The sequence below is a fragment of the Plecotus auritus genome (assembly GCF_963455305.1).
Source record: "Plecotus auritus genome assembly, chromosome: 2".
In the NCBI taxonomy this organism is placed as follows: Eukaryota; Metazoa; Chordata; class Mammalia; order Chiroptera; family Vespertilionidae; genus Plecotus; species Plecotus auritus.
This window is the reverse complement of record NC_137771.1, coordinates 170,129,734-170,416,297: the sequence shown is the minus strand read 5'-3', so window position 1 is coordinate 170,416,297 and position 286,564 is coordinate 170,129,734. Positions and strand designations below refer to the sequence as shown.

At 48.7% G+C, this 286,564-nt stretch overlaps 3 protein-coding genes across 10 annotated transcripts in view; 2 read left to right on the top strand and 1 right to left on the bottom strand.

The window, feature by feature from the left end:
- Window positions 1–84,565, top strand: part of HACD2 (3-hydroxyacyl-CoA dehydratase 2) — a 91,210-nt gene extending 6,645 nt beyond the window's left edge. Inside the window, exons 2-7 of one of the 3 annotated variants that reach the window (XM_080658298.1) lie at window positions 9,177–9,195; window positions 41,824–41,902; window positions 49,044–49,132; window positions 73,727–73,848; window positions 76,140–76,318; window positions 81,617–84,557. In XM_080658298.1, the coding sequence (XP_080514424.1) occupies window positions 49,085–49,132; window positions 73,727–73,848; window positions 76,140–76,318; window positions 81,617–81,699 (432 nt within the window). In that variant the 5' untranslated portion in view covers window positions 9,177–9,195; window positions 41,824–41,902; window positions 49,044–49,084 and the 3' untranslated portion in view covers window positions 81,700–84,557. Of the gene's footprint in view, window positions 1–9,176; window positions 9,196–41,823; window positions 41,903–49,043; window positions 49,133–73,726; window positions 73,849–76,139; window positions 76,319–81,616 lie in introns of all 3 variants that reach the window. The other 2 variants (XM_080658296.1, XM_080658297.1) reach the window with 2 other exon arrangements.
- Window positions 84,566–126,473: 41,908 nt separating this feature from the next.
- ADCY5 (adenylate cyclase 5) lies at window positions 126,474–276,677 on the top strand. 3 transcript variants are annotated; one of them, XM_080658292.1, is made up of 22 exons: window positions 126,585–127,858; window positions 213,902–214,051; window positions 218,937–219,058; window positions 231,057–231,168; window positions 231,961–232,088; window positions 234,028–234,093; window positions 234,181–234,252; window positions 235,139–235,280; window positions 237,200–237,340; window positions 244,248–244,270; window positions 245,917–246,061; window positions 247,342–247,439; window positions 250,880–250,967; window positions 258,553–258,669; window positions 259,030–259,194; window positions 261,963–262,138; window positions 264,210–264,239; window positions 265,289–265,421; window positions 269,527–269,790; window positions 270,630–270,834; window positions 273,771–273,895; window positions 275,663–276,677. In XM_080658292.1, exons 1-22 carry the CDS (start codon window positions 126,737–126,739, stop codon window positions 275,789–275,791), a joined length of 3,753 nt encoding a protein of 1,250 aa, XP_080514418.1. In that variant the 5' UTR covers window positions 126,585–126,736; the 3' UTR covers window positions 275,792–276,677. The 3 variants fall into 3 exon arrangements, with proteins under 3 accessions (XP_080514420.1, XP_080514418.1, XP_080514419.1); XM_080658294.1 differs by lacking the exon at window positions 234,028–234,093 and having other exon boundaries at window positions 126,474–127,858; window positions 234,094–234,252; XM_080658293.1 differs by lacking the exon at window positions 234,028–234,093.
- A 7,915-nt stretch (window positions 276,678–284,592) lies between these two features.
- SEC22A (SEC22 homolog A, vesicle trafficking protein) overlaps window positions 284,593–286,564 on the bottom strand; it is a 49,299-nt gene continuing 47,327 nt past the window's right edge. For 2 of the 4 annotated variants that reach the window (XM_080656958.1, XM_080656959.1), the window contains one exon: window positions 285,195–286,564. This exon is cut by the window's right edge and continues 910 nt beyond it. The gene's annotated coding sequence lies outside the window, so the exon portion shown is untranslated. The other 2 variants (XM_080656957.1, XM_080656960.1) reach the window with 2 other exon arrangements.

Genomic DNA, 286,564 nt, shown 5'->3' with positions numbered 1-286,564 from the left:
GTATTTACAAAGTACTGAGATACAATACAAGGAAGGTGATAGTGTATGAGATGATTTATAAATTGACAGAAAGTAAAATATTGGTAATCTGTGGGCCAAGAGATCAATGTGTAAACAAATACAGTGTGTGTTGCACTGAGTATTGAGTAATTCTGAGGTCTAATTAACATAGGTAGCAAAAACATATTTAAAGATGCCATCATGTATAATCAAAGTGAGATGTCTCTGTACCATAAAATGAATGAATTACTGGTACATGTTATAACATGGGTGAATCTTGAAAACGTGCTATGTGAAAGGAAGAAGCCAGACACAAAAAGCCACATTGTGTGATTCCATTTATATGAAATGTCCAGAATAGGCAAACCCATAGAGACAGAAAGTAGCTTGTTGGTTGCCAGGAGTTGTGGGGAGTGACTACTAATGGGTACCTTCTTTTTAAGGTGATGAAAATATTCTTGAATTGGATAGTGGTGACAGTCATACAACCTGGTGAGCTTACTAAAAGACACCAAAATGTATTAAATGGGTGATTTTTATGGTCTGTGAATCTCTCTGTCTTTTAAAAATGCCATCTACACTAATAAAAGAGTAAGATGCAAATTGACCATACCTTTGTGACGCCCACCAGCCAATCAGGAGTGAGTATGCAAATTAACCCAACAAAGATGGCGGGTTAATTTGCATGTGCAGGTGCCGAGCAGCCGGGGGCGGGGCGGGACACTTGTGTCATCGCCATGGTGACAACACAGGCGTTCCGCATCGCCCCAGCTGCTCTGGGTCTCTGGGCAATGTGAGAAGGCAGAAAGGCAGCTCCGGGTCAGAGTGAAAAGGCTGCTCCAGCCAGAGCAAAGGCGGTGCCAGCAGTCAGGGAAGGCCCATTCTTGCACAAATCTTCGGGCATCAGGCCTCTAGTCTACACTAATAGAAGAGAAACATGCAAATTGACCATACCTCCGCTATGCCCACCAGCCAATCAAGAGCAAGTATGCAAATTAACGCAACCAAGATGGCTGCAGCCACGGAGTGAGCAGGAGGCTTGGGTTTCCCCGGCAATGGAGGAAGCCAAGCTTCCCACCCACTCTGGCTGGCCCTGGCCTTCACTCAAGGCTACAAAGTTTCAATTATAGAAGTTAAATAAATCCCAGATACCAGGGCCTCCGCTTGGGTCACTGGGGGGTGTAGCCAGACTGCAAATCACCACAGGCCCCTCGCCCAGGCTGCCCCATGCCACAAGGGAACCCCCACCCTGATCTGGGACACCCTTCAGGGCAAACCAGCTGGCCCCCGCCCGTGCAGCAGGCCTCTAGCCTATCTAATAAAAGAGTAATATGCAAATTGACCATCACTCCAACACACAAGATGGCTGCCCCCATGTGGTCAAAGATCCTGCCCCCATGTGGACACAAGATGGCTGCCACAAGATGGCCATCAGGGGAGGGCAGTTGGGAGGGACCAGGCCTGCAAGGGAGGGCAGTTGGGGGTGATCTAGCCTGCAGGGGAAGGCAGTTAGGAGTGACCAGGCCAGCAGAGGAGGGAAGTTGGGAGCAATCAGGCCTGCAGGGAAGGGCAGTTGGGGGGGACCCAGGCCTGCAGGGGAGGGCAATTAGGGGTGACCAGGCCTGCAGGGGAGGGCTGTTAGGGGCAATCATGCTGACAGGGGAGCAGTTAGGCATCAATCAGGCTGGCAGGGGAGTGGTTAGGGGGTGATCAGGCTGGCAGATAGAAGCAGTTAGGGGCAATCAGGAAGGCAGGCAGGTGAGCAATTGGGAGCCAGCAGTCCTGGATTGTGACTGGAATCAGGCCTAAACGGGCAGTTGGACATCCCTCGAGGGGTCCCAGATTGGAGAGGGTGCATGCTGGGCTGAGGGACATCCCCCCCTCCCCCCCGCGCACGAATTTCGTGCACCGGGCCTCTAGTTAATCTATAATGACCTATAATGATAAGTTTTCTTTTTATTTCATTCTTATTTTGGATTCATGATATTCAGGGGTAAGGACAGATTCTTATGTTTTCAGCTTTGTTAGAGTAGAGTGAAAATTTAGAAATTAGTAGATTGATGCTACATTATGTCAGTTTAAATTTATTTTTAAGAGAATTCAGACTTCTGAATATGTTTAGTTAACATAAGACCGTAATCGGAGCAGACACTTTCAAATACTTATGATTAGATGTGCCTCTGATTGACAGCCCTTACCCACCCCCAGGTCTTCACCCCCTATTGCCCCTGTGTCCATGGGCTATGCACATGAGTATTTAAGTTCTTTGGTTTATCTCTTCTCTTCTTCCCAACCCCCACACCGAGATATGTCAGTCTGTTCATGCCTCCATGCTTCGGGTCTTATTTTGTTGGTCAATACATTTTTTTCATTTGATTCCGCAAATAAGTGAAATCATGTGATATTTGTCTTTCTCAGAACTACGTTTTTATTCTGAAGACTTGATTTGAGAAAACAGACCTCAAAGAGAGATTTCTGAAAAGCCAGCAGAGCAAGTCATAATGGAAATAGCTAACACAGGCAGGAATGACAACAAACCTAGACAAACCAGCTTTAAAAACAACATGAAAACCAGAGGGAAAATAGAACTTGGGTATAATTAATAAGTGTCACAACACTAGAAGGGAAAGGGGAGCCTGTGGGAAACAGGAGCCCACCCACACAGGCCTCACTCTTGACAACTGAGGTTCATAGAAGCAAATTGTTATGGTATTAAAAGAGGTAAGAAGTTAGTGGCTATAGAAAGGAATGTGCTGAAATTTAAAAAGAACTAAAAATATTGATGGTGGCAGTCAGGGCAGGAAGGGAGGCCTCAGTGCAGAGAGATAGTTGATATTGAATATTCAAGAAAAGCAGGAGTTACCAGTTATGGTCTCAGATAAAGTAGGTTACAGAGCGGAAGCCACTGGAAATTTTCAGTTCACCATTGAAATGTAAAAGAGAACATTACAAAATAATAGGGCCAAGCACATCAGAGATATTGTGTATTGGTGGAATTTGAACAACAGAAAAGTAAAATATATAGAAAAGTAGTGAAACTCAGTAGACTAATAAGGCAATATAACCAGTGTATCTAGAAAACAGATTGAGGGCATGCAAACTGTCAATTAGGCTACCAGAAGTAGACAAGGTTGGAATGTATAATTCATAAGTAATCGGGGAAAATTATAGAAAACTTTTCTGAACTGAAAGACACTATAGTTATTGAGAGCATGTAGAGTTCCACATAGGAGCTGTTTTTGAAGAAAAGAAGTCCCTTCCCTTCTAGGCACCTATTTGTTAAATTTTTAAACTTAAAACAAAGATAAGTGATTTCCAACAAAAAAAGAGAAGATCTTAAAATGTAATAGTAAAACACTTTGGATCCTTGGACTTTAAAGACTTAAAAAATCCACAAGAAGCCAGGAGAAAGCATTAGTTTTCTAGTAACAGACCATGCGATTTCCTACAGATGGAGACATTTTTAAAACACACACAAAAAGTAATGGAACTTTGAAAGAACTTTATCAAAGGATATTTAACTGTTATATAATAAAGAATTAAAATTAACCAAGTCTTGAACACTGTCCAATGGAACTTTCTGCAGTGGTAACATTCCAAATTTGTGCTGTCTGTTAACAGTAGCCACTAGTCATATGTGGCTATTGAGCCTTTGAAATGTGGCTGGTGGGATAGAGAAACTTTGATTTTATTTACTTTTAATTTAAATTTAAACAGGCACATGTGTATTGGTGGAATCTGAACAACCAAACAGCTGGGCAGTACAGCTTTAGACCATGGTACATACTGGAAGGTGTCCACATGGAATTTCATGAGATATTTCAGCGTTTCTCAGGATAGAATGAAGTGTAAAGAATAATAGTAAATGAGCAAAGTAAGACCAATCTAACAATGAAAAATTTTTTAGAAAAGATGTTTCTGAATAACCTATAGTGGTAAGTGGCATTCAGTATTGTTGAGGTTAAAATTTAAAATTAGCTTATTGCTAGTAGCTGAAATGTAAGGGTTCAAAAGGAGAGAACTGGGGAGGGGTTTGGGAGAGGTCAGTGGGGGAAGAGGGGACTTATGTAATATTTTAACAATAAAGATTTAAGACAAAAAGAGGAGAGAACTGTTTACACAATTTCAAGAGAGATTTTTGACTCTGGCAAGTCTTCTAAGTTTTTTTCCCCAATGAAATATGCTTAGTTTAGTTCAGTGATTCTCAGTGGATCTCAACAAGAGCAGTCCCATCCTCCAGAGTGCACCTTGGAAAATTGTGAAGGTATTTTGATCACCACAATGGATAGGGATGCTGCTAGATATCCTACAATGCCTAAGTCTGTCCAACTCAGTGAAGATTCGTTCTGCATCCCCGCCCCCACCCCAACTTTGTATATTCTCCCCAAGCTAACCCCTCTAAAGATATAAATTGTTAATCTTGTAGTACATATTAATACTAAAACATCTTCACGAGAAGTTAAAAAGCTTATTAAGTTAGAAGATGGTTGTTGTCTTCGTTTCCTATTGCTGCATAACAAAATATTAACAAACTTATTAGCAAGTTAAACAACTCTCATTTATTATTAGCCCATGGTTCAGTAGGTCAGGAGGCTGGGTTCTCTGCTCAGGATCTTGCAAGACAGAAATCAAGGTGTCAGCCAGGCTGACGCAGGGGGCTTTGGGAAGAATCTGTGTCTTAGCTCATTTAGCTTGTTGGCAGAATCCTGTTCCTTGTGGTTGTAGTCTGAAGTCCCCATTTCCTTGCTGGCTGTCAGCTAAAGGAGGTCATCCTAGCTCCTAGAAGCTGCTCTCCAGTCTTTGCATATGGCCCCCTTCATCTTTGAAGCCAACAATGGCTCATAGAATCCTTCTTGTTCTTTGAATATCTCTGAATTCCCCTTCTGCCACCAGCTGGTGAAATCGCTGCTTGAAAAGGGATCACATAGTGGGGTCAGGCCTACCCATATAATCTTCATACCTTAAAATCAGTTGATTTGGGACTTCAATTTCATTTGCAAAATACCTAGATTAGTGTTTAATTGCATAATCAAGGAACAGGAATCTTGGGGAATTATCTTTAGAATTCTGCCTACCACAGCTGGTATGAAGAGGGAACCTAAATGAAATAAAGGTGTCATCTCCAAATAATTGAGTAATTTGCTCACTCGGCACATTCTGTTCTGTAGGTATTATAGCATTTCCAGCTTGCATATTTAGTTGAAAAGGATTTCAGTGCAATAGTGTTGTTATTGCAAACGCAATGAAACACTGAAAATATGTAACAGGAGATTTGAGTTTCCTGTTCAAGATTTTAGTTATTAAGTTAGTGGAGACATGCAGGGGTCTTACTGGATTTCTCTAATATGGACTATTTTAGTAATATTTCTTATTACTGCCTTTTGGAGGATTGCTGTCGTTTTTATGTTTTATCCTAAAGCTATCCCCAACATATTATACAACTACTTTTATTGCCTCTTGAATTACTGGTTATTGTTTTCTAATCCATCTTCTATTCCTTATTACACTAATCAAGGAAAATGGATTCCAAGGTCTTTTTACAAGCTAGACAGATTGAATATATCAGCAGGATTTCAAGGCAGAAGGATGTTTTCTGTGATAGTTGCTTTTTATCCCATCCCATGATTATTTACCCCATCCTATGGGATTATTTTGACACCACACTTATAAATGAATAAGACCTAGCTGATTTGCAATAATATTGTACTTCTTCATTTTCTCTACTTTGACTGGTATTTATCTTGGCATATTATTCCACTTCACTTAAAATTACTTCCATATTTTCATTATTATCTCTTTTAGAAAAATTTTTAATTGATTTTAAAGAGAGAGAGGAAGGGGAGGAGAAAAAGAGGTAGAGAGAAAGAGAAACATGGATTTGTTATTCCACTTATCCATGCATTCATTGGTTGATTCTTATATGTGCCTTGACCAAGGATTGAACCCACAACCTTGGTGTATTGGAACAACACTCTACCAACTGAGCTACCCAACCAAGACTATCCTATATAATAAAAGCCTAATTTGCTGTCTGGTCGTCCAGTTGGCCGTTCAACCACTCAAAGCGTAATATGCTAATGATTTGCTAAGGCCACTCAACTGCTCGCTATGACATGCACTAATCACCAGGGGGCAGACAGTCGACTGGTCAACCAGTTGCTATGACGTGCACTGACCACCAGGTGGCAGACGCTCCGACTGGTAGGTTAGCTTGCTGCTGGGGTCCAGCTGATCAGGACTGAGCGAGATGGGCCAGATACACCCTGGAGCCCTCCCACAGTTCTTCCCTGGCTGGCCAACCTCCCATGTCCTTCCCTTGCCCTGATCATGTGCCAGTGGGGGCCCTCGGCGTGGCCTGCACCCTCTCGCAATCTGGGACCCCTCGGGGGATGTCAGAGAACCGGTGGAATGACCGGTCGCTATGATGTGCACTGACCACCAGGAGGCAGATGCTCAGTGCAGGAGCTGCCCCTGGTGGTCAGTGCGCTCCCACAGGGGGAACACCACTCAGCCAGAAGCCAGGATCACAGCTGGCGAGTGCTGCGGCAGTGGCGGGAGCCTCTCCCACCTCAGCAGCAGCGCTAAGGATGCTGACTGACAGGTTAGGCCCGCTCCCCAAGCGGGCCTAAGCTGTCAGTCAGACATCCCCTGAAGGCTCCCGGACTGCGAGAGGGCACAGGCTGGGCTGAGGGACCTCCCCCCACCCCCACAGTGCATGAATTTCGTGCACCAGGCCTCTAGTTTTACTATATTTTTGCAAAGTGGTTTCTGATATTTTTAAATTTAAACTTATTCATTATAAGTTGGTATAAACATCTGACTGCTTTATTATGTCATACGTTCTCCCCAAATATTTATATGCTGAAATACATATTTAAAAAAAAATACTTTCTTTTTTATTTCTTCTTTACAAATCAGTTAGAACATTATATTTTTCTGAAATTTTTTGTGTGGGTAGGTTATATCATCTATGAATTGCACTTCAGGTTAGTAAAGGAGGCATTATAAAATATATGTGATTAAAAAGGGGAGATTGAGTCTAATAGGAGTAAGACCCACTGATTCATCATGTAAAGAAAACATGATAGCTCTTAAGCACTATATATACCCTTTCCTGCAAAGTCTTATTGTTAATCAGCAGCCTGGATGTCTTGCCACACACATGGATAGAATAAGTTTTCAAGTATGCTTTTCATCCATGTCTTCCATTCCTCATTTTAATAATCTACGTATATCTTTTCGCTTTCTTCAACTTTGCAGCAGGAGGTTCAGCTCATCTCGTGATATTCATACATTTGAGATTCTTAACAGTGTTTTCTTTAGGAAAAGGTTATAAGATTTGCAGAATAATAATTCTTTTCTCTTATTAGTTATAAACAAATTCTTGCAGCCTGATTTTTTAATCTAAGCTTTCCCCAGTATGCTCCCCAAAAAACAACTTAGTGAAATATCGTAGCCCCCTCCTTGTCCACAGGGGATGATCCCCAGTAGGTGCCTGAAACTGAAGATAGTACCAAATCCTATATATTCTATATTTTTTCCTATACATATATACCTTTTCATGTAAAGGAAGCTTTTTATGGCTTCTCGTAGGCATATTTGAATTACCTGCATCACTACTCTTGTGCTTTGGGGCCTTATTAAGTAAAATAAGGGTTATTTGAACACAAGCACTTTGATATCACAATAGTTAATCTGATATCCCAGGTGACTACTAAGTAATTGGTAGGTAGCATATACAGTGTGAAAATGCCGACAAAGGGATGATTCACTTCCTGTGCAGAACAGAGTGGGATAGAGAGATTTCATCACACTGCTCTGAACAGTGCACAATTTAAAACTTATTAATTACTTCTGGATTTTTCCTTTTAGTACTTTCAGACTGCAGTTGATCCTGGGTAATTGAAACCATGGATAAGGGGGGACTACTGTAATAGTTTTTGAGCTCTCTTATCAAGCATGTTTTAGATAAGCTAAGTCTTGTCAAATTGTGGCCTCTATAGATAATAAAACTAATAATGTACAAGGAAATACTATGACAGAAAAACCAATAGAGTAGAAATAAAACCTAGGTTCTTGATTCTAGATATCACTTACTACCTTGGGCAAGTTGTGCAGCCTCTCTCAGCCTTGGTTTTCTCGTCTACATGTAGAGATATCTGTCCTGCCTATCTACGAGGGTAATTGTTAGAGTCAAACAACACAAAGACTGCTAGAGAAATGTAATTCTACAATGCACTACAATAGCTGATAAGTCTTATCATTTAGAAAAGCTTTGGTCATTAAATCAGTCTTATAGATGGCTTCAAATTATTTCTTTACCACCACCACCAGGGTTAAAGCAATGCCTTATATATAGGATTAATTAGAAGGGGATTTAGAAGAACCTAATTGGCTCATTGGATGGCCATTGAGATGAAGAGATAGCATTCTCATCCCAGGCACTGGAATTAAAAAATAACAGGGACGAGAGATGCCAGAAGTATTGGCAGGACTTGGAAACCAGTTGGACTTGGGGTTGAGAGGAAGGAAAGAATAGTTGCACCTGAGAGACTAGGAGGTTGATGTGCTTACCATTGAGGCATGCCATGTTTGAACTGCTGCTGGTACAGCTGGATGGAGATTTCAAAGGCAGTTTGGAATGTGGGCCTGGAGCTCAAAGAGATGTAGAGTTAGAGATTAGACCAGGAACATCCCTGTAATGAGGTCATGAAATGAGACAAGGTAGGAATGAAGGGTGGAGCTTTGTGGAATGAATGTCTATGTTGAAGAGTCTGCCAGGCAAAAGGTGCCAACAAAGGCTTTTCTGACCTTGTATTCTCTAGTCTGTGACAGTTCTGTTCTGTAGAATGTGAGACATGGGTGATATATAATTACTGCTTTTGTAAGTTTACATATTATAAAAGAGTCCTTGACATCTGACTACTGGGTGAGATTTGCTTCATTGGAAATCTTCCATAGATAAACTAAAAATGAACAAACAAAAAACTGAGCAAGAATTTACATTTTGTTAAATAGCCCCTATGCAAGTTGAGAAATGGAATGTTTGTTTTTCAAATTTAATACAGCTGGCAGATACTGCTCTATTCTTACTGAAAGGCTAGTTTATATGAAATAAAGTTATATAATATTATGGATCTCTGCTAATTTTCTTTTTCCCTCCTTTTTTCTTCTAGATTTTACATTGTGCAATAGGTAAGTATAAAAATATCCCTCGTAATTGTATATAGTGGATTCTGCTTTTGTAAAAAGTCATAAAAGGCTGGTTTGATTCTTATTGAATACTAGGGGCCCAGTGCACAAAATTCGTGCACTGGGGAGGGGTCCCTCAGCCAAGCCTGCCCCCTCTCACATACTGGGAGCCCTTAAGGCAGTGGTCGGCAAACTGTGGCTCACGAGCCACATGTGGCTTACAAGCCGCGGTTTGCCGCTCTGTTGATTAATGAGTTTGCCGACCATTGACCTAGACTCTCGATTCCAATAATTACAGGCTGTTGTTGTTCCTTGTGATTAAGCCCCTATCCCAGTGGTCGGCAAACTCATTAGTCAACAGAGCGGCAAACTGCGGCTCGCAAGCCACATGTGACTCGCGAGCCGCAGTTTGCTGACCACTGCCTTAAGGGATATCTTACTGACGGCTTAGGAGTGGGCCTAAGCCGCAGTCTGGCCTCCCTTTGCGGGAGGCAACCAGGCTGATCAGGGGAAGGCGCCAGCCCCATCACCCCACTGCCAGTCACCGCAGCCGCCAAGGTATTTTCATCAACACGGACTCCACTCCCTTCACCATGAAAAAATAACAACTTTCTTTAGGCATTTTCAAGATGTGTCTTTCATAGGATATGACCTTTCTTGCTTTCTTTTTTTTTTTATCCTCACTTGAGGATATGTTTCCATTGATTTTTTTCCCCTTCCCTCCAATTGCAGGCTCGGCCCCTGCCCTCATCCCCCCGATCACCAGCTCAGCCCCTGCCCAAGCCCTCCAATTGCCGGCTCGGCCCCTGCCCAAGCCTAAAGCCTCAGGTAGAGGCTTTAGGCTTGGGTAGGGGGCCCCCCGCCCCTCCGATCACTGGTTCGGCCCGAGGCTTTAGGCTTGGGCAGGGGGCCCCCTGCCCCTCCGATGGCCGGCTCGGAGTGACCTGGGTGCCGAGGATGTTCCCGGGACGCAGGTATGTATGCAGATTAACCGCCATCTTTGTTGGGTTAATTTGCATACTCTGATGGGCTGTGGGTGTAGCAGAGGTATGGTCAATTTACATGTTTGTCTATTAGGTAAGATTGAAAAAAAACTTCATTATGTATAAAATTGCTTCAATTGGTATGGGTTTCAGTTTCTAAAAATCATAAGTACTATTTAGATGTTACCACTGAACATTTTATTAAATGTCATAGCTGTTTTCCTCTGTCACTTTAAAGAGGCCTCTCCTACCTTTTTGTTACAAGGCTCACAAAGAAAAAGTATCATATTTACAAAAATGTCACTTGCGGTCCTGGTGTGGTAGAAAGCCCTTTCTGTGATCACTTAAATGTTATATTCTCTTTTCTTACCTTTAAAATGGGAGTACTGCATATATTGCCTACCTCCCAAATGAATATTTAATGTATGGAAACCAGTAAGTATAAAGAGTTATATAAATGTAAGGGATTTCTACTAAAAAGCAGATACAATGTGTTTTCTTTTGGGATGAAGGGAAGAGCCATCAAATTCTGCTCTGGAATGAGGCATAGTTTATAGTCTGCAATGCTAAGCCCCTTTAATTAAATGGAAGTCAATTTTGGAAAGTTGGCAGACCCTGTAAAGTAGGCCCATAGTGGTTGCTATGTATCCAGACTTGATTCTCAAAGGGAAGATGTGCAGGTGGGCTCATTCAGAAGCACCAAATGTCTGAAACTTCGAGACCTCTGCATCCAAGCCATTATGATTCACAAATTAAGAGGGTTCTTAATATATTCAGGGCACCACACTTGGCACTGGGGATTTCAGAGTTGAGGAAACATACAGTTTAGGTGGACACACAGCAAACTGTCCACCGTGGGTCTTGCATGGGTAGCTGGCCCCAGTACTTTTCAGGAAGACAAAGCATCATTATAAAGAGTTGCACTTTGGCTATTTTCCTACTAGGAAGAAAACCTACAGTCAGGGATTTCTCAGGCGATCTGCAGAATTTTATATGCATGTGTCTGTGTTTATTTTGGGGCTTGGTAGGTAGAATTCATAGCTTTCATTTAGATTCTCAGATGAGTATGTGATCCCAGAAGGTTAAGATTCACTGTTTTAGAACGTTTGAGCAATTGATTTGAAAAGGACTTGGGGACTCTTCTATAACATGGTCCACTTTCCCAGAGAAGATTAGGGGACCTGGCCCAGGTCACACAGCCAGTATAAGGTGGAACCTCGCTTGAACCCAGACCCTTCTGAGCCAGAACCTATCTAACTGATTTGATTTTGTGGTGAATGGGCTTTAGCTAATATATAATCTCACACACATTTCCTTTTTAATCCTTTATCTATAATTTTGAGATGAAAAAAATTGGCCCTTCTTAAATTGGTTAAATGAATTTTAAGCATAAGCTTGCAGACTGGGAGATATATTGGCCAGAGAGAGTTCTGGAACCACTGCAGGCCTTCTCTACATTCTGAATCTGGTGCCACCATTCTCCCCAACTCAGCCTTCAGCTGCCCAGAAGCTCTTAGATGCATATGTTTTCTCAGCACGTGTACTATTATTATAGTTAATAGTTCATTGTATTAGTGTTCACATTCCCTTTGTCTTAGAATATATTCTCATATCTCTTTATCAAATTTCTCCCCCTGCAAATAACGTTTCTGACAAGAATATTTACTCATGCATACCAAGAACGTTATTGAATGCCCAGCAGGTGGGTGCCAGACACTGTGTTGGGCAGAGGTAAGCAGGCACAGGCTTAGGTTCGGGAAACTCACAGCCAGCCCCTCTGTGGTCCTTTTGCAGAAGGCATTCCACAGACCAGCATCCTTGTCACACTCTGCTCTGATGGTTTGTTCACAGGTGCCCCTGACACAGTAGATGCTTAAAAATTCCTTCCTATTCCTCAAAGACCTTGTTTTGTCAGCAGTTCTCTCTCCTGCATCATCACCCTTTGTCATCTACCTTTTCCTTCTCAGCTCACAAAATGCTCAGTGTTCCATCCTAAAAATAATTTTTAAAAATAAATCTTTATTGTTCAGATTATTACAGTTGTTCCTCTTTTATACCCCCATAGCTCCCCTCCACCCGGTTCCCACCCCACCCTCTGCCCTTACCTGCCCCCCCCCCCCCAACTGTCCTCATCCATAGGCCAATTGGCTGTGAGGGTCAGTTGTGTCTACGATGGGAGAACTTCTGTGCTGGAGACACCCTTATGGGGCAAGACTTGCTTCAGTGGGACACTGAGTCTGCCCCCTGAGAGTGTCTCTTATGGATATGAAGAGTTGTAATCTGGATGGTCTCACTCTGATCACTGGGTACACTGGCTCTTGGATCTCCAAGGAAGTGCAAAGTCAGCCACTGCCTGAGGCCACCCAGCAGGAGCTACAGAGAGATCTGCACATTCCTCCTCTTTGTTTGGGGTTTGGAGGTGCCCAGATGAGGCCCAGCTGTGAAGCAGTGCAAGCTGCTGTGGATCCTTGGGCCTTCTTTTGGAGGCTCTGAGACTCTCTGACCCAGCTGCAGTATGTTAGGTTTTAGATTGCAAAAGGCCAGGCCATTCATATGCAAAAGCCTCTGTGCACAGCTTGGGTGGGGTTGTAAATTGGGTAGGGTGGGGTCTCAGGGAATCACCAGGGCAGAGCAAACAGCAATGGCTGACCATCAGCCCTGCCCTGAAGAGGTCCCCGGGTCTCTGTGTTCCGTGACACCATGCAGGAATAATGATTGCTGCAAGTACCTCTGAGAGAAAGCTGCCCTCGTGTTCTGGCCCGATGCCTGACAGTCCAGTTTCTCCCCATATGATTCTGGGTCCCCAGAGTCTCGCCCGGAACTGGAGTTCAGAGCAGTCGGGAGCTTGTATCTCCCTCCCGATTGAAAAAGACAACAGCGTACTCAGTTGCCAGTCCTTCTCTGCGCGCGCCTCCATACCTCGGCACTTCACTTCCTCACCTCCTCCTAGTCTCAGTGTGCTTTTTTCTTTCCTTCTAGTTCTATAAATTCCACTCAGCCAACCTTCCCGTGGTTCTGAATGATATTCGTTTTGTCTTTTAGTTGTAGTTTTTTTCTTTTTTTTTATTGTTTAAAGTATTGCATATAGTAGTACATATATCTCCTTGTTTTTCCCCCATTGACCTTCCCTCAGCCTCCCCTGTCCTCTGTCACATGCCTTCATCCCCCCACCCCCAGTGTCTTGTGTCCATTGGTTGTGCTTATATGCATGCATACAAGTCCTTTGGTTGATCACTTTCCCCTCTCCCCAACACTCCCCAGCCTTCCCGCTGTAATTTGACAGTCTGTTTGGTACTTTACTGCGTCTGTATCTTTTTGTTCATCAGGTTATAATGTTCTTTATTTTCCATAAATGAGTAAGATCGTGTGGTATTTTTCTTTCATTGCCTGGCTTATTTCAGTTAACATGATGCTCTCCAGGTCCATCCATGCTGCTGCAAATGGTAAGAATTCCTTCTTTTTTATGGCAGCATAGTATTCCATTGTGTAGATGTACCATGGTTTTCTAATCCACTCATCGGCTGATGGGCATTTAGGCTGTTTCCAAATCTTAGCTATGGTGAATTGTGCTGCTATGAACATAGGGGTGCATATATCCTTTCTGATTGGTGTTTCTAGTATCTTGGGATATATTCCTAGAAGTGGTATTACTGTGTCAAATGGGAGTTCCATTTTTAGTTTTTTGAGGAAACTCCATACTGTTCTTCACAGTGGCTGCACCAGTTTGCATTCCCACCAGCAGTGCACGAGGGTTCCTTTTTCTCCACATCCTCGCCAGCACTTGTCATTTGTTGATTTGTTGATGATAGCCATTCTGACAGGTGTGAGATGGTACCACATTGTCATTTTGATTTGCAACTCTCGGATAGTTAGTGACTTTGAGCATGTTTTCATAGGTCTCTTGGCCTTCCTTCTGTCTTCTTTCGAAAAGATTCTATTTAGGTCTGTTGCCCATTTTTTTATTGGATCATTTATCTTCCTTTTATTAAGTTGTATAAGTTCCCTGTAGATGTTGGAGATTAAACCTTTATCAGTGATAACATTTGCAAATATGTTCTCCCATACAGTGGGCTTTCTTGTTGTTTTGTTGATGGTTTCTTTTGCTGTGCAAAAGCTTTTTATTTTGATGTAGTCCCATTTGTTTACTTTCTCTTTAGTTTCCATTGCCCTAGGAGCAGCATCTGTGAAAAAATTGCTTCGGCATATGTCTGAGATTTCTCTGCCTGTGGATTCCTCTAGTATTTTTATGGATTCCCGTCTTATGTTTAAGTCCTTTATCCATTTTGAGTTTATTTTTGTGTATGGTGTAAGTTGGTGGTCTAGTTTCATTTTTTTGCATGTATCTGTCCAATTTTCCCAACACCATTTATTGAAGAGACTATCTTGTCTCCATTGTATGTTCATGCCTCCTTTGTCAAATATTAATTGAGCATAGTGGTTTGGGTCGATATCTGGGTTCTCTATTCTATTCCATTGGTCTATATGTCTGTTCTTGTGCCAGTACCAGGCTGTTTTGAGAACAGTGGCTTTGTAATACAGCTTAAAATCTGGTATTAAGATCCCACCTACTTTGTTCTTCTTTCTCAGGATTGCTGTGGCTATTCGGGGTCTTTTTTTATTCCAGATGAATTTTTGGAGAGTACTTTCTAGGTCTGTGAAATATGCCATTGGTATTTTAATGGGGAGAGCATTGAATCTATAGATTGCTTTAGGTAGTATGGACATTTTAATGATGTTGATTCTACCAATCCATGAACATGGTATGTTCTTCCATCTGTTTATGTCTTCCTCTATCTCTTTTTTCAGTGTCCTGTAGTTTTCTGCATATAGGTCTTTTAGCTCCTCAGTTAAGTTTATTCCTAGGTATCTTAATTTTTTTGGTGTGATGGTAAATGGGATTGCTTTTTTAATCTCTCTTTCTGTAAGTTCACTATTGGTGTATAGAAATGCCATAGATTTCTTGGCATTAATTTTATATCCTGCTACATTGCTGAATTCATTTATTAAGTTGAATAGTTTTTTGATGAAGTCTTTTGGATTTTATATGTACAATATCATGTCATCTGCAAATAAGGACAGCTTTACTTCTTCTTTTCCAATTTGGATGCCTTTTATTTCTTCTACTTGTCTAATTGCAATGGCTAATACTTCCAGTACTATGTCGAACAGGCATGGTGAGAGTGGGCATCCCTGTCTTGTTCCTCTTTTTAGGGCAAATGGTTTTAGTTTTTGCCCATTGAATATGATGTTGGCTGTGGGTTTATCATATATGGCTTTTATTATATTGAGGTATGATCCTTTTATTCCCACTTTGTTGAGAGTTTTTATCAAGAAAGGGTGTTGGATTTTGTCAAATGCTTTTTCTGCATCAATTAATATGACTATGTGATTTTTATCTCTCAATTTGTTTATGTGATGTATCACATTTATTGATTTGTGGATATTGTACCATACTTGCATCCCTGGGATAAATCCTACTTGGTCATGGTGTATGATCTTTCTGATGTACTGCTGGATCCAATTTGCTAGAATTTTGTGAGGATCTTGGTGTCTATGTTCATGAGGGATATTGGCCTGTAATTCTCTTTCATTGTGTTGTTTTTATCTGGTTTTGGTATTAGGGTGATGCTGGCTTCATAGAATGAACTTGGAAATATTCTTTCCTCTTGAATTCTTTTGAATAGTCTGAGGAGGATAGGTTTTAGTTGTTCCTTGAATGTTTGATAAAACTCCCCTGTGAAGCTGTCTGGCCCTGGGCTTTTTTTTGCTGGAAGCTTTTTGATGACCGCTTCAATTTCTTCCATAGTTATTGGCCTATTGAGATGTTTAGATTCTTTCTGATTGAGTTTTGGAAGGTTGTATTTTTCTAGGAATATGTCCATTTCCTCCAGGTTGTGCAGTTTGTTGGAATAGAGTTGTTCATAGTATTTTTTAACAATCCTTTGTATTTTGGTGGGGTCTGTTATTTCTCCTCTTTTATTTCTGATTTTGTTTATTTGGGTCCTCTCTCTTTGCTTCTTGGTGAGCCTGTCTAGAGGTTCATCAATCTTGTTTATCCTTTCAAAGAACCAGCTCTTGGTTTTGTTGATCTTCTGTATTATTTTTTTTTGTCTCTATGTTGTTTGTCTCTGCTCTGATCTTTATTATTTCCTTCCTTCTGCTTACACTGGGCTTTTCTTGTTTCTCTCTTTCTAACTCTTTGAGTTGTAGGGTTAGGTAATTTATTACCATTGTTTCTTGTTTTTTGCAATAGGCTTGTAGAGCTATGAACTTCCCTCTCAAGACTGCTTTCTCTGTGTCCCATAGATTTTGGATTGTTGTGTTTTCATTGTCATTTGTTGCCATGATGTTTTTTATTTCTTCTTTGATCTCTCTGGTAACCCAGTCATTGTTTAATAACATGCTATTTAGTCTCCATGTGTTTGATTTTTTTGGATTTTTTTTATTGTACTTGATTTTCAGTTTTATGCCACTGTGATCTGAGAAGATGCTTGATATGATTTCTATCTTCTTGAATTTGAAGAGACTTTGCCTGTGACCTAATATATGGTCTATCTTTGAAAATGACCCATGTGCACTTGAGAAGAATGTATATTCTGTGGCTTTGTGGTGAAATGTTCTGAAGATGTCAATTAATTGCATCTGGTGTAGTGAGTCATTTAGGATTGATGTTTCTTTGCTGATTTTTTGTTTAGAGGATTTGTCCAATGGTGATAGTGGGGTATTAAAGTCTCCTACTGTGATTGTATTGCTGTCAATCTCTCCCTTGATATCCTCCAGAAGTTTTTTTTACGTATTTGGGTGCTCCTGTATTGGGTGTGTATATGTTTACCAGAGTTATTTCTTCTTGTTGGATTGTTCCCTTTAGTATTATGAAGTGGCCTTCCTTATCTCTTTTTATGTCCTTCACTTTGAGATCTAATTTGTCAGATATAAGTATTGCTACCCCAGCTTTTTTTTCATTTCCCTTCATCTGAAAAACCTTTTTCCATCCCTTCACCCTCAGTCTGTGTGCGTCTTTTTTTCTGAGATGAGTTTCTTGTAGACAGCAGATATATGGGTCATGTTTTCTTATCCAATCTGTTACCCTATGTCTTTTGATTGAGGCATTTAATCCATTTACATTTAAAGTTATTATTGATAGGTACTTATTTGTTGCCATTTTTATTCTTTCCCCTGTGTCCCTTTTCGCTTCCTATTACTTTTTCTTTTCTTTTTTTTTTTTTTTTTTACAGCAGACCCTTTAGCATTTCTTGCATTGCTGGTTTGGTGGTAATAAACTCCCTTAGTCCTTTTTTTTCTGTGAAGCTCCTGATTTCACCTTCAATTTTGATTGATAGCCTTGCTGGGTACAGTATTCTTGGATTCAGACCCTTCCTTTGCATGACTTTGTATATTTCATTTTATTCCCTTCTGGCCTGATGTGTTTCTGTTGATAAATTAGTTGCTAGTCTGATGGGGGATCATTTGTAGGTAACTTTCTGTCTCTCTCTGGCTGCTTTTAAGATTCTTACTTTGTCGTTGGTGTTTGCCAATTTAATTGTAATGTGCTTTGGCATCGGTCTTTTGGGGTTCATTTTGCTTGAGACTCTGTGAGCTCCTTGGATTTTTTTTTTGGGGGGGGTTTCTTCCCTATATCAGGGAAGTTTTCTGTCATTATTTCTTCAAACAGGTTTTCTATTGCTTGCTCAGCTTCCTTTCCTTCTGGAACCCCTATTATGTGGATGTTGTTTTGTTTCGTGTTGTCCCAAAGTTCCCTTAGGCTCTCCTCCTGCTTTTTCATTTTTTTTTTCTAGAAGCTGCTCTACTTGGGTATTTTTTCCTACCTTGTCTTCTAGCTCACTGATGCGGGCCCCTGCTTCTTCTAGTCTGTTGATGCTTTCTATTGAGTACTTTATAGCAGCGATGTCATTTTTCATTTCTTCTTGGTTCTTCTTCATTTCCTCTTGGTTCTTACATATATTGTCAAATTTGTCTTCCATTCTTTTCATCCACCTTATGACCATTTCTCTGAATTCTTTCTCTGACAGGTTGCTTGCCTCCATTTCGTTTACTTCCTTTTCTGGTGATTCCTGCTTTTCTTTCATATGCAGGCTGTTTCTTTGTCTCCCCATGATCTCTCTTCTCTGGGTGTCTGGTTATGTAGTTCTCTCTCTCCTTTCCGTGGGGGAGTTTAGAGCTCCTCTGAATCCACGTGTTTGTGCCACTTGGGGACTGGTGTTCTCGGGTTCGCAGCTGTTTGGTGGGTGCTGTAGTTGTAGATTCCCTGGGCTTTTCTGGCTTCCAATAACATCCACTTTTTCTTAGTTGTAGTTTTGAAGTGGTTGTGCGAGGCAGCAAGTTCAGGTGTTTACCTATGCCGCCATCTTGGTTCCTCTCCCTAAAATAATTTTTAACCTAACCTTTGACCCTACATTCCTCCCTTACAGCTATATAATTCCTCTTCAGAAACTTTACAAAGTTTATGGTATACTCTTTCTACGTCCTCACTCCCATTTATACTTTAACCATATAGTCAAGCCCTGTCCTCATTGTCCTATTGAAATTGCCCTCTGGTCTAAAATCCAGCAGCCGTTTCTGCTAAATTCAAGGACATGTGGAACTCTCTGGACTTCTGAACTACATTGGGCCCCATTGATGACTCTCTCTGTGAGATCTTGCTCCCTTAGCTTTCATTATAAAGAGCCCTCCTGGCTTTTCTTGTTCTCTGTGGTTCTGTTCTTTCTTTGGAGCTTTTTTTGCTCTCATTGCCCCTAAATTGTAAGTGTTCCCAGGGTCTGACCTAGCTCATTGCTCTTCTGACTGAACATGCCCTTTGTCGGTGATTACTTCCCTTCTCATGGTATGAGATACTTATGACATTTGCTTCTCTAACTCTAAGCACACCTGACACCTGCACCTCAGACTCCAAACTCATCTGGGTACCTATTCTTGAATGCATACCTCCTCCTCAATGCAAATCAGACTCCCAAACTTGTTCTGCCTCCCATATTGGCAGGGGTACCATCACTCACCAGCCATTCAGTCACTCTTCCTAGACCTAGTGCTCATCAGTGGTGCCTCTTTCTCAATTACCCACACTTCTATCACCTGGTTATCAAGTCTTGTCGATTCTGTCTCCTAAATCTCAGATTGTCCTGTTTATTTTATCCCTACTCAGGATCTCAGTATATCTCATCTGAACTCCCAAATGGGCCTCTGAACTTCTAGGCTTATAATATTAACTAGAGGCCTGGTGCACGAAATTTGTGCACGGGGGGGGGGGGTGTCCCTCAGCACAGCCTGTACCCTCTCCAATCTGGGACTCCTCGGGGGATGTCCGACTGCTGGTTTAGGCCTGATCCAGCAGTCAGACATCTCTCTCACAATCCGGGACCAGTGGCTCCTAACCGCTCGCCTGCCTGCCTGCCTCATTGCCCCTAACTGCTTCTGCCTGCCAGCCTGATCGCCCCCTAAGCACTCCCCTGCTGGCCTTATTGACGCCTAACTGCTCCCCTTCCGGCCTGATTGCCCACAACTGCCCTCCCATGCCGGCCTGATCACCCACAACTGCCCACCCCTGCCGGCCTGATTGCCCACAGCTGCCCTCCCCTGCCACAACCTGCCTCCTCCACTTGGACCCGCCTGCTCTGCACGAGGCGGTGGAGACACCGGGACCAGCCCCCAGGCCGCCGGGCCCCACCTCCGTTGTATGCACAGCCATCTTGTGATGGCCATCTTGTGACGACATGAGGGTGTGACGCCACCTAGGCTATTACTAGTATAGATAATAATAGGAGCTACCATTTATTGAACATTTACTGTGTTCCAGTGCTTTACATGCATTGTCTCATTTACTTCCCATTTTACAGTTGATAAGACTGAGGCTTAGAAGGTTTTATATCTTGCTAAATTTACACAGCTAATAAGCTCTATAGCCAGGACAAACCCACAGCTTTGTCTCCAAGTCCATGCTTCAGACAAACCTTGAGGGGTTTAGTTAAAGGATAATTCTGAGCATGTTATTTTCCTTCTTAAAATATTTCACTGGTTTAAACATAAGGATTTGTTTTTGCCGCCCTCCCCACCCTTACCTGTGACCATTTCCTGGCTCCTGCTCCATGCTTAGCAACCCTGACTTTCTTGTGGGTACCCCTGTTACATGCACTACTTCCTGCTTCTGGTTGGTACCCAGGTTTTGCACTCTACCTAGAATGAACAGCCCACCCCCTGCAGCTGTTTGCTACTCTTCCCTCAGTAAACTCCCCTACCACCCACTGGCTAGATTAGATATCATTCTTCACTTTTTCTGTCACATCCTACACCTCACTCTTTATTATATTTTCCACAGTGTATTGTGGTTTGACACTGTACTTGTATCTACCAACAACACTAAATTTTTTGAGAATGAGAACTTTCTTATGGATTTCTATATCCAAATACCTAACATGGCACCTAATAATAATAATAGGGGGACTATTATTCACTAGTGGGGACTCAGGAACATTTGATCATACTCTTACCAAATTCTGGTGAAATTTTCCAAAACTTCCTTCAAAGTGTTTTCAATTCCTTAAAACATTAATGAGAATAATAATAGACTGTTTTTAACATTAGCCTAAGGCAGTGATTTTCAACCTTTTTCATCTCAAGGCACACATAAACTAATTACTAAAATTCTGTAGCACACCAAAAATATGTATATTTTGCCTATCTGATAAAAAACATAGGTATAATTTTTATTAATTCACACTGAACAGCTATTGTCATTTTTGTGTTGGCTGTTGTCATTTTTTTATTTGACAGTCTAAGGGAAAAGAGGTCAGTGCCCCTGGCTAAATAGTCAGGTATTGCATGTTCTAAAAGTTATTGTAACACACCAGTGTACTTGCCATGGCTCACTGGTTGAAAATTGCTGGCCTAAGGCAGTGGTCGGCAAACTCATTAGTCAACAGAGCAGCAAACTGCGGCGGCTCGCGAGCCGCAGTTTGCCGACCACTGGCCTAAGGTAATGCTTTATATTTTACTCATACAACTTAAGTTTATTTTGGGAATAATGGTTTATTTTCCTGTGGCTTTCTGAAAGTTTTCACTGTAACAACGTGGTCTTTTGGAAACTTGTTAGAGAGCCTGGAGATGTCTTTCCTTTATTTGCTGTTCAGTGAAAAGTCTGGACTTCAGTCAGGCCTAGATTGTTTACCAGCTGTGTGACTTCTAGGCAGTAATTCGGCTTTTTTGTGCCTTCATTTCTTCATGAATAAAGGGGGGATAATAATACTTACCTCGTAGGATGTTGTAAAAATGAAATGGGACAATGCATGAAAAGCAATACAATGCCTGAAAGAAGGTGATGTTGAAAACTGCCCAATAGAATGGTAGTGTTACTAACTAAAGCAGTGTCGTGTTATAGAATGTTAAAAGTTTTATTCTGTCCCTAATGTAATGTTTAATATTTCTATAAATGTAATTTTTACCAATTCTTATTCTTCTTAAATTACCATTACAGTGTAATTCAGGGCCACTTATTCTTAGCATGGGTTGCAGTTGCTTCTTGGTCATGGTTGTGACAATGCAACTTGGCAAAAATAAACAGTAACTAAAATTCCATCTGAGAGGAATTTTTGTGAGGAAGTCAAGCTTCTGCCCTTGTGAATAGGTTCCCATGCTCCAGCTTCTTCAAAGTAGGTTGATAGTTCTCCATTGATAATGCAAGGGCAAGATTTCTCAAATGCTGTGGTTGCATCCCTCAACCTAAGATTTGTAATGCTTTATGCAATAGTTCTCTTTTTGGAAATGGGAATTTTTTTTTTTTTTTTTTTTTTTTTTTTAGAAACCCACTTTTGAGACATGTCTTTCATAAGAATATAAAGAAGAGTTATGCTTTCTTTATTCATGAGGAACAGTTTGTATTGAAAGAAGTATAATCTATTTTTTCATGCTGTCTTCAAGATTATTGGCTTGTGGAAGAACCAGGTGGAATAAGAGGTGGTTTTCAGGTAACATTGTTGGGATAGAAATTAGAGGTAGGAGGACTGGAGCTGAAGATATTCTTGGCAAGATGTAACATTGTGCATGTGTTGAACTTTCTTGTTGGAAATTATACTGTCAATATAAATAACTGGAAGTTCTCTTTTGATTGAAAACTGTAGAACAGATATCTGAACAGGAGCTCAGTCATGGCCCAGCTTTAGTCATAGTCATGTCTAAAGCTGAGTATTAGCACTTTGATTTCACCAACAGACAAGGACAGAAGGCCTTTCACTTGGATAGCCTGGATTTGTGGTTTCAAATATTTGCTGTCTGTGCCAGCTTGCACTCCTCTCTCAAACTGATGACACCTTTTATTTAATTATTTTTCGCAGGTACATTTTAAGAAATTCACAGTCACCTTAATATTAGTAGGCAGCACGTACTTCAGGCTGATTTCACAGGTGCTAGCAAATGGTGCCAGGAAGGAAGGAGAGCAGCTGCTGGGAGACAAGCACCAGAAGACCCATCTCCTACCAGCAATGTTTTCCCTCCCACCAATTCGACTGAACTAAATCCTCTCTAAACTGCAACAACCCCCTCCCTGCACCCCGCTCTGAGAGGGCCAAGCTTTTGTCAGTCATTTGCAGTGCGTTACTATATAGGAACTGCTGTCACTTACTAAAACCAGACACAGAGCCCTCCATGTTTTAGCAGAAAAGAGCTCCGGAAGGGAGGCTTCCCAAGGGAAGTTAATGCCTTCGGATTTACCCCCTGGAATCCTGCTTTCACCCCTTGCCCAGCCCTCGGGTACCTGAGCACAAAAATATAACTGCTTTCTTTGAACAAAAACTGCTTTCTTTGGTCCACTTTGCTTAGTTGACATTTTAAAAACAAACTTTACCAAATAGTGAGAAAACAAAAAGGGAATAAATCTCAAAAATACAAACAATATAAAGATAGTCATGTTCCCAAAGTATGAGTTCCTGGTCCTGGGAGCTAACTCCCTTTTTGTTATTGGAAGCTGACACAGCATCACATGGACCTTGCTGGCTCTCCTCTCTCCTTGTTCTTAGCATGCTCAACTCTGGGGAACCCCTTCCTCAAGCCTGCTCACAAATGTGAATAAAAAACATTTCTGATTCAGATTCAGATATGCTTTCTGCCTGGGCAGTAAAGGCAGGAGGAAGGGAGATGCCTTTGAGCTGGGAAAGTGGGCATAATCTTTCCCAGCAGGCCAGCCTGTCTCCACTGCTGAGGGGCTTCTAAGGCTCACTCCTGGAGAGGCCTGGGTGGGTGCACTGGTGGTTAGAGAGCTGGGTACGAGGTTGCCAAAGTCAATCTTCACCTCCTTGCAATTCCACCCTTGTCATTTGTTCAGTACATTGGTTTTCCAGTCCTGACACCAGAGCTCTGTATTAAGACCATGTGACCATAATTTCCCAAATCATTCAAACCCTTCAGATCAGCCTGGCTCAATCTCTTTCTGCCTTAGCTCTTTGTTCGCTGTATTGCTTCCTGATCAAATTTTGCCTCCTCCCTTCTAGACAGGGAGAGAAGAGGAAGGATAGTTTTAGCACCTGCATCTTCTCCTGATACCCAAAGCTTCAACCCCCATTCTCTGAATACAGCTTGCCTTTTTATAACACCATAATTTTGTATGTATAATTTCTTTTGCATGGAATGCTCAGCTCTGTTAATTGTTTCCTGCTCTGTGTGAATGTGTGGAGATGAAGGGAAGGGAGAAATAGGACATGCTCATTACAAGCCCAACGTGCCTAAGCTGGGAAGGTGGTAGATGCACTAAACTCATGCACGTTGCCTGGCACCAAGCAAGCACTGAGTAAGCTGTAGCAGCTCTTCCACTGATGATTACTGGACAAAACATAGCCCCTGAGGGTTTCTGTGCCCACTTAGAGTTCAGAAGGGAAAGCCATGAAGAGAGCCTAGACCAGGGAATTTTACCCTGTGCCTTCCTTGCAGGTTTGAATGGGAACCTGTTATTGAGCTATTTAAAATGTTTATAAACAAGATAATATCTTGCTGTGCAATCCATCAGGAACCAAGCTAAGGCAAATACTACTAGTTGTGTGATAAGTCAGACATCCTCTGGGCCTTAGTTTTCATATCTGAAAACTGGGGGTTGGACTAGACAGTAGATGGTCTCTAGCATTCCTTTCAGCTGGATGTTCTGAAATTCCATGAAACTCTTAACTATGCTGTCACTTCAGAGACGAATGTCAGTTCAGTAGTAATATAAAAGCAGCATATGCTAAATGATTAAATGAGTATTAGGACACTTGTTTCAAGTACAGTAGTTTTAGTACATTTTTTTCTTGCAATGCATTTTAAAAGCCAAAGCAGAATTGGGATGGAGCACACACATTTTTTATAGCATACATTTGCCCACTATCATCACTAGATGGCACCCTTGTATTAGTAAGATTCTTTTATCTTGGAAATTACAGAACTTACAGAGGAATTCTAATAAAAATGGGCAGTAACAAATAATAGTGAAAACTGAGAAGTAAGTTAACCAGAGAAAAGAGAAATGGATGTTTTCTTATCACTGTCTGATTTCTTGATGATTAATATTTGAGGTAATGAAAACCTGGAACTTTCCACATTGCCCCAAAGGAGATTATCTTATAAATATTTCTTAATTATTGGGTATAAGGTATATTTAAAATTAAAATGAGATTAATTTTTAATTTTCAATTAACTTTTTAAATTAAAAAGGTGGAGGCAAAAGAAATATTTCAGAAGTTCTCTGGTAAGATGGCTTGGGACAGTCTAAAGTTAATAAGCCTAAAACCTTAGTCCAGTGAACTTAGAAACACCATCTAGTGACTGAGTTTAGTACATTCCATTGAAGCAAAGGTGAAAGCTTGAGTCATCTTTTAGCAAAAGAATTACTTAATTTATGATTCTGTGGCAGTTGAATAGTTAAATAATGTATTAATAAAAGGAGGAAGAATGCTTAGGAATATTTGTTTGATAATATTGCTATGTTTTCTTTTATAGATTTCCTAGGATAGGATTTTTTTCCCCCCATTTATGGTGAACTAGAGGCTCAGTGCATGAAATTTGTGCACTGGTAGGGTCCCTAGCAGCTGATGGCTGATGGCAGGGGCCTCCCTCCCTTCCCCTGGCCAGCCCCACTCCCTGGTAGAACTCTTGGAAGAACTCCTGGTAAAGGGGACAATTTGCTTTTATTATATAGGTTATGTTTCCACTGATTTTTAAAATTTTAATAACAGTTCCTACCTCAGTATGTTCTTTCAGTTAGCATCCTGCATTTAGGATTCATCCATATCTTTGAAAGCATGATAGCTTATTCCTTTTTATTTTGGAATATTTCATTGTATGTATGTACCAGTTTACATTTACCTATTGTGAAGGACCTCTTGGTTGCTTCCAATTTGGGATGATTATGAATAAAGATGCTGTAAGTATTTATGTGCTGATTTTGTGTGGACAAAAAAAAATATGCATTTTTAAATCAGTTCTAGTAGCACAATTGTTGCGTTGTATAGTAAGATTATGTTTAGCTTTGTAAAAAACTGCCAAATTGTCTTCCATAGTGCCAGTACCACTTCGCATTCCCATCAGCAATGAATGAGAGTTCCTTTTGCTTCACTTCTTTGTCCCAATTGATATATTGGATTTTAGCCATTCTAACGTGTAGTAGTGGTATCCTTTGTTTTAATTTTCATTTATTGAATGACATATGATGTTGCACATATTTTTGTGTTCTTATTTGCCATCTGTATCTTCTTTGGTGAGGTAGCTGTTCAGGTCTTTTGCCCATTTTTTAATTGGGTTATTTTCTTTAGATTTAAGAATTCTTTCCATATTTTAGATAACAAACCTTCTATAAGATATGTGTTTAGCAAATTTTTTTCCAGTCTGTGACTTGCCTTTTTATTGTCTTAATAGTATTTTTCACAAAGCACAAGTTTTTAATTTTAATGAAATCCAGCTTAATTGATATTATCTTTCATGGATTGTGCTTTTGGTGTTGTATCTAAAAATTTATTACCAAACCCAAGGTCACAAAAATTAAATTTTCTCATGTGTATTTTTTTCAGAATTTTATAGTTTTGCATTTTACAGATATGTCCATGATCCATATTGAGTGAATTTTTGTGAAAGATGTTCAGGATTTCTGGGTTCATTTTTATTTTTATTTTTTGCATGTGGACATCTAATTGTTCTGGCACCATTTATTGAAAAGACTATCCTATCTCTGTGCATTTGTCATTTATCAGTTAATTGTATTTGTGTTGGCTCGTGAGCTGCAGCTTGCTGCTCTGTTGACTAATGAGTTTGCCAACCACTGTCATATACTACCCTTTACCTCTTTGCACACAATATGCCATAATTGCCTAATCCTCACAGCTTCCGATTACACGGTAACATTTAGTCTAGTCCAGTGGTCGGCAAACTCAGTCAACAGAGCCGCGGTTTGCCAACCACTGGTCTATCCTATATAATAAAGAGGTGATATGCAAATTGACCATCACACCCTCGCACAATATGGCTGCCTCCATGTGGACATAAGATGGCCGGCAGGGGAGGGCAGTTGTGGGCGATCAGGCCAGCAGGGGAGGGCAATTAGGGGCAACCGGGAGGGCAGTATGAGGGGAAAAGGCCTGCAGGGGAGGAAGGGCAGTTGGGGGGGGCCAGGCCTTCAGGGGAGGGCAGTTGGGGGTGACCAGGCTGGCAGGGGAGGGCAGTTGGGGGCAACCAGGCTGGCAGGGAAAGGCAGTTAGGGGTGACCAGGCTGGCAGGGGAGGGCAGTTAGGGGCGACCGGGCCAGCAGGGGAGGGCAGTTAGGGGTGACCAGGCCAGCAGGAGAGGGCAGTTGGGGGCAATCGGGCCGGCAGGGGAACAGTTAGGAGTCGATCAGGCTGGCAGGGGAGTGGTTAGGGTGTCATCAGGCTGGCAGGCAGAAGTGGTTAGGGGCAATCAGGCAGAGAGGCGAGCAGTTGGGAGCCAGCAGTCCCGGATTGTGAGAGGGATGTCCGACTGCCAGGATCGGGCCTAAACCAGCAGTCGGACATCCCCCGAGGGGTCCCAGATTGGAGAGGGTGCAGGCTGAACTGAGGAACCCCACTCCCCAGTGCACAAATTTTGTGCCCCAGGCCTCTAGTATGTCTATTATTTTGCTAGTACCACACTGTCTTGCTTATAGTATCTTGAAATTTGGTAGTATAAAGTCCTCCAACTTTGTGTTTTTTTTTCTCTTCAGTTTTGTACAGGTCTTTGTCTTTCCATATAAACTTTAGAACCAGTTCATTAAAATCTGCAAAATAGTTTTCTGGGATTTTGATTGAGATTGTGTTGAATGTATGAGTCAAATTGGGAAGAATTGACATTTTCACAGTAGAGTCTTTCAGTTCACAAACATGGAATAGCTCTCCATATAATTAGTTCTTTGATTTTTTTTAATCACTGTTTTGCAGTTTTCCATATACAAATCCTGTTTTCTTAGGTTTATATCTAAGTATTTCTTTTTTTAATATTGTTATAATTTTTTTTAAATTTCAAATTTCAGCTATTCATTGCTACTATATAGGAAGGCAATTGACTCATAATATTGACTTAGTATCTTACAATCTTGTTTTACTTGTTTATTAGTTCCAGGAGTATTTTTGTATATTCTTTGGGATATTCCTATATAGACATTAATATCAGCTCTTAGTTTTATTGGTCTTTTCAGTTGTTTAGTCTCTATTTTTTTCTGCTCTGTTCTTTATTATTTCCTTTTTTCTGCTAACTTGGGGTTTAGTTTGTTCCTCTCTTTCTAGTTCCATGAAGTATAAAGTAGTTATTTGAGGTTTTCTTTCATTATATAAGTGTTATTGCTATAAACTTCTCTTGAGATATGTTTATGCTACATCCCATAAGTTTTGGTATGTTGTGTTTGTTTCTATTTTCATTTGTCTCAAGATATTTTTTAATTTCTACTTTGATTTCTAATTTTCCAAGTTTACTCCAGTTACTGATTTCTAATTTCATGCCATTGTGGTCAGATAAAATACTTGATATAATTTTACTCTTCTTACATTTTTAACATTTGTTTTATGGCCAACATGTGATCTATTCAGGATAATGTTTTGTGTGTGCTTGAAAAGACTGTATATCCTTATGACGTTGGATGGAATGTTCTGTATGTGTATGCTAGATTCATTTGGTCTCTAATGTTTGCTGTTTCTTTATTGATTATCTGTCAGGATGATCTATGCATTGTTGAAAGTGGGATATTGAAGTCCCCTACATTTGTATTACTGACTAGTTCTCCCTTCAGCTCTGTTAATATTTGCTTTATATATGTAGGTGCTCTGATGTTGGGTGCATATATATTTACAACTAGAGGCCCAGTGCACAAAATTCGTGCACTGGGTGGGGGTCCCTCAGCCCGGCCTGCACCCTCTCGCAATCTGGGACCCCTGGGGATCCCTGCGGGATTGGGCCTAAACTGGCAGTCAGATATCCCTCTCGCAATCCAGGACTGCTGGCTCCTAACTGCTTGCCTGCCTGCCTGATAGTCCCTAACCACTCGCCTGCTTGCCTGATCGCCCCTAATCGCTCGCCTGCCTGCCCGATCTCCCCTAACCACTCTGCCTGCCTGCCTGATCACCCCTAACTGCTTGCTTGCCTGCCTGATCGCCTCTAACCACCTCTGCCTCAGCCCGCCACTGCAGCTTCTTCCGGAAGGATATCCAGAAGGTCATTCGGCTGTCTGGTCTAATTAACATATTACACTTTTATTATTATAGACTAGAGGCCCGGTGCACAAAATTCGTGCAGAGGGGGGGTATCCTTCAGCCCGGCCTACACCCTCTCCAATCTGGGACCCCTCGGGGGATGTCCCACTGCTGGTTTAGGCCTGATCCCAAACCAGCAGTTGGACATTCCTCTCACAATCCGGGACTCCTGGCTCCTAACCGCTCGCCTGCCTGACTACCTGATTGCCCCTAACTGCTTCTGCCTGCCAGCCTGATCACCCCCTAACCACTCCCCTGCCAGCCTGATTGATGCCTAACTGCTACCCTGCCAATCTGATTGCTCCCTGCCCTCCCCTGCTGGCCCAATCACCCCCAACTGCTCTCCCCTGTCGGCCTGATTGCCCCCAACTGCCCTCCCCTGCTGGCCTGGTTGCCCCCAACTGCCCTCCCCTGCTGGCCTGGTCACTCCCAACTGCCCTCTCCTGCTGGCCTGATCTCACCCCCAACTGCCCTCCCCTGCTGGCCTGGTCAACCCCAACTGCCCTCCCCCGCAGGCCTGGTCGCCCCCAGGTACCCTCCCCTGCAGGCCTGGTCGCCCCAGCTGCCCTCCCCTGCAGGCCTGTTCGCCCCTAACTGCCCTCTCCTGCAGGCCTGGTCACACCCAACTGTCCTCCCCTGTAGGCCTGGTTGCCTCTAACTTCCCTCCCCTGCAGTCCTGGTCACACCCAACTGCCCTCCCCTGCCGGCCATCTTGTGGTGGCCATCTTGTGATGATGTCATGCATGATGTCACCTAGGCTTTTATTATATAGGATTGTTATATCTTCTTGATGAATAGACCCCTTTGTCATTATATAATGATTTTCTCTGTGACACTTTTTGACCTGAAACCTATTTTTTCTGATATAATTTAGTCACCTTTGTTCCCTCTTGGTTACCATTTGCATGGAATATCTTTTTTCTGTCTTTCACTTTTAGTGAATCTCTTGCAGGCAGCATATAGTTGGACCTTTTTCTTAAATTCAGCAACTCTATATCTTTTGATTGCAAATTTTAATCCATTTATATTTTAAGTAATTATTGAGATTATTACCATTGCCATTTTGTTCTTTGCTTTCTGTTTTGTAGTTCCTTTCTTCCTCTCTTGCTATCTTTCTTTGTGATATGATGATTTTTTTATAGAAATCTTTGATTTCTTTTGTATCTTTTCTGTATCTACTGAAGGTTTTTTTCTTTGTGGTAACTATGAGGTTTACATAAAGCATCTTACAGTTATAACAGTCTCGTTTAAGCTGATAACCACTTAACTTTGCATACAAAAACTCTATACTTTGGCTTCTTTCCCGACATTTTACTTTATTGATGTCACAGTTTATATATTTTACATATTTTGTATCATTTAAAAATTATTGTAGCTACAGTTATTTTTAATACTTTTATCTTTTAACTTATATACTAGAGTTTAAAGTGATTTATGTACCACCATCACAATACTGCAGTGTTCTGAATTTGATTATATTCTTACCTCTATAGTGAGTTTTATACTTTATGTTTTCATGTTATTGGTATTCCTTCATTTCAATGTGAAATATTTCCTTTAGCATTTCTTTTAAGACATGTCTAGTGGTAATGAATCCCACAGTTTTTATTTACCAAGGAAAATATTTATTTCACTTAAGGACAGCTTTGCCTGGTATAATATTCTTGTTTGACAGTTTTTCTTTTAATATTTTGAATATATCATCCTACTATCTCCTGGCCTTCAAGCATTCTGCTGAGAAATTTACTGCTAGTTTTATGGGGATTCCCTTGTACATGCTGAATTGCTTTTGTCATGCTGCTTTCAGAATTGTCTTTGACTTTTGAGAGTTTGATTAGTATATATCTCAGTGAAGATCTCTTTACATTTAATCTCATTGGGGTTCATGCATCAGGATTTCCATTCCTTCTCCTGATTAGGGAAGTTTTCTGTCATTATTATTTTAACACTAGAGGCCTGGTACATGAATTCGTGCACAGGTGGGGTCTGGCCGGCCTGCCCTGATCGGGGCTGATAGAGCCTGATCAAGCCGGGCTGACCAGGGAGGGTCAGGGGGACGTGGGAGATTGGCCAGCTGGCCCCGAAGGCAATTGGTGGGCCGGCCCCGCCCCCTGGTCGAACTTCTGGTCAGTTGAACTCCCACCTGAGGGGACAATTTGCATATTAGCCTTTTATTATATAGGATATGTTTTCATTGATTTTTAGAGAAAGAGGAAGGGAGAGGGATAGAGAGATAGAAACATTGATGAGAGATTATCAGTCAGCTGCCTCCTGCACGCCCCTACTGGGGATCAACCCAGGCATGTGTCCTGACCAGGAATTGAACTGGGGACCTCTTGGTTCCTGGGTCACTGCTCAACTGCTGAACCTCACCGGCTGGCATTATTTTTTTAGTAACCTTTCTACCTCTTTTCCTTTCTCTGCTCCTTTGGGATCCCCATGATGTGTGTATTGCTTAACTTGATGGTGTCCCATAGGCTTTCTTCATTTATTATAACTCCTTTTTCATTTTGTTTCTCTGACCATGTAATTTCAGATGACCTGTCTTCAAGCTCGATAATTCTTCTGCTTGATTGAGTCTGCTATTGTAATTCTCTATGGAATTTTTGAATTCAGTCATTGTGTTATCCAGCTCCAGAATTTCTATTTGGTTCTTTATTTTATTTATTTTAATCCTCACACGAGTATATTTTTTCCATTGATTTTAGAGAATGGAAGGGAGGAAGGACGAGGTGGGGCGGGGTGGGGGGGGAGGAGAAAGAGAAAGAGAAACATTGATATGAGAGAGACACATCAATCTGTTGCCTCCCACATTCACCAACCAGGCCAGGGATCAAGCGTGCAACCGAGGTACCTACCCTTGACTGGAAATTGAACCCATGACCCTTTAGTCTATGAGCTGATGCTGTAATCACTGACCCAAACTGGCCAGGGCAAGATGAACTGAAATGTTTTGATCCTCTTTTTTTATTTTTTTCTGATAGTACTTTTGTATAGTTGCCAGTTGCTTTCATCTATTTATTGTGTGCATAGGGTTGGAAGTTTGAGTTGGTTTATAGGATTTATATTTTGAGAACACTTACCGGTAAATGTGGTGAAGGATAATCTCTTCGTTGGGTGGCTTTTTGTTTGAAAAGATCCGTAGGAATAGAAATTGTCCATTGTTTTAGCTCCTATGTGTTTCACAGAGATCTAAATTTCCTCCTGTCCCTGTTTTCTTCAAAATTTAGTCACCAAAAGGCACACCTCCCTTTCTTTTTTATCCATTTCTTCCCCAGAAGCAGTGCCTTTTTGAGATTGCCGTTCAAATCCCACAGACAGAAGTCTCTTCCCTATAGTTAGTATTCTGATTGACAAGGTGTTTCTGTACTTAGGGTAGACTGCCTCTTTCTGGGGTGATTTTAACTCAAATAAGGCCTCAGTTCCTCTCTTCTCTCATACATGTCTTTTTTCCAAACTTCTCACTTTCCACAAAGGTTTTTAGTGGGAGCTCAAGAGATAGCGCTGCTGGAATTTAGTGTCTGTTTTTCTACTTATAGGTGATTTGAGTTTGTAGCCATCCATATCTTTTAGTTGCGCTGAGGGTGTAGGTTTTGTGTGGCTTTATTTGTTAGTGTTGATCTGAATAGATTTTTGGAGGGTGTTCAGTATTCAGTTGTATAGACATATTGTGAGATTTAACCAGTGCTCAGTTTGTTGAATATATAGGTAGTTTTAAAATATGCAGGTTATAACTATACCTATCACTAAATCTTTGTAGAACTATGATTTGTCTCTAATGAATACATTCTTACAAGTAAGTCAAAGGTAATATCAAAATTTAAGGCATTTACTAATGCATACTTCCCAGTTGCCCTTCAGAGAACCTCCAAACATTTATTTTCTACTGGGTGGTAGGCACTGCACTAAGCAAGCACTGAGAGTACAAATATCAGCAGGCCCAGTTGTGTTCTCTGTTGAGAACACAGACATGAAGCACATTGTAACAAAAAGTTTGCCCAACAAGTAAGGAACTAGGAAGGAGAAACAGTAGTGCTGTTGGAACCCTTTTCCAAGGTAAACAAACTCACCTCTGTTTTCTCAGAATATTTTCTCAGCTTTCTTACCTTAATGGAAACCTGGCTTTCCCTGAGGACATCGTTTCCCTTGCTGCCTCTCATGGTGGGACTATTCATTCTTATACCTACCCAATTTCTCTCCCACCTCTATTCCTACACCTTAGGCCACCGGCACCTGTCCTTAGATTCTTTCGTGGGCTCTCTTTCTTTGTCCCTCAAATGTTGGTGCTCCCTTTAGTCTCCATTTTCTTCCCTTATACAGTCTCCCTCTGTGGCTTCACCATACCTTTCCTGTAGCTTCAGTATTCCCACATACTCCCTTCTGGGCCACTTCTAACTCCTGAGTTTCCATCCCAGCTGCCCAGTTGCACATCTCCACTTGGTTACTCTGCAAACACCACAAATTCAACATGTACAAAATTTAACTCATCATTTTACCCCCGACACGCTCTGTCTCCTATTCTCTGAAACTATCTGTAGCATTACCAGTTTCTACTAGTTACCTGAAAACTGGACACAAAAGCCTTGACTCCCACTTCTTTGCCTTTTGACCATGTTCCCTCTGCTTCTCTCTCTCCCTTTAGGAAACATTGTTTCTCTGCCTCTATATTTTTATCCTGTCTCTTTGTTCTCGTGCCCTACTCTGAAATCTCTATATCCGTCTTTCTCTTCCTTCTTACCTTTTCTTCCTCCCATCTATTTTTCCTACCTCTTGATTTTGGCTCATTTTTTCCATTCTCCTCTCCCCTCCCCCCCCCACTTCCTTCCCCATTTATCCCTCTGTATTCCCTGTTCTCAGACTCTCCTCCGCCCTCCACTGCCCAGGTATGAGTTTTGGTCATGTCCCTGCTCTTCTTCCTTTAGGGAATTTGTGTTTGCATAGACAGCTTGAAGCCAGAGTACCATTTCTAAAGTGTGGGGTAGAGGAGAGTGGAGTGGGAAGAAAGTATCAAATACTTCTAGACTAGAAGCCAGTTCACTGTTTCTTCCCTTCCCTTGCCTGTATTTGTCTTCTGAGTATACATGGGTTCCCAAAGGACAGCTCTGGAGTGCCTTGAAAGCCACAAACAGTTACAACTTGGTGTAGAAAACACCCCCAGAAAGCCTCAACCCTGATAAAAGGGGCCTGAATGATCAGGAATAAGGGCTTTAAAGGAATGTCAGTCAGAGAGCGTCAGTTCTTTATGTGTTCAGTGGAGGCTCTTTTTCACAGCCTTCTTGAAATTTGGTTCATCTTTACTTTTTATCACAGTTGTAGCCTTGAGAAGCATGACTAATAATTCCAGGAGGCAGTCGAGTTGAATAAAGAGTGTTTGAACTCCTAAGTTGTTCAGTTAATGACAGCTGCTCAGAAAGGAATCAAGGATCTATAAATAATGGCAGATTAGTACCTTGAATAGACTGTCAGGAGTTAAATAGACAGCTTGTTCTTAAAGATAGATTTTAGAGCTGAAATATATTGTTTCTCTATTGATCTATAAGAAAAGAGGAAAACCAAAGGGTATGTGACAATTTAAGGCAGGAATAATTTTGTACATATGTATGTCAAATATATGTTTAATTTTCAATAAAGTATGTAGGGTAGAATCTTAAACTATAATTAGCTCACTTTATTATATTTTTTGAAGGGCCATAAAGGGTATATTGTTTACCCTTCTGCAGTGATAAGACTGGTTATTACTTCCAGAGAATGAATAGACACTCAAAATATTAAGTAATTACACAATTTATAGCTTTCCTAAATATAATTATGTATTAACAATATGGTTCTGGTGGAAGATTCTATGATAATCTATTGATACATTAAAAATTACCTCAGCCTGGCCATTGTGGCTCAGTGGTTGAGCATTGACCCATGAACCAGGAGGTAACGGTTCAATTCCTGGTCAGGGCACAGTCTCAGGTTATGGCTTGATTCCCAATGGGAGCTGTGCAGGAAGCAGCTGATCGATGATTCTCTCTCATCATTGATGTTTCTATTTCTCTCTCCCTCTCTCTTCCTCTCTGAAATCAATAAAAATATATTTTAAAAATAAAAAAGGCAAGCAACTATTATGATAATTAAATACCTTAGTAAATACTGCATTTATATCTGATAGATCTTGACATGGCATTGATTGTTACATTCTAAGCTCCAAAAAAAAAAAAGTTTTTAAAAGATATTCATGAATACCACATGTCAAACTTGCAAAAGAAAGCAGACAGCAGATTTTTGTTTGTTTGTTTTTGGACGTAATATACTAGTGATTTTTTTTTTTTTTAGAAATATGAACTGTGTTTCATAGGTGATTCAAAAAATTGTGAACCAAAGAAATTGTTACAACAAATTTCCACCATATTCTTTCTTTCTTTATGCCATTAGTCTTTGTGGCTGCAAGTATAATTGAAATAGCTTCTTTTAAAAAGTGTTGCCTAGCCTGGCTGGTGTGGCTCAGCGGTTGAGCGTCAACCCAAGAACCAAGAGGTCGCAGATTCGATTCCTGGTCAGGGCACATGCCCCGGGTTTGGGGCTCGATCCCCCATCCCCAGTGGGGAGTGTGCAGGAGGCAATTGATCAGTGATTCTCTCTCATCATTGATGTTTCTATTTCTCTCTCCCTCTCCCTCTCCCTTCCTTTCTCTCTAAAAATCAATAAAAACATTTAAAAAATAAAATGTGTTACCTAGTTCTGCATTCTGATATACTTTGTTCCTCTTAAGTCATCCAAATTCCCTTCAGATTTTGGGTTCATTTTCTCAACTGTAAAAGAAAGAGTATGTAAGTAGGATTACAATGTACATGTCAGTATTCTGACTACTGTGCTTTAACCAAATAGGGGTTTCCTTTTCCCATATAAGAAGTCTGTCTTTCTGCTCTACCATCACTAGTGTGTGACTTCTGTGTTGGTGCATGTGATCCCGTAGTTACAAAATGGCTATGATGAGTTGTGTGGTATCATGTCACGTTCCAGGTGGAAAGTGGCTGCATAGCAAGGCTTTCCATAAACTCTCACTTCGTTTTTTTCATTGATCAGAACTGTGCCACATGGCTTCTTCCAATTATAAGGGATTCCAAAGAAGCTAGTGTTTTATTGGGGTATACCATACCCCAAATAAGATGTGTTCTGTAAGCAAGGAATCTAAAAGAGAGAATGGCCCTGGCTGGTGTGGCTCAGTTGGTTGGAGTGTCATCTGGTGCACCGAAGGGTTTCTCTTTGATTCCCAGTCTGGATACATACCCAGGCTTCGGCCCCGTCGGGGTGGCGGGGGGGGGGGGGGGGGGGGAGGGGGCGGGGCGGGGCATGCAGGAGGCAGCCAATTGATGTTTCTCTTTTACATCAATGTTTCTCTCTTCCATCCTCTCTAAAATCAATATGTAAAAAATAAAAGAGGGGGAGAATGCTCAGTGAATAAACAAATAGTATTGCTGCACAAAAGATTTGAATGGTTGCTGAAGTCTCAGCCTATTGAGCAATCCATGAGTACATCCACTGGAAAAAGAAGATAGTGATATTATAGTACTTGATGTGAATAATCAAGCTGCTTTATATTTTTCAAGTTGGATTTGAGCAGCAAAACCATCTATTGGTTTATCCATAGATAATATACATGGTCATATAAATCTCAGTAATGACCTTCTACATGATCTTCTCCTCTCAGCAAAGTTTTCATTAGAATAGGGGTATTTGAATAAATAAACTCTTACAAAAGCTGTACTTGAATAAGTAAACTCTTAAAAAAAACTTCTCATAAGTTTTCAATGTAGCTTTTTTATTATATGTGATTTTATTTTTGCTAAAATGATTGTAAATCAGCTGTGTGTGAAAACAGTTACACATTAATTGAAATTGGATCCATTTTATTTTTAACAGAATTTACAATATTAAAGTTATGGTGAGGTGTTTTGTTTTTTTTAAGTGAAAAGGCATTATTTTCTAAAGTAACCTTATTTTTATGTAAAAGTAACACATTGTTAAAAAGAAATTTAACTAATACTGAAAGAAAAAGAAGGAAGTAATCTAATTAACCAGATATAATTATTATTACCATCTTAGATATACATTTCTATGCATACAAAGTACTTGTATTTTAGGATAATGTATTTTAGGATTTAGGTAATAGATTTTGGAATTATTTGTGAACATAATTCAGTGTGAATAAGTATGAACTGAGATATTGCTTGACATAAAAATTTGGGAAATTTTGGATAAATAACTCCATTTCAGCCTTCAAAAGGTAAATAAAGGTTATTGTTTAATGCTCATTATTCACAACTGAAAATTTTTAAAGTCGTGTTTCTGGAAAAGTTTGGCATTCATAAATTCTTACTGATTTGGATTTATCTTGTAATAAGAAAAAAGCTTTTGCTCTGAGCATAGGATTTCCTTATTCCTCCTTAAGGCCATTTATTTATTTTGGGTGCTCACAATTAAAATATCAGAATAATAGCAGATGATTGATATGAAAATAGAATTTTTTTTACAATGACCACTTAAAATTCTGTGTAGGTTTGGGTCTTTTTGTACCTGAGCATTCACTTGCCTATCATTTTCAAGCTACAGATATATTCCACCTCTCTAGTTAAATTTAGCTGAGGAATTGTTAGGTACAGGTTATAATTGCTCTTTCTCTTTTCTTCACTTTCCCAGCCTCTGCAATACTTTGACAAGCTTCACTCCTCCTGCAAGCAGTGTTTTCAGTGTGTGTCTTTTATCGCTGTCAACAGGCTCTTTCCATGTTCTGCTGGCCTCCTACTCAGTGAATGCCACCACCGCCTCCACCCCCACATTAGTGCAGTGATGGGAAAATAGAGCGGGGCAGTCATTGCATTTTTAACATCTATTGTATAGTATTGGCAGCCCTCAACAGACCTTTCTTTTATCCTTCTTAGATCTCTTGCCTACAATGAGAGTCAAGTTGCCCCCAAATGGTCTTGGTGCCTTGATTACTAGCTCAAGGATTAAGTAGCTAGGCACTTTTACAAGTTTGGGTAACAGAAAAAGTGAAAAATACTGTTTTCCATTTAAATGCCACTTTAACATTATTTATTGGACAAATAACATTATCAATATAACAACAGAATTAATTTAATGAAAAGGAAATAATGTCCTTAAATTCTGCAATTCTAGTCAACAATTTTGTTTTTCTGTGTTTCTTTCCAGGCCTGCATATACAGTTTTTACTTTGCATATACAGTCTTTACTTTGTTATCATCAGAATGGCTACTGGGAATTGAACTGTGACCTCCAGGTTCATAGGTCAACACTCAACCACTGAGCCATGCTGGCTGGGCAGGGTCTTGATTTTTTTAAAGACAAAAATGATTTTATTCTTTATATACTTTGAATGTTAACCTTTGTCATATTGGTTTTATATATTTTAATCCTGTTCTAGTTATATATTGACCAATAATTAACCTTCTTTGAGAGTTACCACCAGATTTTAATCATAAATATTAATCTGTTTCATTCAACTATCTGTGTAACCTTGGCAAGTCACTTTACCTCTCCGGGCCTTACTTTCCTCATCTATCAGGTACTGGGTTGAACTTGAACTATTAGCTCCTTTCTAGCTCTGACAGCCAAGATTTTCTTAGCTAAAGATCATCAGATTTAAGTAACCCTTGTGGTTCCTTGCTATTTTAGATTAGAATCTTTCTCATGGAAACCTTTAACAACCTTCTAGTAAAGTTAAACTTCATCATCTTCAGTTTTCCTTACCTATCCACATGGTTTAGTAGAGCTTTCTCAAAGCTCTATGAGAAAGAACATGGTTTGGTAAAAGTATACTTTTTGGTTTGCTTAAGTGAAGTCCTGTGATTGTTGGTTTTTTCAAGTCATAAGGGAATGACTATTCTCTCAACCTTGTCATTACATCTTAAATTATTTCAAGTGACCATTGGACTGGGTTCAGCCTTTTGGAAAAGCTTTACATATATGAATTTTCAGAAGCATATTGAGACAAAATTTAATAAAGTTTTAAAGTAGAAATACTAGTAAAATGTTTTTTTATTGTCCAATATCCAGGGTACTTAGGGATTGTTAACGTAAGTTAGCAAAATGTGGCTATAAATATGAGTTCAACTATCAATTTTATTTGGCCTGCTGTTTTACTAAATTCTTTTTTTTTTCTTTTTAAGAAAAACTTACGATGTAGTCTTGCTGGTGAAATATATATTGAACATCATTTCAAGGCTGCTATAAGCAGTCTGGTCTAACGTTTGGAGTTCTATGAACAAGAAAAATAATAGGTTGGCAAATTAGCTATTGGAATACTACCTACAATATGCAGGTTTAAGTGAGTTTCCATGACTTATAATTGACTCATGTGTCATCTTTAGAGAATAGTTTATAATATTTTTTTTCAAAATGTGACAACCTTTTATGTTACCTTCTGAAAGGTTGGAAATCCATAATTTTTTTCATGCCTATATTTTGCTCTTATTCAGAGATTAGACTTTCAGTAACTTTATTCTTAAAGAGTGGAGGCCTCAAAAGTAAACAAACAAATTAAAAGCCTCTGAAATAAAAGCCTCTGAATTGTTGATAAAGCCCTCAAAAAACTCATTTCATCCAGATGCTTGTGGGCCTCCATTGAAATCAATTTATTGTTACTTTTTACATGTAAGAACTTCAATTAAGTGGAAGAAGGGCAAGCTGACCTGGCCATCTGAAACAGAGAGGAAACAGTAAAACAACTATAATAACAAAAACCCCAGAAAACTGTATTAAGAACATCCAGTAAACCAGAAACTACTCTTATAGTCAGAGTCATTTAATATATAGAGCGCCTGGTTCTATTTCTTTCATGTATACTGAATTACACAACTGAATTGTTTTCTCTCCTTATATTGGTTGTAAAGGAGCTCAGATCCAAGTTTGTAGTCTGCCCCAAACAAGTACACAGGCCTTCTCTCATCTATTTAGGTATTAATTTCTCCCATGGTTTTAAGATATTTTTCTACCTTTATTTTCCCTATGCCCAACTTCCTATTTTATATTTTTAATATATATCTTACTGTGTTTTCAGCTTTTCTCAAGTTTTCCTAATGTCTACGAGGAGTATAGTTCCACACTCAGGGGTTTGAGAGTAAAAGCAAGATTGCCTGCCATAAATGCGAAATACGTTTGAAGTCTCCCCCTTTTTTTATTTAAGTGTAAAAATGGATTTCTCCCAAAAATTTTTTTTTCAGGGAAAAATCAATGAACATGAAATATATATATATATATATATATATATATATATATATATATATATCCTAAAGTATATCTCCTAAAGTATCCATTTCAATTTAGTAAACAGTATGAATGCACTTAGTAACACTATCCTTTTAGCACAAAGAAAATGCAATGCCCTCTTACAATTTAGTACATCTTTTAGAAATGCCAATCTCGAATAAATCCAGAGCTTATCAGATAAATGCCATAATTTTGCTATTGCTCTCAGTATAGGACACACATTTTGTTTGTCAGAGTGCAATAAAGTAAGTGTGGTTATGTAAAATATATTAAAAATTGTTTTCTTGGTTGGGGAGGTGTCAGGTGCTGCAACCCCAAGAGGTATGGCCAGTTTTCTGTGTTTGGAAAAAAAGAAAAGAGAATTGCCCTCTGTCCATCCTTTAAAAAAAACCCAAAAAACAGTAATCTTTTCCCTTGAATCCCATCCATGGTCCCACCCTTCTCCATTTTGGCCAGAAATACTTTTTGTTTCCTTACGTTTAAGCTTGTACTCTAAGAGAAAATATTTAAGAAAATTTCTGTTTAAAATTAGAATTAGTTTAGTTTCAGAATTTCATTTTTGCTAATGCCAAATAGTTAATGTCTTCATAAGAATAATGATTTTATTAATTTTGAAGTTATAATTCCTGCTTTTATAAGGAGTTCAAGCAGCATGGAAAAGTAAACAGTAACGTTTTAAAATGGCTCCAAATTCTACCAGTAGAACTAATTTTCATTAGTGCTAGATAAACATCATTCCAGAGAGCATTCACTTCACATATATATTAATATAAAGAAGAAAAAGTAGATGGGTGAAAGAATAAAGATCTATTGCTCATATTATACATGCTATTTTTCATTAAAATCATTGAGTTAATAAAAAAATAAGTTATATAACTTTTTTTTACCATGAGATACATATTATATACTAAAAGGTCCCTGAAGTTTAACAAAGTGATTATGAAAAATTTAGGTTATAATTACAAGTACACAGGCCTTCTATATTTTAGTTTTAGGCAATATCTCTTAATTCTATTAAGGAAATTAGTATTGTCACATCTTCTTATATCTCTTCCTCAACTCCCCCTTTTTTTAATCCCCTAACCTGAGCACATGTTTATTGATTTTTTAGAGAGAGAGAAGGGGAGAGAGAAACATCAATGTAAGAGAGAAACATACATGCCCTCTCATACATGCCCCAACGAGATCAAACCCTCAACCTAGGTATGTGCTCCAAACGGGAATCAAACCTGCAACCTTTTTGGTGTACGGGATAATGCTCCAATCAACTGAGCCACACCACCCAGGGCCCTGACTCCCATTTTTAAAAACATATTATTTATTATTGTGGCTTATAAGCCCTTATACTATGTTCTAAAACCATAATTACTGTACTGGTAATTGTTAAGTTTTATTGATATATTTAAATGGATTCATTGCCTACTATGGGCCCTTTTATCATGACTTCTCCATTCCTGAATTCTTTATTTTGATTTATCTCTTGTTTGACTAAATTTCTGACAGCATGTATTTCTCAAGAAGGTCAGTCACATTGGCAATATGTGGCAAACCCTTTCATTATTTAGTGATGTTTACCTTTTGCCATTACATTAGAATGCTATCTTGGCTGGGTATAATATTCTTGAACATACTTTCTTTCCCTTCGACCTTTGTAGTGTTGCTTCATTGTCTTCTGACATTGGATGTTGCTGTGGAGAAGTCTGAAGCCAGGCTGATTTTCTTACCACTTTGTAGGTAACTTGCTTTTTTTGTCTGGATCCATGAAATATTTTTGTAACCAGAAATTTCTCAGTTTTACACATTCACTATCACTTGTCGTCTTCTGGAACACAGTGTATTTTTTCAGTACAAATTGAGTTTTTTTTCATTTCTTGGATTATATCCTTGAATACATTTACTGTTCCATGTATTGGGTTCTCTACTTTAGGGATAATAATTATCACTGTGTTGGACTGTCTTTGTTTTCCATAATTACTATCTTCCTTCCAGTTGCTTTAATATTTGACTCCTCCCCCAAAAATATGTATATATATTTTTACTTTCCCCTAGATGCAGTGCATGCTTTATTTTTTTTTCTTGCATTATGTTTGTATGGTTGCCATTCCTTTTCATCTTCCTAAAGTGTAAGCATCCCTGTCCAATCATATTATTTGCTCTAATATAAATGTTACTGGATTCTCCCTTACTGCATTTTCACAGTGTTTAACATTTAATTGTTTTCCTCTGTGAGCTAGAGTTTAAGGATTGGAGTTTTCCTTTTTATATATTCTATACACTGAGGTTAGGGCTTGGAAGAATGCATAGATACTAAGACATAAAGCTTCAATAATTAAAACAACATATATATGTATTGATATATAAACATATTCAGGGTATTTTTTAGGGAAGAAAAGCAAGTAATAGAACAACAGTGTGTATAAAATGTTGCTATTGTGTAAAAATTGGGGCAAATATGAATAAATATACCTTTATACATTCACTTGCATAATTGCTATTATATAGCTAAATTATAAACCTGGAGTGAAAGAAGGAATTAATAATTGGTTATATGTGGGAAAGGCCCCTGAGTGGTAGTAAGATGGGATCGTGAGGGAGACTTTCCTCTGTATATCTTTTATTACTTTTTAAATTTTGAACAATGTGTATGAATTACTTATTTAAAAATGTGAGCTCTTCCTTCTCGTCTGAGATTTAATTCCTCCATCCTGGATTCCTCAACCCTATAGAAAGTATTCCCATAGGGAACTTTGTACCAGTCCCGCAGTGTGGGGCCTGAAAAACTTGGTGTTGATGAGGTGGCACCTGCTTAGTCACTTTTCCTACATCCCCATCACTTTCCAGGCATGTTTGTCACACTCCAGTCAGAAATTAATATTTCTCTCCAAATGTGGTTCTACTAGTGAAAATTCTCAGAATTTTATTGATTCACTTTTGGGGCTGCGGGTAGAGTAAGAAGTGTCCAATCTTTCCTTTCGTGGTTAGCACATTTAAAAATATATGGCATAAAGTTGTACCCCATTTCTTTTTGGTTGCTGCTGGTGATTTTTGTTGTTATTTTTGTTACTTTTATTTCAGTGAATCTGGTATTTGGATAGGGAGATTCTGATTTCACTTGCCATCATTTAATTTAATTTCTGGCACCAACTTTGTGTCTCCTGCCTTGTTTTGGTTTGGTCTCCATTACCATGTATTGCTTGATGGTTGGAGCTCCTTCGCTGGTTGTGGACACTTCCTACTCTTGCTCCCAACCTTGTTGCCTTTCCTGTACCTAACTTTCAACCTGGTCTTAGTCATATATAGCCAATCTCCCAACCCCACTCTCCTGGCCCATCTAAGGGCTTCATCGGGTAAGGAGGATTTTCAGTGCTGCCCACCTTTGCTGGGCTCAGCTGCTTGGGGACCACCCTGGTTCTGGGGAAATAAGAAATCAATTGCCAGATCCCCTTTATACAGCTTTTGCTACACACACACACACACACACACACACACACACACACACACACACACACACTCCTGTATTTCTTTTATCTGCTAATGTTTTGCTTCAAAAGTTCATTGCCCTTTCAACATAAATTCCCATAATTATTTCTCAAGTTATAATCTTGCATTGCCAAAGATTTACACTGTTGACAGAGATAGCTTTCTGAAATCAGTAGGTAATCATGCCATTTCCTGTTTACAAATGTTTAGAAGCCTTGCACCATCTTGAGGGAAAAGTCCTAAAACTAAGAGCTATCCCAGAGCAAATCAGTTGTAACCTAAGAATATAAGTTCCTGAGGGCAGGGACACTGTCTCCTTCACTGTTGTATCCCCAAAATGAAGAACAATACCTGGTATGGCTTGAAGTAGGTACTCCAAAAATATTTTTTTAATTAAATATTTTTAAATCAAATTAATGAATAATAGAGGCCTACTAGTAAATCTTTTTTGAGTGAATTTTCATCTTGCTGATAAATTGCAGAATCTCCTTTTTGTTGTCTGTAAACCAGCGGTCCCCAACCGGTGTTCCACGGACCACTGGTGGTCTGTGAGGTCCAAAAGGTTGGCGACCGCTGGTTTAAGGAAACCTTTGGAGCAGCGGTCGCCAACCAATCAATTTAAATAATTAGCAACAACAAAAAACCTGCAACCTAGTTATGTGACCTGACTAGGAATTATACCTGTAACCTTTTGGTATATGGGAGGGCACTCCAACCAACTAAGCCACCCCAGCTAGGGCAAGAATGTGTTTTAAGATAAAAAATTTTCTTAAAATTTAATTGAGAAAAACAAAATATAGAGAGTATAAATGATATAAGTTAAACTGTATTTAAATATATACTTAAGGATTAATGTCATTAAAATGTCCATGCTATCCAAAGCAATCTACATATTCAATGCAATCCCCATCAAAATACCAATGGGATTCTTCTCAGAACTAGAACAAAAAATCCTAAAAATTATATGGAACCACAAAGGACCCTGAATAGCTATAGCAATCTTGAGAAAGAACAAAGTTGAATGTATCGTGCTTCTTGATTTCAAGCTATATTATAAACCTGTGATTAAAACAATATGGTATTGGCACAAAACCAGATATATAGATCAATAGAACAAAATAGAGAGCCCAGAAATAAACTCCTACTTATATGGTCAATCAATTTATGACAAAGGAAGCAATAATACACAATGGAGAAATGATAGTCTCTTCAATAAGTGGTGTTGGAAAAACTGGACAAATACATGCCAAAAAATTTAAACTGGACGACTCATACCATATACCAAAAATAGACTGAAAATGGATTAAAGACTTAAATTAAATGTAAGACCTAAAACCATAAAATTCATTGAAGAAAATATAGGTAGTATACTTTTTTGACCTTAGTCTTTTAAAATATATTTTTATTTATTTCAGAGAGGAAGGGAAAGAGAGATAGAAACATCAATGATGACAGAGAATCATTGATCAAGCCTGAAACCCAGGCATGTGCCCTCACCAGGAATTGAACCATGATTTCCTGGTTCATAGGTTGATACTCAGCCACTGAGTCACACCAGTGGGGTTTGACCTCAGTCTTAGTAGTATCTTTTTGGATATGTCTTCTCTGGCAAATAAAACAAGAGCAAAAATAAACAAATAGAGTACATCAAACTAAAAAGCTTCTGCACAGTGAAGGAAACCATCAACACAACAAAAAGACAACTTACTGAATGGGAGATAGTCACAAATGATATATTCCACAACGGGTTAATATTCAAAATATATAAGGAACAACTCAACATCAAAAAACATTTACCAGTAAAAATGAGGAGAGGACATGAATCGACATTTCTCCAAGGAAGACATGCAAATGGCCAGCAGGCATGTGAAAAGATACTCAGCATTACTAATCATCAGGGAGATGCAAATCAAAACCACAATGTAATACCATTTCATACCTCTCAGATGTTTGTTATCCAAAAGTCAACAAATAACAAGTGTTGTCTAGGATGTAGAGAAAAGAGAACCCTTCAGCACTGTTGGTGGTATTGTGAATTGGTGCAGGCATTATGGAAAACTGTACAGAGATTCCTTTAAAAATTAAAAAGAAAACTACCATTTGACCCAGCAATTCCACTTCTGGCTATTTATTTAAAAACACGCACACGCACACACACACCATTAACTCAGAAAGATACAGGGAGGGACAAAAGTAGGTTTACAGTTGTTCATATGGAAAATAATGCAATAATTAGTAAATATTACAAGAATGAACTCTGTATTTTGCATACTCAAAACTATACTTACTTTTGTCCAACCCTGTATATGTACCCCTATGTTTGTTGTAGCATTTTTTACAATCGCCAAAATATGGAAGCAACGTTGGTGTCCCATCAGTAGATGAATGGATAAAGAAGATGTGGTACTCACCAGTAAAAATGAAATCTTGCCATTTGCCTTTTTTTTTGTTGTTGCTGTGCAGAAGCTAAAGGGTCTCTAAAATCCCAAACATCCAGTTATTACCAAGGCTTTGCCTCTATTATAAGAAACCCTATGTCCATTGGCAGTCAATCCCTTTTCCTCCTAACCTCACAGACCTGCTAATCTACTTTCAATCCCTATAGTTTGCCTATTCTGGACTTTAATATAAATTGAATCATGCAACATATGGTCTTTTGTCACTGGCTTCTTACAGCATAATGTTTTCAAGGTTCATCAATAGAGTAGTATATGTCAGTACTTCATTTCTTTTTACTTATGTATTACTTTTTATTTACTTTATTTCTATTGTTTTATTGTATAGATATACCACATTTAATTTATTCATTCATCTGTTGGACATTTTGATTGTTTCCACTTTTGTGTGACTTACGTTTTCATTTCTCTTGGATATATATTTATACATCTACAAGTAGAATTGCTGGGTCATGTGGTAATTCATATTTAACACTTTGAGGCACTGCAAGACTGTTTTCCAGACTGGCTGCACCCTTTTATAACCCCATCAGCAGCGTATGAAGGTTCCAATATCAAAATATCCTCATTAATATTTATATATGGTGTAAGGAAGTGTTCTAACTCCATTCTTTTGCATGTTATTATCTGTCTTTTTTATCATAGCCATCCTAGTGGATGGAAAGGATAGGTCATTATGGTTTTCATTTGCATTTCCCTGATGACTAATGGCCATGTACATTCTTTGGAGAAATCTCTATTCAAATCCTTTGCCCACATTTTAAATTAGGTTATTTGTCTTTTTATCGTTAACTTGTAAGAATTCTTTATATATTTTGGATATAAGTCCTTCCTTTGCAGATATCTTCTCCTGTCTGTAGGTTGTCTCTTCACTCTCATGATGTCCTTTAAAGTACTTGAGTTTAATTTTGATGAAGTCCAATTTATTTATATTTTCTTGTGCCTTTTATGTCTCTCAGACCTAATAAACTATTGCTTAATCCAAGGGCACAAAGATTTACATCTGTCTTTTTTCCCAACAGTTTTATGGTTTTAACTCTTCTATTTAGAATTTTGATTGATTTTGAGTTAATTTTTATATATGGTGTGAGGAAGTGATCTAACTCCATCCATTCTTTTGCATGGAGCTATCCAATTGTCCCAGCACCATTTGTTGGGAAAAAAACAACATTTTTTGTTTCCATTGAATTGTCTTAGCACTTACGTTGAAAATCATGTAACCATAATTCTGGACTCCCAACTGTATTCCGTTGACCTGAATGTCCATACATTAATATATTTCTTTCATTCATTTTACAAAGGTTTATTAAGCATTTTTATTTGCTAAGCACTTCTTGACATGTCCATGTTACTTGTTTTGCTTGGGGAACCAAACCATCCCTCTTGAAGCCCAAATCCTCTTTTTAAAAAATATTTTTTTCTATTGATTGATTGACTTTAAGGAGAGAGAGGAAGAGAGAGAGAGAAACATCACTTTGTTGTTCCACTTATTTATGCATTCATTGGTTGCTTCTTTATGGGCCCTGATCGGTGATCAAACCCGCAACCTTGGCTTATCGGGACAATGCTCTAAACAACTGAGCAGGGCAATGCAAATCCTCTTTCAGAAACTCATTCTAACAGTTTACAGCATCTCTTTTTCTTAGGGAAATACAAAGTGATTTCCTTTCATAGCCAAACCTATAGAGGCAGTAAGTTATATTTCTATCTGATTTATACATGGTCTTTTGGTAAATTATAGTTTGTCCAACAATATAAATGTCCAGATGAGTGCATTTTAGCGGGTTTGGATATTGGTCTGAGATAGCCCAGTAAATGTGAAGATGAGGTTAGTTTTAAAGTGGAAGAAGGATCTGGGACTATGGTGAGAGGTTCCTGGCAGGTGTGGAGTGGCCCACATGTAACTCAATAGATCTAAGAAGTTGGTTAAGTCTAGTTGCTGCAACAGTAAAGCCAGAGTAATGGTGGGGGGCTGTTGGATTGTATACCCATAATTCTGCTTTTAGATTTATTTTAGTAGCAGTCCCTTGCCAGTGTCAAGTTACAAGAGAAAATGATGTTTATAGATATGGCTTATTGCTGGGTTTAAGATGACCTAAAGGAGGCAAGAATTTTATACAATGGTGGTAGCTGGTCTCTAGATAGAGATTGTGGTTATAGAAATCGAAGGGAGAGGCCAAAGAAATGCAAACTTAGCAGAATTTGAGGCATACATAAAATAATTAAATCTGATTCCAGTGTTCTAACTTGAGGACATTGGGAGGATAATTGTACCCATGCTTACTGTAATAAACAAGGTGAGAAGAAATTGTTTGTAAAGATAATAAACTTTGATTTTGCTATGCTTGTTGGCAAAATCTTCAAGTGAATTATAAAAGATACCGACATAACCATTAGATAGTATAACAAGTCTGATATTTAGGAGCTTCCAACATTCATTAGATACAAATACATATTGGGGTATATTTACCACTAAAATTCATATTCACTGTAGGAATAGGGCTATTAGTGGGAAATAGACCCCAAATATGCAGGTTGATTTTCCTTCTATAGGTGCCTATTCATTTTTAAAACCCATGTTATTAATGAACTTTCAGTGTCTGTTTTTAAAGGTTAAGCAGTGGTTTTATTTTATGTACCTATATGGTAAGTGTAAAAAATATTTCACTTGGTCAGGCTTAAGAAGGATACCTAGATTCAATGGTTTGCTATTGTAATTAACCATATTGTTGTTTTCAGGGAGGGAGGAAAAGGTTTTTAATATTTACTACATTGAAAAACAGTCTATATAGCAATAAAGATAAGTTTCAGTTTGAAGATGGTTTTGTGTCCAAACATTAAAATTATAATGTTTTAGAGAATTTATTTAGAAAATTTATTTCATGTTAAAACTTAGTAAATAAACCTAATGTATTTATCCACCCTAAAATTTCTTTCAGGAATTGTTCCATCCTCTGTTGTCCTGACTTCTTTCCAAGTGATGTCAAGAGTTTTCCTAATATGGGCAGTAACACACAGTGTCAAAGAGGTAAGTGTTCATATAGACTGAAATAAAATAATATTAGCACTAACAAATGCCAGTCAGTTTTTCTTTCTCACATATATGTTATATCTAAAGATGGAATCCTATTTCACATCAGTGTAGCCCAGATAAAATTCATATTCACTGTAGGAATAGGGTTATTAGTGAGAAATGTACCCCAAATATGCAATGTTGTTAAAAGAGAAGACTGGTTAAATGATAAAGTCCTGCAATCTTTGATACCATGGAGATTTGGAGGTATACATGTAGTCTGCAAATCAGTTATATTCTTCTGGTATCTTGCTTGTATCCAGCACACTGAAATCTAGACAACTGTATCCTTACAGTAGGGCTGTGGGAGTAGAAGATGTTAATTCATTCCCAGAATAGTCCAATCTTTTCTTTTTTTAAATAATTTTTATTTTTCAATTAATATTATATTAGTTTCAGGTGTACAGCATAGTGGTCACCCTGATAAATCAAGTACCCATCTGACACCATACATAGTTATTACAATATTATTGACTATTTCATATGCTGTACTTTATTTTACATCTCTGTGATTATTCTGTAACTACCAGTTTGTACTTTATCCCTTCATCTTTTTCACCCATCCCTCCAAAACCCTCCCCTCTGGCAACCTTCAAAATGTTCTCTATACAGAACAGTCTGATCTTTATAGGACCAGGAGAAACAAACTTGTTTCCACCCAGGCTACCAGGATTAATGGAATACACAAATGTGCTGAGTCTAGTGGATCTGGGAGGCGAATGCTCTTTGCTAGGGGCCTGGGTTGGAGATACCCAGGCAGGTCCAGGCCCAGGGATAGTCCTTGTAAGAACGGGGGAAGAAAACCCTCATTACCATAAGTGTGAGTTCACAAGTAAGCTTTCATTTTCTGGTATTGGGGAAGGAGGTTGTTTTCCTGTATGTTTTTTGCTTTTTAAAAGTCATTTCTTTCTTGGTAATGTCACCTTGAGGTAAAGTACCTGTAGCTGCCATGAGGATTCATGTTTCAGTTTTTCAGTTCCAAAAACCTATCACCAACATTATTGGATTCTTTGGGGGCTCATGAAATGCACTCTTATCCATTAGCATTATTTCAGTGTTTTCTTTGCCCTCTATTCTTCTGAAATTTCTGTCAAAACATTTTGTTTGGGGGGATTTATTTTCACAATTCCATTTGTATTTCAACTGAATTTTAAAAAATTTTTATTAGCATATGGTGTAGATAAATAACAGAAAAATGCACATAGCTAATGAGTTTTTAACCAGAGTTGATTAAGCTGTTACTATTTTTGTAAAATTCATATGGAATTTGTAGATGCCCAAGCTTTTATTTTTAAGTTCTCTCATTCTTTGAAGATGTCTGAACTTTCTATGCAGGGAGAATGCATTCTTTCTTTTTTTAAGAAGTACAACAGTTTATTCCTATAAGACTCAGTTCTTTTTTTTTCTTTTTAATCTTTATTGTTGAAAGTATTACATAGGTCCTCCTTTTCCCCCCATTAACCTCTTCCAGCCCGCTCCCTTCCTCCCCACACCAGGCCCTCATCACCCCATTGTCTGTGTCCACAGGTTATCCATATATGCATACAAGTTCATTTATTGATCTCTTCCCATCCACCCTCCCCTGCCTTCCCTCTGAGGCTCAACAGTCTGTTCATGCTTCTTAGACTCTGAGTCTGCTTTTGATCATCAGTTTATTTGGTTCATTAGATTCCACATATGAGTGAGATCATGTGATACTTACCTTTCTCTGACTGGCTTATTTCGCTCAGCATAATATTCACCAGGTCCATCCATGCTGTTGCAAATGGTAAGAGTTCTTTCTTTTTTATTGCTGCGTAATATTCCATTGTGTAGATGTACCATAATTTTCTTATCCACTCATCTGCTGATGGCACTTAGGCTGTTTCCAACTCTTAGCTATTGTAAATTGCGCTGCTATGAACATAGGGGTGCATATATCCTTTCTAATGAGTGTTTCTTCTTCTTGAATGGTCACATATCTTTTACTAAAAAAAAAACAAAAACAAAAAACGGTTAAAAATAACAGGCAAATAAATCGAATGTAGCATATTACCCTTTGTTCTCACTTCTGTTTATGGAGTAAGGGAAAGTTACTTTACTTGTACCATGTAACCTCTTCATTCATTATAAAACTCGTTTTATAAATCATCTATTTTAACCTATATTTCTTACTCTCTTACTTTCGTGTATATACTATTTTCTGTTCATTTTAAAAACAATTCATAGTTTTAACTTCCCAACAGTCTCAAGTGGCCTATTTCTTTCTGATAGTAACTCATTTACATTCTTAAATAGGTAATTATGTACTTTCAATAATTACATGTTAGGTATGTGAAGACAGAGTACTGTCAACTATGGAGTGATTAATCATTTTGCCAATATAGTCAAATATTAATTGTGCAGGTGCTAATGCTGCAGCTGATGGATTATTCATGGCCTCTGCTTCTCCTCTCAGGGACCACTTCTCTGCTTCTTGGCCCATCTGGCAAACAGGCTAGCAAGTAAATAAATGCTTACAAATCAAGTCAGGCAATTCTGTTAGCCATATTATTGTTAGCCAGGATTTCCTAGGCAGATCATTAAGACTGCTTGACTGAAAAAGCTATTAAGTATCTTAGGATTACAGGTACATGGAGCTGGCCATTGTCCTCAGTAACTGCGCTGCCTGACACATGGGTAACCTTGACATTTAGCAGATGGTGTCATATTTGAGCTTTGCAGTAGTTTAAGTTATATATTTGTTACATTTGCGTGTTAAAAATTATTTCTCTGTAACCAAATTTAATCAGTTTCTATTATTAACATTGTTTTTTTAAGATGGGTACAGTAAATTTTATTGTCTTTCTGCCACCTCTGGTGACACTTTTACATATGCCCTACTGATCAGCTGACTTCATTCTTAGGTAAGTGGGATATACAGTTGTTGCTATTCCAGGATCACAGTTTCTCCTCATTTCCCTTTTCTTTGAACAGAAATTCATTATATATATATTTTTAATCCTCACTCGAGGGTATTTTTCCATTGATTTTTAGAGAGAGTGGAAGAGAGAGGGAAAGACAGAGAGAAATATTGATGTGAGAGAAACACATCGATAGTTGCCTCTTGCACAAGCCCCAACCAGGGCCCCGGCTGGGGAGGAGCCTGTAACCAAGGTACATGCCCTTGACTGGAATTGCACCCGGGACTCTTTGGTCCCCAGACTGACACTCTATCCACTGAGCCAAGCTGGCTAGGGCTTTTTTAAAAATATATATATTTTTTTTTCAATATTTTTTTATTGTTTAAAGTATTACATATATTAGTACATATATCTCCTTTTTTTCCCCCATGGACCTTCCCCCTGTCGCATGCCCTCATCCCACCCCCACAGTGTCTTGTGTCCATGGGAGAAGGGAGAGAGATAGAAACATCAATGATGAGAGAGAATCATTGATCGGCTGCCTCCTGCAGCCCCCTACTGAGGATCGAGCCCACAGCATGGGCATGTGCCCTTGACTAGAATCAAACCCGGGACCCTTTGGTCTGCAGGCCGACACTCTACCCACTGAGCCAGACCATCCTGGGCCATCATTTTTTTTCTAGAACCCTACCCCAAGTCATTGATAGTAACTTGAAAGCCTGTTTCTGTGGCATTTCAGAGGCTATCATCTGTCGCCTTTCCTCAGCCCCTTCTCTTAGCCAAATGCTATTTTCCTGCCTTGGAGTTTTATATTAGCTATAACTCAGTGTGTTCTATACAACATTACAGATGACTTCCCTACCAAATTTCATTCTTTTGTTTCCTGAAACATCGTTAAAATATCTTTATTTTCCTTATATTCAGCTATTTTTACTCTGATGGTGGGAACCACATAACTAATGCATAAGGAAATTGACCTCATAAATAGCTGCGTAGTAAAATATATCTCACTTTCTCATAGTAATGTTCAGATTCTTTTCATACTACTCTACTTTCTTTCTCCATTTCTTCTTTTTTTTTTTTTAATAAATTTTTATTGTTCAGATTATTACAGGTGTTCCTCTTTTTTTCCCCCTAGCTCCCCTCCACCTGATTCCCCACCCCACCCCATGCCCTTACCCCCCGCCACTGTCTTCATCCATAGGTGTAAGCTTTTTGTCCAATCTCTTCCTGCACCCCTCACACCCCCTCCCCCCTGAGAATTGTCAGTCCACTCCCTTTCTATGTCCCTGATTCTATTATATTCACCAGTCCATTCTGTTCTTCAGATTTTTTATTCACTTGATTTTTAGATTCACTTGTTGGTAGGTATGTATTTGATGTCATTTTGTTGTTCATAATTTTTATCTTTACCTTTTTCTTCTTCTTCCTCTTCTTAAAGAACACCCTTCAGCATTTCATGTAATCCTGGTTTGGTGGTGATGAACTCCTTTAGCTTTTTCTTGTCTGTGAAGCTCTTTATCTGACCTTCAACTCTGAATGATAGCTTTGCTGGGTAGAGTAATCTTGGTTGTAGGTTCTTGCTGTTCATCACTTTGAATATTTCTTGCCACTCCCTTCTGGCCTGCATAGTTTCTGCCGAGAAATCAGCTGACAGTCGTATGGGTGCTCCCTTGTAGGTAACTAACCGTTTTTCTCTTGCTGCTTTCAAGATTCTCTCTTTGTCTTTTGCCCTTGGCATTTTAATTATGATGTGTCTTGGTGTGGTCCTCTTTGGATTCCTCTTGTATGGGGTTCTGTGTGCTTCCTGAACTTGTAAGTCTATTTCTTTCACCAGGTAGGGAAAGTTTTCTGTCATTATTTCTTCTAATAGGTTTTCAATATTTTGCTCTTTCTCTTCTTCTGGCACCCCAAAAATTCGGATGTTGGTACGCTTAAAGTTGTCCCAGAGGCTCCTTACACTATCTTCATATTTTTGGATTTTTTCTTTTTGTTTTTCTGGTTGGGTGTTTTTTGTTTCCTCATATTTCAGATCTTTGGTTTGATTCTTGGGGTACGTTGATCTACAGTTGAGTTTCTGTATATTCTTTATTTCAGACAGTGTATGCTTAATTTCTGACTGGTCCTTTTCCATTTTTTTTGGCATTCTCATTAAGGTCCTTGAAGGTCTCACTAAGCTCCTCAGAGGTCTCATCAAGTTTCTTGGCGGTTTTTAGAAGATTCTTGAGTAACCTTATAAATGTGGTTCTGAACTCTATGTCATCCATTAGTTTGCTTTCCTCCATTTCTCTCATTCGTGACATGTTTCTTTGTCTCCGCATTTTGTTGCTTCCTTATGTTGATGGAGTGGCTTTGTGTGGTAGGTGACCTATAGGGGCCAGTAGCTCAGCCTCCCCAATCACCTGAGGTGGACGCTCTTGGTACACCCCTTTGTGGGCTGAGTGCAAAGTCTTGGTGTAGTTAAGCCTTGATTGCTGTTGGTACACTGGGAGGAATTGACCTCCAGGCCAATTGGCTGTGAGGACCCGCTGTGTCTATAATGGAAGAACTGCTGTGCTGGAGACACGCTTATGGTGCAGGACTTGTTTCAGTGGGGCTTTGGTGCTCACTGAGTCTGCCTCTTGAATGTATCACTTATGGATGTGAGGAGTTGAAATCTGGTGTCTCACACTGACCACTAGGTACACTGACTTCTGGATCTCCAATGGGGTGCAGGTCAGCTACTGTCTGAGGCCACCCAGCAGGCGCTACAGCGAGAACTACAGTTTTTCTCCTTTTTGCTTGGGCTTTGGAGGTTTTAGAGCTGTCTGACCTGGGCTGCAAGTTTGCTATGTTAAGCTGCGATAGGGCAGGCCATTCACATGCTAAAGCCGCTGCTTAGAGCTTGGGTGGGTTTGTAGATTGTGCAGGGCAGGGTCTCAGGGGGTGACTAGGGTAGGGCGTGGCAAACAGCGATGGCTGCCAGTAAGCCGGCTCTGTGGCTCTGCGTCTCCGACCGTGTCCCCGCGTCCTGCGTCCCAGCACAATAAACAATTGTTCCTGCGCGCAGCCCTGCAAGCAAGCCACCCTCACTTTCCGACCCAATGGCAGACAGTCCAGCTTCTCCCCGTAGGAGTTTGGGTCCCCCGAGTCTCCCCAGAAATGAGTTCGGAGTAATCGGGAGCTTACTCCCTTCGGGTTGAAAACAGCAGCGCTCCCAGTCACCCGTCGCCAGCCCGATTCGCGCGTCTCCGTACCTCAGCTTTTCAGCGCTTGTGCACCCCTCAATGCTCTTTGCTCTTTCCTTCTAGTTGTAGAACTTCCACTCAGCCAGCTTTCCCGTGGTTCTGGGTGATAGACGTTTTGTCTTTTAGTTGTAGTTTTGAAATTGTTGTGCGAGGCAGCAGTTTAGGTGTTTACCTACGCCGCCATCTTGGATCTCTCTCCGTTTCTTCTTACACCGCAGTGCCCTCTGCAGTGGATGAGATCGCTTTGTGTTCACAGCATTCCATGTGGACTTGGACTCTTGCTCCACCCCCTCTGACCAGCTCACATTTTCCATGCTCATTCCCTTGTTTTTGTGTAATTGTACACGATGTGTTAAAGTATAGCCTATATACCTTTGAGAACTCAGTACTACTTTTATCATACTTAAGGTATATTTTCTTTTAATAGGCCCTCCTGACTTGTCATTTTAATTCTCTCCCTCATGGTAATGCTAGTCCCATAAATGTCACCATGTACACTGTAGAACTAAAAGGTGATGATTTTCTTCTATGATATGTTAGGACCCACCCATCAGCTAGTGTGACACCTTGATTGGCAGGATATTAAAAGGAAAAAATGTGGTCTCTATGTTCAAAACCTTTTTCTTGACCTAATATAAGATAAACTTCCCACTTTTTTCCTTTTGGAGAAAAAAAAGTAAAGCATAAAGCTTCTGACAAAAACAAGCTTCTGGTGCAGTGGGGCCCAGGAGATATAGGAGGGAATGAGCAATTGTGGCTGACCTCTTTCCTTTCCACTGTTCCCACCTGTCTCCCAGACCTTAAACTGACTCCTCACCCCTGGGCCGAGCTGCCCCTACGGCTACAGTGGGCCTTCCTGGGTGTTCATTCCTCTCATCCTCTGCTGGAGTCTGTTCTTTCTCTTCAATTGAAGTAAAACAAGATTGAGATTTTTCAGAATGAACTGCAATAGAAATGCTAATCCACAAAAACAGTCAAGTTCACAGGATACTTGTTCTTCCTTGTCTGAAAGTAGCTAAGCCAAGCCCCAGATTCCTGACACACAAGTAGGCCACTGTCCCTTTCCCTGGCCCAGCCCTCCACATTGTCTCCTGAGTTCTAGTGTACGATCAGAAGTCCCCGGTCACCTCCATGAGCAGCGTTGAGAAAGAAGTTGCTAGACTCACTGTGGCTTTAGCCCAAGTGTATCCGTACTTTACTAAGGTAATTTACATGAAATAGGACTGTATCCTGGAATGCTGAGCCTTCTCTCCTTTCTTTCTCACCCTTAAGGAAATGGATGTTTTCCCTCATTCCTCTGGAATGTTCTGTGAGTGCTCCTGATTTCACCAGTCAGCTGTTTCCTACCTCTTTTTGACATGCTACTGGGCTTTGTGACAATCTGTCATTCTTGCCAACTTCTCAGCAAGATGCTTACAAAAAGATTATAATCAGTGTTTAAGAATGTTAGTAACCTCCAGTTTTTTATCATTATACTGGTTTTTGTTCGTTTGATGCATTATAGTTTACAGAGCGCTCTATTAAAATATATTATGATCATTCACTCTTGACAACTGTCCCTAGAGATGGGTTGTAGCTTCCTCCATTTAGAGTTTGGAAGCCAGAGCAGCAAAGTGACTGTCACACACCCAATAAATGGCAGAGTTGACTTCCCACTGCATCAGAGTATCCTTCTCACCCTTTATCAATGTGCGGTAACACATCCTTATTTTCACCTGCTCTCCATGCCTTGTCCTGTATGGAGTTGAACACCCCTATCTCTGATCCAGAGCATGTTTCCTCATCAACAGTTCTGTCATACCTCAGGCATATTGAGATATGACTCTCCAGTCAAATCATTTGTCCTTGAAATGCACACACCAGCTGGCCCTGTGTGCTTATCTGCAACATTTTGCCTATTTGCTTCTCTGGGGTTTTTTGTTGTTGTTGTTGTTGTTGTTTAGTGCTCAAGTGACTCTGTGATGAATTCCTGCAATTAATTGGCTTCTTTCCATGAAAGTCTCAAGACTTTTTTTATATTGGGGTTTATTGACAATTTGGAACAGAATTACCCAAGCAAGGTTATTAAAAATGCATATTCCAGGTCCTGTCAAACACTTGGGAGTGGAGCCAGAGAATCATCACTGTTATTAAGCTCCTTGGATAATTTTATGAATTCTAAGGTTTGAGAAAAGATACTGTATGTTGTGCTGTAACTTTTATTTGACCCTTCTCTTTTCTTGATTTTTCTTCACATTTCTACTTAATTTATGTGAATTCTAAGCAATTCTTACCATCTGTTTCTAAGTTTAAGAGCCATAGTTTCATTCCTGAAGCACAAAACCCTTAAAGTTTCGAGAGAGGCAGAAGGAATCTAGCTGCTTCCCTTAGGCGGGGGGGTTGCTGTGAAGAACACTGTCCTGTGCATGTGCCTCCCATTGCCTGGCCAAAGCCACCAGGCAGAGGGTTAGGTCATTTCCACCTGAGCAGAGACTGTGCAGACATCTCTCTTCCTGGGGCTTATCAAGAAATGTTACCCTCCTTGTACAGTTTTAGTATGTTCTATGTAATTCAAACTCAGTATTCTAGAACATGGAGGCTTAGTGTCCATAACTTAAGTGAGGTGTTAATAAGTGTTTTTGACACTATCCTGTGGCTTAGGACATAGCAGTTTCGTTTTCTCAGTCTTGTTTTTCTCATCTGTAAAACGGTAATACTAATATCTGTCCTGCTATGTCAGAGTTTTTGTGAAGATTAAATGAGAAAAATATATTTAAAACAAGGCAGTAGTATTTAACAACCATGATCTCTAGCATGTAATTTTTGCTGAGCAGCTTCTGAAATCCCTGATAAAGCAATTTCACTTCGGAAGGAATGCTACTTCCTTCAGAGATGGAACGCAATTTTTTCTTCTTCCTTTCCTCTTCTTTTTCACTCTTACTAACATACTGAGAAAGATAATATCCTAAAGCCCACGCTACTGGTCCTGTTTTAGTTGCATTCAGGTCGTTCTGGGTCCTCCAACTGGGATCACAGTGTGCTCGTGATTTTCCACCTCCTAAGGTTGCTTTTCTTGTTGGCATTTCCTGTGGTTGCATCCGCTTCTGTCCCTAGCAGGTATCCATGAGCATGGCATCTCACTGAGGCAGGAAGAGTATCTTCTTGTCCTCACCCATCAGGTGAGGAGCTGAAGTGCTGTGTCTGGGCACATCATCCCTCCTCAGGCATCATGCTTGGACCAGAAGTCCTCTCGCCCACTGCCCTTTCCACGGTGACATTCCACCTCAGTTAGCAAAGGCCATTGGGAAACATTCAGTATCTTTTGGCCCCATTGAATGCTGGATGTCTAAAATTCTCCACCCTATTCCATCTTACTTTCTATTTTAAATATTTCTGTAGGTGGCTCTGCATCACCGTCACTTTTAAAACCAGCCTCTCTCCTAAAGGTAGAAAACCTCATTATTTGATTGTTAATCAGGCACTGTCAAACTTTAGACAACTCCTAGACAAACGCCGCAGTACTTCAATGTCACTTTCCACGTCTGTTAATAATGGACACTTAAAGATAGTTACTTTCCTTATAGCTGGATGGTTTGCCATTGCCTATCTTTAGCATAGGTGATTTCCCAAAATCAGATTATCTAATTTTCTCTTCCTGTTTTTCTGTCTATCCCTCTCCAACATTTTCTTGAGCTGTGTGTAGATGTTTTATTTCAAAATATTGAAAAATACTTAGATCCTGTTCAGTCACTGTAGGTTCTCTTCTGACATGCCATGGTGCATCTTGCTCCCATTGTCTTAGTTGTTTTGTAGCCCTTGAAAAACTCCACTGGAACTCAGTTGTTTAAAATATATTTTACTCTGATGGTACTGTACTTTGAAAATTGTCAGTTAAAAAACAAAAACAGCCCTAACTGGTTTGGCTCAGTGGATAGAGCGTCGGTCTGCGGACTGAAGGGTCGCAGGTTCGATTCCGGTCAAGGGCATGTACCTGGGTTGCGGGCACATCCCCAGTGGGGGGCGTGCAGGAGGCAGCTGATCGATGTCTCTCTCTCATCGATGTTTCTGACTTTCTGTCCCTCTCTCTTCCTCTCTGTAAAAAATCAATAAAATATATTAAAAAAAAAAAACAAAAACAATAAACATCTTAAACTATGCAAGCCACTTCCTACAGAACATATCCCCCCTTGTCAGTTAATACAGGGTGGGACAAAAGTAGGTTTACAGTTGTGAGTATGTGAAACAGTTTATTCTTGTATTATTACTTATTACTTATTGTATTATTTTTCATACAAACAACTTTTAAACCTACTTTTGCCCACCCTGTCCTTGACTAGGTTCCAAGGTGAACAAAATCAGGAAATTGGTTTCCTTTGTCTTTAATGTTAATCTTTATCTACTCTGGGCTCTGCTCCTGGTGGTGACCCTGCCCCACAGATATCCTCACTGAAGCTTCTTAGGGCCTTTTCTTTTGCTCTCTCTCCCCAGGGGCTAAATCTGACATCCACCATTTCTGTTGTCAATCCTCTTATGAGAGCGCTTATACCCAGCAAACTCCCAGGACACTGCACAATTACCTTCACTTGGGGGAATCTCCCTCGGGAGGGGGCCAGGACCAGACAGACCTGCCCCAGGCTACCCCATTCTAGGCTGTCCTGGCAGATGCCATCCATTCAGGCTTGAGCACTATTGGCTTCTTCTGTTCCCTTTGCTCCAGAACTTCCAGATCGTAGGTCTTCCAGTGCATTTTACAGCCCAGTTTGTCTATTTAAATATTATTACCCCCCCCACACACACACACTTAATCGATGTTCTAGATGCATCAGTAGGGTCTCCTATATTACTCCTATTTTTCATAATGAAATTTCTGACAAGTTTCTTGTTGGAACACATCCTCTTCAAGTATAAGACATTTCCTATACTATTAGGTAGTACCTTTTTTAAAAAAATATTTTTGATGTCAGAGAGGAATGGACAGAGAGAGAGACAGACAGAAACATCAATGATGAGAGAGAACCATTGATTGGCTGCCTCCTGCAGGCTCCACACTGGGGATCGAGCCTACAACCTAGGCATGTGCCCCAACCGGGAATCAAACCACAACCTCCTGGTTCCTAGGTCGAAGCTCAACCACTGAGCACACCAGCCGGGCTATTAGGTAGTATCTTTAGGTATTGCTGCTACTTACAAATAACAGGAAGCCTGTTCAGAGCCAGGTCTGGTTGACTGCAGTCCTGGGTTTAACAAAGATGCTTGACTTCTGAAACTAGAAAACTGTCATGGAAAAGGAATGAGAATGAAGGAAGAAAAAAAATAGTTTCCCAGATAAGTACGTGAGATTTACAGGCTGAGAGCCTAAGTGGTTTCAGCTTCGATTGTATGTCATCAGCTTGAATTGAAGAATCACACGGGGAAACAAAGCTCTGTGCCAGAACTGTGCTGTCAAGTTTCATTGTCAGCGGTGAGTTTCCAGTAAGTGAGTTCTGGCATTCAAACCAATTTTCACCGATGGTTTGAAGGTGAAATGAATTAAGATGCTTATTTAGACTATTTATTCAAACCAATAATAATAATAACTTTTTGGTACTATGTAGCAATGAAACATGTTGCTTACCAAGTCTTTCTACTAGTAGATTAAGTGTTTTGTCTCCAGGCACTGTCCCGCAGAACTTACCACATCTGTGCTGTCCATTCAGTACCTACTTACTATATGAATCCCTGAAATGAGGTTAGTATGACTGAGGAACTGAATTTTAATTTCATTTTATTTTACTTAGCCACATGTGATTGGAGGTTACCATATTGGACAGTACAGCTGTAGATGTTCAGTGTTCGGTGTAATATTTACCATTCTCTTGATTTCAGTCAATTAGGTTTTTATGTGTTTTATCTCATATATACTTGACTATGATTTTTAAGAAACCAAAACATCAAAGCAAATTAATATGGTATACTTGGTATGCATTGTTCTTTAAATACAGGGATGTTTTTAGTGCCCTAAGTTAAGTTGTTATAAAAATCCTAATTGCAGGTGTGGGAATCTGTGGATGGTGGTCTCATCTGCAGTGGTAGCAGCTGATTAACTGGTGAGGCCTGCAGCTTGGCTTCCTCAGTGGATTCACCATGATGGCATGTCCCCAGGTTTACCTTGTTGAAAACTATTTCACAGGCTTTTTCTCTCTTATTTGAGTTAAAAGGTACCATAGAAGAATAGTCAACATTATTATCCTAACGCGCTCAGAGATTCTCATTTCACACTGTAAAAGTGAGATGATTGGCATGCATCATGAGCATTGCTAAAATATGTCAGCAAAGTCAAGGAAAGTTAAAACTTATTACCTATAAACTGCTTTTAAACAGGTCTGCCCACAGTACAATGAGTGGCATTTTTAAAGCATTGATTAATATTCACTTGAAAATTTAATAAATGGCAATAGCAATTATCTCTTAAATCACTTGTTCCTTTGCCAACTTGGTTCTTTATATACTGTAGCTTTTTCATTATAACTTTATTTTTAAGCATGAATATGAAGTTTCAATAGTTTAATTAAAAATACTTAATCTGGCAAGAATACCAGTATGTTCACCCTCCTGACAGTGGTTTGCACAATGAATGCCGCAGGTAACTGGTCACCCTGGGAATCTTGAGAAATCATCACCTTCCCCCTGCTTCTATGAGAGATATATAAAGTATATTTCAGTTTCTTCCAAGAAGAGGGCTCAATAACCTTTTTTACTTACTCATGTCAAGATGCCCTATGTAGTTAGGAAGCTCTCATTACAAGTTGTGATGCATCATGGATAAAATAAAGCATATTACTAAGTTCTCTGCATTTTCCAGAGAGGACCCTTTCAAGTCTGAAGTGAAACCCTGGTGCACTTTGGAAACTTGTAAGACACGGCTTGATATACATGTGTGGATGCATGCTGAGAGTAAGCTTTGCATTTTAGAGGGTGGGGGGGGTCACTAATTATTAAATTTGATGCATTAAAGACTTTTGTTTTCTTCAGATTGCTACATATACGTTTGTTTTTAACAGAATGAGTTTTGGCATTTTCTCCCCTTTCCATTATTTTTCCCTGGCAAGAAAATTACCAGAATAACCCAAAACTTGAAAATCGTGCATCTCTTTTGCCTTCAGTATTGGTGCTGTCTTGTTAAATCAGGTTTAAGAAATCTTTTGTTGAGGTCATTGCCTCAAAGAAAAGTATGTTCGAAGTCTCAAATGCAAAAATGAATCAAACTAACCAAAATTTTAAATAATACTTTATAGGTTTTCAAATTTAGTTTTTTAGAATGTTACATTTGTGTAGCACTTTGCCATCTATAGCAACAGGTGTCTGTCCCACTGGTGGGTTTTAAAAGAAAGTTCATGAAAAACAGTGACTGGACGGCGCATGCGCCATCTCACAAGAGCTAGTAATTGTTGAATGGATCCAGGGTTATGCAGTCTGAACTGTTTTTTTAAAAAGGCAGAAATCCAGATGATTTTTTTATGTAGATCCTCCCAATTTTAAAAATGGGATCACATATTTTTAAAGCACTGTATATGCCCAAGAGAACATCAGTAGACCAGGACTATGGGCCACTATGTTAATATTCCTGCTCCAGCAGACAGTATACATAGCGTTTATTTTATTTTCTGTCTTATTGAATTTTTTGCAATTATTAACCTGTCATAATGGAACAAAAAGGACCATGTCGTTTCACAATTTCATGTTCTTTTGACATGTCACTTTCATTTCTGATAATGATCTATCCACTACCCTCAGTGTTGAGTGGACTACTACATGAGCTTTGGGGGCAGAGTGTGGGGTGAGTATGCCTAGTCCTCACCAAGGGACCGCAGTAATCTATTTCTGAGATCCTAGACTGGACCAAATAATGTGATCAAGGTTGGGACTAAATATGATTCCATTCTGATGTGATCTCCAGGCTTGAGTTGCATTGAAAGAAATAGTTGGAAGTGAGATGATCAATCAAACAGAACTTGGGAAGCATATTAGGAAAGGCTAGTAGCTGGTGACATCCAAAAGTTGGTAGAAGTATATTTACCTTCAAGAAGAGGGAGAGATGGCATCTCTTAAACAGTAAAAAGCAAAATGAAACATTATCTTGCTATTAAATCCAAAGAGACAGCCACCACCCTGTACTGAGCCAAAGCAATGGCTAGCATAACTAATAGGAACTTAATATTTGTTTAATTGAATTTTTCCTTTCATGGGATAACTGCCATTTATTAAATGGCTAGCACTTTGCTAAGCACTTGATATGTTTTTCTAATTCTACAACAGCCATGCTTATCCTCACCTGAGGACCCTGGACTCAGAAAGAAAGTCCCTTGCCTCAGGACATGCAGCCTGGAAGTCTGAGGCCTGTTTGATTCCAGGGTTGCACTGATAGGAGGGGAGGCGAATTGTAGTAACTAGCGAGGCTTGTTGAGGAAGCTACCACCTTTCCTTCATGTTTTTCAGGAAATGGGCTAAACACATTAAAGTTGGACTAATGGGAGCATTTTAGCATTCAGATCTGCATGTCTGACTTGGTCATAAATGCAGAATTGTTCATGCATTGTTTGTGAATGCATGCTTATACATTTTTCTCATTGCATGTTCAGAAAAATTAATTTCATGACCAAGAGTTGTTTTGGCAGGCCAAAGCATTTAATTAGGCCCTCATCCACATAAAAAAAATAGTCCCTACCAAAAAAAAAAAAAATTGTCTTTAGTTATTACGTTGTAAGAAAGAATTTGTTAACCAGTTTTTTTGTCATTGTAGATTTTTTTATAAATCTATGTAGATACGTGCTTTCCTCTCCTTTAAAGAGGAACAATATCAATATTTCTTTATAATGTAACTCATATTTTCCATTAAAAATGGAATAATACTTTGTTTTTTCATCATGTACCTTATCATGGATATTTAATAAATATTAATTATCAGTTGTTATGTGAAAAGACTAATACTAATCCAAACTTTTTTTAAAACCATCACATGTCAATATTTGTTACATTTCAATTTTTTTCTTATCAAGGATGAAATCCCTTTTAAGTAGATGATTAAATGAGTTACATTTTTGTTCAAAAAGTTTAATAAAATTATATAAGGGACCAGGATTGTTGTCAGAATTGTCCTGCTCTCCAGTGCAAGCCCTCAACTGAAGTCACAACCAGGCATCAGCCTTGAGATCCTCGGCCTCCCCCTCCCCAGGACCTGCCTACTCATTCAAGGCTGTTCCACCAAGTGAGAGACATGCAGGCTCAGACTGCAGAAGGGTCACTATCTATTTATTGATTCTTATTCACTCAGCAGATATTTATTCAGTATCATCTATGCTGTGGGTATTGTGCTAATTAAGCACTAGGTTACATGAAAAAGGAAATTCATGGATGCTGCCCTCACAGGTCTTCCAGCATAATACAGGAGCAAAACTGAGCAGACAGCAATACCGTATAGTAGGTAACTGATAAGCAGAGGAAGGACAAGGTGCTGGGACCACATGTCACACCTCAGCTGCCCCAGTTGAGGGGCTCCAGTAGTCTGTTCCAGTTCCTAAGGAATTGTTCCAGCCTCCCAGGCCCAGTTTCCCCTCATGGAATGGTCTTGGGGACTCAATGAATTGATACATATAAAGCACTTAGAACAGTACCTGGCACTTAGTAAGTGCTCAATTAATGTGAGCTACATATTAGCTGTGATATAACCTAATCTTTTCAAAAAAATTTAGTGACAAACTTCTAAAGAACTGTTTTGAATTCTTTTCTATGTCCCAAAATTTAAAACAGATATAATTGACTTTTCATATATAAATGAATGTATTTTGTACCTATTAAAATAGTTTTACAATTATCTGGTGAAAATTTACATATAATTGTTTTTATCATACTTAAAGAATAATTAGCCCTGCTAATGGGAGTTATTATCTTAGTCATTATTATTACCCTCACCTAAAGCATTTATTAAACATTGGATTTTGTCTTATAACTAAGCTAACACCTCTTCAAAGCAATTTTATGGACCTTCCCTCGGTATTTTTACAGTCTAAGACAGTAGTAATGTTAATATAAATTGAGTGAGGGTCAGCATTAATTCAATTATTCCTTCTCAAGTTATTTTTTCTTAATGTGCTCTTATATATATGTTTTGTTTTAAATGTTCTAATGTTTGTGTGTGTGATTATATAGCACACCTTTCCCAAGAGATTCGGAGGCTTTGTATCAAAAATAACATATCTAGAAACAAGATCATAGTTGAATTTGCCCACAGAGTGGATGCTTGTACCTAAATGACTTTTGTGAAATAATTTCAAATTTACAGAACAATTGCCAGAACAGTGCAAAAAACTCTCATATTTCCTTCACTCAGGTTCCCCAACTGTTGACATTTTGCTGCATTTGTCCTGTGGCCTCCTGTTCTATATTTATGCACCCATTATCATTCGTCTTTTCCTGAACCTTGAGAGCAAGCTGTACTTGATGTCCTGCCACCCCTAAATACTCAAGTACATGAAGTATCTTCTGTGCCCCAGATATTATGCCGAGGACTGGGGGAAAGGAGAGCAAGGTTGTTGTGGTTTCCCTGCCACAAGCATATTGCATTTGTTGTCAGGTCTCTTCAGACCCATCCCCCTGAAGAGCCTCTTGCTTTCTCTCTCTCTCTCTCTCTCTCTCTCTCTCTCTCTCTCTCTCTCTCTCTCTCTCTCCCATGTCCTTGACAGTTTTAAAGAGTAAAGGCCTTCGTTTCTGTAGTGACCCTCAACCTAGATCCATCCAGTGTTCCCTCATAACTAGTTCAAGCCATGCGTTCTTGGCAGGAATACCACAGAAATGGTGCCACACTCGTCTCAGGGCAGCACGTGAGGTGGCAGTGCCATGACGGCCCAGCCTACCCCTGGTGACGTTGACCCTGATCGCCTGCTCCTGGTTGTGTATGCCAGCTTTTTCCATCTTCAAGTCATCATTTTCCTGTTTTGTTGATTTGTATTTTGTGGGAACGACTCCTGCCTGAATATGATGGTTACCAAATGGTGGTTCTTTATTTCTGCCATTTTTTTACATGTATTAGTTGGCATCCTGCTATAAGGAATAGCTTCCCTTTTCTCCCATTTGTTTATTCATTTATTTTATTTATATTAATTTAGACTCATTAATTTTTATATGATCCAGTGGATTATCATTTACTTTGATGCTAAAATTGTTTGTGATTTGACTATTTGGAGGCCTTTTCCTTGTCCTTTTGACTTGTCTCCATCATTCCTTGAGCATTTCCTTACTTTCTGACAAAAAAGACTTTCAGACTCACTGTATTTCCTCTGCCCCAGCCCTGGAATCAACCATTTTGTCAGGGAGCCTGTTTTCTTTTAGTTGAGGATGGTATTTAGACTTGATCTAACCCCGTGGTCGGCAAACTGTGGCTCGCGAGCCACATGCGGCTCTTTGGCCCCTTGAGTGTGGCTTTTCCACAAAATACCACGGCCTGGGCAAGTCTATTTTGAAGAAGTGGCGTTAGAAGAAGTTTAAGTTTAAAAAATTTGGCTCTCAAAAGAAATTTCAATCGTTATACTGTTGACATTTGGCTCTGTTGACTAATGAGTTTGCCGACCACTGATCTAACCTAAAGGCCAAGAAGCAATGAGGATCGTATTTAAGAACCAATACTTGGGTAGTTGAGATGCTACTGGAATATTATTGCTTCTTGTCCTTTTAGCAAGAAAGCTAGGATATACATATGAGCATATGTGTTCATATACATATACACATATATGCATATTACATACATATGTACTCATATACTTTACATATAAAAGTATTTATGTATGTGTGTGTGTGTGTTGTGTTTAAGACCTGAAGACCAAGAAGACAAGTCAGAACTATTCAGGTTTCAGGGCACAACCTGGGTTCAAACTTCTATAAGCCTTACTTTTCTCATCTGTAAAATATGAATTCAGTGAGACAAATAAAATCCTAGTCATATAGTAAGAGTTTGGTAACTGTTAGGTATAATTATTTTTAATGCTGTTGTCACTATAATTATTAAAAATAATTCATTTAAAAACAATAATTAAATTAGGCAACGACCTTGAATAAACATTTATCAAAAGACAATGTACACATGACCAATAAGCACATGAAAAAGTCTTCAACATCGCTGATCATTAGGGACGTGTGTATGAAAACCGCAATGCCTCTTCGTACCCGTTAGGATGGCTACTGTCAAAAAAAAAGTAAAGTAAGTTTTGGTGAAGATGTGAAGAGAATGGGACCCTGGTTACTGTTGGTAGGAATGGAAAACGGTGCAGCCACTGTGGAAAACAGCTTGGCTGTTCCTAAGAAAGTTAAACATTGCCAAATGATCTAGGAATTCCATTCCTTGGTATATACCCAGAAAAATTGAAAACAGGTATTGAAACAGGTATTTGTACATCCATATTTATAGCAGCATTATTCACAGTAGCCAAAAGATAGAAGCACTCAAATGCCCATCAGATAGATTGATAAACAAAATGTGGTATTTTATACAATGGAATATTACTCAGCCTTAAAAAGAAAGGAAATTCTGATACAGCCTGCAACATGAATGGACATTGAAACCATTATGCTAAGTGAAATAAGCCAGACACAGAAACACGCATATTGTATGATTCCACTTAAATGCGATACCTAAAATAAGCAAGTTTTTAAAGATTGAAAATAGTCCAGCCGGTGTGGCTCAGTGGTTGAGCATCCACACGCCTAGGTTGTGGGATCAATCCCCAGTAGCGGGCGAGGCAGCCAATCAAGGATTCTCTCATCATTGATGTTTCTATCTCTCTTCTTTGAAATCAATAAAAATATATTTAAATTAAAAATAAAAGAGACAAAGTAGAATAGTGGTTACTAGAGGCTAGAGGGAGAAAGAAGTGGAGATTTTACTTAATGGGTGTGTTTTGTTTAGGATAATGAAAAAGTTTTGGAAATGGATAGGGGTGTTGGTTGCACAGCATGGTGAATGGTGAATGTACTTAATGCCACCTAATTATACACTTAAAAATGGTTAAAATGGTAAATTTTATGTTATATATTTTACCACAAACAAGAAAAAGATTACTGAGATGTTAAGATGATATACATGAAAAACTTGCCTATACATGTTTTTAAGTACTTCCTGTCTTCATAGTGTCCACTGGTTATAGACAGATTGCTCTCTCCCCACCCTCCCACCCCAGCAAAACTCTTTCTCTCTCTGTCTCTCTCTGTCTCTCTGTCTCTGTCTCTCTCTCTCTCTCTCTCTCTCTCTCTCTCTCTCTCTCTCTCTCTCTCTCTCTCTCTCTCTCTCCTCCTACCACAAAGGAAGGCTGAAGAATGATATTTGTAGAAGTTAACAGGAAGCAAAGTTGGGGGGTCAAATTGACCTGTGGGCCAAATCTAGCCTGCGATTTTATAATGGTTTTCACATTTTTAAAGGGTGTAATAAACAACAAAGAAAACGCGACCAAGACTGCATGTGACACAAATCCTAAAATATACGTTTGGCCCTTTGCAGGAAAAATTTGCCGACACCTGGTCTGGAACATTGCTGTGGACTGAATTGTGTCCCCTTAAGTTCATATGTGGACTTCAGTTCAAATATGAACATTGAAAGCATTATGCCGAGTGAAATAAGGCAGACACAGAAACGTGCACGTTGAGCCCCAAAGTGACGGTAATTGTAGATGGGGCCTTTGGGAGGTTTAGATCAGGTCATGGGCATTAGTGCCCCTGTAAGAGGGACCCTAGAGAGCTTCCTCCCTCTCTCCTGCATGTGAGAACACAGTGATGAGCAGCCTGCTGACAATCAGGGAGAGGGTCCTCACCAGGAACCACGTGCACTAGCACCCTGATCTTGGACTTTTAGCCTCTAAACCTAAGGAAATACATTGCTGTTGTTTAAGCCACCCAGTCTGTGAGTTTTATTATGGCAGCCAGAACAGACTAAGGTAACCATACTCGTCACACTTTTGCCAAGAACAGGCTCTCATCCTCGCAGCTTTGATTTTACCAGAATCTCTTCACACATGAAAGGGGTATTGAGGAGAAGAAGAAAGAACACTCACCATAAAGCATAATCAGGGGATTTTTATTTTTATTTTTTGCAATAACCAGAGTGATAAGCAGCAGGTTCCAAAATGCCAAGAAGAATAGTTTCTACAGTAGTGATTTTCTTATGTGGCACCATCTGTTTTTCTTCTAATGTAATAAAAATGACAGCTTTTCTTGTACTGATACTCCCTGAGCCTTTTAAAGTCAAACATATGATGTTGTTTGTGTGTAAAGGTTTTTCTCTTGCATTCATTTGTTTCTCCAGCTTGAATTTTATGTAAACTCCCTTGGCTAAATTATACAAGCCACCCACACCCAACGCCTCCTCCCTCGCTGGAGAGCAGGGGACGGAAACCTGTCGCCTGCAGCCTGAGGGTCCTGCATGCAGCTCACTGTACCAGGCCCAGGAAGGTTTCCTGCCGGCAGGACTGCCTGTGCCCACTCCCCCACTGGGCCATGCTGTGGACACGCATCTTTGAAACATGGCTTCTTCAAGACATTATTGGCAACCTAGTTTAAACCTGTCTCCCTCTTTTCCTTTGTAAACCTTGCTAAATCTCCTCCCCCTTTTCCTTTAAAAGGCAATTGCATGCATTTAAAGTAAGCACCATATTCTTTAAAAAAAAAAAAAAAAAAAAAAACAACTCAATGGAGGTGTAATTTATATACCACAAATTTCCCCCATTTTAAGCTATAATTTAATGCCTTTTAGTAAATTCACAAAGTTTATAACCATCACCAAAATCCAGTCTTAGAATATATCCTTCACCACACTATGACCCCTCATGCCCTTCAAAAGTTATCCCCAATGCCACTCCCAGCCCCAGCCAACCTTCATCTGCTGTCTTTAGATTTCTCTTTTCTGGCCATTTTATGTACATGAAATCATACAAAGGGTAGTCATTTGCATTTGGCTGTTTTCACCCAGCATAATGCTTTCGAGGTCCACCTGTGTTATATCAGGTGTCCGAATTTCTTTCCTTTGTGGTGCTGAATCGGATTCCACTGTGTGGATGTGCATCACATTTTGTTTATCCAGTCAACATTTGTGGACGTTTGGGTTTTACTTTTCAGCTAATATAAGTAATGCTACTGTGAACATTCAAGTGCACATCTTTGTGTGGACATATTAAACCTCTTATTCTGGATAATTAATAAAATATGTTTCTAGATCTTAATTCAAAAATCAGCTGAGTTTGAAGTTTTTATAATCCTCGTCCTTTGTCCCTCAAAAAAATCCCTCCAAAGGTAAACTGCCTTTGTTTTTACTTCAGTAAGACTATCAGTTGATTCTTTTTCTCTGTGTAATTGGCCCTTGATAGAAAGGAGGCTCCCCACTTGTTAGAAAGTGTCCCCAACTCCTGCTTTCTAAAAAAGAAAGAAAGAAAATACAGGGTATCATTCAAGTTAAGGAGCATTGAGTCAGTACATTCCCTGTGTCGGGGGCTGAGGAAGTTAGTTGAGATGCGACCGGGATCCTAGATACCTTACTGTCAGGAATCTAACCATGACCTCCTGGTTCGTAGGCCTATGCTCAACCCCTGAGCCATGCTGGCTGGATATCTTATTCTTTTAACTCATTACATTCTGCCCTGTTTTGTGTTAATGGTCAATTATCTGCAAATTAGGTAAGGTTGATCTCTGTCTTTACCTAAGTCCTCTTTTTTAATTCCTTACTAGAGAACATATTTTTAAATTGATTTTAAAGAGAGAGCAAGGAGGAGGGGGAGAGAGAGAGACAGAGACATTGATCCGTTGCCTCCTGCATGTGCCCTGGCTGGGGATTGAACCCCAAACCTGTATGTGCTCTGACCAGGAACTAAACCCACCACCTTTTGGTATGGGATGACGCTCCAAGCAACTGAGCCATACCGGCCAGGGCCCAAGTCTTTCCTAATAACGGTGTTGCACTTGCCATTGATCTGAAGATATCATTAGTACAAAATGGTCATTTCCCCCATCCTCATCTTTTTAAAATTATGACATGGTCTTTATAGGTGGATTCTGGGAGCAGACTGCTTTCACATTTAGCCTGGGTCTGAGTATGTTACAGTTCTTTTGATTCAAGACTAACGGGGGGTGGGGGGGAGGAAGGGTGGGGGGGGAGGAGGGGGGAGGGCGATAGGGGGAAGGGAGAATAGGAGGTGTCAATCAAATAACCACTAGGCTGGATCAGAGAAGGAGGTTTCAGGGGTTTTGTTTATTACCTATCTACTTGAAGGCCACTAAGACTACACAGAAACTGATATCAGTTATCAAAAAGCAGGGAACTGAATCTTGCCAAAACTGGTTTGGCTCAGTGGATAGAGCGTCAGCCTGCGGACTGAAAGGTCCCGGGTTCAATTCCGGTCAAGGGCATGTAACTTGGTTGCGGGCACATCCCCAGTAGGAGGTGTGCAGGAGGCAGCTGATCGATGTTTCTCTCTCATCGATGTTTCTGACTGTCTATCCCTCTTCCTTCCTCTCTGTAAAAAATCAATAAAATATATTAAAAAAAAAAAAGCAGGGAACTGAATCTTGTAATGACCTAATTAAGATTGAATTTATTTGCTTTACAAATATTTGTTGAGCGCCTACTTGTGAAAAGCACAAAGTGCTTTTGGGAATCAAAAGATGAATAAAACACACTTCCAGCTTTTAAGATGTTTGCAGTACAAAATATTATTACCCAAAGATCTTTGAGCAAGGCTTGAGCCCAAAGCTATAAAACATACCTTCTTAAGATGAGGAGGATTACAAAGTACATCAAAAAGCGAAGTGTGCTCTGAGAGTATTTTGGTATAGATGGGTGTTAAGCAGGGATTTGGGGACAGACTGAAAAATGAAAGCTCTAGAGGTGTTAGCCTTTACTTTACTTTGGCCAGTGAGAGAGCACCAGGGAAACAAAAAGGACTCTTGCTCTTGCTCTTGCCAATATAAAATTCTTATCATTTTTAGAGAATGGTAACTGCAGCTTTGAGATTCTTTGTCAGGGCAATTTAGTTAATAGGTATGTAAATGACTGCTTATTTCATTGTGTAGGTGGATCACTCCATGTACACTTTCTGAGGAAGAATAAAGTGCTAAAAACTGTTAACATTGCACATACGAAGAAGCAAGAATTAAGATTAGCATGCCATACCTCTGTTGTGTTAGATGTTAGGAGTAAGACATGATCCATCTTATAATTAAAATTTGTTCAGTTTACTCCGTGGAATTTCATCCTCACATTCAACTCTGAACTGCCCTTTCTGTATGCAAGAAAATGTAAGTGAATTGCAGTGGGAGCTTGTTTCTTATGACTGGCTTTCAAGCACTAAGGATCATGGTAAACCTAGCAGGGTGGGTGGGAAGGAGGTGTTGAAAGTTCAAACCACAGAAATAGATTATCATGCAAGATTTGCATTCTGAGGCATCTAGTGAGAACATCTCTTTAAAAAGAAAGAAAAACACCTAAGGAACTCTTTTCGAAGTTTATTGTTTTTTCTGTTTGAAAACTTCATAGCAGGTTAGGAATTCCAAAGCTCTTCTGGCTTTAGCTACTTCCTGTGATCAGCATGGAAGCTTCTTTAATTCTTGAGTTTAACGGGGAAGAAGTCACCGGTGTGAGAGAATAAATGAGCCTTGCCTGGTAGATGGTCTCCACCTCTTCTCCCACTTGAATCCATCCTACCCAGTGAATTAGCTTCTTCCGTAGCATGGTTTGCTGTTGTTAACACGAGGATATTTTTTTTCATTGGTTTTTTAAAGATAGTGGAGGCAGGGGAGGAGGAGGAGAGAAACATCAATGTGAGAAAGCTATGTTGACTGGTTGCCTCCCAAATGGGCCCCTACAGGGTCTGGGGGTCGAACCTGCAACCCAGGCATGTGCCCTTGACTGGAAATCGAGCCCACTACCCTCCAGTGCATAGGCGGACCTCTAACCAGCGAGCCCTACTGGCCAGGGCTACAGTTGTTTTTTAATCACTATATTACCCCTCCTTGAAATTTCCTTAGGTTCCGCATTGTCTTGCAGATCAAATTAAAATTCTTAATGGAATCCAAGCTTTCCACCCTTCTTATCTTCTACTCTTCTTATCTAACCACTCTTGGCTCCCACTAACATCCATTCACATTCTCCTCATGTTAATTTCTTTTTGTGGGCTACAGCTCATGTAATTCTCAGTCCCTGCATCTCATCAGTAAGCTGAGTTCCTCTCACTTGTCTCTTCCCATTGGCTTTCTACACAGTTGTCATGGGCGTGAGTTCCTTTCTGTGGCAAGCTCTCTGCGTTATGCTGTGGCCACTGAGGATGGACACCAGGGACTGTGTCCACATACTGGAACCCCCAGCTCTGTAAAGGGACTGCGGGGAAGGGGTGCTGCACATTGTGAGTACTTTTAGTTATAAAATGTTATTTGCTTTTGTATTCCTTTTCTTCCAGGTACAGAGTGAAGACAGTGTCCTTCTGTTTGTTATTGCCTGGACAATCACAGAAATTATCCGTTACTCCTTTTACACATTCAGTCTATTAAACCACCTGCCTTACCTCATCAAATGGGCCAGGTAAAGAAGTACAGGGAATGAAGACTAACTTTTGAAATGATCTGTCACTGCAATATTGTCTAAATACTGCTTATAAGTTTTTTAAAAAGTATATGAGACGGGGGATGGGTAGAAAGCCAGTCTGTAAATTTCATCAGGATAAGGAACTCTACTTAATTTTGATTCTGGAAATACTGTTTTAAATTTTTTATATTTGTTATTTTTATTGAATCAATTCTTTGCATTTCAATTATTCAATAGTGATTTGATGTAGCATCCCTTTTTTGTCTGCATCAAATTTTACTGATGAGTTTCTGCCATTATGATGTTTTTTTGGACCAAGTCCAATTCTCCTCAATTTTGTCAACAAGCTATGACTCTTAAATTAATTTCTAATTAATAGCAGTTTAGATCAGTATCAGTTTATTTTGCTTTGATTATTTTTACAGTAATATTCATTATGAGTTGGATAAAAGGCCGTCTATTTATCTGAACTAATCCATGAGACAGTTGTAAGCAATTTTCTGAGTTGAAAAAGACTATGGGGAGGATTGACAAAATAAAAGGAGCAAAAGTATCCTTGGGGCCCAAATGCCTCCTTTCATGGGAGGAAAAGAGTGGTTCCTGGGCAGTTTATGAGCTGGGTGATTAAATTAAAGGCAGACCAGTTGTTTGTGACATTTCAAGAATGTGCGCGTCTTTATTTTCTTCCTTTTTTTCTAGTAAACATTTTTATTAGGAAAAGGTAAGAATGGGAAAAACATAGTTTCTAACCAACCTGGCAGGCATTGTGAAAGCTATCTCCCCTGGGTATAGGGAGCATTCATGGACCAAGCCCTGATTTTACCATTGGAGAATGATTCTTTTGTCCCTGTTTCCCATGGCCTATGGAAAATTCTTCCTTTTCCACCATCCTCCTTAGCATGCTGAGGTTGGCATTGGAGAACGTCTTCCTTTCATCATCACATATTTCTCAGCACCTGGAAATTCCTGTACCTGGAATTTTGAAGCTCAGTACTCACTGTCAGCCACAAACAGCCAAAGACTTTTTATTTTTTAATTATTAAAGTATAGTTGGCTCTCAATATTACATATGAGTTTCAGGTGTACAACATAGTTATCCGACTATTTATACACCTTACAAAGTGATCACTGCAGTAAAATTAGTTATCGGTCACTGTACAAAGCTATTACAATACTGTTGACTCTATGTATTCCCTATGCTGTATGTCACATCCCCATAACTTAATTTACTCCCCTTCACCTTTTCCACTCATCCCCCTCCCTCCTCCCCTCTGGCAACCATCAGTTTGTTTTCTGTGTCTATGAGTCTGTTTTGTTTGTTCATTTGTTCTGTTTTTTAGATTCCACATGAAAGTGAAATCATATGGTATTTGTCCTTCTCTGTCTGACACATCACTTAGCATAATATCCTCTAGGACCATCCATCACAAATAGCAAGGTTTTATTATTTTTTATGGCTGAGTAATATTTCATTATATATAATCTTTATCTATCAGTGGACACTTAGGTTGCTTCCATATCTTGGCTATTGTGAATAATGCTGCATCAAAGGCTTTTTAAAATCTGAGCTGATGATTTCTTCAGCAATACTTATACCTCAAAATGACTTCCAGTTTATACCATAGGATGAACTTCACTCTGAATTCTCTTTGAAACATAGAGAATTTCTTTTTAAAGTGAAAGAAATTGTGTGGATTCTCCCATGTGCTAGTAATTATAGTTTTTTCATTGAAAAATTACATGACGAAAAGTTTGCATAAATTTTTAAAATTAGCATATATTTCAGTTTTCACAATAGCATGCACAGACCTTTGAGTAATAGTAGCAGTACACACACATGGAATGCGCTATTTTTTTCTGTCTATAGACCAGACTTGGTGTACATTGTTAAGGATTCGTAGACAAATGCTCCAACACATTTTCCCAACTCCCTGCACATGCCCCATCCACTCCCAACCCATAGGGTAAGTTCAGTGTAAATCGTGACTCAGTGCCCTACTTTACCAGTATTTGGCATCACCTCAGTTAGTATAGGGAGTTGTTTTGAAGAGTTGTTTGAGGCTTACCGAGCACATTTATTTTATTTTAGAATATTCAGAAACATACCTGCTATAGGTCCTTATAAAAAACTGGCTTATAAAACCTAATCTTTAACAGTGGATGAACTGGAAAATGTATAAACAGACCAGTACTTTCTAAAACACCAGTACCGATTAGAAGGGTGTGGGTGCGTCTTTCTGCTAACGCTGGCTTCGAGCCTCAGTAATGAGCATTTTGTTTTGTTTTAGGTACACGCTATTCATTGTGCTATATCCAATGGGAGTGTCAGGAGAATTGCTCACAATATATGCTGCTTTGCCTTTTGTCAGACAGGCTGGCCTGTACTCCATCAGTTTACCTAACAAGTACAATTTCTCCTTTGACTATTATGCATTCCTAATTCTGATAATGATCTCCTACATTCCACGTAAGTAAACAGTTATACATAAATTCATTTATGTGTTAAAAATTGGCTCTGCAATAGCTAGAGTTAAATGCGTTTGGCTGTTTTTACACCATATTTAGGTAAACGTAAATCTGGTTTATTGGGAATTTTCTCTGGTAGTAGTTGTAGAAAGATGACTCCTTCTCAATACAGATGCCAAAATGCAGCCCTTCTTAGTGTGTGGGTTTGAAACACTGACTACCAGGATGGTAACTGTTGGGGAAAAATACTGAGTGGAAAACAAAAAAAGCCATTAAACCATTACCTTGACTTTTTCTGTTTCTCAAGAACTGCTTATTATGGTATCGGAAAAACGTTGTAAAATGGTGGGGTTTTTTGCATTTTTACTATATCAAATAGACAGTTCTTCATTTTTAAGGAATCAGTAGTTAACTGGAAACAAATAGCAAAATACAAACAGGTTAATTGGCCTGGCATGTTGCTCAGTGGTTGGCTCTTTGGCCCGTGGACCAAGGGGTCACAGGTTCAATTCCTGGTCAGGGCCCCATACCTGGGTTGAAGGTTCATTCCCCTGCCCCGGTTGGGGCATGTGGGGGAGGCGGCCAGTCAGTGTCTCTCTCTCACATCAATGTTACTCTCCCACGCACCCAACCCCCTTCCTTCCACTCTTTCTAAAAGCAAGGGAAAAATATATCCTCGGGTGAGGATTAAAAAATAAAATAAAAACATTAATTTATTTTTTTCTATATTTTTTATTTTCCTGTTTAGAAACCAGCACTAAAACCATTTGAACAGAACATAGTGTTCTCTTCAGGGTGGCTTCCAGTATTTAACAGTGCTGCTAAAGGCCTATACTGAATAATCAGATGTGCCCCCAGCATACTTGGGAACAGAGGGAAAATGCTATGTTTGAGGCCTCTGTGAAGTGAGTCCTGTTTGCTGAGGAAGAGTTGTTTGGTCCTTTTCTTGAATTCTGTTGTTCATTGAAATCCTGTGGTTGATTTCCACATATCCAAAAGGACATGTGTTTCTTTTCTGTTAGCTATTCCTGTAGCCATTGTGACTGGCTCTTATTTTCGTCTATAAGGTGCTGTCTTCTCCCCTAAACCTTGGGTTAAATTCAGACAGGAGGGTTGGGCTTTTCTTCAGCCTACGGCATTAACTGTGTGAATCATCCTAACAGTCATAAGGACATGTTAGTGTCCCTCTGAGGAAACCTGCATTTCATGCATTGTGAAAAAAACTGCATCCTGATTTCATGTGAGCATTTATCTTGGACACAATTCTGCTTCATGACTCACTTCCCACTCTATTAATTATCAGGTCCTTCTCTTGGGTGCTGAAATCATGGTGGCTAAAGGCCATCTCTCAGATGTAAAAGGGAGTTGCTTATCAAATAGAAGGTAAATATGGAAGAACCTAAAAATTCAAGTAATAAAAATTAGCTTACAGTTTTTTACCTTTCTGATATTGTTCCCTAAGAGTTTCATCTTCCAGTCTCCAGAGCAGCAATTCTTAGTTGCAGTTTTGCTATCCTGGAATAACAGGTATTATCCCAGTGAGCAGGTGCCACTAGACTTATTTAACCCTTCGTATGCCACAAGCGTCTACAGACACAGGGATGGCTTTGGACGCATGGCATTAGCTGTGGCAGTTAACTGGTTACATTTAACATGTTTTTTTCGTAAATAGAAAATAGATGCCATTCTGGGTACCCTGGAAAGGGTCAAGGAGGGTCTCGTGCAGTCAAACCAGTAACAAGATGCTGCCACACTGGCAGAAATCAGGGCTGCTGCAGGGTCTTTGCCTGTCAGAAAGGAGGGCTTCCTCTCCGCAACAGCCCTCCTGGGCAGTCCGCGTCTGCGCCTCCACTCTTTCTTGTGTGCTGATGGCCAGCCAGTGCCCAGCCTTTGCCTTCCCTGCTGACCTCATGACAGCGGAGGGGCCTGGTCTCCCACAGGCAGCCTCCCCATTGATAGCATTCCTCCAGGAGAACATTCCCGTTCTGTGGGGCTTCCTCCTCAGCTTTAACATGTGAGAGAAGCCCTCAGCCAGCTGTCTGCACAGACTTCTCAACACGTCTGTTTCTTCATCTCGGTTCCTTGCCCCTTCACTTTCAGCCTCCTTTTGGTAAGAGAACTTGGCTCAGTTGAAGTTTATAGTCTTTCCTTTTTAAGGTGGCTTAACTCTTCTGGACAAAGAGTAGGCGTTGATTTCTAATAAAGATTAAAAGATTTCTTCCAAATCCCTGACACCCCACCCAGCTCAAGATGGCAGCCCAGACCTGCTGCAAATCCTGTCTGCCAGCACCCTGGGCGCCTCGGGTGGGGGTGGGGCGGGGCAGGCGGTAGCACGGAGGCCAGTTTGTACACTTCGTTCCAGCCAACCGCACATTTCATCTTTCCGAAGCGTTGTATTTATTAGAAGAAATGCAGAATTAGGAGAGGTTGCTGTTGACATGTGGTCTTTACCAATTTGGTTTTCTTTCTGCAACTTAAGTTTCTTTTAACTTTCTTTAATAGGAAGTTTGTGATAGATATTACATAAGGCAACACCTGCTTTTATGGTCCTGACCCGTTACTGCATTAATGCACATGTAGCCCAGATTGCGGCCCATGAGCCCTGACCCAGCAGTGCTCTTGTGTTGGGAAGCTTGGAGTCCTGTGCAAGGTGATCCTCCCTGCTGCATGCAGTGGCAGTAGGTGCAGTGTCTGCAGGACTCAGTAGATGTCTAAGTCCTGTTTACATTTTCCCTCCCCACATTGGTGAAAACTGGTTATAGAATGGGGTATAAAAAGGCTGAGAAACAATGATGTAGGGTGAAGGCACCAAGAAGCTGGCTCTCCCAGTTGTCAGTAACTATAACGATAGCTCTAATTTTTGGAGAAACTGAAACGAAACTTGCTCCAGACAGAGCATTTCCAGTTGCTCTCATCCTCCAAGTCATCCTTCCCTAGAGAAAAAGAGAACCCATCTTCTTCTTTTTTTTTTTTTTAATCCTTACCCGAGGATGTTTTTGCCATTGATTTTTTTTATAGAGAGTGGAAGGAAGGGTGGAGGGGGAGAGAGAGAGAGAGACATCAATGTGAGAGAGACACATCTATTGGATGCCTCTCTCATGAATTCCAACAGAGTTCTGGGATTGAACCTGCAACTGAGTATGTGCTCTTGATCACGAATTGAACCTCCACCTTTCAGTCCATGGTCCGACATTCTAACGACAACCAAACCGGCCAGGGCGAGAGAGTCCATCTTCTTACAGGAAGGGGGGCACAGTGGCACCCACCAGCCCCCACACCCACCCCAACACACCAATTGTCTGTGTGTCCTGAACTAGAAGAGCAGAAGGTAGAATTCTAAGTAGCCTATTGTCAGGTTGAGGTTTTCTTAGGGATAGTCTTCATTATAGCCCAACGGAGTTAAAAAATGGGAGCCATGAATCTGGAATTGTCTTAACCCTAATAGTTGGCTTTAGCCTGAGCATGTGGGTGATTCCGATGGAGACAGTGTCATCCACGTTTTGGTCACCAGGAAGAGGTCACCGCTAGAGCTGTAGAGAACCTTCAGCCCAAGTATCCCCATTCCTTTTTCTTAGGCACTAAGAAACCTCTGGATGATGTGGAAGAACTCAAGGGCCATATTTGCCCTTTGTTTCTGACATCTGCCTCTTGGGCAGCCTGCAGGCCCTTGCATACAGGGGTGAAGGCATACTAGGCCATCTTGCTCTACCTGCCGCTGAGGGCCTACTGAATGGCTTCTAGCTCACTGTCCCCCCTCCCACCCTCTGAACTAGCTGTGAGGCTGTAGCCGCTCTGTACAGGGTGTTGTAATCAAATGAAACCAGAGGAAAAGACCACAACACTTCCCTTTACGAAAGCACATCTATAGAAATGTGACTGGCCCGCATTTTTAAGGGATTACAATTATCATTCCTTACAGTTTAATTATATCTTTACTTCCAGTTTTTAGATTATAGAGCTTGTCAAATTTTTTGGCTCTCTTGTACTAAAATAGTTCACTGTTGAATTACATGCACAAGCTGGGTCTTTTCTGTGAATAACTTTCTGCCTGCAAATAGTGAGTGGAGTGGCTGGCAGCCCTGCTCGGCATCCGCCTCTGCAGCTTATCAGATCTGCACATGCCCACTGATGGCCTGGAGTACATTTGAAACTTGGGAGGACCATGTGAAATTTGTCCAACTTGGAACCCATTTAAAAAGGAAGAAACTGTCAGAGAGCGTTGGCAATACTAGAAATTACCTCCCCCAAAATACAAGTTATTGTCCAAAAATTGACATTGGAACTGCTGGGAAGGGCAGGAAAGGAAGGATATTGTACACCCAAGACCATCTCACTGGAGTTTCTTACATGGTTATTGAATCGCCCAGTTTACAGTAACCTTCAGAATGCCAGACAGCTTAAACTGGCATTTTCCAAATGTTCTCTCCCTCCATTTCCAAATATTCCCTAAGTAGGCAGTACTATCCAGTTCATTTGAGAGCCATCACTTTTTAAAGTAATCTACAAATTACCAAGAACAGACTCTCCAGTGCCTAAGATACTATCTTTTCATAAAGACTTTTTCTGCACTCAGACCTGTCTTAGTTGTGTTCAGATTAGATGTAGTAGCACTCCTCCCCCGTCTCAGCCTGGCCCTTCACAGAACAGCCCAGAGCCTGGTCCTGACTGTCAGTGATTTGCAGTGAAACCCCAAAGTTGCCTGCCTTCTCTGGGCTTGAATTCCTCCTCTGAAACATGGACAATAACTCCCTCCCTAGAATTTTTCACCTGGTTGTTATGAAATCAGAGAATGAGTGTAAAGGTAATAAGAGTGTAAAGAATATAATTTGGTGGCTCTATGGCATCTTGACTGGTAATGGTAGTGACAGTAATGTCTGTCAGTCCATCCACACGACGCTTCCTCCTTGGCTAACACAGGTAAAGGTAGGTATCTGCTTTTTTTCTCCTTCCCCAAGTATACTTTGCCACTTCTTGGCAACTGGACAATCAAGTAGTCAGAAAGTAAGGAGGACCTTAAGTCTAGGTGCTTTAAATGTTTTTATTTGTTTTAGAGAGAGAGGAAGGGAGAGGGATAGAAACATCGATGAGAGAGAAACAGCAATCAGCTGTCTCCTGCATGCCCCCAACTGAGGATTGAGCCCACAACCCAGGCATGTGCCCTGACTGGGAATCAAACCCATGACCTTCTGGTTCATGGATCAACGCTCAACCACCGAGCCACACTGGCCAGGCAAGTCCTTGTGCTTTAAACATGCAATTTTAAATGTTCTCCTTAACCAGTTCTTTCTTTTTTTTCCAGTTTTCCCCCAGTTATACTTCCACATGATACACCAGAGAAGAAAGGTCCTTTCTCATACTGAAGAACACAAGAAATTTGAATAGTTCCTGTTTCTGCACCCCTTTGAAAAACAAACTTTTCAACCACAAAAAAATGCTGCAGACTTTTTGAGTTCCCAATACGTTTCATAGAAAATAAGTAAAACTATTTTTAAAATACTAAAACAAAACAAAAACCAAAATCCAGTGTCACACAGGTCTGTGATTTTATAAGATAAAACAACAAAAAAAGCTGTTACATAAAACACCCTGGCCAGTCCATTCAGCATGCTTTTTCAACCAGAAGTTCCCAATATTTATGATGGCACTAGACAGGGATTTGGCATTTTCTACCCCCACCCCGCCCCCCGTTTCCTTCATGTATCTGATAAAGAAAGATCTGTAACACTGAATGCCTGAGAGTTGCAGTCTGAGGATGGAGGTGGCACCAGCTGGGTGCCCGGCTTGCAGGAGATCTGTTCAGTCTGCAGCGTGGTCAGCATCCCCTTTCAAAGTGCTCCACTGCATGCTGGGAACTGTTTGTGTTTTTGCAGCGGCAACCTTTGTTCTCTGGAATGCTCTGAAGTTATGGCTAGGACCTTTCCCTCGTGTCTAGTGAATGAAATACACAGTTCGTATGTCTGTGAAGCTTTGGGGTAGTACCCATAATCAGAAAACAGCTAGAACCCTTTTGTTTTCAGTTGAGTCATTACTGCCTGCCACTAAGAAACATGCTTGAATCTAATAAGTATGCGTATATTATAGAGAACCTACCTTACCTGGGGCTAAGCCCCACTTATATTTAACAAAACGACAGTGCTCAGGAAGGGAGAGTTTCAGCGTAGTAAATGACAGGCACCTCCCCAGTCCTGTTCTCAGAGCCCCTCTGAGCGATGCATTTGCAGCAGCTGTTCTCATCTATGGCCAAAACCAGTCTAGTCACAGAAGGGGAGGATCTGCTCATGAAACACATGGAAGGTGTCACTTCAGAAATGTAGTCGGAAGAACGTTCAGGAAGAGGTTTCTGTTTCTACACCTTGATCATTATATTTTTAAATTTTCATGAAACTCTTCTGTTTGGATACTTCTAACTATGGTCCTCCGTAATTCCCACCAAGTTGTACATCCAGAGGCAGTGGGATATCCAGTGGGCAGTCGGGAGCTGGAAGCAGTGTCACCCACGTGCCCTTGCTCATGGACATTATCTAATCAGCATCATGTCTTGGTGCCATGTAATTGCTCAGCTGTGCATTTCAGACACTTCCAGAAAGGGCTGGAGGGAAATGCAAAGCCCAAGCTCAGATGTGCACTAGATTTTAAACACAGGATATTCTTTGTGGAGCCTTTTTTTTTTTGAAAAATTGGTTGATCTTTAAAACTTTAAAAGTCTAGCTTATAGAGTCATTATCACTTAAAATATAATTGCTAATGTCAGAAGAATGTCATAATGGAAAGTAAATTCGAAATGCTTATTTTCATAGAGGCTTGAAAGTTAACATAAGAATGAGAAGAAAATATGCAGCCTAAAATGTGATTCAGGCAGATGTGTAATAAATTACTTCTGAATTGAACATTAACATTCTGCTTCGCACAGTCAGCACTCTTCGCTTGGGCATATTGAAATTAGAATCTATTGTACTTGATAAACAAAATGTATGGGAAAGATTATATTTCATGCTTTTTCTCATTTCATTTTTCAAAACTGTATTTCTTCTATCAAATAGAATCAATTTGGATTATAATAGCCTTATTGTTTAATTTGGGTAAGATTTTTTTCAGTTGTTGTTGGGATAGTTAGATGATGGGATGAAAAGTGCAGGTTTTTCAGGGTTGCTGGATGTGTTTATTCAGGCCTCTCTATTGTAATTTGTCACTGTTTAGGGAAATAGTCTGTTGCAGACAGTAGTATTGCATCCAATTGCAACAAGAACACAGCAAACAACTTTCTTCTCAAAAATGTTTATTTCATCATCAAACATGTAAAATGCTCGTGGCAGATAAGTAAGACATGCCGTGTCCTTCAGCCACCTCTCCCAGTAACTGATTTCTTTAGCTCCAACATAAATAATGTTTCCTTCGAAGTGGTGGCATTCCTTTAGGAATTGAGACCATCCAACCCCAACAAATGTCCACCTTCCTACAAAGTGTGAATGAAAAAGGTGGTGTTTGGTGGGTGTTTTGTCAGACTTACAGTGTTCATTTCAGGGCACAAAGACATCAGCTGCCCCCTGACAGGATGTTTCAAATCCCTCTCGGGACCACCTTGTGGCAGAGGATTCTGTGAGGTGCGCAGTAGTGCTTTGTAGACACGAGCTGCTGATTTGCATCTTGCTGTGTTTCGTTTGCTAAGGTTGGGATCGTTCATTTAACATGCATTGCCTGTGATCAAAGGCATGGTGGAGAGTTAGTCCTGGAATAAAGCACCACCCTGCCAGACGAGAACGGTCCTCTGGCGTGAGCTTCCTGTGGAAGATGTAGCGCTAAAGAGGCCTGTGAAGAGACTGCCCTCATTTCCACTTGCGCCTTTGGTTATTCATTTGTAATAAAAGGTTGTCATCGATGTGGTGCAACCTACGAATTCTTTTCAATTCTGAGTTTCAGGTAAAACATAAAACAGCAGAATCAGTATGTACTGCTTTGAAATTTGGGTAAAAATTTATATGATCATATATAGTCATTTTTGTATTTTTTCTATGTTGTGAAAACCAAAATTGTAATTTTATAAGTCTTTGATTCACTAAATTCTATAATTTAAATGTATTTTTTGTATATTTAGAAATAAGGCATTCAAAGACTATGCTTAACTTTCTATGCATGCATTTGGAAGCTGTTTTTACCTGATAATGTAGTAATAAGTTGTATTCATAAAATACTGATCTGTGTTGCATTTCAAAATAAACTGGTGTGTGCTCTGCCTGGATCTGAAACACTGGCCAGTGAGTCTGGTGATTTTTCACATTAAATTGGCCCGAAAGTGATGGTGTAGGAACATGGACACGTTTCAGTTCTGCCACAGATTCCAGCTCACTCTTTGACTATTTTAAAATGTATTTCTGCTCATCATGTGGTTCTGCACCTACAGGAAAAGTGGATTACATTAAGAGGTTTCCAACAAGTTGTTCTTCCTGCCAGTCTTCACGCTTATCAAGCCTGTCCCCAACTCGGCTGCAGAGGGACAAGGGGGAGTCCTCACCTAGGTGACCAGGAAGCTAAGAAACTCATCAGTGGACGATTGAGGACCCTTGTTGTTAATGTCTTTTTTGTTTGTTTGCTTCTGTCTTTAGCCTAACTCTTTTAGTATAAGTTGAAAGGGGAAATACTCCTGTTGCCCAGCAATGCTCATCGCATATCAGACAGATAACGTGGTCAAGAGGTCAAGTACCTCCTTCTGAAGATGCCTCCACAGACAGCGTGCTCGGGGCTCCTCCGCCCACAGGGTACTCAGCAGCCGCTTCTGGCCTGCTAGTTCTAGGCTCCAGGTGTCTTCACCTCAGTGAAAGCTTGATGTCTCCGTGTGCCGGGCACTTTCTGGTTATTTCTTTGGGTGATTTCTGTTATTTGCCTCCAGCAGTCACATGCCCCCACCTAGTCTACGAGGTCTTCTCAGAGTTGACTCACCATTCATTGTCCAAGAGTGTGGTCTTTATCCCAAGGGGGAACATTTCCTTCCTAAATGCTGTCTGGTCACGACTTCGATGTTACCAGCACTGTGGTTAGAGTGAGAACCGACTCACTCCTCATACAGAGTCTATCTGTGTCAGAGATAGGCTTCACTTACGAAAAGAGAAGTAAAGTTACTGCAACTGAAACAGAGGGCCAGATGGTAAAGTTAATATAGAGGCAACCCAGGAAACACCACTTTTACAATCAGGGTGGTAATGGAAATCAGGGCTTTCTAATTGGTCATTGTCATATTTTGTGGCAATTATGTGTACTGTTAACATAAGCCCAGCCTGAGGAATTGCCGTTGGTATAATTAAGAGATTTGCTGTTCACACAGCGTTCCAAAAATGCTGCTGTGTTCTGTTCCCTTTAACAAGAATGAAGACTAGCTTTGCAATTTCTCATATTTTTAAAATTCCAGTGTTACAAATAGACTGGCTCATTGTCATATAGTTTCGTAGTGAAGAAACTGTTCTAAGCAACTATTACCAAAAATAGCCATACCTATTAACATTCCTCTGTGTGCAGCTGAGAGCCGGAGTTAGAAAGGAGCTCTGTGTCTGGCTTTGTTTTTACCACTTTCTTTGAGGCGTGTGAGGGACTGTTTCATCATCTTTTTTTCTTTCACAATTAGAGATACTCTGTAGGGGTGGGTCTCATTACCAAATATTATCTTTTCCGCCCCACAAACAGCAGTTCACCCTACAAGTCTCATTTGCTGAGCAAAAATAAAACGTGAGACTGCACATAAGCAGCTAGTGCCCATTTCTTAAATCTTTCCAATACTTGAAACTGTGTTCCGCTCACTAATTCCAGAACATAGACTTATTACCACAGCAGCTCTTGCATCTGTCTCTGACCTTGGTGCGTGCAATCCAGAGACCTTTCCAGACGCTGCGCTTGTAAAGCCCAAATGTCGTTTCTGCCTCCCCCGTCGTCGTAGTCGCGCTGGCCTGTGGGGGGCAGCACCTCACCAGTGATCCGGGGCCGTGGGAAACGGCTTCTGCCCAAGGACGCAGAAGGAGCAGAAAGCCACTAATGAAAATTAGTTATGGGTCTCTATTGTCCATATAAAGTAAAGGCAGTCGGCTCTCAGCATATTCTGGAGGGGTGCAGTCAATAACGCTTTTTTTAGAGCAAAGAAACCATCTTGGATGGGTGCTGGGAGGCTCCATCTACCCGTTGCCCGCCTCAGCCCGCCCCAGCATGGGCCCTGCAGGCTGCTTGATCTTGAAATGCTGAGGGCTTTCGGAGCTGGTCAGAAAGCAGGTGTTAGTGCTCTTGCTTAACAGAGAGCCTGCTTGTTAATCTCTGAAACGTTCAGGAGGTCAGTTCCCACTCTTCTCTGTCTGGGTATTTTTGGAGGGTGGCCTGGGCCATGAGGAAATGTCAGGCCACCTTATATGGCCACATCTGGCCCCGAGAATGCTTGTCTGCAGCACGTCCAGTACTCAGTGGGTGTGAATTAACTTTGACTCTTGGACTGTGGGTTTTCTCACAGATTTCAAATGTTTCTACTCATGCCATGGAGTATTCTCACTCTTTATGGGCTCCCTCAATAAGCGGTTTAAATGACACCAATTTTGGACATATCGAATAGATAACCAAAGGCATGTATAAACCCGGTAATGTCCTCACCACCACTCAGGCTGCTTGTGCGGGGCCAAGAGTGACAGTCTGCCACAGGTGGTTTATTTATATAACCCGCGCATATCAGCATGAATGCACAGAATTAGTTCTGAGAGAGGATGGGAGGATGGAAATGTTGGGGATCGGACAATTGTGGAGTTTAAAAAGTTGACACAAAAAAGTTTCCTGCTAAACTTTTCAGACCTTTTTGCATATGAATGCAATTTGTAAATCTGGGATGGGGTTGGGGATGGGGCTGGGGCGGGGGGGTGCTAATACAGGATTTCCGAAAACTATGTTTAAGCTTTATCCTTGAAACATCTTCAGGGCTAAGGCTGCTTGAACACCTTGAAAAATACTAATCTAGCAGCTTTCCTATGGGGAACGCTTAGCCATCCAGAGGGAAGAAACAAGATAGGGTTTAGACTGGGATCTGGGAAGATTTTCCTTTTTTGTTTTTAATAAACCACCATCATCAAATAGGTAAATGCATTATTAGATGGAGCACACGGGCACACGGGGCCAGCAGCCCTGGACAGAGTCTATCATTTGCCGCTTACTGGTGGATCTAAAAGGTGTCTCAGTGGATGGGAACTTGTTCACATAAGAAGTCCCAGCTGGGACCAGCAGCCCCTGTGGCGCCTCCCAGGCTTGAAACCCAAAGCCACGCCCACACCCGTTTCTGAACACAGACTCCACGGCCAGCGCCTCACTCAGGCTCGTCCTGTCCTTGAGGCTCGTATCAGGAGTGGCGTCCACACCCCCACCTGCCTCCAGGTGGTGGCTGCTTTGTCTGGTGTGCCCTGTTATCTGACAAGGCCTTAGAGTTCCTCTTGTTCTGGGTTGCATCCTCTCCTTGTCAGCTCACCACATAGACCCTTATGAGCCAGAGAAGCCAACACTACAAATCCAAGGCCCCAAGAAGGCCGATCTGGGACTAGCTCTTACCCCTCCCCAGCCCCCACCAGGACAGCTCCAGGGCTGTGGGCTTTGCTGAAGCCTCCCCCCTCTACCTCCTCTCCCCCTGTTTCCCAATCTCCCTGCCCATAGCCCCTCACCTTCCCCATCAGCCCTCCTGCCAGACTCCACTGTTCTCACCGCTACCATGAGCCTCTGTGCCCCCTTCCCTCCCAGTGTACCCTCCTGGCAAAACCCCACGCTGGGGTGGGTCAGTCCAGCCACACCCCTTCCTGCACCCCGCACACTTGGGGCTGCTCACCTGGCACAAAGTCCACGATTCCCTTCCAGCTCCATCCTCCTTAAACCTCTGCCATACTCTCAGGACAGCACCCCCGTTTCACAGAGAAGACAGCCACCACACAGCAATCCTCCAGCCTTCTGTCACCACATCTGTAAACTTGCCTGCACCGGCTCACGCTTTCCTTGTCCTCTTGTTAGCATGGAGGGGGTGACCCTCTGTCCAAAGCTAATCCCTCCCTTGTGCCCTGGATGTTTCCACCCTTCGCCCCCTCAGGGACCTCACTCTAGCCATCTCGTCCTCTTTGTCCTTCCTCTTTGCCAGCTCTTCCCATCCAGTACCTCCCACCTTGGCCTTGACCCCGTGCGCTTCACTGTTTCCACCCTCTCTCTTCCTGTGCTCTGGGAGAGTTGACCCCAAGCCCTTCTCTATCTCTCACCTGTTAGTCTCTTCCAGTCACGCCAGCCTGGCTCCGCGTATGCCACTGACTTGGCTCTGTCCAAAGTCGCTAGTGACCTCCTTGCGATGAAACCCTGCCCATGCTTTGTAGGCTCGGTCTTATGGCTGAAACTGGGATGCCATCCTACTGGATGTTAGATACATGGGATGGCTTTGGAGGAGACTGGGGGGTGCCAGCAATACCCAATCCTGGTCCAGAACTCTCATCTCTCCTCCCTAATGAAGGGGTATGCCAGGGAATAATGGGGAGCCAGCCAGCCCAGAGTGTAAGGTCAGCTACGCTTAGCTCCATGGGAGCATTCTGGTAAGCTTCTTGAACTACCGTGTTTCCCCAAAAATAAGACCTGCTTACAGGTTTCCTTCTGAGTGAAATATAAGGCATCCCCCGAAAATAAGGCCCCAGGCTCTGTCTCAAGAATGAAAATTAATTTACCGTAAACTGGTCGCTAGGGCCGCCCCGACTGGCGTCTAGCAACCAGTGACGTTACGTGGAGTCCTGACTTCACTGCTGTGTGGAGGCGGAGCGGAGGTCGGAGTGAGCGGTGAGCGCGGGGCGGGAGAGAGGAGGAGACTTTCGCAGATGCGTGTAGAAGAACAGGAGAATTAGAGTGGACGGGACGCGGTGAAGGTGGTGAGTGCTGGTCTGTCTCTGGTGACACTACCTGATGCTCGCGGCCGCCTTCATGATGACTGAAGGTTCTCAGTCAGTGGCAGACCCTGCTCCAGCCCAGATCCAGGCCCCAGCAAGCCCAGTGACAGTCCCCAGGCAGGCCCCAGGGGGTAAATGTCTGATAAAGGGGTAGGGGGGATGTCTGGTGAAGGTGTTCAGTGGCACAGGGGTGGGGAGAGGGGGATCACTTAAAATGACACAGGAGGATCAGAGGGGGCAATCAAAATGACACAGGAGGATCAAAAGGGGTTACTAAAATGGTAATCCCCCCTCTGATTCTCCTGTGCCATTTTGATTCCCCCCTCTGATCCCCCCCGTGTCATTTTGAGTGATCCCCCTCCCCCCACCTTGATACCCCAATTCCTTTTTTTTTTACCCCTAGAAATGAGCGCAAAAAGAAAAAGCTACTCCGTGGAGTACAAGAAAGGAATCGTGGAAGACTCTTGGGGCCAAAATCTTACTGCTTTCTGCAAAGAGAAGATGTTGAGTATCCGATTGGTCCGAAAATGGCGAGCAGAGTATGGTAACCTCATTGAACAAGTGGACAAGGGAAATGCTAAAAAGCGCAAGTGTGGATCAGGTCGGCAACCATTATTTTCTGAGCTGGAAGACCTGATCTGTGAATGGGTTGTTGACAGGAGAGCAAAGGCTTTGGTTGTGAATAGGGCTCAGATTCAAGAATTTGCCCTTGCAATGGCACCACAGTTTGACATAGCCCCCGAAGACTTCAAAGCATCACAACACTGGCTGGATAATTTCCTTCAGCGAAGTGAACTGTCTTTAAGAAGATCTACAACATTGTTTAGGTTGGAAGATACTCAAGTTATTAAGCGAGCACTTGCATTCAAGTCCTTTATTGATGATGCTGACTTCTCTAAATACAATCTTTCCAACATGATTGCTATGGATGAAATTGCAGTGTTTATGGGCCAATCATCTCAAACAACAATTGAACAGCGGGGTGCCTCCTTGGCGTACATTCCCTCCACTGCTTACGAAAGTGCACGTGTTTCCTGTATTTTGGCAATTTGTCTGGATGGCAATAAAATCCCACCTTTAATCATTTCTAAGGGCAAGAAGGAAAAGATTGAACGTGTTTTGGGCGTTTTTATTCCTGAAACTGAAAAACCCTGGGCCACACAAGCAGTTATAAGGAAGTGGGTCGATTTAATGCTGCCGCTTGTTATGCAAGGGAGCCAAAGAGGTCTGCTAGTCTGGGATGCAGCCAGCACTCACCGCGCTAAAGACATGAAGACATTTCTTCACGAAAGAAAAATAGATCAGATAATGATTCCCGCAGGAACGATGGCCTATCTCCAGACTCTTGATATTGCAATAAACAAGCCATTCAAAGACAATTTGCTCATGGAAATTAATGACTACATTGAAAATAGAATGGAGAGCAATCAGCGTGGAAACTTTGTGAAACCTAAACTGCAAGAAGTTGTTACTTGGGTGAAGAATTCATGGAAGAAAATCACTGACAGTTGCATTGCAAATGCACTGCGAGCAGGCTACCTTGACAAGAAGTACTCATTTAAAGACAGTGCTATTGCTAAACATGAGAGATTTGGTCCACTGATTCTGAAAGAAATGGAGTCACAAGAAATTCACCAGGAAATTCAGGAATTGGATTGTTATGATGATGTTCCAGAAGATGATGACATGATTGTCATTGAATAAATGAGTAAATTCTTGATACTGTAGGATTCAGTTTGTCTGGTTTGTTTTGATAACTACCGTACTACCGTACCGTATACAGGTAATAAATTTCCTTTATTTTCATTTAACAATATATGTGTACCGTATTCTTCTTCATGGAAAAATAAGACATCCCCTGAAAATAAGACCTAGCGTGTCTTTGGGGGCAAAAATTAATATAAGACACTGTCTTATTTTCGGGGAAACACAGTAGTAAGAGGTCGCAGCTCAGACTAAAGGAAAGTGTGAGGCCTGCTCCACTCACCTCCCACCCCACCCCCTCTGATTGCTTCTCCATCCCAGGTCTCACCACTGACAGGGAGAAAGGCTGACCCCACACACCATCGCCTCCAGGGGAGAAATACTCAAAGACAGTGCGCTGCCACACTTGGCACCAGGCCGGCCCGGGCTGGCGGAGGCCTCGCTGGGAAGGACAGGAAAGCTTCTGGGGAGAAAGCAGGTCCTGCTCTGCTTACCGCCAACGGCTGGAAGATGCAGAAGAGAGCCCCACACCCCTGTACGCTGACCTCTTCCTGCCTGTTGGCTCTACACACTCTCGGGAGCAGAAGCAGCTTCATCAGCTCTTGAAGCTGAGCACTAAAGTCAGCATTGGTCCTTCTTAGAGATGAGCTAAGATGTGCTGGGGACATGAGAGAGACCTGGGACCCTCCCCGGAAGCCAGCATCAGGGAGAGCTAAGATGTGCTGGGGACATGGAGAGAGACGTGGGGTCCTCCCTGGAAGCCGACATCGTTCAGTGAGCTTTGCTCCTGACAGCCTGCTCTGTGGGTTTTCTCCTACCTCTGTGCGCAACTTCCTGAGTCGCCTCTGCCTGCCCCCTGACTTGGAGATTCTCAAACTTGAGTTCATCAAGAATCACTCAGGGTGTCGGACAAAGTCAGGTTCCTTGGCTCCCTCAGACCACGTGATCAGACTCACTGGAGACAGAGCCTGGAGCCCATTTCTATACGAGCCTCATGGGGGGTCCTGGTGCAAGGCCTTATGCAGAAGCTCATTGCCTGAAGGGACCCTGAGAGTTCTATCCTAACTCCTCTCTTGAAACCCCAGGCCCCTGAGGAGCAGCTGCCCCTCCCTCCCAGAGAAGATCAGGCCCATAGACATGTTGTTTGGCCCACATTATGTATCTTTTTATTGAATCAGTTGCCAATACTTAAGATTGAGCAATGTCATATAACCATTTAGGAAAATCAGAAGATGAGGCAGCAGGGGTCCGAATTCCCGTATGTTGGGAACCCATGAGAACCAGGAAAAGCTACCTTACTGGGTGGAGTGCTAGGGAGGGATCGAGCTGCGGCCCGATGCCAATCGCCCAGACAGGCCCTCGGGCATCTGAGGCAGGAGCTGGAGAAGAGTGTGGCTGCCACGGCTTTGACTCCTGCCCCAGCTGAGTGCTGCTGGCTCTGCCTTGGGCTGCATCTATGCCCTGTTCTACTGGACATCTCCACTTGGACATCCCATAAGCACCTGAGCTCAACCGATCCCAAATGAAAGTCACCATCCTCTCCTGCCCCTGCCATAGATCTCTGCCCACGCCTACGCTTCCCATCTCGCTGAACAGCGCCCATCCACCAGCTGCTCAAGCCAACAACCTGGGCTTCATCTTTCCTCTTCTGCATCCTCACTGGCCCGACTTAAGTCTTTTAATCAGTTGCTAAACCCCGTTGATTCCATCTCCTGAAGATGGACTGAATCAATCCACTTCCCTGCTCCGCTGCTTCCTGACAGCAGCAGTGACCTCCTAACGGCTCTGGCCTTCCACCTTGCCCTCCCCAAAACCCATTCTCCACACAGCAGCCAGAACAGCCTTCTCAGAAAGCAGGCATTATCATGTTGTCCCCTGTGTAAGCCCTCAGGAACTCTGTCACTCTTGGTGTAAAGTCCACACCCCCAAACGTGTCCCAGAGACCCTCTGTGACCCACATCTGCCTATGTTCCCAGCCCCTCCACGCCCCACGCTCCACGAAAGCCTCCCAGGTCCTCAGGACACTGGGCTCCCTCTACCCCCACCCTCACCTTTGTTAACCACCTTCCCTCTGCCTGTGAGACTCTCTCTTCCTCTCCACTTGGCTGATTCCTTCCCATCCTTCAGGTATGGCTGTGGCCTCCTCTCCAGGAAGCACCTGCCCTGAGGGGAGGCCCTGGGACTGGCCCTGGCGCTCCTCCTAGATGCCCCCCCCCCCCCCCGGGCCAGGGCTGCCCGGGAAAGCCAGGAGACCCAGTTAAATGAGAATGCCAGGTAACAGTGAAGAATTGTTTCATGTAAATATGTCTCATGCAATATTTTCATTTGCTACATCACTGTGGCAGTGCCCACACTTTCCCCTCATCGTCCTCCTGGCCGTCTCTTCTCACCCACTGGCCTGCAGGACTGTGGGTTCCACGAGGGCTGGGGTCCCTCCAGGCAAGGCACCACTGTGTGCTCAGGGAATGGCTTCCACGGGGAGACTGGCAGGAAGCTTATAAACAAGTGAATAAAGGGGGTTGTTCCAGAGGCTGAGGAACTCTTTGAAGAAACGCAGAAAGCAGTGAGCCAGAAGGGCTGGCCTCCTGCTTTGGCTCCTGCACTCAGGATGGCCTCTCCGGAGTGGCAGACCCCAAAAGCCACACGGCCTCCCTCCACCATGCACCTCCCTGTTCCCTGGAACACAGGGACGTTGGTGGGAGACGGGCTTCGTTTAGGACGAGCAGCTGCTCAAAGGGTGCAGCTGGGGCTCCTTAGAAACACTTAGTCTTCCCTGGGCCAACTCCCTGAGAAGCCCTTGGAGGCCGAGGCCCAAGGAGGGCTCCCTCCTGGACTCCAGGCTGCACGGAACACCAGTCTGAGCACTGAGGGCTGAGCTAAAAGCGTTCCTGGGACTCAGCCTTCTTTCAGGCACTTCTCGTTAGCTAGCGTTAGCAACGCTGCTGAGAGTCCGGTTACAGGAATTCCCGAGGGCCTGCCGGTTGCTTATCTGCAGCAGCGCGGGGCCCCGCCCTCTGCACAGTGCCCCGGGGTGCGCATGCCATGGGCTCTGATAACCACAGCCTAACGCCGGACTTTAGATCAGCTTTCTGATCATCTCTGCCTCTTCTCTCCAGCCTTGGCACAGCCAGTCACGCCCAAGTCTCCCTGAGCTCCAGGCCTGAGCATCGCCTGCCGGCAGCTCAGGGCTGCTTCCCTCCACATCCAAAGTCAGGAGAAGATGAGCTGCTCCTTGGGAGCCTGTCGCTGAACACCCGCCCCCTGCCTTCCGGAACCCCAGCCACGTCCTCACCGCCAGCCTCCACTTATCCAGGGTTGAAACTGATGCCCAGGAGAGAAAGGAACACAGTGGTCAGCGGCAGAGCTGGCCCCTCCTCCTCCCCTGTGGGCCCTCTGGGTGTGCACTGAGGGTGTCAGATGCCACACTGCGATCTCGGGTGCAGACTTTCAAGGAGATGGAGGAATTGGGGAGACCCACCCTCCTCCACCCTGGGGAGGGTGCTGTGGGGTCTCTGTGCCAAGCTTGGAGGACACAATGGGGTCTCTGTGCCAGGCAGCCCTGCCAGGGCCGAGGGCACCAGGAGGAGGGAAGGGTGGGTGGGGGCCAAGTGGCCCCTCTGGCCATGGAAGCCCTGTGGTTGTAACCATGAGGGTTTGCCTGAGCTCCCACCGTGTTTACCCGGGAATGGCAGTCTGGGGGCTCCTTCCGGAAGTCCCCGCTCCCAGCATCAGCCCCTCACCCTCCCGTGGGAGAAGCACAGCCTGGGATGCAGCCTGCAAATGTGGAATCCACGGCTGGCCCAGCCTCCTGTCAGGAATCTCATTTCGGAGCCAGGCGCTGCTGGCTTGCCTGGTATATTTAGAAAAGTCAGACTCCTGTTGCTCCCTGTTCCCTACAAAGTGTGAACTGCGCCCATCACATGGAACTGTGATTCACTTCTCAACAACCAAGTTGAGCGCCTCCCACCGCCTCCAAGCCCCCCTCCCTCCCCACCCCCCTCAGCGGGAGGAGCTGGGGGAGAGCAGGCACCTGCGGGGGTCAGAGGCACAAGGTCTCTAGTCTCTTTTGCACTGGTCTCATTCAGCCTGTTGGCTTTCCTTCTGGAAATCTGGATGCTTCCTTCCTCACAGCCTCACAGCCTCAATCCCAGTCTCCCCACCCCTGCTCCCCCAGGTCTTCGGAATCTCGCAGTCTGGGGGTGAGAACCTAGTGCAAACAGTACAATACAGCAGAGCTTGCTCCGGCCGCCATGGGCTGAGCATGGCTTCCTCTTTTTCTAAAATGATATTCTAACTCAGTGGTCAGCAAACTGCGGCTCGCGAGCCACATGCGGCTCTTTGGCCCCTTGAGTGTGGCTCTTCCACAAAATACCACGTGCGGGCGCGCATGTACAGTGCGATTGAAACTTCATGGCCCATGCGCAGAAGTCGGTTTTCGGCTCTCAAAAGAAATTTCAGTCGTTGTACTGTTGATATTTGGCTCTGTTGACTAATGAGTTTGCTGACCACTGTTCTAACTGGTTTGGTTACCAGCATTTTTAAATGAAAAGAGTTCACATTTAAAAAAATTAATTTCCTGCTTCTCTTGAAAAAAAGACCTGGAGCTCTGGCAACTCGGCCCCAGTCCTGCAGGGCACGTGGAGGGGCAGGGGTGGAGGCACCCGCTTTCCACGGCGGGTTCTCTAGGTTACCCCACCAAGCTGTGCATCCATTTCTGTCCCCTGCCTGGGCACAGGAGGGTTCTGGATGATGTTTGACTCCACATGTCTAGGATCTCCTATGATAGCAGGCCGATGCCCATATGTACCTGTACAGCAGGTACACACCCCTTGCCCCGGGGACACGAAGGAGGTGTGATTTCTCCCTCTCCCCGATTAGGTTCTCACGTTCTGCATTCCTCAGTCTCACCAATTAACCTCCTTTTTCCTCTGCGCCCCTCTCTTGTGCCCTGTATTACTGGCTTGTGAAGTTCTATTTTTGCCCAGCACCGACCTCCCCAACCCCTGCCTGGTTCCTTGGAGACACACATCTCGGGGGTGGGAGGGGGGGTGTGGGAGGGGGGTCAGGCCTGGATGTGATTCCCACTCGGCTTTCTGCCATCACCACTTCCCTGCGCCTCTCACGTGAATGACGGGGCAGTATGATACGTAGTGAGCATGTATCACTACCCTGAGAGCTAAAGGAGCTGTTGCCCCGCCCATTAAATGGTCAAAGGGATCGGAGTTGGTTTCAGTGGAGAGCAGAGCAGAGGCTGCGGCCACCTCTCCAGGTGCTGCGGGAACCTCACGGCTTCCCCACCTGGTGGGCCCAGGAAGCAGTCCAAGTGCACAAGCTGCTCCACCGAGGGGCCCAGGGGGCCTGGAGGGCCGGCACTCCCTTAAATGAGGACAGGCTGAGCTCCACCACAGTCAGTGGGATAAGCCAGAACCTCAGGCCACGCGTTCCACTCCTTCCTCCAAATTAGAACTCCAGCACCTGCCCTAGCGCAGGGCCACATGCACGTCTGTCTCCTGGGTCTGCAGGCTGGAGGGCGGTGGTGGTGGGGTTGGGGGGGGGTCTGGAGGAAAGCAGCACAGGAGGCCTGACCAGGACCCGGGTGAAGGTCACCCCCTCTCCTCCCACAGGAAGATGTCAGCATGGTGGAACAGTACCAGACTTTGTAAGAACCACATCACTGAGTCCCTGCTATGACTCTCTCTCCCCTGCCACTCGCTAGCTCCTGATGTTCTGCTTTGTCATTTTGTGTCACTTAGCGGCTCCATCTGCCTGCAGGAGTCCCTGCACAGTGACCACAAGTCCTGCTCCCTCTCCAAGCCAGGCTGGTCCTGGTGGACCAGTAAGTCTAGGACCGAGTTCCCTGGGTCAGCTGACTGCCACCCTGGTGGAAGAGGTAGCCTCCCCCTTTCTCGATGTGGATGAGGGCTTGGGGGTGGGGGCAGAAGAAGGGAAGGTCACTCCCAATGACCCAAGCCAGTGGTTCTCCAGAGGAGAGCTTGTTATCTCACAGGCTAGATTCAAACAACGCAAGGGGCGTGCTTCCCTGAGGCGCTGGAGAAGGCATGCTCATCCCTTCCGGCTTATGGTGGCGCCAGGCCTCCTTGGTTATGCCCGCATTGCTCCAGTGTCTGCTCTGTCTTCCCGTGGCCACTTCCATGGTCCTTTGCATCTCAGATCCCCTTCTCCTTTCCTTCCTCTCACATGAACACCAGTCATTGGGTTTAGAGCCCACCCTAAATCCCAAACGATCTCATCTCAGGGTGAGATCATAATCTCATTTCCCCCCTTTTAAAAAAAATCTTTTTTTGTTGAGAGTATTACAGATGTCCCCCTTTCCCCCGCCCCATTGCCCTTCATCTGCTTCCTGTCCCACCCCAGGCCTTCACCACCCTATTGTCTGTGTCCATAGGTAATGCAGGTATGCATATAAGATCTTTGGTTAATCTCTTCCCACCCCCACCCCCCCCTTTCCCTTCCTTCTGAGATTCATCATTTTGTTCCATGTTTCCGTGCCTCCGATTCTATTTTATTTATCAGTTTATTTTGTTCATTAGATTCCTTATTCATTTATTTTGATTTTTAGATTCAATTGTTGATATTTATGTATTTACTAGAGGCCCAGTGCATGGAATTTGTGCACGGGGGCAGGGGTGTCCCTCAGCCCAGCCTGCACCCTCTCCAATCTGGGACCCCTAGAGGGATGTCCCCGTACCGGTATTGGGCCTAAACAGGCAGTCAGACATCCCTCTCACAATCCAGGACTGTTGGCTCCCAACTGCTGGCCTGCCTGCCTTCCTGATTGCCCCTAACTGCTTCTGCCTGCCAGCCTGATCACCCCCTAACCACTCCCCTGCCAGCCTGATTGATGCCTAACTGCTCCCCTGCCAGCCTGATTGCCCCTAACTGCCCTCCCCTGCAGGCCTGGTCACTCCTAACTGCCCTCCCCTGCTGGCTATCTTGTGGTGGCCATCTTGTGTCCACATGGGGGCAGCCATCTTTGACCACATGAGGGCAGCCATCTTGTGTGTTGGAGTGACAGTCAATTTGCAAATTACTCTTTTATTAGATAGGATAGAGGTTTGGTACATGGGTGGGGGCCAGCTGGTTTGCCCTGAAGGGTGTCCTGGATCAGGGTGGGGGTTCCCTTGGGGCATGGGGCGGCCTGGGTGAGGGGCCTTTGGTGATTTGCCCCCTGGTGACCCAAGCGGAGGCCCTGGTATCTGGGATTTATTTATCTTCTATAATTGAAACTTTGTAGCTTTCAGAGGAGGCCAGGGCAGGCCAGGAACTTGGCTTCCTCCATCACCAGGGAAACCCAAGCTTCCTGCTCACTCCGTGGCCACAGCCATTTTTGTTAGGATTTATTTATCTTCTATAATTAAAACTTTGTAGCCTTGAGCAAAGGCCAGGGTGGGCAGAAAGCTTGGCTTCTTCCATCACCGGGAAAACCCAAGCCTCCTGCTCGCTCCGTGGCCACAGCCATTTTTGTTGGGATTTATTTATCTTCTATAATTGAAACTTTGTAGCCTTGAGTGGAGTCCAGGGCCCGCCAGAGTGTGCAGGGAAGCTTGGCTTCCTCCATTGCCGGGGAAACTCAAGCCTCCTACTCGCTCCATGGCTGCAGCCATCTTGGTTGGGTTAATTTGCATACTCGTTCCTGATTGACTGGTGGGCATGACTTGTGGGTGTAGCAGAGGTACAGTCAATTTGCATATTACTTTTTTATTAGATAGGATTGCCATTTTATTGTTCATATTTTTTACCTTCTTCTTCTTCCTCCTCCTCCTCTTCTTCTTCCTCCTCTCCTTCTTCTTCTTCTTCCTCTTCTTCCTCCTCCTCCTCCTCCTCCTCCTCCTCCCCCTCCTCTTCTTCTTCTTCTTCTCCTTCTTCTTCTTCTTCTTCTTCTTCTTCTTCTTCTTCTTCTTCTTCTTCTTCTTCTTCTTAAAGAATACCCTTCAACATTTCATGTAATACTGGTTTGGTGGCGATGAATTCCTTTAGCTTTTTCTTGTCTGTGAAGCTCTTTATCTGACCTTCAATTCTAAATGATGGCTTTGCTGGGTAGAGTAATCTTAGTTGTAGGTCTTTGCTATTCATCACTTTTAATATTTCTTGCCACTTCCATCTGGCCTGCAAAGTTTCTGTTGAGAAATCAGCTGACAGTAGTGTGGGTGCTCCCTTGTAGGTAACTACTTTTCTCTTGCTGCTTTTAAGATTCTCTCTTTGTCTTTAACTCTTGGCATATTAATTATGTTGTGTCTTGGTATGGGCCTCTTTGGGTTCCTCTTGTTTGGGACTCTTTGGGCTTCCTGGACTTGTAAGTCTATTTCTTTCACCAGGTAGGGGGTTTCTGTCATTATTTCTTCAAATAGGTTTTCAATATCTTTCTCTCTCTCTTCTGTTTCTGACACCGTCCCCCCCCCCCCCCCCAAATGATGTGAATGTTGGTACGTTTGAAGTTGTCCTAGAGACTCTAGGACACTTTTTATATTTTTGGATTATTTTTCTTTTTGCTTTTTTCTGATTGGGTGTTTTTTGATTCTTCATATCCCCAATGGTTGATTTGATTCTTGGAATCCTCTACTCTACTATTGAATCCCTGTAAATTATTTATTTCAGTTAGTGTATGGTTAATTTCTGACTGGTCCCTTTTATGTCTTTGATGTTCTCACTAAGATTCTTGAAATTTCACTAAGATCTTTGAAAATCTCACTAAGTTCTCATTAAGATCTTTGAGCAACTTTATAACCATTGTTTTGAACTCTGTATCTAGTAGTTGCCTTCCTTCCATTTCATTTAGTTCTTTTTCTGGAGATTTCTTCTGTTCTTTCATTTGTGACATGTTTCTTCATCTCCACATTTTGACTGCTTCCCTCTGTTTGTTTCTATGTATTTTGTAGCTTCTATGTCTCCTGGAATTGGTAGAGTGGCCTTGTGTATTAGGTGTCCTCTAGGGCCCAGTAGCTCAGCTTTCCCAGTCACCTGAGCTGGGCACTCCAGGTGCACCCCTATGTGGGCTGTGTGCACAGTCTTATTGTAGTTGAGCCTTGTCGGTGTCACTGGGAGGAATTGACCTCCAGGCCAATTGGCTGTGAGGACCAGCTTCAACTACAGTGGAAGGACTGCTGTGCAGGAGACACCCCTATGGAGCAGGACTTGCTTCAGTGGGGCTTTGGTGCTCACTGAGTCTGCCCCTTAGTGTGTCACTTGTGGATGTGCAGAGTTGTAATTTGGTATGGTCTGAAGCTGTCCAATGGGTGCACTTCCTCTGGGGCCTCCTGGGAGGTGAAAAGTCAGCCACTGCCTAGGGCCATCTGGCAGGAGATACTGAACAATCTGCAGATGGCTGCTACTTGTGCTGGGCTTGGAAATGCCCAGGTGAGGCCAAACTGTGAAGCAAGGCAGGCTGCTGCTAGTGCTGGGTATTGCTGATGCCAGCTGCTGTTTGTTTGAGAGATTTTAGGAAAGTCTGAAGCCTGAGCCAGGACAGGCCATTCATATGGAAAAGCTGCTACATCAGCTTGAGTGGGGCAGCAAATTGGATGGAATGGGGTCTCAGGGAGTCACCAGGGTGGCGTGAACAGTGTGAGCCAGGCTGATGGAAACTCAGATATGGCTGCCAGTCAGCTCTGCAACTGGAGAGGTCCCAGCACAGGAACAATGACTCCTGAGAGCAGCCCTGTCTTGGAGAAAGCCACCGCTGACTTATTGCCCAGATGCCAGACAATCCAGTTCCTCCCCCAAATGTCCCAGATTCCTTTAAAGCCACCACCCCAGCCCTGGAGCCCAAAGGGATCAAGTCTGAGTAAGTCCATGTGCCGGCCCTTTTAAGAGGAACACCTGGGACTCCAGCAGCCTCCGTGCCACTCAGCCACAGAGTTACCGGACTTCTCTTCCCAGCTCTGGAACCCTGGGCTGGGGCTCTGGTGTGGGGTTGGGTCCCCTTGCTCCTCACAGGAGGCCCCCACAGCCACAATATCCCTCCCAATTAACAAAACACCACACATGGGTATCAGACCAGCCTGTTCTGTGCCTCAGTTCCTCCTACCAATCTCAATGTGCTTCCTTCTTTCCTTCTCTAGTTGTAGGACTTCCACTCAGCCAGCTTTCAGGTGGTTCTGAATGATGGTTGTTCTGTATTTTACTTGTAATTTTGACATGGTTGTGGGAGGTGGCGAGTACAGGCGTTTACCTATGCCGCCATCTTGGTTTTCTCCATAATCTAATTTTAAGATATTAAAATAATTATGATCCTTAATTATGTTTGTAGACCTTGTTTCCAAATAAGGCTACTTTCACAGGGACCAGGGATTAGGCCTTGCACCTATCTGTTCAGGAACATCATTCAATCCAATACACTCAGTTTCCTCTTCTATAAAAAGGGGGGGCGGGTGTGTGTGGCAAAGCTATGGCGATCACACATTACTCCATACACAGCACGTGGAGCAGTGCCGGCACATCGGAAGTACTCAACGCACATTAGCCACTATCATCATTCCTCATCCTTCAAGATGCCGCTCAATGAAACCTGCTCTGAGCTGTGCCCCAATCCCTTTCCCTTCATCCCAACAAAAGCTGTTGCTTGCACCCCTTCTCCCATGGCCTCTGCAACCTCTCCAGCTTTTCCCAGGTCCTGGTGGTAAGCTGGAGGAGGCTGTTCCCTCTGCCAGCCCATTGGCTCCTTTAGATTAAAAAACTGGATCTTATTCATCTCTTTTTTTAAAAAACAAATAGCCATTTTTGAGTCATACAAAAATATCTTGGTCATGAGCAATAATATGTGTGTACAGACATCAGAGAGCAAACATAATTCCTCCCCATAAGCCCAGATGCCTCACTGTTTCCTCCTGACCATTTGGCTGGACCCTTTACCCCTGTCTCTCCAGCAGCCAGTACAGAGTCTGCCACGTGGGGTCATGCCCAGATATTTGTCAATAAATTAAAGGAGGACAGCAACCTGGAGGCCAGCACAGGAATAAGGAGTGACTAGATGGTACTGCCCAAGGCCCCTCACTTGGGGGGACACAGGTGGGTCCTGGGGTGATAGGATCATGGAAGGAAGTCCCTGGGGCAAGGAGGCACAACAGGTGAGTGTGAGCATGATGGATGATGGTCTGGCCTCAGGTAAACTCTCAGCCCGGACCCTGGAGAGCTAACCAGACAAAAGGAGAGCTGTAGTACCCACTGGCATGGCTGTGCAAAAGGCAACCCAGTTACCTCTGGTTTTGTGGCCTGTTTAGTATTTATGGCTAATTACCATGCAGCATAATAACAGTGTGTATGTAATTATGTGGCAGATTGATTTTGTTATTAGCTTCATTTAATCACATTGCTGAACTCTGTTTGCTAAGTCTCCACTACCCAAAAACAAAACCAGAGATGTTTTGAAAGGCCCATTGCTCACCTCCACTTTTGCAGTTGGAGAAGGCAGGTAGGACCTGGCCCAGCCTCCACAGTGCAGGTGAGCTCCCTGGCCACAGCCGCCCTGTGGGGAATACTGTCCTGTCCTGAGCCCTCGCTATCTGGCCTAAGGGTCTCATGAGCTTGCACACAGATAGCAGCCCTGCTACTGTCCATGTGACACACGCTGCAAGTTCCCCATCTCACCTGGGCTGGGGGATGGGTCACCTGGCTCCAAAGCGGGGACAGGGCTGGGATGACCTTGGGCATCCGAGTTTACTCCAAGGGGGTCCATCCTGCCCCCACTGCCCCCACCACAGGCTCCAGACAGTGGCTTCATACCCATCCCTCACCCCTACTCCCCTCCTTCCTCACACCCTCTTGTGCCTTCTGTCTCACTGCACCCAGGGTCTACAGTGTGGAGCAGCATGGAAGTGCGGGCGGGCTCGGCCTCCAGCAGGGAGCCACAGAGAAAAAAGCCAGGATGTGCAGCTAGGCGGTGACCCCAACATTTCCAGGAGAAGATGTCCACAGGACCCCTGCCAGACCTCCATGGGGTCCCGCCGACCTTTTGGGCCCATTCCCTCTGTGGAAGTTCTTTCTCTCATCTGGTCTTATTCTCTCTTCTCAGATCGTCCAACAATTTCCTCGGTCTCTCTCCTCAGTGAGGTTAAACCACAACCAACCGCCTCTTTGAGGAAGGCCTCTGGGCACCTAGAGATGGGGTCCAGTCTCCCTCGCCACCCCTGCCCTGGCACCACACCCCAGGCCCCTGTGGACCACACACCCGAGTTCCTTCCACAACAACACCTCCACGTCTGGGCTCACTGAAGTCGGTGCTGCCGCTACCATCACCACTCCACACAACTGGCCCCAGGCCCGCAGCGGGGAAGTTCAGAGCCGGGATGTGAGACCAGGTTTGCTGTGTTTTGGAGCCCATGCTCTCAGCTGCCACATTACAGCGCCTCCTCACCTGTCACTCGTTCCACAGACACTGACGAGCATCTCTGGGAGGCCAGACCCTCTGCTGGTGCTGAGGACCGACCCACAGACAGGCAGAGGGGGACAAGCCCCTGTGTGCTTACACCCAGGCCCACCTGGCACCTTGTGCCAGCTTTTTTCTCCCGGGGCTTTGGGAGATCAAGGGCTCAGGGTGCGGTGGGATTCAGTACCATCAACTCCATCCCCAGCCAAAGAGGCACAATATTTGGGGCAACCAACATGCTGGTGCGGGCCTTAGGCCTCCCTGGGAGTCTCCTGTGGCTCCCTCCCTGGGAGGGGGTCCTCACCTGGGATCTTTCCCTCTCCACCTGGTTAATTCTCACCTCTTTCTCAGGTTTTCTCCCGAGGAAGCCCACCCGAGTAGCCCCTGGGTCTCTGTCCCCCGCGATGGTAGTTCTCCTCAGGAGCCCTAGTACCGGTGTCCCTGGATGACCGGGGGTTTGGAGTCAGGTCCTGGCTCGCCCTTTGGAATGCCCGCAGCTGCCCCCGGGCACACGCACGGTGTTGCACACGCGGTCGGCTCCCATGGGTGTCTGTTGAATGCATAACTCAGGTTGGAAAGCTGGGAGGAGTAAGCACAGGTAGAAGGAAAGAAACGCAGAGAACAAACGCTGGCTTGTGGTCGGCAGGGCCTTTCCCCATCTAGGAATTGCTCGGCCCACATAGGAATTTCACAGGTTTGGAACCAGCCCGGGTGGGGCAGCCGCTCCCTGCATCCGAGATCCTCTGCAGCTCTTCTCGAGGATCCCCACAAACAGCAGCTCCCCACTCTCCTCCTCGCGACAGCAAGGGACGTTCTTTGCTTTAGGGATGTTCTTTGAGTCTGACCTCTATGTTTTCTATGCCATTTTTATGCCCCCTTTCCCTCTGCTCTTGAACACAAACCAGCACCATCAGGAGCTAGACAGGAGCTTACAGAGGATCTGAGAAAGTAGCTTTCATGTCTTTTTTTTTTTTTTTTTTCCTAAGCAGGAAAATCCAAAATATCAGAATCGAAAGCCTACAACGTGAGACCAACCAAAGGGGAGCACCTCTGATTGACGTGGGGGTGGGAGCCCTCCCAGGGCACTCCCAAGAGCTTCGGGAAACCCAATGTGAAAACCGATGGTCAGATCTAAGTCTGACACTTTATGGATGAGAAAATCCGGAGAAGGGGAGTGACCTGCCCCAGCCAGGACCGCAGCCCGCGCTTTTCCCGTCCTGAAGTTCACAGCCAACGCTGTTGGACCTCGTGAAAATGATGGCGTTGGGGTGCTTGCAGTTGTACTTTTTAAAAAGTATGTTCCAGTGTTATTTGGGAGTGATGTGTTTTGTGCTTCCTCCTTTAGGATAGCTGGCACTTGGACATGCCAAAAGACTCAATCAGAAATTGGCAGAGGACGTTAGACAAACATGTCTCACAAATCTCTAAATCTTTGAACAAAAATGGTCATCACATTTTTGCAAAGATTTCCACAGAGGGCTGCAGAGTTGCCCATCTTTTTTGTGTTATTTACTTATTTGTTGCTTTTGGAGTGCATTTGGAGTGCAAACCACGCGATAGCAAGAAAGATCCGATTGGAATGAGAAACGGTGACGCCCTCTGGACTGGGATTCGTTCGGCCTCTGGGCCTCGGGGACCTGGAGATTTTCGTGGAACCAGTTTCCTTGGGATTGTTAACATAATCCTCTAATTGGAGCATTGCTAACATGATCCTCTGAGGGAGCGCATTCCTAAGGACCAGGGAGAGGGTCTAGGCCCCTTCTTGGATTTCCCACAAACCACGCACTCTCTACCCCACACCCTCACCTACCCTACACCTTCCGAGGCCCCCAGGCCCAGAGCAGGGGAGTGTGAAGTGTCTCAGGTGCGTGGGGTCAGTGGGCTGGACTGTAACAGCACTTACGGATCATCCATCTTCCATGTGCTACCCTCAGAACATGCGTCCATACAGTCCTGTTTGGGGGCCATTTATTAAGCTTCTTGTATGTCCCAGGCACTGTGCTCGTTTACCTAATCCTGACAACAAGAAGTGACAATATTGTCATCTCTGTTTTGTAAATGAGAACACTGATTTTTCAGAGGCACCAAAAAATAGTCTGAGCCAACTATTATTTCATTTAATATTTGTGTGTATCAGTAATCTAATACTAATAATGGTTAACTCGTATTGAGTGTTCACTGTGTTCTAAGAGCTTCACATGTGTAAACTTTTCTAACCCTCACAACAACCCTATGAAATTGAGTATTATTATCATCCTCGTTGTTGTTGTTTTTTAATTGATTTCAGGGACAGGAAGGGAGAGGGAGAAAGCGATAGAAACATCAGTGATGACAGAGCATCATAGATCGGCTGCCTCCTATACTCCCCCTATTGGGGATGGAGCACACAATCCAGGCATGTGCGCTGTCTGGGAATCGAACTGTGACCTCCTGGTTCATAGGTTGACACTCAACCACTGAGCGACTCCAGCCAGGCTCATCCCCGTTTTATAGATGGGAAAACTGAGGCGCAGAATGGTTAAGAATCTTGCCCAAGGTTACTCAGCCGTTAGCCTCATCACCCGTTTCCGGCAGGCTCAGTTCAGTTCAAGCATCAATCATGTTTCTTCTACCATCCAGGGAAACAATACAGAGAGTGGTTAAAAGCATGGACTTAGGAGTCAGCCATGTTTGGATTCAAATTCTAGTTCTAACCCAGATGGGCTGTAGGAATATGGGGAAGTGCGTTAGCTCTCCATAGCTATGTAACAAACCACCCCAGCCTTTGGCTGCTTGAAACAGCAACTATTCCCTCCCAGTGGCTGTGGGTCAGGGATCCGAGCGGAGCTTTGCGGGATGTCTGGCTCAGCGTCTCTCCCGGGGCTGCCTCCTTCAAGGCCTGGCAGCTGCTCCCCTCAGGGTGAGGGTCTGAGGGACAGGAGAGGGAGCACCCGAGATGGAAGCCACTGTTGCTTTAGAACCCAGTCTCAGAAGCGACATTCTGTGCTCACTTCGGCAGCACGTAAAGTTGGAACGATACAGGGAAGATTAGCATGGCCCCTGCGCAAGGATGACATGCCAATTCATGAAGCGTTCCATTAAAAAAAAAAAAAAAAGTGGCATTCCATTATTTCTGCCCTATTCTATTAGAAGTGAGGCACAGAGCCCAGCCCACGCTAGAATGTAGGGATGGACAGGAGGGGAGAGGCTGGGCCACCCCAGATGCTGCCCACCACGGCCAGTCACTTACACTCTCAGCCTCAGTTCCCTCGTCATAAAATGGGAATTATAATAGTATTTACCCCAGGAGTTCTTCTAAGGCCTCAGCGATGATGCTTACAGAAGAGATTGGAACACTGCCCAGCAGAGTGAATACTCAGTAAGTATTGATCACTATCCCCACCGAGGCCAAGCTACTTGGGGGAAGGGACACTGCCTCTTTCTTGATGGCATCTGTCCCTTGAATGCCCACCAAGAGCAGTACCTGGCACTTCCTCTCACTCCACGGCTGCCAGGCACAGTGCAGGAGGCGGCATGGAGGAGGCAGTGAGCACGCTGCTCATGCCATTCCCAAGACCTATGGGAGGGGCCTCCCCCCAAAACGCCAGGAATGTCTTCTGTGAGTCCGTCAGGGGGCAAAGGTCAAGAGTGACTAAGGGTCTGGTCCCTGCCGACTCTCTACTTCACCCAGAGATGGTCGAGCAGGGAAGGTTACCACTGGGGGCTGGTCCTGGGTGTGAATCCAGCCCTGGCTCCTGTAGGCCCTGGCTTGGCAGATCCCCCAGACACTGGCCAGGCCCTCCTAGGAGGGGCTGGCACAAGGGCAAGGACAAGTTCCAGAATCCTGGGCCACCCACATGTGGCGACAGTAACTGTTTGTGGCTCCCTGAGGCTTGTCATCAAGGAACAACATGTTGCCCTCTAGGGTGCTTGGCGGTGGTGGCAGCTGCTTGGCAATTCCAGTCCAGAGCTCAGGGGAAGGAGCAGAGGGACAGGAGGGAGCGAGCCAAGTCCTCGGCGAAGGACCATGAGCCCAGCCAGGCTGCAGACCAGGAAGAGACCAAGCACAGCAGAGAAGCAACAGGCGGGGCTGGAAGGACACGGGCTGTGGAGACGGGGCAGCTCGGGGTGCAGCCACTCGTCTGCAGTGACTTTGGACAGGCTGCTTCACTTCTCTCCGTCTCTGGTGCCTCGCCCACAAAATGACCTTCCATCTCGCACGGAGGTCGTGAGAAACAGCAGGACACATGTGCGGGGCCTGGCACACAGTAGGTGCTCCCTGAATGGAACCATCGCTATGGAGCCATCATTCTCAGGGTGAGAGTGTGCTTAGAGAGAGAGAGAAAGATGGAAAGTGGCCTGTTTTGGTTTGGAAATTTTATTGAAGTGTGATACACATAAAAAGTGCCCGTATCCTCAGTGTTCAGCAAGATGCAATCCCACAAAGTGAATCCACATGTGTAACCAGCATGTCATCAAGTAACAAAACGTGACCAACATCCTGGAAATCCACTTCCTGTTCCCTTCCAGTTCTCTGTGCGGAGAACCACGAAGCTAACATCTAAGGGCCTGTTTCTGTGCTTTATTTAGGCGGAGTGAATGGTGGGCCCCTCTCGGCTCAGCACGGTGTGGGTACAGCACTCACCCACGTTGCTGCACGTGCGTGGAATCTGCTGCTTCTCATTGCTCTGCAGTGTTTCATTGTGTAAACATAGTCCAATTTATTTGTTCATTCTATTGTGGATGGGTCTTTGGTGCCGTGAACATTCTCATCCATTTTTTTATTTGATGGATTGAGGATGGAATTGCTGGGTCAGAGGTCATCCAAACTTACAGCTTTAGGAGGTACAACCTCACAGCTTTCAAAGTGTGTGCTAACATACACACCACCCGCCCAGGGTCCCCTTACACCCCTGTGCCCACTTGGGGTTGTCACTGTTTCTCATTTTAGTCATTCTAGTAGGTGGGAGAGGTGCTTTTAATTGTGGGTTTAATTTGCATCTCTGATATATAATGGGGAGGAGCACCTCTTCCTATCTTTATTGGACATTAGGGAATGAACGTAATTGTCTAATTTCTGTCCTTGATGGGGCTCCTCTAGAGAACTGAATCCACAGAATTGCCAATTAAAACAAAACATACTATCACCTGTGACAGATAGTGAGCCTGATTCAAGCAGCTCCATCCACGTTTCACAGCTCCAGGTCCCCATAGGACCCGCCCTCTGCCAGGGAGGGGTGCTGGCGTGAGGCTGGGCAGGCAGACGTGAGGCCACGCACGCCCTTGTGCTGCTGCCGCTGTTTCTCCTGACGAGCTCAGGGGGTCAAGATATTCGGTTTTCCTGGGGTGGCCGTCGCAGAGGTCCAGGCCCAGGTACAGCTTTGTGATGTCAAGAGATAGACAGGGCGTCCCGCCAGCTGAGGTGGAGCACATGGACCTGGCTGAGGATGTGGCCCTGGAGCGGCAGACAGGACAGTGGTTTCTGGGCTCCCAGGTTCCTGACCAAGCGGAGATGGCAGAACTCTTGGCCAGCCAGTCCTGCCACATTTGGGGGGCATTCCCGGAAGCCCTGTCTCCATCGGCTCCACCAGCCCAGCCCTCCCAGTGATTTTGTAAAGTCCTGATTCCCTGCATTAATTTCTGTTCTGCTTAAAATAGCTGGAGTGATTGCTATACCTTCAATTAAACCCTGACTGACACGTTGTGATATACTGATGGCGCCATTTTGTGGGGGGAAATATCTATAATAATAAAAATGTAATATGCTAATTAGATCGGACGTCCTTCCGGATGACCTTCCGGACAAAGCCATGGCGGCGGGGGGCCGAGGCAGAGGCAGCCGGAGCCGTGGCAGGGGCTGAGCTCCTTGCACGAATTTTGTGCATTGGGCCTCTAATATATATATCCCAAAAAGGGGAAGACCATACTTCTAAAATAAAAGGATAATTTCTTAAATTTTATTAAATCAGTCCCATGAAAAGCCCATTTTCCATTTCTCATTTTGCTAGTAGAAATTTCAACACAGGACACGGCACATCTAGGAGAATGGCTAAAACAAACTAATGGTCTCTAAAGGAAGAAGTGAGCTTAGAAGAGGAATTAAAAGAGAAAACATAGAGTGGCCCCTAAATGGGCCATGAGGACTTTGTGAACTGCCACTTACTGACATTAAACCATCAGGAGTGACGTGACCCTGCACCAGTGTCTACTGAATGCATTCAAAATGCCACAAACAGTATTATTCCATGGGCTCCTTCACCCTCACCCCGAGCTAAGGGTCAAGGAGAGCTCTGATGAGGCAGCATATTGGGCAGGAACTGGGGGCCCAGGAAATAATTTGAGTGCTCATTAGTAAGATGTGAAGAGTTATCTGCACTTAGATGGTAATGACAGGATTCAGGGAAAACAGCTGGAGTGAGGAGCTGTCCAAGAGGCCAGGCAGGCGGGGGAGGGCCTTGCTGGGGATTGGGGATCTAGGAGGGTCTTTGTTCAGCTGCAGCTCCATGGTTGCAAGGCCTCAGTGAGGAAGCCTAGCTGGGCGAGGACATCTCCAGGCTAAGAGTTGGGTGAGGGTCTGTGGCAGTGGCAGCAGTTGGTGATGAGTGTGTGTGTGGTGCAGGGGCAAGGGGGGTATGGGAGTGGGTAGTAGAGTCCAGCTGGGACAGGGGGAGGAATGGATGGCAATGGAACTCTAGAGATGAAAGCACCTTGGTCCCCTCTGGCCCAGCAATGTGAAGGGATGCGTGCACTCTTGCGCGCGTTCTCTCTCTCTCTCCCTCCCTTTCTCTTTCTCTCTCTCTCTCTCCCTATCTCTCTCTGTCTCCCTCTCTCTCCCTTTTAAACAGTGTATAGTGGAAATTTTCAAATAGACACAAAACTACCTATCATCCCCCAGTGACAAAATCATCACTTCATCAGCCCAATAATTTTTAAGCTGTGTTAGCATCTATGCTCTGCTCAAATACAATTTTATGTATGTGTAGCTGAATGAGATTATGACACACTTACTTATATTTTCCCCCTATTCCTTTATCCCATTCAAGCAGCCGTTAGGAGAACTTACTGGGTTTGCCAGGGAGGTAAGAGAGCGGGGAGGATTTGCATTCCTTCACTAAGGCTGCAAACAAAACACCAGGAACTGAGTGGCTTAGACACAGAAACATGTTGTCTCCCAGTTCTGGAGGCTGGCGGTCTGAGGTCCAGGTGTCAGCAGGGCTGGTTCTTTCTGAGGCTGTGAGGGAAGGCCCTGTTCCGGCTCTCTTCTCTGCCTGTCTTCCCTCCCTCTCTTCACATCGTCTTCCCTCTGTGCCTGTCTGTGTCCACATTTCTTCTTCTACAGACACCAGTCATTTGGATGAGGGCCCACCTGCATTTAACTTGATTATCTCTGTAAAGAGCCTCTCTCCAAAAAAGGCCACATTTGGAGGTAGGAGGGGTTAGAATTCCAATGTATCTTTTTGATGGGACACAACTCAATCCAGAACATGGACTCCCTGGCATAGACAGAATGAACGCCTTAAAGAAACGCAAAAGGAAATCCACCCTCCACACCTCCCCGCCCCAGGCTAGGAAGGGTTTCCCCAGGACGGAGGGTGAGCTTAGGAATGGGGACTTGGAATGAGGAAGAGTAAGGCAGAGGGGACATTGGTCAGCTTCCAAAGACACCCGTGTCCCAAGATGGGCACAGAATCAGCAGAGACAGCGGGACCCACAGGCACCTCTGGGCAGAGGTGTGGTTGGTTGGTGGGGACACCTGTCCCTGAAGTGAGGCATTATCTGAAAAGGGCACTCCAGGAATATTCAGGGCAAATATTTCATCCAGCTCCTGGGAATGGGTCCTGGGAGTCAGAAAACAAGTTAGAAATTTAGAAAACTGAGGAATTGATATTTTCTGTCCCTCCTGGAGAGTTATATCTGCCAAACATAAAGCAGATAAAAGCAGGACTGTTCTAGGTGGAGCTCCCCCCGAATCTTGGATCCCCCCTCCTTGCAGCATCCCAAGGCAATCCAGGAGGTTTAGGGTTCCAGGACACTCAGTTTGAAAACACTTAGGGTTCACCCTCCCCCTTATTGAGCACACAAGGACACAGAGGCTAGAAGAGGAAAGACCTGGCTGTGGGGTGGGTTGCCGGCGGGGCGGGGTCGGGGGGGCACACGGCCGCTAGCAGCAGAGCCAGACCTGAACCCAGGTCTCCTGGCTTCCACCACACACTTCCCGGGGGCTTCCTCAGAGATTTCCCAGATAGACAGCGGGGTCGCTGCGCGACCTGAAGCAGTCCCGGAGCCACTCGCTGGGACCTTGTCAGGTTTTTGTTTTAGCCATTCTAACAGGTGTGTAGTGGCCCGTGTTCCTTCGACACATGCCTACTCATCATTGAGGACACTTTGCTTTCTAGCCTAGTGAGGCGCTCCAGGTTCACCTTGTCCTGTCCGTGTCCCACAGAATTATCTCTGAGTAAGCTGTTAATCCCCGGCTCTAGTTGAGTTTGACTAGCAGTTTCACGAGAAGAGGATTTGGGACACTATGATGGGTTAGGGGTAAACCATAAAAAAGCACTTCTCTAATGTAGATTGGTTGTTCAGCAGTCCGATCATTCCCAGACACTTGCGTGATTCCCAGGTGCAGAAATGACTGAGACCTTCCCCCTTGAATTTGTCTTCAGCATCTTTTATTACATTCCTCTCTGCTCCAACGCGTTAGATTGTTCTCTGTAATTAACCCTCACCAACAGGGGTGGCGGCAAGCAGGAAATGAGAATCTGAGGTTGGACATCTGATTGGTTAGATTTGAAGGCATCAGTGGTCCTGTTATCACCAGGAGATAGTATTCTGGAAGTCCATGTCCCACAATGACAATAGTTGTCACCTGTTGTCACTTACAGTGAAGGTAAGGCTTTGGAGGACAGAGTGGCTGCTGAGATAAAACACTGTGGTGAGAATAAGGAATATGAAACCTGGGGAGTGGGCTGGCTGCTTCAAACTACCGGAGTATTTAAGGAAAGAAATAACCTCAGAGGGTTTTTCTTCCTTTTTTTAAAAATATATTTTATTGATTTTTTACAGAGAGGAAGGGAGAGGGATAGAGAGTTAGAAACATCGATGAGAGAGAAACATCGATCAGCTGCCTCCTGCACACCCCCTACTGGGGACGTGCCCGCAACCAAGGTACATGCCCTTGACCGGAATCGAACCTGGGACCTTTCAGTCCGCAGGCTGACGCTCTATCCACTGAGCCAAACCAGTTTCGGCTTCCTTTTTTTTTTTTTTAATGGCTTTAATATAGTGTCAGATGGTCACTAGACTTAACTAGTGATCACTTCATAAGCTCTATAAAAGTCTACTCACTATGTTTTACACCTGAAACTAATATAATATCATATGTTAACTAAAGTAGAAAAATAAAAATGTTTTAAAAATAACTTTGTTGCCCAGCCAACATGGCTCAGTGGTTTAGTGTCGACCTATAAACCTGGAGGTCACAGTTTGATCCCCAGTGTGGGGCATGTGGGAGGCAGCTGATCGATGATCTTCTCTCATCATTGATGTTTTTATCTCTCTCTTCCTCTACCAAATCAATAAAAATAAATTTAAAATAATAATAAAGAGCTTTATTGTCAATATAGCTATGTATACAGACATACAATAAGTGGCATATATTTAAAATGTACAACTTCACGTTTTGACATACACACACACACAAACACATACCTGTGACACCATCACACGACCATGTACCTCCGTTACTGACAAGTGTCCTTGTGCCCCTTTGTAATCCATCCTTCTTCCTCTTCCTTGCCCCTTGCCATTCCCAGGCAACCACAGATCTGCTTCCTTCCACTATAGGTTCATTTGCATTTTCTAGAATTTTTAATAAATGGAAGCGTACAGTATATACTCACTTTTAATATTTTATTTATTTATTTATTTATTTTAAAACTTTTGTAGGGAGAGGAAGAGAGAGAAAAATCGATGTGGGAGATAAATATCAACCGGCTGCTTCCTGCATGCCCCCTACTGGGGATCAAGCCTGCAACCTTGGCATGTAACCAGGAATAGACCCTCTGGTGTATGGGACAGTGTTCAACCAACTGAGCCACATTGGCCAGGGCTATACTCACTTTTGTCTGGCAGTATAACCACAGAATATAAATTATCCTCAGGATAATTATTACAATCATTTTGAGGTTTATTCATGTTGTTGAATGTGTCAATAGTTCATCCCCTTTTATTGAGTAGTATTCTATTGCATGGATATACAAACATTTATCTATTCACTTGTTGATGAATATTTGGATTGTTTCTAGTTATGAGCAAAGCTACTATGAACATTAATGTACAAGTCCTTGTGTGGAAATATGGTTATAGGCTTTCATTTTTCTTGGGTAAATACCTAGGAGTGAAATTGATGCATTACATGGTACGTGTAACTTTTTAAGAAACTGCCTGGCTGTTTCCCTGTGGTTATACCGCTTCACATCCCACCAGCAGTGGGAGTTGCAGTTGCTCCGTATCCTGTTTGACACTTGGTGTGATTGCTCTTTAATTGTAGCCATCTAGTAGGTCTACAGAGGTATCTCGTGATTTTAATTTGCTTTTTCCTGATGATGAATGATGCTGAGGATCCTTTCATGTCCTTATGTGTTATCTATATATTTTCACATATTTTTGATTATGTGTCTGTTCAAATCTCTTGCCCATTTTTATTGGGTTGTTTTCTCATTACTGAGTTTAGAGTTCTCTTAGATGCTGCATCCACATCCTTTATCACATGGGTTATTTGCAAGTAATTTCTCCCAGTCTGTGGCTTGTATTTTCCTTCATTTAACAGTGTCTTTTGAGGAGTTCTTAATTTTGATGAAGTCCAATTTAATAAAAGCATTTTAAAATAATAATTTTACTTTTGGTGTTATATCAAAGAAATCATTGTGACTTTGAGTCACAAAAGCTTTCTCCTGTGTACTTTTCTTGTCAGTTTTAAGTTTTACATTTAGGTCTATGATACATTTTGAGTTAATTTTTGCTGTGTATGGTGTGAGGCTGGGGTTGTCAAACTTTTTTAAAGGATCAGATAGTAAAGACTTTAGGCTTTGAAAGCCATCCAGTGTTGGTAACTACTCAACTCTTGTCATGTAGAGCAAAAGCAGGCTGAGACAATTAATAAATGAGTGTGCCTGTTCAACAAAACTTTATTTATAAAAACAGGCAGTGGGCACATTTGGCCCACTGATCAGAGTTTGCTGACTCCTTCTTTAAATCTCCAAACACTACTAAAATTCCCTTGGCAACAGAAACAGCCCCATCCATCCCCATCTGTCGAGTCTGGTCCCACCTTGCTTAAAAATCCTTGTGACTTCATCAGAGGTAAGTACCTTGAAAAGGAATGACAATTTTCTCATGCCTCACCCCTACCTACTTGTCTGCCCCCAGAGAACCACGTACAAAGCCTGACTCAGGAAGAGGTGTCTACATGCCAGAATCTCAGGTGGACAAAGCAACCTGTTAGGTCATTCAACTTCTTCATATTCTCTGCTTGTTTGGGGTTGACAAGAAAGGGTCAAGAAGGTTAGGTCAAATTCTGCCCCTAATGCTGTAAGATGTTGATCAAGTCACTGTACTTCTTCCTTCCTCTGCATCCCCATCTGTGGTGAGGAGAAAAAAAAAAATTTCTCCCAACACTCTCAATGTTATTGAGTAGATATGACTAAGACAATACATTTCTTGCCCCTCTGGTTTGCTCTCTACCGGACAATTCCAAAGCTGCCTTCTCCTTGAATTGTTTTTAAAAACTGCTTTTTAAAAAAACACTATACAAATGCAAGGTATTGCTACCATTTTCTCTTTTTAAGTAATTCTAGAAAGCCCTACCCGAGGATTTCACAATCTGTCCCTGTCCCTTGGTGCCTCTGCCTGTTGCCAGGGAGAGAGATTATCCTGGCTTGGGGAAGGTCAGCCAGCCCCAGCATGATCTCTAACACCGCGTGGCTTGCCAGCCCACAGATTCAAAGCCAGTGACACAGAGACTGGACAAGACCACTCCAAGGCCAAACAGAGTGGCCGCTGAGAAGAGAACACTCAGCACCACTCAAGCTTCTCTAATCACCACCTACGCCCGCTGGAGGGCACAGACAGGCTGCGGGCTGTCAGAATCCCAACAGAGGGGCTGTCTTTGAGAACAGAGCCGTATCTGCAGGGCCCTGGGGGCCCTGCTTTGAACACTGCAGAGATGAAAGACCAGATCTCCCAGACTACAGAGGAGCTGGTACACAACCCGCACAGACATAAAAGAATTTATCACAGTCATTTATAAATGTATGCAAGAGCCCGAGACCCAGCCATGTGCCTCATTCCATGCTAACCTCTTAAATGAACATCTGAATTTCTTAAGAAGTAATTTGTTAAATCGCTATTATTAAGAATGACTCCCATTTTATGTAAGGGTGAATAATTTAAAAAGATTTCACACCATTGTCTAGATCCTCCAGTCGTGAAGTGGGTAGCAGAGCACGGTTACCCTTCCAGTTCAGAGAGGCGAAGGACTTGTGACTTGTTCAACATCCTGTAGCTAGAAAGTGGATGAGCTGGTGTGGCGCCTCTGGTATTCTGACCCCAAGCCTGGAGCTCTTCCCCTCAGTCCTTCTCTGGGTTGAGTGGAAAGACTTTTCTTATCAGGTGGGATGCCTTAGGAAGGAGGCACCGGCGGAAAGGAGAGATGAGCTGACTGATGCAGGAAGCCAGTTCAGCGGTCCTGCCTACCAACACGGTGGAGACAGCTCTTAGGGGCAGATCATCCTTCCCAGCCCCCGGCACTCTTACCTGACCACATTGTTCCAGGCTGATAAGTGAGTATTGTGTTTTCTTTACAAAAGGATTCACCAGAGAGAGCTTTGAATAGTAATCTCCCCAAGGGCATCTAAAATAGGGTTTAAACCATAAAAATGATATATAAACACAATTTGGGGAGACCAGTATATTGTACAAGGTCCATATATAGTCAATTGTATGTGCAGATAGATAGCCACTGGGGTCATTTAAGACAAGGGGTGGGAGAAAATGACTTCTGAAGAGTATGGGTGTGCTGGTCTCTGACTCTCTCTCCTATGCTCAATAAAGAGGCCGCGGACTCGGGGTGTGTGTGTGTGTGTGTGTGTGTGTGTGTGAGTGTATACACATGGGAGGGGTATATACCTGGTGGGGGAAAGCCTGGCTCTAACTATCAAAGTTGACGTTCAATGATGCTGTCTTCCAAGAAGGTTGCCTTTGACTTTTTCTAATGAAAAATTAATAGGCGCTTGCTTGCCGCTGCCTTTAATTACATTAGCTAGAGATGAGTATCTGCCAACCGGCATGGCTCTGCTTTCTTCTTGCTGATTTGCTCTCAGCAAAGCCCATTGGTCTGGGAGGAGAAATGGCGCCATTTTGCCGAGCAGCTGAAGAGGCACAAACATCATGGGGTGAAGACTGTACCACACTTCCTGCGAATGGGTGCCCCGCCCCCATCATCATTCACCTGGTGGAGAAGCTGAAGCAAACACACCTTGGTAGAGCATGGATCAGGATTCTACACCTGTGGGCTGAGGACCCCAAGGGGCCAACGAGATCTTGAAAGAGGGCCACAAAGCCCTGTCTATAGGCACAACAAGCATGCTCCCTCCACAATACAGAACCATTTTTCTAACATGTGAAGATGTGATTGGGATTAAAAAAGTATTAACTCATTTAAACCAATTACTAAATTTATAATAGCTTTTTGCCATTATGTATTTTCTTAACTAAAGGTACATATATACCATGTTGGGGTCCTTGAAAAATTTTCACCTTAAAAATGGGCCGTAACACAGTAAAAGACCAGGCACTTAAAACTAGGCTATACCTCCTATCCCTGTAAAGCCGGGTTACCAAAGGAATGTCTCTTTGGACCCTACCTTCCCCCCACTTTTCAACAGCTTCCTTGGGATATAATTTACATTGAGTAAAGTTTATCCATTTAAAGTGTGTAACTGAATCGTTTTTAGTATAATTACAGAGTTGTGGAACCATCCCCACAATCTTAGAATGGCTTTCACCTCCCCATTGTAGTCGTTAGCAGGTTCTCCCCATCCCCATCCAGCTCTAGGCAACCACTGATCGTTTTTTGTTGTTTCTATAGATTTGCCTCTTTGGGACATTTCCTACAAATAGGATCATGCAATACATGGTCTTTTGTGGCGAGGAATGTTTTGAATCCTCACAACTCCATCCAGTCTGTGTATATCTATCTCCTGTGCCTACATTAAGGTCCCTCTCACCCCTCCCAGAAGCCTGTCTTGCCCCTCCTCCCAGTGGATAGGAATATGTTTCTGCTATTCGTCCACAGCCTCTGGTTTGCAGTGTTCATGAAGCAATAGGCATACGCTGCATGGACCACCTCTGCTGATGCTGTGCTGGCCACCTGCTTGTTCTGTGAGTTCCTCACCTCTGACTTGGCGGTGGCCTCCTGCTGGCATACTTCTTGGGCTCCTCCTACTCACTTGTGCCCATCACAGTTTATGTGTGTTGAAAGAATAAATGACCCATGGGGACGTTCCCAGACTTTTAGAAAGTATCCTGGAGAAAGTGCAAGAAAGCAAGCAAAATCAAGAACAGGAACAAAGATAAAGCGTGGAATGTGGGCATTAGAGTCCAACCTGCCCATCAGGTGGGATCTTGTGATCTTGTGTTGTGTTAATGACTAGAGGGCATGAAAAGGGTCTCCTACTTCCAGCAACAATCAAGAACATATTAGTCACTCCTTTAGCTGAAGGCATTAACCGCCTCCATTAAAATGCAAATGTCAGCACCTGGGAGAGTGGCAGCTCGAGCTATTATCAGCCATCTCCACATCAGCTACAATCTGAGCTCTTTGGATACTGTATTTCCTGTTCTCTGAGGCCCAGAGGTTTGGTGGTGAGTGTAGGGTCTGGGAAAATCTAAGGACAGGTTCCCTATGGCCAACTGCGAACTTCTTAGCATCTTTGATTTCCAAGCCAAGGCAGGCAGAGGTTAAGAGTAAGAGTGCTGGCCTGGCTGGTGTGGCTCAGTGGTTGAGCGTCGACCTATAAATCAAGAGTTCAGGGCACATGCCCAGGTTTCAGGCTCCATCCCCAGTGGGGGCATGCAGGAGGCAGCTGATCAATTTTGCTCTCTCATCGGTGTTTCTATCTCTCTATCCCTCAACCTTCCTCTCTCTCTAAACTCAATAAAAACATACTTTTAATAAAATAAAACAAAAAAAAGAGTAAGAGGTCTGTAGTCCTTGGTTTCTCCTCAGAGCTCCTGGTGGGGGATGGGCTAGAGTGGAGGATAACTCCCAGGGACCTCAGCCATCTTACCCCAATGGCTAACACACTCACCCCAAGCCTCTGTGGATGACCTACCCTCATGACACTCAGTGCTCCATCCTGTTAGCTCCTTTCTGACTTGGGGATAACAATAAGTTCATCTCTCTTAGGAAAGGTAAATCATCTAGTGTGAAGCAAGGGTCTTGCTCTTAAAGTGCAAATGTCCAGAAGAGGTTGACACAATTTTGGGAATGGGTGGTTCTTTAAGATTCCTTCACCCTCCAGAGAGCCTTAGGGTTCTTAGAATTAAGTTCATTTTCAACCCCCAGTTCCCAACTGGCTTTCATGTCTGCCTTCCTCCCACTCCAGCCCTTTTCTGGCTCTATCTGCCTTGGGAAATGCTCGGTGGTCCCAAGTGTTCTCGCCTGTCACTCCCTAACACGTCCCCACTCCCAAGCATAAGCGGCCATTCTCCTAGTGCCTCCAACCGTGCATTAATGGGGGATGCCTGTTGATGAGCTCCTTCATACTGACTGATAAGTCCTGGCATAAGTCCTCTAATCCCCTAGGGGTATCTGTATTTATTTTATTGAGCTATAGTTTACATACCATGTTGTAGTGTACCCCCATCTTACAAAGAATGCCTCAAGAAATCGAATTATGGAGTCATTTATTAAAAGCCGGGGCATACGAGGGAGCAAAAGCGCTCCAGGCCTCGCAGCCCCGAACAGCTTGCCACATCTGGCTTATATTAGCAGAATATCACAAAGGTATCGATTACATCTTTGGGTCTGGAATGAGGAACCTGGTTCTACCTGAGATGATTGCTACCATACAACCATAAAGTTCACCCAGTAGTCAATGCAATTCTATGCTTTTTAGTGTATTTATTGAGTTGTGCCATAATCATCATGATTTAATCTTTATAACATTTTCATGACCCCCAAAAGAAAGCCCATTTAGCCATCACCCTCCATTCCTCTCATGGCCATGTGGACCACACTGGACACTGGCTTTGCTGCTAGCTCTGCTGAATCACGAGCTTCACCTTTTCCAGGACTGGTTTAAGAGAAATGGGACTTTGCAAATCCAGAGATGTAATTCTGTTGCCAGAGAAATCAATGGGTCCAATTTCCCCGACACTAGTGGGAGTGGGGTTCTTAAAAGATCTTTAGAAAATGAATTTTCTAAGACTTGCATGGGAGAGTGAGTGTTTTTTATTGGCGTGATATTATATTCCTCGGGTTGTAAAGTCCCATTATCCTTACACCAGTTCTTGAAAATATGTAGCTGCCAAAAGTAGGGCCAGTGTACAGTGTCCATTCCATGGTGGAAGTGAGTCCAGTACAGCATTAGGCTAATCACAGACTCTTAGTCCATTGTGTGCAGTCCGCATGGCTGTGGGCCATGTGGGCAAGTGCAGAGTGTGCAAGCCCCACAAGCCAGTAGTCAGGCATGCACAGTAAGAGAGAAAGAGAGAGAGGAGAGAGAGAGAGAGAGAGAGAGAGAGAGAGAGAGAGAGAGAGAGAGAGAGAGAAAGAGAGAGAGAGAGAGAGACTCCTTTGTTCAGGAGCTTAAATATCAAATCTTGCTGTGCTTGTAGTGGCCATGCCTATTCTGGCCACTGACTTGTTTCCAGGTGTGACTGACAGATAAGCATCTTCCCAGGTCACCCAGACCTTACTGGACATACATCTATTGTCCAGTCCCTTCTGCCACTGATTTGGGGGGAACAGACTTGGAGAATGTTAACTGCAGCCTTCGGGTAAAGCTGTATAAATGGCATGCCTATATTATCTAGTCTTCCCTTTACTCCTTTCCTGTTATTTAATAACCCTGTTATTATAATGGTATCAATTCCATGCAAATAAAGCTTTCTACCACATCTCATCCTCCAGGGAAATGCTTATTCCAGCAGTAACCCAAGAAACCCACTCCCACTAGCAACAGAGAAAGGCCATCCATGCATTTCTCCGATAACACTGTCTCTAGGTGTTCCATATCCATTTTTAGGGAAAGACTGTCATTTCAAAGCATGACTATCTCATGGTGGAATTTTAAGCAATGTGGGGGAAGGTAGTTTTAGGTAGTTTAAGAGAATTTTTAGGAGTATTACTGATACCAACTCCTACAAATACTTCTAAATATTCAAAAATTTCCAAAATATTCTTCCCAAAAAAGAGCCTGGGGAGTCAATCTATACTAAAAAAAGGGTAATATGCTAATTAGACCGGACCTCTTCTGGATGACCTTCTGGACATCCTTCCTGACAAAGCTGGGCCCCAGGTGAAGCCCCCCCCGGGGTCCCAAGTGCCTGCGGCCTGCTAGGGTGAAGCTGCCTGTGGTCCCAGATGCCTACAGCTGCGGCCGGCCCGGGCGAAGCTGCCCGCGGTCCTAGGCACCTGCGGCCAGCCGGAGGGAGGAAAGCCCAGGTCTCGGGTGCGGGGGCCAAGGCAGAGGCAGTTAGGGGCAATCAAGCTGGCAGGGGAGCAGTTAGGGGTGATCAGGCAGTCAGGCAGAGGTGGTTAGGGGCGATTAGGCAGGCAGCCATCAAGCGGTTAGGAGCCAGCGGTCCCGGATTGTGAGAGGGTGCAGGCCGGGCTGAGGGACACCCCGCCCGCACCCTGTGCACGAATTTCGTGCACCAGGCCTCTAGTAAAGAATAAAGTCCTAAAAGTAACCAAGGCACAAGAGGGAAGATGGCTGGAAAGGTTAAGGGTATCTGTAGATCTAAAAAAAAAAAAAAAAAAAAAAAAGCCCGGCTGTGTCCTGGGGTGTGTATTACCTGACCTCTGCAAACAGAGTGTTCATTTCAGAGAACAGCCTGAGGTGGTCCTTGGGTCAGTCCCAATCTGATTACAACAGCCAGGTGCACATCTGGAGATGGTCTAAACCTCTACCTTCTGTTCCTGTGACCTCTGACTCTTTCTTGGTTTTATTCTGACCTTGAGGACTCCTCTTCCATAGAGGGCAACCCCTGGGTTTCCTGGTCAGCCCTCCACAGGTGTCCTCCAGCCAATGGCATCACTCCTATCACCCTGTCATTTTTGGGTTCTACCTACATTTTCTCTGCAATAGTTTGCTTCTCCAATCTAGATACATCATTGCCTAGGTTTGCTTCCCAAAATATAATGGAGCAGGACACTCCAGTCCCCGAATTCTGGGGCTCTTTATTATCTTTAAACTGAAGCCCATCCTCCTCCACTCAGGGTTCAAGAGCCCAAACCACCTTTTCACCCACTTTGCCAGTCCCTGTCCCCTTCACACACCTCAGACTCCATTCTGCTCACTGTTCCCCAGAGGTACCATTTGTTTACCCAACAAACAACTACCCGGTACCTCCTATGTGCCAGGCAGCAGGTTAGGCACTGGACACAAGAATGAGTAAGATATCAACTCTGCCCTCAAGGAGCTCTGACTGTGGAGATAGTTCTGAAAACAAGTCAAGATAATACAATGTGACAAGTGCTATAATAGAGATTAAAAAGCAAGGTGTGCTGGGAGCTGAGGGAGAGTGCCTGACAGCCCAGAGGGCAGGGAGGGAGGAGGGGAAGGACATTAGAGAGGGTTTCACAGAGGGGCTATACATTTGATTTGTGGTGGTGGGTAATTTCTGCTGAAGCAAAGTGCAGTTCAGGGTGGGCAGATGACATGGAGAAGTGAACATCGGAAGCTGGCAGGTAAGAAGAGACTGTTTCAAGGACAGTTTTCAGTAGAGTATGTGACACTGATGATCACCAGATGGGGGAAAAGTGGAGGACACATTAGAAGGCAAGGAGGGAAGAGAAGGGAGAGTGGTAATTGTCCAAGTGAGAAGGGGGGGAGGGGGGAGGATCTGGGTACAGGTAGTAGCCAGAGAATGTGGAAGAAGAGACATGTGAAAGCCAAGGGCAAGGAGGCAGGACTCAGGAAGTGGGGTAGGAGGGGAGGAGGGATCACCACTCTAATAATCAGGGCGTGTCCAGGATGGTAATTCCATCCGTGGAGAGGAAACAGAGGGAGGAGCAAGCTTTAGTTTTGTTGGGAGGTGACTTTAGTTTTAGAAAATGGAATCTGAGGATCTGGTGGGCACCAAGGATCCATGGGGAGCTCTCCAGTGGGCGGGGGGATGCTTGGAACTGGGAAGGGAGGCAGGGGCTGAAGATACAGATTTCAGAAATCACTTAGAGGAAAAAAAAATTGTTTATCCTTTGATGCAGCAATTCTACTTGTAGGAATTTCCTCTAAGAATATAATTAAAGATATGTGTGAAGGTTTATCTACAAAAATGCTCACTGTTTAATAACAGTGAAAAAGTGGAAACTTTTTATAAACTGCTATGACAATGAAAAAGGAAAAACAGTAGGGGATTGGTTAAATAAATTACGATATATTCTTGCAATGGAATTCTGTTCAAACGATAAATGAAATTGTTAGATGAATGCTTATTGACATGAAAAGCATCCACAATTTTTGCTAAGTAGAAAAAAGCAGATTCTAAAACAACTAGTAGAGTAACATCCCACTTTTTGTTCAAGAAAAAAATTAAGATGTTAATGGTTCTTCCCAGGTAGTATGATTAAGAATGTCTTTCTCTCTCTCTTTCTTTCTCTGTGTCTTTCTTGTTAGTTTTCTTACATTTAATCATACATAACGTTTGTTCAGAGATAGTGGTTATTTAAAAAATTGAATAAAATTAAAAGGAATGACCTAGCAAGGACTCAGGGAATGAGAAGGTTCAAGGGTGGAAACCAATCACCTTGCTACATCTGTCCATGGAGTTGCCTGTCCTGAGTATCTCTCCCATATCATATGTGCTACATGGCTACATGGTGGAGTACAAGTAGCAGGCTACCAACTGTGGGCCTTGGGCAAACTTTTTGATTCTCTAGTTCTGTTTTCTCGTGTTTATTTATTTATTTTCTTAAAATATATTTTTATTTATTTCAGAGAGGAAGGAAGTGGGAGAGAGAGAAACATCAACGATGAGAGAATCATTGATAGGCTGCCTCCTGCACGCCCCACACTGGGGATCCAGCCAGTGTAACCCAGGCATGTGCCCTGACCAGGAATGGAACCAGGACCTCCTGGTTCATAGGTTGATGCTCTACCACTGAGCCATGCTTCTCATGTTTATAGTAAGGAGAATAACATCATCCTCAAAATGGTTCTATGATAATAAAACATTTAGACATATAGTAGCTACTTAATAAATATTAGTCCCTTTTCCTTTTCTTTTTACTCATTTTTCCTTGCTAGGCCCAGGTTCGACCTCCAGAGGTTTTTTTGGCCCTCACAATGGGAATTAATAACTCTTCTCCCTGAACCCCGAAAGTGCTCTGTTTGGACCTCTGTTGAACACTGACGGGATAATGCTCTGAACTGAGTTAGTGCTATCTGGTCTCCCCTGACTGTAGCTACAGTTGGGTCAGCTATCCCTGTAGCACCCAGCACATAGGGGGTGCTCTATGAATGTTTGTTGACTACATTCACGGTGCTTTTATGACTTAGCTAATCATGGGTTACTCAAAGGCTGGGTTACTCAAGGGTTAGTTGATTCAGATCTCTTGGAATTTTTCTCCCAATTTTTAACCCTGGAAAGGTTTATCTTACAATCTGCAGAAAAATGACCAGCAGAGAGTGAAAGTGAAGCTCACTCATACCTCTGGCTCCTCTCAGAAGCTCTGCAGAGAGCAGGATGAAGAGGAGTAAAGGGAAGTTTGTTTGTGGTTCCCCCACCCTCTGTGTTTAGACTGCCAGAACTTTCACCAGGACAGCTTAGGGGCAAGGGGAATTGGAGGGTGTATCATTCCACAGGCCTAGGCCCTCTTTGACCCTAAGTCCTTTTCTCCCACCCCTGCCTCTTCCTCACTGGACATTCTCTGCTCCCTCCTCTGTCACCCGTCTAGCCGAGGCTCTACTTTGCTCTGGTGCCTACGCTTCCCCACCACACCTTGAGAGGTAGGTGAAGCAGTTTGGTGCTGACAGAAGATCTTTCGGTTGCAAGTTCGGAGACCTGTGTGACCTGAGGAAAGTTGATTAAGCTCTTGAAGCCTCCGTTTCTGCATCTAAGAACTGGGAATAATCACATGGGCCTGTCCCGGTCACATCCCAGGGTGGTTGAGGGAAATCAAATGAGATTTTTAAAAAGCATACACTGGCAAAGAGCTCTACGCCAGGTGTTCCTACTGCTGTCTGTGGGGCTCCCTCTCGGTACCTACAGACCAAAGCGATCCTGTCCGCCCCGCTCTGGCTGCACCGGCCTCACCCACTGCATCTCCATCTTTTCCGTCATTGTCTTTCTGCGCCTCAGAGATCCTGGGTCTCTCCACCTCCCCTGTACATTTCCGGGCCTGGCTCTTGGGCCCCTCTATCCCCTCGGGGGACTGTGGTCTCCAGCTCCTGGCGGCAGTCGCTGCCCAGGCGCCCCCCGCCCTGTGCACCCTCCTTTGGCACGGCCACAGGGCCAGAGAATCGCCCAATAGGAGCGCTGGGCTCAAGTCTGACAGCTCTGGAAGCGGCCAATCGAGCCGAGCCAGGGAAGAGGGCGCAGTGCTGGGGCTGAAGTTGGGTTGAATAGGGGGAGGGGGACTAACGGGGGATACAAAAGAGGGGAGATAGGACTGGGGCACAAAAACCAAGGCGGGGGGTGGGGAGGGCCGCACTCCACCCAGGTCTGGCCAAGGGACCGTGGGCTGGACGCGGCTCCAGGAACCTGAGGGAGGGGGCTCGACGAAAATTTTAGGTGAGAAAGAGGAGCTGGGTTCCACGCGGCCCCGGAGCCGGGCCTGAGAATGCCCACGGAGCGCCGAGGCTGAGGCCGCGGTTTGGTCCGGGGCGGAGGCGGCCACAAGTCCATGTGAGCCGAGGCCGGAGCGCGCGGGGGGCGGGGAGGCAGCGGGAGGAGGGGATGCGGAGGGCGCTCCCGCGGAGGCAGGCAGGCGAGAAGGGAGGAGCGGCGCGAGCGGCCGGAGCGGAGCAGGGCCCGAGGCGTGCATGGCGCGCCCTGAGCTTGGCTCCCACGGGCCCCTCCGGAGCGCCCCTGGGGCGCAGCGGCTTTTGGGCGGGCCCCTGCCGGCCGGCTGCATCTGAGTCCCGGCCCTCGATTTCTGGATGCCGTGCTCCCCGGGAGAAGCCCGCCTGCGTTGGGGCAGAACGGCGGCAGCGCTGCGCCGGATTTCGCCCTCCGCCTAGTCCTTCAGCACCCGGCCGCCGTGGGCCCGCCGCTGGCTGCGAGGAGCCTGGAGCTTGCGGAGCCGGCGCGACAGTCCTCCTGGGCCGGCGGGTCCGGGCCAGCTCCGCTTCGTTTTGGGGGAAGAGGGAACCGAGAGGGGAAGGGCCGCGCTGCAGGAGCCGGTCCTCGCCCCCGCCCCCTGCGCGGACGCGCTGAAGGCTCGGCTGGGCTCGGCTTTCGCGGGGGCACGCTCCCACTCTCGCCGCGGGAGGTGGGGGGGATGCGGGCGACGGCCCCCCCCGGGCTCAAGGACCCTCCCCCCAGGGCTCCGGAGCTGTTGCTCCGCCTGCCGCCCCCTCCCCCGTCCTCTCCACCCTCCATCCCACCTCCCCACCCCTCATAAGAAAATAATGCTGGCTGGCGCTCGTACCTCCCAGTCGCTCCCAGTCCGCCGCGAGGAAAGGGTACCTGCTAGGTGTCCACGCCGGGACCCCCGCCGAGCCGCCCCAGCCGCCGCCGAACCGCGCGTGCCCCTGGGCTCCGCTAAGGCATAATCTGCGAGCGCCGCGCCCGGGCATTGGCAGTCCCGGGGAGGCGCCGCCTGCAAGGACACCTCTCCGTCCCGCCTCGTCCGCAACTCTGGTCCCCGTCGAGCTCGAGGCGAGCCAGGAGTCCGGACGTCCCTCTGCGCGCGGCGTAGCAGCTCCTCCAGTTCCCGCTGCCCCAGCTGGGCGCCAACTCCACCTCGGACCTGGGACTCCCGACTCGGATTCTCAGCCACTTCTTATCTCGGGGCTGTGCCTACCTCCCAGCTCGCCCTCCTTCTCCGCTCAGGACGGGGGTGCCAAGATGCCCAGCTGCTGCGCAGGGCCCCGGGCCGCCCCCGACGAGTGACCCCAGCCTGGTCCCCTTGCTCGGCCGTCCGCCCTCCCCTTGGAGACCCCCGGCCCGGCCTCCGGGGGAGGAGGCAGAAGACGAGGCCGAGAGGGGGATGTCCGGCTCCAAAAGCGTGAGCCCCCCGGGCTACGCGGCATTGACAGCAGCAGCACCCGCATCCCGGGGAAGCTCGGAACACCGCTCGGCGTGGGGAGCGGCCGATTCCCGCGCCAATGGCTACCCCCACACCCCTGGGGGTTCGGCCCGCGGCTCCACCAAGAAACCTGGGGGGGCTGTGACCCCGCAGCAGCAGCAGCGCCTGGCCAGCCGCTGGCGCCACGACGACGACGAGGATCCTCCGTTGAGTGGTGACGACCCCCTGGTCGGGGGCTTCGGCTTCAGTTTCCGCTCCAAGTCCGCCTGGCAGGAGCGAGGCGGCGACGACTGCGCTCGCGGCAGCCGGCGGCAGCGACGGGGCGCGGCCGGCGGGGGCAGCACCCGGGCGCCCCCTGCGGGCGGCGGCGGCGGCTCGGCGGCCTCCGCGGCCGCAGCGGGAGGGACAGAGGTGCGCCCTCGCTCGGTGGAGCTGGGCCTGGAGGAGCGGCGGGGAAAGGGCCGTGCGGCTGACGAGCTGGAGGCCGGCGCCATCGAGGGCGACGAAGGGCCCGGGGATGGTGGCAGCTTGGCGGGCGCGGGCCCCGGCGCGGTTCTGTCGCTGGGCGCCTGCTGCCTGGCGCTGCTGCAGATATTCCGCTCCAAGAAGTTCCCGTCGGACAAGCTGGAGCGGCTGTATCAGCGCTACTTTTTCCGTCTGAACCAGAGCAGCCTCACCATGCTCATGGCCGTGCTGGTGCTGGTGTGCCTCGTCATGCTGGCCTTCCACGCGGTGCGGCCACCGCTCCAGTTGCCCTACATGTCCGTGCTGGCGGCCGCCGTGGGCGTGATCCTCGTGATGGCCGTGCTCTGCAACCGCGCCGCCTTCCACCAGGACCACATGGGTCTGGCCTGCTATGCGCTTATTGCGGTGGTGCTGGTGGTCCAGGTGGTGGGCCTGCTACTGCCCCAGCCACGCAGCGCCTCGGAGGGCATCTGGTGGACCGTGTTCTTCATCTACACCATCTACACGCTGCTGCCCGTGCGCATGCGGGCCGCGGTCCTCAGCGGAGTACTCCTGTCTGCCCTCCACTTGGCGATTGCCCTGCACACCAACGCCCAGGACCAGTTCCTGCTCAAGCAGGTAAGGGCTCACCTGGCCACAGGGACTGCACTGTGGGGCCAGCAGGCCAGACATCCCACTCCCACCCTTTTAAAGTGGTAAAAGGGCCAGAGACATGGCTGTGTCATCTATGTGGTGTCTTTCAGCCCCTTAACCCGCTCTCAGCCCCAGCATTTTCATTTACTAAAGGAGTGCCTTGTGTTATATGAGATGTTCCTGGCGTCGCAGAAACACGCACTAAACCATAGCCATTATTGTCGAGATAAGAATGAGGAAGGATTTGGAGCAGTCCCCTTCTCTTCCTGTGCTTCTGTCCCTGTATATGTATAAAGGCCCCTGATACAAGTGGCTGGACTCTATAGCAGATTCTCCCTCCCTAGAGCTACTGCTGGTTTGTTGATGGAGTCCTGGATAAAGGGCTGGGGAGAGCAGACCGTGGGCACCCTTTGCCCAGTGTTAAGAAAGAGAAATGATAACCTTGCCAGTTGTCTGAGGCTGGGACTGACAAGTTGTTTCCGTTTACAAAAGTGCCCCAAGCCAAAAAGCTGCCGCCAGCAAAGGTAGGAAGGAGCCTCTGAGATGTGTGGTGGCACCCCCTCTTTGCCTGAGCAGAAAGCTAATGTTGGACATTGTGACCCCTTCCTATTGATGATCCTGGTTCTTGCCTGTGGTGGGGTGTTTTTTATCCCTGCTGGGACTGGTTGGGTGAACCTAGAACAGTGAGACTTGGGAGGAAATAAAACTTTGTTAACTGGTGACTCCACTGAAGGGTTTTGGGAGAGAGGAATACTTGCCATCCTGCCCTCAGAGTGAGACCAGTGCCTCTGATGGGCACATCTTCTCCTTTTAGCAGTCCCCTTGTCTGTGGCTCCATGGACCTCATCCATTGACCCTGCTGAGCCTGCTGGTTTGCATTTAGCTCAACCGGAAGAGAGTCAAGTGGGCCCGTGTTGTAGGCTAGTAGTCTCTTGACCACGGTGCCCACTGCAACCCTCTGAGGCTGTTTGCCTTCTCTGTAGAACCTCTTAACTATATTCCATTGTCATTGACTTCCTCCTCCCCAACTCTGATGCCTTACTCAGACTTTGATCCTGTTGAGGGCAAACTCTTTCTTGAGGGGTTCTCCTATGCCCCCTGACTCTCATCCAGGGAATAGCACCGGTATGCACTCCAGGGCTCTCGGCTCTAGCTGCACTTCCAAAGTGCTCTGTGACTGGGAAAGAGGGCACCCGCAAGCTCTCTGGGCCTCAGGTTCCTTTTTTAGAGAATGAGAGGTTCCTTTACAGTTCCACCCTCCTCTGTCCCAGCCCTCACCTACCAGGAGCTCTCTCCTTCCATTCCAGCTGTACTGGCCTTTCCCTCTTCTGCATGGTAACAATCGAGTCAGAGCCACAGAGGGGAGCACTTACTGTTCTCCAGGCTCCATTGGTTTTGCTTCTCATTCAATGTAATCCCCTTGGACTCAGGAATCCTGAATTATATGGGTTTTTTTTTTTCTCTTCCACCCTCTCTTGTCTAGCACAGGGCAGGGTACTTAGGAGGGATTTAATAACTGTTGCCAGTTTGGTTGGGTTCCAATGAGTGGAGGAGGTGCGGTTGATAATGCTAAGTTAAAGTTTTTCTGATCTGGGATCAGAAGGAAAACTTTAGATATCAGCTTTGAACTTGAGAGAAACCTATTGAGAGATGATGGTTTACAAAAATTAACTATTACTGTTAGTGCTTGAAAGGCTTCAACTCCTTTGACCTGAGGACCCGAGCTGTCACATGGGTGTTGCATCTTTGGGGTGGTTCCTGCTTGGATAGGTGTAGCTTTTATGCAGGGAGAAGGGCATGTCATCCACACAGAGCACTAGAGATTTCCTGGATCATTTAGACCAGACTGGGAGGCAGGGTCTGATTACAGCCGTAGCAGTCCTGCATGTATGATTTCCAGAGGTTGGAGTCCGATCCCAGGGAAAGAGTGCTGAACCTGAGGGACTCCAGCTCCATGTTAGCATGAACATGTCATGGCAGCAACAGTGCCTGGCTTCCCCTGCTAGTTCCTCAGGCCAGTTCCTCCCTTCTCCTCCCCATCTCCACCAGTGCCCCACCTGGCTTGTTTTACCCACTGTGGTCTTTAGACCTTTGCTTGGGTGTAGGCTTTTGGGTGGATTTACATGCAACTTCCCAAGATCTCCCTCGAGTATAGCAGAGCTTGTTCGGAATGGTCCCCTACAAGGGAATGCAAACATTGTTTCTTTTTGGCTTCAGAGAAAACTATCTTTTTGTTTGTATTTGATTTACCTTTCTGATTGTGTCTGATATAAAATTTTATTTCTTAAGCAATGGTGGGAAAATATAAGTGGGACGGTCTAGCATTAACGTCTGCCTCAGGTTACCCCAGAGTGGCAGGCAGTTGAGGATGGCTTGGGTTAGATGCCATCCCTCCTAAGTACCCTGTACTATGCTAGACAAGAGATGGCAGAAGAGGAAAAAGCCATGTAACACAGGATTCCTCAGTCCAAGGGACTGACATGCTCATTTCTTTGATGAGGACCCTGGTCCAGGGAAGTGGAGCAGCAGTGCCGTGGGCACACAGTAGACCCTCAGGAAACCATTGGCATTTCTTCACTTCTCTTCCTGCGAGGCTGGCCCCTCGGACCCTGGTACTTTATTGTTCCCCAGCCCCTCGTGTGTTTGGAGCTCTGCCCTTTGCTCCAATTAGGAGGAGAAAACGTTTGGTTTTTTAACAGGTGCCTTCTGATGGATTTTACTTAGAGAGAATGGAGAGGCAAGGTGGGGCAGTCCTCTTTGGGGGATGATGTTTTTTCTTCCCTTCATGACATCTCTGGCTCTAGCTCTTCCCCTGGTGTCCTCCTGTCCCTCTCTGCTCTTTCTCTCTCACTTCCTCTCTCTCCCCTCCCCCTCCATCCCCCTGTTGCTCTCTGGTCACCTCTCCTCTCCTCTGCTTGCCTGCCTGCTCCTCTCCATCTCTTACTCGCCACCTGCAGCCTCGCAGCCTCTCCTTCTGTGCTCTTGTCTCACTGTGGTCTCCTCAGTGGAGTACAGTAGGAGCGTCACAGGGTTGTTTTTTTCTCCTTCTTTGCGTGTTACAAGTCCCTCTGTTACACCCATACCATAAATAACACTGGAGCATCTGCCAAACACATTCCTCACTTGTGTTAATAGGCTGTGATGATGCCGGAGCCTGTTGCCATGGCAACCTCATTTTTGTTTGACTGTATCCCACTCTGCTACATAAAGCTCTGCATGCACTCACACACAAACAAGCATGCTCACACAACTATTGCATATGCTTAGCTAATAAAGGTTATTTTGGAGAAAAATCTCTGAGCCTTGTGAGGGTGGGTGGTCATTTTGCCAAGGAGAGGAGCATTTCCCACTGTCTGGTGTTACTTTAGGAGGTGATAATGGATGGAAGAGCTCTTTGAAAAGTAGAGAGTTCTGTTCAATGTGGGGTATTATTATTCTGCAGCCACATTAAACCTGCCTGAGGTGGTTTCTGAGGAGCTGATTCTGACCCCATGTGGGTGCTTGTGAGCTTGGAAGAGCTGTTAGAGGAGGTTGCCTTGGAGAGCTGAGGAGGTTGTCCTTGCAGTGTGGGATGACCCATCCTCCACCCAGCCTCCCTGCAGCTCCTCCTTCTCTTCCCTCTAACCCTTTTGGAGAAACTTAGTAATTTTCTGCATTTCATCCTTTGTGCCTGTTTGAACCCACAACTGTCACCAGTTGTTCAAGATATCAGAAAGGCACAGGCACTGTGTGGGTGATGTCTGTGACTGTGTGAGTGCCTGCAGGGAGGAAGCTGGGAATGGATGGGGGTGGGAGCCAACTGCTATGGCTGCCAAGGGGTGGGTACGGGTGTGCTTATGTGCGCGCGTGTGTGCGTGTGTGCGTGTGTGCGTGTGTGTGTGTGTGTGTGTCTCTGGTGTGGGCTGGCCACAGATAGTGTATGTGTGTTATGCAGATGTGCCTGTCGCGTGGGCTGGCTCTGGGTGTGTGTGTCTGACTGTTCCATGGCTGGCCCAGGTGATGGAGGTCGGCCTGGGGAGCCTTTGTGTTGACTTTGAAAGGAGATCATTGCAGCTCTGTCCTGTTTATTCTTGGCTGGTGGGTGGCTTCCTGTGGCTGCTTGCCTTTCTGATTCTGGGCCTTGAACGTCCTTCTGACCTTGACCTCTGACTTCTTAGGGAAGTACCTTGGATGCACCGCCCCTTTCCATAATGAGGCCAGGGGCTAGACTTGAGTGGTTAGCTCCTCTGACCCATGGAGTCCCCCCTTTCCCTTTCAAACACCCTTTCTGTTACTCACCTCTCAGCTGCCCAGTGAGCCCCACTGAAGGGCTGCCTCCTGGTTCTGGAACTTGGCCCTGAGGCCTGTTTGGTGGGTCATTGTGGCTGCCCCATGTGTGCTCCTGGCAACCACTGCCTGGCTGACAGCCTGGGTGGTGTGGAGGGGGGGACACACTTCCACTGCAACCACCGGAAACTGGGAATCGCCTGCTACCAATTACTTCCCCAACACCCGCTTTCCTGGACAGAGAAATCGGCCTTTGTGAACTCCAGCAGCACAGCAGTTGGGGTGAGGGTTGGTGCTGCTTTTGCAGCCGAGGAGGGTCTCCATGTCTTGCCTCAAGGCTAATTGTATTTGCCAATTATTTTTGCTAATTGCTTTCGATTATGTTGCCTCCTCTATGGGTGGGAAGGGGGTGCTTGAAGGGGAGCAGAAGCCTCTGGGGGTGGAGGGTTGAGCAGGGCTCCTAGAGGGGGGGTTGTTTCCTAGACCCCAGGGATGCCTCTATTCCTGTGAAGAGGACTGCGGGAATGGCAGAGACCCAGCCAAGAGCAGAGTGATCAGCTGCTGTATTTGCAGAATGTTCAGTGTTAATAATTCAATGTAAGTTTTGATCTGAAGCAAGAGCAGGAGGTCTATGTTTTGTGGAACGTGGAACAGCGTGCTCAAGTTCCTGTACAGAGAGGACACAGACAGTGTCTTAAACCCCATTACGGAGACCTGCCCAGCCTCTCCGAAGTGCTAAAAATCAGCTAGCTTCACAGGCCTGGACAGCAGCTTCCCTGCACAGACGGGCCCTGGCCAGGAGTCAGGGCTGGGGCCGGTGCTGGGCTGGGCCTCCTCTTCTCCGGGGAGGTGTGACTGGAGCTCCCACCTTGGTTCCAGCAGGAGATGCGGTGTGTGTTGGGGAGAAGGGTACCGCATATGGAAGCTCCCTGTGTTTATACAGCCTCTTGCTGGGTAACTTCCAGTCCACAGCTGCCCGCTCGCACCTCAGTTACCTTTATCTTGTGGTAGGTCCAGATGGTGGTCGTTTGCTTCCCGGGCGCAGGAGCCTGTGTTGGGATTGGAAACAGCTTGCTCCGGGAGCTCCGACACGGGCCCATAGACCCTCTGGGTGCAGTTACATACGTTATGTTGTAGCATATCCTCCGCCGTCCATGCGTGCCAGATGAGGGTAGCTAGCTGATGGAGGGCGGGATCAGCATTCATCTTCTCTCCCAAACACGAAACTTTGTGAAGACAGTTGGAAAGCCCTGCTTTCCCTACCTTATCTCAGGGCAATGTCCAAGTGCAGGACAGAGAAGATCTCTCTTTACAGCAGCCTGAACAAAATCTGGGGGTTTCCAGTTATGGGACCGTGAGCTTAATGTGAGACTGCATTCTGGGCTGGCTCTTGGGAAAGACCAACAGGGTCTGGGTTAGGTTCATAGGAAAATCCAGTTCATAGGAGGATCGAAGTCTCCTCTGAAGCACCTTGCTCGATGCTAGAATGCAGAGGACTGGAAGTCCTTGACTTCTCAGAGAACATCGGAAAGGATGGGGGTATTTAGCTGCGAGGAGAGCAGGCTGTAGCAAGGTAAGAAAACCTGGAGAGACGGGCAAGCCATTATTGCTGGGATCCCTGTTGTCAGATAGTAGAAGGGGGACTACATTTATTTTCGGTTGCTCTCAAGGGCAGGGTTGGGGGTAATGAGTGAAAATAGTTGACAGATTTCAGCTCCAGGTAGGAGTTCCCTTCCTAGTCTTTGGGGTTTCAGCCATCAAACCAGATGCCTCCTGGGGTAGCCAACTGTGCCAGTGGAGATGGTCCAGTAGAACCTGGATGGCTGTCTGCCAGGCTTGTTACTGTGGAAATGGGAGGTTCTGCTTCCAAAGGCCTGGGGTGGGGCCCAGGATTGGATCTATTGTTTCAACAGTTTGGATCTAGTTTTCAAAGTTCCCCAGGTGGTCCTGATGACCAACTCTTAAGTTTGGGATCTTTGGCCCAGATAACCGCTCAGGTCACACCCAACCCTGGGATTCTGTGGCTTGGTATCTTGCAACAGCATGGCTGCCTCCTAAAGCCCATCGGTGTGTCCTATCATCGTGCCCATCTCAGCTTCAGTGTAGAGGAAGCAAATCACTGTGGACCCATCTGGAGATGTACAGGTGGGGCTGGTGTGAGTACTGATACAGGGATGTAGACATGGAAGGCGAGTGGTAATGACGGAATAGGAGGGGAAGGGCGCCCCATACCTGGACTCATATTCTCCTCTTGTTCCTCCTCCCAACCATTCCCAGCCCCCCTTCCTATTTGAGGCAAAGCAATCCATGGCTCACCATTGGTAGGGGTTAGGGGGTTTCAACAGAAAGATGGACCTCGGTTTAGTCTTGGTTTATTCATTTAATTTGTCTGGTAAGTGGATATTAAAAACCTTGAGGATATCCAGGTCTGGAACAGATAGTAAAGAATGAGGAGATCAGGTATTGAGGAGGGAGGCTAGAGGTAGGGACTTAGGAGATGGTTTGAAGGAGGAGTAGTAGGAAGGAAAGGAAGGGGAGATTGGAACTCTGAGTGTGGGGAGGGGGAAGAGCTTGGAAGTGGGGGCAGGGATGCTCTCGGGGAACAATGAAATATAGTCACAGGAAAGGGGGGGTAGACAAACAAACATTGAGAAACAGTAGTGGCTTTATTGTTTAGGACAGCCTCATGTGTCAGCGTGAAATCCACCCCTCTTCACCACCCCTACCATCTCTTTCTCTGGGAAGGTTAGGAGCTGTGGCTTCTGGGCTTGAGGTTTCCTGACCTCACACTTGGGTGGTCCTGTCTCCCCTTCCCTTAAGGGTTCCCTGGGCTTTTTTCCATAAAGCTCACTGAAGTCCTAGTTGGCTTTTGGAAGGATTCCTGAGGGACCTAGTGTCAGCCTCAGTGCCCTGGCACATAGTAGGTGCTCAGTGAGGGTTTGTTTGAATGAATGAATGCATGCATGAATGCATGAATGGGTGGTAGGGTGGGTGGACAGCTGCACGCAGACTCTCGGCTGTGCCGAAGTGCTAGACCAACACCTCCACAGAAGGAAGTGATGTAGCTCTGCTTGGAAGCCTATTTCGGGGGATTGTGATCCTAAATTCCGATCAGGGCTTCCCAAATCCCTCCTCTGCCATTTAAAATATGTGTCTTCCTGGAAACAGAGAACTGTTGCCTGGCACTGCCGGGACGATATCACTTCACAGATTGGAAAACCAGTATTAAGTCATTCTTTTGACTTCTCCCTATTCATTCAGACAACAACCATTTATTAGGTGCCTACTGTGTAGCAGGCACTGTGCTAGGCCGAGGGAGTTCCAAGATGATTCAACCTTCGTCCTAGCTTCTAGAACTGCCTTTAGCTCAGACTCTCCCACTAAATGTCCTTTGAAGGGACATTAATGGATGTCTCACATACACACATTCAGCTCTGTGTCAAATAAGTTTAGGAAATACTGGGTTAAACAGAATTCTTTACTATAGGACTTTAAAGCTGTTAGTATGTTAATATGTATTAAAATTTTCCCTTATCAAACATATTTGACCCCAGAACCAGTTTTTCAAGGAACATACTAGGGGGCATCTGTGTTTGTTTAAACTCACTGCTGCAGGGGTGGAGTTTGTCAGGGTCCAGCCCCTGCCTCTGGGGCAGACCTTGGCAGACTAATCTAGACAGGGGTGTTTGTTGGGACTTTCCTCCCACAGGAAGGAGATTGCCCAGCTTGCATCCGCTAGCTGCCTGTTTTAAAGTCTCATTCCCCATCTGGGTCCAAAATCCTTTATTAAGTAAAATGACGGGGCTGGAAGGGACCAGGGAGATGCCTCCTTCATCTAGTTTCAGTTTCTCTTACTGGTTTCTGTTGCATGTTTACTGCAAGCCTGGCACCGGGCTTTATCCCTCACATACATGACCTCATTTAGTCGTAATATCAACCCCACGAGAGAGACATTTTTATCCCCAGTTCCGGGCTGCAGAAACTGGAATTAGAGAAAGTAAGTACCTTCCCCAAGGTCACACAGCTAGTGAGCATAGCAGATGGTTCAGTGCCGGCACATATTCCCTGGGCATGTACCTTTCCACTCTTGCCAGCCAGACGTCCAGCTGTCAGCACCTGAGGGCTTTCTTTCTCTGGCTCCGAGCCCCTTTGTCTGCTCCTGGGGCAGGTCAGAAATGCTGGGCAGTTACCATCTCAGAGCAGCTCTCAACCAATGACTGTTGGGTGCTGGTGGATAAATACCCCAGCTCCCTTGCCCCGGGGGTGAGGGGATTATAACTCTGAGGCATGTTTTTCATGGATTCCCAATCCTGCAGAAGGATTTGGGTCTGGTTGTCCACAGGGGTAACAGGCTTGAAACTTTGTGTGTGTGACTTTCTTCCCTTCCTTTTCTCACTCCTCCACACCCATTCTAATGTTTCCTGGAGTCACCTTCCAGATAAACCACTTGTTCTCCAATCCTTGTCTCAGGGTCTTTTTCTAGGGAAGTCCACATTGAGAGTGGAGAAGGTAGGAGTCTAACCAGGTTTGACCTGAGCACCAGGGAGGGGAGGAGGCCGCCTCCTGGCGCGAAAACGCAGGTGCAGAACTCTATGGCAGACTCAGCCCCTAGGCCTGCCTTGGCCTCTCATGCCCATTTGCTAAGATATATTTGCTGCTAGTAGAGTGGTTGCTGGACTAGCAGAATTATGTGAAATTTAAAAAACCACAAATATACATATATTATAATTTTTTTCTGCTTTTTTTTTTTTTTAATCTCTGCTTCTTAAAAATGTGTGGCTTTCTATTTATTCCCTAGGTAGTGGCTCAAATATCAGCCAAAAGACTCAAATGCTTTTACATTGATTAACATTTTATAGCTGACAAAGGACTTTACCACGTGTGATCTGCTGACAGCTCTGAGGAGAGGTGATGGGTAAAGATGAGGTGGACACTGGCTTTGGGGCTCACAGACTCAGGGGCTGAGGGGAAAACCCTGGTTATATGATCCTGGCTAAGTCGACTAACCCTTTCTCAATCAGTTTCCTCTCTGTAAAGTGGGGATAATAGATTCTGACTGACAGAATCTGTTGTTGGTTGGTCTGAACAAGTTAATGCCTATAGGGGTGCTCCTAGTTACAGACCTGTTTCAGAGAGGAGGAGGTAGAGGTTCAGAGAGGTTGAGTGACCTCATTTAGGTCACACAGCTAGTTCATTAGCTTAGGAGCTGCTATACAAATCCAGATCTGACTCCAAATGCAGTGCCTGAATTTTCACAGTGGGCCAGGCCCTGGTCCGCCCTGTGGTGCCTGCAGAAGCAGTAGAAGGCACAGCTGCTCTCCAGCAGTTGTCTGTTCGGTTTTGGAATGCACGGTTTTAAATGTGTGATGGCCTCCCTTCCCTCGAGGTGTCTGGCTCAAATCGGCATTAAATGACTTGTCATTTCCTGAGCCTGCAGTGATGCTGCGAGGGAAGGCAGCACTGAAGTGTTCAGGGGGCACCTGGGAGCAGATGTTTACCTATGATTAGCCCCTGAGTGGTTTTGTGGATGAGACCCAGAAGAGGGGGTCAGAGCCACGCTAGGAGAGCTCAGCTCTGGGGGTGAGGCTGCCTTATATCCAGTCAGGGTGGCGTAAGTGGGACAGGGGAGGGGAAGGAGGAGGCTCCTGGGAACACACAGGATTGCTTCTTGGTACATCTTGGAGGTCAAGACTCGGGGTCTTTCTGCCAAGTAGCATCCAGTCGATATGCAGTTTAGTGCTTCCTAGTGCGTTTTTAGGATGTGTTTTAAACCCAGCCCCCCCAGAACCATTAACCCCTCAAAAATACCTCAAATATCCGTTAGCTCTGCTTCAAATCCACTTCTGTCCCTCTCACGCTTCACGAGAAAACTAGGGAAAATGAAACTCCTGCCCAAGGGTCATTCCTTTTGCTAAATGGATTTTCCAGGTTTTATTTTCACTTTTTTTTTTCGGGAGGGGGGGGTAGTGGAAAGGCTATTTATTTGTTCACTTAAACATGCCCAAGTCCCCAGTCTTCCTCTGGCCAAGTCCCTTTTCCTGAGGGATCCATCCATTTGCATGACTGGCCCCCAGGCAGGAATACCACCTGGAAAGTGCCTTGGCCCTGACCTCTCCGCTGAGGCTGCTGCGCAGGGAGAGGGGCCAGGCTGCAGCCCCAGTGGGCAGGGCAGGCTCGTGCCCCTCCAGGGGCCCTGCCATTGTAACAGCTCATGCTGTGAATCTAAATTAGAAACATCCAAGACTTTCAACAATAAAAATAAATTTAAAAACATATAAAAAATAAATTAGAAACATCCTCTTCTTTTTCTCTGTTGCACTTATTCTGGCTTATAATTTTATCTTGGTGGGTAATTTTATCTATCAGTCTTTCTATTCAACCATCAGCCCTCTGAGGGCTGGGGCCTTGTCTATGTTAATACCTGAATATTTACTGAATGTTACTGACTTTCTGACCTTTACTCGCCAAGCACTGTGGGAAGAAGGCAGATAAGTTCCCATCCTCAGGTTCCACAAGGGGTTCTGACTCTTGGCAGGGAGGGGTCCCTCATGGTGTTCTCGTCCTGGACAAGGCAAGCTTGTCCTCTAGGCAGGGGGCCATGTGCATGGGGCCCCCATCTAGAAAAACACGGGCTTTCATTTTCATTCTCCTCCTTCTTTTGATCGCACACTGAACAGTCAGCTGATGTCTGGGAGGACAGCAGGGGCACCCATTTGCCTCCCCTCCTGTCCTTGCTCTCTCCTCTTCTCATCTTTCCTCTGATGTCCTTTCCTGCTCCTTGAGTCCTCCCTACTCCCCTCTTTCCAGGTATAAAATGTGTGGAGAACCTCAGAGACTCACCTGGAGGCAAGTTCAACTGTAAGGACAATAAACATGAGCATGGATACTGCACAAATTCCAAAAAGCGTTCCTCACTGTTTCCCACGAAGTCCCATGAAATAGCAATTCTTGCGGAGTGCTATCAGCTTCCTCACGGTTGATTGCAGTGCATGTGTCAGCCTCCGTTTTTCACCTCACATGCCCACGGTGGGCAATTAACTTTCTGGGTGGGATCATGTTAAGTAACCCGTCAGAGCTTAAGGTGTGGGAAGTGATGGCACAGGTAGGAGTTTTTACATAACCCCGTCTCCAGGCTCACCTGGCGTGGCCTGGGCACCAGCATTCGTGGTGTTCCCGGAGCTGCTGATGTGCATGGGCTTGAGAACTCCTGCCCCGAGCCTCCCTCCATCAGCAGAGAGATCATGTGGATGACGCTGAGCCTGATGATTTATGGAGATATTGAAAGGCGAGTTGTTTATATTGGAAGGGTTTATTGCGGTAATTCAGTAGAGAATGATGGCCAGTAAAAATTATTGCAGGCATGTAATAGGGGAAGAAAATTTGGTTGGTGGTTGGTGTATAAAATCTTGTCAGGCATGGCTGTGGCTTAGTATATTTATGTTGCTCTTATCACCAGCTATTAGCCCCAAACATGGCTCAATAAATGGCTTAGTGCAATGCTATGATAACTGCAGGAACAGTTTAGGAAATGACTACACCATGTGCCTCAGCTATCTCAGCAGAGCAGCAAATCTCACGACATTCCTGACAGCCTGTTAGCTACAAACAAGTGCCTATTGATTGGGTTAACCCTTCCCTGTCTTTTGTATGTGATACTTCACTTTGCAATGGCAAGAAATTGTACAGACACCTGTGGCCCGCCCACCTCTAGCAGTGTTCATTCGTCTGAGTCTCTCTCCAAGTAGAACAGTGTAGTAGATGCTCAATAAAACTTTTTGGATGCATTTGCTCAAAGTTACACAGCAGGTAAATAGCAATGTTAGTTCAGTTATTATCACTATTACTTTTTCTGTGTCTCTTAAGGTCATGAAATATAGGCAAGAAATTATATAATTAGCGATTCCCTGTATGCATTTATCGTTATCAGCATGCGTGGCACAGACTGAGGTGATGTGCAGGGGGTGGAGAGGTGTGACTTGTACTCTGAAAAGGTTTCCTTCCTGTCCACGTTGAGGCCACTTCTTTCCTAGCACCAGGGCCAGAAGCACCACTGTTCAGCTGCAGCCCTCGTGCTCCATGAGGACCGTGAGAAGCGCATGAAGCTGGGGTCCATCTGAGGATTGAGGCGTGCCAGGTGCGTGGGGCTGAGGCCTGGGGAGATGTCCTCGGGGTAAATCCTCCCCGAATGACCACATGTGTTTATGATGTGGTCTTTTTTGGAAAGGGGTTATCTGGGGAGAGTTAATTTTGGATTCCTGCTTTACATTTATTTTTAAAGTGGAATATTTCTCCGGCATTGGTGACAATGGCCTAGAAAAGCCGGCTTAGTCACTATCTCATATCTTCTCCACGTGGGGCCCCTGCTTTTCCCACCTGATGTCCATCAGGAGGGCTGATTTAAAGGTGTGTCGGCCTCTCCCTCTGAGGCCTCAAGGAGATTTCCCTGGCAAACAGGTCTGTGGGTAACTCCTGCTGGTCTGAAGCGGGATCTTCCTCTATGGGGGATGGGTGGGGCAGCCCCCTGGGCGGCTCTTCGCTGCTCTTGGGAGGCAGTAATGGCCTCTCCGCGTGGCCTTTCTGGGCCATGGCCAAGTCTGTAGGATTAGTTCTAGCCTGCCTTCCCCGCAGTCTTTTATTCTTTACTTTCGCTTCTGAAAATAACAGAAAAATCACCTGAAGCCTGGATTTAAAGAACAGACCTGGTTTCTCTTAAGGGAACGAAAAGATACGGAATGCTGCATCCCTCTTCCCCAGTCTGGAGCGGGAAGGGGGTCTCTTGGGCTGACCCTGGAGCTTCTGTGCTGTGAGGAGGTGGGAGAAAGGAGGAGGCCTTGGGAGAGGGTGTGAAAGGAGGCACCAGCCGGCACACTTTGTTGGGAGTTGGGGAGAAGGGCTGAGTCTGGCCCTGGAGTGCTGTGTCGGGCATTTGCTCGCTGCAGGCTGAGCTGCCCACTCTGAGACTCCCAGTGGTCTCCGCACCTGAGCTGCTATTAGCCTGATAGGAACAACTCTGGCCTGGGGTGCGTGGGCCAGCGGCTGGGCAGGCAGGCTAGGGTACCTGGTTGCACTTGGGTGTGGGTGGTAGTAAAGAGTGCAGCGGCTTGGAGCCTTGGGCTTCCCAGAGCTGAGAAGCCACCAGCTGGCCACACAGGTGGAAGATGCCACCCTGAGGGTGCCCATGCTCTCTCACTTGCTGCTGCCCCTGTCCAGCTCCACCCTTCTCTAGACTGGTACTCAGGTGCCTCTCTCTGTTACTGTTCACGAAGTCAGAGTTTATGTGAACTCTGACATCTCCAGGCCCCTGGGAGGAAAAGCTTGCAGGAAACTACCTGATTGGCCTGTGGGGTGAGAGAGAAGGCCTTTGTGATCTCCCTCCACCTCCGTGGAGGGCTGGAGAGGCGCTGAGCGCAGGCTTCTCTTGCTCTCTAACGTCCCCTCTGTGTTTGGAGGTGTGGGACAGGCTGTGCTTTGGGAACAGAATCTCTGTTTCTTCTCCACGCACTAGCCCAGGGGTGGGCAAACTTTTTGACTCGAGGGCCACAGTGGGTTCTTAAACTGGACCGGAGGGCCGGAACAAAAGCATGGATGGAGTGTTTGTGTGAACTAATATAAATTCAAAGTAAAGGAACGGAGGGGAGAGCAAGAGAACTGGATAGAACAGCCGGATCCAGCCCACGGTCCGTAGTTTGCCCAAGGCTGCACTAGCCTCCCACTGTCCTGATGAGCCCCCAGGGCCTGGGCATGGAGAGAAAGAGAACGCTTCATCCTTTCCCTCGACGGAAATCTACCTCTCTGAGCTACCCTGCCTAAAGCTAGGACAATATTGCCAATTCCTACCCACCGTCACCCACAGCGCTGAGCACTTAGTAACTTATTTGACTCTCATAATCTCCCATTAGGTAGGTACTGCTTTTATTTATTTATTTTTGGAGAATAATTTGTAGAGGAGAACGTTGAGGCCTAGGGAAAGTAAGAGGCTTGCCTAAGGTTGCCCAGTGAGAGGGCGGGACAGCGGGGCTCCAGCGCTCACACTCTCAGCCAGTGCCCCAGCAGCTCCCAAGCTGGTGTGGGTAAGAATTCCCCAGGAATCTATTTGAAAACTCACTTCCTGGGCCCCTTGTCAGAGTCCGATCCAGTAAATCCAGTGTAGACCCGGGAATTTGCACCTTAACGAGGCATCCCAAAACTTGCGACTTGTGTCCCAGGCACACAGGTCTACCCTATCGTGCCTTCCCAGGTGGAGAAGAACTTGGAGGCTGGCAGGGTCCCCGCCCCCTGAAAAGACGGGGAGTGTCCAGCCCCACGCAGAGGTGGAGGTTTCTGCTTTAACTTCACCCGGTGGGCTGGAGAAGGCAGAATGAGATGCTTAGACTGCAGGTAGGAGGGGACTTTCAGCTGATCCTGTGCCTGGTGGTTCTCAGAGGGCAGAGCTGGAGGAGGCTGTGGGGGAGGCAGGGAGAGAGGAGATGGAGAGACTGCTTTGAGGGCAGGAGGTGGGAAGTGGCCTGGAGCAGAACATATGTCCATGAGGAGGCAGACAGCGGGGTTTCCAGGTGACTGCAGGGACACGGCTGTGTTACTGCGGTGCGCGGCTGCGGCACGGCAGTCCTGACAGGGAGACATCGGCCTCGGCCTCAGTTTCCTCATCTCTACAACACAGAGCCGCTGACCTCCGAAGGTCCTTCCAGTGTGTACTTTCGCAGGTGCCGTGGGGGCAGATAAGAAAGGACTTCACTTCAGAGGCCTGGAAAAGGAGTTCTATGGAGACAAAAATGATACAACCCTGGGGGACCGAGAGTCACGTAGCCACAGTGCGCACTTCATTTTCCTGCCTTAACCTTGATAGTGGATCTCTGTCCATGATCCTTCTGGTCCATGTCCTTCCATCTCCTTGGACTCAGCATGTCCCCAGACAAAAGTCATCCTCCTCCCCAAACTGACTTTGCTTTTGTCAGTGTCAGTTTTCTCTTTGTCTAGGAACTGGTGTCCCATGTCTGTTGGATTGGATTATTTAACAAGTATCTACCATGTATTAGGCACTGGGAAACGAAGGCGAATGAGTTGCAGACCCTGCCCGCAAGAGCAAACCTGTAAATAGTGCCCCCTGTGCACCTGGCTCCATTCTAAACGTGTTAGTGATGTCAGCTCCTTTGATCCCCTGTGAGGTAAGCACTGCTGTTGTCACCCCCATTTTGAGGATGACAGATAAGGACATTAAGACGTGGAAGGTTCGGTAACTTGCCCAAGCTTACACAATGAACTGAGCAGCCTGGCTTCAAGTCTGGGCTCTTGCATCCCACATCCAGTGCACAGATGGGCATCGCACTCCCTGGGCACAGCGTGACACCTGCAGTCTCGCCGCTGAGACAGAGTGCTGGTTGCACAGGGAGGAATGGGAAGAAGTGTGGTGGCAAAGCGTGGCTGGCTAGTAGGTGGGACTAGGTTGGGAAGTGTATAGATTTCCGGGCCAAGGTGGTTGGTAGTTTTTTTTTGGAGGCATTGTGGATCTCTAGAAGGCTCTTTTGTAGGAAAGTAAGGGGATGTGGCCCCATCTGTGTTTATAAAGGTGGCTCCAGTCTAGATTGTGGAGCTGGAGGGAGGAGCCTTCAGGGAGAGGGAGAGCCTGGGCCGAGTGTGGAAGCTGCTGCCATTGTCCCAAGGCTGGAAGAGAGTGGGGAAGGATGAGGATCAGGGTCTTCAGACAAGAGGGGCGGAGCCTTGGGAGCACCTAGGCCAGCCGTGGGCAAACTACGGCCCACGGGCCGGATCCGGCTGTTCTATCCGGTTCTCTTGCTCTCCCCTTCGCTCCTTTACTTTGAATTTATATTAGTTCACACAAACACTCCATCCATGCTTTTGTTCCGGCCCTCCGGTCCAGTTTAAGAACCCATTGTGGCCCTCGAGTCAAAAAGTTTGCCCACCCCTGACTAGGCATTTGTCTGTTAGTTTCTCATTGCCTTGGTTGCAAGTGGTGCCAAGCCTCCTCCCTTTTGCTCTCTAACTAGGAGACCAGCTCCCCAACCTCCAGAGAACTAGATATCACCTGGGGGGACCCAGGGCCCTCCTCCTTACCTTTCCTTGGGCTTTAAATATCCCATGTCAGACTCCGCCCATCCAATTCCCAGGGCTTTGCCCTTTGTCCGGGTGTGAAACATGCAAACATTCAGTGTCCTAGCTCCTCCTCCCTCTGGCACCCAGGAGCCCCCACTCTGCCAGCTCCTGCCCGGTGCCCAGAGATCTCAAGCTTCTGAGAACTTTATTTCTTTCCAGGACCCTGGCTTCCTGGCCACCCTGACCCCAGGGGAGTTCCTAGGACTCCCACAGGCCCAATATGCCAGCCTCTATACACTGTCCCTTCTGAGGGCCACCTGATGGGGTGAATAATTACCCTCCTTCTTCAGTGCCCCCTCTCCCCACGTTAGAATGTCAGCTTCCCCAGGCAGGGACTCCTCCGCTCACAGTTGTGTTCCCTGTGCCCGCAGGTTCAAATCCCAGCTCTCCCCTCTTCCAGCGGTGTCTCTTTGGCAGGCTCCTTGCCCTTTCAGAGCCTGAGTGTTCTCCATACTTAGAGATGGAGTAAGAATTGCTACCCCAGGGCTGTGTTGAACATTCTATGTGATAATATATGCGAAGCACTTAGCATAGGGACTGCCAAGGGAAACGCCCTCAATAAATGACCTGTGGTCTGCCCTAGCTACATATAGTTTGTACTTTTAAGTTCCCACACATTATAGGAGAGCTTAGCATTTCTCTCTCAAATTGCATTACCTCCCTTGTCTCCCTCCCCCCGCCAGAAAAAAGGCTCAGTGGAAGAAGGGCTAGGTCCTGGGTCCTGGGTATTCACCTCACCTTTGCCCCATCCTTATTCTAGCTGGTAGTCACCAAGAGATCAGTGTAGATCCTCCAGAACTGATGGGCCAGCCTGGAAGCTGGGGCCAGGACTTTCCTGGGGGAGTGTGAACCAGGGAGTGGCTGAGCCTCATCCCCCTGAATTTTGGGGTGGCTGCAGCTGAGGGAGGCTGCAGTGAGGTTAGGCCTGTGACCTGCATCCCCTCAGAGGACTGGTCTAGAGAGTCTTTGAAAAGTTTTGAAAGGGTCACAACACTGGGGAATAAGGGGGCACACATCTGCTTCTCCCAGATGTGCTTCCTGTGTAACTTCATTAAGACAAACAGGCAGCAGAGGACAACAGAACCACCCACGGACCTCCGGAGGCCTCGGTGCCGAGGCAGCTTGGAGCTGGTGAGGCCTGTTGGAGGGAAGGCTGGAGAGAAGTCAGTGAAAGACGGGGGATCTGAATGGGGGTGAGTGACAGCCAGGTCATTGGGTCAAATCCCTCGCCCCCAAGTGGGTGTCTAGGTGGGGCAGAGCCCATGCGGGGGTGAGAGATTGTGGTGATGTCCAGAACATTCCCCGGCTGGCTGGACACAGGGCTGGCCAGCTGGGTGGATGGTTGGAGGACTGCTGGGAAGTGACCTGCCGGCTTCCTGCCCGTTCATAATTTTGTGAGCCCCAGACTGGGCCCCCTTTCCCCAGTGCTGTTACCCTAACACTGAGCAAGGCCCCCCCTGTTCCTGGAACTGCACTCAGGCTGCCTGGGGTGGGGCTACACCAGAGCCAGAAATCACAACAGACCCCGACCCTGGCAGTCTCGAAATGGACCTTTTTTCCCTTTTGGCTAGATTAACATTTGGCATTTCAGGGTGCTGGCCCCATGCCCAGCTGCTCTGGACTTCTGCCTGTCAGCTCCTTTGAGGCTATTTTTGCCATTTACTTATTTATTAACTATTATTGCTCCCCAGGACAGATGGGCGCACACACACACACACACACACACACACACACACACACGGACATGTACACACACACACACACACACACACACACGCATGCCTTCACACCCTCCAACTTGGAGCCTATTGGAAAAGCCAGCCTGCACCCACCAGGCTGACATGGGGTGCAGAAGGGGGAAATGACCAAAAGATGGTCCCTCTGAGTGAGGGTGGAGAAAGGGCTGTGGAGGTCGTAGGAGGAAACGACCTCCCCTCCCTCATCATTTCTCAGAAACAACCCCCACTCCCAAGGCACTCTGTTCCTGTTCTCTCGTCCTCAAGGCTGTTCATCTCCAGGAAAAGCTTGTGTGAGAGGATTGTGGATCCTGCCTGGACCATCTTTCCGGAGAAATCAGCAGGGGTCCCGGGGAGAACTAAGGGTCCCTTTGCTAGGACACAGGAGACCACTAGCTTTCCTGTATGTGTAGTGGGGGCTGTAGGGGGGTCTGTGGTGGGGGGCAAAGGCCTGTTTCTCTGCCTGGCTCCACCAAGCCCCCATCCCCCGGAGGAGGGACACTTGGCTTCTGCTTTCAGGGAGCTCCCAGCCTGGTGGACAGCCCTGGGCTGGTGAGATGAATGGTTCCCAGTTCCACCCTCTGAGAGCCCAGGACGTCAGAGGACAGAGCTGAGCTGTGTGCACATGGCCATCTACCATGCGAACCCTCTGACAGCAGGTTGCTAGAAGCAGAGCCCAGACCTTGCCCCCTCCTGAGTGAAGGGCACTGGGTGAGGTACAGGGTGCATGTGTGGACCCTTGAGTGCCATGTGATAATCCCCACGCTCGCCTCAGTCTCAGCTCAGGGCCGGCCCATCTGCCCTGAAGCTGAGGTTTCGGCCACGGCCCCTTCCCAGGCCTTGACACCAGGGCTCTCAAAGGCCTGCATGGACCCAAAGGGAGACCAGAATGAACAGCAGGGACCTTCCACCCCAGCAGCCTGGGGGCCTTTCCCTGGGCACGTGAGAAACGGGAGTGATGCTCCTGCCACCTGCAAGGCAGTGAGTGGGGAGACCCAGGGCTGGGGCGGAGGCTGCTCATGAGTGGCAGTGGCGGTGACCATGCCAGAGGGGGTGGCTCCTCATTTCCTCCCACTCAGCTGGCCTGCCCCACTTATCCTCCTTAAGGCATGTGCCATCCGCTTTCCTGATCCCCGAGGGCCCTTCTTCTCTGCCTCAGGAAGACTGACTCTTGGGACTGGATGCTGACTGCAGAGGCAATGCCTGCTGCTGGGCTCTGTCCTGTGGCCCTTTCTGTCTTGGGCCCCAGTGCCAGCCCTTCTCAGAATGGTGTCAGGAAGCCCCCTAAAGTCAGGAGGCTCACCCCTTCCGTCAGATGGGGGGCTGAGAGCAGGGGCTGCATCTCCCCCATTAGATTGGGAGCACCCTGAGGGCAGGGGCCGAGAATGTTCCACCAGATTGGGAACTCTGAGGGCAGAAGATGTTACATCAGACTGGGAGCTTCCTGAGTATTGGATAGGGCCCTTGTTCCCTCCGCCCAGGGCCCAGTCTCTGGCTGTGGGACGCAAAGGTGCTCCGTCCTGGGCACCTGGAAAGCCTGGAGACGAGGCAGGATGCTGGAGGTGCTGCTGCCACAGCTGGGGACAGGAGAGGAGGACACCCCTGCCCCATAGGAGGGCAGAGCCAGGAATCACATCCCCTTAATCAGGAGTTTCCCTCTACTTTCCCTTCTCCCCAGGGGTGGGGTAGGGATGGGTTTTATAGCTGGGGTGTGGGGTCAGGATTTCACAAGCCCGATAGCCAGTTGATCACTCGGGGTTTGCACCACGTTCAGGGCGTGAGTCAGGGAGGCAGGTGTGGATGTGGGATGGGTGGGCAGTCAGGGGGGGCTGGGCTCAGGACTAAGTGCCCTCTGAGCTGCTGCCTTGGGTGGCCTGCTTCTGAGCCCAGGACCACGGCAGCCCTGATAACTGGCCTGTCCTCTTCCTGAGAGGTGCAGGGAGTCTTCTCATCTGGGAGGTCACCCCGATGTTTCTCCCCAGGAAGGATGGTTGGGAGGCCCTCGCTACTCTGTGCATCCTGACCATGCCGACTCCTGTCTAACTGATATGTGTCTGTGTCTGTATCTTTATCCCCGACTGGAGAGGGGCTGGCTCCTTAGTTTGTGCGCTCGCCCCTCTGCCGGAGTGTCCACAGCCCTTGGACTTCTGGAGCTCCACGGCGTCTAAGGGCTCCCAGCAGCGTGAGGAGGCTCACTGAAAAGGGCCAGGCAGCCTGCTGCTGGTGGGTGTGGCCTGGAAGCCATTGTCTTATGGGCTGGGAAGAGGTGGGTCTTCATGGCTGGTGGGGGGTTTGCAGCCCCCAGCGAGCTGAGCTGGCTGCCTCTGACCTGCGGCCCTGACTCAGTGGCCATGTGGAGGCGCTTGGGCTTTGTAGGCAGCTCTGAACCTGAAACCCAGCTCCGCCACCCGCTTGTGTACTAGTTACCTTAGGCGAGTGATCGCAGCTTTCTGACCTCAGTGTTCTCATCTGATCACTTGGGGCTCTTGCGAGACTTGCTACTAATCTGTGTAAAACACCCTGGCCTTCCCCCTGCCTGGGATCCCACGGGCCAAGAGAAGGAGATACGTCAACTAAATGTCTCTCTCCTCTGGGCACCGTGTCCGCCCTAAGTTTTCCACGGTCTTGTATATTTTAACTTCTGGCTGCTCCTCTAAATCTAGACTCAGCTTTGGTGCCACGTTGCCAAGAGAAGGGGAGAGTGAGGCCGTATTAGGAGCTGGGCAGAGGAACGCTGCGAGGCCCCCACTGCCCAGGAGGAAGCGGGCTGTCCCAGTGCAGCAGTGTGCTGCCTCCCAGTAAAGACTGCATTATTATGAGCTGATGTCTGCTGTGCCGGAGGGGCTGGGGAAGAAACAACTAGTAATATGATTACTACAAGAATAACAATAACAGCAGCAACACCAACAAGCTCACACGATTACAGAGAAGGCCGGGACTCAAGGCCTGGCTGCAGGCCAGGAATGTGGTTAGTGCCCAGGGATGGCCGTGGGGCTTGAGGCAGCAGGAATGTGGTTAGAGCATCAGGGATGGCCGTGGGGCTTGAAGGCAGCAGATTTCTGTCTTTTCATGCTCAACTCTCTCCCACAGTGGTAGACGTCCCAGAAAGAGAGTCAGTGGGCTCCCTCTGTCCTATGTGCCTCTGCCTTCTTCACTAGCCCACTCAGAACTCTGCAGGACTGTGCCCACCCACCCTTGGGTGTCAGCTTGAGCCAGGGTACAGGGGGTAGTTGTCCTGTGAGAATACCAGGGCTTAATCGGATGGCCACAGTGAACCACACCCAGACCAAGGATTTAGGACTAAGTATCATAGTGAGAGAATATCTGTGTTGCCCAGACGGGCAGAGATGCTCACATCATGTGATATGATTACGAAGGACTGCCTGAGTTTGAATCCTGGCTTTGTCATTCACAAGCTGTGTGACCTCCAGTAAGTTCCCTGCCTTTCTGGGCCTCAGTTTTCTCACTGAGAAGTGGAGATAATAAAGTAACCTACCTCATGGTGTTGTTATGCATGCTTACAGTACAGCATGGCACGTGTGAAGCCCCTGAGGACCAGGTCTTTAATAGTAATTATTTCCATAGGAATAATAACCATACTTTCAGCAACTTTGACTTTGGGGGCCTGTTAGGTGTTGAGTTGTTTCTGAAGTTCTAACCCACAGTACCTGTAACCTTAGGTAGAAATAGGGTCTTTGCAGATGACAGGGTTAGATGAAGTCATTAAGGAGACCCTAATGCAATGTGACTGATGTCCTTATAAAAAAGGGGATAGTTAGGCCCAGAGATGGAGATGCATTAAGGAAAGACACAGGGAAAACACCATCTGCAAGCCAAGGACTATCTGGGACTGCCCGAAGCTGAGACAGGCCCAGCGCAGGTTCCCCTCACAGCCCTCCGAGGAAGCAACCTGCTGACACCTTGATTTTGGACTTCTGGCCTCCAGAACTGTGAGAATGAATTTCTGTTGTTGGAGCCACCCAGTCTGTGGTCCTTTGTTAAGGCTGTCTTAGGAAAATAATGCGAGGTCCGATGGAGCATGGCCACTGCCTCCCACTGCCACCTGAGCTACCTGCTGTCCCCAGGCGAGAAGAACAGGGTGGGGCTGACAGGCCAAGGGTGGGGGCTGCTCTCAGGCTTTGACTTGTCTTGGGCCTGGCATCTGTCTCAGGTGGTCCAGCCCCTTGCCTATGCAGGCAAATGGAGCTGGGGCCATTGATAGGGCCTACCCCGCGCCTCCCACCCTGCCTTCCTGCCCCTCAAATCTGCTTCTTGGAGGACTCTCCATCTCACCCCTGCTCCAGGCAGAAGGAAGTAGAGAAAGGGGGTAATACATCCCTGGAGAAGACAAGCTAAAGTGGGGTCTGGGCCTGATACCTCTGTCCCTCTTCTCACTGTTTCCTGGAGCCTTACCTCTGATCTCTAGGTGGGAAATGGTCTTTGCCTGAGTGTGTCTGTGTGAGTATGCATAGAGAGTGCTCCTCGCTGAGCTGCTCTGGGCCTCGTGACCATAACTCATAAATGTACAATCAGGCTGTGCTGGACAGAGGAGACCTGTCCCCTGGTGGGTGATGGTGGCTCCTGACAGTAGCCAGCACCAAGGCCTCCAAAGCGAACCTTGGCAGCCACCCCTGCCTTCTCCCTCCAAGGAACAAGTGGTTCAGAGTCATTTGTGGGGACAGATGTCTTAAGTGCCTCTGTGTGTGTGGCATGGGGATCCAGTGATGAGGAAGGTGCTGGAGGGGCTTGTTATTTGTGTGGGTTGGAGGGAGGAGGGCATCTAAAACAAACATCAAATGTCCCCTAATCCAAGGGGAATAAGATAAGGAGCGCGGAGAAGTGCAAGTTAGGGGTCAGGAGTGGGGAGAGGGCCTCAGGAGCAGGAGCAGCAGTTGGGAGTGTCTGGGCAGGGGACCCCAGGCTGGGGAGGGTTATGGAGGAGGCTCTGAAGCCCCAACATAGCTGCGGGGGGAATGCAGAAGCAAAGACCTGGAAGCCATAGTGTGCAGGCGTGTCTAGGCACCCGAGTCTTCCCAAGTACAGGGTCCCCTGTGCAGGCAGGAGATGAGGCTGGAAAGGTAACATATCATGGCGGCCTCAAAAGCTGGCGCAAGGAATGTCTGTGTAATGGAGATGTAAGGGGGTATCCTTTGAGATTTGTGGGCAAGAGTGCATAGTTCAAGCTGCACTTTAGAAGGGGTTTTGACAGGGCGAGTTTATGGGGTGGGGAACATGCAGCCCTGGGAAGTGGCTGAGGCGGGTCTGACAGTGGGGAGGAGGCCCGAGGCGGATGGGGGAGCATAGTGACAGTGGGCAGGAGGGGTGAAGGGAGAGACATTTCTCTTGGAATATGAACAGGACTTGGCAGGTGAGGAAGAGGAAATGAGCCAGGATGAAGGAATGCTGCCGTTGTTCAAGGAGAAGTGGGTGGGCAGTGCCCCCCTGGCCTGTGTGCGTGGAGGGAGGGGCTGGTCTGCCACCTGCCTGCACTTGTGGTCAGAACTGGAGGCTCTGACGGGAGGAGACGGGGTCTCCTCCAGGGTTCTGGCCTGGAGTCATGATGGGGCAGACGGATGCAGGACCTCCCTGGGGTACCTGGGATGGTGGAGCACAGACCAGGTGGTGAGGTGGCCAGTGGCTTTTGCAGCAATGAGTGCCAGTGTAGGTCCGGGCTCCTGAGGCCCTGGGTACTTGGTAGCTCAGACCTGCTGATGGACACAGTGGCCAGGGTTCCCCAGGGACATGAGCCCACTCTGGTTCCTGCAAACGGCTATCTCCTTGCCCACAAAGGCGTCGGTAGCCGTGGCCTGTCCAGGGTCTCGACATGCTGGAGGACCACTCACCTCACTGCAGGTTCCTCCAGCACATTTCGGGCATCCACAGCCATCTTACCCTGCAAGTCTTCATTTGTCTTGCTTTCTGACTTTCACTTCAGAGTGGATTCTAGAATGTCAGAGCTGGAAAGAACTTCAGCTATCATTTCCAATGTTCTCATTTTCAGTGGAAGGAATGGAGGCCCAGAGAGGGGAGGTGACCATCCAAGGTCACATGGCTAGTCTGTGGCTGAGTTAGACCCACCTCTGACTTGACCTTCTGTCCTCTTTCCCATGCCACCCTCTTTATTTGCAGATTTCTTCAAAGTCAGGAGCTACGTGTCCATCCCCAGCACTCAGCAGAGGACATAAATAAAAGTGTGTTGCCTGAATGAAAGGAGGGCAGTGCCTAGCACATGCAAATATTTGTTCAATCAGGGAGTTGCAGGGGGCAAGAGCTTAAGGAAATGTTTTCTGTGGGGGCCAGGACATCCAGGGCCTGTGAGGGAGGAGGGCTCACTGCTCTGCGGGCCTGGTCATCGGGCAGTCGTCGGCCTCACTGCCTTGTTGGGAACAGGACTGAGGAGGAGAGGTGGGGGCTTCGCGTGGGCACCAGCTCCTTTTCTTCCCTGGAAAGGCCTTTCATGCCTCCTGCCCCAGATCATGCGTGGTGGGGCAGGGGAACGGGGAGGGACCATACCTTCTGGGATGCTAGGAAATCAGGGGTGTCCTTACTGGATAGGAGGGGACTGCAGAGCGCCTTGGGTGTCAGCTCCCTGAGGGAAGGAAAGAGTGTTCGTCAGTTAGGGCTGCCATAATAAAGTACCATGGACTTGGTGGCTTAAACAGCAGGCATCTATTTTCTCAGAGTTCTGAAGGCTGAAGTCCAAGGTCAAGGTGCCTGCAGGTTTGGTTTCTGGCGAGGGCCCTCCTCTTGGCTTGCAGAGGGCTGCCTGCTTGCTGGATCCTCACGTGGCTTTTCTTCTGTGCATGAGCTTGGAGAGATAGGGGTCTCTGGTATCTCTTCTTCTTCTTATAAGGTCACCAGCCCTATTGGGGGAGGACCCCACGCTTCTGACCTCATTTAATCTAAATGACCTCCTCAAGGTCCCATCTCTAACTACAATCCCACTGAGGTTTAGGGTTCACACAGTTCAGCCCATGTGGGAGGGTTTGCAAATGAGAGCTGTGGGTCTGCATCTTCCTCAGTATCAGGGTGCCCTATCTGTGGGCATGAAGGGCCTGTCTGGTAGGAAATTTGCTTAAAATCTTGAAGTCTCTGTAAGTTTCTGTGAGAGAATGATCGTGTTCTGTCATTTATCTCAGATGAGGGGCAGAGTCTGAGTGTCCCTCGTGCCTTGGAGCTTCCTGCTTTCCCGGCTGAATCAGGGCCAGGGAGGGCCTTTGGAGGGCCGCTAGGTCGGCCCTCTGCTGGGCGGCCTGGTTCCTTCCCTGACTCAACTGGACACAATGTCCTGGTTATGAAGTCCGGAGATGGAGACTCTGGCCTGTAGCCCCTTTGGAGAAGCGTCTGGGAGTGAGTCCCGAGGAATGAAGTCTCAGAAAGAGGGCTGTGCGGCAGAAGTGACCTGTCTGAGGAGACAGCAGGTCCCACCCCCTGGGACAATGCCATCACCCCTCCTGGCTCCTCCTGTACCATCACCTCCTGCCGTCCCTCCACTCCCTCCCCGGGCTTCTCCCCTGGGCCCTGCATTGAACTCCCTGCCCCTGGGGAGGGGGGCCTTTGTCTCTGGTTTTTAAATATGAAACATTTCAAAGTAGAGAGAAGAATGAACTTCCATATATACACCCATTGTTCAGATGCAACAATTGTCAGGATTCTTTTGTCCTTTTTTTCACTTGCTGATGTTTAAAAGTGAATTTTGACCATGACGTCAATGTCCCTCCATATACTTCGTATGTGCTGGCATTCCCAGAAAAAAAAAAATCTACACCTGAGTTTGATCTCTGCCATCCCAGGCCAGCCAGCCATACCCAGTTTCCTCGCTGTTTGGGTAAAATAAAGGAGAACTTAGAAGAATAAACAGTGTAGTACGAAGGTGTACCAGATTAAACCCGCAGGCCTGCGTTGTGTAATTAAGCGGTGTTCTCCCTGGTTGGAGCTCCTCCTCGAGGCCACAGAAGCCCGGTGGGACCCGCCACCCCCTCTTTCTGGTCGCAGGAAAAGTAATCATGTTCTAAACGGTCCTGCAGACGCTGAGGAGAGGCTCGTTAGTCCTCCCAGGAGCCGCCTCACCCCTGGAGGACAAGTGGCCCAGCTCAGAAAAAATCTGGGTCATTTTGTCTTATGCCGGCAAGACCTCCCCAGGGCTCTGGTGAGAAGGGCCTGGCCAGGGAGACTACAGGCACAGGGACACCTGGCATGGAGGTGGACTCCTGGCAGTGGGGCTAGGGGAGGGGCTGGTTAGGGCTCTGTCCAGGGCTGGCTCCACCCTGTCCCCTGGTCCCCAGCTGAGCCAAAGGAAGTTTAATGATTCCGTCTCATTCCTCTCTTAACAAATGAATTTCTCTCCATCCCTTGGCAACCTAAGCTGTGTTTACAGAAAATATCAGAGTCTAGAATAAACAGTTCCTGTCAGACCTGAGGGCCAGTGGGGACCATGTGCTGGGAGGGGGCTGTCTCACCCCCCACCCCTGGGGTCCTAGGGGCTGGTGTGTTAGAAGCGTTGGAGTTAGATAACCCCACATTCAAGTCCTGCTTGTGGCCTTGACAACCTGTGTAGCCTTGGGCAAGTTGCTTAGCCTCTCAGAGCCTCAGTTTCTCCATCTCTTAAGTCCTCAGAACGGTTTTTAAAAAAATATATTTTTTTATTTTGGAGGGACAGAAAGGTGGGGGGTGGAGAGAGAGAGACACAGAGAGAGAAAGAAACATCAGTGATGAGAGAGGGGCCTCAACATCGATTGGCTGCCCCCTGCATCCTCCTCCCCGCCCCACCCCCTCACTGGAGATCAAGCCACAACCTGGGCATGTGCCCTGATTCGGAATCAAACCCATGACCTCCTGGTGCATAGGTCGATGCTCAGCCACTGAGCCACACCAGCCGGGCCTGAAGTGTTGCCCCTAGCTCAGAACTGGTGTTCAAATGCTGCTTTCTCACTCCCCTGAGGTGGAGCCCTCATGTCCTTTTGGAATTCAATACTGGACACGGGGAATCATTGGCAAAAAAGTTTTTTTTTTCAATTATCGTTGGTACGTTTCATGGAGTGTCTTCCCTACATCATCTCATGGAGTGTCAGTGAAGTAAGAATGATCATCACACCCATCTTACAAATTAGAAACTGAGGCTCAGAGAGGATAAGAGGATGGTACGTTGCACAGTAAGTGTGGAGGTGGGGCTCGGGGTGGCACAAGCTGGTGGGTAAGATCAGGGTTGAGGGGCGGGGCAGGGGTCTGGCATTGTCCACCTGGGAGCAGGGAAGCTGGGGGTGGGCTGAGAAGTGGTGCAGTGTCCCCCAGAATCACGCTTCATTCACTCCTCCCCACACACCACATGCCATCGTCGGCACCACCTTTTCAGTCTCGCTCTCCCCTCTGAATTTTACTTGAGTCATAGCTGGCACCTTCAAGGTCACCTCGCTCGCTCTGTCTGCACTGACCCTGAGAGTGAGGCTGAGTGCGCGGAGGTGAAATGAGCTGCCCAGGAGTGCGCTCAGAGGTGGGCTGGACTCGGCTCCCAGGCGTTGCTCTGTCTTTGCTGCCGTGCCTCCTTCAGGACAGACACTGGGCCTATGTCCCTCACACCCAGCACAGTCAAGCTGAATAAATACGTGTTGAGCAAATCAAAGGGAAGGTGAACAGCTTTTTCTGGCCTTTCTTTTTTCCCTCTGTCTTTTCTAAGGAGAGAACAAGGAATGACTTCGGGTGCAGCAGAGGGATGTAGGTTAGCTTGATGGTGGGCCGGGCAGGTCAGCTTCAGAGTCTGCAGAGGCTGTGAAATCAGTGGTCCCCTGTGGTGAGAGCCACACTGGTTTGGGATTGGTTTCGGGGGAGGGGATTCTGTGCCGTTCTGGACGGAGTTGACCTCTGACCTGGCCTCCCAACTCCAGGGTTCTGAGGGGAGGCCCTCCCCACGTGCATTTTTCCACGGCTCTGCTCTAGACATTCTGTCTGGGAGGCAGCATCTCTCCGGCCTCAGGCTGTAGTCAAGGCCTCCCTGGAATGGACATCCTTCCTGTGGCCCCAGCCACCCATGGGCCTGAACTCAGCTCAGGGTGTCATTAGGGACGGAAGTGCTCCTGCCTCCCTGAGGTTCGAGTTCTCGGAAATGTTACGTGTTTTAGGCACACTCAGTGCCTGCCTTTGGAAAGGTCACCACTTAAAAAAACAGCCTGGACCTGGGCTTCGCCCCTCGGCCGGGAGTCAGGGCTACAGCAACTCTGCCATAAATCGGGAGAATTCTCAGGTTCAAAACCAGCAAATAGAACTGGCAAGAGAGGCTTGTCGCCTTCTAGACGAGCCTGTGTCTGCGTTGAAGGCCGAGAATGTCTCCAGGGGCTCCGTTATTTCTTAGAAATCTAGACTGAACCAGGAAACAAAGTCCAAGGCTGGGCTGGGACATGGCGCTGAGGCCGCGCAGGGCGTCTGTCCCTGGCCACAGTGACAGGCGTGTTCATGGATGGGGCTGTTTAGGGCAATCTTTGAATGAGCACATAACCATGACTGCCCTTTTGGTTGTTGTTATTTGTTTGTTTGTTTTTAGCCTGAGGAAGAATCCAGATGTTTCCAGTTCTCCAGATGTCTTTTGTGGCAAAGCTGAAGCCCAGAGATAGGAAATGAGGGATGTGGGGGAGACAGGTCCCCTAACCTCACATAACAGATAAGCAGCTGATAATCTGCAATTGGTGGGGCTCACATGCCTTCTGCACTGACCCCGACCTTAACTTTGGCACATCCCTCCTTAGGTTTTTGTTTTCATCTTCTCTCAGCTCTCTGCAGCCACCACACAGTGCCCATCCACAGTGTAACTGCCCTCTTCATCCCTGTAAAATGTCACCCCAAGGGGCCTTGGCCGGGTAGCTCAGTGAATTAGAGCATCATCTCGATATACCAAGGTATCGGGTTCAATCCCCAGGTCAGCGTACATACAGGAATCAATCAATGAATGCATAAATAAGCAGAACAACAAATTGATGTTTCTCTTTCTCTCTCAAAAATCAATTAAAAATGTCACCCCAGGAACCATCCGTGGGGTTCTGGCTCCATTGGGAATCACAGTGTGAGGTGCCCAGACTTTTGGAGGACCTGTGGTCACATTATTCGACACCCATTCATTGCGAGGGAGACACATTGGTGGCAGTCAGTCCTGTTGGTTCCTTCTCTGTCACCCTGTTCTTATCTCCATGCTCCCGTAGCCTAGTGGGGGGATGCCTTCTCTGAGGGCAGTGAGCTGAGCTAAGGCCCCCGGGGAAGACACTTTCCCTGCTGTGCCATCCCTTTCAGCCAGGAAGCCTCCGCAGGGCTAGCCTTGTTCCCTCCTGTTTCTCCCCTCACCCTCGCCTTCGTGGAGGGAGATGTGTGAGTGGGGGTCTTGTTGGTCCCTTCTAAAGAGGAGGGCGCCTGGATGCTAGGGCAGCGCCTGGCACCCTAACTCTGCGGACACGCTTCGGGGAGGGCGCTCCAGAAGCTGGGAGTTCCGTTTGGGTGGGTTTGGTAAGTGGGCCCACAAGCTGCGGGTAGGGAAGGGTGATGAGGGCTGCAGTCTGTCCACCTGGGATTCTGTTGTGCAGTCAACACAGTGGAAAGCGCCACATGGGCCTGCTCACCTGTATTGACATGTCAGCCCAGCTGCCTCGCTAGTTTAAGCCCTTCTGGGGTGTGTGCAGGCACTGAGGCTGAGGTCCTCGGTGGCCCTGGCCCCAGAGGGTGCATTCAGGAGCGGCTTTAACACGGGCTGGGTGCTGGGCGGCACTCTGGGGCCATGCCTGGAATCATGTCTGGATGGTAGGTGTCAGCCCAGGGATGGGAGGCAGGGTGAGGAGAGGAGGCCTGCATTGGGATCCTGGACCAGGCTCAAGCCTTTATTAGGTTAGCCTGTCGGTGGGGCCCATGGTCAGGTCAACATCTGCTGCCTCTGGAGTTTCTGTCTCAGGCTGGGAACTCTGAGGACCCTCAGAATGTGACTTCCCAAGTGCCCAGGACAGGTCCCCTCACACTGACATCTGACTATGGGGACAGTGACGGGAGAGGGTCAGAGGGTCCACTGCTCCCTGCGGATTTAAGGCTCTGCTTTCTCTTCTGAAGCTGGAAGGATTCCATTCAATTTTCCAAACATCTGTGTCACTCTTATACTTGCTGGGCCCTCTATGTGGGGACCCCATGGTGGACCCTCCTCAAAGAAGGCACTCATTCCCTGGGGACCCAGACAGAATGTTGGGGGCAGGTTGAGGATGCACAGGGCCGAGGAGAAGAACTCTCTGAGAAACAGGAAGGTCATGGAGGTCGGGCTTGGTGGTGGGGGCGTGTTTGCCAAATCGAGGCCATCTCTGTGTAGCTGCTGGTGTGGAGATGAGTGGGAGCCAGAGTGGCCGGAGCTAAGGAATTTGGGCTCTAGCCACTGCAGGTGTTTGCATAAAGGCTGGGCATGATGTGGCCGTGACTGGAAGACCTTTGTTACTGAGCCTTTACTACTTGTACTTCATGTATTATGTCCTTTGATTTCATCCTCAACTCGGCCTTCTAAGAAGGGTATCATTAGCCTGTTTTTTCCGGAAAACTGAGTCTTAAAGGTCACCCAGCTGTAGTAGGAGGTGGAAGTGTGAGTCCATAGCCAGACCATGTGCAGCGGGTCGCCAAGGGCCTGGGAATAATAGGGGGTTAGCCCTCCCCCGCCGCAACAGGCTGTTTACCTGGGATTCCCACCGCGGCCATTCCCGCTGACACCTAGGAGGGCTGCTCCCTGGAGGAGGAAGGGGAGAGGGGAAGGGAGACTACCAGGACCCAGGACGGAAATGCCTGGAAGGGAGTCTTTGCAAGCTGTTTCCTGGAGTGATCTTGAAGGGAGCTCCCAGTCACTCTGCTGTCCCTAAATGTAGTGAGCTGTGTTCCAGCCCCCATCCCTCCTCCCCTCGGGTGGTGGGCCTCCCGCTGAGCTGTAGGATCCCAGCACTTGGGCTCTGAGGAGAGCAGAGGGCGGCCCCATTGCCTTCTTCTGTCTGGGGACATAGGGCTGTGGGGCCACTGATGCAGGGATCACGGGTCTCAGGCCAGGGAAATGGATGTGGGAGGGACCGTGGAAAAAGCTGCGCGGCAGCAGCCGACAGATTTATTATGGGCCTGCTCACTTTAGGTGTTTGCCTTTCCCAGGACAGTGGGCTGGTGAAGAGAGGGAACGTTAATCTATACTTAGGTGATAGATTAGTTCCTCTGAGCACAGGAAACTTTCTCAGCTCAGCCAGCTGGGGCCTGGAGGGCGGGAGGGGCCGGGCCATGAAGGAGCATCTTCGGGGCTATTTCACATTCTTCTGGAGGGGCCTCTGTTCAGGAAGCAGGTGCTAGGGCAGCTGGACTCAGGGGTCTTGCCGGCCCCATCAGAGTTTCTGATGCACAGGGTTGGGATGGGGCCTAAGAACTCACATTTTAAACTAGTTCTCAGGTGATACTTCTGCTGCTGGCATGGGGATCCCACTTTGAGAACCATCATGCTAGCTATTCAGATGACCACTTATGGTGACTCTTCCCTTGCCCAACTTTGCTGCTTGGACAGGTCTGTTGTCAGAAGCTCACCCTTTCCACCTGTGAAAGCCATGTCCTGTCTTTAGGCCTTTGCCTCAAAGGACAGTTTCCCCTGTGGCCACACTGAGAACCTCGTGTGCTAGGCCACCTGTCCTCTTTGCCACATTCTGCCTGGTTTTATAGCGCTGCCTGCACACTCCCTGAGGTCTGGGACTCACTCTCACTAACCCCTGGAGGACCCCTGTGTGCCTCCTACGGTGCCTGATGCCTGGTACAGCCCCTGGCACACAGAACAACTAGGGGCTCAGTAAAGTCTGGTTAAACTGGGCCATTGTCATGGTTAAGTCATTCTCAAAACCAGGAAATCGAGGTCCAGGTGGGGAAGGATTTCATAGAGGGCTCCTAGGCTGGTTAGGGGCTGAGCCAGAACTAGAACCTAGCTTCCTGGACTCCCTTATATATTTATTCTGTCTATAATAACAGGTTCTTTTTTGTTTGTTTCTTAATCCTCACTCAAGGATATTTTTTCCCATTGATTTTTAGAGAGACACAGAGAGAGAAACATCGATGTGAGAGAGACACATCGATTGGTTGCCTCCTGCACATGCCCACAGGAATCAAACCTGCAATTGAGGCACGTGTCTTTGACTAGAATTGAATCTGGGACCCTTCAGTCCGTGGGCCAACACTCTATCCACTGAGCCAAACCAGCTAGGGCTATATAGATAGTTTTACAGAAAAAAATTCCGTAAACTTAAAACATTAGCTAGTTCTTTAAATCTTTCCTATGTCTATAGAGGCACATTTGTATATGTGTAAATGCTTAGCTAGCATTTTGTGTCTACTGTTTTATTTTAAACGTAACATTTTATATACTAATTTTCGTTCTGAGTGTACACATGTGTCTTTTGTGTGATGTCCCTACATTACTCATTTAGTTCTCACAACACTGAAGGGTAAGTGCATTCAGATGCTGGCGCTTCCCATGGAGGTGATGTTCTGTGGCTTGCTTAATGTTTCCCAAGCATTGAACATGGAATTGGTGTTTGCAGTTATCACTGTAGGTCCAGGGCTCTTTGTATTATCCCAGGCCACCTCTTATACTTCTTTTTATGTGCCCACTGTACACTGTATGATGGATTACCCAATTTGATTCCTTTTTAAAAATTGAGGTGAAATTCACATAACACAAAACTAACCATTTTAAAGTGTACAATGCAGTAGCATTTATCGCATGCACAATGCTGCTATACAGCCACTTGTCTAGTCCCAGATGTTTTAATCACCCCTCAAAGAAACCCCCATTAGTAGTCACTCCAATTCTCCCCTTCCCCAGTGCTGGCAGCCGCTAGTCTGCTTTCTGTCTCTATGGTTTACCTGTTCTGGATATTTCATATCAATGGATCATGCAATGTGTGTCTTTCTGTGTTTGGCTTCTTTCACTCAGCATCGTGTCTTTGAGGTTCACAAATCAGTACATCACTCTTCTTTATGGCTGAATAATATGCGATTGGAGGATAGGTCACATTTTGTTTAGACAATCCCGTTCTTTTTGGTGGCCAGAGAAATCCAAGAGCTAATGTTGGATGCTGAGGTGTGGCACTAATGTTTGAGAAGAGACAGGGTCTGGGAGAAGAGTTTATCGGTGGGGCGCTAGGAGAGCGGGAGAATGGTTGGTGTTTTGAGAAGGTAGAGTTGGTGGTCAGAGTTGGGACTGAAATGTGGCCTTGAGGGATCCAGTGGGCAGAGTGGGATGATGAAGCTCGGCAGGGAGGGGCGGCTGAGGGGGTGTCACATTCCTAGAATGGAGGAGCAGTCAGTTCAGGGAAATGTGCTGGCTGGTCTCCAAGGATGTCCCCAAGCCTGGATGTGAATGGCTTCAAGTTGAGGAATTTGGATCTAAAACTAAAGGGTGACCTGGTGCCCAGATGGGAAAGGTCTTGGATTTCCCGAGAAGCAGTAGCTGTGTCCTGCTGTGACCAGCTGGCTGATGGCAGTGTGTCCCCGAGAGAAGCTGTCAGGGCAGGAGAGGAGCTGGCCTGGTCACTGTCGAGAGCCTTAAGGAGCCCAGCTGGGTGGAGTCATGGGGACGCCAACTTGCTCAACCTCAAGTCCCCGAGTGTCCTTGTCCCTCCCATCAATACAACAGTCAGTGCTCATTAGCTATGGTTTGTGCCACTTGAGTGATCCTGGGTGAAATGGAAAGGGGATAACTCTGAGTCCCAAGAGCACAATTTCAGGAGGAAAAATCCCTTTCCTTTCTCCCTCACCCCCACAACTCGAATGGAAGCACCACTTTGCTGGCCAGTGGCACAGACAGTTGTCTTTGTAACTGACTGGGGAGCTCTAGGGTGAGCGGGTTTTTTGTTTGTTTGTTTTTATCTTTTTTTCAATTACAGTTGCCATCCAATATTATTTTAGTTTCTAGTGTACAGCATAGTGTTAGTTGTTTATATAATTTACGAAGTGATCCCCCCTGGTAGGTCAAGTACTAGGGTGAGTGTTTTGCAACGTAGGTTTTATTCTTATCCAGGTGTGGTGAGGCAGATCAGAGACGACTGCCATTGAAAAGATATTTGTTACTCGCCAAGCAGGGGTGGGGGACACCCCATGCCATGGGGGACCACATGGGAAGCACCAGGGCTGTTCAGGTGACAGGGAAACACATGGGTGAGAGCCTTTATTGCGATTTCCATGGGAAGGGATGGGTGAGGCAGGGTAAGCAGGCTTTGGATTGGCTAGTTTGGATAATTTCACTGGCTGTGAGGTATAGGGACAGTCCTGAGTTGTGTGGTACCAGCCCTGGGTGGTCAGGGCAGGGAAGTAGGGGCCTGCAGGGTGGAGTGTAGGAGCTCGATGAGGAGGGGGTGGGGTGTGGGGGCTCTGGATCGGTTGGTTTGCCTACGAAAGGCTCCACACAGGCAAGAGACAAGTCATTTACTACCTGTAGGAATTGACTAGGACCCCAGATGTCAAAGCACTCAAAATACAGAAAAATAAAGGCATGCTTGGTACAGTGGGGAGCACCCAGGGCCCTGCTTTTGGCACAGTCCTACTCGGGCCTGGCCCAGGCGCGTCTGCCCTCACACTCAGCTCCCTTCCTTGCTTCTCCCATTTCCCTCCAGTTCTGGGGAGGGAGCAGAGCTGGATTTCCTTCTCCTTGGCCTGGGTAGACGCTGGGTCTGGAAGCATATGTGTTCCAAGAAAAGGAGGACTTGGACAATGGACACACTGAGGCCCAAGACGACTCAGATCAGCCTGTCCACGCTGTCAGCTCTAGACTGGCGCTCAAAGCCTCGCCAAGGAGCCGAGGGAGGCACAGGCAGGGGTGGAGCTGCTGAGGGCACAGGCAGGGAGGCCAGGCCCGTGACCCCAGAGGCCTTCACCAGGCAGCCCTGCTGCCCCAGCGGAGGAGCAGTAGCGACAGTGACAGGATAGCATCTTGAGCAAGCTTGCTTCCCACTGCCCTCCCTGTGGCATCAGGGTGTTGTCCCAGCAGCACCCCAGAGGCAGGGAGGGAGGCCTGCTTCTCTCTGTGGTGCATAGGGAAGCCGAGGCTCAGAGGAGGCCAGAGTTAGGGGTCCACACCCCATAATGAACACATTTACCAGACCACTTTGACAGGGTTTCTCTCTGAGAGCCGTTGAAGGTGGGATATGGGAAGATGGAATAAGACAGAAATCTGACCATCATCCATCTTCCCTTGCAGCCGAGCGGACTCACGCCCAGATGTGTCCATGCCTTCAGGGGCTGGGTAGCAAGCCCCGGTTTTGTGATTTTCCCCCCACTCTCCATATGGTGTGAACTCAGGTGGCTTGGGACACACACACACACACACACACACGCACGCGCACACACGCACGCACGCGCGCCCCACAGAGCTGGTAGGGGTGGAGGCTCCCGCTCCTTTTCTGAGCTGCCTTCCTACCCAGGAGGCCTGTGTGAGTGTTTGTTCTGGGCATAGCGCACATTCTTCTCTTCAGAACACAGCTGGAGAGACAGGACAAGGCAGGAACCGGGCCCCAAACACAGGCAGGGGACATGGGCTGATTGCCCGCCTCCTGGCCCCGTGCTGCCTAGCACTCCAGAGGAAGAGGTCTGGGGAGTGAGGGGCGAGGCCAGCAGCTTAAGGCTAAGCATGTCCATCCCTGTGTTTGGTGGGGACAGTGTCCGTCCACGGTCAGCAGCTACAGGAAGAGGGAACTGTCTTTTTTGCATGTTGTGTTCTGAGTGCTGGGTGCTTGGTTGGTGCTTGTTAATCAGCCATTTGTGCTGCATCTGGGAGTCGCCTTCCAGAGCCTGCAGACAGCGCCTCTGAGCCTGGCCGGGCAGGACTATGACTCAGCCCCGGCAGGCGCTCCTGCGCTGCCTCTGCTGGCATCCTGCAGTCGCGTTCTGCCTCCTCAGTGTTTCCTGGTGCGCCTGTCTGTTCTTCCTCCCCGGATTTCATGTTCCTGGAGGGAGGAGGACTGGATCTTACTCCTTTCTTGTAAACGAGCCAAACTCAAAATGCTTGCCAAAGTCAGGAAGGTGAACACCTGCGCGTGGCCGCTTAGAATCAGAGCAGCATTGGAGGAAGGTGGTGGGGAGAGAGCATTCCCTCTGGCTGCAGGGGTCAGAGGGGGCTTCGTGGAGGGGGACTGTGGGTTCCAAAGAGAGATGGCACTGCAATAGAAGGAAGAACGCAGCAAGAAGGAGAGGCCCCTGGCCAGCTGGGAAAGGCTGGCTCAGGGGTTCATTTTTAATCTCATGACATGGGAGTCTTTTGGGAGCTTCTGATCGATGTGTTTGATTCATTCACTTGGCGGTGGTCTGGGGGGTGAAGGGAAGGAGGAGGCGGAATCCTCAAGAGGATGGAACTAAGAACCAGTTCCTCACTGCACTGGGTCACTCAAGAACACTGGCTGAGCCCCGCCGGCGTGGCTCAGTGATTGAGTGTCAACCTTTGAACCAGGAGGTCACAGATCGATTCCCAGTTAGAGCACATGCCCAGGTTGTGGGCTCTATCCCCAGTGTGGGGAGGCAGCCCATTAATGATTGTCTCTCATCATTGATCTTTCTATCACTCTCTCCCTCTCCTTTCCTCTCCGAAATCAATTTAAAAAAAAATTTTTTTTTTTTTAAGAAAGAACAGTGGCTGAGATTTCCCCCAGCCAGTGTTGTTAGGTGGGTGTTATTACCAGCCCTAGGTCACCAATGAGGAACGTGGACCCAGGTCGCAAGGCTGGTGGAGCCTTGACTGGGAACCCAGGTCTCTCTGGCTCTAAATCAGTGCTTCGTGCTGCTCAGGACTCTGTGAGATGGGAGGGCGGGAGGGGGGGGGGCACAGGGGGGGTTTCTGACAAAGAAACCTTCTCATTTCATTGTCCATCATGTTAGAATGGAGCAGGCGTCCTCAAACTACGGCCCGCGGGCCACATGCGGCCCGCCAAGGACATTTATCCGGCCCGCTGGGTGCCGCTGCCTGTCCTGCTTAGCAGCCGACTCGTCCCAGGCCCGCAGTGCGCATAGGAATTTGTTCATAGTTTTTTTTTAAACTATAGTCCGGCCCTCCAACGGTCTGAGGGGCAGTGAACTGGCCCCTGTTTAAAAAGTTTGAGGACCCCTGGAATGGAGGGATGCTTCAATAGTGTGCTTTTTTTTAATTGCTATCTTTAATTATATAATAAATATAACGTAGGTACATTTTCCTGCCCAAAGAAAAACCTGCAGACATGACTAGAGTTTCACGGCTGTGGTCCTTTGAGCTGCTCTGCCTTGGGAAGGAGAGGTTAGAAGAAACCCTTGCTTGCATTATAAGGCTCCCACTGCCTTTCAACAACTCGCCAGCGTTGTCAGCCACACTGCCCCCAGGCTCACCAGCAGCCCAGTGCTGTCAGGCCGCCAGAGTTGATCCCAAGAATAGTAACGTTGGGTTAGAGCCACGCTACGCAGCCCCAGCGCTCCACCTCTGGGCCTGGCCCAGCCATATGTTTGGAGAATGGAGGGTTGTCCTCCTTGCCATTGACCTTAAAAGGCCCTGCTGTGGTCCAGGCGTCTGATAACCACTCGTGGTTCTGCCTTCTCGTAGTATTTTATCTGAACCTCTGTGAGCCTGTTTTGTCCTCAGCCTGTGTCACCTCCCAGAGAGATGGGGCCAGGGGTTCCTGTCCAGTTCGGGAGAACACACTTTCCTTTTTTGCTTCCATTAAGCTCTCAGGGTCACCCAGCCCTGGTCACAGGGGAGCTAGTACACACGTCGGCCTTTTTACTGCCCTTGTCCGTGTGACTTTCCCTCTGGACCTGCTACAGCCTGGCCGGGCCTTATGGGAGGTGTGACCTGGGAAGCCACTCCTATGGATTCCGGACAGGCAGAAGGCACCCTGAGGTCGTCCAGGGGTCACCTGTGCCGTTTCTGAGACAGGCTGGGTCCTCTGAGTTGGTTTGGTAATAGCTACGTGGCACAGCAGGTGCCACAGAGAACAGCTGAGAGTTTGGAGGAAAGTTGTTTTTACCATGAAGAATGCTGACCAGGGAGGAGGTCAGGATTCAGGAGGATCCAGGCTTTCTTCCCCATCCCCACAAGAACAGTTGCCTCCATCTTTCTACCTTTTGTCCCAGTGAAATCTTACATAGGTGTCCCTGGGCAAAACAGTTAGTAGTCACTTGGGTAGCTATCTTCCCTTCCCATGCTCAGCTCCCCCACCTTGACCCCAGATACCAACTGGGTTCCAAGGAACACTGATTGAAAATCTGGGCCCTAAATAGTCATTGTTGTTGGCAAACGGCGAATTTCCTTTGAGCTATTGTGAACAAATCTGTATGTGCCCCCACAGGGTCCAACACTTCTTTTTTCTTTGTAAAATTTAATTACAATTATGCAGTACCAGCCCTTTAATATCCTGCCTTTTTTCATATGCCAAAAGCACATTCTATGTTGATGCTCTGTTTTTTTAAATAACTGTGTAATATCTCATTAATTGGATTTGCATATCACAATTTAGCCGTTCTCCTATTATTAGGTTTTAGTTCACTTCTAGCATTTTAGTATTATAAACAGTGCTAAGATGAAGCTACTTGTACATAAAGCTTTCTCCTTATTTAGGATTATTTCCTTAGGCTTCTCAGAAGTGGAACTACTGGGTCAAAGTTTGAACATTTCTAAGGCTCTTGACACATAATTGCCACATTGCTGTACAAAAGGATCGGGCTGATTTGCATTCCCACCAGCAGGGTAAGCGGTGCCATCCAGCTGCATCTTGAAGCATCCAGCTCCTTATATTACAGATGAGGAAACTGAAGATCAGGGAAATGAAAGGCGTGGTGGCCCAAGGGTGCACAGCTCCCTGGGAGCAGAGGTGCTCCTGGAGCCCAGGCTCACAGCTTCCCGTTTTAGACTTCTTAACTACCCTCACCTCTTCCGCCTATTTTAACAACGCTTCCTTTTTTTTTTTTTTTTTTTTTTGAGCTGTGTCTTTGTCTCTTTTACGGGCAAGGAGAGCATGTGGCTCTGTGTCCCTTGGCCTTCCTGCCAATGTGCATGGGAAGTGTCTGGGTGTCAAGGGTTTGGGTCTTAGTCCTGGTACTGCCTTTGCACACTCCATTTAACTCCAGACCTTCTGTTTTCTTACCTGTTTACCGAGGGTTAATTTAATGCTTGACCTGCTTCCTTCACAGTGTCAGTTGGCTCATGCGAAAAGCATCATAATACAGGAAGGAAAAAGATAAGCAAAACACGCCATTATGGTTATGGTTATTTCTAACTCATTCCTGGGATGGGCTATCCAGCATTAGGACACTAAAGGTGAATGAACTATTTTGTAATACCGGCGGTTGCAGAGAGAATTTGGGGCATCTCTCATAGGGTCACAAATAAAATAAAAAGAGTGGTGCAGTATAGCAATCTACACTAATAAAAGAGTAAGATGCAAATTGACCGTACCTTTGTGACGCCCACCAGCCAATCAGGAGTGAGTATGCAAATCAACCCAACAAAGATGGCGGGTTAATTTGCATATGCAGGTGCTGAGTGGCCAGGGGCGGGGTGGGACGCTTGTGTCCTGGCCATGGTGACGACACAGGTGTTCTGCAGTGCCCCAGCCGCTCTGGGCCTCTGAGCAGCGTGGGAAGGCGGAAAGGCGGCTCAGGCTTTGTTGGTGCTCCGGCTGGAGCAAAGGCAGTGCCGGCAGCCAGGGGAAAGAAGGCCCATTCTTGCACGAATCTTCGTGCATCAGGCCTCTAGTGTATATATAGTTAACAGTACTGTACTGTACACTGAACATTTTAAGAGGGTAGATTTCACTTTATTTATTTATTTATTTATTTATTTATTTATTTTAAATATATTTTATTGATTTTTTACAGAGAGGAAGGAAGAGGGATAGAGAGTTAGAAACATCGATGAGAGAGAAACATCGACCAGCTGCCTCCTGCACACCTCCCACTGGGGATGTGCCCGCAACCAAGCTACGTGCCCTTGACCGGAATCGAACCTGGGACCTTTCAGTCCGCAGGCCGATGCTCTATCCACTGAGCCAAACCGGTTTTGGCTAGATTTCACTTTAAAAAAATATTAAGTCTTTGAAATCAGTGTCTATGTTATACTTACAGTACATGTCATTTTAGACTGGTCGCATTTCAAATGCTTGGTAGCCACATGCAACCAGTGGCCAACACTGTATTGAACAGCTCAGATATAGGACATTTCTAGCATTGCAAAGAGTTTCACTAGACATGCTGCAAGTTTAGGGACCTTCACCCTTAAACTTGCCTTGGAAGCTGTGGTTGTGGTGGAGAGAAGTCAGTGAGGAGCTGAGGTGTGTGTGTGTGGGGGAGGCATAGGGGCAGCTTCCCCAGCCCTGTCCTTAGGGCATTTGAATGGGGAAGTTGTGTGCTTGTCCCCGGAGTGCCTAGTCTGGTGAAGGAAGCTACATTGTGGGGTTCTGGGAGCTCCCAGTCTAACAGGGAAATCCCAGAGTCTAATGAATGAGAAAGCTCCCCACTTAAGTTTGCAATGAAGTTACAAGCTTGGAAAACCCATAGACAGATAAGTAATTTATAGTAACACTAGAGGCCTGATGCATGAAATTCATGCAAGAGTAGGCCTTCCTTCCCCCGGCTGCCACACCTGCTTCCTTGTGGCACCCGGAACCTGGGCTTCCCTCCCAGGCCCGGCTTCGTCCAGAAGGTCATCTGGTCTAATTAGCATACTACGCTTTTATTATTATAGATTGTTGTAGATGCAGGTAGTTACAGCATGGCTGCCGAAGGAGGTGAATGCAAACCGGGAGGCAAGGACATAGCAGGGGGAGGAGGATGGCAGAAGCAAAGGAAACATGGCAGGAACAGGAAAAATGGGACAGAGAAGAGGCAGCATGACTGGAATGGGAAGACCTGGGGCTGAGGTTGGAATGTGTGTGGGTGTTGGGGGGGAGGGAGAGTAAATACCGTAAAGGTTTAGATATGATCTGATAAGCCAGAGCAAGCTATTTTAGGCACTTGAGTTGAGGAGTGATTGGATAGCAGTGGTATTTGGAGAAGATTATCCATGGTAATGGTGGCTGTGCTGGATGGTTTGGAGCAGAGGAGAGTGGCCGGTAATCTGGACCTGGGGTGACAGGGGCTAGGGCATGTGGTGACAATGGATGGGAAGGCATATTCGGATCCATCTTTGCAAAATCTCAAAGAACTGAGCACCTCCAGCATCCCAGTGTCATCTCAGTCCAGATGGTGTAATGGCTTATACTACCGGCCTGAGTGGGTTGCGCACTGGCCTCTACATCACTCTGTAGCTGGGTTCCCAGCTGAGGGGTGGGTAGAGCCCTGATTTTGGCGGGAAGGAGGCTTTGTTAGAAGGCACTTGGGGGCCTCCTTGCTGATGAGACCCGCTCTCCAGGTGCCAGGAGAGCTGGTTGCCATGGCAATGGGCACATGCTGCCAGTGCTCTGAGGAGGAGGGCAGCAGATTGCTGCTGGGGTGCTGCAGGGTTAAGGGGGTGGGGCACCTCAGACAGGGGGGCGCCTGAACCCCAAGACACCTGTGAGCAGCTTTGTTGGTGCCCGGCAGCTGGCACAGCTGGCAGTCGTCTGGACTTTGCAATGGGAGGGTTAACCCTTACACATTCCTTCTTACTCTTCTGTCCCCTCTTCATTCTCCCTGCTGCTCTCTGTGCCAGTCTCCCTCACAAGGTCCCTTCACTATTTTATCCCTAAGATAGAACAGAGCTTGAGCCAGAGATATACTTACATAAGAGGCCCCCTTTTCCTCACCCTCTTCTTCCCCTCTGGTTTGAAAAAGTCCACTTCACTTAAGATCAGAGCGGGGTAATGGTTAAGAGAGGGAAAGAAAATCCTTTGCACAGAACAGAAGTGATTTAAGCTTAGACACCGGAAGAACTTCCCGCCCTGAAGATTAAGTGCTGGAATGGATGAGTTGATCATTCCTTTCCTTGCAGTCTTTGGGCACAGTGGAGACTCCTGCCTCGGGAGGTGGGAGAAAAGGGGGGCCTAGTGGTTCTAGATGTTTGTGGGCCTCCCCTCCGCAGTACCACGACTAAGAGTAAGGAAAAAGTCAGTTAGGCAAGGCATGGAAGCTGTTGGCACAGCCCCCTACCCTTCCACCTAGTTCCACCCAGTCTCAGGAACACCAGGACAGAGGCAGATTTAGCCCTTCTATTTTTTAGAGTTTATGGAGAAAAAAATTAGCATAAAATCTTTATTGGGCAAGGGGAATTCCTTCCCAGCTGGACCTCCTTTCTTCCTTTCCCAATTCCCGGAGATCACACTGTGTGTGAGTTTCCCCAAAGTAGTGGGAAGGGTGAGGCATGAGCGAGGGGTGTGTGCTTGAGAAGGCAGGGCCCCTGACCCGAGGGTGGTATGACTCGGTTTCCAGCTCCAGCAGAAGTTTATGGAATGTCCTGTAGGTGCTGACTGCCATGCTGTTACTTTGGGGAATAAAACAGGCTGTGTACTGTCTGCACCCAGCTTACAATGTAGTAGAGCGGGGGAGGTGGGTGTGCAGGCAGCTCCACTCAACATGGGGGGAAAGGAGCTCCAGGGAAATCCTAGGCAGGGGCCCCATGGGAGGGGAGGATTTCAAGGGGCAGAGTGGGACTTGGTTGGGGAGAGAGGTGGCAGGCAGTGTGAGGCACGGCAAGGGAGCCCCTGAGGGCCAGTGAGGTGGGCAGTGGGAAGGAGGGTGGGCGTGTTCAGGGAGAGGAGGCCGACTGGAGTTGGAGAAAGGGTATGGATGGGGAGGTAAGCCCTCGTGGGACCACAGTGAGGGCCAGTTTTGGGGGCATTGAATGCTTGGCTGGCCCATTCATCAGATGACTGACACTGGGCTCTGGCCTGATGGGCCCTCTGAGTGGGTAGAAGTCTATGTCCTCTTGGGTGGGAGGCCCTTTGCTCACCACACAAGGCTAGAGAAAGTGGGTAAAGTCAGAAGGATAACCCTCATTTAAAAAATTAAACTTTTGCCCTGGCTGCTGTTGCTCAATCGTTAGAGTGCTGGCCCATGTACCTAAGGGTCTCAGGTTCGATTCCTGGTCAAGGGCACATATCTGGGTTGTGGGTTTGATTCCTGAGCCCAGTCAAGGCTTGTGTAGGCGGTAAGCCATCATTGTGTCTCTTTCATCTCTGTTTCTCTCTCTCTCCCTCTCTTTCTCTCTCTCTCTCTCTCTCTCCCCCCTCCCTTTTACTCTCTCTAAAAAGCAATGGAAAAATATATCCTCTGGTGAGGATTAACAAATAAAATAAAATTTAAAATGAAATGTGTACAGTAAGCTCTCTTCTCTGTAGAACTCTTGGCTCTGTGTGACCTGCTTTCCTAGATAATGAAGAAACTATGCCAGCATTTATTGTTATAATTATTTCTGTGGAAGTACTTTGTCCACTTCCTTGAGTCGTTGCTGATATAATATAACCTTGACTGGGCCACTTGGGCTGTCGTCTTCTCTTGCATGGAACCACTACCATATCAAAATACAGAACATGTCTAGGCTCCCAGTAAGCTTCCTTGCACCCCTCCTCATCAGTAATCCCCAAACAGACCTGGTTTACCTCCTACCATCATAGAGTAGTGTTTCCTATTTCATGTAAGTGAAATTTTACAGTGCATACCCTTTGGGTCCTCCTTGTTTTGTTCACCATAGAGTCAGAGCAAACACACAGCCAAGCCAGCCCCCACAGAGGTAAGCTACATCATGTATGTTTTTTAAAAAATATATTTTTATTGATTTTTTACAGAGAGGAAGGGAGAGGAATAAAGAGTTAGAAACATCGATGAGAGAGAGACATCAATCAGCTGCTTCCTGCACACCCCCCACTGGAGATGTGCCTGCAACCAAGGTACATGCCCTTAACCGGAATTGAACCTGGGACCCTTCAGTCCGCAGGCCGACGCTCTATCCACTGAGCCAAACCAGTTAGGGCATGTATGTTGTTTTAAAGCACTAATACTTTGGGATGGTTTGTTATATGGCAGTAGATAAATGATAGGCAGTCTTTACTTCCCACTCTACAGACGAATGAGGAAATTGAAAAAAATGAAATAAAATTGAGTTAAGAGAATAAAGAAAAAATACATGTTTTTTAAAGTTAGAAAAACAAATTAAAAATGTTATTATATTAAAACTTGCTGTTATTGGAGAAACCAAGATGGCGGCATAGGTAAATACCTAAACTGCTGCCTCGCACAACAATTTCAAAACTGCAACTAAAAGACAAAATGGACATCATCCAGAACCACAGGAAGGCTGGCTGAGTGGAAATTCTACAACTAGAAGGAAAGAGAAAAGCACACTGAGACTCAGAGGAGCTGCAGGAGGCAGAGGTACTAAGACGCGTGCGTGGAGAGGACTGGAAACTGAGTGCGCGGCTGGCTTTCTCAAGCGGGAGGGAGACAAAAGCTCCCGACTGCGCTGAATTCCAGTTCCGGGTGAGACTCTGGGGACCCAGACTCATACAGGGTGAAACTGCACTGTCAGGAAAGAGAAAAGCACACTGAGACTCAGAGGAACTGCGGAAGGCAGAGGTACCGAGGCGCGTGCGCAGAGAGGGCGGGCAACTGAGTACGCAGCTGGCTTTCTCAAGCGGGAGGGAGACAAAAGCTCCTGACTGCTCTGAACTCCAGTTCCGGGTGAGACTCTGGGGACCCAGACTCATTTGGGGAGAAACTGGATTGTCTGGCAGTGGGCGAACTCGAGGGTGGCTTTCTCTCAGAGGTGCTTGCAGCGATTACCACGGGACACTGAGACACAGGGGCCTGTTAGGGCAGGGCTGATGGGAAACCAATGTTGTCTGCTCCGCCCTGAGACTCCACGCCATCCAAGCTGAGCACAGAGGCTTTTGCAAGTCTTGTCTCATAAGGGTGTCTCCAGCATGGAAGTTCTCCCAGCATAGACACAGCTGATCCTCACAGCCAATTGGCCTGGAGGTCATTTCCTCCCAGTGATACCAATAACAATGAAGGCTTAACTACAAGACTGTGCACACAGCCCACAAAGGGGTGCACCAAGAGTGTCCACCTCAGGTAACTGGGAGGCTGAGCCATTGGGCCCTCCCTATAGGATACCTAGCACACAAAGCCACTCTGTCAACTCAGGGAAGCAGCCAAAATGTGGAGACAAAGAAACAGATCATAAATGAAAGAAATGGAAGAAAGCAAACGACTGGATATAGAGTTCAAAACCACGGTTATAAGGTTTTTAAAACTTGCTGTTATTTATACATAGTCCCTGAGGGAGCTCAGCAGCCGATGGAAGGAAGCTGGGAATGGCCAGCCCAGGCTGGGCTAGGAGGAGGGTGGGAGGGCAGAGTCTGGTGGTGGTCTGCAGAGGCCCAAGTTCAAGGCAGCAGTAGCTACCAGTGACTGAGCACGTGGCCGGGCCAGCTCCAGGGGCCCTTTGCACATGTTATCTCATTCTCATGTGATACCGCCGCCTCGGAGTTAGCATCCTTGTCCTCATTTCACATGGGGCATACAGAAAGGAAACACATGCCTGGGCCTCAGAGCTCAGGCTCTGAGTGCACCGGCTGAAACCAGAGCCCGTCCCACTCCCAAACCCCATGCTCCTTTGCACCTCTTAGGGCAGACTGCACTGATGCCGTGTGTGTGGCAGGAACATACATTTCTGTGCCTGGCTGTTTACCTGTTTGCCTTGTTGGTGCCCTGATTACAGAGACCGATGTTCTGAGTCTTCCTATGGCATGCCATTGTCTAGGAGTGCATTTAGAGTCACATGTCCCTTGAGCCACTTGGGGTGGGAAGACTGTAGTGGCCTCCTGGGGATGCTGGTATTTTTCCCCCATTAGAAAAGTGCTTGTCCTATGGGCATCTGGTGGTGGGATGGATAAGAGCAGTGTGTGTGTGTGTGTGTGTGTGTGTGTGTGTGTGTGTGTGTGTGAGAGAGAGAGAGAGAGAGAGACAGAGAGACAGAGAGAGGTGGGGGGGCGAGAGAGCCAGAGAGATCAGACTAGGGAGCTCATGTCCTCTGCCTGGGCGTCGAGAGGCCTGGGTTCAGACTCGGCTGGGCCACTACCCCAGTTACCCGACCTTAGGCCAGCTTCCTGCCCTCTGGGCCTCAGGCTGCCAGTATGAAATGAGCAAGTTGGAAACAGTCTCTGGGTCTCTAAATCTGTGCTTTATGAGAACCTCAAGGAGCACCCCCTAACCTGCAGGCCTCAGCCCATCTCAGCTGTCCTTCACACTTTCTAAAACCCTGCGGGGTACCTCCCCCCAGAGCTCACAGAGCTGTCCCGTCAGGCTTTCTCTGAGGAAACAATCTTCGCTGCATCGGGAGCCCTCTTTCTCTGACCATAAAAGCCATATACATCCCTTAAAGACAATCTGGGAAATTAAAAAAACACACAAAAAACAGTATAAAGGGGAAAATGTAAAATCACCCTTCATTCTACCACATTATGGTATTTCCTTCTAATCATTTAGAACCGAAATTTGTTTCCTACAGGATGTACTGTTTTGTGACTGGCTCCCCCCACTCCTGTCATTGCATAGTGCATTTTTCTTAATTGCATAAAGTAAATTAGTTGCAAGGAGGAGGCGCTCGTCTGGAACAGGCTGCCCTTCAGCTGCCTGTGTCTGTCCCCGTGTTTCTGTTGAGGCCTCTGGAAAGGGCTCTGCCCCTCCCCTCAGAGTCCTGGTCAGACGGGGAGGCTGTGACAGAGGGTGCATGGCAGGGGCTGCAGGGGCTCCCTCCTGGGATCAGAGGTGACACAGTTGGGGCCAGCAGCCCCCTGAGGGATGGGGCTCCTTGTTTGGGAGCTGAGAGCAGATGGCTGGGAGAATAGGTTGTAGAGCGACTGGCCATCCCAGGACCAGAATACCTGTCAGCGGGCAGGGCTGGGTGCACGCCCGAAGGACTACTTGTGTCACAGCTCCGAGTTAACAGGAGCCCTGGGCCTCGGCACATTTCACGGGCGAGGTTCTTTGGACTGTGGCAAGGGGAGATGGGGGGGCTGGGCAGAGTAAGGGGACCAAGACAGCCTTGGGAGTGCCGTTGCTGCTCCGCCTCCCAGGCTGGGTGGACAACCCCAACATCCGCCCTCAATCCTGAGCCCTGGGGTCACTCTCTCCTTCTGGGTGGGAAGTCATAATTGTAATTTATAGCCTCTCTTTCCCAAGAGATGATCTTTCACTTTATTTTGTCCGAGCGGCACTTGCTGTCCCCCGCAGGCCCTCAAGGACATCTGGAAGTGTTTAGACAGTCTGTGGTCATCAAACAGCAGCCCCACCGACCCGCTGGGAAGGGTGGGTTTGGCCTACTTTACTGGCCCAGCGGCCTGAGGGTTGGTGTGATTTGAAATTCTCAGAATATAGCGCACTTTTCTCATCTCAGCCCCACACACTCTTGCTTCCTTTCTCACATCTTCTCACATCCCACCCACCTGGAGGGATCAGCACACCAGCACATCTTTTGAGCTTCAGGGAGCCCCTGGCCAGTCTGTTTGGGCAGCTGGTCCTCGTGCGCAGGTGTTCTGGGCAGCCCACCAGCCCCTGGCCAGGCAGCTGGCCCCTGCCCAAAGCTGGATCAGCATGCTTGTACGGCTTGCTTCTGGTTTTCCACAGTCAGTTTTGGCCACCTCATTCCAGGGAGGAAGGGCACATCAAAAAGCCCACCTCACACCCCACCCAAGTTTGTAGCACGTGGTGGAGGTTGAACAAATTGGGAGACAGGCCAGTCCAAGGACAAGTCCATTCCAAGGTTGTGACTGCGTGGCCCAGCCCAGGACACAGTGTGCTTGCAGCCTCGACGGCCCAGCACTGCCATGGCCTTATGAGAGGGTGTTGCACCCACGTCCGTGGGAATCCAAGCCCAGCCCTCCTTCCTTTCCTTACTCCTCGGCACCTCTTAATCCCCCAAAGCAACTTTTTATCCTCCTTTGGGTTTCAGCCCGTCTGAAAATCTGTGGAAAGCTGTTAACTTTGCCTCTAGGAAAATGCACCTGTGTGCACACAAAGAAAGCTAGAAATTATTTTAGGGGGCCAGGGCTCCTGAAGACCACCTGTGCATGCTTCAGTTAGCGGTCCTGCTGCCAGGCCTCACCCAGGGAGGCTGACCCTCCGCGGCCCGTTCCACCAGCTGCACATGAGGGAAGCAGGCCCGAGGATGCGAGGATGCACTGGAGGCACCGAGAATAAGCCTGACAGCAACCTGGTGATCAAGTGGAGTCTGAAGGCTGCTCTGCGTCCTGCCCCAATCGCAGCCTTCAGGGACCACCTCTTCTTTCCCCTTTTCCCACCGCAGCAGAGAAGGTCAGGCTAGACTGTGAGCGGCGTCTGCTGGGAAGAGTAGTAGGGCAGGTCTGTCCTCTGAGCTGATGGCTTCAAGTGTTTATCCAACCTGAGACCGAAGCTGGAACCCTGATGGCCCAGGGGTTGGCAGCCATCCTCACTCCATCACCTAGGGATACCCGCTCTGTCCTCGCGTGCAGCCACGAGCAGGCCACACCCCACACCCAGGCCCTTCCTATGGCTCTGCCCCCATTCTGCTCCCCACCCCCAAGTGCTCTTGAGGAAGGACTAGGGCCCTTTGCAGCAGGCCCTGCACCTTTTGTTTCTTACAGGTGGGGCCCAGAGGCCTGCAATGACATCTGTGTGCTCACCATTCAGTTAGGTTCCAGTTGCAGTTCCTGCACTCTGGCATGGATCCTGCTCTGAGCCACAGCCAGAGCAGCACTTATTCTGGGAGAGGTGATTGACCTTGTGGTCAGCGAGGAGGAACGTTATAGGCTTTTCTAACCCCGGTGTTAGTGTCCCTCTCCTCTGCTGGTCACATGTCTCTGTGCATGTGATGCTCTGCTGGGGGCATCACTACAAGCAAGAAGCAGATGCGGGGCTGAGCTGGACCTGGAGTTCCCGGCTGCGACGAGTGTGTGAGTGTGTGTGTGTGTGTGTGTGTGTGTGGAGTGTGCAGGGGTGTTAGGAGTGTGTTTAGTTACCTTCTGTAAAAACTCTCCATGTGCAAATGGACCCTATTGGTATTGGGAAAAAGAGATAGAAAGATTTAGGGACAGGACTACAAATCCTAGCCCAGAGGAGATGCTTTATGCTGTGTTCCTAACTTCTAACCAGTTCCCCACCAGGGCCAGAATTCCTCTCAAGGATCCTCTAATGAGGTCTGTGATTTTATTCATATCCTCCTCCGCAGAGAGACTAGCTGGAGCCCTCACCACCTTCTCTCTCTCTAGCTTCTCATCCTGTGTCACCGACAAGCCCTCATTGTCTATAAATGAACTCCCTGCCTCAGGGAGGACCCCTCAACCTCTGTCCCTCCTGGTCTCAGCTGACCTACTGGGCACCCTTCCTGGCCTCTCAGAGCCAGCTCAATACCTTCTCCTGCCCGGGGCATCCCTCCACTGCCTGGCCACCGTCCTCCCCATCACTCCTGGCCTTCTCCTCCTTCCCTGTCCCTCCCTCAGATGCTGAGTGTGGACACAGTTCTCCATATACAGCCATCCGCATTCCCTCCCGGGCCTGCCTCCATCTCCCATGCTCTTTCCTCCACGGCACCACCGGCCCTCTCAGCGGGGTAGTGCTCAGCCCGCCTGTGCCCCTAAACTCATGGGTTCCACTCCCCCATGAAGAAAGCAGCCTTGCTGCACATACTGGGGTCTCCTGCTGCCACATGCTGAGCTCCCGCTCTTATGCCTCTCATGGCCTGGCGCCGCCTCCTTCCCGACACTCTCCTGGCTGTTCCCGCCCATCCCTTGTCTTGGCCTCTGGTCCTCTCCTTCCTCCTCAGGCATTTAAGTGTTTCCTAGAGCTCCCCTGGGGCTGACCTTGCCCACTTCTGGGATTAAGGTAACTGTCCGCCCTCTGGCCCAGACCTCTCCAGGGATCCACTCGCAGGTTCCCAGCTGTCTGTCATTCCAAGGCTGTCTGTCCCTTGGGTACCTCAAAAACAGCATGGGCACTGCCTACCTCATCCATCCCACTGTCCCCACCAAGCCAGCCTCCCCTCCACCTCTCTTCTCCGTCTTGCTTTCTGGCATCACCAATCCCCCACCCCCCGTTGCCCAGTTAAAAACTGGAAGTCATACTTGATAACTTTTTGTTCTCACCTCCCAGTGTCAGTGGGTTATCTAGTGCTGGTGGTTTTGACTCTGAAATGTCCTCTCCACTCTTCTGCCCCCTGCATTCCCTCCCAACCTGCCCTGGTTAGCCCCTCATCATCTCTCGTCTACACCACCGCCCTAGCCTTTTGAATGGTCTCCCTGACTCAGCTCTCTCCCACATTGCTGTACCTGCCACACAGCTGTAATGCTACGTTTTCCTGACTCGGGTCTGAGCATATTGCTTCCTGGCCCTTCTGGTCCTGAATGCTGCCTTCCCCCCATCTGCCCTGTCTGCCTGCACAGCTGCCTCCCCATGCTTCCTTGGAATGTTTTCAGTCCCTCCTGCCCTCCGCTCTGCCATGGCCCATCTGCATTCCAGAACCTAAGTCAAATATCCCCTCCTTCTGGAAGCCTTCCTGGCCACAGCCCAGCACACAGAGATGGGTTCTTTCCTTCTTTCCTGGGACCATACTCACCCCACTGTTGTACCCTCCTGGTTTTATTTGTCTTCCTCCCTCTAGACTGGGTGTGTCTCAAGATTCAAGACAGGCGTTATTAATTGCTGATTCCTCCAGCCCTAGTAGAGTGCCTGGCCCGCCACTGGCCTCAGTACATGTTTGTCTAATTAATGTTGTGGGAAGATAAATTCTCTCTTGCATTTGCGAATAGACGGATTTAAGGGAGTTGACTGTGTCACTTGGTTTGAATGTCCGTGTTTGTGACTGGGTTGGACTGAGACCAATGTCCTCAGGAGGAGGCGGGCTTCCCTCTTCAGGTTGTTGTGTTGGCCTCTGTGGTTTGCCCAGCCTCCTGCAGAGCTGGTCACATCCTGGGCAATTAATATATACTCCCAGCCCTAGCTGGTTTGGTGCAGTGGATAGAGCCTCGGCCTGAGGCCTGAAGGGTCCCAGGTTCCATTCCAGTCAAGGGCACATGCCCAGGTTGCGGACTAGATCCCCAGTAGGGGGTGTAGGCAGCTGATCAATGTTCTCTATCATCATTGATGTTTCTGTCTCTCCCTCTCCCTTCTTCTCTGCAATCAATAAAAACATGTTAAAAAAAGAAAGAAATGCTTATATTAATATATACTCCCAGGTGCATGAATTTGATCCTCCACCCCCCCCCCCCCCCACCTCCCTGGCTAGATTCCCAACCCCTGGTGTTTTCTGAGAATGTAGAAGAGGTCTCAGAATCTAGGCTCATTTAAATAACAATGTAATATCACACAGGCTCAAACATCACCAAGGAGGTAAATGTATTGAAAAAATCATCTAATGCATTTCAAAGCCCGATGCCAGTGAATTTCAGATTATTCCTGGGTTAGCTTACCACTCACAGACGTGAACAACTAAATCTGTCTATATACATAGGTGTGCATATACCTCTCCATAATTCTCTAGATTTCATTTTCATTGTGTGGATTCTGGTTCCATTGATTATAGGACACAGCCTTGAACCCGGTTGATGTTTAGTCAATTTTTGTTGAATGAATGAATGAGCAAATGAACAGATGGAGGGAGTGCTTATTTCTCTTCTTTAAGATGTAGCAATTTCTCATGGGTCCTGACGTGTCCACGCGCTGTGCTGGGCAATCTGTCCGGCTGTCTCCCTCCTCTGTTCTGGAGTGGCCTGTTCTGCTGGAGTCGCCGTCCACACCAACAGGCTCATGACCCCTGGTTGCTTGTGTTGTGTTGAGAAGACCCAGCTGGGCTGCTTGTGGAAGTCACAGGCGTGGGGGCTGGCAGGCAGCGTGGGAAGAAGGTTCCTACCGTCTGGAAAGTGAAGGAGGCTGGTCTTGAGTTTTCTCTGAAGAACTAGCAGGGAAGGATGGAGCGCCCCCATTGGGTGACAGATTTGGGCCTAGTGCTCAGGAGCCTTGAGATGGGAGGAGAACAGTGACCATATAATTTAGCATCAAGACCAAGACACTTTTGACAGTGAAAGGGAAGGGAGTACTACTAATAACTGCTTGAGAACAGCAGGCCTAAACTGGACCGTGCTGGGCAAATCAGAACACATGGTCTCCAGAGCAGAAGATGGGCCCGCTCTGGGGCTTCTTCGGTTCCACCAGAGAGAGCGCCCTGGGTAAGCCCTGGGGCATCCTGGGCAGTGTGTGGGACGATGAGAGACTGCCAGTGTGGGAGTTAGGATCCTGGGCCATTGATGTCCTGTGGAGGCGCTCTCTGTGGAACGTGGAGTGCCTGACCACCGTAGTGCCTCCTGCTGAGGACAGGCAGCCAGGGCTCTGGGCCCAAGGAGGTGTGAGGTACCAAGGCTGCGTTACCCGGCTTGTCAGCCAGTCCTGTGCCCTCACACCCACCGGGCTGAGCCACCTCAGGCTCATCCACGCCTGTGCACCTTTCCTCACCTCCTCTTGGCCCCGTGAATTCTGAAGTGGGGTAGATCTTCTGAAACCTTTCCACAGGCTGATGGGGCCCTCATGGTCCGCCTGTGTCCGTGACAGTCCTCCCCAGGCTCCGTCTCTTATGCTGTGACCTCAGGCCAGTGTCACAGCCTCAGTGTTCTCATCTCTAGGATGGGATGAGAACAGCTACCTTGGAGCGCTGTATTGGGAAGAAGACAGTGATGATAATGATTCTCTGCTAGTCAGAAGTCTCTTTGTAGAAGTCTCTTTGTAGACTGTAGAGAGGGGAGTAGGAAAATGGAGACTGGGGTATTCATCATAACAGCTAATATCTAACCTCCACAGCTCTTAAATGTAGAAATCGCTATTCTCTGTTTTACAGACCAGAGAGCTTAAGTAACCTGCCCAAGGTCACACAGCAAGTAAGTGGTGTGGTGGGACTTGAATTTGTGCTTTTCTAGCCAACTTAGGGATAGATAGGGCTCCGCTTGGAAGTTCTGGGAGCTGGAGAGGGCAGGGATATGCACTCAAAACATGGGCAGGTCTCCCCTCCCACCCTGTGCATGCCTCTGTCTCACTAGCTAGGTTTCCAGAAAGTAGAGGAGTCATGATTTCTGGCACTGACTGTGTGTCTGGCTAGGGCAAAGTGGGGCTTATTTATAAAAGATTTTAATAAAATAAGCATTTTGGCTCTATTGACATTCCCTCTCCTTTCTCCATCCCTCCTCTGTGCCTCTCTCTCTGATACACACATACACACACACACAGAGGAAGAGATTATAGCACTGGTGTGTGTCTGTCTGCGACAGACATTTTTTGCCCCTAGAAGGATGTGTTCTCATGTGGAGTGTGAGTGTGCGACTCTGGCTCCAGGGTGACCTCTGCAGGAAGGGCAGCTAGCTTGGCTCCAGCATCTTGCTTGTTTATTTGTTTACAGGGGGGTGGGGCAAGGCACCCAGTGTAAGGAGGGGGGCTGTGTTCACATTGTTCGGAGACATCTGCTGTTTGCAGTAACTTGCCAGCCTGGTGGAGCTGCTGGGGCTGGCTTTGCAGTGTTCCCTGTAAATATTATGACTTCGTGGACAGGGCGGGTCCCAGGGACTTCAAGGAGACTGAAGGGCTGGTCCTCCACGTGGTGCCTGCATCCCTGAAGTCCTGTTGTCCCCTCCTTCCCCCAGGCTGAGGGGTCATAAGAGGAGGGGTGGCTCCAGGAAAAGCAAAGAGGCCACAGTGGTGTTAGTGGTCTCTGTGCTCCTCAAATTATAAAAGTTGGGGCTTAGAGGTTGTCCCTGAGCTGAGCTGCGAGTGGGAGGGTGGGGAAGAAGAGGCGCCCTGGGCTTAAGGCCAGTTCCTGTGGCTTTAATGGGGAGGCACAGAAGGAACACTTTTTCAGCCAGTGAATTTAAGTGTCCCAGTCGCCCCCTGGGGCAGGGCAGGGCCGGGGTCAGGGCAAGGGCAGTGCCTGTGGACCGGCTTTATGAGGACTCACCTGGCTTCAGATCCCAGCTCTGGTCCTCACCTGCTGTGTGACCTGCACAAATCTCTCAACATCTCGGAGCCCTAGGATCCGTGGTCAGCAAACTGCGGCTCGTGAGCCACATGCGGCTCTTTGGCCCCTTGAGTGTGGCTTTTCCACAAAATACCACGGCCTGGGTGAGTCTAACGTCACTTGAAGAAGTGGCGTTAGAAATTTAAGTTTAAAAAATTTGGCTCTCAAAAGAAATTTCAATCGTTGTACTGTTGATATTTGGCTCTGTTGACTAATGAGTTTGCTGACCACTGGGCTAGGTCATGTAGATGAAGGGCACAGCAAGAGGCGGTGCGAATGCAAGCAGGTGTTACCAAGGGGCCTAAGGCCATCTGAGCCACAGCCTGTCTACAGGTGAGCCACATTGACCCAGCTCAGAAGAGGCGGCCTTTGTGGCTCGGTCATGCTCCCGGAGCAGCCTCTGTAAGCTCTGTGTTTTAGGTTTCCCTTGGTTGGAAAGTTCATCCTCACGTCCAACCGCATTCCTTGTTAATATGTCCTGTTGAGCCGTCCTGTTCTGTTCTCAGAGGAGACAGCTGGTCCCATCTGCAGCTGTGCGCTCAAGGCTGTTTATTATTAAATCTCCCTTGGGGTCTTTTCTTGGGCCCAGCGACCTCAGGCCCTCTGACCTGGGAACCACAGGTCACATGGTTAATAATATTTGCTGGGGCCTCACTGCAGGGATTCCCTTCCTCTTACAGGACAGGAAAGAGCATTTATGGTATAAGGCCTGCCTGGAGGAAGGGTGTATGCGTGCGTGCATGCATGTTCATGTGTGTCTGTGCCTGGGGGTGCATGTGCATGTGTGTGCATGTGCGTGGCTGTGTGTGCATGGGTGCATATGTATGTGCATGGGTGTGTGTGTATATGTATATTTTCTTTTCCTTCTGAGTGGCCTCGTAGTTTAAACCTCAGCTGAGTTGTACGGGGGGCTTTGTGCAGGGAGCTGCTGCTGCTGCTGTGGAGCCTAAAATTAGCCCCGTGGGCGGGCACTTTTCCATCTGGCATTCCTCTCCCTGAGGAGCTTGTCCATCTCCCGGAAGGTGGGAGCCTGGAGCTCAGCCTGGCAGCCGCACCCCACTGCACCCTGTGCTGGGGCAGAGCCTGGAGCATCTCAAACTCCCCAGGAGACCAAAAGAATCGCTTCCATCTCAGTCTTGACGACTGCTGGGGAAAGCCAAGAGGGGCCTGTGAGCTTGCTCCAAGTGCAGGGGCCTTGCCCAGCCACTTCACATTCCTGAAGTGGCAACAGTGCCGCTGCCTGCGGGATGCAGAGGGACGAGAGGCCTCCTTTCTTCCTTCTTGTCACACAATGCGGCTCCTGCCTGCCCCCAGCTTGGCTTTACTGAAACCCAGCGTCCCAGGCTGAACTAGGAGTTCTCAAAATGCCTCGCAAGGCTGTTTTTCCCTTTGAGTTGCCCCCTGCCCCCCCGCCCCCCCTGTTTACAAAGTCCCATCTCCTTAGCAAGAGACTTCTTATCCCCACCTCCATGGTGTGTGTGTGTGTGTGTGTGTGTGTGTGTGTGTGTGTGTGTGTGTCTGGGTGTCCCTCACACATAATGTTACTGGGACCCCTTACCTCGCTGGGGAGGCCAGGACTTGGCCACCCATGTACACGGTGGGCAATGTCATAGGAGAACAGCTTCAGACCCTAGGGTGGGTGTGGAGGAGGCCAGAAGGGATTCCATATGAAATTGTCTTCTACCTTCATACTTTAGGACTGGTCTTTTTATTGAGGTAAAGTTATTATTTTAACTACTAGTGCCCCGATGCATGGATTCGTGCACATTGAAAGGAAATTAATTAGAAGGTGGCTGGTGGGGTGGGACTGGGTGAGATGGGCCGTACACGCCCTGGAGCCAACCTCCCGTGGTCCCTCCCTGGCTGGTGCACCTGGGTGGTGCTGCAGCTCAAAAGGCATCTGTGGAGTGAGCTGGCCTGCAGGGATCGGGCTGACACTGGCTCTCCGACATCTCCTGAGGGGTCCTGGATAGCGAGAGGGCGGTTCTCAGATGGCACACCCCAGAATCAGGCTCCCTCCTCTCTGGTCTCAGGGTGCGTCACCCGAGAACCACCGCTGCCAAGATACCGCAGCTTGGCAGCTCCTGTGTTGAGTGTCTGCCCCCTGGTGGTCATTGCACATAATAGCTACCGGTTGGATGGTCAGATGGTCGCTTAGCCTTTTATATATATAGATTTTTAAGTGTGCAGTCCAGTGGCATTAAGCACATTCACCATGTTGTGTGTCCATTGCCACTGTCCACGTCCCGAACTTTTCCATCCTGAGCAGAAACTCTGTGCTCACTGAACAGTGGCTCCCCTTCCCTCCTCCCAGCCCCTGAACCACCATTCTACCTTCTCTCCCCAAGAGTTCTACTATTTTAGGTACTTCATACAAGTGGAATCACAATATTTACCCTTTTCTGTCTAGATTAGTTCACTTAACATCTTCAAGGTTCTTCATCCATGATATAGCATAGATGTCAGCATTTCCTTCCTTTAAGGCTGGATAATAGTCCATTATATGCAAATATTGTGTTTCGTTTATCCATTCGTCCACCCATATGGACATCTGGGTTGTTTCCCCCATTCAGCTATTGTGAGTAATGCTTCTGAGGACATTCGTGTGCAAATATCTGTTTGAGTCCTGCTTTTAATTCTCTCTCTCTCTCTATATATATATAATCTCCAGAGGTGGAACCGCTGGATCGTGTGGTAATTCTATGTTTAATTTTTTGTTGTCCACAGTGGCTGGATCATCGTGCATCCCCACCAGCAATGCACGAGGTTCCAGTTTCCCCACGTCCTCGCCGACACTGCACACCCCTTTAGAGGTGGCCAGTGGGCGGGACTGGGCGAGATGGGCTGTACACGCCCTGGCTTAAGTTCAGTCCAGCGTGGGGCCAACGGGGTAGATAAGGTTTTAGAGGGTTTCTGACGTTAAAGGTAAGCTGGGTCCTCTGTTTGGGAAAGGGTATCTGGGGAAGCATGTCCCATGCAGAGGGAGCAGCCGGAGCAAAGCCCGCTGTGGGAACTACCTGGCGGCCTGTTGGCAGAAGAGCAAGGAGGCCAGTGTGGCTGGAGCAGAGGGAGCAACGGGCAGGACCCTGAATACGAGGTCAGCTGGGTGAGGGAAACGTGCAGGGCCTCGAGGGCCCCCGGCACCCCTTCCTTTTACTCTCAGTGTGATGAGCGCTATTGCAGGGTTTGAGCAAGGGGTGACAGGATTTGACTCCTATTTTAAAAGGAGCCCATGAAAAGCTATCTCAGGAAACAAGGGTAAAAGCGGGAGACCAGTTAGGCATCCAGGTGAGCCCTGACACCAGGGAAGATTGTGAACATGGGGCCTGAACCTGGTGAAGGTGGTGCCTCTTGGGAGTGGAGAAGTCACCTGCTCGACCAGCTACATAATTTGCGGGTCCCTCTGTTTAAAAAGCCTAAGAATTTTAAGACAAAAACAACAGAGCATTGAACTGTGGGATGGTTCAGGTCACACATGCACAAAGCCGGCCCTGTGACTTCTGCCTGCTTCTCCCGGGCCACTGAGCAGGCCTGGAGCTCGGAGACACCCACTCCCTGCCGTGGAGCTGATTCCCAGGCATGTCTTTGGGAAGAGGCTTCTGGGATTGTTTTTGTGAGAACCTTTGGCCACAGATTAAGACTCCAGGACAACGGAGACGGTGGTCTCGCGGCTGAAGCAGATGGTGAGCCCCATCCAGGCATCTTGGCACAATGAGTGAGACCTGTTGGCGCGGGAAAAAGGAAATGGAGAAAATTCTTGGCATTTACTAGAAAGGAGAGAGCTGATGTCCTCCAATACATGAGAGTGGAGTAAGAGTACACTTTTTTTTTTTTAATTGTTAGCACTTTGCACATAGCATTGCCTATAATCCTCAAACCACCCTACGGAGAAAGTACCATGATTATCCCTTTGTTATAGATGAGGAAACTGAGGCTCAGACAGGTTAAGTCACTTGCTCCAAATCACACGAAGCAGAGAGGCCAAGAACAGAACCCAGCTTTGCTGTCTCCTCGGCATGAGCTCCCGGCCTCTCACTGATCCTGCAGCGTGAGCGCTCCTCCTCGCTCCTCCCCGACAGAAGCCGAGGGAGGGGGAGGCGGGCAGGCTGCCCTCCTAGTGTCCATCTCTGTCTCGCCCTTTCTCAGATGGTGATAATATTGGTAACTGTATTTATTGGCACCGTTAGCACTTTATGATATAGTAACTCATGTAATCCCCTTGCCAACCTAGCGGGTGTCCCCATTCACCGAAGAGGAGACTGAGGCACAGTCAGGTACCTGCCAGGGGTAGAGGTGAGACACCGTGGGCGGCACCGTGCTGTGTGCGCTTCTCGTGGGAGAAGGACAGGATCTGAGGAGGGTCAGTGGTGACCCCATGTCCGCTCTGATTTTAGGGAGGGTCGCCGCTGCCGGGCATCCTGACTCCAACAGTGCCTGTGTTGAGAGGGCCAGGGGTGGGCAGCACGTGGTGTTAATCCAGATCTCACACACCTCCTCTCTCGGCATGTTCCCCTCTGGGGCGCCCAGGATCCACACCCCCCGCCCCCGCCCAATGTTGTCTACTCAGAGCGAGGTTGGTTTGGATGGACTAGAGTCCACTTGAGGGACATGGAGTTTTAGTCATTTTCCGATCACCTGCTTCAGCTCGTTCCCCTTCACACTGCTCCCGGCAAATGTCGTGGTTGATAATCACACTGATGGCGGTGGTAATTGTAACTGGGATTTTTCTGGCTTACTTTTTCCTAGGCGACCAAAGTGTGTTCAAACCTGGACTTAGTGTTTCTGAGAAGACAAGCTAGGGAAGTCCCTTAATGACTTCTAATTAGAGAAGTAGTCCTCATGGGGAGAGTCTGACCTCTTGTTGGGAGGAGAAATTCAGACCCAGCGATGTCTGGCTGTGTCCTTGGGGGCTGAAAGGACCTGGACTTAAATTCCGACCCTGCATTTGTTATTTTATCTGTCTCCTTGGATCAAGTTGGTTTCTGTTTGGAGTCCCAGTTTCTCCTTCTGCAAAGATGAGGATCATCTGTCAGTAGAACTGAGGTAGAAACCCGTGGTGAGATACTTAAAAGGAAGAAGAAATGCAATTCCAGAAACCTTTCCAGGCTGGAGTCTGCTGTGTATACAGAGTCGATCAGAAGTTGGCTGAGATCTGGGGGACTCCGATTGGGTTTCTCGCCTTTGCAGTTGTCAAGCACCCCCTCTGAACTTCTGAGCCCCGTGAGGCAGCCCCACCCTCACCCACGTGCCCTTCCCACATGCTATCCCAGAAGCCGCTCCTGGCAGCCTCCATTGTCTGCCTCGCCCACTCTCCTCACACCTCCTCTCCCCTTCCCATTGCACCCATATCCACCCCCAACCCCCAGGAAGCAGCAATTGCTGCCCTGGATTCTCTCAGATAAAGTTCTCTAAAACCCACCTGCTCTGAGGGTCTGGAGCATCTTGCCTCCTGCCCTGTCAGCTCCTTTCTTGCCCCATGAGGCTCCCCCTCCCCAGAAGGGAGAGACCCTGTTATTTAAAAGAGACTTGCCTCAGAAGTCCTCCAGGAGGGGGGCTGAAAGGAAGGAAAGGCTGGAGCTGCCCCAGGCTCAGCCTCACAGGATCCCCTCCCCCCACCTCCCCACTCCCCACTCCAGTCCTCTGTACCAACACCACCCCAATATCAACCCCACCCAGCAGCTCTGGAACCTCTGCCAGCAGAAGACCGGGCAGGAGGGTAAAGGGGGCCTGTGTCCCTGGGCTGGGATGGTGGAAACCTGTGTGTGACTGGCACACACACACAGAAGTAAATGTGTGTCTTGTGCTGTGTCCCAGTGCAATAGGACAATAGCCAGTACCAGGAATTCACTTCTCTTGGAGAATTTCAGCCTGGGTTCCTAGAAACGGGAAGGACACTCTGAAAATGGGAGTGTGGGACAGGGCATTAAGAACACAGCCTTTTGTGCAGAGTCAGAGGACAGCCAACGAGAGGAGTCACCTTGGTGCTTTAGGTGATGTTATCTATAATAATAAAAGCATAATATGCTAATTAGACCGGATGTCCTTCCAGATGACCTTCCGGATGAAGCCAGGGCTACGAGGGAGGCCCGGGTGCCGGGTGCCAGCGGGTCCCAGGTGCCACAGGGAAGCGGTGCTGGCAGCCGGGGGAAGGAAGGCCTACTCTTGCATGAATTTTGTGCATTGGGCCTCTAGCAATAAATAACGTACCACTCTCATCCGAACATCTCTTCTTTAATCTGAACACTAACGCCGGGCGATAGGGTGAATTGGAGCTGGGCATCTCCATTTTACCTTTGGGGAAATAAAGACAGAAAGAGACACAACTAAAGACATTTGGCCAATCAGAGCCGGAGCCAGGATCTGAGCCCAAGGTTGCTTCCCTTTGCTCAGCCGCCTCCCCCTGGCAGTCCTCCGGCATCTCTGGCAGATGAGCAGGATGAGAGCCTTCCGTTTCAACACTGTAGTGGGGTTTCCCTAGGAGAGTGTCCAGCTGTCTTCCTGTGGGACGGGACCAGCTGGAACCTCTGAGGAGTGAGGTCAGGATGGGCAGAGCTCCGGGCTGTGGTCTCCATCGCACCTCCGTCCTTCACCCCACCTCCCACCCCAGTCTGGAAGACCACTTGTCCATCCTTCACCCCACCTCCCACCCCAGTCTGGAAGACCACTTGTCCATCCTTTACCCCACCTCCCACCCCAGTCTGGAAGACCACTTGCTGATTCCTGCTGGGGGCTCTCTGCTCTGGGAAACTAGGCTCCTGGCCAGTGTGTCATCTCAGGGTAGGAGGCATTGTCCTCCCAGAAGGGACATGGGGCCGCTTGGCCCGGGGAGGCTGGTGGTCACTTCCCGCTCTGGAGGAAGCAGCCCTCTGTTCTCCACTTCATCCCTCGTTATGGACACCTGGGAAGACGTGTTCCCAAGCCTCCTGCACAGGGAATGTAGCCAGTGGAATGTGGTTGAAGTTCATGGACACCAGGATGTATACCGCGTCCAGGCCTGGCCCATGAACATCCCCTGTGCAGTCTTCCAGCTTTCTCTTCTCCCCTCCACAGTGAGCCCAGAGACCACATGGTCCAGAGGAAGTAAAGCCACTTAGTCTACATTTATTATGAGCCAGAACAAAACTTGTATAGAGTTAAGCCCCTGAGATTTCGGGGTGTATTTGTTTATGCAGCGTAGCCTAGACTGTTCTGACTAACACGGCAGCACATTGGAATCCAGGGGCCTGATGTACTCCTGCATCCTGCTGCCTGCCTGTGTGCTCTTGGGCCCTGGACCCGTCTCTTCATCTGAAAAAGTAGAATGGCAAGCCCTCTCCAGGTCTGAAATGTGGAGAGGCTGTGAAAATGAGAGTTGAGTGAACATGCTGGAGAAGGAAGGATTCTGGGCTCTGGGTGGACTTGGACAGGTGACTGCTGTGCCCGAGCTGTTTCTCAGCTTTGTTCTGAAGTGGAATTCATGGGTCTAGCTTTGGAGAATGGAATTCATGGGTCTGGCTTTGGAGAATGGAATTCATGGGTCTAGCTTTGGAGAATGCCTAGCCCAGTGGAATTCATGGGTCTAGCTTTGGAGAATGGAATTCATGGGTTTAGCTTTGGAGAATGCCTGTCTGCTCCCCAGTACAATGGCAGCACCTGGCACAGTGCTTGTTCTGATGGAATGTGGTTGAAGTCCATGGACACCAGGATGTATACACAGATATTTACATTACGATTTATAACAGTAGCAAAATTACAGTTATGAAGTAGCAACGAAAATAATTTTATGGTTGGGGGTCACCACAACATGAGGAACTGTATTAAAGGGTCGCGGCATTAGGAAGGTTGAGAACCACTGGTCTAAAGGAAGAGAAGGAGGGAAATAGGCCAAGAGGGGTGGGAGTGGGGTTTTCTTGGGAGGGAGACAAGTACTGTGGCGGGGTGGAGCAGGAGTTGAGTTCAGGGGTAGTGAGATGAGGCTGGAGAAGCAGAAGGAGGCAGGTGACATAGCCCATGTGGCTGAGTTAAGGAGACTAGATTTTATTCCAAGAGACTTGGAAGTTATAAAAGTTTGAAGAGGGAGAGGAAGTGTAGTTTACATGATCAGATTTGTGTTTTGAAAAGATCATCTTGGCTGCTGTGTAGAGCTGCAGTCTGCTCTGCTCTTGTCAGCTGGAGGTGGACAGGTGTGTGGTTTGTGTGGGTGAACACGCGAATGATTGTGGAGAGGCCACGGGTCACGGTTTCCTCCTCCTTTCTGGGGCACGTTTCTCCGAGGGTCTGCCTCAGCACAGATAAAAAGCATTTCATGCCTGAAACGCCAGAGGATGAAACTTCCCCAGGGGATGACGGGAATTCACCAGATACAAATCTTAGTTCTGGGAAGAATGCTGGTAGAAAAAGGAACTATTGTCTAAAATTAGGCATTGGGAATATTTCATACTCCTTCCTGCCTTTTCCTTGCTGTGGGCTTGGCGCTGGTTCCTCCCTCCGGCTGCCCAGACTTCTCTCCTCCAGCCTGTCTAGTGGGTTCATACTCTTAGCTCACCAGCCCCTCTGCTAGTGGGGGCACTGGGTTAAGGCTGAGGGGTTTAGACTATGCATTTTACACCTCCCTGGGCATGCACATAAGAGGCAGCTGGCCATTGGTTGACTGCAATTTCCACTTAGCAGGTTATGTCCCGAGGCCTCGAGTAGAGGAAAGGTCTCTAGGAACAAGTGTCCCTTCCTTCTAATTAGATGCTTCTCAAAAATATATACCCTGGGCCTCAGGCAGAAAGAACTTACGATCCTCAGAAGAAATTCTGATTTCTCTTACAGAAGTGCCGAGGTCCAGAGCCTGCCCCATAGCTTAACTCTGACCACCTCAGCGAAGCTCTTACGATTTCCTTGCTCCTCAATCCAAACAGAGGACCCACAATCTTGCTGAAACAGGCAGAACTGCCAAGCAGTCCTCAAGTCTCTTCTGCGTTCCACCGCAGCCCCTTGCCCTGGAGAGCAAGCAGACTGGGGACTTCCGGGTCTGCTGCAAACATGCCCCCAAACAGCCACCAAAGAATCAGCTTTTGGGTTAAATCCCCACATGACTGTCACCACCACGGCTCCCACCACCACCCTAAAGGCCCGCATGGACCCCTGCTGTGGGGCTCTGCTAGACTTCCCCATGGAGGGTGCCCCCAAATCATCAGGACAGACCCTGACAGATGAACAAGATGTTTGCTTCTTGGGGCTAAAATGAGGCCTTTGGGGTCACCCTGCCCAGCCTCCAAGCGACTCACCTTCCCTGCAAGGCCCCTGTCCAGCATCCCTGGATGCTAGAGTGTCCAGCACACAGTGGGACCTCAGTAAACACGGAGGGTGAAATCAGCCTTTAGAATGGCTGGCCCGCGGAGGGCTCTGGTCCCTCTGACCCCTCACGCATTCTTGGAGAAACTCTCAGCTGCAGATGTTCTTTGTCAGGACAGCAAGATGGTGCCTGCTGACCTTGGGTTGTCAGTATCCTTCGTGCTTTAGATTGCTCTGGAAACTAGCAACAGAGGGGCCTTTCCCAGATAAGTGGCTGAGCCAGAGGTGGGGTAGGCTGGGTTGTTGGGGTGATGTCTTGGCCCTTGACCATCAGGGCCCAAAGTCTCCAGGAAGAGACTGGAGAGCCCTTTTGGCCGAGATTCCTGGCGGCCCCTGGGAAAGCTTAGCACCTGGTTTGTCTCTGTTTGTCGTCCACCCAGGAAAAATGAGAATGTGCTTCCTTCTCGGAGGCGGAGCTGTTTATATCTGCAGGATCTTGACACACACGTGCGAGCTTTCACACGCAGACTTGGAAATAATAAGTCCCCCACTTTGGGGACTCTGTGGCAGTGAACAGACACTAACCAGGTCCTCCCATTTCCCCTGGGAACAGATGTGCTGCCCCTGGAGAAGGGGATGGGGGCTTCATCGGGAGATGGGGCCTGTGGAGGGGCTGAGAGAGGGCGGCTGCAGTCCCCTGGGGTAACCTGTGAAGACCTGGCTGCAGGTGAAGGTTAGGCTGCGTGTGAGGCTCCTTAACAGGAGACAGGATGGTGTCCATCCTATGGGTGACTCCCTACCCTTCAGTCAGAACTCATCGTCTGCCCCATCATTGGTCCCCTCCCAGCTTTTCCATCTGTCAGGGGTTTTCTGAACATTCGATTCTCCCTGGGCTTGGGGTGGGTCAGTCCCAAATTTTGTCAATACTTCCTTCATGGAATCTCTTGGAGTCATCTCCCCTTTCCAGCCCATCCTATCCTCATCTCCCTAATGCAACAATATTCCCGGTCTTCAGACCCAGCCTCCCTTTTGCCATCTCCATTTTTTGAAACTACAGATTATTCTTCCTTCTTGGGGACAGTGTTTCATAGTGGTTAGCCACTTTCTAGCTATACGGTCCTGAGCAAATTGCTTATATTTGCTATGCCTCACTTTCTCTGTCTGTAAAATGGGAATTTTAATTGCATGTGTTGTCATGAGGTTATACCTGCACACTGCAAGTACTCAATAGTCAGCAGCTGTTATTAAATTTAATTTCATCACAAAACTCCCTTCCTCACCAACCTGCAGTGGCTCATTATTGCTTGTGATACCAAGCCAGGCTTCCCATCCTGGTGGGCAGTGGCTCACCATCTGGGCCACTGGGAGATGCAGTGTTATCACCTGTCACTCTCTGATTCTCCTAGGAGGCCTCTCCATTGCCCTAGCCATGCCATGATTTTCCTGAGGACTGTGGCTTCCACCTGACGATTTCCCCTCCCCATTCAAACCCTACTCAGCTCCCTGCCCAAACCTCACCCCTCCCGTAGCCTGTCTTGGCCTCTGTGGCCCAGGAGGCATTTGCAGTCTGCACCTTGACATCTTGCTCTTCATCACCTATTGGCATGTTTCTGCTGTGCTCTCTCTTTCACTGTGAGAGCCCTGAGCGCAGGGGCCATGCTTCCATGCCTCTAGCACATCTCACGGGGCCAGCTACATCCTGATTGGACTCCCTGAACGTGGAGAGTTGGGAGTTGACCATAATGACCAGTAGAAACTTCTCTAGCAAATATAGGGAATCTGATCTCGATTTTATAGGAAGAAAAAGGTCAAGAGAGGTGTCCTAAGGTTCCTAAGTGACCGTGCAGTAGAAATGGGGTTGGACTCCAGCCTGGGCTTGTGATCCCTCAGGCCTGATCCTCTGCTACCTGGGAACTCCTGGCCTATTGGCCAAATTCCACCGCTCAGCAAGTGTCGGTGATGAAAGCTGGCCCGGCCCTGTGAGTGCCGGCAGCGGGTTTGTTTTGACAGGGCAGTTTGGTGTACGCGGCTTGTGCTAGCACTTGAGGTGCTCACAAAGACCTCTGCCTCCACTCCCCAGGGCCCTTCAGGACAGGGAGTCACTGCCATGAGGCTGTGGGGATGGAGTGGGGAGAATTTGACACCCCTCAGCTCATATTCTCCAGTCCTGCCTGCCCCCTGGAGCAGCTCAGCTGACACTGGTTGCCTCCAAGAAAGACCTCCATCCCTCTGGGTGTCAGTCATTCCAGTTACTGCATGCAGCTAGGAAGCCAGAGGCGAGGCTGATACCAATTGGAGAGGATTTCGAATACATTTGATGGTTTGGAATGCACTGCGTGATTTGTAGCGGACTTCCTCTCAATTGTTTTGGGCTCATGCTGAGGTCAGATCAGTCTGTGCTCCTCATGTTCATATAGGCCGCCTGGAAATGGCTGTGGTTAAGACAGGCCTGCCATTCCTTGACATGTTTGCCTCTGTTCACCAAACATTTAGGCGCTGTGGGGTGCTGAGGCTCCATGAGGTGTGGTCCCTGCACCCAGAGAGCTACCTGGCTGACCTTGGGCAGCAGTTTGTTGTGGATAATGCCCAGAGTGGTGGAGGATGTTCACCGACCAGGAGAGAACCCGCTGCCAAGTGTCACAGCGCCCATCTTTCTGAGCTCCTCTGCCCGCTCTGCTTGTTGGGGTTCACGTTGCTGGGGCCAAGGCAGCTTTGCCAGGCTCTGCCTTCTGCTGGAGTGGGGCCCTCTTTAAGAAAGCCCAGTTAACCACTGTTCAGACCTGCACAGCGGATGGAGTGGGGGAGTGATCGTGTGCTTCATTCGGATAGGGGACTACAAAGGGCACACCTCGGGCATCCTTTGCACCGTGGCTCCCTTGGTGCAGATCTTGGACCACACAGACTTCCAGGAGTGGTTCTGCTGCCAGCCACGAGCCTTCCTGCCCTCGCTGCTGGTGTGGGGCAATGGCTTGGGTGGTGGGGAGGCTGGCTGCTGTGTCCCTCTCCTTTCGCGTTCTCATGCTCAGTCATCCCAGGCACATGCACGTGGCCGGGGAATGGGGAGCATCTGGTGTTGTTGGCTTGGGCTCTTTCCATCCACCTCTGAACCCTGGGAGGGACCCTGCTTCCCCCAGATGGGGAGGAGAAAGGGCTCTGCTGGCTCCTCTCACCTGGGCCCTCTCAGGGTGGGGATACCATTCCGGGTTGACATCCTGCCTCACAGCCATCATGATGCTGCCCTGGATCCTACAGGCGTTCCTGGGATGTGCCCTCCCTGCCTGTGTTCTGGGGGTCAGAGCAGAGGTGCTGCTTCTGAGTTTTGGGGGGAGTGAGGAGGACTCGCCACGCGGGGCTGGGGCTGGGGCTGGAGCTGGGGTGGGTGTGAGAGCTAGAACTAAGAGGGGCCCGGGGTCTAGCAGAGAACATGGGAATACACTGAGGCGAGAGAAGAGGCGTTGGGCCACCATGGGAGCTCAGCATTCAGGAGAAGACAAGGCTTCTGGCCAGACGGGTTGAGAGAGTCTGCGTGACATGCTTATCACGCAGCCCCCTGGGCCAGGCCAGGGCTGACTTTGAGTTCACTTGCCTCCACCAACTCAAATAATTTTTCGAAGAAAGAAAGGAACTTGGGTTGTAAAAAAAGAAGGAGGAGAAAGAGCCCAAGGACAAGAGGGGGCTGCTGGGCAGGGAGCCTCAAGCCCTCCTTCTAGTCTCACCACAGACCTCAGGGACTTTGCTGCCTCACCCTCTTGAAAACCCCTCATTTTGGGGAAAATCCAGCTGAGGAGCAGCTGCTGCTGAGGTGAGGCACGCAGGCACCTAGTGCTCCCCTGTGCTTTGCTGCTGTAAGTGCTGAGGGGCCCACAGACGGGAACGAAGGCTCAGGTGCCGTGCGCCCAGGCTTGGCGCCCAGGCTTGGCGGCCTGCTGGGGCCTCTGAGAAGCTTCGGTCTTTGCTTTCACTTCTGAAGCAGAGGTTCCCGAATGCCTCTCACCTCCCTGCTTTCAGGTGAAGGGCATGTGGACTCCCCAGTGAGGGCCTGTCATCTCCAGGCAAGAGCCTGCCAAGGCCACGGGGCAGAGGAAAGGAGCCCCCTCCCTCTCCAGCCGGGTTGGCCCCCATCTTTGGAGGCCTCTGACCCTCCCGGGGAGAGCCCTGGGACTCCGCCTACAGGAAGCCTCACTCCCAGCCCTTGCCTGGCCCTCCAGGCCTGCATGAGGGGGCCCGCTGCCTGTGTACAGTGCCCCGAGGCTCCAAACCAGAACCTCATGGGTCTGGTCACATGTCACTTTCTCTGGGAGATGCCCTGGGAAAGGCTCCCAGCACTGTTCCTGGTGCCACAGGACACTTGTCAAATACCGCCTGGTGTTCTTGTCCTCCCCACTCCCCTCAGGCACTGGGGATAGATTGTTGGGATTCTCAGTTTCTTGCTTTCACTGTATCTGAACCTAGATAGGTGGTGGAAGAATAATTGCTTTGGTGACACTTTATATCATTGCCCTATTTAACTGATCATCAGTCCTTGAGAAGTAGATGGTATCAACCCTATTTTATAGGAGACAAATCTGAGGCTGACTAAAACCTGTCAACACCACTCATCTAATAAGTAACTGAGCGGGGACCCAAACCCAGGTCTTCCCATGGATCCCATGTTCTGACCCAGGATCCCATGTTTTCCCCCCACACCATGCTTCATCTCCTGGAGTGCATGCAGAGGCTCCTTCTCCTCCCCCCGACCCCCCTGTTCCCCCGCTTGTGGGGCGGCCACTATGCTTCCTTCCACCCTTGAGAACCCAGCCACTCTGTCTGCTCTGTCTCTTGTCTGGTGTTGGGCTCAGGCCAAGCTCTTGTCAGGACCACTGGCTCGGGAACCGTCCCTGGTTTTGAAGTGGTCTTCCCATTTTCACACTCCCAGACCCATCCTGCCTTCCTTCCCTCCTCAAGTGCGCGCTGCGTGCTGTGCCTTCTCCCTTCTGCACTGGAGCAAGTGGTGGGAAAGGAGTAGGAAGATGGATTTGGCTGCCACAGGAGGCTCAGATCTAGAAACATCCGCCATTGGCAGGTATATTAGTTAGGGTACAGGCTGAGCCGCGTGACAAAGAGGCACCGAAGTACAGTGGCTTTACAAAGATGAGAGTTTATTCCTCTCTCAGGTAATAGTCCCAAAGTGACCTGGCTTCAGTTTCCTGGGGTTCCGCCCTCCCCCAACAAGGAAATTATCCTCATCGGTATAGTCAAAGCTGAGTTTGGGCCTATCCATATTCCAGCCCAGAAGAAAGTGAAAAAAGGTGCTGGTCCAGGTAGGGCAAGGGGCTTGTCTGAGGATGCAAAGGGAGGAGACGTGGACAGTGCACACATCTGCTTCATTCACACCCCTTTGGCCTGAGCACATCACATGACTGCACCTAGCAGCAAGGTTGGCTGGGAAACACTCCCTGTGGGGGGCCATGTGCCCTGCTATACTGTGCGTTGTTTTGGAAGAAGGGGAGAATGAATTTAGGTGGACAACTAGCAGTCTCTGCCGCAGCCTTTAGAAATGTTTTAAATAAAAAGGTTCATCTCAATGATCTCCTCTAAAGGCATGTGGTAAGAGGTGGTGGCATGGGAGTCTGCACAGTCCACCAGCTGGACCTCAAGTGAGACTGTGTTTCTGGGGGTAGCAGTGTGCAGGGAGGGTCAGGCTGCAAATGCACATTGCAACCTGCTTCCCACTGGGTGTTTTGATAGACTTGCCCCAGTCATGGTGGAGTTGAATGGCTCGCTCCTAGGCACCTAGGCCATGTCTCCACTGGCCCTGGGGAAAACTCAACTCTAACTCCTCGAACCCCAAGAGTTGGGCCTTTGGCCTTGGTGCCAGCCCTGGTCACCCTGTCTTCCTTTGTTAGCAGGACAGCGGGAGTGAGTAGACTGGGGCCAACTCTAGATTTTCCCTCTGCGAGGCTGAGTCACATCATAGAGAAATCTCCCAGAGTCCCAGAGGGCAGGGCCCTTGAGAGGCAGCTGAGAGCCGTGGGGGCACATCCTTCCATTTCACAGGGGACCCAGAGGACTAGCCAGGTGGCCCAGCCTCTGAGGAGAAGGGCTGGCCCTGCTATACTCCAGGTCCTTTGCTCTTCACTTAGCCTCTCCAGGAGCCTCATTTGCACCTATCTCCTTTTTCCTCACACATCTGGGATTTCCTAGTGATGTGCTCCAGGTCAGCCAGCCAGTAAGCAACTCACCAAGTACCCAGGCCTCCCAGTTCCCAGCCCAACAGAGCTGTGCACCCCACTCACAGAGACACATGGACTTGTCTCATGGCTCATCTCTGAATGAAACCATCTGCAAGGCCCTGGTGGCCGTGGCAAGTTTGTTGTACATTCATTTGTCCATCTTTCTTGGTTCCATATGTGTTTTGTTTAATTCTGATGCAGACCTTGGCATTCCTGTGGATGGGTGTCCTGCAACCCCCTCTCCCACCTTCGCTTGATGCTCAGCGTCAGAGGCAAAGGTTGCTAGGGGTCTGGGACTGACTTCTGATGTGAGCTGGGATAGTCAAGGCCTGGAAAGCGCCCTGCATCCCTCAACTCCCTTTTCATCCACTTATTCATTTATGCAGCATTGATTGGTGCTGCTGCGTATCTGCCCCTGTCCCAGAGGAGGAGGACGGAATAGTGAGCAAAGGAGGCATGGCCAGTCCCTGGGGCTTTCATCTCGTTCCCACCCCTCCAAGCCGATTATGACATTGCCAGCCCCAACCTGATTGCTCTACACCTGGATTGTGTCTGCATCTGTGTCTTATTAGCAGGTGTCCTGAGCTCCATTCCAGAGATCAGGCCATTGAGGTTATGTGATGAGTCCAGAGTCATAAGGTGAGCGCCAGAGTTCCTGACTCCCAGCACAGCTCCTCTTTCCACCTGCCTCTCTCTCCAGGCAACCTCTGGAGTCCCAGAATCGGCCTGGTCCCGAGCCCCAGGGTGCCGGGTCCTCCCGCCACACAAATAGACACAGCCCCTAAAGTCCAGGTTAGGTAAGCGGCTTCGTGGCAGTTACACTTTCTCTTTCAAGTTTCTTTTTGCCTTCCAAATTCAGCAGACCTAACATGGGCCTGGAGGTGAGGACTCGGGAGGGTGGAGGCGGGGGTGGGTGAAGGGTAATGGGTGGGGCAGGCAGGAGGAAAGCCGCATTTCACCTGTGTAGGGGGAACCAGAACTCAGTGTTTGACGGGGGTGTGGGGGGCTGGGGGGGAGGTTGGGGGTGCTTTTCCCTCCCCCTGAATCCGATTCCAGCATTTTGTCAGCCCCTTCCCTCCACCTACACAGCCCACATCATCCTCAGCTGTCACCACTGCTCACCTAGAACAATGAAAGCCTGTCTGCCGTTCCTGGAAGGGGGAGGAAGAAGCTGAGGGTGGGGGAACTGAGCGAGGAGGGGGCTGGATAATTGTTCTCCAAGATGAGATTTTTTGGAGGAGAGAAACTTCATTTGCACTCAGATTATAAATAAACTTGCAGCCCACAGAACTTCTTGCCAGGCCACAAAGCAAACTCTCCCTTACCCCAGAGGCCAGAGAACTGCCTGAGAAGCAGTTCCCGGGTGGGCCAGTCACCATCCCGCTTCCCTAGAAAGCCTTTCCAAGTCCTCTCGCCGAGCCAGCCTCTCTGTCACCCCGTCCCCTCTACCCCCACTGGTGTCCTTGGTTTGTGTGGGACTGTATCAGCATTTCCACTCTGCTTTGTCCGTGTGATTCCTACATCTTGGGGGATGGCTGAGTGGGGGTGTTTCTGGCAGAGATCCTGGAGGACTCCGGCTTCCTCTGGGATTCCCCACGGATCTGTGTGGGTCAGACGGAAGACTTTTGTATGACTTCCAGGTGTGACCGGCAGTCTTAAAGGTACAGTTTATATGTTGCTAGGTTCAGCATTCCATTGCATTTCAGGAGAACAGGGGACAGAATATTTGAAATCAGAGGTTTCTCGTAAAATTCTCTAAGTGGTACCTCTATTCCTAGTGGTATGCTCAGGACTCTTGTCCTGCCTGAGCAGCCAAAGACCCAGGATGTGGCCACTCCAGGGACTGCCCCAGGTAGCAGAGACCTTGGCTATCACCTTGTGCCTTTCTGGTTTTATGGATGAGGAGGCTGAGGTCCACAGAGGAAAAGTGACTTGCCTAGAACCTACTGCCATTTTTCTTTTCCAAATCCAAGATGAGAACGCAGCCTCCTAAGTCCCAGTCCTTGCTTTCCCTGTCCTGTGCTGTCACCAGACAGTCATTTATTCCTCGTGGTCTGTCCCTTATCCCTGTTGTGAAATTCATACACTTTCCCTAAATCCCCCGAGCTCCCATCCAAAAACATCTCTTCCCTTGGGGTTCAGGCTCAGCCCCCAAACACTCCTGTCGCATTTCTGCCTCCACATTTCACGCTTCCAAAAGCCAGAGGGAGCGCTGCTGTGGGTTGTACCATCCCCAGGGGGCTCTGCGCCGCAGCTGATGAACCTGAGCCTTTGGGAAATGACTCTCTGGGGTCCACGAGGGAGGCCAGTATCTCTGTGGCCCCAAGGTGGGGCTCTAGGTCAATTCATCAGTTGTCGAGTTTTCCAAAGCACCACTTTGGTATTCTGCAGGTCAGCCTGTGGTCTGCCGCTTGTCCACTGGCCTTCTGCCTTGCCTCCCTTAGTTGTATAGCTGTGCTGTCCAACAGCAATGGAATCACAGTAAGAGCCACCTACATCATTTTAACTTTTCCAGCACCAAAAATGAACACAAAAACAATGTTAACAATATATTTTCTTTCACCCAGAATAGGCAGAATGTCATTTCGGCATGCAATTAATATAAAACACCACTTCACACTCTGGTGTGCATTTTACACTCACAGCTTGTCTCAGTTCAGACCAGCCACATTTCCATTGCCCACAGCCACGCGCGGCTGGGGGCTGCCCCGAGGACAGGACGCACTGTCCTGCAGTTCCCTGGAGTCCTGTTCTCCTTTCCCTGCTAGTCCTCCCCTCCCTCTGCCTTTGGATAAATGAAGTTTGCCCGCCTTTCCCTCCACTCTATGCTGTGTCCATTCAAGCGGTAACCATGGTTGCTCCCAAGCATCTGGAGAGGCACCTCCACTCACGGCCCCCCTCACTGCTGTGTATGACTGAGCCCCTTGCAGTTCGACTCCTCTTCTACTTAGTCTTTCTCCAAGGCCATCTGTGGGGCCCCTGACACTCTTTAATTCATGTGTATCTTTTCAGCCTCTTCCACAGCACCTGACTGTTGGCTCTCCAGATCTTCCTTGAATCTCTCCCTTTCATTTAGCTTTTTTTGTTGTTGTTAATCCTCACCCAAGGATATTTTTCCGTTGATTTTTGGAGAGTAGAAGGGAAGGGGAGAGACAGAGGGAGAGAAACATCGATGTGAGAGACACATCAATTGGTTGCCTCCCTCAGGGGTCTCAACCAAGGCTAGGGATCGAGACTGTAACCGAGGTACATGCCCTTGACCAGAATTGAACCCAGGACCCTTCAGTCCGCAGGCTGACGCTCTATCCCAGCCTTGGGCAAACTACGGCCCGCGGTCCGGATCCGGCTGTTCTATCCGGTTCTCTTGCTCTCCCCTCCGCTCCTTTACTTTGAATTTATATTAGTTCACACAAACACTCCATCCATGCTTTTGTTCTGGCCCTCCGGTCCAGTTTAAGAACCCATTGTGGCCCTCGAGTCAAAAAGTTTGCCCACCCCTGCTCTATCCACTGAGTCAAACTGGCTAGGGCTCATTTAGCTTTTATGACACCATGTGCCTTACTCATTCCACTCACCCCAAAGCCAGCCCCTCCCTGGGCTCCCTGCCTGGATTAAGAACCAAAGCCCTTCCCTCCCGCCGAGACTCCCTCCCTCAGATGCCCTCTGCGCCATCCCCAGCACTGCTCCCCTCCCCTTTGCAGGGCCCCCAGCCTTCCTCAGGCCCTGATCCTTCTCATGGGGGCATTTCCCCAGCTCTCCTTCTGTCTCTCTACCTCTGTCTCCTTCCCGGCTTGTCACATTAATCTTCCGACGTGCAGCTCTGCTCACATTTCCTCGTTGAAAGCATGCGGCATTGGGAGTCGCGATAACAGGGGAGCATACCTACAGTGTAATGTTAAGTGAACAAAGTGGGCTACCACGTTACATAAACAGCAAAACCACAGCTCCATGAAAGCAAAAACAAACACCCTCCAGGAGATTAAAAGAAAGAGAGAGAAAAAGAAATGGGGGGGAAAAAAAGAGGAATAAACCCTTTAACACTGGTTGTCTTTGGGTGGTACATTGATTTTTTCCCCCTTATGATTTTGAAATTTTCTCTAATGGATGCATAGTTTATAAATTGAAAAATTAATACACTTTTTATTCTGGGAAATGTAGTCTCCAAGAGATTTTAATGCCTCCTGGGTCATGTGCCAGCCCCTTTCCTTGACACGCCTGTTCTGCACGATCCAGTCGTGTACCCCACCTCACCTCCGGCCAGTTCCCCGGCTTGCTCTGTTCCAGTGGCGTTGACTTCCTGATTCCCACCGGCAGCCTTGCACTCTCCTCCCTCCACCCCTTTATTCCTGTTCTTTCTGCTGCCTCAGTGCCCGCCACTGTAAGGCAGGCAGCCCGGCAGTGCCCACGCCCACGCTGCAGGTCCTCCTCCAGGCACTTCTCCTTGAAGCCTTTCTAGTCCCCGCTGCCCAGACATGACTTCCTTTCTGGTTTGACTACTTTTCTCATTTGATTTATTCCGCCTGGTTTCGTAGGCATTTGAATTCTCATCTTATCTCTTCTGTGAGATAAGAAGTTCCTTCAGTCTGCCATGCTCAGAGTAAGAGCATATATATTTTTTTAACACAAATGTATCATTTTTCTCTTTTGAGAGTAATACGTATGATAGAAGAGTTGAAAAGTATTCAATAATCTAGAGAAAAAAGTAAATACTTAAAAGCTCACCACTTAGAGAATTCTGCCTCTGATTTTACACACACACACACACACACACACACACACACACACACACACGGCTACCTATTTTATGTAAATATGTAGATTGGGATCATGCTGAATATGCAATTCCATATTCTCTTTTTCTTCCACTTGACATTATATTTTGAAAAATTTCTCATGATATCAAACCTTCTTCAAATAAAACATTTTAAAGGCCTCAACATATTTCAGGGTGTTGAAGCCCCATAATTTGTTCAGCTGTCCTCCAGTTAACATTTGGCTGTTCCTCATTTTAAACTTTTCTAATCATCCTTGGCTAGAAAGCCCTGCCCAGTGCACTGAGTTTCTGTAGCCGAGTCCTGGGAGGGGCTGACCTCCCGGGTCCAAGAGGATGACCATGTTCCAGCTGTTTATATGTGTTGCTAAATTGCTTTCCAGAAGGGTTGTGCCAACTCACACCCCCACGGATGGTGCGGGAGGTGACTCTTCTGTTGCATTCTTGCCAACATTATTATCATCACGAAAAAAAGCTTTGCTAGTTTAATAGGCAAAATATTGTTTTCATTTGTATTTCATTGCTTACTAGTGAGGTTTCACATTTTTTCATATCACATGTTTGTAAGTTGTTTTTAGTTTTACTTCTTTGAAAAGCTTATTCATCTACATTATTTATTTCTTTAAAATTTCACTTATTTCTTGTTAAATTATAAAATGCTTCAGGGTTGGGGTTTCCTGGTCCCCACCACAGTGGTCTACACTGGGCTCTCAATCAGTGTTTGCCGCATGAGTTAAGAGGAGACTCTGTTCAAGTAAGTACCATTATGTGAAAGCTTTTGTTTCTCTCATGGGAGCGTACACATGAGAATAAGTAACCACGATGACAACGATAAAGTGCACATTGTGGTCACTTCTCTCTGAAGGCATAGCTGTTCGAGTTTCGGATTAAACGGTCTCACATGTTGTTATCACTATTTGCTTTAAAATGTAAGGGAGTCAAAACAACAATGAGATACCACTTCACTCCCAGTAGGATGGCTGTAATAAAAAGACAGACAAAAACAGGTGTTGGGGATGATGTGGAGAATGAGAACCCTCCTACATGGCTGCTTGGAGTATAAGTTGGTGCAGCCACTTGGGAAATAGTTCGGTAGTTCTTCAAAATGTCTAAGATAGAGCTCCCGTATGCTCCAGGGTCTTAGACCCTTCAGGCTGCTATAACATAATACTATAGGCTGGGCAGCTTAAACATTTATCTCTCACAGTTCTGTAAAGGCCAAACTCAGGGTTCTCACAGGCTCTGTGTCTGGTGCGGGCCCATTTTCTGGATTATAGGGCCATCTTCTCACGTGTCTTCACTTGGCAGGAGGAGAGTTAGAGAGCTCTGTGGGGTCTTTTATAAGGGTGCTAATCCCATTCCTGAGGGCTCCACCCTCATGACCCAGTCACCTCTCCAAAGCCCCACCTCCTAATATCATTACATTGGAGGTTAGCATTTTAACATATGAATGGGGGGAAGGGGACACATTCAGTCCTTAATGTCTAGCAATTTTACTCCTAGGTATATACCCAAGAGAATTGAAAATATGTATCAGTGCTATGGTAACAGTATTCACAAGAGCCAAAAAGTAGACACAACCTAAATGACCATAACGGATGAATGGATACACAAAATGAGGTATATCCATGCTGTGGAATATTATTTGGCCATGAAAAGGAATAAAGTACTGACATATGCTACAACAGAGATGAACCTTGAAAGTATTATATGATTCCACTAATATGAAATGGACAGAACAGGCAAATCCATCCAGACAGAAAGGAAATTAGTGGTTGACAGGAGCTGGGGGTTGGGGTGGAGGTGGAAAGTGATTGGTGATTAATGGTTGTGGAGTTTCTTTTTGGGATGTTGAAAATGTTCTAGAATTAGATAATGGTGAAGGTTACATAACCTTGAGGATATGCTAAAAACTACTGAGTCATTAAGAGTGAATTTTATGGTATATGAATTACATCTCAATTTTAAAAAATAATTAAGGGAAGCTCTATGGGAGTACGGCGTGTCCTCGAGAGACTGGTGGTGGGCCTTTCTCACCTCTGCAGTGAGTCCCTAGGGGAGAGGGTGTGTGAGTCAGTGGCTGGGCCTGGGCCCCTAATCAGCAGCGTTTTATGTGACCAGGATCTCTGAAGAAGGCCTGGGGCACCTCGGTTGAGGGTGAAAGCTGAGTGTTTCCTTACTAAGTAGAATAAAACAGCCCCGCCGGTGTGCTCAGTGATTGAGCATCAACCTATAGACCAGGAGGTCATGGTTCGATTTCTGGTTGGGGCACATGCCCAGGTTGCAGGTTCAGTCCCCAGGAGGGGATGTGCAGGAGGCAGCCGATGGATGGTCCTCTCTCATCGTTTCTATCTCTCTCCCTCTCTGAAATCAATAAAAATTTAAAATAAATAAATAATAAATAGCATAAAACAAAAGTGGACCTAAATTAAGTTGGGATAAATAACTTTGTGCAGTAGGGTAGGACCAGCTCTGAACTCAGAATGAGAATCTGAGATTCAGTTCTGCCACTGTCTTGCTATGTACCCCTGGATGGGGCTCTTTACCTGGAGCCTCAATTTCCTCATCAACAAAAGAGGGTGAAACCACCCAACTTACTTCCGAGCGTTCGAGGAGAATGCAGTGAAATGTTACATGTGGAAGTGTTTGAAGACTGTGAGCTGCTGTACCCAACCCTTCCTGGACACTTGTCTTTCTTCACGTTAGTCTATTTTGTCTTTCCTAAAAATGTACTAAGCAGGTGCTATTTATTAATTTGCTAATATTTCATGCTCTGATTTTAGTAACAGCAAAAGTGTATTAAATACACATCACACTTGTAGAATCCTATTGTGGATTGGTGTTTTCCAGAGGCAGGGAGTAGCCTGTATAGTTGGGGCAGGAGATGGGAAAAGGAATGTGGCCCATGATGAGAACTGTAGAGCTTGATGCTAGCACAGGAGTTTGGGCTTTATCTTACTGGTCGTAGGGAGTCATGGCGGGCTTTTGAGCAGGAGAGTGTTAGGATGTAAAAGGATACGAGGATCTCTGACAGAAGGTAACGAACATAGAGGATCCTGGAGCCGGAAAGGTGGATAAGCCACGAGCAGCTAGATCCCAGCTGGAATGGAGAGGAGGGTTGCCATCGGGGCAGGACCTGGTAGGAATGAAGAGAGCAGCAGCCCAGTCCTGTTGGCCTGGAGCCGTGGAGTTAGACCAGCCATCTCCGCGAAACAGGACCTCATCTCAGAAGCCCCCGCGGAGAGATAATACGGCCTTGATCACCAAAAAAGCATACAGCAGTCTTCATTCTTTGTCCAGGGAAAATTTTAAAGAGATGTCACTATGATTTTTTTTTAAGTTAAAACTATGTAATATTTTTAAAAGCCATTTTGTACCTAATTGAGCATGGTACATCATGTGAGACACTGTGCCAGCATGCCTTCTAAGAGGATGTAATTTAAGATGATCCTTCCTTGATCTATTTTCTTTTTTATCTTAATGGGATTCCACCGAGGTCTCCACCACCACTGTGTAGAGAAGACGAATCTGGGCCAGGCGGAAGGACTCTTGACAGGTCGTCAGCTCCTTTTATTTGGGTCTCATTTGGTTGCTAGTTTTGTGTTTGTAAACAGAAAAAGGATTAGACCAGAAGGGGCTGTGCCTGCCATTAGGGCTGGGGTCCCCTCCCTTCCTAATACTCAGAGGAGTGGGGAGCTGGTCCAGCCCTGTGGCCAGGTGGGTGGGCTTGGAAGATCAGATCCTAGCTTTGGCTTGCACTCACCTGAGGTGACTTCAACTCTGAAGTGAAGAGGAAGCGCTGGAGCCTGTCTGTGCAGGAGCACGGAGAGTGGAAGAGGGAGAAGGGAGCAGTGGGAGCTGGTTCACCCTTAGTGTGCTGGGGCCCTGCCAACAGGAGGGGTTGTCAGCGCCTGGGCGGCCAGGTTTGAAAAGGTAGGGATGCCAGTGAAAATACGGTTGCCTAGTTAAATTTGAATTTCAGATTAACAACAAATAATTATCTAGCATATGTAAGTATGCCCCAATATCGCATGGGACATACACTAAAAAAAAAAAAATAAATAAAATTAGTCTTTGTTTATCTGAAATTCAAATGTAACGGAACATCTTGTCCCCCTATCACTAACTCTAGCTCTCTGGGGGATTCTGATTCCCTACCTCCTGGGCACCACCACCACCAGACACACCTGTGAACCACACTGCAAGGGCAGCTGGCATGTCCCAGAGCAGAAGCCATGAAAAATAGCCACTTGCAGGAGTGTCTGCCCCAACTCATTTCTTTCTGTTCCAGACCTGCTTGCTTCTTCCTCAGTCCAGGTTGCCTTGCCCCTTTCTCAGGACCAGCAAGTAGCAAGCCTGTGGCAGAGGGCCGGTGGAGCCCCCTGAAAACTCAGAGAGAAGAGGCAGCAATGACGGCAGTGCCAGAGGCAGGCTGCTGGGGTTGGTTTCAGCCTTTGTGGAGGAGACACTGCAGAAACCGAGCACTGTGACTTCTCTGGTGGCCAAATCAAACCTGCAGCCTGCAGGCAGCCAGAGATTGGGTTTCTGAAGTGCTGGGAGTTTAGAAATGCCAACCCGAGTGGTAAATATTCATCGGCATCTCCCCTGGGTTTCCACTCAGAGACTAGAATTCCAAACGTCCTCCTCTAGTGGGGTTGCTCCTGGCGTGGTCCTAGGACCACCTGGACCCAAACCATCTGCAGGGCTTGTGTTAAAAGCAGATGCTGAGGCTGCTGACTCCCAGAGCTGAGGTTTCTGTGTCGTCAGGTCTCCCGTTACCCCACGTAGGATAATGTAGGTATCTCTTCTTCTCACACATGTTCCATGTGATTAGATATGTCCCGTGGGGTTGGCACAGGGAAAGCCAGCGAACCCTTAATGAGGCCTTTCCACCTGCTGTTGTGAATGATCCCTGTGATGATTTACTAATTAAGTCTTTTACCCAGGACAGGGTTTATAGTTTTACTGTGTCTGCCTCATGGGGCATATGAAGGGGGTCAGTAATTGGTCATTGATTTTAGTGGGGAAGAGAACTGGTCAGATTTTGGACCCTGTGCCCAAGGCGTGAGATCATTTTTAAGCTACAAATGCCCTCTAGAAGGCTGTAAGCAGAGCTCAATCAGATGTCCCTGATGCCTCCTCCCCATTCACAGCATTAGTTATCTGCGCAGGGGTCTTAGCATCTCTTAGGATTCCATGCACAGACTCCTGCTCTTTTGGTGGGAGGTGTGTGTGTGTGTGTGTGTGTGTGTGTGTGTGTGTGTGTGTGTGTGTTTGACATCTTAATCTCTTTTCCACTCTCAGGTCCAATTTGCTGAAATCACCCTTCCCAACGTCCTGGCCAAGACCCCTCTCCTTGCTCATCCCGTTTTCCCCTCTCCTTGCTCAGCCCGTTTTGTGCTGAGTGCATGAGAGAGAGGAACACTGAGGCAAACATACTAAGCTGAGCAAAGCCATTTGGACCCCTCTTGGGTTACAGCGCATCATTTTACCTGGTTTCTCACTGTCTGTTGCTGTTGGCCTTCCGGCTGTAGGAGGAGTCAGATTACAGCAGGAGAGGCCTGGAGGATTAGTGCCACAAGATGCTGCAGTGGCCAGTTGATAATTACCTTGGGGGTCATGTCTCAAAATAGACTCTGGCCCCTCTTTCTGACCTTAGAGAGAGGGAAGACTGCCCTTTCTCTGTCTGGCTGATTCCTCACATTCTCTCTCTTAGTCCTCCCTGAATCTTACTCCTGTTTTTGTTTTTTAAATTATTAAAGTATAATTTACATACAGTAGAATTCACCCTCTCTGGTGTACAGTTCTGTGTGTTTGACAAAGGCATAAAGATGTGCAACCACCAATACAACCAAGATATGAAACAGTTTCATTGCCCAGAAAGACTTGCTCCAGCTGCCCCTGTAGTCATCCTCTCCCCCTGCCAGTGACTGATCTGTTTTCAGTCTGCAGTTTTGCCTTTTCCAGAATGCAAAGTGAATGGAGTCATACGGTATGGAGCCTTCTGAGCAGGGTTTCTTTCACTCAGCAGAGTGCATTTGAGACTCGTCCATGATATATGTCAGCAGTTTTCAACCTTTCTCATCTCACGGCACACATAAACCAATTACTAAAATTCTGTGGCACACCAAAACATATATATATATATTTTTGCCGATCTGACAAAAAAATAAGTATAATTTTGATTCATTCATACTGTATGGCTATTGTGTTGGCTGTTGTCGTTTTTTTATTTGACAATCTAAGGGAAAAAAGGTCAATGCCCCTGACTAAATAGTCAGGTATTGCATGTTTTAAAAATTCTTGCAGCACCCAGCCAGAGTGGCTCAGTGGTTCAGCATCAACCCATGAACCAGGTCAGGGCACATGCCTGGGTTGTGGGCTCAATCCCTAGTAGGGGGCGTGAAGGAAGCCGCCGATCAGTGATTCTCTCTCATCATTGATGTTTCTATCTCTCTCTCCCTCTCCCTTCCATTCTGAAATCAATTAAAAAACAAACAAACAGGTATGATAGACACTTAAAAAAATTCTTGCTGCACACCAGTTAAAAATCATGGTTGTGTGTTATTACTAGATGTTCCATTTTATACACATGCCTGCACAGGTTTTTGTGTGAACATCACTTTTCATTTTGGCAAATACCTAGGTGTGAGGTTGCTGGTCATAAAGCGAGTGTATGTTCAACTTTATGAGAAATCAACACAGTTTTCCAAAGAAGCTGGACCATTTTTCATTCCTTCTAGCAAGGTGTGAGAGTTCTATTAGCAGTTCTTTTTTCTTTTCTTTTAATTTGTAAATTTTATTTTATTTTAGCCTTTCTAATGGTGTTTAGTGGTATCTCATTGTTTTTGTATTTCCCTAATAGCTAATGATTTTGAGCATCTTCCGATGTGCTTATTTGTCATCCTTCTATCTTCTTTGGTGAATTGTCTACTCAAATCTTTTGCTCTTTTAAGAAGTGGGTTGTTTGTTTTCTTATTGTTGACTTTTGGGAGTCCTTTATGAAGTCTAGGCACAAATCTTTTTTTTTTTTTTTAAATCAAGTGTATGCTTTAGAAGTAATTTCTCCAATCTGTGGCTCATCTTTTCATTATCTTAACAGTGACTTTTGAAGGCAAATGTTCTTCATTTTGATGAAGTCTAATTTATCAGTTTCTCCCCTTTTATGGATCATGATTTTGCTGATATATATATATATATATATATTTTCCTAACCCAAAGTCTTATATTTTCTTCAGGAAGTTTAATAGTTTCAGGTTTAACATTTAGGCCTATGAACCATTAGCAGGAAATTTTTGAAGATTTTGTGAGACTTGAGTTGATCATATGGATATCCAATTGTTCTGGCACCATATATTGAAAAGATTATCCTTTCTCCATTTAGTTGCCTTTATTGTCAAAAATAAAGGTGTGATATATGATTTGCAGATAATTCAATTCTATTGGTTGTCTTTTTACTTTCTTTTTAAATTTTTTTAAGTTTTTCAATTAGAGCTTGCATTCAACATTATTTTGTATTAGTTTCAGGTGTATAGCATGTGGCTAGACAGAATGTTCCCCCCAATATTTCCAGTATCCCCTGGGCACCATTCATAGTTATTACAGTATTATTGACTATATTCCCCATGCTGTACTTTACATTCCCATGACTATCTTGTAACTACCAATATGTACTTCTCAATCCCTTCACCTTTTTTACCCAGTCCCCCAAACCTCCTCCTCTCTGGCAACCATCAGTCTGTTCCTTATATCTATGAGTCTGTTTCTGTTTGTTCATTTATATTGTTCATTGGATTCCACACATAAGTGAAATCATATGGATTTGTCTTCCTCTCACTGGCTTATTTCACTTAGCATAATGCTCTCCATTCATACTGTCACAAAAGGTAAGATTTTCTTCTATTTTTATGGTTGAGTAGTATCCATTGTATACATGCATCACAGCTTTTTTATCCACTCACCTGTTGATGGACACTTGGGAAGCTTCCAGTCTTAGTTATTGTAAATAACACTGCAATGAACATAAGGGTGCATATATTCTTTTGAACTATCAGAAAAAATATTGCTAAGAGAAATGTCAGAGATTTTACTACCTGTGTTTTCTTCTAGGAGTTTTATGCTTTCAAGTTTTACATTTAAGCCTTTAATCCATTTTGAGTTTATTCTTGTATATCTTGTTACGATGTAAGATGGTGGTCTAGTTTCATTTTTTTTCCCCACATGTATCTGTCCAATTTACCCAACACCACTTATTGATAAGACTGTCTTTACCCCATTGTACATGCTGGGGGAAAAGTAGGTTTACAATTGTCCATATGGAAAAATAATACAATAATTAATAAATAATAATACAAGAATAGGACTGTGTTTTGCATAGTCATAGCTGTAAACCTGCTTTTCCCCACCCTATATGTCTTGCCGCCTTTGTCAAACATTAATTGACCATATAGGTGTGGGTTTATTTCTGGGCTCTCTATTCTGTGCCATTGGTCTGTATATCTGTTTTTATGCCAGTGCCATGCTGTTTTGATTGCTATAGCTTTGTAGTACAGTTTGATTATCAGGTAGCAGATACCTTCAACTTTGTTCTTCTTTCTTAAGACTGCTGTGGCTACTGGGGGGGTCTTCTGTGGTTTCATATAGATTTTTGGATTAGTATTTGTTCTGGTTCTGTGATATACGCTATTGATATTTTGATAGGAATTGTGTTGAATCTACAGATTGCGTTGGGGTAGTATAGGCTTTTTAATGATGTTACTTCTTTCTTCTATCCATGAGCACATATATGCTGCCATTTATTTGTTTCGTTTTCTTACTTCAATACTTATAATTTCTCAAGTACAGGGCTTTTACCTCCTTGGTTAAATTTATTCCCAGATTTTTTAGTTTTATTTTTTTAGGATGCAATTGTAAATGGGATTGTTTTCTTAGTTTTTCTTTTTGTTAGCTCATTATTGGTGTATAAAAATGCAACCAATTTCTGAATATTTATTCTGTATCCTGCTACTTTACTGAATTCATTTATCAGTCCTATTAGATTTTTGGTGGAATCTTCAGGGTTCTCTATATACAGTATCATGTCATCTGCAAATAATGACAGTGTCAGTTCTTCCTTGCCAGTTTGGATGCCTTTTATTTCTTCTTTCCTGAGTGCTATGGCTGATTCCAGTACTATGTTGAGTAAGAGTGGTGAAAGTGGACCTCCCTGTCTTGTTCCTGATTTTAAGGGAAATGCTTTTAGCTTTTCCCTATTATATCTCACTCCTGTTTTTGTCATCTGGCACCTTCCTCTCTCCTTTCAAAAGTTGTCTCCTAACTAGAGCATTCTTTGGAATTCCCTGCCACCTGTACCTTCAGCCTTCACCTCCTCATCTCATTTTCTCTTAACCCTCCCTCAGTGGTCCCCGGTGACTTCCAGAGGCATGGGTTAATACTGCAGACATGGCCTCTTTCCTAGACCATCTCCTCCCTGGTCTGAGGGGTTCTTCCTGGGTACCCTCTCCAGGGAGGCCCTTCCCCATGCGTGTCAGCCTCCCCAAACATATCTCTAACCCAGGCCCAGTGTGCCCCAGGCCTGCCCATAGGTCTCTCAGTACCCCGCATTCCCTCTTGACCATCCTGCTCTGGTGTGAGTCCGTTTTTGCTTCCTATTGCCAGTCCTTCATTCCCAGTCTTGACTACTTATCTCCTCATTTAGATTGTCAGCTTCTGTAGAGCAGGTGTCTTCTTTCCTGTGATGAATAGACTGGGTTTTCTGCCACATCCTATCTAATAAAAGGGTAATATGCAAATTGACCCTAACGGCAGAATGGCCAGAATGACCGCTGGACCAGTCACTATGAGGCACACTGACCCCCTCTTGGTCCCTTCCCCTGGCCAGCAGTCTCCTATCGCCTGATGGCCACCTGCTGAGGGGGCAGGGCCAGCGAGCGGGTGGGAAGAGCTGACCTCTTGGTCCCTTCCCCTGGTCATCAGGCACTGATCACCCGATGGCGAACAGGAAACTGGGGGTGGGTTGCGGCAGGGGCCAGGGCCAGCTGTGGGCAGCTGAGGAAGATGGCCCTGATCGCAGGCCAGGCCTAGGGACCATACCCACGCATGAATTTCATTCGCTGGACCTCTAGTGTTTACATAAAATGATAATGATAGGATTCTGGGGTGGATGGGGGTTGGGGTGGGTTGTGCGGGCTGTGAGTCATCAGCAGAGTTGGTAGAGTTGGTAATCTGAGTTTGCCCCTTCCTTGACGGTACCTGGGAGGTATCCTTTGGCTAGAAAACCAGAATTTATTGTGCAGCCGAGGAGAGAGCAAGACTTTGAAATGGGAAGGAGACAGTCCCTTCCTGTTCATGGACCGAGAGATGGGACCGCATCCAGCGTGGAGTCCACACGGCCTCCAGGCCTGGGCTGGCTGAGGACCCCTCATGGTCTGGACCACCTCAGAGCTGGGGTGGAGAAAGCCTTCAGGCACAACACAGCCCTGAGTCAAAGCAGGACCTCTGTCCTAGAGACCAAGAGGCCGCTGGGAGAAGAGTGTGGGGGGCGGTCTGCTGGGTCACTGCCAGGCGGCTGGTGCCCAGGGGAAGTCTTTTGAGATCGAAATGGACAAGAGGACTAGGGACCGAGGCAGGACTCCTGAAGTCACAGGAGCCACAGTGGAAGGTGCAGGGCTGGCCTGGGCTGCCCTTCTGCAGTTGAGTCTGACATTAAATTGTCGGAGGCCTAGAAGTCTGAGCATCTGTGTGGCCTGCGTGGCCTGAGGAGAGGGCAGGACCAGGATAGCTTACCCAGATATTGCAGGAGCTGAACCTGCCAAAATAAATCTTGGCTGAACAGCACCTTTGTCGGCATCTAAAATGTACTATGTCAACTTGCTTTTGTGTTTTGTTTCCCCGTAGCTTTTCAGTCAATAATCTTTTCAAAAGAATTCCAGCCTTGTCTCTGTGACCCGAGGGGCAGTGGTATTTTTCCACATGCACATCCCAGTCAGCACAGAGAAGGGCATCGGTGAGGGGCGGGGGGAGGGGTGATGGTGGGTGCTTGCCAGCTGGGGTGTTGGGGTGCCGGGGGCCTTGGTGCTGGTGCAGAGAAAGAATGGAAGCCTAGGGAGAGGAGACGAGACCCCCTGTGGGCACTGATCGCCAGGGACCTTTTCCTTCTCTCATTAGCACAGTGCTGGGAGCTCATGGTGAGCGTGAGCACTTGTTTCAATGCCGCTGATCCCTGGGGAGGAATAAGCTAGGGCTTCTCTGCAAAAGGGCAGCCCTTTGTTCATGCTGGACACTATCACACTTCCCAAAACTGAAACCCCGCCACCTTCATGGGGCCTTCCTTGCAGGTGCCTGCCACCCCCAGCACACACCCAGTCAGTCACAGAATCCCCAGGGCACCTAACCTTTCCACCTTTGGTACTATGGACACGTTTAGTGTGCTCATTCAGTGACTCGGTGTCCCTAGGGCCACACTCCATCACAGGCCAGCCAGGCTCTGGGCTCTGAGGACATCAGAGAGCCTGACCGACGATGCCTGGCTGCTCCCAGCTTTCTTGGCATTTGTCTGCTGGCAGCTAGGTGTGTGTTTGCTAAGATGGGGCCTGGGAGCCTCGTGCTCTAGGGCTGGAAGGGTCAGGGTTGGGGCTCAATGACTGGTGTCGGCTCCAGGCCTGAGCATGGTGTCCCTCCTCATCTCTCCCTCTGCAGCTTGTCTCCAATGTCCTCATTTTCTCCTGCACCAACATCGTGGGCGTCTGCACCCACTACCCGGCCGAGGTCTCCCAGAGACAGGCCTTCCAGGAGACCCGGGAGTGCATCCAGGCGCGACTCCACTCTCAGCGGGAGAACCAGCAGCAGGTGAGTGAGTGCCTGCCTTTGCACAGCTGGCAGGGAGCAGACTCAAGACTGACCTCCCCACCAGCTGTGCTCCAACAGCTGCCCAGCCCCACCTCCCTGGGTGGGGGCCCAGCCCGGGAATGTTTCTCCTGGAGGGCGCCCACATTCCTGGCTCTGTGGGAATGCTCTAGGAGAGACTGGAGGAAGGGCTCTTTCCCAGTGCTGGCCCACTGCCTCTTCAATACCCCCCTGGGGTTTTGCAAATGAGCCGGGCAGCCCAGGTCTGGCAGCAGGGAGGCCCCCCCCCCCCCCCCCCCCCCCCCCCCCCCCCGCCCCGAAGCTTCTCCAGAGGCTGATGAGGTGGATTGTGAGAGTGTCAGCACTCCCTGGCCGGCACAGCAGTTTTACCGCAACGGGAGGGAGTCTCTGACTGTCTGGCTGTATCCTAGGGGAGTTACAGGGATACTGGCTGGTGACATCCAGACAGCTGAGCAAGGGGATAAAGCTCCGCAGTGTCTCCGCAGCCCCGCCCCCTCCTCAGTCACCACCTGTGTAGCTTCCCTCCAGCCTGCGTCTCATCTCGCCAAGTCCCAGCTCCTGCTGTCTAGTGGGAGACCTGGCTTGCTCCATGTATTTCCTGGCCCGGTGGGGCTCCTGGTCCTGCCTCTTGAAGGAAATTTGGGCCTGGCGGTGTCCCTGAGAGGTCCCACTGTCTCCTTGACAAGCTTACCTCACCTCTGCACCCCACTCTCTCCCAAGCCCTTACATGCTTCAAAATGCCCCTCTCTCACCCTAGTTCCTGGCCTAGCACCTCTCCTGGAGCAGGCCACCGTCCTTCCCCTTCCACGTTAGGAACTGTCCCTCTCACTCCTGCACCTGCCCTTCTCCAGGAAAATCTGCACTTTACAGCTCACGTCATTTACTTGCTCTGGCCCTGGCCAGGCCGGGCATTCCAGCAACTCCATAGGGACCTGGGGGAGAAAATAGGTTTGCAACACCATGTTCCAGCCAAGCTACGGGGCGGGGAGGTGTGGTGCGCTGCGTGGGGACAGGCCTCCCAGCAGATCCCCGCAGCTCTCGGTCTCGCCTGCTACAGAAAGGGTGACTCTCCCAGGTGCTGCATGACCAGGGGACTTGGCATAATTCCCCGGCCGCCTTCTGCCCACTCCTCTTGACCTCAGCTTCTGAGGAAGTCATCAGCAGAGTTGATGACTACACGATTTGTAGCACACGTTCTCCCAGCCATCCGATATTTTCACAGAATCATCCTTCAGTTTGTGTTCCCATCACCAGTGACTGTTCTCGGAGAGTTCGGTAAATGCGAGATGGCCTTCAGTGGCCATGCTCACGGACGCCTGGAGAGACCAGGCCAACCACAGGGAGCAGCATCCCTCACCAGTTCTCCAGTGTTTGGCTGGGGGCGGTGGGGGGGAACAGGACACAGCTCCATCCCAGGGAGGCGTCTCATTGCTCACACTGAAGGAGACACGTTTGTAGGTCATTGAAATGCAGAGTGATCAGGGCTCTAAGGAAGGCCCAGGTGAGGAGGGGATGCTGACAGCCTGAGCCAGGACCCCCTCCTGGGGAGGCAGTGAGCCTGTGTGTGAGGATGGTCTTTCTCCCTGAGGGGCTGTGTGCAAAAGCCACCAGAAGCTTGGTTTCCTCTCTCTGGAGCAGAGTGCAGATTTCAGTTCAGGGGGTGCTGGGAGGGGAGCATGGGGTGGAGGGGAGACAGGAGCCAGATCCTGGAGACCTCGAGGCCTGGCTGGGGCGTGGGCTGATCCTGCAAGCGGCACAGGAGGGTTTTATTTGGGCCAGCTATAAGGTCAGGTGTGTTTTAGGAAGATCACTCGCTGGCTTACAGTGGAGGATAAATCAAAGGTGGCAAGCTTGGAGACAGAGCACCCAGTGTGGACGGAGGCCACCTGTCACCCAGGCCAGACCTGAAAGAGGCCCAAGCCTGCTAGAGGCCGACCTGAAGGAGGCCCGGGCCTGCTAGAGGCCGACCTGAAGGAGGCCCGGACCTGCTAGAGGCCGACCTGAAGGAGGCCCGGGCCTGCTAGAGGCCGACCTGAAGGAGGCCGGGACCTGCTAGAGGCCGACCTGAAGGAGGCCGGGACCTGCTAGAGGCCGACCTGAAGGAGGCCGGGACCTGCTAGAGGCCGACCTGAAGGAGGCCGGGACCTGCTAGAGGCCGACCTGAAGGAGGCCGGGACCTGCTAGAGGCCGACCTGAAGGAGGCCGGGACCTGCTAGAGGCCGACCTGAAGGAGGCCGGGACCTGCTAGAGGCCGACCTGAAGGAGGCCGGGACCTGCTAGAGGCCGACCTGAAGGAGGCCGGGACCTGCTAGAGGCCGACCTGAAGGAGGCCCGGGCCTGCTAGAGGCCGACCTGAAGGAGGCCGGGACCTGCTAGAGGCCGACCTGAAGGAGGCCCGGGCCTGCTAGAGGCCGACCTGAAGGAGGCCTGGGCCTGCTAGAGGCCGACCTGAAGGAGGCCGGGACCTGCTAGAGGCCGACCTGAAGGAGGCCCGGGCCTGTTAGAGGCCGACCTGAAGGAGGCCGGGACCTGCTAGAGGCCGACCTGAAGGAGGCCCGGGCCTGCTAGAGGCCGACCTGAAGGAGGCCGGGACCTGCTAGAGGCCGACCTGAAGGAGGCCCGGGCCTGCTAGAGGCCGACCTGAAGGAGGCCGGGACCTGCTAGAGGCCGACCTGAAGGAGGCCCGGACCTGCTAGAGGCCGACCTGAAGGAGGCCCGGGCCTGCTAGAGGCCGACCTGAGGGAGGCCCGGGCCTGCTAGAGGCCGACCTGAAGGAGGCCCGGGCCTGTTAGAGGCCGACCTGAAGGAGGCCGGGCCTGCTAGAGGCCGACCTGAAGGAGGCCCGGGCCTGTTAGAGGCCAACCTGAAGGAGGCCGGGCCTGCTAGAGGCCGACCTGAAGGAGGCCCGGGCCTGTTAGAGGCCGACCTGAAGGAGGCCCGGGCCTGTTAGAGGCCGACCTGAAGGAGGCCGGGACCTGCTAGAGGCCGACCTGAAGGAGGCCCGGGCCTGCTAGAGGCCGACCTGAAGGAGGCCGGGACCTGCTAGAGGCCGACCTGAAGGAGGTCCGGACCTGCTAGAGGCCGACCTGAAGGAGGCCGGGACCTGCTAGAGGCCGACCTGAAGGAGGCCCGGGCCTGTTAGAGGCCGACCTGAGGGAGGCCCGGGCCTGCTAGAGGCCAAGGCTGGGGTGGGTAGAGGTGCTTCGAGGGAGAAGGATGGCAGCCAGGTCTGGGTGGGTGGGAGCGTGTCAGGGGCAGGCAAGGGGGTGGGTGGAGTGGGAAATAGGATTGGGCTCAGTGGGTCCAGAAGAATCCACACTTGATGTGGCTGGTGGAGCCCAGGGGAGCTTTGCCGTTTGGAGCAGGAGAGTGACATGAGAAGGGCCGTGTCCTGGAGAGATGGCCGCACAGGCAGGGCGCAGGGCTGAGGAGCGGCTGTCTGGCAGGCGGCGGCGTGGCCAGAATCCTACCGTCGGGTGAGAACTGCATGTGGATGGTGGAGGCGGATGCAGAACAGACAGAACAAGTCCAGGAGCTTGTGTCCAAACCAGCAGGACCTGGTCAGTCTATGAGTTCTGAGAAGTAAGAGCAGTTACATGGGCAAAGTCTTGACCTTTGGGGATCAGGAGAATGGTGGTGTCATGGGCAAGGCAGGGGACTTGAAAAGAGGAGGCACTGGGGGACGAAAACCAGGGAAGGCGAGTGTGGTCTAGGGCCGCGGTTTGCCGCTCTGTTGACTAATGAGTTTGCCGACCACTGCCCTCTAGGGCATGGGGTCAAGTGCCCAGACATTGGTGGGCAGCTGGAGGCTCTGGAGCCTTGGATGGGAGATAGGGGGTGAGAGGGGCCCACAGAGGTGCTGGTGGAAGCCTCACCCCCAGAGAGCAGGAGTGAGCTGGTGTTGGTAATTTTCACCTGGGGCCAGGGGGCGGGGGAGGGGCCAGAAGAGTCTCAGGACCATGCTAGGGGTGGGGAAGCCAGTGAAGGACAGCAGGACGAGGAGGGTGGAGGCTGAAAGGCTCCCGATGGGAGAATTCCAAGAGCGAGCCTGACGTGGGCAGTGGGCAGTGGGCTGTGGGCTGTGGGCTGTGGAGAGAGCAGGCGGAGGCCGGCCGCCAGGGAGCAGCTGAACCTCTCGGAGCGGGCAGGCCTGGAGGAGAAACCAGATCAGGTGCAAGATCCAGGCCCTACACAGGCTCCATGACCCTCCTCGCCCACAGTGTGGCTCTGGCCCCCTCCCTGCTTCTCTCCTACCTCCTGAACAGGTTTTAACTTGTTTCTCAATGTGCCTTCCCTCTCTCCTGGGCCACTGTCTCCTGTGTGAATATGGAGCCCCCTCCTCACCTCATTTTTCTGGTCCCTATAAAGCCTCCTCTTACTGCCTGCTTTTCCTCAGGCACCCCTGCCCAGTGCCCACTCCCTCACGAGGAACCTCGTGAAGGAGGTTCCAGTTCATGGTCTAGTTCACAGTTATGACTCCTGGCACCCAGCGCGTTGCCTGGAACACGGCAGGTGCTCAATCAATACTTGATGACTGACTGAATGGATTTCATGCTCTCAACAACCCTGTCCCTATTGACAGATGAGGGACCTGGAGCTCAGAGAAGTCCAATAATTTGCCCACGGTCACACCGTCTCAGGCCACACGGAGGGTTCTGACTCAGGTGCTCAGCGCGGCAGGGTCACCAGGAGCACCTTCCCCGTGTGCGCCGAGGACCAGCAGGTGTCCCATGAGTTTCAGCAGAGTCTGAGAGGTTCTCCTGCAGGTGGGGGCACAGGTGTGGAGGAGCCCACCTGGAGAGGAGAGGGGCCTGACTGCCAGGCAGGTGGGAGGAGCGGTGACGAAAGCATCTGCTTCCCTCCCCAGGAGCGGCTCCTGCTATCTGTCCTTCCCCGTCATGTTGCCATGGAGATGAAAGCAGACATCAACGCCAAGCAGGAGGATATGATGTTCCATAAGATTTACATCCAGAAGCATGACAACGTGAGGTAGGAGTGAGGCTGGGGGCAAGGGCAGGTGGGAAGACAGAGCCCTAATGGAGACCATGGGTGTTTCCACTCTCTTTCCTCAAGGGGGCACAGCCCACCAGGGTGGTCTGGTGGCTTTGGAATGTGTGTTGTGTGGACCCCCCTCTAGATCTGTTAAGATGAGTGATTTTTGGGGTGGGGGGAGGGTAGGGGAGGCGGCAGGGAGAGGAGCTAGGAAGAAGGAGAAGGGAGAAAGCGATACCACCAGCTGTTGGGGAACCTGCTAGCCTAATAAGGGAGAGAGAGTACAGATGACTCCACCATCATGTCAATCTTCATTACCATCTGGCAGCTTCCATAGCTTCTAAGCCAGTGTGTGCCAGGCACAGTACCAGCGCTGTCCACCTCACTGCTAATCCTCCTGACAACCCTGCAAGGTGGGACCCTTATCAGCATCCCTGGTTTAAAGACTGAGCTCAGAATGACGAAGACCCTTGCCCAAGGTCACTCAGCCAGGACTGATGAAGCCTGTGCACCCAGGCCGGCCCAACCCAAAGCCCATGCTCCTTCCATCGCTAGGTTGCTCTCCCCTAGACAGATGCTGCTGACAGCAGTGATGTGCAAACAGGTGCAGATTAATAGAGTGCAAAATCTGCTTACGACTTCCGCGGGGGACCTGATGCGATACCGTGGCCTCCGTCCAACATGGCCGATAATCCTCCCGTGTGCCCAGGAAAGGAGCTCTCTGCCTGGAGAGTTAATTTTTCCCTGGGCAGGTTTTCCCAGGACCCATGAATCCTCTAAGGTTGGTGTAGGGAGAGCCCTTCGTCCGTGTGGGCTGCATTGTCAACAAAGGGGTTAAATGGAATCACCTAAGTCACACACATTCACACATGCATCCACGGTGAGCCCGGTGGCTGCAGCAGCGACGAGGACCTGTGTTTTCCTGCCGAGCAGGCAGAATCGCCGTGTTCCCTAGTATGCCCTGGAATCTGACTGTCATTTCTGTCTGCATGTCCTCTGTCCATCTCTCCAACAGACCTGAAGCTTTTGGGAGAAAAATGTACCTGCACAGCACTTTTGCTCCCAGTTTGGGGGTATCCCAACTCCCCTGAAGCCCACCCACACCCCACTGTCAGGAAGAAGGCTGCCCTGGCCGGGTCTCCATGCCCAGGAGGTTCCTCAGGGGCTGGGGGCTCAGCTGACTGAGCTCAGAGAGGGAAGGGGGCCCGGCCTGGGTAGGGAGCTCCGACTGTTTGTTTCCTTTTCTCTTCCTCATATCCGACTCTGTCCTCCCATGGTGGAATAATCGATAACAGTAGTTAATATTGTAGAGAGATTTCTGTAACCCATGCATTATTCTAAGTGCTTTCATGTATTCACTTAGTCCCCACAATAAATATAAGAGGCTGGTGCTATTATTATCTCCATTTTACAAGTAAGGAAACTGAGACACAGAGATGACCTTGTCTAAGATCTCATAGCTGGATAAGTGGGAGAATTGGCCTCAGAAAGCTTTTGATACAAGTGTTTACATAGCCTGATTCCTGGACAGGTGTTTTCAGATGCCTAGGAAAAGGAATGCATATGAGATTGTGTGAGCTCCCAGGCCAAGAGGAGATGCAGAGAAGAGAGGTTTGGCTTCCAGGATGTGTGTGCACACGCGCGTGTTTGTGCCTGTGTGTGGTGTGCATGTGTATGCACATATGTGTGTGTGGTATACATGTGCGTGCGCATACACATGTGTGTGGTGTGCAACTATGCGCATCTGTGTGTATGTGCATGTGTGTGCCTGTGTGTATGGTGTGCATGTGTGTGTACATATGTGTATGGTGTGCATGTGCATGCTTCTGTGTGTGTGTCTGTGTGTGCCTGTGTATGTGCGCCTGTGTGTGTGGTGTGTGCAGGACTGAGGATCCACCAGGGACCTTTCCTGTCTGAGGGCAGCCCCTAAAGCCGGGAGGACTCCACCTTGTGATGTGTAAGAAACAGCCTTCCCTTTCAGAACAAATCCCATGGTTCAGGTGGGAAGGAGCAACCTGCCAAGCAGTCCCAACACTTTCGAAGCCCTGAGCTCCCCCCTTCCAGAATTTTCTCTTTGGTCCCACCTTCAAATCCCCTCACTGGCCCTGGCGTTGTTCCGGGCAGAGCATGGACGAAAGGTGCTTCCCTTTATTGCTCTTAGCATAGTGGAGCTTTCAACAGATTTCATTAAAATATCAAGTGGGGCCCTAGCTGGTTTGGCTCAGTGGATAGAGCGTCGGCCTGTGGACTGAAGGGTTCCGGGTTTGATTCTGGTCAAGGGCACATGCCTGGGTTGCAGCTCGATCCCCAGTAAAGGGCGTGCAGGAGCCACCGATCAATGATTCTCTCTCATCATTGATGTTTCTAACTCTCTCTCCCTCTCCCTTCCTTTCTGAAATCAATAAATATCTATACTAATAAAAGGGTAATATGCTAATTAGGCTGAATATCTTCCAGACGACCTTCTGGACGTCCTTCCGGACAAAGCCATGGTGGCGGGGCTGAGGCAGAGGCCGTTAGAGGTGATCAGGCAGGCAGGGGAGAGCAGTTAGGGGGATCAGGTTGGCAGGCAGGTGAGCGGTTAGGAGCCAGCAGTCCTGAGGGGTCCCGGATTGGAGAGGGTGCAGGCCAGGCTGAGGGGACCCCTTTCCTGTGCACGAATTTTGTGCATTGGGCCTCTAGTATGTATGTACATATATACACACACACACACACACACACACACACACACACACACACTGAGTGGCCAGATTATTATGATCTCTGAACGCATAATAATCTGGCCACTCAGCGTATATTCTATATAATAAAAGGTTAATATGCAAATTGTCCCCTCGACCAGGAGTTCGACCAGCAGGCAGGCTGGTCAACCGCCCATGTCCCCTCCCCCTGGCCAGGCTGGCTGGACCCCACCCATGCATGAATTCATGCACCAGGCCTCTAATACACACACACACACACACACACACACACATACACTGAGTGGCCAGATTATTATGTGTCAGAGATCATAATAATCTGGCCACTCAGTGTATATCTCAAGTGGAACACAAAGGGAACCCAGAAAATTCACTGCTCAGAAACAATCCACCATCCAAGGCAAAGGCTCGTGTCCCGGCATGGCTAACACATCTGGCAAATCTGTGTCCTCTGCCTCTGCCCAGTCCCTTACCCTCCCCCCCTTTGTCCCCCCCCACCCCCCGGCAGCCTCCCATCCACCCCACAATTGCTGGCTTTTGGGCCCTCCAACAAGGGGTTTTGTTCAGAGCCTGACTCCACCACCACAAGGAGTGGCCCACCCTGGGGTGACACCTTTTCCCCCTCCCCCAGAGAGGCTGCGACCTTGAGCCGATAAAAGGGAACAGTGCCCTGACCACTGAGTGCCCCGAACAGCTGCATGGCGAGAAGCAGACCCCAGCCACAGTTCAGGCGTATCTGTTCTCAGACGTGCTTAGGACTGATGACAGCAATCCGGAAAGAGATGAAAGGAGAGAGAAACCAAGATGCCATCATTTTCATGGGGACAGACATGATTCTGGCTGAAGTGGCCAGGCTGGAGGTGGCTGGTGCACATCAGAGGTAGCCGCAAGTGATCATTGCAAATGTCCTGCTGGGCCCGGTCCCTCTTGCATTAGCAGCGCTGGGTGCAGCTCTTGATGGGGAGACACTGCTTGCTCCAGTCTCTTTTTGGGTTGGATTCTGGCTAGGGTTGGGGGTTGAGCAGTAAGTGGAGGGTGACATCACAGCAATTAGGCCTGGGTTTGGGCAGCTCTGTGTGTGATCCCAGCATTTCCTGGCTGTGTGACCAGGCCTAGCCTTGGGCATTGAGCCACTCTGAACCCTGTTTCTTCATCTGCATAATAGCCTAGGAAGAGTACCTAATAATAGGGTTGTGAAAAGTCAATGAAATAATACTTGGAGAGTGCTTAGCACAGGATCTGACAGAGCAGTGGTCAGTAATTGGGAGCAGCCATTGTTTTGCTGTTATTATTATGATTGTTATCACCCTCCTATCAACAAAGAAAGGCCTGGGGATTCTCTAGCTGGGGAGTGGAAGGGTGATGAGTCACATTTGTCAAATCTCTGTGGAACAGTAATATTTAGAGAGGGTGATGACATGCTGTTCTCTAACCCCACCGAGAGCAAGGCCACAAGAAAAATAAATCAACTTTGTGGTGTGACAGACTGGGACTGGCTCTGTGGAAGGGGAAGAGACTAATGGGAGGGAGTTGGGGCAGGGAGGGGTGACAGACAGGCGCCACCACTCTTTGTGGCCTCATGCTCCCACCTCCCCCCCCCGCCCCCGCCCCCGGAAGAATGGCCGTCCTGGGACCTCCAGCAGCTTGTTGGACCTTTGATGCTGAGCCACCACCACTGGCTAAGGGCTGAGGCAGCCAGAGGCCAGGGAACACCTGTCCGATGTGTGAGTTCAGATGGAGACATTTCACCCCTCCACCCGCCCCCCCCCGCCCCCCCGCCCCCCCCCCCTCTCCGCTCCCGCTGGACAGATCAGCTGAGACAGAGACCCATTGCTGGGACATTAGACCTGGGGTTTGAGATCCCTCTTGCCTATCCCCATCTTTCCACCTGGGGCCGGGAGTGCCAGGGTCAGAGGTGGGCTGTGCTGTCCCCATTCCTGGGACGAGAGCCTCCGGCACATGCCCGCAAAGGTTGCTCTGGGCTGGGGCTCCCGGTGCTCTGCCTTGGAGGAGGGACATTGGAGTCGGAGGAACAGGCCAGCCAGAGAGGCACCCCACGAGGAGGGGGCGTGTCCCCATGGGTCACAATAAATGTACAGGCACAGCCAGAACCCAGATGACACCAGGGCACCTTTACCAAGAGGTCCCTCCTGTGGAGCAAGATGCATGTCTGTGCTGAGCAGACTGGGTCCCTCTCTCTCCCCGCCTCCGTAGTGCTGGGAACTCGGGCAAGTCACCTCACCTGAGCCTCCATTTCCTCACCTGTAATATGGGAGCATTGGTGGCCACGCACTCCTTGGTCAGCGGGTATTTTGCCTCTGCCTCCCTTGGCCGAGCTCACAGACACTTAGCTCAGGACAGGGGGTGAAGGGGATACTGTGTCTGACATTAGGAAGCTCACCTTTTGTTCGGAAAGACACGTGCTCAACAACAGAATAGCTAGTAAATCGGGAATGTGTCACATGAGGTGTGGGTAGGACTCCATTCTCCAAGGATGTAGAAGTTACACAACGCACTGCTCAATTATCCTGTTACAACTGTGATAAAAGTCACAAAGGGGAAGAATCCATAAGCTGGGGCCCTGGAGCTCCTTGCAGGGGTGCTGGGAGAGACAGGAGGTCTAGTGTGTAAAGCCCCTGACTGGCCCCTGTCCCAGGCTCTCAGGCAACGTCAAGGTCAGGTAACCCAGTGCCCAAAGGTTTCAGGAGCTGGGAAGGCTGAGGGAGTACTGAAGGGTTCCCCACTTCCATAGGGTCTCTACTTCATGAGGATGGCCCCGCACCTGATTGGCTGTCCTCATATGACCCCTAAGGTTTTAAAGGTCATAGATGGTGGCGAAGGCCAGAGATTGTTCAGGAGTAGCTCCTCCTCCTAGGGTGCTGGTTCTGCTGAACAAACTCGTTCCTTCCCGGCTCCTTTGTGTGGATCTGGGATGGAGTGTGGGCATCTGGGCTCACTGGCTTGAATCAGAGGCTTATTCTCAGGGACACAGGAGCCATGGGGGGCTGAAGCCAGGGGCCTAGCAGAGGGGCTATTGGCCGAGATGTGAAAAGGAGGTAGCACCCACCCCTATACGCAAGAATGTAGCAAGGGTAGGAGGGCTGCCCTGCCCTCACTCCTTCCCTCTCCCTCTCTCACCAGTCTCTCGCAACTCCCCCCCACCCCCCTCTTAAGTTTATTATCTCCTCTCCTGTCTCCTTCAAGGACTTGGCTGCGTCCCCAGGTCGCTCCGGCGTCTGGCCCAGCTACCTTGTGTGCTGAATTATAATGACCTCGCAACAGTGTCCGCGGTGCTCAGATATCCGTGAGTGGAGTGTGCACCCTGTGGACAGAGAGGGAGAATGTCCTTGGCCAGCCGACCGTGTGAGGAGTGGTCCATACACACTGGGCACTCCCGCCTCCAGCCTGATATTAAGTATTCTGAATTCTACACCCCTACCAGTGATAGATACAAGGGGTCTTTATGTGATTATCTCATTCATCCACAGACATTTATTGAGCTGCTACTATGTGCCTGGCATGACTAGTAGATGGAAGAGACACCGTGCTCGCCCCTTAGGGAACATCCAGCCCTCACAGTGGGGTAGGGCCACGCTGGGTGCTATGGGAACAGCGGCCAGACCACCCACCTGGCCCTGTTGGGGAAGCCACTGGGGTTGGGTCTTTTCTAATTAATTAATCAATTATTTTACTTGTGGTGAAATATACATAACCTAACATTTACAATTTTAACCACTTTTACAATCCCATTGTTGTGCAGCCATCACCACCATCCATCTCCAGAAATTCCTTCATCTTGCAATATATACACTGAGTGGCCAGATTATTAGGATCTCTGAACGCATAATAATCTGGCCACTCAGTCTACTTATGTATAAGGGAAAGCTTGCAAATCTTGATATGTCAAGGGACCAGGAGATAGTGGCCCCCAGCCTCTGGCTAGTAAGTCCTCTGCTTCTTTCTAACTACCCACAATGCAGTTCTTATACATGGAAAAACCTTATTTTAAAATCCCAACTCTGTGGTCAGTCTACACTGAGTGGCCAGATGATTATGCATTCAGAGATCATAATAATCTGGCCACTCAGTGTATATATTACTGATTTCAGAGAGGAAGGGAGAAGAAGAGATAGAAACATCAATGATGAGAGAGAATCATTGATCGGCTACCTCCTGCACACGCCACACTGGGGATCGAACCCACAACCCAGGCACGTGCCCTGACTGAGACTAGAACCACGACCTTCTGGTTCATAGGTTGATGCTCACCCACTGAGCACACCAGCCAGGCTTCTTGGCATTTCTTGAGTACCCCCTCTGAGCCATGCCGAGGAATGCAGGAGGTCAGAGGGGCAGGTCCTCGCAATGTCGGCTGCCCAGACCTGACTAGGCGAACTCAGCTCCTGGGTGTTCAGATGCTGCCGGATATGACAGCGTCATCTCGTCACAGGGCCTGTTGGCAGCCATAGGGAGCATCAGTGAGGAAATGTGCCTCACCGAGAATGCACGTGGTGAAGCCGGGCTAAGGCAGTGACAGATGGCTGAAGGGCCCATTGTGGTAATTGGGACGGGTGCCTGCCCGCTCCTGCCTCTGGAGTGGAATGCAGGGGCCGCGAGTGACGGATGGCAGGCAATTAGGGAGGCGCGCACAGCAGAGTGAGTCTGCCGGCTTCTGCTCACATTGCCAACACGAGCTCTCAAGTGGGAGCTAATCGATGAATTAGCACCTTACGGCACGTCTGGACCCGGCTGCTTGTAAAACGGCCTTCAGAATTACCAAGGAGCAGAGCAGGAGCGCTGGCCAGTGAACAGACTAGTCTGCCTCGGGTAAACCTCGTCCAGCAGGAGCCCCCCAAAGTGACAGTCACCAAGCAGAATCCTCCCCGATGGCAGGGAAGTGTGACTCTGAGGGGGCAGGGGGATGTGGAGGTGGCAGTGTTTCCACAAATGTGTGGGGGAGGCCGCAGGGGTTGGGGTTGGGGTCTCTGAGGCCCTGTCGACGCTGCCATGTGAGGTAGAAGCCCTGATTTGAGCCCCCTCCGCCCGGCTGGCTGCTTGCTCTGTCCTACCTCCCCACAGAAGGAGCTGTCGAGCCTGCCCTCCCTGATTCCTCAGCAGCTGCTGAGGTCCTGGAGGGGCCTTGGAGGAGTAGATCCCCGGACACCGGAGGGCGGTCCGGCTTCCTCAGCCACCTGGAGGCCCGCACACACCTACGTGTCCAGTATCTCCTGGATCACCTGTGGGCGCCGGGCCCCGGGCTCCGCAGGTGCGTGTCTCAGATGGCACGCTTGGGATTCTCAGAGGCCTGGGGAGAAGAACGAAGGCTACTAGAGTTGCTGGTTCTGCCACTTGGTTGCTTTGAAACTAAGAATATTCTCTTCTATTCAGCCAGTATATATTAGACACTTGTGGGCTGAATTTTGTCCCTCTAAAAGATACGTGGAGATCCTAACCCTGGTATCTGTGAGTGTGACCTTATTTGGAAGTAGAATCTTTGTAGATGAAATCAAGTTAAGAGGGGGTCTGGCTGGAGGAGGGTGGGCCCCTCATCCAAAATGACTGGTGTCCTGATCTGAAGAGGGGCCTGCCCTGTGAAGACAGAAATATACAGGAAGGATTCCACGTGAGGACAGAGACAGGGATGAGCGTGGAGCAGCTGTGGGCCAGGGGTTGACAGCGGCCACCAGACAGAAGAAGGAAGGCTGTACCCAGAATCCCAGAGGGAGCATGGCCGTGCTGACACCTAGGTTTCAAACTTCTAGCCCCAGAACTGTGAGAGAATATATTTCTGTTGTTTTAAGCGCCACCCCCCCCACCCACCACCCCCCCCCCCCCCGCCAACCCCCAGTTGTGGTACTTTGTTCCAGCAGCCCTAGGAAACAAATACAGGCACCTACTGTGTGCTGGGCATAGTACTAGATGTATATGTGACGGTGGGGGTGGGGACAGACAGAGCAGAAGGCAAGTAGACATGACCTCATTTATTCGGTCCGTCCGTTGCACATTTTATTGAGCATTTACTCTGTGCCAGACGTTGTGTGGGGCTGGGATATAGCAGTTAATGAAATCGACCAAACTCCCTCCCTTAAGGAGTTTACTTTCTAGTAGGAGAGACAGACAGGAGCATATGACAAGTAACCATCACAGTAATAGAGTATATTAAATGGTGAAAAGGGCAAGGGGGAAAGCAGAGCAGGGAAGGGAGAGAGACACGTGGGAGGGGCTGTAGATTTAAATAGGGTGGGGAACGCTGCCTTGGGAAGCTGACATTTGAACTAGTACAGGGTACTCAACCCTGGCTGCCTGTTAGAATCACCAGGGAAGCTTAAAATAAAGCAGAACAAAAACAATCAGTAGCAGAACCCCACCCCAGGCCAAGCAAGTTAGCATCTCTGGGGGGCTTGGGGGCGTGTGCTCTGAGACCTCTCCTTATGAAAGCTCCCAGGTGGTTCGGACAGGCCCCAGGCCCAAGGACCACGGGTCTAGCAGGGTGAGTGCTCCATGCAGTGCAGGAGAGTGCTCCCTGTGGCCCAGCGAGGGCACCTGTGGGGAAGGAGAATGGCCCAGGCCTGGCCGTGTCCATAGCTTGTCCATACCTGGCAGACAGGCACCTGCCTTGCCTGAGTGGCTTAGGTGAGCGGGCAGGTGCCCTGGTTCACACACACCTGCCTCATGCTGCCCGGGTGATCCCTTCTCTTCCTTTCTTCTCACCTCGCCTCTGCCACATTCAGGGACGGTTTTCCTTCCTATTATGGGGTCTCACCAGCCTTGGACACAGAGGGGAGCAGCTGCCGGGCCTGGCACCACTGGCTTTGCATTCGAAATAGTGAGGTCAGCTGACCGTGCTCCTTGACTCTGAAGCAGCCAATTTTGACCACAACTTGCTTTGATTTCCCAAGTCAAAGAAGAATGTCCAGAACAGCGATGCGAGGGGGCTTTTCACAGGCGAGGAGCGACCTTTTCCTGCCTGCTGGGTGGAGTGGGGCCGCTGCTGAGAGACAGAGCTCGGGAAGTGGCAGGGGGGCCGGGATGGGGTCTGCACTTGGTTAGGAAGCCAGAGCAGGACCTGGAGCCCTTAGCTTCTCTCACGCGCTCCTTTCTCGCCAGCGTGCCACAGGCCCGGAGACTCCCCGGGCCGGCACTGAGCCTGCCTGCATGTCAGAACACCAGGCATCAAAGCTTGGTGGTGATCCCGACTCCCTTTCATCTCTGAGCACTCTGCACATGGCCGCCGGCTCTCGGAGCAGCTGTCTGATGTCCAGAGTCCTGTGGGCTGAAGACACAGCGTCTCCCCCTCTGCTCCTCCTGCTCCCCACTTTTCTCTTTCCCCTCACTTGTCTCGTCTCTGGTCACATCCCCCCATCTCCCCACTCCCTTTGGCTTTCCTCCTGAAGTGGTCTTTGCTGATCCACGCTGGGTGGGATCTGAGTGGCTAGAGGACCCTGGAGTGGCTGGGAAATAGCACTGGGCTCGGCACCTGGGGCTGCCCTCCTGTGCTTGCCCTGGGAGGTGACAGCCTGGCTGGAGCCCCAGGGGGCACTCCCTGTGTCCACTGCCCCTCGGGGAGCTGGCCAGTGGCCACTGAGTGCGTGCCCACCTACAACAGCCCACGTGCCCCTCGCCTCCCTCTGCCCGTACATAATGCCAGACCACTGACCGATGCCTTTGTTCACTTAAGACGACTGTGGGCCATCAGACAGCATACTGTTTATTGGTCCAACTCCTGGACTGGGAGCCAGGTTGCCTATGTGGCCTTGGGTAGGTGACTCAACCTCTCTGTGCCTCTGTTTTCCCACCTGTAAAAGAAGCTTAGATGCGTTCATTTAAAGTGCTTAGAACAGTGTCCAACTGTTTTGTTTTGTTTTAAATAATTACTGTTGAAAGTATTACATATTCCCGCCCTTCCCTCCATTCTAACTGTTTTTAAATGTAGGTTTCATTAGTATCCAGGTGTGGTGAGCCGGGGAGTCGATTTCCATCGAAAAGATAGTTTGTTACAGTTCCCCAGGGCTGAGGGCACACCATATCCTGGGGGCCAGGCAGGGAAGCACCAGGGTTGGGCAGGAGGCAGAATGAGAGGGAAATGTGGGCAAAAGCCTTTACTGTGGGAAGGAACCGGTGAGACCGGGTAAGTGGGCTCAGGACTGTCCCGTATCTGGCACCCGTCCCTGGGTGGTTCAGCCAGGGCTGGTGGCCCGGTGTGACAGCCAGACTGGGGCGGTGCTCCGACCCTGAGGGGAGGTGGGTGTTGACTCGGGGAACTGGCTGCCTGAGGGAAGGCTCCCCAGGGTGAGCAAGGCCCCAGATGTCAGAATAAAGACATGCTTAATGCACCCACACATTTTCAGAATGAAATGACAACGTATGTTTAGTCCTCCGTCTTCCTTTAAAGCGGGACTCAGTTCTGGAGACGCCAGGGCTGGGGTGTGTGAAGGCAGCACAGGCCGTGGGGGAGCCCGCCTACCTCTGTCTCCCGCTTCTTCCGCGAGACGGACAGCGAGCCCATGCCGGCCCAGGATAGCTCAGCACGTGGGAGTCACTGCGTTTTTGTGTCCGTTTTAAGAAAAAAATCCCAGGGGCCCTTATACATTCTGGCGCTGGGTCCTCACCTCTGGTCATCTGTTACGAAACAAAAGGAAGGTGTTTCAGTCTTGGAAACACGAGCCTCAGAAACAGAAGATCCGCAGTGTGCAACGTAGGGACCGGCTGGTGCATTTGGTGGGCACCCAGGGCGAGGTGGGGGTGGGGGAAGTAGGTGAGGCCAGAGGAGCTGGTGGGGACGAGCTGGGGGCTTCAGGGACCCTTCCTGGCTGTGTCCCCCTTTGCTCCCCCCGGCCTCCTCTGGTCCATCCCTTTAGAGGGCTTCTTTGGGACAGAGAGCTCGGGGTTGGAGTCCCATGTGTGTGAAGTGAGGCCTCGTGAGGCCGCCATTCGGTCCTGAAACACTGCCCAGAGCCCCATCCCCAGGCCCAGCCACCTCGAGGGGTGGCTCCGGGTACAACAGGGGCAGGCCCAAGTGGTGCTGAGGATCGGGGCCTGGCCCAGTCTGTGGTAAACTCAGGCTGACACACCCTGCCAGGCCCTCTTTTCCTCCCGGCAGCAGCTAGAGCCCAGACGCCTGGGGGCGTCTGCATTCCCGGGTCTCCAGGCTGGGCTTCCTTGGGTTCTCCCCGCAGCAGCCATGTGGAGCCCCCAGGACTCGTGCTGGCCGGCAGCCCCGCTGAGGCCTAGGGTGGCCCTGGCCGTGTCCCTGCCCGTCCTCCCTCACAGGGATCCTCCTCCGCCTGTCTCCCCAGCATCCTGTTCGCGGACATCGAGGGCTTCACCAGCCTGGCGTCCCAGTGCACCGCCCAGGAGCTGGTCATGACCCTCAACGAGCTCTTCGCCCGCTTCGACAAGCTGGCTTCGGTGAGTCACCCTGCCCGTGCCCACGGCACCGAGTGCCTCCGCCAGGGCCAGCGGTTGGCCTGATCTGGGCTGCCTGAAGGAGGGTGCTGTGGGCAGGACCCAATGAACCTCGGGGCGGGCACGGTGCCGGGGAGTGCCCTGCCTGGCAGAGCCTGTTGTTGGGAACTGGTGACTGGCGCAGGTGGCTGTGTGTCCTCACGCCCTGCATCAGCCCCGGCCACACACTCACTTGGAGATGCTGTAAGTGAGCCCTCCGTCAGTGGGGGGCGGGGTGGTGGTGAGGCCTGCAGGTAACACTGCCCAGATTCCCGAGGAATTTCTGTTTGATGGGACAAATGAGGTGCCATAAAGCCACTTTCCTGGTGAGGTTGGCTAGTGATCAGAGAATGAGTCTGGATCCCAGCTGGCCTGCAGACAGCCTGGCACGGCCCCCTGCCCCCCCCCCAACCTCCCCCGGGCAGGGGCTTCCACAGGGAGGACTCTTCCAGCTTGGGACAAAGTGGGCGGGGGACCCTTCTTGGGCCTCTGCAGGGGCCCTGAAAAGTGAGTTCCTGAGCTTGGGGAGACTGGAATGCTTCCCTGAAGGCTGCTCAGCCTGTCCTCTGTCCCCGAGGCTTTTGATAAGCCTGTCCCTGTCCCAGGACAGGGCCGCTCATGGGGACTGGGTCTGTGCTCACTGCCCTAAAAGGCAAGTTATTCCAGGCATGGAGTGAATCTGTTTGCTTCCCGTTTCTTTCCCTCCCACTTCACTTTCCTGCTATTTTTAATTTTTAAAATTAATTTGCTTTCCAGGAGAATCACTGTTTACGTATTAAGATCCTGGGGGACTGTTACTACTGCGTCTCGGGGCTGCCTGAAGCGAGGGCTGACCACGCCCACTGCTGCGTGGAGATGGGCATGGACATGATCGAGGCCATCTCGTAAGTCCCGTCTCCAGGGGGGCTGCCCATCTGCAGGGAATCTGTTCGTCTCAGGGCGCTGTCTCTCTTCAGGGATCTGTCCATCTCCCAGGAGACCGCCTGTCTGCAGGCAGACTGACCCACAGCCCACAAAACTGCTGGCCACCTGGCTGGACCAATGGAGTCCGGAAACAGTGGGGCAGAGCCGTCTCCCGAGGACCACCCGGCCTGGTGGGAGGGTCGGTTTGCACCTGCAGGTGTTGAGCCTCCGCCTGGGCTCCCTTGACCCACAGCAGCGGGGGAAGCTTTTCCTGAGGGAGCGTGTCCTACAGGAAGGGAGGGCTTTGCAGGGGCTGGGTTCTCTGCAGGAGCGGAGGGCAAGCCGGCAGTCCTGCCATGTGCGGGCCTTGCCCTGCAGTGGTCCCTCATGTCCTCACCATCACCCAGGCGGGCATAGGACACCCCTCCCCCATTTCTACCCAGATGAGAAAGGTTGGGCTCACGGGTAAATAGCTCTCCAGGGTAATATTCCTGGGCAGGGAGGGTCAAACACAGGTGTTCCCATTTAAGAAAATCCATCCATCCTGGGAGTATAGCAAAAAGGGTTTGGGCCAGTTTTTGGTCATTTTTGGCCATAAAAGGCGCCCCTGGTCATTAGAAATCCTGAACAAGCCAAGCTTACAAGCCTTCCAGGGGAGCAGGTTCAGTAACTTTGAACTTCAGATGTAGCCTGGGCAGGGGCAGAGGGAAAGCCACAGGGGGCAAGGTCAGAGGTCAGAGTAGCTGGCCAGGAAGTGGCTGGGTCCAGTAAGTTTGGCTCAGTTCCATTCGGCAGTGCTTGCTGAGTGCCCCTGTGGGCCTGAGCTCACCAGTGGGTCCCTCACCCGGAAGCATGGAGCCTGTTGAGGGAGAGAGGCTGGGGCTCCATGCCCTGAGCCCAGGCATGCCACCAGGTAAGAGAGGTGCACTGTGGTGGGAGGTGTGAAAGAGGCAGCCATTGATTACACTGGAAAGACCTAGAGAGGCTTCGTGGAGGAGGTGGCCCTGGAGTTAAGCCAGAAAGATAGAAGGAGATATCACCAACCTAAACCAGATGGAAGGAATGGCTCCAGTAAACTATTTGCAGACTTGGCCCCAGGACAAGAGAAATGATGGATGACATAAATCTTCCCTGCAGTGGGTGTCAGCCTCTCTCTGGTGGGTGGGCTGGAACCCTCATGGTCAGCCCGTCACATCAGACTGCTGGCCCACAGCTGGCTGAGTGGACTCATCCCCAGGGTGTCTGGGAGGGTCCAGGTCCCTAAAAAGTACATCCTGTGTACTTTACCCCAGAATGCCTGAACCCACCTTCACTGACCCTGGGTCCAGACACGGACCTGGAGATGTAGAGCTTCTGTCCTACTCCCTTTCCCACAGAGGATGCACTGTCTGACCTACTCCCTGAATGGCCACCTGTCTATTGGGGACCCCCTGGGTAGCAGGGACTGGAGCTGTATTCTAGCACATTGGGGACACCTCTCCTTACCCCTGCTTGGCTCCCCTTCTTCCCTGAGCAGACACATGTCCTCTGTTACCCACCTTTCTCTATTGTCCAGCGATGTGGATAAAGCCAAGAGCATTATATGAATGGGGTATGTATTGGCTTAACTTCCCTGTCTGGCTCAAGTTGGCACTAATGTTCATTTGCATTTTCAAAACACAATGTAATGGACTGAGGGTAGCAATGGCTCCAGGCGCCCTAGTGGGGGGAAGCAGTGGGGTCTGGGTTTTAGTGTGAGGTGTCACGCCACCTTGTGGCCAAGTCAGGAAGCAGCACCTCACAGTTCACAGCTCCTGAGCTCCAGCGCCCAGCCCCGCCCTGCAAGTTGGAGGATCTCAGACTGGATTTGGACTGGCCCAGAGAGAAATGACTTTGGACCCCTGCACCTTCTGACACATCCCCTGACCTCCTGCCTTCCAGCCTCACCCCCACTCTGTGTGCCTGGCCCATGACCCTCTCCCAGCCTCACCCCTGCTCCATCCCCAGGTTGGTCCGGGAGGTGACGGGGGTGAACGTGAACATGCGCGTGGGAATTCACAGCGGGCGAGTACACTGCGGTGTCCTTGGTCTCAGGAAGTGGCAGTTCGACGTCTGGTCTAACGACGTCACGCTGGCCAACCACATGGAGGCTGGAGGCAAGGCTGGGTGAGTGAGGGCTGTGGGCAGGGCCCCGACGTAGCCTCCCACCCAGTCTCACTCAGGGCCACTGTCGTGAGGGGCGGGGCTGGAGTGGGCAGGGTGGAGTCGCTTGAAACCCTGGGGGTGACAGAGTTTAAGCAGAAACTATTCAACTTGGCAATTTACTTACACGACACCAGGGCAGGTGGTAGGGAGCATCAGGTCAGCTTCCCCGAGTCTCCACTCAGAAGCTGTTTACACAAAACGTGGTGGCCAGTGAGATGCAGGAGGTAGGGCAGAGCTCTGGAGGAGGGAGTCCCCACAGATAAATTCTGGGGTATCCAGGGCAGAAAGGAGGTGGGCTGAGCTGGCCAGGACGATGGGCAGGATTTAGACAGATGAGGAAGGTGGGGTGGGAAGAGTATCAGGCTGAGGGGTGGGGTGAGGACAGACACAGGGTAGGAAAACATAGTATGTCCAAGGAATGGAAGCAGAGCAGATGGCTTTTTAGGGACCAATGGGAAAAGCCTGTGTTAAGAAGGACATTCATGCCAGGTGGGGGTTCGGACGCAGTCGGTAGTCAGTAGGAGCCCCTGCTGGCTCCTGACCAGGTTTGCAAAGTTTGAGACTGTAGGCTGTGTTCCTGGCAGGGTAAAAACGTGTGGTATTGTTATAACAGTGAACCATAGATGTGAGGGAGAGTGGCCGTGGGGTCGAGAGCTGGGTCGGACCCTACCTGAGCCATTTGATGACACTGGAGGGGATACAGGACGTCAAGTGGGGATCGAGCTGGGCTTGGCTTTGGAGCCACACTTCGAATCGGGATTGAGTTGGTGCATCTGGGTTCTGCTTGGCAGCTAGAGCTCTGAATTCACGTTTTCTCCCTCCTCTCCCGCTTCCTCTGCACCTGTAGACGCATCCACATCACCAAGGCCACACTCAACTACCTGAACGGGGACTACGAGGTGGAGCCAGGCTGTGGGGGCGAGCGCAACGCCTACCTCAAGGAGCACAGCATCGAGACCTTCCTCATCCTGCGCTGCACCCAGAAGCGGGTCCGGGGCTGGGGCTGAAGGCTGTGGGCTGGGGCTAAAGGGGGGAGCTGGGGGCAGGGCCTGGGGCAGGGAGGCTCAGGGGCTCCATTCCCTGGGGAGGGACTTTCCTTGGCCTGCTTCTGCCTTCTCTTCTTCCTCATTCCTTGAGTCAAGTCATGAATTCCTTACACAGCCATGGCTCCTGTGTCCCTGGAAGGACATCAGAGTTACAGGAGCTCTGCAAAGAGGGAATGTTTTCAGTTTGCTTCTGTTGCAAAAACGCTCAGGCTCAGATCCGTTAGCAACAATGCTTCGGAAGATCATGAGCTGGAATGCAGCCTCCAGGAGATCTGTGTCTCCCATATGGTCACCTCACTTCTCCGCTATTGCTGGGACAAAGCAGATTTTTGTCCTCTCTCTCTCCCTCCGCCCTCTCCCCCGCACCCCCCCCCCCTGGAATCTTTGTTTCTTGAACCTCTGTCTTTTCCCCTTTCACTTTCTAGTCTCTTTCTTCTTCCTCCTTTAGTCTCAGCCCACTCTTACCAAAATATAAAACTGAATTATCAGCAGACTTCAGGGTTCTATTTTTAATAGCGTCATGTTCCAGGTCCTTAATTTTTAAAGTGAATGGCGAGAACATTTCCTTTTTCTCCCAAGACTGAAATGCCTTTTACTGGTGAATCTTTCAGTTGAATTTATCTGTTGGCCAGAGCCCTGTGGTGGAGAAAAGCTTCCGTTTCCTTCCTAAGAAGTCAGACTCAGGACGGAATTAAGTTGTGAGAACCGTTCAGGGAAAGTCTTGGACGAGAGCAAAAGTTGGTTTTCAAGGAAGCCAGGGCTCTTTGGGGCAGCGCCGCCCCCCCCCCCCCCCCCCCCCCCCGCCTCTGAGAGGGACGTCAGTGGCACCTGTCCTGCCTCGGCAGCACCCAGACACGACACGGGTCTGGCTGCGGGGGCCTCTGAGGGAGCTGTGATGAGAGGGTGGGGGATGGAGGGCACTTTGGAGAGAGTTGACACATTTGGGGCTAAGTTGACACATTTTTAAACATGTGCTGCTTGTTTGGCTAGAGTATAAATGAGCTGAACCCTGGCAGGCCTCCTCCCACATCCCCCTCTACCTGCTCCCAGGCCTCCAGGAGCCCGAACTTCCTGCCCTCTGCCCTGGGTGCTCTGGGTCTCGGCTCTTCCCGCTTGATAAGTGGTCCAGAAAGGATGAAATGGAGACAGACAGACAGACGGACAGAAGGACAGTGATAGCCCCACCCCCAGCAGTGGCAGCTGGAACAGTCTACCCCCTTACCTCCGCACCCCTGTTCGGTGCACTCCTCAGGCTCGGGGCGGGGGTGGGGGGGTCTCCAAACCTTCAGCGGAGCCTGTTTGGATGGATGAATGGGCAGACGGACAGAAGAGATGTGGTTGGCACATGTCTGGCTGAGGCTCTGTTTGTGTGTTTGTACAATGCATGTCAGTCCTTGAATCTCATATTCTAATGGCCCAAACCTCTGGAAGCTGCTTTCTGGGCATCAGGGCCTGTCCCACCTCCCGCTCTGCTAGGACACGCTTATTTTGGATAAGTTGAGCCGAGATTGGAATCCCAGGTTTCCTCTCCCTCTGTCACCCCCAGACACCTACAGGCCCCCGCTCGGCCCACCCCTAAGAATTCCAGGTGAATGACAGGTGTCTCAGGCCCGATTGCTTCCTCACAGACACCTCACTGTCTTTCTGGGCCAGCCAGGGCCAGCTTTGGGGAGTTCGGGGGGATCAGGATGCTTTGTTGGATGAGCTCTAGGATCTTGGCAGACTTCTGGGCTCCGGGCTGTGCAGAGAAGAGAGGGGCAGCTGCCTTAACCCCTGGGCATCTGGTTAGGCACCTGGGGGATGAGAAACTCCACACGGGTGGGCCCTGCCCACAGGCTGATGCATCTGTGTTGCTCTCCCAGAAAGAAGAGAAGGCCATGATCGCCAAGATGAATCGCCAGAGAACCAACTCCATTGGGCACAACCCGCCCCACTGGGGAGCTGAGCGCCCCTTCTACAACCACCTGGGCAGCAACCAGGTGTCCAAGGAGATGAAGCGGATGGTGAGTAACTGGCAGGGCAGTGTGCGGGCAGCACTCTCCAGGGAGGGCCTCCTGTGGGTGAGGCTGGGCCCCTGGAGAGCCACAGAAGGAACGCCTGGATATGGGGCTCACCTGTTGGTGCTGCAAGTGTTCAGGAAGCCCCAGTTCGGGACGCCATTAATGCCGTTCTTGTTCCAGCATTAAGAAGGGTTCAGCAATCTGGAGAAAGGCCGTGTGTAATTGAAGTAAGAGTCCAGAGATGAAAGATAATTTTGAAAGGCATTGGGGGTCAGAGGAGCTTTAGCTAAAGGAGCTAAGTTCTCCTTGTATCAGGACCCCTTGCTTTTTATTAACACAAATTGTCTTAAGGCAAGGTGGAGATATACACTTCAAAGGGTAGGGTTTCATACAGAAGCATTGTCAGAATGGGGAATAGCCTATGGCTGTTCAGGTGTTTGGCCAGTAGGAGGCAATAACATGTAGATTAAGATGCCCTGAGCTGTCTGGCAGCAAACAATCAATTTAATGCATTCTTTTCAGGTTTGGGGAAATGCCTTCAGCCATTCCAGCAGGCGATAACATATGTGACTCAGCCCTTGTTGAGTCCCCAAGTTCCATCAACCTTTCATGAAACTCTTGCAATTATGACATGCTGGAATTGGCTTCTGGCATTCACCCAACTTTGGACTAGGAGCCAGAATGCCTGCCTTCTTGCCCCGGGCTCCCTCCATGAGCCCCGCCATCTCTTGGCAAACTGAGTTGAGCTTTGGGACTTTGTAAGCCCACACTTACCAACACCCCTTCCTCCTTCCTTTCAGCAGAGTTTACTGGCATGGGCTGGAAGGAGACATAGCTGACTGGGCCCAGGGTGAGGCCCTGGGGAGTTGGGGGGCTTCAGCTGGTCAGATGTTCTTCCAGCACCTGCTGCATTTCCCAGACCGCTGAACCCCACCCTTTGACTCAGATGCTCAGAAACCATCTGTACTTGTTGGCAAGTGCCAGGTGATGGTCCCCTTAGCCCACTGTGTGGAGAAACACCCCTGCTCCCTGCAGCCGGCTGGTGGGGTGCATGCAGGCTGCATGAATGGAGGCCAGCATAGGGTGCTACCCCCATCGCAAGGGACCCTTCCTGCCTCGGGGGACAGACACCCCAAGCGTCCCTGCACACACCAGGGAAGAGCTAACGCAGGAGGTGTTGTCCAGGTTTATCCAGTGATGATGGAAAGGAACTCCGAAGGTGGAAAAAAGAGGGTGACAGAAGTCAGTGACAGCAGCCGTGTTTCTTTCCTTTCGTCCCAGAGCTCAAGGACAGCCTGGCTTCCAGGCAGAGTCAGCCGCCCTGAGGCAGGGCTGGGGGAGGACCGAGGGCTCAGGGATCCCAGTGTGGCCAGGCCATGTACCTGGGGCCTGCGCACTAGGACCCCAGCTAGGTTTCAGTTGCAGCAAGAGGGGTTACAGACCCCATAGGAATTCACAGACAGAGCCAGGGACCTGAGGGAGGGGTCACAGCCACTCTCCTCGCTAGCTAGCAAGTAGCAGATGACAACGGTTTAAGGAAAGTGTACAGGGGAAAAATGAATTGGGTCAAGACCTCTATTTTCCTTTTTAAAAAATTCTTTTTTAGTCCTCACCAGAGGATATTTTTATTGATTATTTTAGAGGGAGAGGAAGCGGGGGAGAGAGAGAGAGATCTATATGAGAGTGAGACATTCATCGGTGGCCTCCTGTACATGCCCTGACCGGGGCTCAAACCTGCAGCCTAGGTATATGCTCTGACTGGGAATCCAATCCACAACCTTTTGTTGTTCAGGACAATGCTCCAATCAACTGAGCCACCTGACTGGGATCGTATTACTTTGGATGGTAAAGAATTAACCCACAGGACACCAAGGTTACGAGGGAGCAGCGTTTTTCCCAGAGCTTTGAACTTGGACGTTCACAGACCTGTCAGTGCTGCCCAGGGCTCCAGCCACCGCCCCCCTTGCTCAAGGGCCCTCCCAAAGCAAAGAGCAGTTGGTGGCCCCTCCCTATTCTCACCCCAGCCTTTTAATAATCTCCTGCAGACTCTGTACCAAGGATGGGCAAGAGAGGTGGTGGTGAGAGGAAAGGGAAGGGGGAGACTGAAAGCAGGGAGAAAAGACGAAGCGGGGAGCAGGAAGAGAGAGGACTAAGTGGGTGAGTGGGGGAAGAGGAGAGCTGGAGACAATGGAGAGTGGGGGGAAGAGAAGACAAAGTAGGGAGGAGAGAGAGGATGGAGAGTGGGGAGGAGAGAGGATGGAGAGTGGGGAGGAGAGAGGATGGAGAGTGGGGAGGAGAGAGGATGGAGTGTGGGAGGAGAGAGGATGGAGAGTGGGGAGGAGAGAGGATGGAGAGTGGGGAGGAGAAAGGATGGAGTGTGGGAGGAGAGAGGATGGAGAGTGGGGAGGAGAGAGGATGGAGAGGGGAGGAGAGAGGATGGAGAGTGGGGAGGAGAGAGGATGGAGAGTGGAGGAGAGAGGATGGAGAGGGGAGGAGAGAGGATGGAGAGTGGGGAGGAGAGAGGATGGAGAGTGGGGAGTAGAGAGGATGGAGAGTGGAGAGGAGAGAGGATGGAGAGTGGAGGAGAGAGGATGGAGAGTGGGGAGGAGAGAGGATGGAGAGGGGAGGAGAGAGGATGGAGAGTGGGGAGGAGAGAGGATGGAGAGTGGGGAGGAGAGAGGATGGAGAGTGGGGAGGAGAGAGGATGGAGAGGGGAGGAGAGAGGATGGAGAGGGGAGGAGAGAGGATGAAGAGTGGGGAGGAGAGAGGATGGAGAGTGGGGAGGAGAGAGGATGGAGAGGGGAGGAGAGAGGATGGAGAGTGGAGGAGAGAGGATGGAGAGTGGGGAGGAGAGAGGATGGAGAGTGGGGAGGAGAGAGGATGGAGAGTGGGGAGGAGAGAGGATGGAGAGTGGGGAGGAGAGAGGATGGAGAGTGGGGAGGAGAGAGGATGGAGAGTGGGGAGGAGAGAGGATGGAGAGTGGGGAGGAGAGAGGATGGAGAGTGGGGAGGAGAGAGGATGGAGAGTGGGGAGGAGAGAGGATGGAGAGTGGGGAGGAGAGAGGATGGAGAGTGGGGAGGAGAGAGGATGGAGAGGGGAGGAGAGAGGATGGAGAGTGGGGAGGAGAGAGGATGGAGAGGGGAGGAGAGAGGATGGAGAGGGGAGGAGAGAGGATGGAGAGTGGGGAGGAGAGAGGATGGAGAGTGGGGAGGAGAGAGGATGGAGAGGGGAGGAGAGAGGATGGAGAGTGGAGGAGAGAGGATGGAGAGTGGAGGAGAGAGGATGGAGAGTGGGGAGGAGAGAGGATGGAGAGTGGGGAGGAGAGAGGATGGAGAGTGGGGAGGAGAGAGGATGGAGTGTAGGGAGGAGAGAGGATGGATAGTGGGGAGGAGAGAGGATGGAGTGTGGGAAGGAGAGAGACGAGGGAGACTGGGGGGAAGAAAGATGGGGAGGAAAGAAGTGAACAGGAGGCACTAGCAAGCAGGAAGGATGCTTGATGGTACTTTTTCCTTTTAAAATCTGGGGAAAGTTTTTTTTTTTCTTTAGCGATCTTTGCTATAAGTGGAATCTGTAGTTATTTCAGAGCCTCAGCGTCAGGTTGGCAGACATGTTAATCATTGTTAGGACTAGGAACTTGGGAGAAGTAGCACAAGGGCTGTAAGTGGGGAAAGGGCAGTCCCAGGCGGCAGGAGAGGCTCCTTTAGGGTGTTGATTGCTCCCCCATCCTGGCTGGGCAGAGTCGCCCTGGAACCAGCACCCCGTAAGCCCAGGCAGAGAGTCTGCGCTGGGGGTGGGACAGGTCCAGGCAGTCGTCAGGCACACCATTGGCAAAGGAGAGCTTTGGCCCTGACTTCTATGAAGGTGGCATAGTGCGGGGGTGGAGGGTGGACATTAGGTTAAGCAGTGACTGAGCGCAGTTAGAAAGGGACTAACTTGTAGCCAGAGGTTTATTTCTTTCAATCATGTTCCAGCTTTTATTGCGCATTTAAGACACAGTGAATGGCTCTTCTGGTTTATGTGTAGGCATGAGTGTTGAAGGTCCCCAGTTGTTCATTGTAAGAAGGTTGACAGGGTAATGCATGGACTCGTCTCATCTGACCAGGCCCAGGGAAACTCCACATGGCGCGGGGCGGCGGGCTGGGCCCCAGGGCCCGGGAAGACACACAGAGGCCTGTGCAAACCAGAGCCTGCACCTCAGTGTGGATGCCACGGCCTCGGCTTTTGCTTTAGGTCTGAAGGGGAGGAATCGGGAACCAAAGAGAACCCCTGAGCTGAGCCAACTGCTCCCCAGAAGTGCTGAGACACACACCACAGGGACCCGTCTCAGGGCCCTGGCAGCCGGGTTGAGGACCCTTGTCCTAGAACTAGTAAGCAGGTCAGGGGACTGGAACCTGGGCCGCTGGGCGGTGTTCTGAATGACCACCTGCCACGGTTTATGGACCAAAGTGTATTGACTGTTGTCAGTTCTCCGCCCCAGGCAGATGCTGAGCTCGCCACACACAAGGCCCCCAGTGAGCTCAGAGTGGACCCCGCCAACACCAGCCCCAGTAGACAACCGAAGGCGCACTGGGCAGTCAGAAACGGGTTTACTGAAAACACGAGAGGCCCGACGCACGAAATTCGTGCAAGGGGCTTGGCCCCGCCGGCTGCCGCTTCGTTGGGAAGGTCATCCAGAAGGATGTCCAGTCTAATTAGCATATTACGTTTTTATTATTATAGATGTCAGGTGTATTTTTGAGCTGTAGGCATTAAACAGCGGGGTTGTTCTCCGTCCCAGAGTAAAATCCTTGCTGGCTCCTGGGGCCCAGCGTCTTGCCCTGTTCCCTAGGGAGCCGCAGTCCAGCTCCACTGCCCGCTCATCTGTGCTCCCCGGGATCCCAGGAGTGTCTGGCCTAGGCCTGCACCAGGGGGCATGCTCACAGAGTGACACGACTCTTCCGGCCAGGCCCCAGGCTGGGACAGTGAAGTGGGTGGGTCTTGCCGCCTGGATGGAGGGCCCAGAGGACAGGAGACAACTGTCAGGCAGCCTGGGAGGAGCTCAGAGCCCATAGCTGGGTACTTGGATGTGCCCATGGAGGCTGCCACGGCCCCTGGGAGCCCTCCACGAACAGAGACAGAGCCCCTCTGGGCCATGTGGACCCAATGCCTGTTTCCAGCCCAGCAGCTCTGTCTCATGGAGACCAACAGAAGTCCCACTTGGTGTATTTCGAGCCATGTCCTCCGTGGGAATGAAGAGAGGCGTGCTCATTTGGGGTTTGGGTTTAGCCGGCATTTGCCACCCTCCTGTTTGCCCAGTAGTGTGTTCCCTGCCAGGCCTCAGAGGCAAGCGGCCATTCTCTGCCTGGCCCTGGCAACCTGAGCCTCCCTGGAAATGGGCCGTCCAGGGCTGTGGTCACCTCCCCCTCTGCCTCCAGGACTCCACCTCCTGTGTTAGGGAGCCCTCCCTCCACTCTGGCACACAGCTGTCCCTCTGTGGACGTTATAGGTGAACTCTCAACAGGAATTCGAATTTGGCAACCAGTGAGCGGCTTTCCCACTCTCACCCTGCCTGCGTGTGTGAACATCAGAACACTAGTCAAACCCGGGCCAAGTGAGTTCCTCATTTCTGGGTCCCCAACCAACTCTGGCCTTACAAGAACATGTTGGGCCCGCCTGGTGTGGCTCAGTGGTTGAGCGTCAACCTATGAACCAGGAGGTCACGGTTTGATACCTGGTCAGAGCACATGCCCAGGTTGTGGGCTCAACCCCCCAGTGTGGGGTGTGCAGGAGGCAGCCGATCAATGATTCTCTCTCATCATTGATGTTTCTATCTTTCGCTCCCTCTCCATTCCTCTCTGAAATCAATAATAATAATGAACATGTTAGTCCTCAGATACCAGAAAAGCTGTTGTAGGTAACCAGGGTTTAATTTTCTTAAGTCACAACTTGTGAATTCCTAGGAGATTTTGTATGTGCTCAGTGGGGGTGGGATGTGTGTGTGTAGAATTGGGGGTGTCCACACATGTGTGCACACGTGTGGGGCTTGATCGGCTTTGAGGTTTTCTCTTATTTCCATCTGAGTAAGTGGCAGAATTGGGAGAGGACACACCAAGCCCAGGGTCCAGGAGGAGGGGGACAGGAGGTTGTGGAATAGGACAAGGAGTTAGGTGTGGGGACAGGAAGAGCTTAGACACATGGATTTTGCCAGTGGATGAAATGAAAGCAGTGCCCCCCCCCCCGCCCCCGCCCGCCGCATCCAGCACAGAGCCTGTCCCATAGGGAGAACCCAGCTATATTTGCCAAAAGATGGGAGGGAGGAAGGAAGGGAGATGGATAGAAGGGAGGATAGAAGGATAGAAGGAAGGATAGAAGGGAGGATGGATGAAGGATAGAAGGATGGAAGGAAGGATAGAAGGGAGGATGGATGAAGGATAGAAGGGAGGATGGAAGGATAGAAGGGAGGATGGAAGGAAGGATGGAGGAAGGATGGAAGGGAAGATGGAAAGGAGGATGGAAGGAAGGATAGAAGGGAGGATGGAAGGGAGGTTGGAGGAAGGATGGAAGGAAGGATGGAAGGGAGAAAAGGGAGGATGGAGGAAGGATAGAAGGGAGGATGGAAAGGAGGATGGAAGGGAGGATGGAGGAAGGATAGAAGGGAGGATGGAAGGAAGGATAAAAGGGAGGATGGAAAGGAGGATAGAAGGGAGGATGAAAGGAAGGATGGAAGGGAGGATGGAAGGAAGGATGGAGGAAGGATGGAAGGGAGGATAGAAGAAAGGGCTGCTGAGTGACAACCTTCTCTTATGTCCGAGCTCCTTGGAGAACTGCAGAGGGAAACGGGCTGCCCCTTCCCACAGCCCCATCTCTGGAAGACTCGGTGTCCAGTCCTCTGTTCTCACACTCCTCTCCTTTCTCTGTCCCTCTCTTTTAGGGCTTTGAAGACCCCAAGGACAAGTGAGTGACATGCCTTTCATGATTCCTGGGGCATACCTTCAGATCTGCCTCATAGCTATGTTCCCCCACTCTCCATGGGGAAGGAGCCCACACGTGGTCTTGGCTGAGTGTCCAGAGCCCACGCACATAAGAGATGGCCAGCCTGGGACATCCAGCAGAGAGGCTGGGCCCCAGCATTGCCCATATTCAGTCTCCACTCCATACACACACACGTGCACACACACAAAACTACATGTGTGCACACTCTGCACATGCATGTGTACATACACACGTGTGTGCAGCTTTCAGGAAAGTGCAGGCCTGTCACAGTGGTCACACACAGTGCCCAGCCACATCCCAGTGCTCTGAGGGAATGTCACTTTCTAGTTCTCAGGGGCTGTCAGAAATTCCACGCCATTTTAATTCAGCACCCAAGATCATGCAACCTTCCCAGAGAGTGCCTGAGCCAGGTTAGAGCACCGGGTGGCCACAGTCCCTGGGCAGAAATCTCACCTCTTGATCTCAGCTTTCATTTCTGGATGATGGTACAGCCAGAAAAGACAGAGCAGAGACTGTTACCTGTGGGGAGAAAACAATTAAACCTTCCTTAGTAAATAATCCTATCTAATAAAAGAGTAATATGCAAATTGACCATCACTCCAAGACACAAGATGGCTGCCACAAGATGGCCTGCAGGGGAGGGCAGTTGTGGGCAGTTAGAGGTGACCAGGCCAGCAGAGGAGGGCAGTTGGGGGGGACCCAGGCCTGCAGGGGAGGGCAGTTGGGAGGGACCAAGCCAGCAGGGGAGGGCAGTTGGGGGGGACCAGACCTGTAGGGGAGGGCAGTTGGGGGCACCAGGCCAGCAGTGGAGGACAGTTGGGGGGGACCCAGGCCTGCAGGGGAGGGCAGTTGCGGGAGGACAATCAGACAGAGTCAGGCGAGCAGTTGGGAGCCAGCAGTCCTGGATTGTGAGAGGGATGTCCAACTGCCTGTTTAGGCCCGATCCCAGTGTTCCTCAAGGGTCCCAGATTGGAGAGGGTGCAGGCTGGGCTGAGGGACACCACCCCCATGCGTGAATTTCGTGTACTGGGCCTCTAGTCTATATATATAAAAGCCTAAGCGATTGTTACGATGGAATGATCAGAACGGCCAGACGACTGGCCGCTATAACGCACACTCACCGCCAGGGGGCAGAAGCTGCCCCCAGCCTGCAGGCCCCGATCACCTGATTGGGGCCGTGACCCCAGGCTGGGACGGGGAACCAGGGGTGGGTGGTGGCGTGCGGGCAGTGAGGGAAGGAGGAGGTGGGGAGTTGTGGAGGCAGAGAACCTGATTGGCCTTGATCGCCAGCCAGGCCTAGGGACCCCACCCATGCATGAATTTTGTGCACCAGGCCTCTAGTCTTATGATAATGTACTAATGCATCAATAGAGTCAGAAAAGCCTGTTGTTGGCGAGGCCCCCAGCCAATGGATCTGAGACTTAGGCAATTTTCTACCCATGTGTGCAGGTGTCAGGAAGGGGTCCTGGCCTTAGTCTCATCTTCCCCACGTCTTATTAGAGCTGATCTGGGTCTCTCTCCTGGATCCCTGAGCACAGGCAGAGCCACCAGTTAGCGGCGCCCCCTGGTGGTTAGCCTGCCTGGTGTCTGCCCCTCTTGCTCCCCAGGAATGCCCAGGAAAGTGCAAACCCCGAGGATGAAGTGGATGAGTTTCTGGGCCGTGCCATTGACGCCAGGAGTATTGACAGGCTGCGGTCTGAGCATGTTCGCAAGTTCCTCTTGACCTTCAGGGAGCCTGACTTAGAGAAGAAGGTAGGCAGCCTGGATGGGAAGGAGGCTCCGCGCAGAACCAGAGCCCGCGGGGGCGGGGGCGGGGGCGGGGGCGGGGGCGGGGGCGGGGGCGGGGGCGGGGGCGGGGGCGGGGGCGGGGGGTGGAGACAAGGCAATGGCCGGCTCCCTCCGTCTTCATCACTGTTGGAAAAGCCCTTCTCGTCCCCTCCGCTTCCCCAGCTCTGATGCTGCACGACCCAGGAGCTGGATATTTTAGGGAGACCTTGTTTGGAAGGAATAAATCTTAACCTCCTTGTGCCTCATTTCCTTAGCCGGGAAATGGAGATATTTAGCATTCTTACCTCAAAGGGTCATACTGAGGATTAAACAAGTCCATATATTTAAAACACATACAACAGTATCTGCCACATCGTATATGTTCAATAAATGTTAGCCTATTTGTATTAGTTTTGTTGTGTTGTTATCATTATCATTGCCAATGGACCACCTAGCTACACTGAACCTCAAAGTATTAAAATTGGAAGGGGCAGTCAGTCTCCTTAAATCATGACTGAGAGAGCTAAAGCTCAAGTAGTTGCACTACTAGGTGTGCCCTGGGCCACCCCGTGAAGTAGTGACGGAGCCAGAACCAGTCCTGGGCTCGGGGTCTTTCCTCCATGTCACAGCGTCTTCCTGATGTTCGGTTAAAATGAGCTCATGGGAACGCATGTTGTCATCGAGTAAAGCAACCCTAAGTAAGAGGGAAAGTTATAGGAGGGAACGTACTCTGTCTACCAGCACTTATGGACGGACATGGATCACCTTCTCTGGGGACTCCGTGCCAGCCCAGCCTCTGCTTGAGCGGCTGGTTGGTGTTGGGGGAGCTGGGGCTGGGAGACAGGACCCTGGGGATGATCTGTGTGGTTTTGGACAAGTCCTGTGACCTCTCTGAGCCCCATCTTACTCATCTCTGAAGCACAAACAGCAGCGGTCCTATGCCTACTTCCTAGTGTGCTTGCCAGGTGCGCAATGATGCGTGCCCAAGCATGTAGACGATGCTCGGTAACTTTAGCCGTGATCATTATGAATTACTCTCACGGTGATCTGGTCTGTGGAAAGTTTCTGGTTTGACACAGTTCAACTCCTCTCCCCACAAGCATCACCTAATGGTGATTTGGGCTGGTTTCCCAAGAGCTCAGGCTCACGCTGGTCCTCGGGTCTTCCACATCCTGGGAGCGGGCTCCCTGGTGTGTCAGGGATGGAGCGCGGCTGGAGCAGACAGGGCTGGTGCCTCTGGCCCTCACTCTGCCGTGTCCTCTCAGTACTCCAAGCAGGTGGACGACCGATTCGGTGCCTACGTGGCGTGTGCCTCGCTCGTCTTCCTCTTCATCTGCTTTGTCCAGATCACCATCGTGCCCCAGTGAGTACCCATCCTCCTTGGGTTCCTCCTCCAGCTACAGGGTCTCCAGGCTTTTGAGGGGAGGTCCTGTAGTGGAGCAGAGGCGGGAATCTGGGCTGAACTTGCTCAACGGGAAGAGATGTTTCCAAACATGTCCTTGATGGAACCAGGAAGCCGGGAGCCTGACTCCTCTGTGACAGGGAGGCCACGTGCTCATTCGAGGGTGGGAACCTCTCTGGGCACTGCCCTGCTGTATGGGGTCTCCACATCACGGTGCCCACTGAATCACCCAGACTCATCAGGCTCTTTTCTGCGTGACCTTTGGTTCTTGCAAAAAAAGCAACACATCTTTCAAAGATAAAGGTGTTTTGCTACTCTGGATAATTTGAAGGATGGACTTTAGGCTCTGAAAGCTTTCTCAAAGACACGCTCCTGAACTCTGTGAGGACTGGCTGTGTCGCTAAGAGGCCTGTGGCTTCCTAGGGGCCCACTCTGAGTGGGCAGTGGGATTTTAGACGTGATGTGTTAGTCATTCACAGTAGGGTCGTGCCTCGGCAAGAAAATAAACTGCTCCGCATTTTAAACTTTTTATTATTATGCAATATTTCAAACATGCAGATAGGTAAAGTAATTAATATAATTATTACCCATCCCCTAGATATAATAATTGTTAATATTTTACATTTTTTCTGTTACTTTTTATTTTTTAAACATATATATTTTAATTGCTTTTTTTAAAGAGTGAGGAAGGGAGAAGGAGGGAAGGAGAGAGAAAAAGAGAGAGAGGATGGGAGGAAGGGAGAGAGGGAGGGAGGGAGGGAGGGAGGGAGAGAGAGAGAGAGAGAGAGAGAGAGAGAGAGAGAGAGAGAGAAACATCTATCGGCTGCTTCCTGCACACACTTAACCAGGAATAGAGCTTGCAACCTGAGTAGGCACTCTGACTGGGAATCAAATTGGCGACCTTTCCCTGCATGGGACGATGCTCAACCAACTGAGCCACACCAACTAGGGCTTTTCTGTTTGTTTTTTAAGTAAATTTTAAGCACAAGGACATTTTGCCCCTGAAAACCTCAATATACCTATTTTAAGGGTATTTTCCTTCTTAACCACATTGCCTTATACACCAAACAAAATTAACACCATTTCTCTACCATCATCTAATACCATGTTCACGTTCAAATTTCCAAAATGTCTTCCACGTTTAGTTTAGTCACAGCCAGGATCCACTCAGGACCCACCGGTTGCCTTCGGTTATGAATCGGAAGATCAACGTAATCTAGAAGAGTCCTCGCACCCGAACGCCTTCTGTTTTTTTCATTTTGAAATAATTGTAGACTCAGAAAAGTTACAAAACTATTACGGAGTGTTTCTTTACATCCTTTATCCCATTTCCCTAATGTTGACAGCTCACAAAATCTAAGTAGAATAGTCCAACCGAGGAACTGAACACTAGAATGACACTCTTAACTAACCTGCAGACCATATTCTAATTTCATCAGTGTGCCTCTAATTTCATCAGTGAATCGCCTTTTTGAGGCCCAAGAGCCACTCCAGGACCCCACATTGCAGTCAGCTGTATCCGCTTAGTCCCCCCCAACCTGTGAGACTGTCTCCGCCTTTTCGTGTCCCTCGCGGCCGTGGCCCTTTTGATGAGCACTGGCCAGTGAATGTGTAGACTGTCTCTGTTGGGTTTGCCTGATGTTTTCTCATGATCACATTGAGGTTATGCTTTTTGACAAGAATCCACAGAGCGATGCCCCCAGTACCTCATGTCAGGAGGTATGTGATGTCCATGTGTCTCTCTAGTTAACGCCTTCTATTTCTAATGGCACTCTCTGTTGAAGCGCTGGCTCTCACCTTTTACCGGCTGTGACTCTGTCAGGATCCCGCAGACCCTGGCAGCAGCTGCACCTGGAGGCCCTGCTCGGAGGTGTGCAGAGCGGCTGGGGCTATGGGTTCTCTGGGCATAGGACCCCATTTTGCTGAATTGAAGGGAGCTGCAGGTATAAATAAGCAACCTAGACTTTCTGTCCCATTGCAAATAAAAGCCCCCTTAGTTTGGCTGCACAATCCTGCCACTTTTCTTTTTCTGAAGCTCGCCTTGGGGGCTGTTATCCCAGCACCCTGCCTGCCTCCAGCTGCTTGGTTCCCTCCGCAGCAGGCCGAGGCCGCAGCGCCAGGTTGCTAAGGCATCGACAGAGGTCATTCTCTAGCGCCCTCTCTCTGTAGAAGCTAAAAGCTACTTTAAAAGTCTTTCTTTCCCTCGGAAGAGTTCTCTCCCCTTGTTCAAGCTGTTTATGGCAGCTAAGTGCTGGCTTCTGGAGGAGCCTGGAACAGAGACCCCGCTTGAAGGCCTCCCTAGCGGCCTCCCCGGCCTCCTCAAGCCCATCACTTGCCTTCAGCCTGCTAACATGCCTGGCACCCCCGGGCCACTGCCCTCCCTGAAAGAGAAGGGATTCCTGTGGCCTCCTGTGATGGGCCGGCCCCTGCCCCAGAAGCGCCAGTGGAAGGTTCCAGATGCAAGGTCGCTTGCAGCTCTTTTGTCTGAGGATTCTGGTCTGTGGTGGACGTTAAGGTCACCTGTGCTCTGCCTCAGTTTTCGTTGAACTGGCTCGGAATCGGAGAGCACAGATGGAGCGGGCCTTGGGGCCTGGCAGTGGGAGGGGACAGGGCTTAGGGGCTCTGCCCTCCGAAGAGACATGACTGCTGTTTCTCAGAGTGACTGGTTGAGCAGCTTGACAGATGCATTTCTATAAAGATGGCTGTTGATCAAATCAGTCTCAGCCTTCAGAGTTACCAAGCGAGTCATGGGTGGCTGCTTGGAGGGAGGGAATAACCAAGTGATTTTTTCTCAATATATTTTTATTGGTTTCAGAGAGGAAGGGAGAGGGAAAGAGAGATAGAAACATCAATGATGAGAGAGAATCATTGATCGGCTGCCTCCTGCACGTCTCCCACTGGGGATTGAGCCCATAACCCGGGCACGCGCCCCTGACCAGACTCGAACCCGGAACCCTTCAGTCCATAGGCCGATGCTCTATCCACTGAGCCAAACCAGCCAGGGCCCAAGTGATTTTTAAGATGAGTCCTTCCCAGGTAAATGAAGAGAGTGTGGGATAGCTAAAAATTAGGCAAAGCGCTAAGCAGGTTTCTCCCGGGTCTCCACTCAGTGCCCTGTGGCTGCTGCTCCGCAGGAAGGCATGGGAGGGTGGGAAGGGCAGGAGCCAGACTGTCACGGAGGAGGGTCCTGGATGGGTTTGCGAGGCTGTGTGAGCCCTTCTGAGCGAGTTGGGCTAGAGAAGCCTGGGCGGTGGGAGCAGGGGAAATGGAGCAACTTCTGCTTCCTTCCCAGGGGGTCTCAGAGCCCCAGCCCCAGAACTGTGAGGAGGGCATGCAGAAGCTGTCGCCCGCCTCCTGGACGTGACTGCACTTCCATCCCCGTCTTCTCCTCTCTCCTTCAGCTCCGTGTTCATGCTGAGCTTCTACCTGACCTGCTTCGTGCTGCTGACCTTGGTGGTATTTGTGTCCGTGATCTACTCCTGCGTGAAGGTGAGTCTGGCTGGCACCTGAGCCGCACCCCCTTCCTTGTCGCCGTCTTCCCTTCCGTCCCAGCCCACTGACGGGGCCCTCCCAGCAGCCTAATGGCCCCACTTGGGATCAGGGTGTGTGATGCTGGGTCACAGCTCTCGGCTGGCCCGGGCTGCAGGCTGGACTGAAGGGGTGGCCAGTCAGTGGAGCCTCGTTTGTATTGACTGTGCAATCAGCCGTCATAGGTCTTTGCAACAAGAAGATGGTGTCACCCCCGCTCTTGTCTGTCCCTCGTGTCGGGCGGGTGGAGGAAGGGCACCTAGCACAGTGCCTGGCATGAAGCAGTGGTCAAATATTTGCTGAAAGAATGGGTGTGGAAGGGACCTGTCAACACCCCCTTCAGTGTCCCCGTGTGCCCTGGAATTGGCCCTGGATGGGGACCGAGGAGATGATGGCTTTGGAGCTGCTCATCGTATGGATGAGGTGGAGGCCCAGAGTGGTTCTTGGTTCAGTCAGGGCCACATAGCGGGTAACGTGGGCACGAGACCCTGTCCTGTGTTTTCCTCTCACACCTTCTCTGAGGCGTGCTGTGCCCACCAACCAGCTGTGTCCTGTGAGGGACCTGGCCACAGGCTGTTCGGGCCTATTGTAGCAAGTACAGGTTCCCGTTTGCCTTATCTACCAAGTCTGGCCCTCCTTTCCTTCCCCAGTGGATTGATAATTCCATGGAGGCGAGCATTCAGTCCCAGAGAGCCCTCTGTGCCCAGGCAGGGACAAGCCCCTCCAGCTTCTGCCTTGGCCACGTCTCTGCTCCTCCTGACACTCGCTCGGAGCCATGCCCCTGGGCTGGGGTGGGGTGGGGTGAGCCAGGCCCTGCCATCACCCCTGCACACTCTTCAGTGGGCACCATGTCCTTCTTCCAGAAGGGTCCTTCCTGAGGGTGTTAACTGTTTCATCACCTGATGGCCAAGGTCTTGGTGGACTGACTGTCAGAACTGGAAGGCCTTGGGAATGATCTGGCGTGGTGCAGCCTTCCCCTGAGCAGGTGCCCAGGGAGGTGCCCCTGAAGTGGGTGCCCAGGGAGGTGCCCCTGAAGTGGGTGCCCAGGGAGGCGTAGGCGGGCTGGGTCACTTGGCACGTGGAGCCATGTTGGAAGCCGGTGGCTTCGCTGCATCACAGGCTCATCCTGGTTCCCTGTCCCTCCACCCGGTTCTCCCTCAAGGCTCTGCATTCAGTCACCTCCTGCCTTGGGTCCTCTCTTGCATTGTCAAGCCTTCCCCGCCCCCAGCCTGCTAGTTCTCCAGTGGGAGCCCTGCTTCCTTCATCTCATGGCTATAAGAGCACCTACATATTTACAGGAGGCAAAAGGTGGAGGCAGCCCCGTGTCCATCAACAGATGGACCGGTAAGCCGAAGTGGAATATGTGTGTATGGAACATTACCTGCCCATAGAAAGCGGTGACGTTCTGACACATGCTACAGCATGGCTGAACCTTGAGGACATCATGCTAGTAGAGAGAAGCCAGACACAAAAGAACATATATTGTATAATTCCACTTACATGAAATACCTAGAATAGGCAAATTGATAGAGACAGAAAGTAGAGTACAGGATACCAGGGCCCGGAAGGAGGGGGATGGGGAGTTCCTGGCTAGTGGTACAGTTTCTGTTTGGGGTAATGAAGGGGTTTTGGAAAGAGATGGCAGTGATGATTGTCCAACATGGTACGTGTAATTAATGCCACTGAATTGTACACTTTAAATGACTAACATGGCACATTTCATGTCATTTATATTTTACCACAATAAAGAGTCACAACCTTTAAAAAAAAAAGTACACGATAGCTAAAGGGCCTCTTTAACATTTTTTTCTGAACCCTAGAAGGATCTTTTCTCTTTGTCAGCTGAGGCAAAGTCATTGTTTGAGGCTCATATGTAGTCTATGGAAGCCAGAACCAAAGCTACATGTAGCCTACAGTGTTTAAACCAGAACAGATCTCCCTCTTTCCTCCTAGCTGTTTGGGTAGACCTGGCCTACGTGGATTTCATTGGCTCTGTATTCTCCATTTGCATGTGCCACTGATGGTGGGGGCCGGGGGGGGGGGGGCGTGGGGTGGCGCGGGGGGCGGGGGAGGCGTTAGGGGAGGAGGAAAAGAGGGGAGCCCATCCATATCCCCACCACCCCCACTTCCCAGCCCTCCTTCTCCCCGACCTGCACTGGCCATTTTGAGTTAGTGCTTTGGTCTAGTGCAGCCTTGGGCAAACTATGGCCCGCGGATCCGGCTGTTCTATCTGGTTCTCTTGCTCTCCCCTCCGCTCCTTTACTTTGAATTTATATTAGTTCACACAAACACTCCATCCATGCTTTTGTTCCGGCCCTCCGATCCAGTTTAAGAACCCATTGTGGCCCTCGAGTCAAAAAGTTTGCCCACCCCTGGGTGAATTCTTTTCACCCCGTTCACAATTATTCATGGGGAGCATTCCTGCCTCCTTTGTCTTATTGACCCTACCTAGTTCGTAATCAAGGCCACATTCAGTCAGCTTGTTCTCTGATCCTGCATCCAGCCCAGTGGTCTTTCTGACAGTTCTGAGGAGACCCAGTTTGCTCAGGGGGAGGATGGTGGGTGCAATGCCTATCTCCCCGCCCCCAGTTGGTCCCCCACTAGCCCCACCCTCCAACCAGGGTGCCCACTCTTCCCTCTTACAGATGTAGAGCTTCTGTAAAGAATTTGTTTAGGACAAAACCCTCTGTGGCCGGTCAAGTCTGGCACCTGCTGAGCTGGGCCAGGAGTGGACTCACTCTAACACCCATGTTGGGTCCCGAGCTTCCCCCGCCAGCCTCTCGACAAGCTGTCTTCTCAGCATTTATTTACTTTCTGGAAGTAGACCCCAACCTGAGAAGTTGTTGGTGGAACAGACTCCTCTTCTGTTTCGTTATTTCCCTTTCCGTTTTCATGTTGCCCATTGGCTGTCTGCACAGTAAGACATAAAGGGGCAGTTCTCCCTGTTGGGGTGCATGCAGGGCAGCCTGGCCCTCCCTCCCGATGCAGGGCGTGGGCCTGGCACTAGCACGGTCGCCCGGCCTGCAGGCGGACTGACAGCGCTGAGTCGATTACCTTTGCAGGTGTTTGCCATGAAGCTGATGGACTAGAATTTTCAGTGTCGCTCTGCTTTCCCTCTGAGAACATTGGCCCTTTACCAGATCTCAGTGTTTATCGTATCTCCACGGTTTCTCAGTGGTTTTTCCCTGAGATGCAGCCGTTCCTCAGGTACCCCGCCGGGTACAGGCGCCACAGAGCCAAAGCCAAGCAGTTCCGTCGGTCGTGGCTTCTTTCTCGATTTTATTGACTTTCCCACTTCCCCCAGACAATGTGGACTTACTTTCCCAAATCGTCCATATTGTAACCCTTTTGAAGAGAGAAGTGTGAAGAAAGTGGCGGCTGAATTAGTGGTCGTCCGGGGTCTGCCAGGGAGCCATTCCCACTCCTTCCTGCTGGGCGTTTCCCTTCCTACCCGCTGAGGGCTGTGGTCGCCTTTCCACCTGGGTCTGTCCCATCTCTTCCTGACACAGCGTGGCCCAGTTCACACGCAGCCTCAGCTGTCTCGCTGAGGCTCATTTGGTGCCTTGGTCTTCATCTTGTCCCGAGGTCCTGGTCTCGTTCCCAGAGCACATCAGCTGCCCCCCGGAACCCAATGTCTCTGGGGTGCCTTGCCCTGAACACTTCCTCCTGGTGATGATGCCTTGTCTGAACCTGCACACGGCACCCTCCCCTTCCCTTGGCATCCGTGCCGCCCTGGGCCCAGAGCTGCTTTCCTAGAGAGCCATCCTAAATCCCTGCCTGCCATCACACGTGGTCCACAGCCTCAGAGAATTTGAGATCAGAAGGGGCCTGAGCAATGAGGCATCCCTGACACCCACCTGAGTCTGGACTCCCTCTATCAACCCTGCAAGGCATGGGCCAGCCTCTGCTTGGTCACCTCCAGGGATGGCGAGCTCACTCACATCTCCCTCCTTGGCCAGCTCTGACTGTCCCATCACTCTCCCTGTGGCTTCTGTCCCATCTTCTGTGAAGCAGCCCAGGCCTGCCCCTGACAGTGCTGCCACTTTAGCCACCACCACCCAAATGGGTAGGAGAGGGTGGCTCCCTCCTTTCCCCACAGGCGGATCTGGGTCCCCTGCCTTCACTGGGGCTCATTAGCACATCCTTTCTCGAAGGCCAGACTCCTTCCCTGCAGTTTGGGACTTGGGTACAAAGAGGCCCAGGAGTACTCAGCCACATACTTCTCTGCACATGTGTGCACACGTGCATGCATGTGTGTCTATCTCCCTCATCCTCCAGGCTGCTGGTTCCCTCTTAGTTTGCATCCTACTGACTCATGGGACTTGGATGTCTGTACAGTCTCCACAAAGCCTCTCCTGTCCCCACAGCCTGAAGGTGGCTAAGTCTCACCTGGCTGGCTGTCCTCTCCACCACTCCACCTGACTGCCGCCCACAGTGTCTAACACAGGGTCTTACGACACTACCCCTCACCTCTTAAGTATCTTCTGTCCTTAGGATTCCCACCCTCACCTTTCCACCACCATGCTCAGGGCCACCTTTTGTCTAATAGGGAGAGGATGTGTTGTCAGACACGTGTTTACTGACGTTTGAGCCAGGAAGTCTAGGGTCCAGATCCCAGCTGTGCCACTTGAGCTGGGCTTCCTGAGCTTCTATCAGGCGTCCTCAAACTACGGCCCGCGGGCCAAATGTGGCCCGCCAAGGACATTTATCCGGCCCACCAGGTGCCGCTGCCTGTCCTGCTTAGCAGCCGACTGGTCCCGGGCCCGAAGTGCGCATAGGAATTTGTTCATAGCTTTTTTTTTTAAAACTATAGTCCGGCCCTCCAACGGTCTGAGGGACAGTGAACTGGCCCCCTGTTTATAAAGTTTGAGGACCCCTGTGGGTGGTTTTTATTGCATCAACTTGGCAGGTGAAGAAAATAGGCGCAGAGAGGTTAATAAGCTGCTTTCCCAGTTCCTGGAGCTCAGAGGCGGCACAGCTGGCATTGAAACCCAGGTGGTTCTTGACTCCAGAGCCCACAGGCCTTCCCCTCCAGGACACTGCCTTTGTTAGTATGCCCAGCTGACCTCTGAGAGGCCAGGGATGGGAGCAGTGGTGTGACGCCTGGTCAGCTTCTGCCTGCCTTCTTTGGCCTCCAAAGTTTTCATCTTGTAAAAGACTTTTCTGCTTTTGTATTAGCTCTTTCTCAAAAAAAAAAAAAAAAAAAAGCTGTTTTCTTAAACTTTTTGCCATCAGATTTCATCACCTTCTTTCATCTCTGCAACAACCTGGCTCGACATCACAGACGGGAACCAGGCGCCAGCCAGGGAAGTTATTGATTTGCCTGGAGACTTTCAGAGTGGCCAGGATCAAAACTGTCCCTCACCCAGCCAGGGTTTATTAATTATGTCCCTGCTCCCGTATTTATATTACATTGATTTGAGTTCATTAGACTGGGACTGTGCTGGTTTGGAATTTCTTTCATTGATCCTTTTTCTGAGCTCTGATTGTGAGCAAGCATTGAGCAGCTAGTTTGCACAGACACAATGTCCTGCCGTAAAAATGCCCTCCAGGGTCTGCCTGTACCCCCCAAGGGGACTCTGCCCCGTGTGAAGTTTTGTCATCCACACTGCAGTTATTAGTAAAGGTGGGATTTAGGCTCAACATGCTGATGAACTTTTTAATTACAGGAGATTTCAAAAAGCAGCAATTCCTGGGTTCTGGTTGAGGTTTTACAGTCAAGAGTGAATCTTTTGAAAGAGTGACAAGGGACATTGGCCTGTAGCAAGGCAATGCACTAAGACTCAATCATTCACTAGATGTTAGAATGACATCCTGGATTGGATTTTTTTAAGCCTGCAGTTCTTCTCCTAGCCTCTGGGTGGCCCCTGTGGGGCTCCTGGTCCCCCTTGACTAGGCAGCCCATGGGCATATCCTGCTCCGATCCTTGGTGACTGCAGGATAATGAAGGAAGCCCTTCAGTTGATGGATAGGGTGATCAGAACTAAAACAATTCAAGCAACATGGGTGGAGGTGGGGATGGAATGGCAAAATTTGAATCAGGCAAAGATTAGAAACCATCTGTCACATCATTTCAGAGTGAGATCCTGATGCCAGTGCCAAACTGCTTCCCCCAGCTGTGAAACCCAAAATTCCTTTAATAGGAAACAAGGACCTTAATTCTTATTGGCAACATAGCTCTTTAGAATGCAAACTAAATTTTCTATTGAATTTAACAGCTTACACAGCACTTTCCAATGCATCATTTCCTTGAGTCTTCTTAGCCACCTTGAAGATGTTCCCTACTTACTGACGAGGAAACTGAGGCTCCGAGCCCTCCCTGACTTTCCCAGGATCAGACAGCTAGGAAGAGGCCTAGCAGGATTCTTACTATGTGCTTTATTGAGATATAATTTACATACCATAAAATCCACTTTATAAAGGTGGCTGGAATTGTAATTTAGTAGTTTCTGGTATATTCATAAAGATGTGCAACTATCATCACTATCTAATGCCAGAACATTGTCATCATCCCCCAAAGAAACCCCACGCCTATCAGCAGACACTGCACATCCCCTGCTTGCCACAGCCCCAGCAACCACTAATCTACTTTCTTTCTCTGTGAATTGGCCTGCCCTGGACATTTCGTATAAATGGAATCATACAATATGTGGCCTTTTGAAATTGGCTTCATTTACTTAGCATCGTATTTTGAAGGTTCATCCATGTTATACCGTCATGTAACAGCCCTTTATTCCTTTTTATGGCCAAATAATACTCCATCGTGTGGCTAAAGCACATCTGTTGATCCCTTCATCAAACTGTTGGGCTCTTGGGCAGTTTTCCATTCCCCCGGGTCTGCCGGCTTCTTCTTAGTCTAGGCTGGTTGGGAGATGCGGAGGACATGGCAGACAAGGCCAACTGTGTCAGACTTACTGGGGCCCGTTCATATAATTACCAAAACCGCTGTGAGTCTTTTAGTGATGTACAGTTTGTTTAGTTGAAGGAAATACAGGGAGGGTTGGGCGAGGGAAATGGCAGATCCATGAGCGTCCTGCTGAAAAGGGCTCCCTGAACTCACTGGCCCGTGGCCCACCCTCCTGCTCACAGGCTGCTCTGCCCCTTCTCACCAGCTCGCCCCCTTCCTCCACACACCGGACCTCATCTCTTTCTTCCGAGGAGACTTCTGACCCTCTGTGGCTCCTCAGCTGCCACCTTCTGCCCCTCCCTGTTTGTAACTCCCAGAATTCACAGTGGGTACCAGTGCTTTTCCCTCTGCTTCCCTGTTGGAGTCAAGAGGGCATCTTTCCTTCTTCCTTCCATCCTGCTTCTCTCACCTGTAAGGTCCTGGTAGACCCGCTCCTGGCCAGCTGCACAACCTGGGCTGTGGGTCCGGAAGCAGTGGTGCCAGGCAGGAGGCTCGCACACTGGAGTGCAATTCAGGAAGGGCCCTGCGTCAGCTGGCCAGAGACAAAGGTGACGGGAGGTCTGGTTCTATGGTGGTTGTGGAGTGCCCACTGAATTCTGTTCTGTGTCTCTCTCCCTCTCCCTCCTCCCCCCTCCCCAGCTCTTCCCAGGCCCCCTGCAGACCCTCTCCAGGAAGATCGTGCGGTCCAAGATGAACAGCACCCTGGTCGGGGTGTTCACCATCACCCTGGTGTTCCTGTCCTCTTTTGTCAACATGGTGGGTAGTTCCACCTCTCCAGCTCCATTGGGTGAAACTGGGAGAGCCCTGCACCTCTTGAGCATGGACTGGGAGGAGAGTCTCCCCCAGACCCTGGAGTTCTCCCTCCCAGAAAGTCTTCTTTGGGCCCCACCTCAGGTCTGGGATCAGGTTTACTCCTAAAGCCTCTCCGATCTCTGGAAGTCCCCAGGGGATGTGTAGGAGCCCCGCCCTGGGCATTGCCTGGTCCTCAGCCTCTTCCAGGCTCCTCCTGTCCCGGGTCGGGATCAGGCTGCACCCAAGGTGGAGAGTGAACAGGAACCCACTGCCCTGTGGGAATTGGCCTGGTCCCACAGCTGACCCTCTCCTCCCCGCCCCCAGTTCATGTGCAACTCCCAGGACCTGTTCGGCTGCCTGGCAGATGAACACAACGTCAGCACCAGCCAGGTCAACGCGTGCCACGTGGTGGAGTCCGCCGTCAACTACAGCCTGGGGGACGAGCAGGGCTTCTGCAGCAGCCCCTGGCCCAACTGCAACTTCCCCGAGGTACCGGGCCGGAGGGGCGGGTGCAGATGGAGAACCTCCCACCCACCCCCTCTCTGCCCTGGGCTGCTCTGAGGGACAGTCAAGGGCTTCAAGGTCACTGCCCTTTCAGTGACCTCATTTCCTCAATCTCTCTCACTCCACGTGCCAGACACCAGTGAAGGAGGCCAGCCTCCTCAAGGCAACAGTAACACCAACAATAGCACAGCCCTGCTCACATAGTACTTACCACCTGGAGACGCTGTGCTGAGCGCGTTACATATACATGTACTCCTGTCATCTTCACAGCAATCCTGTGACATGGATGCGGCTATTATCTCGTCTATGCAAATGAAACCGAGGCACAGACAGCTTACATGCTTGCTCAAGGTCATGCAGGTAGTAAGAGGCAGAGCCAGACTCCTACCCAGGTCATCTGGCTCCCGAGTTCGTGCTCTGAGCCCGGGGGTGGCGCTGTTTCTGGACCCTGGGCTTGGGCAGGACCCAAGGCTGCCTCTGGAGAACCGGGCCAAGCCCCTGCTGTGGGTCAGAGAGCAGGGCCACAAGAAGGTCACCCCTTCTAAGTGTACAGTCCAGTAGCTATTAGTGGAGTCACAGACTTGTGCAGCCATCATCATGATCTAATTTTAGAACATTTTCGTCACCCGGAGAAGAAATCGTGTTCCTGTAGCTTATTGGGTTTAACAGTGGCTCTGAGAACCCTTAGGAAGCAGCGTGCGTTAAATGCCTGTGGTCCGTGAGCTGCTCCAGGCACCTCACTGCGTTTTCTTGGGGACCAGTTTGCAAGGGAGCAGCAGGCTAGGTTTCCAATGCAGAGCATCCCCTCCATGTACTGGGTGATTCCCACACCTCAGTTCCCATTTCATGTGAAGCCTGTAAGATGATGGCAGTTTTGCCTTTTCCTGGGGAGAGGGTCCAAGCATTCATTCAACTCCCAAGGGGCCCATGGCTCACAAGGGTCCAGAACTGCAGTGCGGACCCGTGGGCGGCCACAGTGGCGTCTCTCCCGTCCCCAGGAGGGAGCCTGGTTGGCCTTGCAGCACAGACAGGACAAGGGAAACTCAGTGAGGAGCAGGACTCTGCGATGCTCCCTAGACCAGCGCTTCCCCTCCTCCTGTCCCTGGGCCCAGGCCAAGCGCTCCCTCTCCCTGGTGCAGCCAGGCCACACTCCACAGGCACCTGGTCAGGGGGAGCAGGCCTAGGCCTCGCAGCCACCCACCCTCCACTCCTGCCTCTGTTCCTCCCCACATCTGGCCAAGAGCCCGCAGGAGCTGCTGCATGAGGGCTATTTGCTGAGAAGCAGAAGCTGTTTCTGGTCTCGCACTTGTCCCTTGGTGGTTGCTCCAGGGAAGAAGCGGAGGAGCGGGGGAGGAGGGCATTAGCAGAGCCTGTTCTAGCTCCCCGTTTTCTGGAGATGGGTGGTCCAGCTGTCAGTCTTCGGTCCTCACCAGGCCACCAGTTTCAGCCTGCTTATCCCTGCTGGCTACATGCTCCAGGCCTGACCCACCCCACATGGCTGTTCTGAGTCACAAACGCTGAGGCCCTTGGGCAGCCCAGCATTAAGCCTTAGACTCCTGGTTGTCTGGGCTCTGGGTCCCAGTGGCCATCCAGGCAGGCTCTTGGTGCCCCCTCCCCATCCCCAAGGATGGGTTTCTTATCGTTGGGCTGAATTAACTGGGTCTGCCTTCCCTACTCCTTCCTCTGCCCCTGTTCCTGGTGGTGACTTGAGGCTGGTCCCTCCCCTTTTAATCACAGGGGTCCTCTGCAGCCCCTCTGGGGGTTCCTGAAGGCCCGAGGAGTCAGGAAGTCCAACCTGGGGCCTACCTCACTGCCAGCCACCGCCTTTTGGCCTCCAGCCAAGGCAGAGGCAGTGAATAGCGAGTCCCAATGTCTGACTCAGAAATAATGATGCTAAATTTGAAAGCCAGAACAAAATAATAGATGCTGGCATGTCTGGGATTAGCACTGGGGGCGGCAGAGCAGAAGGGGCCTCTGAGTCTACCTGGATCAGCCCCTCGGTTGTCTGAGAAACTGAGGCTCAGAGGACAGAAGACACTTCCCCCAGAGGAAATCGTTCAGGGCCACCGCCCCTCGTCTGAAGCCTGCCAGGTCAGATGTGTTTTGGATTTTCGAACTTTTCAGATATTAAAAGGTTACCTCTCACCCCCAGTGCAGTGTGAGTAGCAGCTGATAGTGAAACATGGTAATATTTCTGCAGCAAAATGTATGAATAGTCACAGGAAGCAGGATAAAGATGAGAATTAGCGGCACATCAGGTGGGTCAGGTTGCCACCACATCAGTTAGGAAAACTTTCTGTTTTTAGAGCTTCGGATTTAAAGCTGCAAATCGGGAGTTTTGGGCCTGTGATCCCCACAGTTATTGAGGGTGCAGGTCACTGCACCAAATGACCTCATCTTGTGTAATCGTCACCATGTGCCCATGAGATAGGGGATTTTGCAAACAGGGAACTGAGGTTTGGATACATGGCCCAAGTCACACAGACAGTTCATAGTGAATCTGGATGTAACTCAAGTCGACCTGAGCCTTGATCTGTGCTCTAACCATGGGCCCTACTGACAGTGCTGGTCAAACCCAGCCCGGAGCCCCATCTCCTGGTTCCTCAACAGGGCCCTTCACATCACACCACAGGTTTGCATCAGCAGAACTATCCCCAGGGGAGGCTTCACGGAGGCGGGCTCAGGCTGGATGGATGCTGGGAGGCGGGGAGGGCGGGGCCCGGCCGCTGAGGCCTGCTGCTCTCTCTCCCTAGTACTTCACCTACAGCGTGCTGCTTAGCCTGCTGGCCTGCTCCGTGTTCCTGCAAATCAGCTGCATTGGGAAGCTGGTGCTTATGCTGGCCATCGAGCTCATATACGTGCTCGTCGTCGAGGTGCCCGGTGTGACGCTCTTTGACAATGCCGACCTTTTGGTCACTGCCAATGCCATGTAGGTGGCACCCTCCTCAGACCCCCACTGGGTCTGGGCATTGCAGAAAGGTGGGAAGAGCAGGAGGCTGGGCCCTGGGCTGGGGGGGGGGGGTGGGGAGTGGGGGGACGTGCAGGTAGAGTGTCCTGTGGCTCCCCACTCTGACCACCTAGTTTCTCTCTATTTCTCCCTTTCCCAGTGGCACAGTGGCCTCAGGGTGTCTGGCCCCACTGTTCCCTCCAGTTTCCTACTCAGTCCTGCCCTTGGGCCTCAGATAATTGTCCCTGACGCTTCCAGGGCAGCCTCTGAGGAGCTGTTTTCACTCCAACTGCTTTTGCACCCTGTGTCCAGGGGTCAAGGTTCACAGGGTTGGCTAGCAAGGTCTTTGGGAGCAGAGAAACGGCCTCTGTTTTCATGGACCCTGCATCCCACCTGGCGCCAGGCCCTTGGACATACATGATCATTTCCCATCCTCAGCCACCCCATGAAGTAGGCAGCGCTGCCAGGGACATTGGGTGGTTTGGGCCGGCTCAGAGGCTCCTGCCTGTGAAGGCGAGTGGTGAAGTCCCACAGTCCCGGGGGGAGGCTGGGTGTGGACGCAGGGCCCCAGGCTCTCTAGCTGGCCATCAGCCTGGCCATAGAGCAGCAGATGTCAGATTACTGAGGGGCAAGACCTCTATCTAGCTTTGGGTCAAGTTGAGTTTCAGTCTCAGCCTCAGATACACATGTGGCTATTTTGCCTGAGCCTCGTTATTTCTCCCAGTAAAATGGGAATAATAATACCCATAGTAGTAAAATGTATGTAAAGTGTAGTATGATATGCAGTACACATCCCCCCACCCAACACGCACTCTGGAAGCACGAAGAATGTGACAGGTCTGTCCCCTGAGGAAATGTGGCAAACTGCTTCTCTGAACCAGAGGAAGGGGCCCATTAATCCCAAAATACGCACCGTGGCCTGCCGTGTTTCAGGCACTGAGCTAGGCAGTGAGGTACAGGCACTTCCTGTGAAGCGAGTATCACCAGAGGAAATGAAGGTATAATGAAGGATCTAAGACAGATTCGAGCGAGAGCCTCTGGTGGCTGCGTGGGCTGTGGGCAGATGACAGGGAGGCAGTGCAGCGCTGGGAGCAGTGCAGGCTGCAGTCCCGAGGAGGAGAGGAAGGTGGTCTGGGCCTTTCTACCCATGGGTCCTGGTGGGAGTGGGAACTTTGCCTCTTCTTTCTTACCTGCTCCTTCCCCCACCCCTAGCCTCCCCTCTCCTCCCCTCCCCTCCCCTCCCCTTCCCTCCCCTCCCCTCCCCTTCCCTCTTCTCTCCTCTCCTCCTGCTGAAGTAGCAGCAGAGAATGGAGGTCATTTCTGGGCTGGGAGACCCTGGCTTGGCTCTAGGGCATCGTTGTCCTATAGACGAATAATGCAAACCACAGATGTAATTCAAAATTCTCTAGTAGCTGTATTAACAAGGCCACATGCACTCAGTCCTACTTTAAGCTCAGTAGCCCCATGTGGTCAGTGGCTGCCATCCTGGGCAGTGCAGTGTGATCCTCCTCCTCCTCCTCCTCCTCTGGGCAGCAAAGGACTGGGCTGGGAGAGGTGGATGCGCCTGGGTCCCCAGGGTCCCAGGTAAGGGCTGGGTAGTGTGTGGCCACGGAGCCCAGATGCTAGGTGGTACTGGGCTTTCTGCAAGCCTCCCATCTGGAGAGCTTCCCTGGATCAGGAGGGGTGCTGGGGGTGGGGGCGAAGGAGCACTAGCAGTGGGAGCAGCAGTGTTGGACATGGGGGTCAGAGCAGAGTGGAGGTCAAAGCAGGGTGGGGGCACAGCAGAGTAGGGGCACAGCAGGATGGTTGGACACAGCAGGGTGGGGGCAGAGCAGGGTGGGGGGACAGAGCAGGATGGGGGCAGTTCAAGGTGGGGGGACAGCAGGGTGAGGCACAGCAGGATGGAGGACACAGCAGGGTGGGGGAACAGCAGAGTGGGGATCAGAGCTGGGTGGGGGGACAGCAGAGTGGGGATCAGAGCAGGGTAGGGGGGACACAGCAGGCACTGAGCTGCTGAGTGGCCCTGAGCAGCCCTCCCCACTCCTGTTCACAGAGACTTCAACAACAACGGGACCTCCCAGTGGTGAGTTGATGTCCTCTCTCTCTCTCTCTCTCTCTCTCTCTCTCTCTCTCTCTCTCTCTGGTTCCCTGAGTTCTCAGGGAGGGCCTCTCCCTGCCCTTCGCATGGAGCAGCGGAGCCAGCAGAGAAGGCAGAGGTGCCCAGGTGGGAGGGGGCTTTGTGGCGGGTGGCCCTCCCCTCCCTCGTATCAAGGGGACCTCATTGGGTAGATGTCCTTTTTTTTTTTTACGATCCCCACCACCCCAAGATGATCTATAGACTCCGCGGCCGGGGCCTCGGGACCTACAGGCCATTCCACAGGCTTCCCCTTAAAGCATTCAGCCTCAGGCTCTTTCCCAGGAGCATGTGTCCACCCTCAGGCCTAGAAGGACAGGAACCAGTGCCCCCTCACCCCCGGCTCCATGAGGGGTTAGGCCCTGCATCGGGCTGCAGTCAAGATTTGAGCTCTTTGCTGGCACAGGGAGCAGGGTTTGGGATGGCTGCTTTTATTAAGAGTGGGTTTTTTTATGTTAACAGAAATATAATTAGATAGTAATTACTTAGCATTTTTGGAGCTCCTACTGTTAGACAAAAGGTTTGTATATAACATTTTTAATTTTTAGCACATTTGAAATGTGGGCATTGTTATTCCACGTTACAGATTAGGAAACTAAGGTGCAGAGAGGTTAAGAAACTTGCCCAAGGCTGCCCGGAGATGGCCAGTGTGGCCTGCCTTGCTCCCTTGTTACTGCGCCCACGGCCCCTGTCTTGTCCGCTGAGAGACCTGGGATGTACACGTAGCCTTTCCCAAGGGCCTCCTTCACCCTCTGACGTGACCAGCGGGAAGGTCCCCAGGGGAGTCAGGAGTTGGGAGAGGAGCCATGGCCGCCGAGCTGCAGGCATGGGCGGGGCTGGGATGGGGTTCCCGTCAGGAAGGCTTGCAGAGGCACACCTCAGGCCAGGTTTGAGCAGGAGGTCAGGAAAGGGAGGCCACACAGTGGGCGGAAGACGAAAGGCCCGAGGGGCCCCGGAGCCTGCCATGAGGTGCCAGGGCATCTACCTCCTGCCTGCAGCCCTGAGCACGCGACCAAGGTGGCGCTGAAGGTGGTGACGCCCATCATCATCTCAGTCTTCGTGCTGGCCCTGTACCTGCACGCCCAGCAGGTGGAGTCCACCGCCCGCCTCGACTTCCTCTGGAAACTGCAGGTGGGTGGCCCTGGGGCTAGAACTGGGGTGGAGGGGGGCACCCAGGCCTCACAGCACTTTGTGAGTGAGCAGCTCATCACCGGGGCTCGGCTGGGTCTTAGTTCTGCCCTGACCAGGTGTCCTGCTCAGGCCTTGTCCCAGCAGACCAGCACCCCACGTCCCAGCAGGTCTGCTCCCTGCCCTCTGGGGCCAGGAGGCAAAACCCCAGAGCTTATTCCAGCCAAACCCACTCTGGACAGTGCTGGGCTTTGATGGGCCCAGGAGATGTGCTCTTGTCACAGATACTGTGTGCATTTAGAGTCGTGTGGACAGGCCAAGTCTGTGGTGGGAGCAGCTAGGAGGGTGGGTGAAAAGAGTGGCAGGAGGGGAGTAGGGACACGCAGCCCTGTGTCCCGGAGGCCTTAGTGCAGGAGCCTGGCCGGGTGCAGAAGGAAGAGGGCTGAATGTGACCAGAACTGAGCCAGATTCTCCAGGCCGGGGATGAATGGGAGGGGCATCAAAGACCATCGACAGGAAGCTCGGCCAAGTGGCTGTGCCCTGGCCCTGGTGAAAGTGTCTCAGAAAGGGGCAGCAGTGGGTTCTGGGTGCCCAAGTGGGGCTGAAACCCACCAGTGTCCTGCCTCCAGGCTTCGTGCCCTGCACCCTGAGGGACCCACCTGCAGGAGGGGACACTGCTGGGCCACTCACAGGGCGCTCCAGGTGCAGGCAGCGGCTCTGGTTACCTGGCCAATGGCCTGAGAAGGTCCAGGAGAGGGCGCCCAAGCTCACTCAGTGCAAAACCCTGGTGTGTGCAGGTGGCCTCGGTCCCGTTATTCCAACCCAGCTCTTGCAGGACATAGCATAGCTCGGTCTCTTTGTCTCCCCTGGCCTGGCCCCTATGTCCAGACCACTTCTCCAGCTCATCTGCAACTGGTTAGGCCTCCTCCATCCTCATTCACGTTGAGATTGAAGTCTTCTGGCCAGGGCAGGAGGCCCTGGAATTTCATTGGGTGCCAAGGGAAGATGGGGTATCTGGTTGCCCTGCTGCTGGGTGTTTTGCATGAGGTCTGGCTGAGGTTTCCACTGAGGACTCCAGTGAGGACACCCTGAAGTTGGGGGAACAAGTTTTCCATGGGAATGGCCCTCAGAAGCCCTGGGTGGGGCGGGTCCTCAGGGATAAGGCTGCAGTGGCTCTTCTATGCTACAGAGAGGGGCATGGGGGCCTCCGTGGGCCCCTGGTCTGAGGCCCACACATATGTCCAGTCCCTATTTCCTCAGCATCCCTGGACTGCAGCCCGGCCCCGCAGCGGTGCTGAGGGTTTGGGGAGGTTTGGAGACCAGGCTGTTCTCAATCACGCCTCAGCGCGTCTGCAGCTCCAGAGACACGTGTCATTAGTGTTTCTCTCCACACATGGCTGCAGACACAGGTTGATTCCACTTATCTCTTCTCCCTGTCCTCCTCCAGCCCCACAGCTCTGCTCCCCCCACCATTTTTACCTTTTTGGGGGAGGAAGTTTTTATAAATAATTTAAAACCTACAGAAAGGTTACAAGAACAGCATGGAGAGTTCCACAGTCCCTTCACCAGATTCCCTAACCATTTTTTCTGCATTTGCTCCATCGCCCCGCCCCCACCCTTCTGACAGGATGCCCCATCACCCCCATATTTTCCAATGTGCACCTTCAAAAAGCAAAGACGCTCCATCGTCACCCCCACTCAACCTCCCAGTCAGGAAATCAACACTGGTGCAGCTTCATTCCACCCAAAAAGCCCATTTGCATTTTGCCAGAGGTCCCAGTTCTTTTAATTTTTTTTTTCTAATTCTCACCTGAGGATACATCCTTCATTGAATCCATAGAAAAAGGAAAGAAGAGGAGGAGGGAGGGAGGAGAGAGAGAGAGAGAGAGAGAGAGAGAGAGAGAGAGACATCAATCAGTTGCTCCACACACGTGCCCTGACCAGGAATCCTATCCATGACCCTTTGGTGCACTGGATGATGGTCCAACCACTGAGTCACATTGGCCAGGGCAGTGGTCCCAGTTCTAACCCAGGATTCTTTGCATTTAGTTCATATCCTCTCAGTCTTTTCTTGTCTCTCAGTCCTTGCCAGCCTTAAAGAGATCCTTGTCTGTGACCCTCAGATGTTGACATTTCCATGTCCAGACTCGGGTCACACCTTTCCTTCTTGGCGGAAAATCATGAAATGATGCTGTTCCTTCTCGGTGCATCACACTGGGGATTCCACTGTGTTGACCTGTCCCATCCCTGGTGACGTTAACCTTGATCACCCACTCAGTGGGCGACTGTCGGGTTTCTCCACTGTCAGAACTCCATCTTCTCATTAGCACTTTGTGGAAAGATTCTGATTGTACACCAATATTCCGATCCTCAACAAATCTCCACCCGCCAGTCTCAGCATCCATCGCTGACTCCTGCCTGACTGGCCGTGATGACACGCGTCCGTCATTCCTCCCACATTGTGAACTGGCATTCTGCTATCAGGAAGAGCCTCCTCCCCACTTACTTAGTCACTTATTTATCTGCATCAGCACGGGTTCATGGATTCCTATCCAATTCAGTGGGCTTTACTCTGCTCCTCTCATTACTTTAATGCTTGAATTCTCCAGGGTGTGTGAGTTTCCTCAAGTTGGCTTCTATGTTTTGACTTGTCTCCATCATTCTTTGAGCATTTGCTGACTTCCTGGCACAAGACGATGCCTTGGGCTCATCACGTATTTCCCCTGCTACAGCCCAGCAATCACTGATTTCTTCAGAGAGCCCCAATTCTCTGTAGTGGGGAATGGCACTTAGAAACCAAGATCAGGGTGCTCAGTGTGCTCAGTGCTTGAGGTCCTCTCTGTGGACAAAGCTAGGAAATACATGTTAGTGTATATGAACATATGAACAAATGTACGTGTAGACATACGTATACTACCCCAGTATCTCTCTGTTGATACTTAAAACCATGAGTTTATACCATGTTCAGTGCAACACCTCAGGCTTCTTTCTAGCCTTCCTTCCTCCATGCTTACAAACACATCTCTGCAAGTGAGAAACCTAGTTCCCATAGATTTACTCATTTGCTCCATGGAGCCAACCTCCCAACGCCTCCAGCCCCCCCTGTCTGCCCCACCACGCCCCTCCCCTTTCACCACCTGTGGTGTGTGTGCTGAGCATGCCACCTGTGGTGCCCATCCTCTGATCCCTGCTTCCTCAGGCACCAAGGGCTCTTCACAAGGCAGGGAGGGGGGAGAGGAGGTTGGAAGGGAAGTGGCTGGACCCCTCCTCCCATTTTGAAAATAATTAAGAAGGCCTGTGCACAGGTGTGTGGGTGTGAGGGTCATCGTCTGTCTACCCGCCGGGCATGTCAGCCTCTCTTCCCGGAAGCTCTCCTACAGGCTCGTGATGCTTCCATGTCCCTCCATCTCCCATCCTGCTCTGGGGCTTTGGGAAGGGGGACATCAAATCAATACCAATAGTCAAATACCTGAATGCAGGTCTTTGGGGGGGTGGGGGGGACAGGCTGTTGGCCCACCCCCATCTCGCCCAGCAGCCCATTTTGCTGTTGGATCTATGGTCATGGTGGGCGGGTAGGTGCTGACAGGGAAGCGGGGAGGCCTGGGGTCCATAGCTTCCCTGAACCCCTGCACCAGGAACACCCTTATCCGCAAGGGCCCCTCCTGGCAGAACCACTGGTCTCAGTTCCCTGGGGACAGCCCACTCTTGTCCTCCTCCCACAGCACTCCCCCCTGAGCCTTCCTGCCCGGCCAGAGTCCAACCCTAAAAGCATCTGGCTGTGTTGGCAGCTGCCCAGCATTTCTTGGGCAGAATCCCCCAGATGGTGGACGCACCTGGCCAGGGCCTGGGGGTTTGGCCTCTGATCCCATCGTAGCCATGTCCCCGGGGTCCCCGCCCCCAGTCTGCACTCCCACTCTGCCTGCCACTCTGGGCAGCTGCTCTCTGGGAAGGGCATGGGTCACATTCCCGCCACCGGCTGGGCTGGAGTGCCACTGAGTCCCCAGGATGTGGTCGACGCTCAACCATGGAGCCACACTGGCCGGGCTCACACTCTCTTTCCTAAGTCACGCATTGCTTGGCCCACCCTCTGACCCGTCCTCTGTCACAGGCCACGGAGGAGAAGGAGGAGATGGAGGAGCTGCAGGCCTACAACCGGCGGCTGCTGCACAACATCCTGCCCAAGGACGTGGCTGCCCACTTCCTGGCCCGGGAGCGGCGCAACGACGAGCTCTACTACCAGTCGTGCGAGTGCGTGGCCGTCATGTTCGCCTCCATCGCCAACTTCTCCGAGTTCTACGTGGAGCTGGAGGCCAACAACGAGGGTGTCGAGTGCCTGCGGTTGCTCAACGAGATCATCGCTGACTTCGATGAGGTGCGGGGCAGGCCGAGGGGCACTCGGGTCCCTGGAGGGGAGGGAGTTAGGAGATCTGGTGCCCCCTCTCGCCTCTCCAGATATGACCGGTGACATCAGGAGCCCTGGCTGTGGTGTCCCAGGCACCTTGCATACATTCCCTCCCTATCACCATGTCATAGATGAGGAAGCTGAGGCCCACGGTCATGATGTGTCTTGCCTAAGGTCACTGCCAGTAAGTGGCAGGGCCGGTGTCAGCCCAGGGTGTTTGAATTTGCACCTGAGTTGCCCATTGATGCCCTGCCCAGCTGACTTGACAATTATTCCCATCTTCCACCCTTCCTCTCGGGTCCCAGGCTGGGACCCAGCCTTTGAGAGTCTCAGGAAGGAGCAAGTCCCAGGCTGAGGGAGGAGGCAGGACAAGATGCGAAGCCCTGAACATCGACGGCAGAAACAAAGCTAGGACGTGCCAGGCAGTGGGGATACTGTGCCCATTAGGGCAGCCTCGGCCCTGGGAGCTCACCGTGCAGTGAGTGTGAGGAACAATCCCAGTGCCATCCAGGGCCTGAGCATAGCGCTCGGAAAGGAGAGGGATGAGGGAGCTGGGGCCAGCAGTGTGGGAAACAGCCCATGACTCCTGGGCAGTGAGGTGACTGGAGTCGGCCCAGATGGGCACAGTCCTCTACAGCAGCGAGCGCTGGAGGAGGCCTGGCTCTGTCAGGTTGCCCGGGGCCTCGCACTGAGCTGGAGCTAGAGACAGGCCCTCCTGCAGATTGGGGAGACACAGGGGCTATGCTGCTGCACTTCCCCGTGACCACAGTGCCCCAGACTTGGGGGTGACCCGGTTTGGCCTTCTTCAGATCATCAGCGAGGATCGGTTTAAGCAGCTGGAAAAGATCAAGACCATCGGCAGCACCTACATGGCCGCCTCCGGCCTTAATGATTCCACCTACGACAAGGCGGGCAAGACGCACATCAAAGCTCTGGCCGACTTCGCCATGAAGCTGATGGACCAAATGAAGTACATCAACGAGCATTCCTTCAACAACTTCCAGATGAAGATTGGTGAGCTGCCTGGGAGGGCTGGGGGCGCAGAGGGGCTCCTGTCCCTCACCCCCATTCTGCATTAGTGACCCATTCCAAGCATAGGCTGGCATCACAGTGCATCCCTGCCCAAGGGGGTGGGGTGGGGCCCATCACACAGAGCACACTCCTCCTGGAGCCTAGGGGTGTCTTGTCTGCGTGCTGCTGTGCGGGTGACATGCCCAGGACACCTCTTTCTGAGTGCCCGCCTCACGCCCACGTTGGCAAGGGCTGGTTGGACCCGGTGTGGGCCTGCCCGAAAGGGGTGCTGCGTGCTGGCGCCCAGGGCCTTCTGGTGGCCGCCCCAGACTGGCTTAACAGCAGCATTTTATTAAAAGTGTTCCAAATTCACTCAGTACAAATGAAAAGCAGTGAAATGAAATTCTTACCCATTTTAAATACAAAATGAACATAGTACAAGTCATTTGGTTTGCAAATTTATAAAAATATTGAACATAACAGTCCTACAAAACTGTTGGCAAAATGAATATAGTGAAATATTTTAAAAACTAAACATGAAAGGAATCATGTAAAATGACAATGAAATGATTGTTTTAACATCTGAAAAAACAAACGGGTCGGCAGGGTTACTGCTGAGTTCCCGGCGGTCCCTGTGTGAGCACCATCTCCTAGGGACCGGGAGAGCTTTTCTAAGCCGCATCAGCAGGGCAGAGAAACAGTGAGCATGTCAAGTCTCCCCTGGTCCTCTGCCAACCGCCTCGGCCCTCGGTGGGTGGCTTCGAGGGGCTTGCAGATGCCGGGGTGGTGCCCCCGGGTGGGAGCTGGCTCAGAAGAGACGGGGTGCCGAGCAGAGGCCCTGGCCCGTTTCACAGTCAGGGCCATATTCTCCCTGTGCAGAAACTCTTTGAACCAAACCCTATATAATTTTTTCGGTCTTTAATTTTGTTGTTTTATTATTCCAACCTTGTACTCTGACAAGTTTCAGCTCTGCAGGAGAGTTGAAAGAATAGCACAGTGAAAACGCATGCACATGGACGCAGGCAGGCAGGCCCCACCTGCTGTAGCTGCAAAGTGATTTCAGATTACGACTCTGAACATGCTGCTCCATAAAGTTCAAGGTGTTTCTGCAGCTCCTTTTGTTCTTAGCATATATCTTACCAAGGACATCCCGGCAGCCAGTGTGCATGGTTTCGGCAGTAGGGATTTTGCTTTGCTGATTGTTGCTGCCCTCCTCTTCTTCCTTTTTTCTTTATTTCAATTACAGTTCACATTCAGTATTAGTTTGTACTGGTTTCAGGTGTACAGCATAGTGGTTAGGCAACCATAGACCTTACAAAGTGGTCCCCCTGATATTTCAAGCATACACAGTGATTACAATATTATTGACTAGACTAGAGGCCCACTGCATGAAATTTGTGCACGGTAGGGGGGTCCCTCAGCCCGGCCTGCACCCTCTCCAATCCAGGACCCCTCAGGGGATGTTCGACTGCTGGTTTAGGCCCAATCCCGGACATCCCTCTCACAATCTGGGACTGCTGGCTCCTAACCACTTGCCTGCCTGCCTGCCTGATCGCCCCTAACCGCTTCTGCCTGCTGGCCTGATAGCCCCCTAAACCTGCTTCTGCCTGCTGGCCTGATAGCCCCCTAATTGCTCCCCTGCCGGCCTGATCGCCCCTAACTGCCCTCCCCTGCCAACCTGATCGCCCCTAACTGCCCTCCCCTGCCACTGATCACCCCCGAACTGCTACCTGCTGCCAGCCTGATCACCCCTAACCGTCTCTGCCTTGGCCCCTGCCACCATGGCTTTGTCCAGGAGGACTTCTGGAAGGTGTCTGAAAGATGTCAGTCTAATTAGCATATTACCCTTTTATTAGTATAGATTCCCTATGCTGTACTTTGCATCCCCATGACTATTTTGTAACTACCCCCCTGCACTTCCCAATTCCGCCACCTTTCCCACCCAACCCTCCACCTCCCCTGCTGCCCTCCCCCTCTTGAGGGTGGTGGGGTGAAGGGTGGTTTCTGAAAGAACAGACCTTTCTACTTTTCAGACTTCTAATGTATTATAAATGCCCTGGTATGTCTCAAGCCATAAATGATTCAGATTTCAATTTTTTTAAAAAAGGAACACTAATTCACCAACATAAATACTGGTATCTCAGTCCTCAAAATTCGCACATGAAACCAAAATATTGGATTGCTAACCATCAACATTGTGATTATTATTGGCCTTGGAGACATTTTGTGGGGACTGGGCTTTGTCTGAACGAGCGGCTCTGGTAGCCGGGGGCCCTGCACCCGGGGACTTGGCCGGGTTCTCACTTTGCATTGGTTGCTAGAAGGCCCAGCAAGGGGTCTGCCTCACCTGACATGCAGCCTGCATTTCTGTGTTAACTTCACCCCTGGTTTCATGAAATGGCTATTCTTATTTTTTTTGCACCCCATCTTTTCCTACATTGACTTGTATTTTTGTAAGCTGCCTCCCCTCCTTCCTCGGGCCAGGACTGGAGACTGGGTGACAGGTAGACAACTATCTGGGCAGGCAGCTGGGAACCTCGGGTGGCAAAGAAATGGGCAAGTTCTGGTATTCTGAGTCTAAACTGAAGGTGAAAACTTAAATGCCACTGAGAGAGGGATGATTAGGGAAAGGCAATTAGGTGATGCACAAGGTCACTAGAAGCCTTGCAGAGGGCAGTCCTGGTGATGGCCATGCAGGAGCTGAGCATTGCCTGGGTGGCGAGGACACAGGTGCAGTGGATGTGTGAACAGGTTCCTGTAACCTTGAGTTACAGCATTTGATAGGAGCAGAGGGTTAAGCAGGGCCTCGGGGCTGGAGGACCCTGGCTATTTTCAGATGGAGAGTCCAAGGGAGAAGCCGGCTGTGCGGAGAGAGGAATGGGAGTGAGGGCCAGCGCTGGTCTGATCCTGATGAGCATGCTGACTTCTGTCCCCTGCAGGGCTCAATATTGGCCCCGTGGTGGCTGGGGTGATCGGGGCCCGCAAGCCTCAGTACGACATCTGGGGCAACACCGTGAACGTGGCCAGCCGCATGGACAGCACCGGTGTGCCAGACCGCATCCAGGTGAGTGCAGGAGCGTCCACCACCCGCCACCCCAACATCGGGGCCTCTGTCTGATGCTTAGTGGTCTTTGGGGCAGGCCGCCCACAGTTTCCAGTCAGAATTTCATTTGAGAGTTGATTGGGTGGTTGGCACTGATGTCTTTGAAGCTTGGAGAACCCCACTGGGTTCAGGCTCCCAGCACCTTGGACAGATCCCCAGGCCTGTGCGGAGCCCTCTACTGCCACGGAAGGAATGAGAGGGCATAGCAGGGAGTGCTAATGCCACAACCCAGGCACACAGAGGGACAGGAAGACGACCCAGGGAGCAGGGACTTGCCAGCGAAGCCCGCAGCACTCAGGGCCTGGTCCATCCCTGGGACAGTGCCTCCACCAGCCCCGCAGCCACGAGCCTGGCCAGAGGCCCGGCCTTTTCCTCCTCCCACAGCCTTTGTAAGCCGCTGCTTGTGATTCCCAGGCCAGCCGCTCTTCCTCTGCTGTTCTTTGTTTTTCTCAGAGCTTCCTGATTCGTTCTGCTTCAATCTGACAGCGGAGAAGCCTGGACTGGGCTTAGTCCTGCACCCCACCTTCCCATACCCCAGTTCTCTGTGAGCTGTGGGCAGGCCCCTTAGCTTCCCTGGCTTCTGTTGTCCCAAATGCTAATGGTGCTTTTTTATGGCCTTCTGCTCACACTGACACCACTCAGATGTCCCCTAACTTCTCTCTTGTGTGGGGACTCTGAACACAGGGGTTGGCTCTGAGCATGGCCCTGGCCAGCCCAGCCCAGCCTGGCTGGCTTGTGGGTGCTGTCGGAGGGGCCTGGTCAATGGTCTCTCCCTCCCCCTCCATCCCTGTGCCAAGGGAGAAGGGACAGCAAATGGGAACTGGGGATCATGAGGGGAGATGAGAAGAGAGGAACATGTGTTTGCAGAGCTCCTAACCTCACCCACGACAGGTATGAGGGATGCTGTCAGCAACCACACAATAACCCAGCACCTCTCCTTGCATAGGGTCTCGCCACTGACGAATACTCTTAGTGCCACGGCAGGGTCATCGCCCCGCAGCCCACCCAGAGGTTTCTGGCCCTTTCCTCCCTGGCCTGGTGGCTGGGCTGGGCCGGGACACTTGCCGGGGAGTTGCCCTGGCTGGCGGAGGAGTGCTGGCCACACTCAGAAATGGCTCTTGGATCACCTTGTGAGGCATTTGTCCTCTGCTGCTCCCGTCACCCCTCTCCTCCCCCTCCCCCTGCACACGTGCCGTGTGATCACCGGAGCCACCTGTGAGTTCTCCTCTTCGTTCCAAAAGCTGAAGGAGAGACGGGAGGTATGCCATGGAACTGAATCTGGCCCTGCCCGGCCCTAGCTGTGTAACCTCAGGCAGTGGCTCAGATGTTTTGAGCCTGAGGTCATAGTACTTCACTCATAGAGTAGGTGAGGTAAGCATCCTCAAGCTCTCTGTGGGTCACCTAAAATACTTCCGCTCTGTCGTGGAGGGAGACCTTGGAAAACAACCTTCAGGTGCGTGGTTGGGTTGGGAGTTCCTCCCACCGACTCAGCCTCTGCACTTCTCACGTGGACGATGGCCACGCTGAGCGGCACTGCAAGGGCACAGCGAGGCTTGCCACTGGTGGCACAGCGTGGAGAGGCACTCTCCTGGGCGAGCAGTGTCCGTCCCCGAGAGCCCGGGCCAGGGAGCTGCCCTGCCCTTCTGTGTCAAAGGCAGCTGTGCCCGAGGGCAGATTCACGGCTCCGGTCGTGGATGGCCTGTCCTCCCTCCTCCTTTGCCTCCTCAGGTCACAACGGACATGTACCAGGTGCTGGCTGCCAACACGTACCAGCTGGAGTGCCGGGGTGTGGTCAAGGTCAAGGGCAAAGGCGAGATGATGACCTACTTCCTCAACGGAGGGCCCCCGCTCAGTTAGCAGCTGCCAGCCAGCGATGCCAGGCAGCTGGCCTCCGGAGAAATGGGACGGCTTCTTTGTGTGCCGGGCGGGCAGGTGGAAGCCCGCGCCCCCGCCCAGGTGGCCGCGCCCGTGAGATTTTCCACGTTGATTCCAAAAGCAGTTTCTGCCTTCGTGGGCGGGCGGCGGCCTCTGGCCCAGGCCGGTGCCTGCGTCCTGCGAGCACCACGCTGACCAAAGATGACTCCCTCTGTAGAAGACTCCGCTGGACGCGACCTGGATCTTGAGTTTTCTAACGGGTGCTGCTGCTGCGCGGGTGGAGCAGCTCCTGGCGCGTGGATCTGCGCATGGCCACCCAGCGCTGAGGGCAGGGCTGAGGGAGAGGCCTGGGTGGGAAGGCCAGCGACTCTGGCTGGAGGGAGCCTAGGGGCCCTGAGGGGTCTGCTTTTCTACACGAGCCTTTAAACTTCAGACAGACCTGGCCCTGCCCCATGGAGGCAGCCACCGGGCAGGAGTGCTGGCTTTGGAAGGACTGTGGCCTTCACCGCAGTCCCCCCCTCCACCCACACACACGCACAGACAGTGCCCCTCTGAGGGGAAGAGAACTAACTGCGAGGGGGAGGCCAGAGAACTCGAAGCCAGGAGTGGCGGTTCTGAGAAAAGGAAAATATTTATTAAATAAAACAAAACCTGTTTCTGCGCCCTTCTTTAGCCTCTGCTAGTTGTCCACGTGTGAGAGACCCACAGGCAACCGGGGATGCTGCTGGGGAGGGAGGCCGGGGTCCCAACTTGTCTTTTTGTATTTTTTATTTTGTATTATTGAAAACCTTGGAGATCTAACAAATATACCAAATTCTATATTTTGTAAATTCTCTATATTAGAACACAGCTGTGCTGCACAGCGGGACGTGTGTGTGCTCATTTGTATGTACGTCGAAGTGTGCACGGTGTGTGTGCGCCTATGTGTCTGATGTGTCTGTGCTGTGGAACTGGTCACATACAGGACGCCTGTTTTCCTCACTTTGGATTTGGCAGTTTTGGGTTTTCCCAGGTCCAACCAGAGCAGGGAGCATGTCCTTTTGTGGTACCATATGTTCATTCAGATTAAGTAGGAGGATGCCTGGACACATTGCCCCATCTCTCTCTAACACACAAACACACACACATCACTGCCCCTGGGTGAAATGCAAATGGAGTAAGAAGGAAACAAAAGGCTGCCCTCCCCTCTCAGGCTGAGCTGGAGCAGCCTTCGGGAGCAGATAGCATGGCCACCCACCCGCCCACTCCCTGAGACTTCAGCCCTTCGCTGCCTGCAGGTGGGCCCTGGTGCTCAGCCAGGTGGGGGCGAGGAAGCCTGCCTGCCTCTCTCAATTGGCCGAGGTGCCTCTCCCGAAGATGGTCCCTCAGACTTAGGGTATAATGTGGAGCCCGTAGGTCCAGGGAAAGGGGTTGGCATTGCCCTCCACCTGCAAACCAGACAAAGGAAAGGGTGGAGCCCAACTTCAGAGTCCACAGGGCAAAGCCAGCAGAAATCTTGGTTTGTCTGTTTTTGTTTTGTGTTTTTTTTGCGGGGGGAGTGGGGGCAGGGGACAGTTCAATATACGAAGGAAAAATTTCTATTTTTATACCCTATGAAGGAGGCATTTGGAAAATGATATACTATCAGAGATATTTTCAAACAGAATCCTTGGGGCCTGTGCCCAGATCTTTTCATTGCTTCTCAGGGCAGAACTATTCTCACCTCCAACACAAGCTGGAAGGGGGTGCGGTGGCAGCTGTGTGCCAGCTGCTGGGACATGACTCTGATGCCCACCTGCTCCACCTCTGGCTGGACACTGGCACTAGCCTCTCCCATACCCATCGCCCACCCGTCCGAACACAGCTCTGAGAAGCAAGGCCATGGGCCCAAAACTGCCAGCCTGAGTCTGTCGCACCTTTGCTGTTCCGCCCTGAGTTCTGCATCGGCCTCTTGCCCTCGCCAGGCTGGCTTTCTCCACGTCTTGTTCTCCAGTTCCCACCCCCATCACCTGCCAGGGTGCTGGATTTTCATTTTGCTTCCAACCTGAGTAACGTGTGGTGAGTGTGTGTGTGTGTGTGTGTGTGTGTGTGTGTGTGTGTGTGTTCAGAGTCCCTCCCATGTTCCCCCTGTTGTCATGACCCCCACTGGCCTCCTGGGGGCCCATCCTCCACCCCTCCACCCCCCCAGCAGTGACTGGTGACCATGTGCAGTGCTGGCTTTTTATTCCCTCTAAGGGGTGTGCACTCTTTTTACTCCTGCTCTTGCAAAAAACGGATACAATTATGATTTCCCATGGAAACTGAAAAATCTATTTGAGTAATTTAACTATTAAACACTTTCACTGGTAATGTGTCCCGGTCTGATTTGCTGCTTGGGCTGGGGCCTTGTCTCCATCTGAAGAACCGTGCACTCAGCCCTGGGCTGGGGCTGGAGAGGGAGCTGTGGGCGGCAGGAACCTACTCGGCGAGGGGGACAGCATGCGGCTGAGGGGAGGATGTCAGCAGAGACTGCAGGCCTGTGGCAGCCTGGCTGGCCGGAGACCACGGCTGCTCTGGCAGGAGCCAGCTCCCTGGACTGAGGGGCAGGTGCCTGGGGGCAGGAGGCTGAATAAGGAGAGGAGTGAAGAGGACAGGGAGTGAGGATGGGGTCAGGAAAGATCCAGGGTCTAGGGAAGGATGTTTAAAACATTAGCCAAACATGTCTCTGTGCTAAGGGAAAGGAAGTTGAAACTGGAGAGAACGCAGACCACTGAAAGCACCAGAGGAGGCGGGAGGGAGGAGATGCAGGCGGGAGGGGACTGGTTTGACCTGGACAGCTAACAGGTAGCTACCACGTACTGAGCACTCTGTGCCAGACACCAGGATAAGCACCATCCAGACCTCTCAGTTCATTCAAAGCAAAGCAAGTCTGCCTGCTGAGCCCATGCAAGTAACTGCCAGCATGCCCAGCACTTCTCCACCCTCCCCGCTGAGGAAGGGAAAGGGCCCTTTCAGCAGGTCCTACCTGCTGCACCATCACCTGCAGGATTCAGGAAAGAAGACCAGAGGGGCTTGTGCCGATGAGGTTGAACACAGTGAGAACGGAGGGGCCAGGGAAGAAGACATCACGGGCTTCGTTGCAACAGTGGCCACGTGGGGACGGAGATGTGGCAGTCTCGGGCTGCTCCAGAGAATGGGCAGGACTTCAGATGTACGTGGTGAAGGATGTAATTGTATTGAGCTTGTGTTTAACTCCATTGTTCAGGCTGGGGTTGGTCAGTTACGAAAAGAGACCAAATGATAAGGAAGGCCAAACTATAGGGGCCCGCCGGTCGGTCTGCGTGGGAACTTGGACTTCTGCAGAACTCTCACTCTGCTGTGGGCAGTGTAGCCCAAGCCGGCAGGCAGGCGCCAGGAAGCCACACACATGTGCACACCGGGCGACAAAGGTGTGGACTCAGGACCTTCCCAGGACCTCCCATCCCCTTCTCCACTGAGCTAATCTCAGAGTGTTAATTAGATAAGACGCCATGGGCGTACCCTCATCTCCAGAAGGAAGGGACTGAGAAGGCTGGGCTATGCTGGCCCCGGCCAGTGCCACTCAGCAAAGGCCTTGGCAGGAGAGGTGGAAGGGCTGGTGCTATCTGTGGGGATGGGGGAGGGCACAGCAGCCCAGAGATGACCATCCCTCACCCCACCCCCCACCATTTGAGTGAACCTCACAGGGTATAAAGAGCCCCCACATGCGCTTTCTCACTCGCCCTTCCCCGAGGCCCAGGAGGTACATGCCCTGCAGCCCCCTGGTCCCTGGGGATGAAAGCTGTGGCATCAGCCCGCACGCACGTCTCTCCCGTGTGCCCATCTGGTGCCGACGATCTTGGCAGAAGAGGATTCGCCACTCCTCCAGGTGACACTAGATGAAATGAGATCCAATTACGGTAGCACTATAGCTTTTCTTAGACTTCCCCATGTTCAGAAAAAGTCCTTTGGTGGTGTTTTTCCTCTTGGTCGTGGGAGGAAAAATATGACATTTGCTGTCCTCTTGCCTGTCTTTCCGTCCCACCCGCAGGGTCACTGCTACTCAGGACAGACACAGGAACAAAGCCAGGCGAGGCCGCTGGAGCGGCTGGTCTCCAAGGTCTCCTCCTCTGGCTTCTCTGACTCCAAATAACCTGAACTCTTTACCTGATCTTCAAGTGCCAGACCACATGTACGGCGAAAGCACAAATCATCGAATTAGGGTTTTAAGATTTTAGAGCCAAAGGCAGAGAAACAAATGAAATGAAAGCATTGTTCCCTGAGTGACCTGTGGGGAAATCACCTCCAGACCAAGTCAGAAATGGCTTTGCCCTCCAGACACCAAGCCATAGCCACAGCTGCGTGCAGCATGGCCCGGGGCCCCTCCCGGCAAGAGCCCTGATCTAGGGGAGGGCAGGGCTGGGTGGAGATCACTGCAGGCTCACAGGGCAAGCAGGGGGTCCCGAAAGACAGGGGATGAGGGAGAAAGACTATAATGAGCAGGAAAGTCGGCATCCTGTCTGCACTGGCGTGCCAGCCCCAAACCCCACCCGCCCATCTGTTTCTAGTGAGTGGAGCTGAGCTGCCCCCTCACTCAGCGAGCACATATAGGTCCCCAAGGCCCCTTTCATATCGCTGGTTATTAGCCCATGAATTTAAAGAATTCTCACTGGAATCCCTTAGGATCCTCATCACCTCTTCCCCGCCCCCCTCCCCCCAACCAATTTCTAATTTAGACCTGCCTAGAAATCTCTGGTTTGTCAGCATCTCTGGTTATTTTAACTTAGACTATTTTCCAATTTTGCAAAATTTGCTTCTCCGCTTTGACTTTGTCAGTTAGCTAGAGTGGCACTTCCCTGGCTCTCATGGGATTTTTTTGGGGCAGGGTGGAGGAATGCATTTTGCCTCAGATTAATTTTTTGAAAGCCATGTTGCATTTCTGCTTTTTAAGAGTGTCTGAGCTCTCACATCCCCAGCATCCACATATTTCCAACTTGTGAATTGAAGGTTGCTGGCTGCCTTCCCCACCCGACTTCCCATAACGCACAGACCACACATGCACACATGCGCGCGTGCGCGTACACACACACACACACACACACACACACACACACACACACACTCATGGGGGCCCTAACAGAGTGGTGGGCACTAGGATGGTTGCCATCCAAGACTACCCCACAGATCAGGTTGAAATGTTAAAAGTAAAGGACAAAAAAAAAAAGTAAAGGATGAAGGGGCCACACTGGATAAGGCAAGGCATAAGGCGAGGTTCCCAGAGGCACCGTCCCCATTCAACAGCGGTCCAGTGCTTGGGAGACGGATCCTGAAGCAGTTTATCACTCCCAGGCTGGGTGACACTGGATAACTTAATCCTGTTTCCTTTCCTCAGCTGGATTCTGTTAAGCTCACATAACCTTCTGCATGCAAAATACCTGACATACAGCAGGCACTCGGCCAGCGTGAGTCCCTCGACTCCCTCCTCTCTCTGGTGTCCCCAGTGCCCTGCCCAGAAGTGTGCACACAGGAGCTTGCCAGGGCACCTGCCTGCTAGACATTTCAGCAGGATCATCACTTAAACTGGCAATTTCGGAAAAGCTCTGTGCGATGATTTATTGTACTTGGGGCATTTGCAATTAAAATGACCCTTGCTACCTTGAAAGGAATAGCAATACCAATAAGAAAGACCACAGCCTGGTGATAAATGCAGTCCTAACACTCACTGTGCCAGACCCTGTTCTAAGTGCTTTATATTTATTGACTCATTTAATTCTCACAACTCCTTGCCCAAGGCACTATTATCACCCCCTTTATAGAAGAGGAAGCTGAGGCAGAGATTACTGCTGTCACAGCTGGTAGAAGGGGAGTCAGGGAGTCTGGCTCCAAACCCATAACCACTATTCGATATATAGCAAATGGTTGCCTTCGTTTTTTTGTTCAGCATTCTGATAATTGGACCACTTCAAGCAGAATTCCCATGAGATTATTCCCTGTCAGAGAACCAATGTATTCTGGACTTCAGCTAGAAAAAGGAAATGCCTCTGACACATGAACCCAGTGGGGTTTTAACACCCTACCGAGAACTGTACATTTGTGAGTTGGTTTTACTACAAAGACTGAACTGTGTACCTCCTGCCCCAGTTCTAGACACACTGAAGGGTCATCGTTCCCCTCGCAGCCATCGTCCTGTCCCTGCCACAGATGCAGGAACTTCAGAAACTGTTTTATTCGGTCTGCGACATCTACACTGCCGATTACACGTATCTCAACATATATTCCTTAAGTGTTTCAACGTATTTCCTAGCTTAATACTAGCTGGTGGTTAAGAGCCGGAGTTCTGAGGAAGACGGATCTGGACTGGCATCTGTGGCTGTGGTCATGTTGCTTAACTTCTCTAGGCCTCAGGGGCTTCGTCGACCACACAGAAAGGCCTTCGTAAATGCTTTCTGTGGGGATAACAAGCTCAGCACACACAATGCCATCTCCCCTCCATGTCAGCTGTCTGCTCTCACTGCGGCCGTACCCGTAAGAGCCCTCTGGTTGTCAGAAACACACACAGTTTCCTTTCTGAAAGTCTCTTGACACAGAAAAACTTGTGTATCACTTAAACCTGAACCCCAGGTTTGAATGTGTCTTTGTTTCCCCAAGTGAGCATGAGAGTTGCCCCGCCCCTTCCTGCCTCAGCTGCCATTAGGATGAGCTGTGTAGGAGGACCCAGCCCTGGCCCAGAAAGGATGTTAACATGCATTCTTGTTATTAGTCCTATGCCCAGGAGGCATTTAAAATGAAAGGTCCTTTAGACCAGGTCCTTGACAACGTGCCTTAGAGAAAAGTATGGGTCAAGGCCCAGCTGGGGTGGGGCTGCCTGGAGCACCTGGGAAGCGGGATGCATGCCTCCCATCCCGTCAGCTGGAGCCTGGAAGTGCTTTCGGAGGGGTGACACCTGCATTGCTGTGCTCTGGGTTGCAGGAGGAAAGGGCAAATGTGAGCCGTGCATGAGGCTGGGCTGAAAGCCTGTGTGTTGCCAAGGAAACACCAGGTTCCATTTGTAAGGCTAGGGTACTGATTCCAGGAACGCTTTGGGAACGAGCCTGTTCTCTGAGTTCCTACAGCCTCTAATTGTGCTGGGACTATCCCACACCAGCCTCCCCAATGCGGAGGACAATGCATCGCACCTGCCAACACCACTCACTGTTAACAAGCAGGGAGGATACACACCACATGGCTCCTGACGTGTGGAGCTTCAATGCTGTGGTTTCAGCTGCTGATGGGAGTCATCTGGGAAGTCTGGCCACCAACGAGGAGATGCCACGAGAGTGGCAGCCACATGCTGCTTTTTGAAAAGCTCAAATGCTTATACTGGAGGCTGCAGCATGCTAGCATTCAATGTTGGTCCCAGAACATCGATGAAGGTGTCAGACCCCTCAAACCCTAATCTGTAATACTACGTGAATGAAATTCTTGGCGGACACAGCCTTTGTACACAAGCTCATCTGTGACTCTTGGAGATGAAGGGGTTTCTTTTTATTAACTTTTAGCTAAGATTATACTAAAGCCAGCGTAAACCAAACATTAGGTTTGATTTTACCACAGCATTTTTAGGTAGAAAGACTCCATTTTTTTAGAGATAATAAAGCATAAAAATACAAAAAAAAAAAAAAAAAAAAAAAAAAAAGGCTTGACCATAGACAAAGAAGGCAGCCCTGAAGACTGACCTGTAATTTGTGGTGAGGCTAAGTGTTCAATTTAGTCTGAGAGGTGGCTGCATTTGAAGTAATTTATTTGTACTTTTAGCACATACTCCATGATAACTCAAACTCTTAAAGTGAACAGAGTCTTAAAACAAGTAGGTAAAGTCTCTCTCTCTCTCTCTCTCTCTCTCTCTCTCTCTCTCTCTCTCTCTGGGAAATCCAACAGTTCAGGCAGGGTCCTTGGGTTACTTAGTAAATGTTGGGGAAAAAAGGCCAAGCCTTTTTGGTGGGCAGCTAACTTCAGCAGGAAGCATTTCTGTGACATGGGGGTTAAGGCTCACAGGATAAATCTGGTCTCTGTGATAGCCTTGATGAGTCAGGACTCTAATGAGATTCCAGACATGGCCTAACAGAAATGGAGCTGAGCATCTCTCCAGACTAGATTCCACTGTGAAAAAGATAATCAAAGGATAGCACATTCACTCCACGTAAGTTATAAGACATGAAGATGGGCAAAGGTTCTCCATGTCTCCAGGCATTTGTCTCGAATGGATTTTCAAGCTTTAACATACTTGTTCTTAGCTTAAGATAATAATTCTTACTAATGAGAACAAAATCCTCTGTTAGCCCCCCCCCCAACCCCCAACACACACACACACACACACACACAGAACACCCTGAAATGAAAACTTTTGAAAGCTGGTACAAGTTGAGCATCCCAGGCACAAACACAATATGCAATTGTGCATAAAACAGTGAGGATTTTGTTCATTTTAGCATTTCATAGGGTCCCCAAGTGCGAACCTTTTTATGAGGACTCATCAGGAAGAAGTGTCCCCTGCAGAACTGGCATGCTCTGATACAGAGCAATGGAAACCGTTTCCCTTCAGCCTTCACTGCTGGGAAGTTCAAGCATCAAATTTGCACCTGATAACAGCACTGTGTTCACCTTTTTCTCCATTTTCACTGATCCCAACTTTCTCCCCTTTCTGTTTCTATTTTATTACCATTATCTTATATGTTTTTTCTAATGGTACGCTGCTTCAAATTCTTTTAGGAAAGAGGCCAGGTATAGATACATTTCAAACACAGACCAAAAAACAAACAAAAAAACTACAAGCAAATATTGTAATTACTTTTAGGATATAAAGGAAAGTATCTTTCTTTGTTCTTACAGCACACCTTAATAAAAAGTGGTACTTTAGAATTACCTTAAGATAACATATACCTAGATGTGACAAGAGCAGCCCTGTGCTCATTAAGAAGTCCCCAATTCGTTGAATTTTCAAGCACAGACTTCTTCCCTGAACATAATTTTGGTTATCTTCACTGGTTTCCAATAGAGCCCTTGGCTGAGACCAGAAGCTGTGTTTGTGGAGCTCTGTGACCCTTGGTGAACCATTGACATCTGACTGCCTTACTAGTAGTTTCCTCCTTCATAACAGGGCAACTACTACTTCCTCCACAGCACAACACTCACTCTGGTTAGGTAAGCACAGACTTGTTCTTAGGGGTGAAAGTACAGAATACATGCAAGATATTACTATCATACACATTAGAGGCCTATGTGATTCTTCCCCAAGAGTTTAAGGACTGCTTTCCACCCATGGCAAAAACTTCTTTTCAAATTCATAGTTTTTTGGTAACAACGCGATAGAGGCAGGGAAGTTATATGCACACACAGAGATGCAGGCACCAAATAACGAAAGAAAGCATTTCTATACATAAAACATTATTTATACCTGTTTTCATTTTTTTACATTAAGATGTAAACATCCCCTTATCCAAAATAGCTGGTGAAAAAAATAAAACAAGCCTTTAAAGATAGCTGGTGAATTTTCAAGTGTCCTTGCTGAATGAATCTAAATATCAAACATAACAATAATTCAATGATAAGGAGAACCAACTGAACCAAACTGAGCTATAAAGTATCAATATGTAGCAAAATCACAATAAATCAGAATGCTCCAACTTCCTAAATGACTATTTAAAACTATTCTTGTTTTAACCATTAGTTTAGAAAAACCTTTCGAAATTGAACCACTTCACTTTCCTGACTCAGTCAGTACAAAATGCCAAACACAAATCAATTTTATTTTGATAATTTAGGATCATGGTGTATCTCTCAAAAGATACATTAATTTCTGTGCAGTTTTGTTAGAGACAGAAAGTTATAGTGAATTGGAGTTTCTTGTTTTAGATAAATCCCTGATATCATTAGCTTATTATCTTCCTTTCGTCTCATTCTCCTATAAAGAGAGTATAGCAAAAAGGTTCTAGGTAAGCAGTTGTAGACATATCTACAAATCTGTAATGATTCGGGCAAACAAGGCCAATACTTTTAACCCACTGGACTATTTCTTCTACTTAGTAAATATGCCCAATAACATGAATTACATGGAATGGGGCCACTGTTTTTCTGAATATCAAATTTTAGTACCTTATGAATTCCTTGTTTGGAATATTTTCTTTAAAAAAAAAAAAGAAAAGAACTCATGAAGATGACCTCCAAAACCAGGGAAATTGTAGATTTTGCTAATGGAATCAAACTGTGCTTCCTTTCATAATGTTTATAATGTTATCAAAGAGCCAGGAAGTTCTCTAAGATACTTGGTGCTTAACTCCTCAGAGCCATGAAGGAATGAGCTGCTGGGAGAAAAGTAACCTTCTGGTCTCTTACTACAGTTCAGTGTTTCCCTAGTGCAGGACCCTACCCTGGGCACACGAGATGGTTCAGGTGGCACACAACACTGAACTAAATAATACTGCATCACAGTGAGAATGTCATTCCCTTTACACTTTTCTTTTATCCTGAGAATTCCACACAGAGAGCCTCTGGTCGTGCTGGGTAACCTCTCTCTCACTGCAACAAAGAAATAGCCGGCCTCTCGGATTCAGTGGCCTGGCGGGCATTAGCATCCAGCTAGAAGTTAGTTAACATTTTTCGTTGTAACTTTGTTTTGTAGTTACCTTTCATTTATGGGAAACTGATCCTGGTTTCCCACTTAGAGTAGCTATTGGTTTCCTTTTAAATTATTTTAAAATTAAAAACAAATTTTTAAGTAAATAATAGTATGTAATACTCAAT

What these genes read in the sequence shown, in the direction of transcription:
- ADCY5 (XM_080658294.1), top strand. Translation starts at nt 126,737, where the DNA reads ATGTCCGGCTCCAAAAGCGTGAGCCCCCCGGGCTACGCGGCATTGACA. An exon ending in GCTTCGACAAGCTGGCTTCG is followed by an intron (nt 231,169 to 231,960) that starts GTGAGTCACCCT and finishes TTTGCTTTCCAG; the next exon opens with GAGAATCACTGTTTACGTAT. An exon ending in TTGGTCACTGCCAATGCCAT is followed by an intron (nt 262,139 to 264,209) that starts GTAGGTGGCACC and finishes TCCTGTTCACAG; the next exon opens with AGACTTCAACAACAACGGGA.